Source organism: Ornithorhynchus anatinus, chromosome 6 (assembly GCF_004115215.2).
Source record: "Ornithorhynchus anatinus isolate Pmale09 chromosome 6, mOrnAna1.pri.v4, whole genome shotgun sequence".
NCBI classification, from domain to species: domain Eukaryota; kingdom Metazoa; phylum Chordata; class Mammalia; order Monotremata; family Ornithorhynchidae; genus Ornithorhynchus; species Ornithorhynchus anatinus.
In genome coordinates, this window is record NC_041733.1 from 17120706 (window position 1) to 17369577 (window position 248872).

Consider the following 248872-nt stretch of genomic DNA (forward strand, 5'->3'; position numbering starts at 1 on the left):
GGGGGAGAGGGCTGGCTGTGGAGGACGCCATGTGTCGCAGAACAGAGGAAAGCTGTGTGGGGAATGATCCATGCTCCCCAGCAGCCTCGTCACCGCTGCTGAACTCTTCTTCTGGTGGGATGTCTCCTGTTCCTTGAGGTTGGCATAGTGGAGAAAGCAATGGGCCTGGGAGTCAGAAGGTCAGGGGTTCCAATCTCGCTTCTGCCCTTGTCTCCCGGGTTACCTTGGGCAAGACACTTCACTTCTTTGGGGGCAAGACACATCACTTCTTTGGGCCTAAGTTACCTAATTGGTAAATTGGGGATTGAGACTTTGAGCCCCACGTGGGACAGGAACTGTGTCCAACCTGATTTGGTTGTATCCACTACAGTGCCTGTCACATAGTAAGTGCTTAACAAATATCATTGTTATTATTATTATTATCCCAGTGGTGACAGACTCCTTCCAGCTCCTGAGGAGCAAGGAGTCTTTAGGTTCAACCCACCATGAAATGTCTTAGACTTCCAGAGGAAAAAACTTCTAGCCAGAACAAGAAGTTGGACGGGAAGAGGATTAAATATCTATTCTTCCTCCAACTTATGTATATATCCTTATACATTCATTCATTCAATCGTTTTTATTGAGCGCTTACTGTGTGCAAAGCACTATACTAAGCACTTGGGAAAGTACAATATAACCCCAATAAACAGACACATTCCCTGTCTATAATGACCTTACATTCTAGAGTTTATACATTGCCTAGTGGATAGATCACAGGCCTGGGAGTCAGAAGGATCTGAGTTCCAATCTCAGCCCTGCAACTTGCCTGCTGTGTGAGTCTGGGCAAGTCACTTTACTTTTCTTTGCCTCAGTTACCTCATCTGTAAAATGGGGATTAGGACTGTAAGCACCATGTGGGACAGGAACTGTGTCCAACCTGATAAGCTTGTATTTACAACGCCTGGCTTAGTACAGTGCTCTGCACATAGCTCTCAATAAATACAATTGAATGAAATATGATTGAATAGTAACCACTTACAAATACCCCAGGTATTATTATTATTCGACTATTTCACCTATCAGTAATTCAGTTAAATGTCTGTCTCCCTCTGTACACTGTAAGCTGCCTGTAGGCAGAGGTCCTGTGTACCAACTCTGTTGTATCATATTTTGCCAAGCTTTGAATGTAATGCTCTGCACACAGAAAGCACTCAATAAATACCATTGATTGACCAGGTGGTGAGACCCAAGTGGGACAGGGCCTGTGGCTGACTAGTCTTAACACAGTGCTTGGCGTATAGTAAGCACTTAACAGATTCCGCAGAAATTATTATTAGTCTGTGGATAAGAATATGTTTGGGAAGTGGAAAATATGAATGCGAAAGACTGCTAGGCCTGCGTTTTCTCCAGTCTGGTTTTTGGGTGAGGATTGAGCATGGATTCAGTCCCAGATAGAATATTATCTCAGAGTATGAAACTCAGTGGAACAGAGACCGTATCCAACCTGATTAACTAGTCATCGTTCCTTCTCAATTTCCGGGAGTAGCAGTGTGGTCCAGAGGATAGAGTGCGGGCACGGCGGGGGGGGTGGGGGGGAGCGGTCAGAAGAACCTGAGTCCTAGTCCTGGTTCTACCACTTATCTGCCGGTTGACCATCGCTTCTCTGTGCCTCAGTTACCTCATCTGTAAAATGGAGATTAATACTGTGAGCCCCTACTGGGACAGGGACTGTGTCCAACCTCATTAGCTCGTATCTACCCCAGCGCTTAGTACAGTGCCTGGCACACAATAAGAGTTTAACAAATACCATATAAAAACCCCACAAAAAATCGTATCTACTCCAGCGCTTAGTACAGTGCTTAGCATAGTAAGCGCTTAACAAATACAATCATCATCATCATCATCCAAGGGGCAGACGGATATCGGAAGCGAGTCCCTTTCCAGTTTCCTTGGGATGAGCTTAGTCCGAGGAGGTGAAAACCTTAAGCCTAAGAGGTAGAGACGATCAGAATCTTGGTACCAGGCCTGAGACCGAACTTTCATATAGTGCAGGCAGGGAAAAGCTGAGGCTAGGCAGGTGACCTTCTGGGAAGGAGGAAAAAAGGGAGAGAGGAAGGGAAAAAAGGGAGGGAGAAAGGGAAAGAAGAGAGGGAGAAAGGGAAAGAAGGAAGGCCTGCATAGGTTGAGAAACTCAGGGGTCCCCTCCCCGTCCCCCTCCCTGAAAACAATGGGAGCCTGCAGGAGGGCTGTTGGCTTCTAGATCTAAGCCTGGCCATGAACCAGAGCAGGGAAAGTAGGTGGGAGGGGAAAGGCAGCAATCATTTTGATCCTGGACACTGGAGCTGAAGGGTCTGAGCAGCTGTTGGACAGTGGGGGAGTCAGCATGGCTCTTTAAAAACCGACCTTCCCTCCAGCTTATCTTTTTCTAGCCTAGGGGTTTGTTCTCCTGCCTCAGCTGAAGGTGTTTATTGTGTGTGTGCCCAGAACAGAGCTAGAGACCTCACCTTTGTAGAAAATGGAAGTGAGTGCTGTTAGAGGGCTGAGAAAAGGACAACTAGACTGGAAGCTCGTTGTGGGCTAGGAATACGTCTATTTTGTATTGTACTCTCCCAAGCATTTAGTACAGTGCTCTGCCCACAGTCAGTGCTCAATAAATACGATTGAATGAATTGGAAGGTGCTCTAGAGCCCAAAGCTTAGGAATTTGTGGTGGTCCTCTATCGCCCTACACAGCCTGAAAGTCAGAAAGACCTGGGTTCTACTCCCGACTCCGCCACTTGTCTGCTGTGGGACCATGGGCAAGTCACTTAATTTCTCTGTGCCTCAGTTCTCCTGTTAACCTCCTGTTTAGACTGTGAACCCCATGCGGGACATGGGCTGCGTAATCCGATTATCTTGTCTCTACCCCAGCGTTTAGAACAGTGCCTGGCCCATGGTAAGTTCTTAAAAGATACCATGATTAATATTATACCTATGTGCTTGCTGAGGTGCTGATGAAAAATCAGGAAGGATGGGCTGTTTTGTAACTAGATTTAAAATACTAACCAGATGACAGGAAACAGCCAGTAATGATGCTGTTCCTTCAAGCCTTTCAGTGGCAGATGTAATAAAAATAATTGTGGTATTTGTTCAGCGCTTACTCTGTGCTAGGCACGGTACCAAGTGCTGAGCTGGAAAAAAGCAAATGGAGTTGGACACAGTCCCTGTCCCTCATAGGGCTCATAGCCTAAATCCTCATTTTACAGATGAGGTAAAGAGAAGTAAAAGTGACTTGCCCGAGATCACACAGCAGACAAGTGGCGGAGCCAGACTTAGAGCCCGTGACCTTTTGACTCCCAGGCCCGTGCCCTACCCATTGTGCCAAGTGTGTTGGTGAGGGCTGGGACGATGCCCAGAAGTTTTGACGGTGGGCCCTGGGCAGTCTTTCAACCCCTAGCAGCAGAGAGTGTCCAGAAGCAATGAACAGAGACACTTATTCCCTGGCCTCCAGGAAGGAGGCTAGGCCCTCTTGCATTGCAGGCTGGATTATTTGCCAGTCTCTGAGTCAGGAGTGCAGATTTCCAACTCAGTTATCCGTTCTGTGATCTGAGGCAAGTCTATTCTCCTTTTGTGGACCCAAAAATTTCATTTGTGTGTTATAGAGGTATTGCTACCTCCCGCCCCGGAGTGTGAAGGCAACGTCTATACAAGCCAAAGGTAATTCACTTAAAGGAAAAGAAAACATACTCCATGGACCCCAGATGGGGAAGGGCTGGACTAGCCAAACTGTCACTGAAAAACATCTGAGGATCACAGTGGACCCCTCAGACAAAATAAGAGGCAGTCATGCAGTGTGGCCAGAAAGGAATGCATATTACCAGGATGCATAAGTGGAAGTTTAGCCTAAAGGAAACCTCAGGCTCATATATTATATTCTGAATTGGATGGACCTATATGGAATTTCTGAGCCCTGACATTGGAGTGAAATGAGGAGACTACGGCGCTGGCCCAAAGATGAACTTGGAGAATAAATAAGTCCCGTGGAGGAGAGGCTAAAAGAATTGAGATTGCTTGGCCTGAAGGAGAAAACATGGTGGAGGGATTTTCTAGCAGACAGCAAGCACGTGAAGCATTGTGGCGAGCAGCTGTTTTCCATTTCTACCAAGGATGGGGCCAGAGGGAATGGACTTGAACTGCAGCAGGAGAGATTCAAGCCTGGTACCAGGAAGAATTTCCTGACTCTATGGGTAGTGAGTCATTGGATCATGCTATCTCTTTTTTTATGGTCCTTGTTAATTGCTTACTATGTGCGCTGGGGTAGATGCAAAAGAATCGGGTTGGATCCAGTCCCTGGTCCCCATGGTGTTCACAATCTAAATTAGAGGAAGAATTGGTCCATTTTATTGAACGCCTTCTGTGTGCAGAGCACTGTACTGAGTATTTGGGAGAGTACAATATAACAGACACATTCAGATTTAATCCGTGTTTTACAGATGAGGTAACTGAGGCACAATAAGTGAAGCAACTTACCCAAGGTAATTTGGCAGGCAAGTGGCGGAAACGGGATTAGAACCCACTTCCTCTGACTCCCAGGCCTGTGTTTTTTCCATTAAGCCATTCTGCTTCCCAAGATGGTGAAAACTTCTTTCTTGGAAGTTTCTTAAGGACAGGATCTGAGATGGTTTCGTTGGAAGCCTAATTGAAAGCAGTCAATCAAAAGTATTTATTGAGTCCTTACTCTGTGTAGAATACTATACTAAGTACTTGGAAAAGTACAATAGAGTTAGTAGACATATTGTACTTTGCACACAGTAAGCGCTCAATATACATGATTGAATGAATGATCCCTGTCCTCAAAGTGCTCCAGCATCTGACCCATTGCCAACCAATCAGTGGTATTTATTGAGTGCCTTCTCTGTGCAGAGCACTGTATTAAGCACTTGGGCGAGTAAAGGGTGGTAGGTAAGACCCTCAGGGTGCTAACAATCTATGGCTGGGTCTCCTTCTTAGGCTTTTTCCAGCACAGCGATTTCATGCTTTTAAAGTGCTCTGGCCTCTTCTAGGGAAGGCGCCCAAATATGGTGAAGATGATTCATGGCAGCCTTAACTCTAGATGTCCTTAGAGAATGCCTTTCATCTAGGTCCTTCCGGCAGTCTTCCCCATGGAATCATGAGCGTCCTGTGTAACTAAGAAGATGAGGTGAAAGTGCATACAGAGGATTTTTTTCCCACTGAGCTGGCTAACTTCAGAGCTTGGTAAATATTAGGATGGGTTACTAGGGGAGGCTGAGGAATTTCCACCCCTAGGAATCCCTAGGAACAGGATGGATACCTACGTTTTAATGAAGCTTGTTTACCAACAGCAGGGGATCAATCATCAAGCAATCGACCGTATTTATTGAGTGCTTACTGTGTGCAGAGCAATGCACTAAGTGTTTGGGAGAGTACAATACAACAGAGTTGGTAGACATACCCCTGCCCACAAGAAGCTTACAGTCTAGAGGGGGAGAAAGACATTAATATAAATAAGTAAATTACAAATATTCATTCACTCAATTGTATTTATTGAGTGTTTACTGTGCGCAAAGCACTGTACTAATTGCTTGGAAAAGTACAATTTAACAACAGACACATTCCTGCCCACAATGAGCTTACAGTCTAGAGGAATATGTACATAAGTGCTGTGGGGCTGAGGGAGGTGGTGAATACAGGGTACAGATCGAAGTGCAAGGATGACAGAGAAAGCAGTGGGAGCAGAGGAAAGAAAGGCTTAGTCGGGGAAGGCCTCTTGGAGGAGAAATGCTTTTAATAAGGGTTTGAAAGTAGGGAGAGCGATCGTCTGTCGGATATGAAAAGGGAGGGCATTCCAAGCCAGAGGCAGGATGTGGGTGAGAAGTCGGCGGTGAGAGAGATGAGATTGAGATTCAGTGAGTAGGTTGGCATTCGAGGAGTGAAGGGTGTGGGCTGGATTGTAGTAGGAAAGCAGCAAGGTGAGGTAGGAGTAAAAGTAAATGGTGAAGAGTTTCTGTTTGATAGGGAGGTGGATGGGCAGCCACTGGAGGTTCTTGAGGAGTGGGGGAGATGTTCCCCAAGGGTGACACTCAGGTGAATGGAAAGGAGAGCTTCCGACTGATTTGGGTGGCCCTAGCCAACTTGGAAGGCAGAGATCTTGCATCAAGACAGCCAATGTGCCCAGACTGATAAGCTCTCCACCAGATTCCTGTAGGTCCTTTCTGACCCTGAATTTTTCAAATTTTCCCCATTTCCATCTTTATTATTACCAAACCCTCCTACAAGACTTCCTACACAGATGGCATATCTGGGCTCAACTCTATTTGATTGATTATGGTAGTTATTAAGAACATACTACATGCTAAACACTGTCCTAAGTGCAGGGGTATAATCAATTTAATCAGATTGGATAAGTGGGACTCACTATTGAAAAAGCAGACATCTTATCCCAATTGTATAGATGAGGAAAATGAGGCTCAGAGAGGTTAAGTGACTTGCCCAAGGTCACGCAACAGGCCTCTTGTAGAACTTGGAAGAAAACATGAATCTCTTGATGCCCGGTCCTGGAAATTAGGGATTTTTGTCACTGACAACTACGAACATGTGCAGAGGAATGGTCTAGTGGATAGAACACAGGCCTGGGAGTCAGAAAGTCATGGATGCTAATCCACGGTCTGCCACTTGTCTGCTGTGTGATCGTGGACAAGTCACTTCACTTCTCCGTGCCTCGGTTACTTCATCTGTAAAATGGGGATGGATACTGTGAGCCCCACGTGGGACAAGGACCGAGTCCAACCCGATTTGTTTATTTCCACCTCAGCACTTAGTACAGTGCCTGGCACATAGTAAGCACTTAAAGAATACCACAGTTATTAGGAAGACTTGATCCAGTCTTAATCCCTTATTTTAATGAGAAGGATTTAGGTTAGATAGAAGGAAGAACTTTCTGACCACCAAAGAAACAAATAAAAAGCCCTTAGGAAAGATCTGAAGTAACAGCAAGTGGAGTAGATTCTCTCAGAGCATAAACTATCTCCTGGGGGCTAGATTAGGATATAAAACCATTAGTAATGTCAGTAGTAGGTCACACCAATGATCCGCCCAGCCCAGTATTATGTCTCTGAGAGTGGCATGAGGACGCTATGGGTGTAATTTATTTATTTGTGTGAATGTCTGCCTCCCCCTCTAGTCTGTAAGCTCTTTGTGGGCAGGGAATGTGTCTTGTTATCAAATACTGAGCACAAAGTAAGCGCTCAAAAAGTATGACTGACTGACTACTGGCTATGGGCCAGCCTCCATCTTTTAGTGTTGTCCGAGTTGTGCAATGTGTACAGGGGATGGCGTGATTTTAGAACACAAGTAGTTGAGTCTGATTTGCCATGCTGATGCTCTTCATTCCCTGAGATCCTAGTTCTCTCTTCTGGGTATCAAACAATCAGTGGTATTTACCGAGTGCTTCCTAAGCACCACCCTAATCTTTTGGAGTGTGCAATACAATAGAGTCGTTGGACACAATCCCTGACCTTAAAGATCTCACAGCCTACGGATAGTTTAAGGATACCCACGTAAATGCCAGGTAGTGATGGAGCTCAGATTTGAATCCCTTTTCTCCGTGATGCCCGCCTCCCTCTTAAGCCGACGGATGCTGGGAAACTGTAATCTTCCCTTGGAATTTCATCCTTTTCCCTTCCAACCCCACCCAACGCCCCCACGATCCGGCCCTCTCCCCCAGGGGAAGCGCTTGTTTTTCACTCTTCCAGGTGGTTGCTCTTTCTCTCCACCCTGTGTTCCAGACGCTCATATCTTTAGAACCACCACTCCCAGCCCTTCCCCGTGTTTCCCCGGCACAGGGAAGCTTGAGCTGGTACCAGCTCAGTGTGTGGGAAGGAGAGAGAGCTGAAAGTACAGATCCCACAGTCAGAGCCTACAAGCACATCTGCAACTCATTTCCCCCCAAACCTACACCCTGGGGGGTTCCTCTCCCCCTTCCTCAGTCTGCCCGTGGTTGACCCCGGGAGTTGGAAGGATTCCTTTTCCAGAGGCCTAGCCCCAGCCTAGTTCATCTGTGTCATAATGATCGATGGTACTTATTGAGCACCATCAGAACACTGTACTGAGCACTTGGGAGAGTATAATACGACAGAGCCATGGCTCTGTCCAGCAGAGTCGCAGTCCAGGAACCCGCTGAACTTCAACCCGTTAGGAGGCAGTGTGGTCTTGTGGTTAGAGTCTGGGCCTGGGAGTCAGGAGGACCTGGGTTCTAATTCTGACACTTGTCTGCTGGGAAACCTTGGGCAAGCCACTTCACTTCTCTGTGCCTCAGCTACCTCTTCTGTCAAATGGGATTAAAATCACTAGCCCCATGTGGGATACGGTCCGTGTCCAACCTAATGAGCTCATATCCATCCCAGCGCTTAGTACAGTGCCTGGTACATAGTAAGTGCTTAACAAATACCACCCGTTTTTTACATTTAACCCGCCATTCATTCAATCGTATTTACTGAGTGTTTACTGTGTGCAAAGCACTGTACTAAGCGCTTGGGAGAGTACGATATAATGACAGACACGGAGCCTGGGTGGCCAGGCTTCTTTGAAACCAGCCATGTTTTTGCCCCTGCTGGTGTTGATCCAACAACTGGCGCCCCTAGAGAATCTGGCCGGGGAGTATTTATAGTTCAGCAATTGCTGTCGCGTTTGGCAGATCCGCAGCAGAATTAGTGAAGGCGTTTGAAAGGAGTGTGGTCTCTTGAACCACCCTTAAAGGGTTTCAGGAGGGGCTGAGAAAACCTCCTCCTTCCCTCCCTCCCACCCAACTGTCATGTGTTCCAGAAGGATCTGGCCCTTGCATGAGCTCGTCTGAGAGAAATAGAGCCCGACTCGAACCAACTGGAGCCAAACAGACCGTGTAGGTTGGTTTCTCTAGCTCTTGTTCCGCCCCTGAGACTTCTCTTCCTGATGCCTGGTGGGACGTAGCTGACAGTGGCCAGCTCAGCAGGAAAGGGAGCCCAGAATGTGGTGTTGGAACCGGCTTCGAGAAGATGCGAGCAACCCATCTTCTTAGCAACCCATCGTCTCCCCCTCCTCTCGGGCTCCTGCTCGTTGCCATTCAAATGTCATGAAATTCGGCATCTCTCCTCTGGATTGTCCAAGTCCCTTACCTTTTTCTCATTCCAGTTTTCCTCTGTGATTTTCCCATGGTGGCCTAGTGGATGGAGCCTGGGCCTAGGAGTCAGATGAACCCGGGTTCTAAACCTGGCTCCGCCACTTGTCGGCTCTGTGACCTTAGGCAAGTCAATTCACTTTTCTTTGCCTCAGTTCCCTCATCTGTAAAATAATAACGGTAAATAACAATGATGGTATTTGTTAAGCGCTTACTATGTGCCAAGCACTGTTCTAAGCACTGGGGCAGATATGAGGAAATCAGGTTGTCCCATGAAGGCTCACAGTCTTAGTCCCCATTTTACAGATGAGGTAACTGAGGCACAGAGAAGCTAAGTGACTGGCCCAAAGTCACACAGCCGATAAGTGGAGGAGGCGGCATTAGAACCCACGTCTTCTGACTCCCAAGCCCGGGTTCTTTCCACTAAGCCACGCTGCTAAAATGGGGATTAAAACCGGGCGCCCCATTGGGGACATGGACTGTGTCCAACCTGATTACTTTGTATCTTCCCAAGTACTTAGAAAAGTGCCTGGCACATAGTAAGCGCTTAACAAATACCTTTTTTCTTCTTTTTTTAAAAAAAGCCTTGGACTTTTAAAAGAGAGCGGCCAGAATGAGGAAGGAAGGGAGCCAGCCATGTTGAGTGGGACGTTATTCAATGGGAGGCCAGAAAATGAAAGGTACAAAGAAACTAGGAAGGAACTCCCAAACCAAGTAAAAGCAAGGGCTTGGACAGAAGGCCCGGCTTCTCCTTATTGTGTATTCATTTTGTGTATAGGTTTGAGAGGGTACAGAGAGGGAGAGACAGCAAGCAAGAACACCCACTTGGTGCAGTACACTGTACTAGACGTTTGGGAAGTTCAGAATAATGAAGAAATAATTGTGGCATTTGTTAAGCACTTGCTATATGTCAAGCACTGTACTAAATGCTGAGGTAGGTATAAGTGATAAGGAGCTTACCCTCTATCGGGGGAGACAAACATGACAATATTTACAAATAGAATGAATTAATGATATTTACTGAGCACTTACTGTGTGTAGACCACTCTATTATTCATTCATTAAATCGTATTTATTGAGCACTTACTCTGTGCAGAACACTGTACTTACTGCTTGGGAGAGTACTCTATAACAAAGTGCTCAATAAATACGACTGACTGACTGAATGAATAAACGGACACATTCCCTTCCCAGAGCGAGGTTATTGTCCAGAGGGGGAGACGGACATGAATCTAAATTAATAAATGACAGATATGGACATAAATGCTGTGGGGCTGGGAGGGGGTGATGAACAAAGGGAGCTAGTCAGGGTGACGCAGAAGCGAGGGGAAGAAGAGGAAAGGAGGGCTTAGTCAGGGAAGGCCTCTTGGAGAAAACAGGCCTTTAAACACTTGGTATTGTACAGCTTTGCCTAGAGGTGAATGAGTGTAAACATCTAAACCACTGTATAGCCCCACTCCTCTCTCCCCCTTTATTCTGGGCTCCGATTTTTCATCCACTCTCTCTAGATCTCAGGAAAACCTGCAGGGACAACTCCAGCTGTTGCTTCCTCCCCTTACTTTGAGTCAGGCAGAAGATAAAGGGGTATTCCCAGTCCCTCTCTATTGTACTCTCCTGATTTCTAATATCTATTCATTAGATTGGCAGGCTACATGTCTGCCTTGCATTCAGAGAGTGATTTCTTGTTAGTTTATCTTCCCTGCCTTTGTGCTCCTATCTTTACTCAATAATATTTACACTGATTCTCTCGCTTCCTCTTCACCATCTTAGCTTGACTCCCGGCAGAACTTTCCATTCTCTCCCTTGCCGGTTCCTTCCTGACTGAATAACCGTCAGAATCATGAACTGCTCCTATCCGATCCTGGTCCCTTGCCCCTCTGACTATAATAATAATAATAACTGTGGCCTTTGTTAAGCACTTACTGTGTGCCAAGCACTGTACTAAGCACTGGGGTAAATACAAGACATTCAAGTCCCATGTGGGGCTCACAGCCTAAGTAGGAGGGACAACAAGTATCGAATCCCCATTTTGCAGATGAGGGAATTAAGGCCCAGTGAAGTGATTTGGTAAGGTCACACAGCAGACAAGTGGCGGATGTGGGATTCGAACCCAGGTCCTCTGGTTCTCGGGCCTGTGCTCTTCTCGCTAGGCCATGCTGTTCCTCATTGTATATGCAGCGCATCATTCTCAGCTTATTTGTAAACCCACCTTTTCCCTCTCCTCTAAGAAGGAAGGAAATGGGAATTTTCTAGTAGGGTTCTGGCCCCGGGAAGCCGTGGGAGGGAAAGGAGTTGAACCGAGAGTAAAGTCGTGGTAGCAAACTGGCCAACCACATTTGATTCTGTTCCTGAAATGCTCTTCCCAGTTGCCAGCTGGGTTTTTTTTTTACCATCAGGCAGAAGACCCCAGCATTAGGCATGAGTTATTTTCTGTGGCTCTGCTGTATGTATCTTTATTTATTTATCATTTATTTATTTATGTTAATGTTTGTCTCCCCCTCTAGACTATAAACTCCTTGTGGGCAGGGAATGTGTCTGTTGTTGTACTCTTTCAAGTGCTTAGTACACTAAGCGCTCGCACCCAGTAAGCGCTCAATAAATATGATTGAATGAAAAGTCTTGACCCCCAGTGGCAGCCGTGGAGCTCCGTTGGGTGGGTTTCCCCCACCGGGAAGCTGGCGGGGCCTCTGGAGGAGGGAACTGAGATACGGAGGATGGTCGTCTTCTTTCCGGGGCTTCCACTGGAGGTTGCCATGGCACCCGATCTGTTGTCGGGAGGGAGTCTGACTGAGATAGCACGACTTGACCTTTTAAAGCTGTTGTTATGGGAGCCATTTTGATCCCATGCCTTGTCCACCGCTCATTACGGGGATGCAGTATGGCGTAGGGGATAAAGCCTGGGCCTGGGCGTCAGAAGGTCATGGATTCTAATCTCAGCTCCGCCACTTGTCTGCTGTGTGGCCTTGGACAGGTCACTTCACTTCTCTGGGCCTCAGCTACCTCATCTGTTAAATGGGGTTTGAGACTGTGAGTCCAATGTGGGATAAGGACTGTGTTCACCCCGATTTCTTTGTATTCACCCCAAGGCTTAGAACAGTGCCTGGTACATAGTAAGCGTTTAACAAATACCATAATGATTATTAATGATCATTTATTATTATTCCTCATGGCCAGCTGCAGCCTCCCTGCTCCAGGGCTCCCTAAGTTCAGTTTTCCTCATCTCTCACTCCCTTCTGCGTCACCCTGACTTGCTCCCTTTGCTCTTCCCTCCTGTCCTTGCCCCACAGCACTTAGGTATAGATCTGTCATTTTACTTATTTATATTGATGTCTCTTTATTGGTATTGATGTCTGTCTCACCCCCGGCCCAGACCGCAAGCTCACTGTGGACGGGGATTGTACTCTTTATTTTCTTATTGCACTCTCCCAAGGGCTTAGTACAGTGCTCTGCACACAGTAAGCACTCAATAAATATGATTGAATGAATAAATGAATGAATGTTTTCTGGCTGCCAGGACCCTCCCTGCTCCAGCCCTTTCCTCTGGTGGAAGGGGAGGGAGATTGCCGGCCCTGGTTCACGGCTGCCTTGACTGCTCCAGGGCTCCAGGGTTCTAATCCCAGCTCTGCCACTTTTTTTTTTTTTGAAATATAGTATTTGTTAAGCACTTATTGCGTTCCAAGCACTATACGAAGCACTGGGGTCGGTACAAGCTTATCAGTTGGATACAGTCCATATCCTACATGGGGCTCACAGTGATAATCCCCACTTTTCAGATGAGGTAACTGAGGAACAGAGAAGTGAAGTGACTTGCCTAAGGCCACCCAGCCGACAAGTGACATAGCCACGATTAGAACCCACGTCCTTCGGACTTTCAGGCCCTAGCTCTATCATTCGTTCATTCAATCACATTTATTGAGCACTTACTGAGTGCAAAACACTGTACTAAGCATTTGGGAGAGTACAGTATAACAACAAACTGACACATTCCTGCCCACAATGGGCTCACAGTCAAGAAGGGGAGAGCCACTGAGCCACACTGCATTTGCCTGCTGTGTGACCTTGAGAGAGTCAATCAGTTGTATTTATTCACTTTTAATGATATCTAAGTGCTTACTATATTCCGGGCACTGTACTAAGCACTGGGATAGGTACCAGCTAATCAGGTTGGACACAGTCCATATCCCAGATGGGACTCGCAGTCTCAATCCCCATTTTTTACAGATGAAATAACTGAGGCACAGAGAAGTGAAATGATTTGTCCAAGGTCACATAGCAGACAAGTGGCAGAGCAGGGATTAGAACCCAGATCCTTCTGACTTTCAGGACCGTGCTCTATCCACTAGGCACACTTCTTGAGGGCTTACCCTATGCAGAGCACTGTACTAAGTACCTGGGAGGCTACAATTTAACAGATTTGGTAGACATGTGCCCTATTCACAGTCTCCACCGTTCTCAGCTCCTCGGTTGCCTCATCTTTCAAATGGGGATGAAATATTCTCTCTTGCCTGTTGTGTGGCCTCGAGCGAGGCGATCAATTGTATTTATTTATTTTTAATGCTATTTAAGTGCTTACTACGTGCCAGGCATTGTACTAAGCTAATCGGTTTCTCTCTTCCTCTTAAACTGTTTGCCCCATGTGGGACAGGTACCGTGTCTGACCCGATTCTCTTTTCTCTACTCCAGCGCTTAACAAGCACGACAATTACTATTATTACGATTACACGCCTTCCAGACTGTCGAGGAGAGAGTTGATGGTCTGAACTCCTTGGAGAAACCCAGCCACACCCCCTCCATCTTTGCATTCACCTCAGAGAGAGGTGTTCCGCCTCTGTTTTCTCTACCTGCTGTTTCTTTTCCCATCTGTGTGGGCGTTTGCAATTCCAACAGTTCATCGATGGAGAAAGAAAGCGGTTTCCGGGAGCCTCTGCTAAGCGGCAACAGGAGAAGAGCCTCTCTCCCTTGGGGTACCTCACCCCCCCCTTCCTCTCTGCTCAGCCCTCCTACCTCTCCACCCCCCACTTTGTCTCTCCCTTTCTTCTCCCTCCCTCACACAGACAAGCCATTCCGACTGTCCTCAGCCGGGAGATGGGAAAGGGAATGAAGCCGAAGCTGCAAAGAGACACCTCTTCCTCCCCTGCATCTTCTCCCCTCCTGTCGCTCCCTTTTCCATGAGCAACTCGATCGCTACCCCAGAATTAAGGTACTGGGGGGGATAGGGAGGCAGATCCCAGGGCGAGGGGAGGGAGGGAAGCCGGGGGGATTCCGGGGAGAGCCTAATACTTCCCCTTCTCCGGGTTGCCGCAAGAGATGCGGGAGGGAGATCACGGTGATGTTCAGACAGGTTGTTTCTGAAGCATCTTTGCTGCGGTGGATTTAGAGCCTCGTGCGCCCTGCTGGCTCCGCTTGGGGTTTGGATTGCCCTTTTGGTCGCTGGTTATCTGGGAGTGGGGCAGGTGAAAGTCACCCCGTCGCTGCTCGAGGGGTGCTATCTATTTCTGGGCTTTCTTCGTTGGCATCTCTTGCGCCTCTCCTCCCGGGAGCTCCAGGTGACGATGGTGGCAGCTGGTACCCACTTGTTCGCCCGGGCGACAGCCGTGCTCTCTGTGGGGCGGGCCATGGTGGGGGTCTCGGGACAGGGTCAAGCCGGGGGAGGGTGAGGCCGTCGCCTGGTGGGATTTTCTTGGCCTGGGTCCCAAACAGGAATTTGCTGTTGGAAGTGGGGGCTACAAACGGATGGAGAAGCAGCGTGGCTTAGTGGATAGAGCCCGGGCCTGGGAGTCAGAAGGACCTGGGTTCTAGTCCCAGCCCTGCCTCTTGTCTGCTGTGCAACCTTGAGCAACTCACTTCACTTCTCAGTTCCCTCATCTGGAAAATAGGAATTAAGACTGCAAACCCCATGTGGGACAGGGACTGTGTCAGACCTGCTTAACTTGTATCTACCCCAGCACTTAGAACAGTGCTTGGCACATAGTAAGCACTTAAGTGCCAGAATTATCATTATTATTTGTCTTGTTGACCCAGTCCTCCAAGACTCCATTTCTGGTTCCGCCCTTAGTTAGGGCATCAGAAAGAAAGCTCCAGAGTCAATTCCAGAATTTATGTACTGAACCCTCAGGGAGGGAGAAGCCATTTAGGAACAATTCTTGCTTCGTCCCCTGCAGTCAGGCAAGGAGAAGGGCCTCGCTGGAGGTGATAGGAATCAGGTGGTGGGAGTTTTCAGAGTTTGAGGATCTGGACGAAACTGTCTAAGATCCCTTTTCCCCCTCCTCCTTCCCCCTTTCAACCCCCTCCATTGGTATTTAACAGTGTTGGACTTTGTCAGTAAACGGGAGCTGACTTAGAACCGAGAAGCAGCGTGGTCTAGTGGAAAGAACACAGGGCTGGGAGTCAGAGGACCTGGGTTCTAATCTCGGCTCTGCCACCTGTCTGCTGTGTAATCTTGGGCGAGCCACTTAAATTCTGAGCCTCAGTTACGTCATCTGTAAAATGGGGATTAAGACTGTGAGCACCATATGGGACATGGACCGTGTCCAACCTGATTACTTAATATCTACCCTAGTGCTTAGAGCAGTGCTTGATATGCAGAAAGCCAAATGCTTATTTAGCAAACACTATTATTATTATTATCATCATCATCCTTTATTCTGCCAATGGAGATTCTGCTTATCAAGATCTCGGGAGGTCCTCGTATGCGGCAGTTTTAGAGAAAGTTGTCTCAGGTTGACATGAGGTGAGTCGAAGAGAGAGGAAGAAAGGAGAGAAGTTACCAATCAGTGGCATTTACTGAGTACTTGCTATGTGCAGAACACTGCACTAAGTGCTTGGGACAGTACCGAACGGCAGTTAGCGGACACATTCCCTTCCTAGAAAGGTAGACAGACATTACTATAAATAAGTAAATAAGTAATTTATCGTATGTAATTTAAAGATAAGTGCTGTGGAGCTGAGGGTGGGGACTGTATCAGATGCCCAAAGAAAACTCACTGGATCCAGTACCAGAATGATTGCAGATGGAGGTGGGGAGTTCTGGTAGAGATGTATCCATGGAGTCGCTATGGGTCAGAGAAGACTGACGGCATAAGTCAAAGGTCACAGATCCAAGTGATTCATTCATTCATTTATTCATTCATTCAATTGTATTTATTGAGTGCTTATTGTTTGCAGAGCTAAGTGCTTGGGAGAGTATAATTCTACAATAAACAGACATATTCTCTGCCCACAAGGAGCTTACAGTCTAGAGGAGGGGGAGGCAGATATTAATATAAATAAATGACAGATAAGTACTTAAATGCTGTGGGGCTGGAAGGGGGAATGAATGAGGAGAGCAAGTCAGGGCAATGCAGAAGGGAGAAGGAGAAGAGGAAAGGGGGCGCTTAGTCAGGGAAAGCCTCCTGGAGGTGATGTGCCTTCAATAAGTCTTTGAAGGTGGGAAGATTAATTATCTGTTGGATTTGAGAAGGGAAGGCATTCCGGGCCAGAGACAGGCATGGGTGAGAGCTCGGTGTCGAGATGGGCACAGTGAGAAGGTTGGCATTAGAGGAGCAAAGTGTGGGCTGGGTTGTAGTGGGAGAGCAGTGAGGTGAGGTAGGAGGGGGCAAGGTGGTGGACAGCTTTGAAGCCAATGATGAGGAGGTTCTCTTTGATTTGGAGGTGGATGGGCAGCCACTGGAGTTTTTTGAGGAGAGGGGTGACAAGTCCTGAACGTTTTATGTAGAAAACTGATGCGGGCAGCAGGGTGAATTATGGACTGGAGAGACAGGAGGCAGGGAAGTCAGCAAGGAGGCTGTTGCAGAAACCCAGGTGGGATAGGATGAGTGATTGCATTAACATGGTAGCAGTTGGGATGTAGAGGAAAGGGCAGATTCTGGCTATGTGGGGAAGGTCGAACCGATAGGATTTAATGATGGATTGAATATGTGGGTTGAATGAGAGAGAGGAGGAGTCAAGGATAACACTAAGGTTATGGGCTTGTGAGACAAGAAGGATAGTGGTGCTCTCTACGGTGATGGGAAAGTCAGGGGGAAGGCAGAGTTTGGGTGGGAAGATAAAGAGTGATGTGAGAAGCAGCATGGCCTAATGGAAAGAGCACAGGCTTGAGTATCAGAGGATCCGGGTTCTAATCCTGGCTCCGTTAATTGCCTGCTGTGTGACTTTGGGCATGTGACTTCACTTCTCTTGCCTTAATTGCCTCAAAGACTGTGAGCCCATCACTGGGCAGGGATTGTCTCTATCTATTGCCGAATTGTACATTCCAAGCGCTTAGAAAGTACTATTCTGCACAAAGTGAGCGCTCAATAATTGAATAAAATGCCAGTCTCCCTCCTACTGACTGTGAACCCCTATATGGAATAGGACCTGTGCCCAACCTGATTATCTGGTATCTATCCCAGTACTTAGAACAGTGATTGACACATTATAAGCACTTATCAAATACCACAAAAAAAAATGAAAAACACTATGGCTTTATGGAAAGAGCACGATCCTGCCAGTCAAAGGACCTGGGTTCTAATCCCAGCCCTGCCACTTGTCTGCTGTGTGACTTTGGGCAAGTCACTTAACATCTCTGTGCCTCAGTTTCCTCATCTACCAAATGGGAATTCGGTACCTGTTCTCCCTTCTACTTAACCATGGCCTCATGAGGGACCTGATTATCTTGTGTCTATCCCAGCACTTAGTATGGTGCTGGACCCATAGTAAGAGCTCAATAAAAAACATTATTATTTAGTAGGTTCCAATCCTTCCCCAAGCAGAGGATCTTTGTGAATGATAAATGTTAAATCCTCTGTCTTTCCCCAAGCACATACTCTTTAAGCCACTTAACAAAAGGACCAGGCCTTTATTTAGTCATTCTTTCTCTTGGCTTAGCGATAGTTGGTGTGTGCAGGCTGGCCCACACTCAAATGGCTCTGTGTTGTGAGTCTTTTCAGAAAAGCCCTCTCATCGAACCCAGGATAAACCTACAAGGTGGACAACCAGAGGCCGCTTGTGCATGCGTACAGGGAGACCATTTCCCTATCTTTGAACTTTTTCCTAGAAAGTTCAAACGGGATGATGTTATCGGGTGGCAAATAGCTCAAGGAATTCTCCACTCCTGGCTGAAGTCTCTCGTTATCACGGGGGACGTTAAGGATCCTTGACTCCTGGAGAAGGGCGAGCTGCAAATAGCAATAGCTCACCTCATTTATCATTCATGTGCACTGGAATGTTCCACCGTGAGCTATTGGGCGGTGGGGTGGCGGAGAGGGGCGTTGGGTGCTCTGTACTTCTACCTAATAATAATAATAATAATGTTGGTATTTGTTAAGCGCTTACTATGTGCCGAGCACTGTTCTAAGCGCTGGGGTAGACATAGGGGAATCAGGTTGTCCCACGTGGGGCTCACAGTCTTAATCCCCATTTTACAGATGAGGGAACTGAGGCACGGAGAAGTTAAGTGACTTGCCCACAGTCACACAGCCAACAAGTGGCAGAGCTGGGATTCGAACTCATGAGCCCTGACTCCAAAGCCCGTGCTCTTTCCACTGAGCCACGCTGCTTCTCGGATAGGCATCATTCATGTGCACTGGATTGTTTCACTGTAGGCTACTAGGCAAAGCTGTGCTCTATGCTTCTAACCCAGATTTGATTTCCCATGCGGCTCATTATTTTACATTCAGCTATACTTTGGAGTTATCTGTTTTCATTCCACCCTCTGGGGAATGCGGGGGAACATTGTGTGCTCCTGCTAGACTTCATGAACACGGGAATGATAATAATAATTAATAATAATTATAGGACTACGTTAGCACTTCCTGGGTGCCAAGCACTATTCTAAGAGCTGGGCTAGATACGAGTTAATCAGGTTGGGCGTAAGTCCCTGTCTCTCCCGAGACTCGCAGTCTAAGTAGGAAGGAAGAGGATTGAATTCCCATTTTGCAGATGAGGAAACTGAGGCACCGAGAAGTGAAGTGACTTGCCCAAGGTTACACAGAGGACAAGCGGCAGAGACGGGGTTAGAACCCGGGTCCTGTGACTCCCAGGTCTGTGCTCTATCCGCTAAGACGTGCTGCTTCTCATGTGGATCATGAGAAGGGACCCTGGGACAGTCCCATGTGGGAGAGGGGTTGAGAAACAGAAACAGTGCGATATAGTGGAGAAGCGGGGTGGCTCAGTGGAACGTGTACGGGCTTGGGAGTCAGAGGTCATGGGTTCGAATCCCAGCTCTGCCACTTGTCAGCTGTGTGACTGTGGGCAAGTCACTTAACTTCTCTGTGCCTCAGTTCCCTCATCTTTAATATGGGGATTAAAACTGTGAGCTTCACGTGGGGCAACCTGATTACCCTGAATCTACCCCAGCGCATAGAACAGTGCTCTGCACATAGTAAGCGCTTAACAAATACCAACATTATTATTATTATTAAAATGGCTGGTGTGGCCATTGAGCACATTATTATTATTATTGTTATTCTTATATTTGTTAAGCACTTTCTGGATGCCAAGCACTATACTAAGCACTATAGTACACTGAGAAGCAGCATGGCATAGCAGATAAAGCGTGGGTTTGGGAGTCAGAAGGTCATGGGTTCTAATTCCGGCTCCCACTTGTCTGCTGTGTGACCTTGGGCAAATCTCTTTGTTTCTGTGTGCCTCAGTTACCTCTTCTATAAAATGGAGATTGAGACTGTGAACCCTGCGTGGGGCAGGGACAGTGTCTAACCTGATTAGCATGTATCCATCCCAGTGCTTAGTACAGGTACATAGTAAGCACTAAGCAAGTACCATAATTATTATTATTATTATTATCATCATCTCCAGGGTAGATTCAAGTTAATCAGATTGGACACAGTCACCCAGGTTCTGAGTGATTTGGAGAGGGAGTAAGGAAACATCCCTGACCTAAAGGCAAATAGCCCCAGTCTTGGAATTTTGGGCTTCTGCATTAGCAACAGCAATGCAAATTCTTTATTTTGTCTTTATTTTTGTTTAAATGATATTTCTCAAATGTTTACTATATGCCAGGCCCTGTTCAAAACGCTGAGGTAGACACCAGCTAATCAGGTTGGACACAGTCCATATCCCTCTTGGGGCTCATAGTCTTAATCACCATTTTACAGATGAGGTAGCTGAGGCACCAAGAAATGAATTGACTTGCCCAAGGTCACACAACAGGCAAGTGGTGTAGCCAGGATTAGAACCCATTACCTTCTGACCGTATAGAATTCTAAGTCTTGTGAAGGCAAGTCCTCAGCTCCCTCTCCCCTCCCCATCGTCCCGACTCGCTCCCTTTGCTCTACCCCCTCCCCACCCCACAGCCCTTGTCTATTTATGTACCGATCTATAATTCTATTTATTTATATTCATCCCTTGCTTTGACGTGTATATATCTATAATTCTATTTATTTATATTGATGCTGTTGATGGCTGTTTACTTGTTTTGATGTCTGTCTCCCCCTTTCTAGACTGTAAACCCGTTGTGGGCAGGGATTGTCTCTCTTTATTGCTGAATTGTACTTTCCACTCAGTATAGTGCTCTGCACACAGTAAGCACTCAATAAATACGATTGAATGAATGAATATTCAGTGTTTGAGACACGGTGGGGGAGGCCCCTTCCACAGGCATCTCCTTCTCCTATAACTGTAGGCCACGAGGGCGGCTGTCTGCCTCGTTGTCATTCCGAGGGACCGCTTAGGAGTCGTACAGACCGGCCATAATGAGTTGCTCCTCCAGTCTGTGTGTCATTATCTGCCCAGTAATTGCACTGAGAGAGAGAGAGTCCTTGTATCTGAATTTAGCTCTCCATTTTCTCTTCTCCCTCCCCCACAGTCATGACTTCCTCTAGTTAACTTGCTACCCCTAGGACAGGGCTCTGTCCAAACAAAAAGGAGTGTGCAAAAATAATGATTTCCCTTTCCCTTTTTCCCAACCTTTGCACTTGGGCAAATCCCAGTCATTTTATTTTTTAAATGGTGTTTATTAAACGCTGCTTATGTGCCAGGCAGCATCGTACTGAGCTCTGGGAAAGATACAAGCTAATTAGCAAATTGTGTCCCACATGAGGCTCACAAACTTAATCCCCATTTTACAACGGAGGGAAATGAGGCCAAGAGAAGTGAAGTGACTTGCCCAAGGCCACACAGCAGAGAAGTGGCGGATCGGGATTAGAACCCAGGTCGTCTGACTCCCAGGCCCGTGCTCCATCCACTAGATTACACACACGGACACCTGTCACCTTTGCAGTCCTTCAGGCGCAAATGAAATCACCCCAGATCTTTGCCCTGAAAGCTGCATGCTGGAGGAGGCTGGCAACAACCAGTCTGGTTTGTGAACAAACATCTGGGGTAATAATAATAATTAAGGAATTTTTTAAGTGCTTACTTTGTGCCAGACACTGTACTAAGCGCTGGGGTGGATCTAAATCCGTCGGGTTGGACACAATCCCTGTCCTGCATGGGGCTCTCAGTCTTAATCCCCATTTTACAGATGAGGTAACTGAGGCCCAGAGAAGTGAAATGACTTGCCCAAGGCCACACAGCAGATGAGTGGCAGAGCCGGGATAAGAACACATGACCTTCTGACTCCCAGGCCTGTAGTCTATCCACTATGCCATGTTGCTTTCCCAGTGGGTCCACCTTTGAGTGACACGCAGAGGGAGGAAACTACAGCCCTGTGTTGAACAATCTCTAACATAATAATAATTATAATATTTGTTAAGCGCTTACTATGTCTCAAGCACTGTTCTAAGCTCTGGGGTGGATACAAGGTCATCTGGTGGACGCAGTCCCTGTCCCTCATGGGGCTCTTAATCCCCACTTTACAGATGAGGTCACTGAGGCACAGAGAAATGATCTGCCCAAGGTCCCACAGCAGGCAAGTGGTGGTGCCGGGATTAAAACCCAGGTCCTTCTGACTCCCAGGCCCAGGCTCTATCCACCAGACCACACTGCTTCCCGGAGGCACGAGGCTTGCAAAGACATGGCGACTTGCAGGATCGGCATTGACTGCTTTGGTTTGCAATGTGACCCGGGCATTTCTGCCAGGAAAGCCTGAACTCTAGCTCTAACCTCTGTGTGTTTACACTGGCAGCTGTGGAATTGTAAATTGTTTAGAGTTTCATTTACTAGCGAGTCATACACTGCCGCATCTGTAAGGAAACAGCTCTGGGTCAAAGCAAAGAAGGAAATGAAAAATACAGATGACTCCGTCTCCGGCATCAGCCCAGCTGGTGTCGAGGTTATGATCTCTTTTTTTTTTTTTTGGTATCCATTAAGTGCTCACTATGTGCCAGGCACTGTACTAAGCACTGGGGTAAATACAAGACAGGTTGAACACATGGGGCTCTCAGTTTTCTTTCCAGTTTTACAGACGTGGTAACAGAGGCCCAGAGAAGGGAAGTTATCTGCCCATGGCCACACAACAGATGAGTGGTGGAGCTGGGATTAGAATCCAGGTCCTTCTGACTCGCAGGCCCGTGCTCGATCCACTAGGTCTCGCTGCCTGGTGTTTCTACAGAGTTCCAGGACTGCCACTGGCTGAGTCTGAGTTGGGGGTGGAGGGTGTATATAAAAGAGCTTTTATGGGTAGGATTGGCTGTTTGAACTTGAAACTTCCAGGTGCAAACTCAAACCGAAGCCTGGGAGTCAAAAAGACCTGGGTCCTAATCCCGGCTCCTCCACTTATCTGCTGCGTGACCTTGGGAAAGTCACTTCACTTCTCTGGGCCTCAGTTTCCTCATCTGGGAAATGGGGATGTGGGGCAGGGACTGGATACAACCTGATTTGCTCGTATCTACCCCGGTATTTAGAATATTGCCTGGCACATAGTAAGCACGAAACAAATACCATGATTATTATCATCATCCCGTATCGGCATATATACTTGTGACAGCCTATAGGATCCAGTCAGAGGACATTTCAGGTCACGGGATAATAAGAATTGCTATCGTGGTATTTATTAAATGATTAATCTGTGCAAAGCATGGAACTGAATGCTGAGGTAGTTTCAATCCATGGTGAATTGAGTGACCATTCCCTTTGGTATTAGTAGATTCTTTCCTCGAGTACAACAAGCCAAACAACTCCAGGTTGGTTAAGAGTAATCAGTCGATCAGTGGTGTTTATTGAGCACCTCCTGTGTGTGCAGAGCACTGCACTAAGCGCTTGGGATAGTGCAATACAACAGAGTCGGTAGATGCAATACAACAGAGTTGATAGACGTGTTCCCTGCCAACAACGAGCTTACGGAATAGAGATGCCAACAAATGCTGTGACCGTTTTCAATTTGCCATTTAGTAGGCCCGATAATAATTGTGGTTATTTGTTAAGCATTTATTATGTGCCAGGAATTAGTCTAAATGCTGAGTGGAAATAAGCGAATTGGGGTTAGCACAGTCCCTGTCTCATATGGGGCTCACAGTCTTAATCCTCATTTTCCAGATGAGGTAACTGAGGCATGGAGAAATGCACAGAGAAGGGAAGTGACTTGTCCAAGGTCACCCAGCAGACAAGTGGCAGAGCCGGGATTAGGATGAGGGTCTTTCCGGCTCCCAGCTGCACGCTCTATCCACTAGGCTTCACTGCTTCCCTAAATAAATAATTGAGTACATATGTAAACATGAGAGCTGGGGATGATTACAATTTTTTTAATGGTATTTGTTAAGCACTTTCGATGTTCCAGGAACTGTTCTAAGGGCTGGGGAAGAGAAAACTAGTCAGGTTGGACACAGTCCGTGTCCCACGTGGGATTTACGATCTTAATCCTCATTTTACAGATGAGGAAACTGAGTCAAAGCGAAGTGAGTTGCCCAAGGTCACACAGCGGACAAGTGACGGAGCCGGGATTAGAACCCAGGTCCTTCTGACTCCCAGGCCCGTGTTCTGTCCACTAGGCCACGCCACGGGGGTTTGCATTTGAAACTTTAGCAGAGCCCTTTCTCCCTCTGCCTTCTCTTTTTATTACATACAGAGGCAACAGCCGTGTTTTGAAGGATAGAGTTGAGTCACATCCATGCCATAAAGCTGTGGTCAAAGGCATGGGAAATTCCCAAAGAAACTTTCCCACAGAGCAGCCATTTAATTTTGAACACTTTTTTTAGGTTAAGGGAAAGAAATGAGCGAGGGATCCTATGAAAGCAACTGGCCTGTTCTTCCTTAGACGGTGAGACCCGTGTGGGACAGGGACTGAGTCCGACCTAATTAACATGCACCTACCCCAGCACTTAGAACAGTGTTTGACACATAGCAAACGTCTAACAAATACCATTAGAAAAACTAGCAAAACAAAATAACTGGCACCAGTGGTAGACCTGGGCTCTGGTCTTTACTGTGCAAGTCTTTGCTCCAAGAATCAATCGGTTAATGGTATTTAGGAAGCGTTTACTATGTGCAGACCACTGTACTAAACCCTTGGGAGAGCGCTATTCATTCGTTCGATCGGATTTATTGAGTGCTTACTGTGTGCAGAGCACTGTACTAAGCGCTTGGAAAGTGCAATTGAACAAAAGAGACAATCCCTACCCAACAATGGGTTCACAGTCTAGAAGGAGGGAGACAGACATCAAAATAAGTAAACAGGCATCAGTAGCATCAATATAAATAAACAGAATTAGAGATATATACACATCCTTAATAAAATGAATAGAATAATAAATACGTACATATATCCACAAGTGCTGTGGGGCGGAGAGCGGGGTAGAGCAGAGGGAGGGAGTCGGGGCGATGGGGAGGGGAGGAGGAGCAAAGGAAAAGGGGCTTAGTCTGGGAAGGCCTCCTGGAGGAGGTGAGCTTTCAGCACTATGCAACAGAGACATGTTCCCTGCCCACAAGGAGCTCACAGTCAGTCAGTCATTCATATTGAGAACTTGTTGTTTCAGAGAACTGTACTAAGCACTCGGGAGAATACAGTATAACAATGAACAGACCCATTCCCTGCCCGCAACGAACTTACAGTCTAGAGGAGGCAGAGATCTAACCATGTGTGTGATGTGGGGAAGTTAATCACATCACAAGGGGTGAAAAGCAGGGCTGTTCAGTGATTTCTATGCATTGAAGAATTTAGTGTTAGATTACCCTTCTTGGACAACTCTTTCCACTTGCTAGGCTATGAATAGCTTCAAGAGTCTCTAGTCAGACATCTGGGAGATTCTGGGAGCTACTGATTGCTCGCGAAGAGAAGATACTTGGAGGCTGTATCTATGGCTGTAAATCACTTTACAGAGTTGGTCCCGTGCCAAAGATTGACACTGAATCCCGCACAAGTAGACCACGGCCCTGGTAGTTGATTAAGCAAATTGACTGATTAGTGGTCATGGACCGGCAGGCACCGGGGAAATCCAAAATGCAGGCCAAGAACAGAATCATTAGCAGTTCAGAAAGCTGTTGCCGAACCTTGATACTAGGCACTTAGTACGCTGGATTGGCACCCAGGAAGCGCTCGGTGAATACGACTGAGGGGTTGACGGTAGCGTGTGATCTAATGATGCACGGATTAACGGATGGATGGAAAACAGAATCGTAAAGGCAGGCGTATCCTCTGGAAGGCTGGCAGATGAACTGAGGTAGCCAATATGGTACTCCCCCAAGCTTTTAGGACAGTGCTTTGCACACACATTTTACAGATGAGGTAACTAAGGCCCAGAGAAGTGAAGTGATTTGCTCAAGGTCCCACAGCAGACAAGTGGCAGAGCCATGACCTTCTTACTCTTAACCGAGGTCCAGAGAAGCAACTAGCCCAACATGACACAGCAGACAAGTGGTGGAGCCAGGATCAGAACCCAGGCCCTTCCACTCTATCCGCTAGGCCACGCTGCTTCTCTTTTCTCCATTAGTAGATGGCAGAGGCACAGTGTGCTTCCAGGCTGCCTGCACCTGCGTGTATCGAGCTCAGAGGCTCTCTGCCTCGGCCAGACTGCCGGCATAGTGTAACTTTATTTCCTCTGTGAAATGATTATCTCCACCGGGCCTCCTCCAGCACAAATGGTTCACATTTCTCGTCCATAAAGTACCAAGCACAGCATCCTCACTGGCACGCCGCCCACACGTTCCTACCCATGCCCGCACACACAAGGCGATGGTTGGGGGCACAAAGTGGGAATTTAGCCCAAATTGGCTGGCAAATTCTTTCCCAGGACAATGAGCTGAATGGGTCGAGTATGTAGGGAAGAATCAAGCTCCCTCTCTCTTTCTCTCTCTCGCTCGCTCTTCAATGCCTTGGTTCGCTGGCCCTTCTTTGGGCAGCCTCCCTGGGGTGGGCCGGGTTCGTAATGTCTTCAGACGTCCAAAAGATGCGGACCTGAATCCCCCACCCCCGGAGGAGGGTCGGCAGGGTCTTGTAGGCCCGGGGGCTCAGTCGGCAGTAGCCACGGGGACGGGGATGCATTTGTCGGCGGATCAGTTCAGTCACGTGCCTTTGGACGGCTCCCCGGCAGAAGGTACTGTATACATTTAATAATAATAACGATGATGATAATAAGTGTGGTATTTGTTAAGCACTTACTCTGTGCCAGACACTGTACTAAGTGTTGAGATTGATATAAGCGCTCCCTTTATTCATGCCCCTTCCCAGTCCCACGGCACTTAAGTACGTACCTGTAATTTATTTATTTATATTAATGTCTGCTCCCGCTCTAGAATCTAAGCTTGCTGTGGGATGGGCATGTGTCTGTTTATTTTTATATTGTATTCTCCCGAGTGATTCGTACAGTGCTCTACTCACTGTAAGCGCTCGGTAAATAGGTTTGAATGAGGGTTGGATACAGTTCCACGTGGGGTTCAGAGTTTTAATTCCCATTTTACAGATGAGGGAACTGAGGCCCAGAGAAGTGAAGTGACTTTCCCAAGGTCCCAGAGCGGACAAGTGGCAGAACAGGGATTAGAACCCAGGTCTTTCTGACTCTCAAGCCCTGGCTCTATCTACCAGGCCACGCTGGTCAAGGGGGCTCACGTCCATGTGCCTGTACTCACCCGAGGCCGCCCTGGGTTCAACCCAAACCAGCCGGCCGTTGGCTTGAACTGTTGTATCTGCCGCGTGGCACATGGGATCTAGGGCAGAGAGGAACCCGCTGCCCCTGTCTGTAATTGGGATTTATCTACCCGTAATCTATCTGTGGCGGCGCAAGTCTGAACTGTAATGGACAAAGGAGGAATTGTGAGGAAGCTAGTTTCATGAGCAAATTTAAGCCTCACAGTCGATTGATCGTTGCAGGGCAGGTATCAGGATTGAGAGGACGGGGTTCGACTCCTGGCTGCCTTCATTCATTCGATCGTATTTACTGAGTGCTTAGCGTGTGCAGAGCAGTGAATTAAACGCTGGGGAGAGTACGACTACAAAAAGACACATTCCCTGCTCCCCTAAATGTTTGGCTGCTAACAGAGGTGCCAGGTGAAGCCCGGCTGACCCCGAGCACAGGTCTGGGAGTCAGAAGGTCATGCTTTCTAAACCCGGTCCGCCACTTGTCTTCTGTGTGACCTTGGGTAAGTCACTTCGCTTCTCTGGGCCTCAGTTCCCTCATCTGTAAAATGGGGATTAAGACCGGGAGCCCCACATGAGAGAGGGACTGTGTCCAGTGTGATTTGCTTCTATCCACCCCAGTGCTCAGCTCACATCCCACATGGGGCTCACAGTCTTAATCCCTATTTCACAAACGAGGGAACGGAGGCTCAGAGAACGGAAGTGACTTGTCCAAAGTCCCACAGTAGACAAGTGGCGGAGTCAGAATTAGAACCCATGTCCTTCTGACTCCCTGGCCAGTGCTCTATCCATTAGGCCATGCCGTTTGCCATTCATTCATTCATTCAGTCATATTTAGTGAGTGCTTCTTACATGCTTTGATTTCTCACCCAGCCGGCAGATATCAGAAGACGGTGGCCACAGGAATTCTCAGAGGCAGAGCACCCAAGGCAACCCCTGGCAACCTTCCCTCCTGTAGCCTGAGGAGAAGCTGGCCGACCGGCTGAATCTTTGAGAAACAGAGACTTTCTGTAAGCCTCCTGGCAGATGGTTTTTCAGGAAGCCGTGAATCCGAGCAGCCTCTGCCAGGCTCCAGAAGCACAGTGGCCAGAGGGGAGGTCGTTAACTCTTGCAGGTCACTGGAGTCTTATTAGGCAGTGACCAGACCGGTTCAGGGGATCCGTTGGGCCCGGAGAGAGCCCGGAGTCCGTGCCGAAGACGGCTCAAGTTTGAAAGGCTCCTGACTGAACCGGGACCTGGGAGGGGCAGACTCGAAGAGTCAGTCAGTCTGTCGATCGAATTTATTGAGTGCTTACTTTGGGCAGAGCACTACACTAAACGCTTGGGAGAGAGAGTACAATATGACAGTGTAACAGACACATTCCCTGCTCACTATGAGCTTACAGTCTACAGTGGGAGACAGGCATTAATATAAATGTATAAATTACAGATTTGGACATAAGCGCTGTGGGGCTGGGAGAAGGGATGAATAAAGGGAGCAAATCGATAGACGCCAAAGGGAGAAGAAGAAATGAGGGCTTAGTCGGGGAAGGCCTCTCGGGGGAGATGTGCCTTCAATAAGGTTTCGAAGCGGGGGAGAGTTATTGCCTGTTGGATTTGAGGAGGGAGGGTGTTCCAGACGTGGCAGGACGTGGGTGAGAGGATGAAATCGAGGCCCATTGAGAAGGTTGGCATTAGAGGAGTGAGGTGGTCAGGCTGGGTGGTAGTAAGAGAATAATTATAAACAACGTTGGTATTGGTTAAGCGCTTACTATGTGCAGAGCACTGTTCTAACTGCTGGGGTAGATACAAGGTAATCAGGTTATCCCAAGTGAGGCTCACAGTCTTAAACCCCATTTTACAGATGAGGTAACTGAGGCCCAGAGAAGTGAAGTGACTTGCCCTTCGTCACCCAGCTGACAGGTGGCAGAGCCGGAATTCGAACCCATGATTTCTGACTCCCAAGCCCGGGCTCTTTCCACTGACTCAGTCCCAATGAAGCCCCCAAGGAGGGCTGAACTAGTTCTAAATTGGGCCCTTAGTGCTAGATTAGGAGTTTTAATCTGTTTCCTGACTCGATTTGACCAGAGGGGCTGGGGCTGGATGGCTGGGGATTTGGGAAAGTTCCACGGAGAATTGAGTGTGATCGGCTGTGGCCCTCTAGAGGTGAAGATCTTGCATGGGGAGCTTGTTTTAATGCCTTTTTAAATGGTATTTCCTAAGCGCTTGCTACTTGCGAGGCACTGTACTAAACCCTGGGGTAGATACAAGATAACGAGATTGGACATCGTCTCTGTCATTCGCAATCGGTGATATTTCCTTAGTGCACTTGGCAGCTGTGTGACTGTGGGCAAGTCACTTAACTTCTCCGGGCCTCAGTTCCCTCATCTGTAAAATGGGGATTTGAAACTGTGAGACGTGGGCCAACCCGATGACCCTGTATCTATCCCAGCGCTCAGAACAGTGCTCTGCACATAGTAAGCGCTTAACACATACCAACATTATTACGTGCAGAGCACCGTCGCATTGTCTCACACTCTTAGTCGCCATTTGACGGATGAGGTAGCGGAGCCACAGAGATTTGCTCAGGGTCACCCAGCAGACACGCGGCGGAGCCGAGATCGGAACCCAGGTCCTCGGACTCCCGAGCCTGTGCTCGTTCTAGAGCCCGCTGCTCGATCGGCTCTGGAGCTTCACCTCCATTTGCCGATTACTCAAGGTTGGCCAACTCTCCTCTCTCATGTCCTGCAGCGGAGGGGGTGGTGAGAGGGTGAACACAGGGTGGTCTTCGGTCTCAGAGATAAATACACTCATCTGGAAGTGCTCGGGGCTTCGGAGAGCAGCAGCAGTGCTTACTATGGGCGGGACGTTGCGCTCGAAGCTGGTCGACGGATCGCTCGGGAGAGTACATCGCAACAGAATTAGCAGTCAGGTTTCCTGCCCAGAAGGAGCTTACAGTCTAGATAGGAGTTTTCAACCGGGCACTTTTATTGCCAGAGCACCTTACATTAGTGATTTTAAATCACTCCCCACAACACCAAGGTGAGGATGAAGTGGCGTTACTGGCGGGACCTCATTTTCGGTATGTCTTTGAGAAGCGGCATCGAGTAGCGGATAGAACACGGACCTGGGAGTCAGACGATCGCGGGTTCTAATCCCGGCCCCGCCACTCGTCCGCTGTGTGACCTCGGGCAAGTCCCCGATTAAACTGTGAGCCCGTCACTGGGCGGGGATTGTCTCTATCTGTTGCCGAATTGTAAATTCTAAGCCCTTAGTACAATGCTCTGCACATAGTAAGCGCTCGATCAGTACTATCGAATGAATGAATGAATGAACCTCACTTCCCTGTACCTCAGTTACCTCAACTGTAAAATGGGGATAAGACTGTGAGCCCTGTGTGGTAAAGGGACTGTGTCCAACCCGACTATCTTGAATCTATCCCAGTGCTTAGTACGGTGCCTGGCACATAATAAGTGCTTAACAAATACTACAATTATCATTATTATTATTGTTTTCATGGGTATCTTTTCCAGGCAATTTTCCAGGACAGAATTTGTCAGCTAACATTTGGGGAATGGTGGGCCACTCAACCTGGATCCAAACCTACCTCAGGAAGCCTGGCATCACCAAAAACTCTCCTCTCCCCACGTTTTTCTCCCTTACCCCCACGCTGCCATCTCGGGGAGGGCCTCGGATCGACTCTCAGGGTTCAGGCGGACTAACGGACAGGTTGAGTAGGGGTATTGCAAAGCCTCCAGAACCCCTGGGTGGCAGCTGTCAATCCAGTAGCCCCCCCGGGCCAATCAGGAAGCGGCACCAAGGGTCTCAGGTTTCTTGAGGGCTAATGAACCCAACCAAAGCATAAATAAGGCCAAACCAGGTCAGGCCATCGCCCTCTGTCCAGTCCAGGATTCTGTCTTTTATTGACTTTTGGAGGAAGAAAAGCAAACTAGGGATCCCCCTCTAGACTGTAAGCTTGTTTTGGGCAAGGACACATAATGATATGTCCGTTATATCATAGAGAGGCAACGTGGCTCAGTGGAAAGAGCCCGGGCTTGGGAGACAGAGGTCATGGGTTCTAATCCCAGCTCCGCCAGTTGTCACTTTACTTCTCTGTGCCTCAGTTACCTCATCTGTAAAATGGGGATTAAGACTGTGAGCCCCACGTGGGACAATTTGTTCACCTTGTATCTTTCCCCGGTGCTTAGGGGAAGCAGCGTGGCCCAGTGGAAAGAGCCCGGGCTTGGGAGTCAGAGGTCATGGGTTCGAATCCCAACTCTGCCACTTGTCAGCTGTGTGGCTGTGGGCAAGTCGCTTCACTTCTCTGGGCCTCAGTTCCCTCATCTGTAAAATGGGGATGAAGACTGTGAGCCTCATGTGGGACAACCTGATTACTCTGTATCTACCCTAGCGCTTAGAACAGTGCTTCGCACATAGTAAGCGCTTAATAAATACCATCATTATTATTATCATCTCTGTAGTCGGCCTTTGACAGCACCTCTCTCTGCGTGCAAGGGAGAGGAGGGGGCATTTGTATTCTGGATCCTAAGATCCCTCTAGCCCGTAAGCTCGTTATGCGCAGGGAAGGTGTCTGCTATTTCTGTGGTATGGTACTCTCCTAAGCGCTTAGAACAGTGGTCTGTATCAGCCTCCTTGCTGACCTCCCAGCTTCCTGTCTCTCCCCTTCAGTCCGTACTTGGCTGCCCGGGTCATTTTTCTACAAATCATTCAGGACATGTTTCTCCACTCCTCAAGAAGCTCCAGGGGTTGCCCATCCACCTCTGCATCAAACTGAAACTCCTCACCATTAGCTTTAGAGAAGCAGCGTGGCTCAGTGGAAAGAGCATAGGCTTGGGAGTCAGAGGTCATGAGTTCGAATCCCGGATCTGCCGCTCGTCAGCTGTGTGACTTTGGGCAAGTCACTTCACTTCTCTGTGCCTCAGTGACCTCACCTGTAAAATGGGGATTAACTGTGAGCCTCATGTGGGACAACCTGATGACCCTGAATCTCCCCCAGCGCTTAGAACAGTGCTCTACACATAGTAAGCGCTTAACAAATACCCACATTATTATTTTTTAAAGCAGCCCACCGCCTTGCCCCCTCCTACCTCACCTCACTACTCTTCTACTACAACCCAGCCTCCATCCTTTGCCGCTCTAATGCCGACCTTCTCTCTATACCTCAATCTTGTCTATCTTGTCACCGACCTCTTGCCTGCCTCTGGCCTGGATCTCCCTCCCCTCTCACGTCTAACAGACAATTATTCTCCCCTCCTTCAAAACCTTACTTACTGCTCTGCACATAGTAAGTACTCAATAAATGCCAGTAGTCGATTAATGATTGATCTCTGAGGGCAGGGATCGTGTCCATCAAACCCTATTGAGTTGTTCTCTACCAGGCATTTAGTACAGTGCTCTGCACCTAATAAGAGCTCAACCAATACTCTTACTACTGCAGATAATAATAACGTTGGTATTTGTTAAGCGCTTACTATGTGCAGAGCACTGTTCTAAGAGCTGGGGTAGATACAGGGTAATCCGGTTGTCCCACGTGAGGCTCACAGTCTTCATCCCCATTTTGCAGATGAGGTCACTGAGGCACAGAGAAGTGAAGTGACTTGCCCACAGTCACACAGTTGGCAAGTGGCAGGGCCGGGATAATGCACTTAGTACAGTGTCTGCTGTCCTCTAGACTGTAAACTCGATGTGGGTGGGGAATATGTCCGTTTATCGTTATACTGTACTCTCCCAAGCGCTCAGTACAGTGCAAAAAATAAGTGCTCAATAAGAACTAATGTGTGAATGAATTTCGAGGACACTGCTGACCATTCACAACTGGGATTATTACACATCCCATTTGGGGGTTTACAGATTCATCTGAGTTTAAAAGAGGTGGTGAAGATCCAGGATTGATGAAGCTGTTGATATTTCTGTTTAATTTTTCCATTCCTGCCCTCCGGCTCCTCTGATTCTTTTGGCCAATGAGGACCCCGTGCTTCTGCCCTAGCCCCAGTGAACATTTTACCGTCTTCCAGGAAGTCATCAACTGGGAAATGCGATGAGAAATCTTACTTGGTTTAAAAATAGCTTTCAAGGGCTAGCGTTGGTTTCAATCCTCCCTGTTTTCACCGAGCCCTCTCCGTTTGGAGGCAGATTAAAACTGTAAACCAAAATTCATGCTTTCAGGAAATGATTCACAGGAGCTGCTGTTAATGACCTTTTACTTACCGACTTATAGTAGCTCTGTGCGGCTGCCAGTGGATCGGTGGGTTGGGTACGGGATGAAAACCGGCGGCGTCTTTACACTGACAGTGACAGAGCTGCTAAAAATAGCCAGCAACGGGCGACGCGGCTTCCGAACGAGAAATTGGAAAGGACGCTCGAATCTTGGAAAAACGGTCTCCCGGTGAAATGGCCAAGCAGATAGTCCCTCCCCGCTCCGACGGCCGTTGTCCCATTTCTCGTCACGGCTCTGTCCCGCTCTCCGTAAGAGGGAGATGCAGGTCATCTTCCAGGGGCTCGTGGGTAAGGGGATGAGGGAAATCTTACTCCTGACCAGATGGCAGATTCAGGAAACCACAAGGAGCAGCTTCCCACCACGTCGCACCCCTGGTACGGAGAGGGCCGAGGCGGGTGGCCAGGGATCCCTGAGGCGCCAGAGCCGTGTGGCTGGAAGACTGGAACATCAATCAGTCAGTGGTATTTAGTCGGGGGAAGCAGCGTGGCTCAGTGGAAAGAGTCTTGGCTCTGCCAGTTGTCAGCTGTGTGACTTTGGGCAAGTCACTTTACTTCTCTGTGCCTCAGTTACCTCATCTGTAAAATGGGGATTAAGACTGTAAGCCCCACATGGGACAATTTGTTCACCTTGTATCTTTCCCCAGTGCTTAGGGGAAGCAGCGTGGCTCAGTGCAAAGAGCCCAGGCTTGGGAGTCAGGGGTCATGGGTTCGACTCCCGGCTCTGCCACTTGTCAGCTGTGTGACTGCGGGCAAGTCACTTAACTTCTCTGGGCCTCAGTGACCTCATCTGTATAATGGGGATTAACTGTGAGCCTCACGTGGGACAACCCAATTACTCTGTATCTCCCCCAGCGCTTAGAACAGTGCTCTGCACATAGTAAGCGCTTAACAAATACCAACATTATTATTTACTGAGTGCTTTCTCTGTGTGGAGCACCGTACTCAGTGCTTGGGAGAGTACAGTATAATAGAGGTGGTAGACATGTCAACTATTGAGCTCCTTTAGCCGTACTCCCCATCCAGGAAAATTTCATCCAGGATAGGAGGGTCTCCCTTAGTTGTCTCCCACCACTGTACACTCTCTCCTAATTCTCTGGCACTAATTTTAAGATGCTCTGACAGCTCCCTTGTGAGTGTGAACGTGTGCGCGTGTGTTGGAGGGGAGAGAAGGGGTTCTTCCGTCAGACTTAAAGAGAGAAGCAGTGTGGTCTAGTGGATAGCGCATTGGCCTGAGATTCAGAGGACCTGGGATCTAATCCCAACTCTGTGACTCATCTTCTGTGTCTGTGTGACCTTGGACAAGACACTTAGCTTCTCTGTGCCTCAGTTACCTCATCTGTAAAACGGGACTGTGAGCCTCATGGGGGACAGGGACTGTGTCCAACCTGATTAGCTCGTATCTACCCCGGTGCTTAGTACAGTTCCTGCCACATAGTAAGTGCATAACAAATAACATTAGAACAAGACAACAACAACAAACTTCTCAGAACCTGGATTTCCCATCTCTGATCCTGTCTCTCGCCAGCTGGAGGCTTTCCACTACAATAATAATAATAATAATTCTGGTATTTGTTAAGTGCTTACTATGTGCCAGGCACTGTATTAAGAGCTGGATACAAGCAAATAAGGTTGGACACAGTCCCTGTCCCATGTGGGGCTCACAGTCGCAATCCCCATTTGGCAGATGAGGTAACTGAAGCCCTAGAAGTGAAGTGACTTGCCCAAGGTCACACAGCAGACAAGTGACAGAGCTTGGGACTTGACAGAGTGGGACTCTGGACAAATACCCGTAATATCCAGGTATCTGGATGTAAGGTCCATGTGAGTTGGGATCATGTCTACCAACTGTATTGTATTCCCCCAAGCACTTAGCACAGTGCTTTGCACACAGTAAGTGCTCCATGAATACTATTAATTGGCCTAGGTCCCAGGCATTCTAGATAATGGGGGTTGAAACTTTCCCACCCGATTATCTTGTACCTACTCCAGTGCTTCGTACAGTGTCTGGCACATAATAAGCCCTTAACGTGGAGCACTGGATAGACTGTGGGTCTGGGAGTCAGAAGGTCGTGGGTTCTAATCCCACTCCACCACTTCTCTGCCGTGTGGGCTTGGGCTAATCGCTTCACTTTTCTGCGCCTCAGTTACCTCATCTGTAAATTGAGTATTGAGACTGTGAGCCCCACGTGGGCCAGGGACGGTGTCCAACCTGATTTGCTTGACTCCATCCCAGCGCTTAGTACAGTGCCTGGCACATAGTAAGCGCCTAACAGATACTGCGATGGCTCTGGGAACTTCTTCCAGCAGGAGGCACTACAACACAAACAGAGAAGCCCACCTTGGACAAATACCAACTGGGGACTCAGACTATTCTTTCCATGACTGACATTAGGATATCTTGCTGGGATTGGGATATCTGGGGATGTCCTACGATGGAGAGTCGCCCTTCCCATCGAACAAAGGAGAGCACACCCTAAATCAACATTTTTGACATTTCATAAAAAAAATACCGACGTCCTGACCTGGAGGGGTTGGGGTTATCTTTGGTTTTAACAATGCGTTCTGTGTATTTTTAGCTCAGGAATCCAATGTAGTGTATGATTAAGTTTAGTAGGGCTTCCCTGCCCGCCTCCCCGGTTGCTAATAATAAGTCGTTCGGGTTCTGGACTCCGGGAATCTGTCCCGAGTGCTGGAATTGCGGATGGAAGGGTTTTCCAACTTCGCAGTTCCCAGGTGGTGATCGATTTGGCAACTGTACGGAGCTCCTTAGCACTGCGGAAATCCATAATCCTCTCCAAGGAAACTCCCGGCTTCCTGTTTACAGGAGTGACCTTTCTAGAAGGACATTTAATAGGTGATTATCCTTGGGGCTGGAAGAAGACGCCGCTGACGGTGAAATTCACCCATGGGTAAGTGCAAAGGCCACTGGGGAACCCACGATCAATCAGTAGCATTGACTGTGTGATGACTCTGGTGCAGAGCACTATGCTAAGCGGTTGGGAGAGTGCAATAGAGTTAAAAGGCATGATGTCTGCCCTCAAGGAGAGGGCAGACCTCACATAGATTGTCCTTCCCCGTGCTGTTGTGTTTGTTGTTTGTAGCTCCGGGCGCTGTTTTCGCTTCGGTCCCCTTGTTTCACGACATTAGAAGTCCTCAGATCTGAAAGCCTAATAGGGGAAAGAAAGAAGATGCCTCAGCGTGGGCAGTGTTTAGTACAGTACACTGCTCACAGTAGTGCTTAGTAAATGCTACTAAGAGACACTGCAAGCCCTAGTGGATAGAGCATGGGCCTAGGAGTCAGAAGGACCTGGGTTGATGATGATGATGATGATGCTGGTATTTGTTAAGCACTTACTATGTGTCAAGCACTGTTCTCAGCACGGGGATAGGTACGAGCTAATCAGATGGGACACATTCCCTCTCCTACAAGAGGCCCAAAGTCTTAATCCCCATTTTACAGATGAGGTTACTGAGGCACAGAGAATAATAATAATAATGATGATTTTTTGTTAAGCGCTTTCTATGTGCCAAGCACTGTTCTAAGTGCTGGGGTAGAACTCGGCACATAGTAAGCGCTTAACAAATACCAACATTATTATACAACGTAATCAAGTTGTCCCATGGGGGACTCACAGTCTTAATCCCCCTTTTTAAAGATGAGGCTACTGAGGCACAGAGAAGTTGAGTGACTTGCCCAAGGTCATTCATTCAGTGGTATTCATTCAGCACCTACTGTGTGCAGAGCACACGGCAGACGCATGATGGAGCCAGGATTAGAACCCAGGTCCTTCTGACTCCCAAACACGTGCTCTATCCACTACGCACGCCATGCTGCTTCTCTTTGGGTTCTACTCCAGAGATTCTCACCTACCCCTTCCCGGTTGGCTGTCCCAATATGGCTACAGTAACAAGACTCAGACTGAGTCAAGTAATCGGTTGGTGTTCGCGGAGCGCTTACAAGCTGCAGAGTACTTTGCTAAGCACTACCATTTCTACACACAGAGAAGAACATTCCCAGGCAGAGGGATGAGAGTCACGATATTCCGAGGCAGGAGAGGCAGGCTTCCTTTACAGTAGCAGCTCTAGGGGGGGAGAGGAGGATCGAGAGGACATCTTGGCTTCCCTTTAAAAGTGGTTTGCGCATTACTTAGAACCTGATCCTCTTGCGAGACAGCGTCTGTATCTGACCTGATTAACTTGTATCCACCCCATGCTTACTGCAGTGCTTGCCATATATAAGCATTTAACAAATACCATAACTAATTAACTAAATCAAATTAGCACCCCAATCCCGCAGAAGAGAGGATCCAGCTGTTAGTGGAAATCGACTGTCTTGCAAAGATCTGTTCCCTACTGAAAGTTACCTCGGGGCTGTTCTTCCAGAAGCCTTCGTTTCCCGTCTCCAGTTGTTTTGGGAGCCCATGACAAAACCAGGGTAGGTGGCTAGGGCTTAGATCCAATGTTTTTATCTGTTTATTGTTGTATTGTACTCTCCCACGTGTGTTGTACAGCGCTCTGCATACGGTAAGTGCTCAATAAATACGATTTAATGAATGAATAAATGTTTGGCTTGCTGGGTTAGAGCCAGGAGATTAGATGGAAGAATAGGGAGGGAATATGGAGAGAAATGTGGGTCAAAGGAGTGGACAAGAATAATGATTTATCCAGAAACATTTTCATTCATTCAGTAGTATTTATTGAGTGCTTACTATGTGCAGAGCACTGTACTAAGTGCTTGGAATGTACAATTCAGCAACAGATACGGTATTTTGAACTGATTAGGAAGGTGGGAGGCTGGGGGAGGAGAAATTTAGAGCAGTCTAGATGTGAGATACAGATCCCGGTATCACGGTCTAGCCCAATTATCTGCGGATAAAAAACTGGATAAAAGAAGCAGTTGAGTAATGATATGTTAGACAATGCTGGAGTCTGATGAAAGCACAAAGAATAATGGGAATAACAGGATGAAGAAAACAGGGAAGGACAACCAACTTTCAGAAGTATCTTTGAGAAGCAGCATGGTAGAGTGGATAGAGCATGGGCCTGGGAGTCAGAAGGGCGTGGGTTCTAATCCCAGCTCCGCCATATGTCTGCTGTGTGACCTTGGGCAAGTCACTTCACTTCTCTGGGGCTCAGTTACCTCATCTGTAAAATGGGGATTGAGACTGTGAGTTCCACGTGGGATCTATACTGTGTCCAACCTGATTCTCTTGTATCTATCCCCACACTCAGTAGAGTGCCTAGTACATAGTAAATGCTTAAGACATGTCTCAAGTAAGTGCTTGAGACATGGGACAGTGACTGTGTCCAACTCAATTTGCTTGTATCCACCCTCGCGCTTAGTACAGTGCCAGGCACGTAGTAAGTGCTTAACAAATACCATCATTATTATTATTAAATCAACTATTAGAGATGATAGCTTGCAAGTGCAATTGAAATAGTTTATATCATATATTAATTTTTAAATTATATATTAATATTTATTATAAAGGGAGAGATGCTTAAGAGAGTATACCTCTAAGAAGGAAAGTTCCAGAGAGAGACTAGAAGCAAAGTAGAAGAAAGCAGGGACCATGCCTTTTATTTTTATGGTATGTACCCATGTCCATGGTACAACGCTCTGCAAATTCTATGTACTAAATAGGTAGCATGGCCCAGAGAAAAAAGCACATGGTTGGGAATCAGAAGGACCTGAGTTCTAATCCCAACTCTGCCACTTGTCTGCTGTGTGACCTTGGGCCAGTCACTTCACTTCTCCGTGCCTCGGCTCCCCCATCTGTAAAAATGGGGATGAAGACTGTAAGCCCCACGTGGGACCTATACTGTGTCCGACCTGATTCGCTTGTATCTGTCCCCATGCTCAGTAGAGTGCCTGGTCCATAGTAAGCACTTAACCAATACCATAAAAAATACTGAGGATGAGTCAGCAGCAAGCAGGTGAGAAACTGAGATTTAAAAAGTCACTTATATATAGTTAAATCGAATAAATAAAAAAACCTGCAGTGACCAACTGGATTACAGATGAAGAACGCACCGTCTACTTTAATTGTTTTTTAGCCCTGTGGAAATAGTGTTCTCTGGCTCCTCCCTCCCCTTTTTGCACTCCCTTTTCCCTCCATACTCTCCCCAAAATGTTTTCAAGCTTTCCCTGGGGTCTAGGGAAGAGAGGGCAGGGGAAGGTGAAGCCGTTGGAGATATGGAGAAGGAAGAAGCTGCAGGCTTGGTGATTGTCGAGTAAAGGAGGAAGAGGCCTAGAAGCGGACCGATGACTTGAAAGCCCAAGTTGGAGAGGGGTTGAACACCCGGTACTCTACTCAAACAGTGGTACTTATTGAGCACTTTGCATTTACAGACCACTGTTCTAAGCCTTTGAGAGAGCATAAAAAGAATTGGTAGACATGATCCCTGCCCTCAAGGACCTTACAGTCTATTTTAGAAGCTAACAGCCTTCAGACAACGAGAATAGAGATCCCTAGTCTTTGGACAAGACCACTGGAAATCTCTGTGAGTATGTTTTAAAAGTGGTAAGCACTGGGCGGGAGAGAATCGAGCTACGGGGTTGTGGGAAAACAGAGGCAGGAGTCCTGGGGGACACAATCCTGGAACCTGGGAGTAGTGTCGTCTAGTGGAAAGAGCACAGGCTTTGACCTGGGTTGTAATCCTGGCTCACCAAGGAACCTGCTGTGTGAACTTAGGGGAGTCACTTAACTTCTCTGTGCCTCAGTTTTCTCACCTGTGAAATGGGGGATTCAATACTTGTTCTCCCTCCTATCTAGACTGTGAGCCCCATGTGGGACAGGGACTGTGTCTGACCAGATTTTTTTCTTCAGATGGTATTTGTTAAGCACCTATTAAGTGCCAGGCACTCTACTAAGCAATGGGGGGCAGAAGTAAGCAAGTGGGGCACAGTCCCTGTACCAACTAGTGCAATCAGTCTTTATCCCATTTTACAGATAAAGTACCTGAAGCACAGAGAAGTTAAGTGATCTGCCCAAAGTCACACAGCAGACAGGTGGCAGGGCCGGCATTAAAACCTAGTTCTTCTGACTCCCAGGCCCGGGCTCTATCCATTAGGCCACATTGCTTCTCTAACTTGTACCTCCTCTAACTTGATAACTTGTATCTACCCCATTGTTTAGAGCAGAGTTTGATTCATAGTAAACAGTTAACGAATGTAATAAATAATAGTAATAAAGTAGAAGATAGGGGAGGCAAGAGTTGGGGAAGCCCTTTCTTCCATTAACTTCCAAAGAGAGCGTGCAGAGGTCAAATCACCTTTGCGGGTAATGGAATTTTGCAGTGCTTTCAAAAACATTTCAGTTGTCTTTAGTAACCTGGACATCATGATTTTCTGGATAATCCTTGTGACGGTTGCAATCGGTTGGAGAGCTCTTACTCACAGTTCCCAAATTACCTGTGGGTCTGCCAGGCTCTTATAAATTAATCCGCGAGGTTGAGATGGAGTGAAAGGAATAGGGCCCTGATCAGCACTGACTGAAAGGCTTCCTCCTGGGATATGGAGGGTGGGAGGCATCCTTCTGCACATTCTCTCTCCCTGCCCCCCACCCAGAGTCTGCCTCATATGTATATAGTTATTATTCTATTTAGTTTATCAATGATATGTATACATCTATAATTCTATTTATTTGTATTGATGTTATTGATGCCCATTTATTGGTTTTGCTGTCTGTCTCCCACCTTCTAGACTGTGAGCCCGTTGTTGGGTAAGGATTGTTTCTATTTGTTGCTGAATTGTACTTTCCAAGTGCTTAGTACAGTGCTCTGCAAAAAGTAAGTGCTCAATAAATACAATTAACTGAATGAATGAATGAATGAATGAATGAATCACCGGGTAATTGGGCTGTTGAGCCAGAGGTCCAAGGGGAGAGAAGGAAACCAGACAAGGTAAAGGGATTTGAGTTCCTCCCCTGGAGATAGACCCCTATTCTTTTTTTTTTTAATGGTATTTATTAATCACTTACTTTGTGCCAGGCACTGTACTAAGCACCAGGGTAGAGATGAGATAATCAGGTTGGACACAGCCCCTGTCCCAAGGGGGCTCTTAGTCTTAACCCCCATTTTATAGGTGAGGTAAATGAGGCAAGAAAAGAGGAGTGACTTGCCCAAGGTCACACAGCAGACAAGTGATGGAAAGGGGATCAGAACCCAAGTCCCCCTGACTCACAGGCCTGTGCTCTATCCGCTAGACAACACTGCTTCTTTCTTTTCCTAATTCCTTGCTATTGGGTCATTACCAAAGCTCTCACTGAGCAGCGTGGTCTCGTGGAAAGAGCATGGGCCCGGGAATCAGAGGATCTGGGTTCTAATCTCAGCTCCACCACGTACTTGCTGTATGACCTTGGACAAGTTACTTCACTTCTCTGGGCCTCAGTTTCCTCATCTGCTAAATGGAGATTCAATCCCTCTTCCCTCTCCTACTTAGACTGGGAGCCCCATGTGGGACCTGATGATCTTCTATCTATCCCAGTGCTTAGTAAAGCATTTGACACATATTAAGTACTTCACAAATACCACAATTATTATTATTAATTATTACTTGCCTGCTGTATGACCTAGGGCAAGTCACTTCACTTCTCTGGACTTCAGTTTCCTTATCCATACAATGAAGATAAAATACCTATTCTCCCCCCTGCTAGATTGTAAATTCCTTGTGGCTAGCAATTGTTCCTACTAACCCTGTTGTACTCTTGTGCTGTGTACAGTACTCTGTACACAGAAAGTGCTCAGAAAATACCATTGATTGATTGAACTGTGAGCCTTGTATCCATACCAGCTCTTAGTATGGTGCTTGACACAGAAGTGCTTGACAATTACCACAGTCATTATGATTTTTCTTAGTATTTCCTCTCCTCAGTTCAACCCTAAGTTTGGAGATGGTTTGGAAGTCATGGAAGCAACTTGTTTGGGCAACTGGCTTAGTGGACAGAGCATGCATCTGGGAGGCAGAAGGATCTGGGTTCTAATCCTGGTTCTACCACATGTCTGCTTGTGTGACCTTTCTCAAGTCACTTCATTTCTCTGAGCCTCAGTTACCTCATCTGGAAAGTGGGGATTAAGAGGGTGAGCTCCATGTGGGACAGGGACTGTGTCCAACCTGATTAATTTAGAGCTATCCCAGCGTTTAGAATAGTGCCTGGTACATAGTAAGCACTTAACAAGTACCATTATTATTATTAATATTACTGAACTCCAGGCCTTGGAGTTATTTCCTTAGAGACCAGAATTTCGGGGAATGCAGAGGCGGCAACGGTGGAGGGGTGGTGCGTTACCTCTGCCAACTATGTGGACTTTACCTTGGGCATCTTGAATGCTGGCGCCAGGCCTTCGATTTGCCGGCTCTCCGATGGGGCCTGACTAAGTGGCACAGGAGATCAAGTTTTCCACGGCTCTCGTGAATGACCCAAAGACTCTGAGGTTTTCATTTTTCTGATTGGAGAGGATGTTTTCTTTTTTCCTAAGAAAAAGCGGAGGCTACGTCTTTAAGAAAGGGCTCGTTTGGGGCGGGGAGGTGGTCAGCTTCGCTCAGCCTTCCTAAGGCAAATCTGGATTGAGTTTGGGAAGAAAAGAGAAGGGGTGTGAGTTCCAGCCCGGCCTCTCTTCCGCCTCTCTCCCCCTCGTCCCTCCTTCCTCCTCGGCCTCTCCCGCTCGTGCGAAGGGTCAGTAAATTCTGTCAGCTTGGGAGTGAGAGGTTACGGGGGTCCTCTGAGCCGGTGACGGGCCCTTTCCTCCTCACCCCCGTCCCCACCCCATGCCCCCCAATCGATCACTCAACCGGTTGACCTCTGCAGGGTAAGTTGCTGAAGCGAACTGGTTATGTGGACTGTATGTTTTAAATCTCCCTCCCCCCTTCTCTCTTTCTCCCTCTCTCTCTTTCTCTTGTCCACCTTGTCAGACTGGTTTAGGCAGATCTGTTCGAGGGCCAGCCACACAGGACTGCCGAAAAAGGCAGTTTACAGGGATCGAGGGAGGAGATGGGTGGTCTCAGTGACCCCCAAATCTGTCCAGTTGTACCTGGACAACTGAGAAGCACGAGGTTCTCTCAGCGACTAGCGCTTAGTGCTTTGAAAAACGTGAGCGTTCAATCAATTCCATTCTCCCCCTCTAGACTGTAAGCTCATTATGGGCAGGGAAGGTGTCTGCTAATTCTGTTGTATTGTACTCGCCCAAACACATAATGCAGTGCTCTGCATGTAGTAAGCACTAAATAGATACCATTGATTGATTGGGAAGGAAAGAATTCCTTCAGATTCCTGCGTTTGTAACAGCCATCTTTGACCCCAGAGGGCTCTTTGTAGAGTGATACACCTCTAACTTCTGAGTGAATCTATTCTCTTTTTGTTTGGGGCACCTAATGGGCTGAGGGACTCTTCTGGGCTTTCTTTCAATGTTCACAGAGCCTGATCCACGGGGTGCCTAGTACAGTCCTGGGTGAGGAACTCCATTCATTCAATCATATTTACTGAGCGCTTACTATGTGCAGAGCACCATTCTAAGCACTTTGGAGAGTACAGTATAACAAAAAACAGACACCTTCCCTGCCCACGACGAGCTTACAGTCTCAGAGGAACCTGCTGTCATTCAGTTTGGCTAGGTCGTTGAGCCTTTGGAGCTTGCTAGCGTGGCTGTCCAACTGGATGTCTCGTGGACCATCCCGGGTCCAGCTGGCCTGGCCTTGGCACCAGAAGCCTGTACGTCCAAGGGCCGAATCTCCCTCAGCTGTCGAAGCTCCTGCAGTAGAATTTCGGGGTTGGGAACCCATGCTGGTGGTCCCAAGATTCCAGGGTGGGGATTAGTGCTTAGTAGAGTGCTTTGCACACAGTAAGCACTCAATAAATATGATCAATGAATTTAGTGCTCTGGAGCAAAGGAGGAGGCCAAACCTACTACTTTGAGCATGCCTACCCGGCCATCGAACCCTGCCCACATCCTCCCTCTGGCCTGGAAGGCCCTCCATCCTCAAATCCACCAAACAATCACATTACCCCATTCAAAGCCCTACTCCTGGCTCACTTCCTCCAGGAGGCCTTCCCAGACTAAGCCCCACATTTCCTCAGCTCCCCCTCCCTTCCGCATCACCTTAACTTGCTCCCTTTGCTCTACTCCCCTTCCTCTCCCCACAGCACTTATATATCTGAATAGATCTATAATTCTATTTATATTGATGCCTGTTTCCTTGTTCTGATGTGTATATATCTATAATTCTATTTACTTATATTGATGTCTGTTTACTTGTTTTGATGTTTCTCTCCCCCCTTCTAGATTGTAAACCCAGTGTGGGAAGGGATTGTCTCTATTTCTGAATTGTGCTTTCCAAGCACTTAGTACAGTGCTCTGCACACAGTAAGCACTCAGTAAATACAATTGAATGAATGAAAGAGTGAATGAATACTACTACTAACTAGGGGCCAAGCCCAGAATGCCCTAGAGTTTATATTGTATTCTCCCAACCGCTTAGTACAGTGCTCTGTACACAGTAAGCGTTCAGTAAATACGATGGAATGAATGAATGAAAGGTGTGATAAATAGATCCTAAACTCTCCATGTCAGAGCTAGAAGGAGCTTCTTAACAGGTTTGATTTGGAGGGAAACGCTCTAAAGTTAGGGGAAAGTGGAGTTTTCCCACAAAAGGGAGCATATGACATCATCACATCACTCTGTGTACCCACGGTAATGCGTAATGACATCATATGCATCTCATTATGCGGTATTTTCAAATTCCGCCAGTGGTCTCTTTCCCTTGAGTCTGAATGGTTGGGGGATGGGCAGGGAGGGGGGAATAAGTGGCATTTCATATTTATTTATATTCATGTCTGTCACCCTCTCTAGACTAGAAGCTCATTCGGGGCAGGGAACATGTATGCTAATTCTGTTGTATTGTGCTCTCCCAAGCGCCTAGTTCAATGGTCTGCATATACTAAGCTCTCAGGAAGCACTATTGATTGATTAGTAGTTAGTAGTTGTCATAATTTAAGTAGATAAATGTGTTGAATTGTGTTGCTTTTTATGATTTATGCATTTCTAGTGATCGTACTTTTAAAAATGAGTTCATTTGGCTTTCCTGTTCTCCATATATTTTAATATGAGCACAGTTTTCTTTGAATATATAGAGATTTTCCTTTTTTTGCATTTTAAGTGGGTAAAAAACTTGTAAGAAAATTATTGGATTCGGTATTACTATGAGTGAATATGAAATGTGCCCCTATACTTTTCAAGAAGTGTTTTCATAGAAGCAATGTGACCTAGTGGAAAAAGCACAGGCTTGAGAGTCAGAGGTCCTGGGTTCTAATCCCAGCTCTGCCACTTGCTTGCTATGTGATATTAGGTAAATCACAACTTCTCTGGGCCTCAGTTTCCTCAAATGTAAAATGGGGTTTCAATACCTGGTCTCCCTCCTAATTAGACTCTGAGCCCCAAGTGGGACAGGGTCTGTGTCCAACCTGATTATCTTCTATCTTGTATGCATTATCAGCATATAATCTAGGGCTGAGATCCCCCTTTTCCTCAATCAATCAATCATATTTATTGTGGACTTACTGTGTGCAGAGCACTGTATTAATCAGTTGGGCGAATACAATATAACAGAGTTAGTAATGTTCCCTGCCCAATATGAGCTTATAGTCTAGAGAGGGAGGCAGACAATAATATAAAGAAATTATGGATATGTTCAAAAGTGCTATGGGGCAAAGGGAGGGGTGAATAAAGGAAGCAAATCCAATTTCAAGGGTGACACAGAGGGGAGTGAGAGAAGAGAAAATGAGGGCTTAGTCAAGGAGGGCTTCTTGGAGGAGGTGCCTTTAATAGTGTTTTGAAGGTGTGGAGAGTGATCGTCTGTTTGATATGAAAAGGGAGGGCATTCCAGGCCAGAGGCAGGACGTGGGTGAGAGGTCGGCGGTGAGATAGTTGAGATTGAGATACAGTGAGTAGGTTGGCATTAGAGGAGTAAAGCGTGTGGGCTGGGTTGTAGTAGGAGAGTAGTGAGGTGAGGTAGGAGGGGGCAAGGTGGTGGACTGCTTTAAAACCACTGGTGAGGAGTTTCTGTTTTGATGCGAAGGTGGTTGGGCAACTACTGGAGGTTCTTGAGGAGTGGGGAAGCATGGATTGAATGTTTTTGTAGAAAAATGATGCAGGCAGCAGAGTGAAGTATGGCCTGGAATGGGGAGAGGCAGAAGGCAGGGAAGTCAGCGTGGAGGCTGATACAGTAATCAAGGAGGGGTAGGATAAGTGCTTGGATTAATGTGGTAGACATTTGGAATGGAGAGGAAAGGGTGGATTTTAGAGGTATGAACCGACAGGATTTAGTGACAGATTGAATATGTAGGTTGAATGAGAGACGAGTGGAGGGTAAAGCCAAGATTATGGGTTTGTGAGACAGGAAGGATGGGGTTGCCGTCTACAGTGATGGGAAAGTCATGGGGAGAACAGGGTTTGAGTGGGAAGATAAGATCTCTTTTGGACATGTTAAGTTTGAGGTATCGGAGGGACATCCAAGCAGAGATATCATGAAGGCAGAACGTCTTCCGCGTGGCGAAAGAGGTGGGTGCTTTGTAAAGTCAGGTTTGTGCAGTACCCACTAAATAGGGTAAGGAAATACAGCATGGTGTAGTGGATAGAGCACAGGCCTGGGGATCAGAAAATCATGGGTTCTAATTCCCACTCTGCCACTTGTCTTCTGTGTGACCTTGGGCAAGTCACATTACTCCACTGTGCCTCAGCTACCTCAACTGGAAAATGAGGATTGAGACTGTGATCTCCATGTGGGACAGGGACCATGTCCAACCTGATTTGCTTGTATCCACCCCAGTGCTTAGTACAGTGCCTGGCACATATCAGGCACTTAACAAATACCAAAATTATCATTATAATTGTTGCCCGCTGAGTGACCTTGGGCCAAGTTCCCTTAACTTCCCTCTGCCTCAGTTTCCTCATCCTGTAGTACAGGGATTCGATCTCTGTTCCCCCTTCCTCTTGGACAGTGAGCCCCTTATGGGACAGGGACTGCATCCAACCTGATTACCCTGGATCTATCCTGGGGCTCGGTACAGTCCTTGGCACATAATAAGCACTTAACAAATACCACGATTATTATTATTATTCTTCCTTGGGTCATAGTTTTTCAAGCATTTACGGCAGTGCAATGCAGCCCATAAACAGGGACCATAACTACCAATTCTGTTGTATTGTACTCTCCCAAGGAGTTAGTAGAGTGGTCTGCAAAGAGTTAAGTGCCCCATAAATACCACTGATGATGATGGACTCCCAGGAAAAATTGTGACTACTAATAATAGCTCCTTCTACCCCTATGCCTACACCTGTTGCTATGACGACAAAGATACCTACTAGACGACGACTACTACTAGTAAGCTACTACTAGTAAGCATGGTATAGTGGATAGAGCATGGGCCTACGAGTCAGAAGATCTTGGGTTCTAATCCCAGCTCCTCCACTTGTCTGCTGTGTGACCTCGGACAAGTCACTTCACTCCTCTGTACCTCAGTTACCTCATCTGTAAAATGGGGATGGAGACTGTGAGCCCCAAGTGGGACAGGGAATGTGTCCAACCTGATTTGCTTGTATCTACCCCTGTCCTTAGTACAGTGCCTGGTACATAGTAAGCGCTTAACAAATACCACAGTTAAATTATCACTACTACTAGGGGCCCAGTCCAGAATTCCTTCGAGGAGATGTGACGAATGGACACATCCTAAACTCTCCATGTCGGAACTAGAAGGGGCTCCAAAATAGGGATGGGGAGATAATTTGAGGGTTTGGCTCAGGTGGGAACTGCTGTGGTTATGACCGGTGCTCTACCAGCGTCAATCAATTTATGTTATTTATTGAGTACTCACTGTGTGCAGAACACTGTACGAAGCGCTTGGGAGAGTACAATCCAGTGGAACTAGCAGGCATGTTCCCTGTCCATAACGAGCTTACAACATTTGAAGTTTGCTTGTCTATCTGCAGTTGTGTATGTGTGAGGTACAGCGTGGTTATCTGGGCATTTTCTAATCATATTAGGGCCCACGGATTCTGCTCTGTTGCCAAGAAAGGAGAGCCCTAACTCTGAATGGACTCACCTCCCTTCCAGATACTGCTACTATGACTAATAGTAGTAATGTGTTAAGCATTTACTATGTGCCAAACACTGTACTAAACGCCATGGTGGAGACAAGATAATTGGATGGAGACAAGATAATCAGTCCCAGTCTCATATAGGGTGCTCAGTGTAAGTAGGGAGTATTTAATCCCCATTTTACCGATGAGGAAACTGAGGCACAGAGAAGTGACTTGTCCAAGGTCACACAGAAGGCAGTGGTGGAGACAGAATTAGAACCCAAGTCCCCTGGTTCCCAGGCTCCGTGGTCTTTCCACGAGACCCCGAGATGAGGATTAATTTCTCAGAAACACAGTCAGGCACCCAAGGCAGGGGCCTGTGCTCCCTGTGTGGAATGTCGCTTCGGAGGGAGGTTAGTAAAACTAGATTAGAGACAATTAGCACAGTAATTTGATCATAGCCCCCAGCAAGTTTTCCTAGGTTCCCTAGTTTCCATAGCAATAGTCATTTGCCACTGAAATAAGCTCAGTCAGATCTGAGAGAGATCTGACCTGGCTAAATTTTCTGCTTGGGAGGGATAGTCACTGGAGGGGCTTTATTTGGCTTCCCTGAAGCTCTTGATAACATTGCTACCTTACTTATCCAAGCCCAAGGTGCCTGGTTGTCATCATTTATAATAATTCATTCGATCGTATTTATTGAGCACTTACTGTGTGCAGAGCACTGTACTAAGCGCCTGGAAAGTACACTACAAATAATAATGGCCATTGTATATATTAAGCACTTTCTTTGTACTAAGTGTTGGGGTAGGTGTGAGATAATCAAGACAGGGGAGCGGGGCCTAGTGGAAAGAGCACTGGCCTGAGAGTCCAGAGGACCTGAGTTCTAATTCCCGTTCTGCCACTTGTCTGCTGTGTGTCCTTGGTCAAGTCACTTCACTTTTCTGTGCTTCTATTACCTCATCTGCAAAATGGGGATTAAAAACCTTTTCTCTTTCCTGCTTAGTTTGTGATCCCATGTGGGATCTGATTACCTTATATATATATTTATGGTATTTTTTAAGCACGTACTCAATGCCAAGCACTATGCTAAGTATTGGAGTAGATACAGTTTGTCAGGTTGGACACAGTCCTTGTCCCAAAAGGGGCTCACAGTCTTAATCCCCATTTTACAGATGAGGGAACTGAGGCACAGAGAAGTTAACTGACTTGCCAATGTCACTCGGCAGCAAGTGGCCGAAGCAAAATTAGAACTTGCTCCTGCGTGATCTTGGACAAGTCACTTCTCTGTGCCTCGGTTTCCTCATAGGTAAAATGGGGATTAAATTCTACTACCTACTTACATTGAACACCCTATGTGAGACAGGGATTGGGTCTGATCCGCTTATCATGTCTCCATCCGATTATCTTGTCTCTACCATGGCATTTAGTACAGTGCTTGGCCCATAGTAAATGCTTAACACATTATTATTATTAGTCATAGTAGTAGTATCTGGAAGGGAGATGAGTCCATTCAGAGTTAGGGTTGTCCTTTCTTGGCATCAGAGCAGGCCTTTTGATTCCCAGGCCTATGCTCTATCCACTGGTCATGCTGCTTCTCTACAGTGTCAAGTACAGTGCTTGAGACATAGTAAGCGCTTAACAAATTATTATTATTTTTATTATGACTGCTCCTTAATAACAATATTATTAATTATGTTATATCAACACATAACAAATATGTTATTGATACTAATAATACAATCCCTAAACCATATGGGGCTTGCAATTTTTTTAATCCCTATTTTACAGATGAGGAAATTGAGGCCAAGAGGTATTAAATGACTTGCCCACAGTCGCCCAGTAGGCCCCTGGCAGAGGCGGGATTTGAACCTGGCTCTCAGTCAGTAAATCTTATTTATTGAGCGCTTACTGTGTACAGAACACTGTACTAAGCATTTGGGAGAGTACAATAGGACAGTATAACAGACACGTTCCCTGCCCACAACGAGCTTACAGTCCAGAGGGTCTCCTGATGTCCAGGCCTGTGCCCTTTCCTCTGGAGCAGACTATTACCATTTTATCCATTTCTTGAACTCAATCATGACACTCCTCCAGCACCCATCTGGAGGGGCCTGTTTTCCCAAACCAGAAAACTTTGACCCCCGCAGGTCTGCTCTGCTCGCCTCGGGCATCTCAGCACGAGACTTCGTCGGCCTCTGCCTTCTTGATACCGTCTGCATTTTCAGGTGCAGCCTGTTAGTTCATTGGAGCTTGCTGACTCGATGCCAAATTCTTCCCATTCTTCACTTTCGGGTTGTCAAAGGGAAGCTTTTCAGGAGCCATTTTCTGGTTCACGCTACTGAAACCCCCTTCCCGCCCGGAGCCCAGGACGGTGATCTGCCTCGCGTCTGAAATTCCAGCTCAGCGGGAGTCAGGGCGGCCAGAGCTGGCGATACTGCTGGTTCCTGTGAGCCTTCCAGAGCTTCACAGATGAGAGATGTGGGTGAGTTCAACCCCCGGGGAAGCTCTTGGAGAGCCCTGGTTGACCCATTTATGTCTGAGGATGTACAGTGTACATCAATAATAGGTAGACTGGCAGCCAAAGTTTTCAGACCCCATAAAAGCGGAGCTTTATTTAAAAAATATCCCCATATTAGTACCACAGGGCATATAAGGGGATCACTTTCAATCAATCAATTGTACTTACTGAGCACTTACTGTGTGCAAAGGACTGCACTAAGCACTTGGGAGTGTACAGTTTCACCTCAAAACTCATGAGAAGTATTATTCGTGAGAAGTAGCATGGTGTAGTGGATAGAGTGAGGGCTTGGGTGTCAGAAGGTCGTGGGTTCTAATCCCAGCTCCGCCACTGTCTGCTGTGTGATGGTGGGCAAATCACTTCAGTTCTCTAGGCCTCAGTTACCTCATCTATAAAATGGGGATTGAGACTGTGAGTCCCACTTGTCACAGGGACTATGTCCAACCCAATTTGCTTGTACCCACTTCAGTGCGCAGTCCAGTGCTTGGATATAGTGATTGCTTAACAAATACCACAATTTTTTTTTAATAATAATAATAATGTTGGTATTTGTTAAGCACATACTATGTGCAGAGCACTGTTCTAAGTGCTGGAGGAGATAAAGGGTAATCAGGTTGTCCCACATGAGGCTCACAGTCTTAATCCCCATTTTACAGATGAGGTAACTGAGGCACAGAGAAGTTAAGTGACTCGCCCACAGTCACAGCTGACAAATGGCAGAGGCAGGATTCGAACCAATGGCCTCTGACTCCCAAGCCAGAGCTCTTTCCGCTGAGCCACGTGTTCTACCTATAAACACATACTCTCTAACAACAGTCCTGTAGACTGTAAGGTCCTTGAGGGTAGGGAATGTGTCTTCCAAATCTGTTGTACTCTCCCAAGTGCACAGTACAGTACTCTAAACACAGTAAGCGCTCAGTAAATACCAATAATTGATTAATAGAAGCTTTAAGCCATCTTCCCTTTTGAGAGACCCACCCCTCTGATTCACTGCCACAAGCATTTTCTCTGTAAAACTAAGGAGACAGCCAATGATTTTTTGTGTGAGAAAAACAGGCAGAGAAAATGTGAAGTGTTTCACTTAGCGTGGGCCTGACAAATTCAGAGAAAGGGATCATTGTACCTGCTGCCTGTGAGCAGAGAAGTCTCTCCAAGGAATGATAATAGTGAGGGTGTTGGTCTAGCACTGTCGGTGCCAAGCCCTGAACTAAGGCTGGAGTAGATATGAGATAAGCAGATCAATCAGTCACCAAGATAAGCAGATCAGTCAATCCATCAATTGTATTTGAGTGCTTACTGTGTGCAGAGTAATGAACTATGTGTTTGGGAGAATACGATATTAGGGAGTTGTAAGAGGCGTTCCCTGTACCGGGGGTGTTACAGTCTAGAAGGATAGATGGATATTAAAATGAACTATGGATATGTTGGTCACTGCTGTGGGGCTTAGGGTGGGGGTAATAAAGGGTATAGATCCAAGTGCATGGAGAAGGGAGAGGAAATAGGGGGAAAGAAGGCTGAATCAGGGAAGGCCCCTTGGAGGAGATGTGATTTTAATAGGTTTTGAAAATGGGGACAGTGATTGTCAGAAATGAAAGGGAAAAGAGTTCCAGGCCAAAGGCAGGACGTGGGCGAGAAGTTGGAGATGAGATAGGCAAGTCTGAGGTACCGTGAGAAGGTTGGCAAGAGAGGAGCAAAGTGTAAGGGCTGGATTGTAGTAGGAAATCAGTGAGGTAAGATAGGAGATTCCCTCTCAGAGTTGCACCTGGCGAGTTTCCAATCAGTACTCAATCAGTCTTGACTCTGGGAGGGAGAGTCAAGCAGAAGCCTGCCCATTCCTAGGCTGGGCAGTGGCTAGCGAGGGGAAGGCCATCTGCTACAAGTCAAAGCTCAACTGTGCTGGGCAGCAGTAGTGTGGGAGAGAGTCCAGGGCAGAGACTCAAATTCACCACGTGGAAGGAGGCAACGGGAAACCACTTCCGTATACTCTACGGATACGTTACCAGAACGATTGCAGATGGAGGTGGGGCGTTCAGGGAGATGTGTGCTCGTGGTGTCGCTAAGGGTCGGAGATGACTCGACGGCATAAGATGAGACAAGATAGGAGGAGGCAAATTGTTCGAGTGTTTTAAAACCAATGGTGAGGGATTTCTCTTTGAGGCGGAGGTGGATAATAATGTTGGTATTTGTTAAGCGCTTACTATGTGCAGAGCGCTGTTCTAAGCGCTGGGGTAGATACAGGGTAATCAGATTGTCCCACGTGAGGCTCACAGTTCATCCCCATTTTACAGATGGGGTAACTGAGGCACAGAGAAGTTAAGTGACTCGCCCACAGTCACACAGCTGACAAGGGGCAGAGCCGGGATGCGATGGGCAACCAATGGAGATTCTTGAGGAGAGGAGAAACGTGGACGGAACGGTTTTGTAGAAAAGGACCCGGGCAGCAGAGTGAAGCATGAACCAAGCGCTTAGTACAGTGCTCTGCACACAGTAAGCGCTCAGTAAATAATGAATGAATGAATGAACTGGAGTGGAGAGAATCAGGAGGCAGGGAGCAAGGAGGCTGATGCAGTAATCAAGGTAAGATAAGAAGACACAGATCGATCACCTGTCCCACAAGAGGCTCACAGTCTAACGGGGAAGGAGAACGGGTACTGAATCCCCATTTTACAGATGAAAAAACTGAGGCACAGAGCGATTAAGCGACTCTCCCGAGGTCACCCATCAAGGCAAGCAGCGGAGCCGCGATTAGAATCCGGATCTCGTGACCGCCCCCCCTCCCCCCCCCCAGTCCTGTGCTCTTTCCACTAAGCCATGGTGGCTGCTGAGCAAGGCAGAGTCGCATTTCATTTTAACAAAAGATCCCGTGCTGGCAGTTCTTGGCGGGGCCTTTTAGGATGTCAAATTGAGATTCATCATGCTGATTGTGGGTTGGTCAGGAAACAGTGCCTCAGAGTCTGCCAGGGAGCTAGAAACCCTGTGGGTGAAACCGAGAACAGCTGCTCCCAAGAGAGACAGGGAACCATAACGCCCTCAGACCCACAGCAATTATGTCCCTATCCATAATTCATTTATTTATACTATTGTCTGCCTCCCCATTTAGACTGCAACCTCACTGTGGGCTGGGAACGTGTCTACCAACTCTGTTATATTGGACTCTCCCAAGCGCTTGGTACAGTACTCTGCACACCGTAAGCGCTCAATAAATGAAGCCCCATAGCCTAGCAGAAAGAGCAAGGACCTGGGAGTCAGAGGGCGTGAGTTCTAATGCCGGTTCTGCCACGTGTCTGCTGTGTGACCTTGGGCAAAACACTTAACGTCTCTGGGCCTCGGTAACTTCATCTGTAAGATGGGGATTAAGACTGTGAACCCCATGCGGGACAGGGATTGTGTCCAACATGATTACCTTGTACCTACTCCAGTGCTTAGAGCAGTGCTTGGCACATAGTAAGTGCTTAGCAAATACCACAGTTATTATTATTATTTACTTCTCTTTGCCTCAGTTATTTCGAGTGTAAAATTGGGATAAGGACTGTGAGTCCCATGTCAATACAACAGAATTAGCATATATATTTTCTGTCCATAATGAGTTTACAGTCTAGGCGGGTAGAAGAAAAAAGAGAACTCCGTTATAATGTACTCTCCCAAGTGCTTAGTTCAGTGCTCCGCACAGAGTAAGTGCTCAATAAATACGATTGATTGATTGGATGCATAAGTTATTAGGTAGTAGAATATGTAAGTCTAAAAGTAAAGAGGCCACTGCAGATTCAGTACTTAGTTTAGGCGAGGTCGATGTGGCTTTTCCTCACGCTTAAGGTTCCTGCCAACCTCCAGTTTAGGATAAGAAAGGAATTTCCTTAAGATTTTCACGGCATAGTACATTATTATTATTATTCATATCATCATCATCATCTTTATTTGTAAGTGCTTACTGTGTCCCAAGCGTATACCCCAAGCCTAATCAGGTCAGACATGGTCCCTGTCCCACATGGGGCTCCCAGTCTAATTGAGGGAGAGGCAGGAATTGAATCTCCATTTTACAGATGAGGAACCTGAGGTACAGAGAAGCTTTCTGACTCGTCCAAGGTCACAGAGCAGGAAACTCACAGAGCTAGGTTTAGAACCCAGATCCTCTGACTCCCAGGCCCAAGCTCTTTCCACTAGACCATGTTGCTCTTCACCACCCTGTCTCAGTGCTTCCCTCTGACCCAGGCAGGATCGGACACTTTAGGCAGCCGGACACAAAGTTGGCCGGGTCAAGAAGCAGTGTGGTCTGGTGGATAGAGCACAGGCCTGGGAGTCAGAAGGACTTGGGTACTAGATCTGGCTCTGCCACTTATCTGCTCTGTGACCGTGGACAAGTCATTTCACTTCTTGGGCTTCAGTGACTGCATCTGTAAAATGGGGATTGACTGTAAAGCCCCACGTGGGGCAGGGACTGTGTCCAACCTGATTAACTTGTAATAATAATGTTGGTATTTGTTAAGCGCTTACTATGTGCAGAACAGTGTTCTAAGTGCTGCAGTAGATAATCAGGTTGTCCCACGTGAGGCTCGCAGTTAATCCCCATTTTACAGATGAGGTAACCGAGGCACAGAGAAGTTAAGTGACTTGTCCACAGTCATACAGCTGACAAGTGGCAGAGTCCGGGATTCGAACCCATGACCTCTGACTCCCAAGCCCGGGCTCTTTCCACCGAGCCATGCTGCTTACTCTAGTGCTTAGCACAGTGCCTGGCACATAATTAGCGCTTAACAAATACCATACACTGTTCCCCACTAGACTGAAAGCTGGTTGTGGGCCGGGAATGTATCTGTTATATTGTTCTATTGTACTCTCCCCAGTGCTTAGCAGAGAGCTCTGCATACGGTAAGCACTCAATCAATACGACTGACCAGCTGACATAAAATAGCTCTACTTTGTTTGATCTTAGAGTTGATTGCGGTATCACACTTGTTCCCAACCCACGATTGCCTTTTCTGCACATTTTCCAATAAGCGCTCAATAAATACGATTGAACGAATGAATGAGTTTCTCCGCTAAGGGCCCCAGGCCCGTAGGCCTTGGCCCATATTATAGATAGGGAAACTAAGGCAAGGAGGCACGGGGTGACTGGTTTGAAACGATGCTGAAAGGAGTCAGCAGGGCGAAACCCAGGTCTCCAGAGGCTTTTGTGCAGTTTATGAGCCACTTTATTGTTCTTGGACTTGAGGAGAAAGCCATACTGACCTCAACACTTCTGAATCCGCCCAGAGGAGTTGAAAAAACACAGTTTGTGCCAGGACTGGTGTTAGGACCCTTATCTGACTCCTGGTGCATTTTTAGAGCCAGGATCCTGGGAGCCAGCAATAATAATAATAATTATTATGGTACTTGTTAAGTATTTTCTATGTGCCAAGCACTTTTCTAAGGATTAGGGTAGATGCAAGTTAATCAGGTTAGACACAGTTCCTGTCCCACATGGGGCTCGCAGTCTTAATCCCCATTTTACAGATGAGGTCACTGAAGCCAAGAGAAGTGAAGTGACTTGTCCAGAGTCACAAAGCAGAAGTGTGGTGGAGCCCGAATTAGAGCCCAGGTCCTTGTGGCCCCCAGACCTGTGCTCTATCCACTAAATGATGCCGCTGCTCTGAGACATGCCAGGAGATATGCCAGCTAGGCAGAGGAAGAGGTGGGGATGAAGTTAGTTGCAGGTGACAGACGGTGTCTTTCGTCTTGATTTGGATTGCTAGAAATTCTGTGGAAAAAATAAAGGCCTCTTATTGACCCCTTCATGGTTTGTTCAGTTGAATAACTGGGCCAGCCACCTGCAGTTTTCTAACGAGAGAGAGGGGAGAGAAAGAGGGGAAAAAGAGAGAGATATCCATAAAAAGTAACCCTGGAGGTTGAGGCACTTCTTATTCTTTTCTAGAAGTCTTTGTTCAAATCCTCTGGGGCCTCAATAAAATGGGCTTCGGACGGTGGTTTCTCTCCGTCTAGACTTTAAGCTCCTCTAGACTGTACGCTCGTTGTGGGCAGGGAACGTGTCTACTAACTCTGCTATATTTTACTCTCCCAAGTGCTTAGTATAGTGCTCTGCTCACAGTAAGTACTTAATAAATATGATTGATTGATCTGATTGGGTGGGATTCCTCTGGCTAATATATGATCAGTGATCCCTGTAATCTAATCCTGGCTCTTCCACTTGCCTGCTCTGTGATTGGAGCAAGTCACTTTGTGTGTGTGTGTGTGTGTGTATAACAGCTGTCTGTTAACACACTTCTGGCAGTGACAGCTGGTCATGTGTGTAGGTGAAACTACCCTGTTTATTTTTATTTTCATATAGTATTTCTTAAGCATTTACTATGCGGCAGGCAGTGTAGTAAGAGCTGGGGTAGAGATAAGCTAATATCTCTGTCCCACATGGGACTCATAGTCTGAATCCCCATTTAACAGATGGAGGAACTGAGGCACGGAGAAGTTAAGTGATCTGCTCCAGGTCACACAGCGGACAAGATGTGAAGCCAGAATTAGAACCCAGGTTCTCTGGTTCCCGGGCCTGTGCTCTATCTACTATGTCTGGCTGTTGCCCTGAGAGAGAGTGAGGTCCATAAGAAGTGACCCTGGAGGGTGAAGCACCTGGCAGTGTGGCGTAGTGGAAAGAACATGGGCCTGGGAGTCAGGAGGTCTTGGGTTCTAATCCTGTCTCTGTCACTTGTCTTCTGTGTGACCTTGGGCAAGTCACTTTACTTCTCTGGGTCTCAGTTACCTCATCTGTAAAATGGGATTAAGACCGTGAGCACCTGTGGGAAGGGGACTGTGTCCAATCTGCTTACCTTGTGTCTACCCCAGCATTTTGGAGCAGTGTCTGGCACATAGTAAGCACTTAACAAACGTTATTATTATTATTATTATTTGAAGTCTTTGTCTAATTCCTTTAGGGCCTTAATAAAATGGGCCTGTTGGAAATAATATGGTGTGTGTGTGTGTGTGTGTATAGATGTGTGTGTTTGTGACATTTCTGACTGCGATAGCTGTTCATGTATGTAGGAGAAACTGAAGTATTTGCTGGTAAAAATTACTCTTCATAGGAAGCAGCATGGCGTAATGGAAAGAGCACAGACATGAGAATGAGAGGCCCAGAGAAGCAAAGTGACTTGCCCAAAGTCACACAGCGGACAAGTGGCAGAGGCGGAATTAGAACTCAGGTCTTTCTGACTCCCAGGCCTAGTAACTAGGCCCTGCTACTTACCCTTGCATTGTCCTGCCTGGTTAAAGATGATGCTTTGGACAGTGGTTTCTCTCCATCTAGACTTTGAGCTCCTCTAGATTGTATGCTCATTGTGGGCAGGGAACATGTCTACTAACTCTGCTATATTTTACTCTCCCAAGTGCTTAGTGTAGTGCTCTGCACACAGTAAAGTACTCAATAAATATGATTGATCGATCTGATTGGGTGGGATTCCCCTGGCTAATATATGATCAGTGATCCCTGTAATCTAATCCTGGCTCCTCCACTTGCCTGCTCTGTGTCTTCGAGCAAGTCACTTAACTTCTCTGAGTTTGTTTCCTCATCTGCAAAATGGGGATATGATACCTTTTCTCCCTCCCCCTTAACTGTGAGTCCCATGTGGGAGAGGAACTGTGTTTGATCTAATTGTATTTACCCCAAGTGCTTATTATTATTATTATTATTGTTGTTGGAGCCCATAGTTGAAACACTCCATGCCTGCCAGAAACAAAACTAAGCTCACTTTGCTCCTTAAGAGGAAAAGAAAAACGCTCCTCCAGATCAAGACATGACTTCAAGTCAAGCCACCTCTTGAATAGATTCCGAATGTTTTCTTCCTGAAGTGACTCAGAATCTGCAGAGTTGGAAAGAGGTGTGGGATGGGTTGTGGGATGTGATACAACCAGCCCCTCAACACCCTCAGATGAACTTATTACCCCAACCATGTGTTTTACTTTTTAATGGGGTTTGTTAAGCACTTCCTACGTGCCAGGCACTGTACTAAGCGCTGGGGTAGAAACAAGCTAGTCAGGTTGGACACAGTCCATGTCCCACATGGGGCTCACAGTCTTATTCCCCATTTTACAGATGAAGGAACTGAGGCACAGAGAAGTAAAGTGATTTGGGCATCACACAGCAGACAAATGGCAGAGCCAGGACTAGAGAATGAGTCTTCGGCTCCCAAGCCCGTGCTCTTCTCACCAGGTCGCACTGCTTCTCAGGGAGCATATGTATTAGGTTAGAAGCAGCATTAGAAGCAATCTCTCCCCAATACAAGCAGGCTTTAAATGACGAATATCATTCTGTGTTTTTCTTAATGATCACGGTATAACTCCAGGGCGGAGGCAAGGTAGAGCAGCTAACGGTCCCTGTCCCACACTGGACTCGCAACCCAGAGTTAGTACAAGGTGGCAGACCAGCGTCTTCACTGGCCTGTAGCTTTGGGGGTCACTGGGTTAGTAAATTGGGGTACCCTATTCTGTGCCCTAATCTAGTTAGGATGTAGCCTGACCTAGTCAAGGTTAATTAGAACTAAGACTCTTCTCACCTGCAGCTCCCAGCAGCTTTGCCTTGCGGAAGGGTGTCTCTTTGCCAAGAGAGAGGCAGACAAGGTATTCAATGGTATCTGTTAAGCACCGACTATGTGCCGGGCGCTATAGAAAGCACTGGAGTAGATACAAGCTGATCAGGTTGGACATAGTCCATGTTCCACATGGAGCGCACAGTCTTATCATTCCCATTTTACAGATGAAGTAATTGAGGCACAGAGAAATGAAGTCACCAAGGTCAAAAAGCAGACAAGTGGCAAAGCCAGGACTGGCACCCACATCCTTCTGACTCCCAGGCACGTGCTCTGTGCTCTAGGCCACGCTCCTTCTCAGACTGAATGGAAGCATTCAGGATTTCAAAGGATGCATCATTTCTAGGGTCTGTGGATTTGGGATTTGGGAGTTTAGTGCCTGTGGCTTTCACTCATGTGTCGTTTCCCAAAACAAATTTGACCCGTTCTGACCTCCTGATAAATATAAACATGTATCCCACCCAGGGATTGCATTTCTGCAATCCAAATCTGTTCGTTCACCCTTCCTTGGGAATTCTTGGGTTTGTGGCTACTTTCCTCACTTGGGCACACAGTCTGGGCTCCTCTCTCCTCCCCTGCCACATACCTTCCCTACCTTCCTCCCTACCCCTGGCAGAGATTAGAGCTACAACTGTGGTGCTTTGAGACCCTGCGGGGACCGACTGTTTCTCATTCGGGGAACATATGTGTTAAATTTTGTTCTCCAAGTGCCTTTCCATCCGGTGCCTGGCAAGAACCCCAAACCATTGTTCTCTAAATGAGGTCATTTTAGTGCATTCTGTATTTGTTGTTGGTTTTTAACATGATTTTCTGCCAGAAAAAAGGGCAACCGGGCACTGCAGCGTAGGGCTCTGGTGGGGAGGGAATGGATTTTAACGTTCCAAGAAGGCTTATGGCAACTCAGAGAACAAGGAGGGGCTACCAGGTCAGGGCAGTGCCTCTATGCCTAAGCCAGACCACCGTTTTGTCCCCAGAGTTGTGGGTTTGCCTCGGTCCCAGGGGATTCTGGCCCTGGGGTTTCTGTGCCTGAAGCATAATTCCCCATCCGCGCTCCTCCCTCTTTCCCCTCCATGAGGGGTTGGGTGGAAGAGGCTGATTTGGCCCGAGATGGGATCACAGGAAGAGTCACTCATGACCCCTTTCCCTGTGGTAAATTTTATTTTAGGGTATGCTAAGTTTTGAGGTCTTTCTCTCCTCACTGCTGTGACATCATACTGTCACCTGGTGCCTGCCCCTTTGGTCAGCCCCACCACTGCCAACGTGCCGGGTGGTGGACGTCGTGGTGGATGTGCTCGCCTTGCAAGGATGGCGAGGAGAAGGAGGAGGAGGACTCCGGAGGAGGGATGGATAAGAAGCTCCTTCTCCTCTCCTTCCTTTCTCTTCTCCTCTCCTCCTGTCATGAGCCCATCTTTGGCAGAGCCGCAACAGCTACAGCTCCTGAACAGGAGGAAAAGGAGAAGGGAAAAAGAAAGGAGAGGAGCGGAGGAGGAGTGGAAGAGAAAGAAGAGGAGGAGAAGGAGGAGGGAGAAGAAGAAAAAGAAGAGGAGGAGTAGGCGGAGGAAGAGGAGGAAAAAAGAAGAGGAGAAGTTGGGAAAATATAAGGTAAAGGAGGAGAGAGAAGGAGGAGGAAGAGAGAAGAGAAGGGGAAGTGAAAAGGGGAGGAGGGGGAAGAGAATGAAGAGGAGGAGGAGGAGGGGGAAGAGAAAGAAGAGGAGGAGGTGGGGGAAGAGGAAGAAGAGGAGGACGAGGGGGAAGAGAAAGATGAAAAGGAGTAGGGGAAGAGAAAGAAGAGGAGGAAAGGGAAAGAAGAAGAGGAGAAGAGAGAAGGGGAAGAGGGGGAGTCAATTAATCAATCAGTGCTATTTATTGAGCACCCGTGTGCATTGTACTAAGCTCTTGGGCAAGTACATTACAAAAGAATTGGTAGTTGCAATCCCTGACCTCAAGGAGTTTATAGCCTACAGATAGGGGAAGCAGTGTGGCCTAGTGGAAAGAGCTCGTGCTTGGGAGTCACAGGACCTGGATTCTAAATCCAGCCCCATCACTTGCCTGCTATGTGACCTTGGGCAAGTCACTAAACTTCTCTGTGCCTCTGTTCCTTCATCTGCAAAGTAGGGTTTCAAGACCTGTTCTCCCTCCTACTTAGAATGGGAGTCCCAATTGGAACCTTATGATCTTGTATCTAGCCTAGAGCTTAGTACAGTGCTTGGCACTGTAAGCATAGTATAGTAACTATACTATACTATATACTATAGTAAAACATAATAAGCACTTAAAATGACACAACTAATAGAATTATTAAGGAAATATAGAATGTAAGGAAATGCATATAAATGTCTGGGGCTGGGGTGAGTATCAAAGTTCTTAAGTGATAAACAGCCAAGTGCGGAGGCGACCAGTGGATATCGATTGATTGATAGCCTTTCTTTAGTACTTCCATGCAATTAGGTTTGCCAGAAAATGGGCCCTCCCTCCCCCCTCAGGTTTTTCAGGTGTGTGAATAATCACGCTCTCTTTCCTTGCCATGCTCAATATTATCCACCTTTTGATTGTATCTTTATTCTACTCTGTCTTTGTAGGTCACAGTTATCCTTATGTGTTGCTCAGGTTTCTTTACTATTTTGGTTAGGTATTGGGACAACTGGAAACACAGTCAACTTTCACACTCAATTACTCACTTGTGCTACATTCAGCTTCTGGGCATTTAGCTACAGGGGAAGAACAGTTGGTAATTGCCTCTAAGAGGCAAAAAGCCCTTTTTTCCTCCTTAGAAGGGATAACAATCAGATTTCTATTTTGTCTCAGAGGATTTAAAGATATCACTAAATTGGGTGGAATTGCTTATTCCTCAGGAGAAAGGATTAAAAATCAAAGGGACTGTGATAAATAAGAGAAATGATCCATCAAAAAAATCAAGATTATATGCAACAGGGACAAGGGGAAGGTAGTAAACTCATTAGGGGCAGGGAATGAGTTTGGTAATTCTGTTGTACGTACTCTCCTAAATTCTTAGTACAGTGCTCTGAACTTAGTAAGTGCTCAATAAATACTGTTAACTGATGGATTAAACAGAGCAGGTAGATACAGGATGGGAAATGCTTGGCCTGGGCAGGAAAAGACCATAACCTAAATTTAGTCAGCAATGAAGTGTCATATAGCCAGCTTGGCCCTGGCATGCATTAACAAGATAATTACATAGAAAAGGAAGGTGTTTCTTAGAGTGCTATGTGTTTGGTCATTGCATTTTAAAAAGGATGCGGAGAGCCTAGAAAGGGCCCAGGGAATTGGGATAAAAATAATGAAAGGAAATAGGTCTGCAGACCAAAGGAGGAAAGAAGTGGGATTTTAAGTTTGGAGAAGAAATAAATGACTACGGGGAAAAACTTCATCGACTTCCTAGGAAATGGATGGATTTTGTGAGATGCTAAGCAGTTGTCCTCCAAGATCCCAGAGAACCAAATAAGAGGAAATAAGGTGGCTCTGATCACACACAAAAAAATCGGTTAGGATTGAGGAAGGATTTCTTGATTTTCTGGTGATGATATGTGCAAACATATATCTCTTCTCAGGACTGCAGTTTCCAGTACTCTACCAGTCTCAGCTACGGGAGGGAGAGTCCAGCAGAGGCTTATCCATTCCATTCTTAGCTTGGGCAGTGGCTAGTGAATGGAAGGCAATCTGCAACGGGTCAAAACTCACCTGTGCCGGGCAGCAGAGGCACGGGAGAGAGTCGAGGGCAGACACTCAAATTTACTGAGCGGAAGAAGGCAATGGTCAACCACTTCTGTATTTTTACCAAGAAAGCTCTATGGATACACTACTAGAATGTTTGCAGATGGAGGTGAGACGTTCTGGGAGAGATGTGTCCATGGAGTTACTATGAATCAGATAGGATAAGACAAGACGTGCACGCATAGATCTATAGATTCATAAATGCATATATTTTCAAGGCAAAGACCTGCCTAAGATAGTGAATCCCTATATAACTGCCTGAAGAATTCTTCAATATCTAGGATTTCTGTCATCCCAAACGGAAGAAAAATCATCAGTACTATATCTGAGTGTATCCTGGTACGAGGTGGAAGGCCATGGTTGTTTAAGCAGCTGAAGAAACATCTCCTAATTGAGGGAAGGAAATGAGAAAAAGAATTCTAATTTAATGAGAATGGAATTGCCAGAGCGGCTTATTAGCAGGATACCAGACTTACCCAGCTGCTGGATGAGAGCTTGGTCCTGGGAACTGGGAGTGTAGATTCTGTTTTCCGTGTGATGCGGTAAGGGACCCCCATAATTCGCCGTGGCCCGTATTTTCTCGCCTATGAACCGGGGTTGCAGGGGGACATTTGTGACCACCCGTCCCCAGTATGTCTTATAGGGGAGTGAACAGAATTCATACTTCAAAGTAGATTAAGGAGAGTTGGATGGAAACAGGTTGGAAGCTTCGGGAAGCGTTGCGACAAAGAGGGAAGAATGCAAGTGAGTGGAAAGGAATAGTTGTTAAGAGATGCCGAGGGGAAAAGGAAGAATCTCTGAGGTGGCAGGGAGGGGTACAGTGGAACAAAACAGGGGTGGTGATAGGGGCCAAGAATCTTCAGAACTGGGCCCAGTCTGCTGTAAAGGGCTGTGATGTGAGGAACGTTGGAAAGAAGCACAGTGAAGAAGCATGGCCTAGTGATTAGAGCAGGGGCCTGGGAGCCAGAAGGACCCGGGTTCTAATCCCGGCTCTGCCGTTTGTCTGCTGTGTAACCTTTGGCGAGTCACTTCACTACTCTGTGCCTCAGTTACATCATCTATAAAATGGGGATTGAGACTGTGACCCCCACTGTGAGAAGTGAAGCGACTTGCCCAAGATCACAAAGCAGACAGTGGCAGAGCCAGAATTAGAACCCAGGTCCCTCTGACTCTCAGGCCCATGCTCTTTAATGTGTATCCATCCCTCTAGACGATAAGCTCATTACGAGCAGAGAACGTGTCTGCTAATTCTGTTGTATTATACTCTCCCAAGAGCTTAGTACAGGGCTCTGCACACAGTGAGCACTCAATAGATACCGTTTATTGATGGATCGATTTCCATTAGACCACTCCGAATTTGGAGAAAGGCACCTGGAAGTGTTAGAGGTTCGGCTGTAAGGGGAGACTTGGAGTTGTCACGGGGAAGTGACGGTGTGTGAGAATTGAGAACATTTGGCTAGATCTTTAGGAAGAGGGGAACAGCCATTTGTGTCTCCAGTGACTTAATCCAGCTGTGTACTTATCCAGGATAATTGTCGTCTAGTGGACTTGGCTGTGAACCTCTCTCTTGTGTTTTGTGGTCATGACATTATATCTAGGGTCCCCGGATCCTTCTAATCCTGACTCGGCCAATTGCTTGCTGCGTGACCTCAGGCAAGTCACTTATCTTCTCTCCACCTCAGTTTCCTCGGCTGAACAACAACAACAATAATAATAATAATAATAATAAGGGTATTTGTTAAGCGCTTACTAAATGCCAAGCACTGTTCTAAGCACTGGGAGGGATACAAGGTAATCAGGTTGTCCCACATGGGGCTCACTGTCTTAATCCCCATTTTACAGATGAGGTGACTGAGGCACAGAGATGTTAAGTGACTTGCCCAAAGTCACACAGCAAACGAGTGGCGGAGTTTAGAACCCACGTCCTCTGACTCCCAAGCCCGTGCTCTTTCCACTGTGCCTTACTGTTTCTCTTACAATGGGCATTCAAAACCTGTTGTCCCTCCTGCTTAGACTGCGAGGCCCATGAGGGACAGGGACCCGATTAACTTGTATCTACTCCGGCATTTAGAACAGTGCTTGGCCCATAACAACTATGGGAAGCAGCATGGAGTCAGAAGGTCATGGGTTCTAATTCCAGCTCCACCACCTGTCTGCTGTGTGACCTTGGGCAAGTCACTTCACTTCTCTGGGCCTCAGTTACCTCAACTGTAAAATGGGGATTAAGATTACGAGCCCCACGTAGGACACGGGTTGTGTCCGGCCCTATTTGCTTGTACCCACCCCAGCGCTTAGTGCAAAGCCTGGCACACAGTAAGCGCTTAACAAATACTGCTGTTATTTAGCAAATACAATAAATAAATAAATGTACGATTGATTGATTAATTGAAGAGCAAAGGAGGGAAAGGTGATATGGTCCACTAAGTCTCCCGGGAAACATCCACTGGTGCTTCGGAACCCCGAGGCCTCTGAGACTTCGAATTGAAGTTTTCTCTCGAATCGCTTTCTTTTATATCTAGTTCTTATGCCGAGGGGTTCAGGAAATTGGTTGGTTACCCTCCTTCTACACACCCTATATGCAAAGCACCTCCTTCCCCATCTGCGATAGGGTTCAAGGTAACTTCGTGGAGTTTCTCGGTCTCCTCCTGACTGACAAAATTCTCAATTCAGCCACCCACTCTTTCCTGCCGATGCAACGTCCTTGAGGATCGGAGGCAAGTCATTAAAGTTTGGATCTCTGCAAATGTAGCTTCCCCAGGCTCCTAGGTGTACCAGTATGTAATGGAGCTGAGCGCAGTTGCTGTGGGAACCAAAACATTGAATTTCCCGACGATTATATAAGCAAAAAAGTCAGCTGGAGCACAGCCTGTAAATAGATTTGTGTTCAATTATGTTTTTATTAGCTGCCTGGTGCTCTCTCCTGATGGTGTCCAGCACATCCTTCTTGACCAATGAATTCCAAGGCCCAAATTCCATTCTCCACAAGGGGCCGAGTTTTTGAATCTAATTCAGGGATGCTGCATTTAGGAAGAGGCTTCTCGGGTTTTAGCCCTTGGTTTCAATCTTTCCTACAGGTCTGTGCTCGGGAAGTCATTAACAAGTAACATTAGCAATGAAGATTTTTTTAAAAAAGAATTTAAAGTGCCGTTAATATAAGGGCATTGTTCAAACGGAATTGTTCTAACCTGTTGCAAGTTTGGGGACAGATTTTCCAAGCAACAAGATTATCGTTTAGGGGTGAAAGAGAATTTTTAATGAGCCCGATATGTGGAATTCTTTCTTAGAAAGCTACGCACCCCTATGAATGGGATATTAAGAAGAAACTGTCTTTATTACCCTGGAAAGAGAGAAAAACCTTGGAATCTTAGACATCATGGATTAGTTTTCTGTTCACCATCATCAAAAAGTTTCATATCTTCTGCCTCCATTGTCACAAATGCTTATTACAGTGCTCTGCACACAGTAGGTGTTGAGTAAATGAGAGGCAGCGTGGTGTGGTGGATAGAACATGGATCTGGGAGCTAGAAGGACCTAGGTTCTAATCCCTGGGTTCTAATCCTGCTGTGTGATCTTGGGCAAGTCGCTTCACTTCTCTGTGCCTCAACTGTAAAATGGTGATTAAGACTGTGAGCCCCATGTGGCACAGGGACTGCAACCAACTTGATAACCTTATATCTACCCCAGCTCTTAGAACAGTGCCACACATTATTATTAATGATAATAATGAATACTAACGATCGATTGGCTGTAATCCTAGTGTACAAACACTCATATACGCTGGCACGACTTGAATGCAAACCCTTCTATTTTTTTTTAAATAGTATTTGTTAAGCACTTGCTATGTGCCCGACACCGTACTAAGCAATGGGGTAGATACGAGCTAATCAGGTTGGACATGGACCCTGTCCCTCATGGGGCTCACAGTCTTAAATCCCCATTTTACAGATTAGGTAACTGAAGCCCAGAGAAGTGAGTGACTTGCCCAAGGCCTCACATCAGAGAAGTGGCGAAGCAGGCATTAGAACCCAGATCCTTCTGACTTCCAGACCCCTGATCTATCTACTAGGCCTTGCAGCTTCATATCCATTCGCATGCATCGGTGTGATCTTTAAGCATCGTTCCTTTTTGCCAAGGTATGTTGGTGCTGAAAAGATTTATGCCAGTTTCCATAACAACCTTCCTCTGTCTTGTGCAATTTCTATAATTATCCAGATGCTGTGGTTCGGCAGCAAAGTAGTATGCAAAGTGCTAAATCTTTTTAGGGTGGACAACATGTTCTGTTGAAATACATCCCCGGTGTTTTAGGATTTCAGTGGTCGGAGTAGAGTGAAGTGCTGGATGCCGGCCTTGGTGGCTACCAGCCCAGCTGCTGGCAGGTGCACTTCTTAGACTTTTTTAAACTTCAGAATGTGTCCACCTGGAAAGAAGTTCTGTTCCCTCTGAAATATTGGCGTGACTCCGACTAACTCTGACTTTCCATGAGAAGCTGTGCGGCCTAGTGGATAGAGAATGGGCCTGGGAGTCAGAAGGATGTGGCTTCTGATCCTGGCTCCGTCACCGGGCGAATCACTTCACTTCTCTGTGCCTCAGTTACCTCATCGGCAAAAGGGGGATTAAGGATGTGAGCCCCATGTGGGACATGGACCGTGGCCAACCTGATTGGCTTGTATCTACCCCAACGCTTATATACGGTGCTCAACAAATACCATAAACTAAACAAACAACTATCCTGGGTACTCCCGAAAGTTAGAACAGTTGCCTGCCACTAATAATGAGAATAACCAAAATAATAATGGAATTTGTTAAGTGCTCTCTATGTGCCAAGCACTGTATTGAGCACTGGAGTAGATAGGAGATAATCAAATCGGACGCTGTGCCAGATAGCTGTTGGGGGGGGGGGGGGGAAAATTTCCCGAACCCAATCCTTCTCTTCGGCTCACAGTTTCTCATGATTTAAGGAGTCGAATAAGATGAATTTGATTTGTTGGTCTGGTTAGTAGTTCCTCGCAGAACTTGACAAAAGTATTCCTCCTTAAATAAGATTGTCACCCCCTAATGGCCGTTTTGAAAAGGAAAGAAGCCCTTTTACAGATACAGAATGCAGCCAATGTTCCTTTTTGCTTGTCCTTATAACAATTAGTATTATTTTGGCATTTGGTAACTGTTTATTTTGTCCCAAACATTGTTTTCAATCATTTTCATTCATTCATTCAAAGGTACAGAGCACTGTACTAAGCCCTTGGGAGAGTACAACAGAGCGATAAACAGACACGTTCCCTGCCCGCAACGATCTAACAGTCTAGGGGGGAGACAGACATTAATAGAAATAGATTACAGATGAGTACATAAGTGCTGTGGGGCTGGGAGTGGTGGGGAATGAATGAAGGGAGAAAGGTTGCTGCAGAAGGGAGAGGGAGAAGAGGAAAGGAGGGCTTAGGGAAGGCCTCTTGGAGGAGATCTGAGGAGGGAGGATGCAGCAGGACAGAGGTAGGAAATGGGTGAGAGGATGGTGGCGAGATAGAGGAGATCAAGGCGAAGTGAGAAAGCATTAGAAGAATGAAGTGTGCAGGCTGGGTTGTAGTAGGAGAGTAGCAAGGTGAGGTAGGAGGAGGCAAGGTGATTGATTGCATTAAAGCCAGTGATGAGGAGTTTTTGTCTGATGCGAAGGTGGATTGGGAACCATCCAGCTAGTCAGGTTGGGCAGTGACCCTTTCCCACGTGGGGCTCTCAGTCCGAGAGAGGGAGCAGAAGACATGCAGTTCCCATTTCAGAGATGAAGAAACTGAGGCACAGAAAAGTTCACTGACTTACCCAAGGTCACACAGCAGGCCCTCCATATCTGCTTTGTCCGTGAGCTTGGGCAAATAATAACAATAATAATAATGATGATGATGTTGGTATTTGTCAAGCACCGTTCTGAGTACGGGGGTAGATACAAGCTAATCAAGTTGGAAACAATCCCTGTCCCATGTGGGGCTCACAGTCTTAATCCCCATTTTACCGATGAGGTCACTGAGGCCCAGGGAAGTGAAGTGACTTGCCCAAGGTCACACAGCAGACAAGTGCTGGAGGCGGGATTAGAACCCACGACCCTCTGCCTCCCAGGCCAATGTTCTATCCACTCGGCCACGCTGCTTCTCTAAGCGATCGTCGCCAAATAGAATAACGTGCCGACTAAAACAGGATGAGGCAGAAAAGGGATACCATGCAACGTGGTTCATTTGGGAAAGAAAATTGTCCGGTAAGAGGGGCGGATCGCTGAAAGGCATAAGAAGGAAGATAGGAGATTCCCAAGGGTGACGGAGGGTCACCCGTTGAACAGTAGCAATGTTGTCCTAATATGCCACTGGTTTATTAGTCAGAGCGTGACTAGCAAGACATGGGAAGAAAGCCTTCTGCTATACTGGATGTGACTCAGGTCTGGGCAGAGTGCTCATTTGGCGACCGCTTACAGGGAAATTGGAGACATTCCAGAGACAAGCAACACAATAATAACTGTGGTATTTGTTAGGTGTTTATTATGTGCCAAGCAATGGGGTAAGTGTTGGGGAAGGTGCAAGAAGCAACATGACCTCGTGGAAAGCGCCCGGGCCTGGGCGTCAAAGGACCTGGGTTCTGATCCCGGATCCGCCGCTTATCTGCCGTGTGAGCATGGGCAAATCGCTCGTCTTCTCTGGGCCTCAGTTACTTCATCTGTAAAATGGGGATTAAAGACTTGAGCCCCATGTGGGACCTGGACTGTGTCCAATCTGATTAAGCTTGTATCTACTCCAAGGCTTAGTACAGCGTACAGCGCTTGGCACATAGTAAGCACTTAATAAATACCGCTGGGAAAAAGAAGTCAATCAGATCGGACACAGTCCCTGTCCCACATGGGGTTCCTTGGCTAAGGGCACAGGGATCGAAGATTGGAAAGTAAAACCCGGAAGAAAGGTTAAGGGGGTTAGATTTAGCCTGGACTAGAGATGAAGGAGGGGTGATTTAATAACTGTCTTCAGGTTTATTTTTTTTAAAAGAGGGAGGTCCTCCCTCCAACCTTCATCCTCACAGTGGGTGAAGCAAGAAGAAAAAATGCTTCCTTTTCTGAAAAAGAGATTGGGTGAGAGCTAACCTATCCTAAGAGAGAGCTTCCTGCCATTGAAAGCCGCTAAACCCTGGACAGACTCCCAAGGCCGTGGAATTTCCACCCTTGAAAATCTTTTAAGAGTCAACTACCTCGGAAAGCTTCATATCCCGTCTGGAGGCAGGGGGCTGGACTGTATGACTTCTCGCTGTATGATTTTATTAGGTTTGCGTCTAATCTCAATCCTTCCTGCTACAATTCAAGCCTGTTTCCTTCTGGGACTGGGGAGGGATGGAAAACAGCTGGTCACCATCTTGAACATCTGTTCATGCACTTCAAGACTTAGGAACTCCACACCTTGAACTTTAATCTCAGGGATCAGTCTTTATGTAATCAGCAAGCTATGGGGATTCCATGACTTTAGGCAGTCCTTACCCCTCTAGGAGGAGTGCAAAACGATTGAGGGGAGAACTTGAAGCATGGGATGGGGATCTCGGCCTGAAAACACACCTCGATGTCCCCGTCCGTGAAGTTGCTGTAAATTGAGGCTTACCTCCTCCCATCTGAGAGTCGTTATTTACTGCAGGCATGAAAATAAACCCTGGCCCGTGAGCCCAGGGTTGGAGGAGATCAGGCCAACACCAGTAGGGATCAGTTAACATTCTGTTTCTCTTTTCTCTTACTTTTTTGTTTGGTTTCCATGGGAATCTCCGTCTTTGGGGGAACTCTGAGTATCACTGTGGCAGGAAGACAGTCGGGTTCTCTTAGTCAAATGATGTGGGGAAAAAGTAAGAAGGGAAAGATGTCCAGCGGGGGCCCCCATTAGATGGGGTTGAAACCAAAGTGGGATTCTCTTGTATATTCTAAGAGCTGTCTATAAAGGTTGATTCAATGCACTGAAACTGTAATTTACTCAATTGGAATCCTATTTTTTATGGTATTTTTCAAGTCCTGAGTACGTGCCAGGTATTGTACTAACCACTGGGGTAGATACAAGCTAATCAGGTTGGACACTGTACTTGTCCCACGTGGGGCTCAGAGTTACAGATGAGGTAACTGAGCCCAGAGAAGTGAAATACTTGCCCAGGGTCACCTAACAGACAAGTGGCAGAGCCGGGATTAGAACCCAGGTCCTTCTGACTCCCAGGCCCGTGCTCTATTCATTAAGTCCCAACTCTTTCCCACTTGTATCTACCCGGGGCTTAGAACAGTGCACGACACGTATATAGGAAGCATCTAACAATACCATAAAAAATACTTTCTATCCTCCCAGAATTTACAGTGTAGATCAGGCAGGACATACTACGTATAAAGAACGAAAGACAGTGTCCTAGAAGTGGCCTATATGCACGGCAGGCTTTTCTTGGGAAAAGCAAGCTTTGGAAGATGTCTAGAAGTAGATGTTTCGGCCACTGGAGGAAACCGCAGGGGGAGGGGGTGCAATGGGATAGTAATTTACTAAATGACACTCCGGTGGCTTGAAAGTTGATGCCCCTTTCACGGAAAAAAAATGCCTGCTGGATTTCCAGGGAGTCGTATTTGAACTGGGAGAATCTGGCTCGGTATTAATTAGACACCGAAGCTGTGGGTATTGGGACTATTAAAAATGTAGCACGAATCCCAGAGGATGTCAACTATATGATTATAAGCAATCGACATAGACATCGTACCCTCCAAGAGGCTCATTTATCCAAAACCGCTCCACTCGCAGAAGCAGCTCCATAAAGCTTCCCACACCAACTCTCCAAAGAACAGATTTACTCAACGGTGGCGGCAAAAGCGGCAAAGCATTTGCCCTCCTTCTCCCCCGGGGAGGGGGAACCAGCCAAAACCCGCAACTCGTCACTTGTCCCACAGGGCTGCAGCATTTTCCAAGCGACAGCTTGTGTGTATTTATATTTACAGAAGGTTTCCCGAAAGGCGGAATCTCATTGGCTGCCGTCGGTCCCAGCTACAATTTGTGCATATCTCACACAACTACTGTGGGCGATTGGGAAGAAAAAGCAGAGGAAGCTGGGTGGAAGGGGATGCCAGGTGGGACTACGTGTGTGTGTGTGTGTGTGAGAGAGAGAGGTCCCTTCAGCCTCAGCCTGCAAGAGGTGGGTGCTGGACATTGGGAATGGGGTGGATTTAATCATTCTACACCCAGGTGTGTGTGTATGTGTGTGTTTGTGTTGTGAGAGGTAAGTCTTTTCAACTCTGGCCTGCAAGAGGTGTTTGCTGGACATTGGGAATGGGGCGGATTTAATCATTCTACATCCAGGTGTGTGTTTGTGTGTGTGTGTGTGCTGTGAGAGGTAGGTCTTTTCAGCCTCAGCCTGCAAGAGGTGTGTGCTGGACACTGGGAACGGGGCGGAATGAATATTCCACATCCAGGCTGCCGGCCCGATGATCGGTCCTGTTTGGACCGGATCCTTTTGAGGAATATGAGGCAGGTGTGGATTCTGGAGACGTGTCAGGTTCCCGGCGGAATGGGAGCTGCCTCCCTTGTGATCCCCGTGGAAGAACCTTCCTTCATTGGTTTCTGTCACTCTCTGATTGGGTTCTGTTATTGGCCCCCGGTTCCTGCAAGCTTCTGCGGAGAAAGGCGAAATGACAGAGCACAGAGGAAAGGCAAGGGGGAAGAGAGAGAGAGAGGAAAAGAGCTAGAGGGGGGAAGAAGGAGCAAGCTGGAGAGGGGGTACACACACACACACACGCACACACACCACTCACACACACACTCCCAGGGAGAGATCGATCCCTGCTAGCCAAAGCAGATGAAGCTGGACAGCAGGCGGGGTGAAGCGAGCCTTCCCCGATGCCAGCGTTATCTCTTCCCTGCTCAGGGAAGGGACTGGCTCTCCCCGGGGAAGGCAGAGCCCAGGGTCCGTGTTTTGCGTGGGTCTGGGAAGGAGCACAGAGAGTGAGCCTGGAGGGACACTTGCAGAGAGGAAGAGAGGGTGGGACCGAGCAAGGGGTCCCGGCTGGACAGCAGGCCCGGGACTCGACCTCGACGGGGGCTGGAGGAAAGTATCCGTTATTTTTTTATTATTTATGTCTATTAACGTCTGTCTCCCCCTCTACACCGTGAGCTCACTGTGGGCAGGGGATGTGTCTGTCTGGTCGTTGTACTGTCCTCTCCCAAGCGCTTAGTACAGTGCTCTGCACACAGTAAGCGCTGAAGAAATACGATTGAACTGGATTGAATGAATGTGGGAAATCAGCAGAGGAGATGAGGTGATGTAAACACCTGGGGGAGGGGAGAGGACCGGGTTGGGGGGGGGGGGGGAGGGAGGGAGGGAGAGAGGAAGGAAGAGAGAGAGAGAGAAGAAAAGAGAGAAAAGAAGAGGGGAAGGCTCTGCCGGCACAGAATGATGGGCAACTATCACCACAAGCAGCAGAAGAGTAAAAAGCAGAGCAGAATGCAATCAGCAACAGGTATTCCCTCTCCCTCCTTAATGGCTTTTTTCTTCTTCTTCTTCTATCATTTTATTGCCATCAGCGCTGGGTGCTTCTCTGGGTCTGGGACCATTGGTTTGCCTTTGCATGGGGGAGGGAGGGTTGGGGGACGTGAGAAAGTGAGATGGGGTTAACTCTTTGAGTCTCTCTCTGCTGGTCTGAATTGCACAAACAATGGCTCCCAAGGCTAGAGCGAGCGAGCGAGCGAGCTTGCGAGCGAGCTCCCTCCACCCCATGCAGCCTCGCTCGGTTTCCTCTTTCAGAGAGAGGACCGGGTTTAAGGCGATCGGCTGAAGTTTGAATCGTTAAGGTTTTCCCTTGCCATCTTGGCTCCTGCCGTAGGCTTTGAACCGGGCATAGCGTGTCTTGGGCAGAAAACCTCAGTTGCCCCCCCAAGCTGTCATCCTTCTCTCTCTTTCACATACATACACACTCACACACACTCAAACACACACACCCCCCTCCAGATTTCTTGGGCTGCAGCTCTCCCGGGCGTGCATGGAATGACACGGAGTAATGTATTCCCAGGCCCATGGAACGCCCACCCGCCCCCCTCATCTTTTTCTCCTCCTATTGCACGTGTACTTGCTGGTACCCTTCCCCCTCTGGCGTGGCTTGCACAAGAGGACCCGGTTCCCTTCGAAAAACGAATCCGGAGTTGCAGATGGTGATGACGATGGTATTTCTTAAATACTTACTCTGTGCCAGGCACTGTATTAAGCACAGGGGTGGATGTAAGCAAATCGAATTGGACACGGTCTCTGTCCCGTGTGGGGCTCGTAGTTTTAATCCCCATTTTGCAGATGAGGGAACTGAAAAACAGAGAAGTGAAGCGACTTGGCTAAGGTCAGACAGCAGACGAGTGGAGGGGGCTGGGATTCGAACCCATGACTTTCTGACTCCCAGGCCTGGGATCTATCCTCTACGCCACTAGAAGCGTTGAAATCCGGATCCAAAAATGTCCCTGACACCCAGCTCCCTGTTTGGCTTTCCTAGCACTGGCCTTCTGGAGTCATACTGCATGAGCCGCCTTCCTCTGAAAAACCTGGGCTTCGCTCTCTGAGCCCCGAAACTCTTCCCTCCCCCCGCTCCCCCCCCGCACCATCCACAGCCCCTGCCTTCGGGGACCCCCACGGACCCCCATCTCCATCCTAACCTGCTCCTTTCCACCACGCGCTGCAAGCTCGAATCTTCCCCCCTTTTTCACTCTCTGAGAATTGATCTTCCTCCTCCCTTTGGAGTCATTCATTCTCCTTCCATTCATTCCCCTTGGACCTCTCTGTTCCCCTCCCCCCTGTTTCTCTCATTTCACCAGAGACCCCCTCCTCTCTCACCCCTTACCTTCTCAGACCAAGGAACAAAGAATCCAAAGGTTATCTCTGCCCCAGGGGAAGAGTCGTAAACATAGAGGTCTGACTTCTTGTCCCCGCTGGATTGGGAGCAGGGAGTGGGGTTTAATTTTTAATCTGGACGAGCTGAATTTCAATTCGAGAAGTTTTGGGGTGCATTAGGGAAGCAGCGTGAGCCAGTGGATGGAGCAGGGGCCCAGGAGTCACGGGATCCCAGCTCGGCCGCACGTCCGTAGGGTGATCTTAGGCAAGTTACTTCACTTCTCTGTGCCTCAGTTTCCTCAGCTGTAAAATGGAGATTCTATACCTGTTCTCCCTCCTACTTACACTGCAAGCTCCATGTAGGACCATGTAGGACCTGATCATCGATCTTGTTTCTACCCCAGTGCTCAGTACAGTAGTTGGCACAGAGAAAGCGCTAAACAAATACCATAATGATTATTATTGCTTTTGTTGTTGTTTTGTACTCTTCCAAGGGCATAGTATAGTGCTCTGCACCCAATAAGCAGTCAATAAATCCTATTGATCGATTGATGCAGGAGGTCTTCGATATTTTTCAATGGATGTTCCCTAGTTGGGCATTGCTGGGGGTTGCTGTCAAGGAGAAAAGCCCTCTCTCCCGTGGTCCACACCAGACCCATAATGAGTTCTGACCTGCCCCGAAAAAGCAAACCGGATTTGAGGGGGGAGGAAAATGTGGAGAAAAGAGAGAAGCCTCTCCAGGTCCCTGCTCTGTCCTCTGGGTTCCAGCAGATCCAGTTAAAAGAACAGAAAAACTTTCCTATCATGAATCCTTTGCACCGCTAGACTTACCGATTTAGAGTCACTGATTTGAATTGAAGCGTCTTCACACCCATCACCCTGGTGCATTTATGTACCTGTCTTTATGCTTGATTGCTTCTTCCTATCTGTAATTTCTTCCGCCGTCCAACTCCTCTGCCAGATTGAAGGCAAGGTCACGTCTACTAACTGTTTGTACTCATCCCAGCTCTGCCACTTGTCTGTTGTGTGACCTTGGACGAGTCACTTAGCTTCTCTGTGTCTCAGTTCCCTCATCTGTTAAACGGGGATTAAGACTGTGAGCCCCGTGTGGGACAGGGACTGTGTCCAACCCAGTTATCATGTATCTACCCCAGTGCTTAGAACGGTGCCTCACTCATAGTAAGAGCCCAACGTAATTATTATTATTCCCAGCTCTCAATGTAACACTTAATACTGTTATTAAATTTTGCTGTGCCTCAGTTTTCTCTTCTGCAAAATGGGGCTTCGATACCCGGTCTCTCTCCCGCTTAGGCTCTGAGCACTGTGTCCAGTGTGATTGAATTGTAACTAGTCCGGCAAAACTGGCACATAGTACTTGACAAATACCACAATTCTTATTATTGCTACTACTAATAATTCAGTGATAGTTTCCTCGGTATTTCTGAGCCCTTCTCGGGCCCCTGCTGGTAGAGGCAGAATGGAAGTGAAGGGATGTGACAGTTTAATAATTGATCATATTTGTTGAGAGCTTACTGTGGGCAGAGTGCTGTACTGAGCACCGGGGAGGGTCCGGCTCGACAATGGAACGGACGCATTCCCTGCCCGCCACGAGCGTATGCCAGCCAGGAGGGTCCGAAAGAGTCTGAAGGGTCTGTCCTGTGTTACACGAGTCCCGCGTTCAAGGGCTCCATCTTCGGCAGGGGCATTTGGGTGCATTTGTGCGTGGGCGAATGCACCCCCCACGGCCTTCTGGAAAGACGGGCAGGGTATCTGTCTTCTAAAAGATGCTGGCGGATCTTTCTGTTAGTTAAGTGGAGCCGCTCTTCCAGCCGCCCTGAGGGAAGGCTCTGGAGTTTCAACTTAAAAAAAAAAAATAGACCTTTCCAACCGCTCTATCGATGCGCTTCTCTGAGGCCAAAATGATGAAATGGATGGCATCTCCCAGCGTTTCCCAGCTTTGCTCTGGAACGTTAAGTCCGAGGAGGCAGAGAATTGGGGCGTGGCTGGGCCTGGAGAGATTCGGTCGATGAATCCGTTGATAACTTTTTGCGATCCGCCGTCTGAGAAGATGAAGTGCTTGTGGTTTGCTTTTAAAGACACTTCTCCAGTGCAGCTTGGGGACAGTGACTTTTGGATTGGAAGGAGGGATACTGATTTTGGAGGGCTGGGCAATTCCCTCTCTCTTCTGTTCTCTGCCTCCAAGCAGAAGGTCAGCTTTTTCAGAGCAGCAAGATTTTGTCTCTGCATCAGAGCAATCCCCCTCCGGCAGTCCATCTTCATTGGCCTCCGGGAGCCTAAGTGGGATTTCTCAGCATCTCCAGAACTGAGTTTCCAGCTCCAGTTCCAAACCAAGCTTTGTGAGAGCTGAAGGTGAGTTTTTCCCTCTCCTTCTTGAGTCCCTTTTCCAGGTATTTTTGGGCTAGGCCAAATGACCTTTGGGAAGCATTCCACTCAGGAGAGACTGACCGGGCGATTTTGAGCCCCCTCACTCCGCTTCTCTTTAAAAGCCCATCTTCCAAATGAGTAATTAAAATAGCATTTGTTTTAACCAAGTATAAGACAATTTTGCTACATTAGACTCTGGAAAATAAAGAGCAATTGATACCTGGTCTGCAATTCGTTTCTTCAGAGGTTAGTGTCAGGACTCACCCAAGGAGACTACAAGAACAATCATTTTTTCTTTTAATGATTCTTGTTAAGTGCTTACTATGTGCCAGACACTGTACTAAATGCTGCTGTACAACCAAGATAATCAGGTCGGACACAGTCTCTGTCCCACTTGGGGCTCACTGTCTAAGGAGGAAGGAGTAGGATTTAATCCCCATTTTACAGTCGAGGTAACCGAGGCACAGAGAAGTCAAGTGACTTGACCAAGGTCACATGGCAGAATCCTCCCATGAATTCTGATTATTGATAATAATAATAGCAACAGTATTATATTGTGTAATATAATATTAACAATAAATGCTTACTCTGTGCCCACCATTGTACTAAGCAGTGGACTAGATACAAAATAATCAGATATGAGATTACCAGTCTTTGTCCCACATGTAATAATTCTAATAATGATTGTGGTATTTGTTAAGCGCTTACTAAGCGCTGGGGTAGATACAGGGTAATCAGGTTGTCCCACTTGGGGCTCACAGTCTTCATCCCCATTTTACAGATGAGGGAGCTGAGGCCCAGAGAAGTGAAGTGACCTGCCCAAAGTCACACAGCTGACAGGTGGCGGAGGGTGGGATTAGAACCCACGACCTCTGACTCCCAAGCCCAGGCTCTTGCCACTAAGCCACACTGCTTCTTGAGTTTAAGATGTGCTTCCCAGTTTAAGATGGAGGGAGGATAAAGTCCGGAATCCCCATTTTACAGATGAAGAAACTGAGCCACAGAGAAGTTAAGCGACCTGCCCAAGGTCACACAGCAAGCAACTGGCAGAACCGGGATTAGAAGCCAGGTTCATCTGGCTTCCAGGGCCGTACTCTCTCCACGAGGCCATGCTGCTTTGAGTGAAAGGGGCTCCTCGCTTCCATCTGTGTTTCCCTTGAGGAAGGGTCACTGATGAAAGTTCACAGTTCTTTTAATAGTAGATTTTCTTCTATTTAAAAAGTAGGTCTCATGCCACAGCTCACAAGTAGCTCAGAAGGAGATCCGAACGAGAGGTTGTTTTTTTTTAAAAAAAGCAATATGAGATGTTTAAAAAAATTAGCAATGAGCTGGGTGGTGGGTGGTCTGATTTCTAAGGTTCTCCGTGGTTGTGTAAGGAAGGCTGAGAACAAGCCTGGTTTAAGCTGTTTGAAGTTGGGGGGTGGGGGGCAGAAGAGAGAGAGAGAAAGAAAGAAAGGAAAAGAGAAAGAGAGAAAGAGAAAGAGAGAAAATATGTATGTATGTGTTTGTGTTCTCCCCCGATTAGACTGCAAGCCCGTCAAAGAACAGGAACTGTCTCTATCTGTTAGCGATTTGCCCATTCCGAGCGCTTAGTACAGTGCTCTGCACGTAGTAAGTGCTCAATGAATACTATTGAATGAATGAATGAAAAGTAAGCGCTCAATAAATACTATTGAATGTTTGGGTGTGGTGTCCCGCCCCCACCCCGTGAGATTGTCTTCCCTGCTCCCCATGTGATTACAGTGGTGATGTTCACTCAACATGGCAGGAGATGCTGACAAGATTGTCAACACATTCCCCATCTCCAACACCCGAACAGGGTTGGGAGAGATGGCCCGCCTTGGATTTCTCTGGGGTCAGGGAATGTAATAATAATAATAATAATAATAGTGGTATTTGTTAACCACTTATTGCGTGTCACATGCTAAGCTAAGCGTTGGGCCGATAGAAGCAAATCGGGTTGGGCACAGTCCCTGTTCCATGTGAAAGCAGCGTGGCTCAGTGGAAAGAGCCCGGGCTTGGGAGTCAGAGGTCATGAGTTCGAATCCCGGCTCTGCCACTTGTCAGCTGTGGGACTGTGGGCAAGTCACTTCACTTCCCTGTGCCTCAGTCACCTCATCTGTAAAATGGGGATTAAGACTGTGAGCCTCATGTGGGGCAACCTGATTACCCTGTATCTATCCCAGTGCTTAGAACAGTGCTGTGCACATAGTAAGCGCTTAACAAATACCGACATTTTAACGTGGGGCTCACAGCCTCAATGCCCAATTTACAGATAAGGGAATCGAGGCACAGACAAGTGAAGTAATAATAATAATAGTAATAATGGTATTTGTTAAACACGTACTATGTGCCAAACACTGTTTTAAGTGCTGGGGGTGGGGGGGGGTTACATGATAATCAGGTTGTCCCACGTGGGGCTCACAGTCTTAATCCCCATTTTACAGATGAGGGAACTGAGGCCTTATTCAAGGTCACACAGAAGACAAGTGGCAGAGCCGGGATTAGAACCCATGACTTTTTGACTCCCAGGCCGGTGCTCTATCCACTACGCCGTGCGGCTTCTCATGTCCCCGCACGGGTTTGGCTCTTTCATGATGCCACTGCCTCGTGGCAGGAAGCTGGCTGACAGCACTTAGGTAATAGTAATAATAATGATATTGTCAGCTGTGTGACCGTGGGCAAGTCACTTCACTTCTCTGTAAAATGGGGATGAAGACAGTGAGCCTCATGTGGGACAACCTGATTACCTTGTATCTCCCCCAGCGCTTAGAACAGTCCTCTGCCCATAGTAAGCGCTTAACAAATAGCAACATTATTATTCTTATTATTTGATCTTCCCGCCTGAGTTCGCGGAAGCAGCGTAGCCTAGCGGAAAGAACGCAGGACCGAGAGTCGGGAGAACCGGACTCCGGTGTGGGCAGGGAGCGTGTCTACCAGATCTGTTTAATTGTACTCTCCCAAGAGCTTAGGATAGCACTCCTCACACCGCAAACGCTCAGGAAATACGACCGATCGATGGATCCAGGCTCTGCCACTTGCCCGCTGCATCATCTTGAGCCCGTCACTCAGCTCGTCGAGATTTTGAAGTCCTCGTGGACGGAGGAAATGCGTTGAGCAGCGGGCAGGGCTAAGATCGGAACACCGAGGGGATTTCAGGGGTTGAATTAAACGCGTTGAGGAGTGGTGCCTTTTGAAGACACGAGCGTGAGAAGTGGCAGCTTGAGACCGGATCCTCAGAGGAAAATGAGGTACCTGGGCTTTTGACTGACAGAAGATGGAGAAGTGTAAATTGCAGGTCTTGGTTCCTCCGTGGGTGGATATAGGAAAAGGCCTTCTCGGCGGAGGGTCGGAGCCGCGCCGAAAGAGTGGGGAAGGGAAGAAGTGGGGGTTCGGGTGAATTGAGGAAGTGGCATCTACGAAGAGGTAGTCTTGGTTTGGGCCCCCAGATTCTGCAAACGGAAGAGACAGAGGCCAGAGCTAAGCCCCAGAATGACCAGCCCCCAGAGGGAAAATGGCAAATATTTAATAGTAATCAATCATATTTATTGAGCACGTACTGTGCGCAAAGCACCATAATAAGGGCTTGGCAGAGCACAATATAACAGTATGATAGTATCACATAGAATAATAATACTATTATAATAGTAATAATTCTGCTATTTGTTAGGCACTCACTATAACAGTAATTTGTTCTCGTCTGTCCGTCTCCCCCGATCAGACCGTAAGCCCGTCAAACGGCAGGGACCGTCTCTATCTGTTGCCGACTTGTTCATTCCAAGCGCTTAGTACAGAGCTCTGCACGTAGTAAGCGCTCAATAAATACTGTTGAATGAATGAATGAATGAATGAGTAATGACGATAATATTTGTCAAGCGCTTACTAATCCCGGTTCTAATCCCGGCTCTGCCGCCGGTCAGCTGTGTGACCTTGGGCAAGTCGCTTAACTTCTCTGTGCCTCAGTCACCTCATCTGTCAAATGGGGATTAAAACTGTGAGCCCCACGTGGGACAACCTGATCACCTGGTATCCCCCAGCGCTTAGAACAGTGCTTTGCACATGGTAAGCGCTTAACAAATACCGCAATTCATTTATTCATTTACTATGAGCCAGGCACCGTTCTAAGCGCTGGGGTGGATACAAGCAAATCAGATTGGACGCAGTCCCTGTCCCACGTGGAGCTCATGGTCTAAATCACCATTTTACAGATGAGGTAATTGAGGCACAGAGAAGTTAAGTGACTTGCCCAAGGTCACACAGCTGATCAGCGGCAGAGCCGGGATTAGAACCCAGATCCTTCTGACTCCCAGGCCTGTGCTCTATCCACTTAGCCACAGTACGTCAGTTCCCTCATCCGTAAAGCGGGGATTCAAAATCTGTCCTCCCTCCCTCTTAAACTGTGAGCCCACACAGGACGGGGGCTGGATCCGAGGTGATTTTATTGAATCTACCTCACTGCTTCGCACGGTGCTTGGCACCTGGTAAGTGCTTAACGAAGGTTTAATCGGTGTCCCAACTGTTGTTTACAGGGAGTTGCGTCGGGTTCTGGGGTGGGCTGGTGAGGGCGTGGGTGAGGGTGTCTAGTAAGTGCTTAACAAAGGTTTGACCGATGTCCCAGTTGTTTTCGGGGACTTGCGTCGGGTTCTGGGGTGGACTGGTGAGGGTGTGGGTGAGGCTGTGCCCTCGGTGGGGGTCGGGGGCAGGCATCGCGTGGCTCAGTGGAAAGAGCACGGGCTTTGGAGTCAGAGGTCATGAGTTCGGATCCCAGCTCTGCCACTTGTCGGCTGTGTGACCGTGGGCAAGTCACTTCACTTCTCCGGGCCTCCGTTCCCTCATCTGTAAAATGGGGATTAAGACCGTGAGCCCCACGTGGGACATCCTGATTCCCCTGCGTCTACCCCAGCGCTTAGAACGGCGCTCGGCACATAGTAAGCGCTTAACAGATACCAACATTATCATTATTATTATTATTATTATTATTATCATCACATGCCGTCTTTCTGGGGAGATAAAGCAGTTGGTAGGGGTAGTGAGGAGGATAGAATTTAGTTTAGGGTTTCACTGGGGCTTCTTGAGCCAGCTTGGGAGTTCAGCCTGTGCAGAGATGAAAAGGAATCACTAAAATGCGTGGCTAGTTACGTCTGCTCCGACAGACCCTTTCGCTGTAACCTTCTTCCACTTGCTCTCTGGCTCCCTTCCCAGTCTGCTCCACCTTCGGAAGTGCACATCTATTCAGATTTTTATAGGTGAGCCTCATCTCAAGGTCAGAACTCCTGCCTACCTCTGAGATGGGGCTAGAATGAACGTCCTCAGACTAACAGTGCGGGGCAAAATCCATTTGGCCGGGCTACCAGCTAGGGAAGCAGCGTGGACAGAGCACAAGCTTGGGGCGGAGGACCTGGGTTCTAATCTGGGCTTCTCCGCTTGTCTGCTGGGTGACCTTGGGCAGGTCACTTAACCCCTCTGTGCCTCGGTGCCTTCATCTGTAATTGGTTTTTTCAAATGGTGTTTAAGCGATTACTAAATGCGCCGTGCTAAGCACTGGGCTGGAAGCAAGCTCTTCAGGTTGGACACAGTCTTAATCTCCACTTTACAGATGAGGTCACTGAGCCCCAGAGAAGTGAAGTGATTTGCCCAAGATCAAACAGCGGAAAGACGGCAGAACCGGGATTAGAACCCAAGTCCTCTGACCCATACGCCCGTGCTCCTTCCCCTAGGCCACACTGCTTCTCTGAAATTGGGTTGAAATATCTGTTTTCCCTCCCGCTTAGATTGTGAACCCCATGTGGGACAGGGACTGCATCCAAGCTCATTACGTTGTACCTACCTCGCCGCTTGCTACAGTGCTAGGCATCTAGAAAGTACTTAGCCCATACCACCGTTAGCATTATTTCAGTAGTGAGCACCGTTCGATTCCCTTTTCCCAAACTCTGCCCCCATTGCTAGCACGAAGCCAGCTTCATTATTATTGTTGTTGTTGTTAATAATCATTATTGTTATTATTAATAATAATAAGCAGGGTACCAGCAGAAATAAGAATAGGTATATTTACAGATCTGACAACTCTCTTGCAACAGCCTAGAAGTTCACAGCTATTGGAAAGTTCTTTAAATTGCCAAGCTCTCCAGTTGCGAGATGAAGGTCCGTTCGATTAGCAGATGCAAAATGGGGGCTCGGGGTCACAGTGTCTTGTGGCGAGGACCTCCTCAGTTGAGGATGCCAAAGCGTCTCTAATAGAGTAGTGTCCTCGAAGAGGTGTCCAGAACACTCTCTAACAGATCGACGATGGACTGTCCCATCAGGAATGACTGGTAATCCTTAGCCCTGAAACTTCAGGATCAATTTCCTGGGCAGAGGAGCTGATTCTATTGCTTGTGGCTTGCACTTGTCAGTCAGTCAGTCAGTCGTATTTATTGAGCACCTACTGTGTGCAGAGCACTGTACTAAGCACTTGGGAGAGTACAAGAGAACATTCCCTGTACCCAAGGGATTCGCAGTCTAGAAAGGGAGAGACAGACATTAATATAAATAAATGAATTGCAGATATGGACGTAAGTGCTGTGGGACCGGGGCGGGGGATGAATAAAGGGAATAAGTCAGGGTGACGCAGAAGGAAGGGGGAGAAAAGGAAAGGAGGGCTTAGTCAGGGAAGGTCTCTTGGAGGAGATGTGCCCTCACTAAGGCTTTGGAGGGGGAACTAGTAGTTGTCTGTCAGACTTGAGGAGGGACGGTGTCCCAGGCCAGAGGCAGAACAGGGGCGAGAGGTCGGCGGTGAGATAGAGGAGGTCGAGGGAGAAAGAATTCTACTCTCCTCCCTCCCATTCTTCCCCCTGGGGTCTCTGTTAGCCAGAGACAGGAAGTGTATTTTTGTACATTTTTATTATTCTATCTGTTTTCAGTGGAAAGAGCCCAGGCTTGGGAGTCAGAAGGCATGGGTTCTAATCCCGGCTCCGCCGCTTGCCAGCTGTGTGACTTTGGGCAAGTCACTTCACTTCTCTGTGCCTCAGTTCCCTCATCTGTAAAATGGGGATTAAAACTGTGAGCCCCACGTGGGACAACCTGATCACCTTGTTTCCCCCAGCGCTTAGAACAGTGCTTTGCTCATAGTAAGCACTTAACAGATACCACCATTTATTTATTTTATAATTCTATTTATCTATTTTGATGCTATTGATGCCTGTCTACTTGTTTTGTTTTGTTGTCTTGTCTCCCCCCTTCTAGACCGTGAGCCCACTGGGGGGTAGGGATTATCTCTATCTGTTGCCGAATTGTGCTTTCCAAGCGCTTAGTCCAGTGCTCAGCACACAGTAAGCATTCAATAAATATGACCGACTGAATGAACGAACCACGACCGAAGCCCTGTCTCCCGATTCCCAGAGCTCTGCTCGTTCTACTGAACCAACAGCGGGGCAAGGAGGACATAGGTGGCTATAATTTGAAACTGAGGTCATAAGAAGGATGAGTTCAGAGCCAGGGCCTGATCCGTGAGGGTGAAATCATTTCAGTCCCCCTTTGGAGCCCTGGCTGAGTTTCTTGCATTAGGTATGAAGTCATTTGGTTTATTTTTATTTGGCTGCGGGGTTTCGTTTTAGGTTGATTAGGAGCTAGAAGGAGCATCCAGCCTCCATTTGCAAACATCGGCCAGGACCCGAGGCCTTCCCCTGACGGAGTCCCCGTGATCCTGAGGCCTTCCTCGGATCAGAAGGGCCCGGACTCCCCAATAATAATGAAGACCGTGGTACTCGTTAAACGCTGACTCCGCGCCGGGCTCTGCGCTGAGTGCCGGGGAAGATATAAGATAATCCCGCCATCGTTTCCCATAGCATACGTCTGAGAAGGCATGCCTTCAGAGCTGAGAAGGCACGCGTATCTTTGTGTCTGAGTGAGATTTGCCCGAAAAAAAAAAGAAAAAGAAAAAAGCCACTCCATCCTTTGTCCCCTCCCCCCTCGCCCTGAGTGTGGGAAGGAAGGGGGACAGGGCAGTGACAATGGGCTGAGGGGAGCTGACTAAAACAGCTAGTTCCTGCTCATTTCCTCTCTGTCGGGCAACGGTGGGAGTGGAAGTTCACCCCTTATGGTGTTTATGTCACAGGTCCCGCTGGCCAGGGAATTACAACAAAAGCAAGAGAAAAGCCCAGACCTTACAGTCGCCTCATCAGAGACAACCAGGCTGGGGGAAAGTAGCGAGGAACGAAAGGCGCTTCTCTACGGTGCCTCCTCGTGCCAACTTTGGCTACCTCATAAGGCCGAACAGGCAGGACCAGCGGTTCATTGGGATTTTCTTTCTGGTTGAATTTTCCTGGAATTTTCCAGGACTCCAGGACCAGTTTTTGGAAGGAGGAAAATCGCCATCCAGCTGACAAAGTTAAGTGACAGGATGGGCAACGCGGACTCTTTTTAACCTCCTCTTTTCCCCTCCCGGTCACGCTCAGGAGACACACCTTCTCCCTTGAGCGGAGATGTGGGCTTAATGTGGATTCTCGGACACCTGCTTCTTTAAGATGGAGAGAGCGGAGTCTTTAACCCATTCCTGGAGCAGGGGAGGTGAGTCAGTGGGAGGACCGGGCTCGAGCGGTTCACCGAAACAGAACCAAGGGAGTCGATTTGGAGCCAGGGTTTCATCCGGAGAGGTTTGAAGCATGGGTGGGTCCGGGCTAGGGGTCACGCAAAGTCATCTTTCCCTCTTGAGCTCGGAGTAGAGGGGGGAGGAGAATTAAGTGGTTTGATTCTCTCTAGGAACGCAAACTGGCTTGAGAATTTACTGGGAGAGACTGAGTTGCTTCAGCGGCTCTGAAACCGAAAGGGACGGCAGCCGGTGCCTTCTCGAAAGGACAGATCAATCGCTCAGTGATAGTTTTTGAGCGCTTACTGTGTGCAGAGCACTGTACTAAGCACTTGGGCGAGTACAAGCCTGTTAGCTCATTGTGGGCTGGGAATGTGTCTATTATTGCATTGTACTCTCCCAAGCGCTTAGTACCGTGCTCGACACACAGTAAGCGCTCAATAGATGAGTGAAGACGGCAGAGTTGGCAGACACGCTCCCTGCCCACAACAAAAGCTTGGAGGAAGAATCGAGGTGGGCTTTGTGGAGAGGACAAATCAGTCAGTCAATGGTATTTATTGAGCGCTCACTGTGTGCAGAGCACTGTACTAAGCACTTGGGGCAACACAGTACAACGGAGTTGGCAGACACATTCGCTGCCCACAACGAAGGGCTGGAGGAAGACTCGAGATGGGCTTCGTTCCTCGAGGCTCAGGAAAACTGGACGCTGCACCGGCCTATTCCTCAAAGTGTCTCGGTGGGTTGCTCTGAGCTCTCTCTCTAGGCCAGGGGAGTTGAGGCTCAAAGAGACCCCAGGGGTGAGGCAGGATTTAGGCCCCCCAAATCCCAGGTGGCTGAAGCAGCTCTCTGCTCAGAGGCCAGTCAGTCAGTCAATCGTATTTATTGAGCACAATATCACAATATAACAGGCACGGTCCCTGCCCACAACAGGTTTACAGTCTAGAAGGGGAGACAGGCATTAATAGAAGTAAATACATGACAGATATGGACATAAGTGCCGTGGGGCTGGGAGTGGGGACGAATGCGGGGAGAATGTCAGGGTGGCACAGAAGGGAGAGAGAGAAGAGGAAAGGAGGCTGGAAAGAGAAGGGCTTGGAGGAGATGTGCTTTCAGTAAGGCTTTGAAGGGAGGGAGAGTAACTGTCCATCGGATCTGGAGAGGCAGGGTGTTCCGGGCCGGGGGCAGGATGTCGTCCTTCTCTTGTGCAAGTAGATGTAAAACCTCTGTGGGCAGGAGATGGAAGTAGTTGCAGGGAGTCTAGTGCAGCCTGAAGCCTGGTTTTACCAAGCAGGGGAGCAAGCAGAATCAATCATTGGTATTTACTGAGCACTTATTGTGTGCGGAACACTCTACTGAGCGCCTGGGAGAGGACGGTAGGACAGAATTAGCAGACACCTTCCCCGCCCACAACTTAATTCTTTTGATTGATTAAGAGGACATTCGCTGCAGCTTCCCCACTTGAGTTCTCATCTCTTCTTCAAAATAAGAGACCCAAACTATTGTCTATCTCATCATTGACCTCTGGCCCACGTCCTGCCTCTGGCCTGGAGCACCCTCCCTCTTCATATCCGACAGATAATTACTCTCCCCTGCTTTAAAGCTTTATCGAAGGCAAATCTCCTCCAAGAGGCCTTTCCTGACTAAGCTTTCCATTTCTCTTCCCTTCTGCATCACCCTGATTTGCTCCCTTTATTCATCCCCTCCTCCCAGTCCTACAGCACTTCTGCATTTATCTGCAATTTATTCATTTGTTCCTATTCATGTCTGTCTCCCCATGTAGACTGTAATCTTGTTGCGGGCCAGAAATGTGATTTTTATAATGTGACAATGTACTCTCCCAAGCACTCGGTATAGTGCTTTGCACACAGTAAACACTTGATAAATATGATCGATTGACCTCTTCACCATCCTCCAACGCAACTTAGAGGAGAGAATGGCCAGGGTCAAGGTTAGCTCTGCCTGCCTCCGGAGTTCCAAGCAGCCCACAGGGACAACCGCTCAGTCAGTCGACCGTATTTACTGAGCGCTTACTGTGTCTCAGGCTGTCGCCTCACCCACCCGCCTCTCTCCGTGCGCCAGCTCCAGAGCCACGCTTGCACCGCCGATCGGTGAATCTCATCGGCTAGGGTTGACTGGCTAGCGGGATTCGCTGACTGTAGCTAGACTGTAAGCTCGTTGCGTGCGGGGGATGTGTCCGTTTATTGTTGGATTGTACTGTCCCCAGATGCTGAGTACAGTGCTCTCCACACAGCATGGTGTAATGGGACGCAGCGTGGCGTAGCGGATAGAGCACGGGCCTGGAAGTCAGAAGATCACCAGTTCTAATCCTAGCTCCGCCACCTGTCCTTCGGCCACTTCACTTCTCTGTGCCTCGGGTCCCTCATCTGGAAAATGGGGATTGAGACTGGGAGCCCCATGTGGGACAGGGACTGCGTCCAACCCAATTTGCTCGTATCCACCCTGGCTCTTAATACAGTGCCTGGCACGTAGTATGCGTTTAACAAATGCCATAATCATGATTATCAATAAATAAATCAATCTCGTGGGAGGTGTCCCTACTCAGCTGCTTCAGTCAGTCCACTCCTGGTGGTGGCTTTCGCCAGAATGACCTCTCCCTGTTTTCCTTTCATCGCCAAGTCAACCCTGAGCCCCGCCTTTGGGAGCCCAGCTTGCGGTGGAAGCTTTCCCAGACTCAATCCATCAGTGGCCTTTACTGAGCACTTATTATTTGCACAGCGCTCCACTAAGCACTGGGGAGAGTAAAGTGTAACAGCTAGCAGCACATTCCCCGCCCACAATGAGCTTACAGTGTAGAGTCCCAATAATAATAGTAATTGCAGTATTTATTAAGCATTTTTGTGGAATTGGGGAAGCAGCGTGGCTTCGTGGTTAAAGCATGGGCTCGGAAGCAGGAGGACCTGTGTTCTAATGCCAGCTCCTCCGCCACTTGCCTTCTCTGTTACCTTGGACAAGTCACAACTTCTTGGTGTCTCAGTTCCCTCAACTGCAAATTGGGGATCCAGAATCTGTTCTCCCTCCTATGAATACTGGGAGCCCCATTTGGGACAGGAGCCGTGTCCAACCTGCTTAATTTGTACAGTAATAAAAATAACTGTGCTATTCCTTAAGCACTTTGTGCCAGGCACTGTACTAAGCACTGGGATGGATACAGGCAAATCGGAGTGGATTCAGTCCCTGCTTGCCGATTTAATCCCCATTTTCCAGATGAGGTAACTGAGGCCCAGAGAAGTGAAGTGACTTGCCAAAGGCCACACAGCAGACAAGTGGTGGAGCCGGCATTAGAACCCATGCCCTCCAGACTCCCAGGCCCGTGCTCTATCCACTATGGCACGATATGTCATGTACCTACCCCAGCACTTAGAACGGTGCTTGACACATAGTAAGCGCTTAACAGATTCCATAAAAATACTATTATTATTACTATCGTTATTCTTAGAAAGAGCTTGGGACCGGGAATCAGGGCAGTAGGTTTCCAGTTTGTCTTCAGGAAGCTCTTGACGTGTGAAATGGAAATTAAAGTACCCGTCCCTAAAGAGATATCAAATGTTCATCTCCTGAGATCCTTAGGAGAAATGTGCTCTAGAGCTTCTAGGTATTTATATTATTATTTAACATGCTAATGTTGGAGGCTCTGGGGATGTAATTACTCTGCTATCAGCTGGGTCACTAGCGTTGAGCCCCACACAATGCTTATAAAGTATTTCCTGCCATTCTGGCTCTCTGCATTTTTTTTAAAAAAAGGTACTTAAGTGCTTATTATGTGCCAGGCACTGGGCTAGGTGCTGGGGTAGAAACAAGGTGGAACCCAATCCAAGGGGGCTCGCAGTCTTCCCTATTTACAACTCGAGACACAGAGAAGTTAAATGACTTGCCCGTACTATAATTACTATTATTATTAACAAACACTATGCTAAGCCCTGGGGTAGATAATATTTATATTAATGCCTGTTTACTTGTTTTGATGTGTATGTGTGTCTATAATTCTATTTATTCATATTGATGCCTGTTTACTTGCATTGTTGTTTGTCTCCCCCCTTCTAGACTGTGAGCCCATTGTGGGCAGAGATTGTCTCTCTTTGTTGCTGAATTGTACTTTCCAAGCGCTTAGTACAGTGCTCTGCACACAGTAAACGCTCAATAAAATGAATGAAAGAATGAATGAATACCATCAGAACAGACATAGTCTCCGTCCCACATGGGTTTCATAGTCATAGGGCAGTCTAGACTGTAAGCTCCTTGTGGGTAAGGAATATGCCTACCAACTCTGTTAGATTGTACTCTCCCAATCTCTTAGCTCTGCACACGCTAAGCACACAGTAAGTGCTCAGTGAATTGATTGATCGCTAAGTATGTGGTGGGCGGGGGGGGGGGGGGGGGGGAGAAAACTGGTATTTCATCTCCATTTCCTGGATGAAGGAACTGAGGTACAGAGAAATTACGTGACTTGCCCAAGGTCACATAACAAGCAAGTGCTGAAGTTAGGATTAGAACCCAGATCTCCTGATTTCCGATTCTGTGCTTTTTCCATCAGGTTATGCTCTGGAGTCCTCAGTTGATGCTGTTCTGGGAAAGTAACGATTTGGACATCTTCCTCCCCAGAAGTAGCAACATTCTGGGGTTTGGGAAATGTGATAATGCGCATCTTCGTTCGGATGGAGACATGCCCCCTTTTATTTTCTGGGCGATACCTAGCGTATTTCTGCAGATCAGTACATTTCCATTAAGATAAGCTGTAAGAATAATAGGTCCCCTTAGTTTTCCTTTATTTCTCACACTCTTAACTTCTTGGAAAAATCCTCCTTTTGGGAAGCTCGTTCTGTGCCTTGTCTCACGGCTGAAGGGATTTAGATATTTTAAGCAAAATCCATTTAGTTCCTTTCAACTTTCAGGAGACTAGGAAAAAAGGCAAATTTTCTGCTAATTGACTAACAAAGTGGTGAAGAGATTTAGTTTATTTTGGACACGTGGCTGATCCTCTATGAAGAACACGCTAAAATGGGTTGAAAACAGAATCCACTTGTAAGCTCCTTGAGGGCAAGGATCATGTCTACTAACTCTGTGGAAGCGTACTCTCTCAAGAGCTTAGTACAGTGCTCTGCACACAGTAAGTGCTCAGTAAATACCATTGATTGATTGAACTGAAAAGTTGAAATTACAGGGAAGAATGGGGCCTTTCAGGACTTGTCTTCCACTCCCGCAAAGTGCTCTCTGAGGCAATCTACATTACATCAAACCCACGGGAGCCCGGCATTGTTTAGGCTTCTCTGACCTTGTTCATTCCAACCGGGGAAATCTGCCGTGCTCTTTTGAAATGAAGCTTCTTTACGTTATTCAAGTAACACTTCTAATAATGGCTGTGGTATTTGCTAAGTGCTTACTGTGTGCCAGGCCCTGTTCTAAGCACCGGGGTGGATACGAGAAAATCAAGTTGGATGCGGGCCCTGTCCCACAAAGGGGCTCACAATCCTAATCCCCATTTTACAGATGAGATGACCGAGACCCGGATTCGTCAAGTGACTCGCCCAAAGTCACATAGCAGAAACATGGTGGAGCCGGAATTAGAACCCAGATCCTTCTGACTCCCAAGCCCCTTCTCTGTCCTCTAGGCCACGCTGCTTCTCAAGGAGAGTTCAGAGCAGAAAAGGCCAAGTGAATTTCAGCCCAAGCAGCTTTGCAGGTGAAAAGATGCTCCAGCGCTTAGCACAGTGCTCTGCACGTAGTAAGTACTCAGTAAAGATCATTGACTGATTGTTGTGCCTTGGAGTTTTCCTGACTCGGGGAGCCCAAGAGCAAGGCTATTGACCCTGGACCTTAAAACTAAACCCAATTCCCCTCTCTCTCCCTTCTGATCAGTCAGTCAGTGATATTTATTGAGCGCTTACTATGTACAGAGAACTCTCCTAAGCGCTTGGGAGAGTACAATGCAACAGAGTTAGACACATTCCCTGTCCACAATGAATTTACAGTTTGGGTCCCTAAGAATAGTAACAACAGAGAGGCAGCGTGGCTCAGTGGAAAGAGCCTGGGCTTGGGAGTCAGAGGTCATGGGTTCAAACCCTGGCTCAGCCACTTGTCAGCTGTGAGACTTTGGGCAAGTCACTTAACTTCTCTGGCCTCAGTTACCCCATCTGTAAAATGGGGATTCAGACTGTGAGCCCCACGTGGGACAACCTGATCACCCTTGTATCCTCCCCAGCGCCTAGAACGGTGCTTTGCACATAGTACGTGCTTAACAAGTGGCATCGTTATTATTAATATTTGTTAATCACCTACTTTGTGTCGGGCAGTGTACTAAGCACTGGGGTAGATACAAGGTAATTGGGTTGGACACAGTCCCCGTCCCACATAGGGCTCACAGTCTTATTCCCCATTTTACAGTTGGGGGAACCGAGAGCCAGAGAGGTGAAGCGACTTACCCAAGGTCACACAGCAAAGTGGCAGAGCCAGTATTAGAACCCGGGTCTTTCTGACTCCCAGGCCCGTGCTCTATCCACTGAGCCACCCGGCTTCTCAGTAAACAAGCATGCGTGCGCGCGCGCGCGCACACACATTCTCTCTCTCTCTTTCTATTTCTGAATTCTGGGACTGACAGGAGAATCTAGATCTCCAAGCCCGGGAACTCTCCTCTCACTGTTCCCATCTCTGAAGTTTGGGTGGCTTTGGCGAGAGCTTCGTCGCCCCCGAGATCAGCACGGCTAGAGAGACCCAACTGTTGTGAAGAAACTTTCTTTTCCCGGTTGGTCATTGCTTCTCTGTTTGTTGTTCCAAGGGGCTGTTTGGAAGCTTTGCTCCAGAGCGCACTCCTCTCTCTGCTCACCCAATTCAACCGGGACCTGACTGCTCAGTCTGGGAATGTTTTGCTTTCAGATAGGACAGATCTCGGAGGCCAGTTGCTGCCGGGGAAACAGGAGAGACTTAGGTGCATCGGAATGACCAGTTTAGTCCAAGTCGGGCTTTCGAAGGGAGTCCAGATTCCACTTGGGGTGGACGAAAGGAAAATTGTTTTTATTTGTCATCTCCTGCTGGGAACGGAATTTACCCGACATCTATTTTGGGGTTCCTGTCTCTGTGCCTGCAGAGACTCTCTTCTGCTTGAGCTGGTATTCCGTGGGATTTGTCTGTCAGCCAGTCAGTCCTATTTGTTGAGTGTTTACCGTGTGCAGAGCACTGTACTCAGCGCTTGGGAGAGTACAGTGCTCTTAGAACAGTGCTCTGCACATAGTAAGCGCTTAACAAATACCAACATTATTATTAACAAACAGGTGCATTCCCTGCCCACGATGATCTTACAGTCTAAGGAGGATGTAAATCAGTTCTTTAGAGCTAATGATAGCCGAATGGATGACATGATTCAGATTCTGGGAAATCGATCGGGGAGAAGGGGTTTTAGGAGGGACTTGAACGTAATTATAATAATAATTGGGGTATTTGTTAAGCGCTTACTCTGCGCCAAGCTCTGTACTAAACGCTGGGGTAGAAAGAAGATCGGATCCCACGTGGGACTCACAGTCTAAGTAAGAGGGAGAACAAGTATTGAATCACCATTTTGCAGATGGGGGAACTGAGGCACAGAGGGGTTAAGTGACTTCATTCAGCGGACAAGTGGCTGAGCGAGGATTAGAACCCAGGCTCTGTGTCTCCCAGGCCTGGGCTTTTGCCATCAAGCCACGCCTGTGGGTCTATCTGAGGTGGGAAAGGCGGGAGGGAGTTCCAAGCCGAGGGAACAGTGAAAGAGAGGGGGCAGAGCTGGAGAATCGAGTACGAGGTTCGGCTAGAAAGTCGGCTTGGGAAGAATGAAGAGACCGGATCGGGGAATAGCCGGGAAAGAAGGCGCGTAGGTCAAGTGGGGCGAGATGATGGAGCGCCTTGAAGGCAGTTGGGAGTTTCTGTTTGCTACGAAGAAACGCGGGGAGCTGGTGAAGAGGAGAGATGTGGGCTGGACGATGCTTCAGGAAGATGATCCGAGCAGCAGCGAGGCGTCGAGATGAGAAGAGGGAGAGGCTGGAGGTTGAGAGATCAGCGAGGAGGCTAACGTAGTCTAGTCGAGTCCGGGCCACAGCTTGTATCAGGATGGTAGTGATGTACCGGGAGAGATAGCAGGCAACAGTTTCCACTGCTAGGCCGTAAGCTCTGTTGTGGGCAGGGACCGTGACTACCAACTCTGTCCTACTGTACTCTCCCAAGTGCTGAGTACAGTGCTCTGCACAGTAAGCGCTCAGTAAATACCATAGATGGATTGAAGGCCATCGGGATGGCAGGGAAGGATTTCTTGGCAAGCCCACGGTGGTCTTAAGGGCTGGACTCTCCCAGAACGTTGGCCCCGGGCTGTAGTGAAGTGTGGACCGTTGTCTTCCACTTTTTCAGTCTTGCGAGAATTGAAGTAAGCCACTGATAATGACGATGATGACGGTGAGGACCTGGGTTCTAATCCCAGCTCTGCCACTTGCCCACTATGTGACCTTGGATAAGTCAATTCAGTTCTCTGCGCCCCAGTGATCTCATCTGTAAAATGGGGATTTATTGTTCAGTTAAACTCTCCCAAGCGCTTACAAGTGCTCTGCACACAAGTAAGCACTCAATAAATGCGACTGAATTGAGTTGAATGTGGGACGGGGACCGCATCTGATCCAATTTGCTCGTATTCATTCATTCGTTCGTAAATATCGAGCGCTTACTATATGCAGAGCACTGTACTAAGCGCTTGGAATGTACAATTCGGCAACAGATAGAGGCGATCCCTGCCCAGCAACGGGCTCACAGTCCCCCCTACAGTGCTGAGCTTAGCGCTTGGCGCATAGTAAGCGCTCAACAAATACCACATCTGTTATTGTTATGATGATGATGAAGAGTAACAGCACTTATGTACATATCTGTAATTATGTTTATTTGTATTGATGTCTGTCTCTCCCCCTCTAGACTGTCAGTTCACTGTGGGCAGGGAATGTCATTGTTTATCGTTGTATCCTACTTTCCGCGCACCGTAAGTGCTCAGTAAATACGACTGAGTGACCGACCAATGGGAACGTTCCACGGATGGAGTGCATAGTTGTAGCCATGGGGAGCACATGTCCTCGGGGAGACGAGCGAGAACCGCAGATCAGAGCCTGGGAGTCGGAATTCCCCCGGAGAGAGTCGGCTGATCTTCCGGAACCTGTTAGGGAAAACCAGCCCGAACCCTCCCGAAGCAGCTTTGGTATTCAGAGCCGACTGCCAATTCACACGGGTCTTCTGGAGTCGATTGCTTGGGCGAGAAAAACCCTTGGTTTTGTCATTCCCAATTTACAGGGCACCAGAGGAGGGTCAGAGCTCAGTTCTTGTCGTTGACCACCCCCGCGGTGTCCGACCGACGAGATTCTTTTTCTCGGGCTCCAAACCTACAACTGCTGAGGTGCCGTTTCACCTGCTGTGGCGGGTTGTTTCAGAGGTTCTTTGATGGCTTGGTAGATTCCTTGGGATTTGAAAGCCACCAGCCCAACCCGGGACCAGACTGTGTCTAATATGGGCACATCGTTATGCTCCCCTCCAGGGTTGCCTTAGTAACTGCAGGGCTGGAATGAGGGTTTGCAAAGTTGTTCTTGGAACAAAAATCTTATCATCGCGCACCTCCTGCAAATAACCCTGCCCTGATAAGGTGATGTAATGGGAACCAGACGAGCCTTATCGGGGTAGCTTTGCTTAGAACACAATCCATGAGTAGTGTTTTGGAGGGGTCTGGATGGGCAAGAACATACATCTTCCAGATTGGCAAACGTTTGGATCCCCGGCTCTGCTAGGAGCATTCTAAAATTAGATTAATTGAAGAAATGCGATTTAACAGCCCGAACCTTCGTTAAAACCTCGGCAAGCAAGTCGGCTGTTACGGTGTCCGAGAGGAAGCTGAGGCAGAGGAATCGGGTGATATCGCCAGCAGGAAAACTCACCAAAAGGGAAGGTTTTATGGAGTGGGGGAGGGAGCGCTTTCTGTTCTCCGCAAAGGGTCACGCGTTCGTGGGAATGATGATGACGATAGCGGTCGTCAGGTGCTTACACTGTGCCAAGCGTGGGGGTAGATGCGATATAATCAGGTCGGGCGCGGTCCCTGTCCCGCATGGAGCTCACTGTCTGAGTAAGAGGAAGGAGAGGTATCTAACCCCATTTTATGGGGGAGGAGATTGAGGCTAAGAGCAGTTAAGCGATTTGCCCAAGGTCACACAGCAGAGAAATGGTGGAACCAGGATTAGAATCCGAGTCCCCTGACGTCCAGTCCTGTGCTCTGTCCGCGAACCCTTGCTGATGGACCTGAAATTGCAATGTACTACTGCACGGCGTAGTGGATAGAACAAGGGCCTGGGAGTCCAAAGGTCATGGGTTTTATTCCATTCCCGGCTCTACCTGTGCGCTCTGTTACCATGGACAGTCACTTCACTTCTCTGGGCCTCAGCTACCTCATCTGGAAAGTGGGGATTGAGACTACGAGCCCTATGTGGGACAGGGACTGTGTCCTACTCGATTTGCTTGTGTCCACCCAGCGCTCAGTACAGTGCCTGGCACATAGTAAGCGCTTGACAGATACCTTTATTATTGTCTCCCCCGTCTAGACCGTGAGCCCTCTGTGGGCAGGGATTGTCTCTCTTTGTTGCTGAATTGTACTTTCCAAGTGCTTAGTACGGTGCCCTGCACACAACGCTCAATACGTACGATTGAATGAATGATGAATGAAATGTTATTCAGGGAGGAAAATGAGTATGATGAGGCTAGAATTTCAGATCTTTAGAAACCCAGTTCAAAGATCTACCTGATTTTAGTGGAAAAATCAAGAACCCCACCCGAGGGCCAGACCAACTGACATTTGGCTCCTGTGCTGGGCAATACTTTTTGTGATTGTCCTTTTTAATCCTACTCACAACTTAATTTCTTGATTGCAAAAAGTGGTTAATTTACATTTTGAGCATTTGTGAGGCTGGCGCAGATGAAGTGGCCAAGTCAGCCTAAGTGAGATGATCCAGGATGGCCCTGTAGAAGAACGCTCACAGGACGAGAAAGCTACGAGCCCGTGGTTTACCTGAATCTAAAAGAAGCGGCGAGACCCAACGGGAAGAGCACAGGACTGGGATTTGGGAGACCTGTGCTCTCCAACTGCTTGCTGTATGACCTTGAGAAAGTCACTTAATTTCCTCTTGGGTGAGTCGCTTGACTTCTCCGCCTCAGTTCCCTTCTCTGTAAAACGGCGATTAAGCCCCACATAGGACAACCTAACGACCTCGTATCTACCCCAGCGCTTAGAACAGTGCTCGGCACATAGCGAGCGCTTAACAAATGCCATCGTTATTATTATTATTATTCCTCCGTGCCTCAATTTCTTCATCTGTAAAATGGGAACTAAATACCCGGGTTATTTTGTTGGTCGTCAGTGGAATTTGTTAAGCGCTCGCTATATCCCTTGCGCTGTACTAAACGCTGGGGTCGATACGAGCAAGGAGGTTGGACACCCTCCGTATCCCACGTGCGGCTCATAGTCCTAATCCCCATTTTATAGAGGAGAGAACCGAGGCACAGAGGAGTGAAGTGACTCGCTTAAGGTCATGCAGCAGACAGGAGGCAGAGCCAGGATTCGAATCCAGGTCCTTCTGAGTTCCAGGCCCGTGCTCCATCCACTAGATCACTGGGTCCGGTCTGATCGTAACGCACCCCACGCGGGGTACCAGTGCTTGGCACCAAGTAAGCGTTTAAGAAATGTCCCAATTCTTGTTCTTGTTATTAAGTTCTCCCAGTTCTCTCTTAATAATGATAATAATTGTGGTCTCTGTTATGCCAGAGACTACGTGCGAGGCACCATTCTAAGCGCCGGGGCAGATACAAGATAATCTGGTTGGACACGGTCCCCGTCCCCCAGAGGGCTCGCAGTTTTAATCCCCATTTTACAGATGAGGGGACTGAGGCCCAGTGAAGTCATAATTATAGTACTTGTTTAGCGCTTACTATGTGCCAAGCACTGTTCTAAGCGTGGAGGTAGGTACAGGGTAATCAGGTTGTCCACATGGGGCTCACAGTCTTAACCCCCATTTTACAGATGAGGTAACCGAGGTCCAGAGAAGTTAGGTGGCTCGCCCAAGGTCACACAGCAGACAACCCACGTCCTCTGACTCCCAACCCCGTGCTCTTTCCGCTAATCCACGCTGCTTCTCGGTCACCCCGCAGACAAGTGGCGGAGCCGAGATTAGAACCCGGGTCCAGCTGACTCCCGGGCCCGTGCTCTATCCGCCGGGCCGTGCTGCTTCTCATCTGGCTTCCCCATCCCCTCCCCATCCCGGCGTCCAGCTGTGGCCTAAGACTCTGACCCCACTTCCCTTTTCCTCTCTGTTCTTCAGAACAGTGGGGGGTGGAGAGGCCACCCCGTGGTTTTCTCAGTGAGTGATGAAAGAAGACCTGTCAGTTGGACCCAGAAGGCCAGGAAGGTAGCGGGGCTGGCACCCTCCGCCACCCTCCGCCACCCTCCGCCACCCTCCGCCCTCGCCGCTCACTCGCTCCAGACGCGTCTGCCGGGCAGCGGTGGCCTCGGACCCCGGGCGCCTCAGCTCAGAGGCCCCGAACCGCTCAGCCCCCGCTCAACCGTAAGATGGAGGCTAACCGTGTGGGCTTTGGGGTCGGGGCTCCGTGGGAGGAGGAGGAGGAGAGCGCGTCCGGCGGGGACGATCGGCTTATCCGCGGTCAACGATGAGAACGGTGATCACAGTTGTGGTGTTTGAGTGCTTACCATGTGCCGGGCACTGTACTCAGCGCCGGGGTGGGGCACGTTCACAGTCTCCATCTCCAATTAACAGAGGAGTTAGCTGGGGGCCAGAGAAGCAAAGTGACTTGTTCAAGGTCACCTAGTAGGCGGCAGAGCCGGGATTAGAACCCGTGACCTTCTGACTCCCAGGCCCGTGCTCTATCCACTGGGCCACGCCGCTTCTCTCTGGGGTAGACCCCCACCCCCCACCCCGTCGCTCCCTTGCCTAATGGTTGGAGGGGAGATTGGCACTTGACGGCCCTCCCCACCCCCCCCCCACCCCCGGCCTCCCGGCTGCCAGGCAGGTTGTGCAATTGTGGGCATTGTGGTTGTGCAATTGTGGGCATTGTAGCTGTGCGCCTACCTTACCGACGAGCATCCCGGGTGCAGGCTTGTGAGGTTTGGCCCTTCCCCACCCTCTGCACAGCCCGGCCCCTCCCTCCCGACCCCGGCCCCGCGGGACGCCTAGAAGCCGGGGGGCCGCCAGGGCCGGAGGAGAAGCACTGGGGAGGAAGAGGGAGGCGGGGGTTGGAGCGGATCGACTTGGGAGCCGGTCCAGTTGGGAGGAAGGAAGGCAACAAGAAAGATAAAGAGAGGACGGCAGCGGGCGCTACGGGTGACCAGGAGAGGTGGGTGCTTGGGGCGGGTCACGTAACTTCACTGGACCTCACTTTCCTCATCTGGAAAATGGGGGGTCAAATACCTGTTCTCCCTTCCCCTGTGAGTCCCTGGCGAGGCAGGGACTGCGTCCGACCTGATTCTCCTAGATCCACCCCATTGCTTGGCCCAGGCTCATAGGAAGAGCTTGAGCATGACCCTTCTGGGTGTCAGAGGGACCTGGAGTCTAATTCCGGCTCCTCCGCATAAGTGATGATGATAACAATGATCATGGTATTTGTTAAGCACCTGCTGTGGGCCAGGCACCGTACTAAACGTTGGGATGATACGAGCAAATCGGGTTGGACACAGTCCCTTGTCCTACGTGGGGCTCACAGTCCCCCATTTTACAGATGAGGTTACCGAGGCACGGAGAAGTTAAAAGACTTGCCCGAGGTCACACAGCAGGTAAGTGGCAGAGCCGAGATTAGAACATATCTGTTGTGTGACCTTGGGCAAGTCACTTCACTTCTCTGGGCCTCGGTGACCTCATCTGTAAGATGGGGATGAAGACTGGGAGCCCCATGTGGGATAGGGTCTGTGTCCAACCTGATTCTCTTCTATCCACCCAGCTTACTACTGTGACATGCACCTAGTAAGTGCCTAACAAATGCCATTATTATTATTGTTATTGTTATTATTACTCATAAAGCCCAGCCTGCCTCCTCTGAGCCCCTATCCACAGTCCTCCCAGGAGTGAGACTCTGGTCTGAGTCCTCACTGACGATTATTAATCTAACGCTGTCCACGCAGAGCACCGAACACCTATAGAGAAAGAACCTCAGCTTCAGTGTGGCAAAACCGACTTGTTAATAAACGCCTCCCCCTTATCAGCCCGGAGTATTTTTTTTTACCAGCCCAACCTCCCCAGGAAAGTGCACTGGGAGATAAATGAATAGACCGTTGAATTCTTCCAAGAATTCAGTCCATTAGCAGTCCTCTAGACCGTAAGCTTGTTGTGGGCAGGGAATATGTCCGTTTATTGTTCACTTGTACTCTCTCACAGAGTAAGGCCTCAATAAATTCCACTGAATGAATTTAGCACAGTGCTTGGTACACCGTAAGTGCTTGATAAATCCAACGGACTGATGGTCATCAGTGGTATTTATTTAGTGCTTACTCTGCGCCGAACATTGTTCTAAGCCCTTGGGAGAGTATAAAACAATAGATTTGGTAGACAAGTTCCCTGCCCGCCACGAGTTTACGGACTAGAGGAGGGACTGATGTTAACATAAATAAATAGTCGGTCGTACATAGCGCTTAGTACAGTGCTCTGCACATAGTAAGCGCTCAGTAAATACTAGTGAATGAATGAATGGTGGATAATTTAGAGACCGACTGGCAGCCGTCTGTATTCGGTACTAATCGATCAATTACTGGTATTTATTGAGCCCTTACTAGATGCAGAGCACCGTATCAAGTGCTTAGCACCGTACCCGTCCTAGTAGGCATCGAGCGCTTCTCGTGCGCAAAGCACTGTACTAAGCACTGGGCGTGAATTGTTGCTTGTGGGTGAATCCTGGTTCAAAGTTGCATTCATGAGCTTTCAGCCTATTTTTGGTGTTGATATTTTTCAGTTTCCATGGCAGTATTATCTCCCCACTGGTGATTTCATCTGTGTGCTGTGGGTGGCTGAGGCGATATACCTTCTCTGGGTTTCCTCAAGGTTAAGGAGGAGCAAGGGGCAGGGAATAGGAGGAGAATCAAACCTGCCAGTTCGGGTTTTTTTGTTTTTGTTTTTTTTAATGGTACTTGTTAAGCGCTTACTGTGTGCCAGGCACTTTACTAAGAGCTTGAGTAGGTAAAGGGAAATATGAGATAGGAGATATAAGAAGATATAAGTAGGTATGAGAAGCAGCATGGAGGAGTGGATAGAGTACGGGCCAGGAAGCCGAAGGTCGTGGGTTCTAATCCTGGCTCTACCTCATCTGCTGTGTGATGATGGACAAGTCACTTCATTTCTTTGGGCCTCAGTTACCTCATCCGTTAAACGGAGATTGAGACTGTGAGCCCATTGTTGGATAGGGAGTGTCTCCATCTGTTGCCAAATTGTACTTTCCAAGCGCTTAATACAGTGCTCTCCATACAGCACTCAATAAATACGATGGAATGAATGAGTGAATGAATGACTGTGAGCCCCACATGGGGCAGGGACTGTGTCCAACCCAATTTGCTTGTATTCACCCCAGCGTTTAGTACATAACACTGCTTAACACATACCAGAATTATTATTATTATTGTTATTCAATAAGTTAATCAGGTTGGACATAGTCCTTGTCCCGCCCGGGGCCCCTAGTCTAAACTGAAGGGAAGGTCTGGAGTCACCATTTTCTTTCATTCATTCATGCAATTGCACTTATTGAGGGCTTTCTGTGTGCAGAACACTGTACTAAGCACTTGGGAGAGTACAATGCAACAATAAACAGATGTATTCCCTGCCCACAACGAGCTTCCAATCTAGGAGGACCTCATTTTACAGATGAGGTAACAGAGGCACAGAGTGCTCTTTCCATGAACCCACCTGGCGGTTCCAAGAGAATGATCACCATCTTGTTTCCCCCTTCCCCCCACCTCCATTTCACCCACCACTGTATGCGCTGGTCTGCTGACTACAGGTGGGGATGATGAGAAGCAGCATAGCCTAGTGGATAGAGCAGGGACCTGGGAGTCAGAGGACATGGGTTCTAATCCCGTCTCCGCTGCTTGTCCGTTGTGAGACCTTGGACAAGTCCCTTCACTTCCCTGGCCCTCCGTTACTCTGTAAAATGGGAATTAAGGCCGTGAGCCCCATGTGGGACAGGGACTATTTCCAACCCGATTAATTTATATCGACCCAGTGTTTAGTATTCATTCATTCAATCGTATTAATTGAGCACTTATTGTGTGCAAAGCATTGTACTAAGTGCCTGGGAGAGTACAGTGTTTTGCACATAGTAAACGCTTAACAAATACCGTCATTATTACTAAAATGGAGATTAAGACTGTGAGCCTCACCTGGGGCAACCTGATCACCTTGTATCCCGCCCCAGCGCTTAGAACAGTGCTTTGCACATAGTAAGCACTTAACAAATGCCACCGTTATTATCATTACAATATAACAATAAACTGACCCATTCCCTGCCCACAAAGAGCTTACTGACTAGAGGGGGGACAGTCATTAATATGAATAAATACATTGCAGATAATGTGTGTTAAGTGCTGTGGGGCTGGTTGGAGGGGATGAATTAAGGGAGCAAATCAGGGTGATGCAGAAGGGAGTGGGAGAAGGGGAAAGGAGGGCTTAGTCAGGAAAGGCCTCTTGAAGGAGAGGTGACTTTAATAAGGCTTTGAAGAGGGGGAGAGTCATTGTCAGTAATCGGTTCAGTACAGTGCCCGGCACATAGTAAGTGCTTAACGAATACCATTTAAAAAAAAAGACAATTACCCCTCTCCTGGTCCGTGCGCGGCTATGCTTCCCAAGCCCCTGGACCCCCACGGCTTTCCGTCCTCGTGGTCTTTCCCTAGGCCCAATCTGAGCTGCAATCCGTGTTCCATTTTTCAGACTGAATCACTGCTTCGAGATCCTGTCACTTTTCAAACAAAAGAATCTGACAAATCCAGTCACTAGGTCAGAGAACATTTTCTGTGTATTAACAAATGACTAATTTCCTTAATGCCACAAAGGGGATTTATTCTCCAACGGCTTTTTCTGCTCAGAATGCAGGTCAAACTGACGGGAAAAGCCCCTTCCCCCCCCCCCCCCGACCTCCGCCTTGTCTGCAGCAGACGTTTCCTGGTGTGATCTGGCTAGGGGAGGAGAGGTCTGTCGGGATCATTGAGAAGAGGAGGAACGAGGGCCGGAATAAGGGTGGGAGAAAGGGGAGAGCTCGTTGGAGACGTCGAGATGTGATGGGGCCTAGTGGAAGGAAGAGGGGCCGTGGAATCAGGAGACCTGGGTTCTGATTCCAGCTCTGCCACTTGCCTGCTGGGTGACCTTCTGCAATTCGATTCACTTCTCTGTGCCTCTGTTTCCTCATCAATAAAACAGGGATTCAAGGCCTGTTTTCTCTACTCCTCTTAGATTTTGAGCCCCTTGTCGGACAGGGATTGTGTCCACCCTGATTATCTTTCATCTACCTCAGAGCTTATCTGTCAGTGATATTTATTGAGCACTTAGTGGGGAGCCCTGTACTAAGCACTTGGGAGAGTACAATGCAACAGAATTAGTCCTCTGGACTACAAGGTCACTGTGGGCAGGGAATGTGTCTACCCGCTCTGTTGTACTCTCCCAAGCATTTAGTACAGTATCCTGGACATAGTAAGCGCTCAGTAGATTCCATTTATGATGATGAGGATGTTCCCGGCACAAAAGGAGCTTATAGTTTAGAGGGGGCTAAGTATAGTGATCGACACATAATAATAACGTGGGTATTTGTTAATCGCTTACTATGTGCAGGGCACTGTTCTAAGCGCCGGGGGAGATACAGGGTCATCAGGTCGTCCCACGTGAGGCTCACAGTTAATCCCCATTTTACAGATGAGGGAACTGAGGCACAGAGAAGTGAAGTGACTCGCCCACAGTCACACGGCTGACAAGTGGCGGAGCCGGGAGTCGAACTCGTGACCTCTGACTCCGAAGCCCGGGCTCTTTCCACCGAGCCACGATAAGTGCTTAGCAGATGTCCTCATTTTTTATCAATTATTATTATTATGGGCAAAGGCTTCTGATTGAAGAGAGGATAGACGAGCTGATAGTATTAATGATAATAATGATAACCGTGGTATTTGTTAAGGGCTTACTAAGAGCCAGGCACTGTACTAAGCGCTGGGTGGGTTGGGCACAGTCCCTGGCCCAAGTGAGGCTCACAGTCTCAATTCCCATTTTACAGATGAGGTAAATGAGGCCCAGAGAAGTGATGGGACTTGTCCAAGGTGACACAGCAGACGAGTGGGGGAGCCGGGATGAGGACCCAGGTCCTTCTGACTTCCAGGCCCATGCTTTAACCATTAGGCCACGCCGCTTCTCTAAGAAGAACAAGAACCCAGAGCCTGTCAGTGACAAAAGAGAGCGAGGGGCCGGAGAGGCTTGCAAAGCCATGTGTTAATGGTGATGAGGGATGTGGCGGGAAGGAAGGAAGGGAGTGAATAGGAATGTTGGGGAAGTAGTGGAGGAGGAAAGGTGAATTTAATGATGATCGAGAAACGGGGGTCGTCACGTTGGACCTGATTTTTTTTGTTTGTTCTCATGCTTCCTGATGCCTGAGAGCCAGGATTTATTAAGCATTAGAGCCCGGCAGAGGCAACGGTGAAGAAGCCGCTTGGCCTAGTGGAGAGAGCACGGAATAAGAACAAGAGGACCTAGGTTCTATTTCCGGCTCTGCCACTCGTCTGCTGTGTGACCTTGGACAAGGCACTAAACTTCACTCTGCTTCAGTTCCCTCATCTGTAAAATGGGGATTGAGACTGTGAGCCCCATGTGGGACATGAACGGTGTCTAATCTGATTAGTTTATATCTACTCCAGCGCTTATTACAGGACCAGACACATAGTAAATGCTAAGAAAATACCATTATACAAACAACAAAAAAATCAAAAACCATAACCAGAGCCAAGACTTACTGATGGTGTCTAATGTTTTATGAGAGCTGTGAACCTCATGTATAGGTTTTTATGCTATTCCCTGCTCTCCTGTATCTGAGTGGTGGAGGCTGGGTCTCAGAGATCACTGAAGTGTGTTGTCATGTCTTTAACAAGTACCATTAAAAAGGAGTCGGGTCCATTTAATAATAATAATAATAACAATAATAGTACCTGTTAAGTGCTTGCAATGTGCCAAGCGCTGTACTAAGCACTGGGGTTGAAACAAGCTAATTAGATTGGACACAGTCTCTCTCCCACGTAGGGCTCATAGTCTTAATCCTCATTTTCCAGATGAGGTGATTGAGGCCCAGAGAAGTGAAGTGACTGGCCCAAGGTCACACAGCAGACATGTAGCAGAGCTGGGATTAGAGCCCAGGTCCTTCTGACTCCCAGGCCCTCGCTCTTTCCACTGAGCCACGCTGCTTGTCAAAGGCAGCCGTAATTAAGTCTCAGACCAAGCGTTTCAGCTGAGTCGGGCAAATTTCTGTTGTGGCAACGCCCTGAATATGACCATGAGCAACTCGGTACCCAGGGAAGGAAGATGTGGAGAAACAAGATCTATGATAACAGAAATGTTAGCAGCATCTGAACGAGGGGACAGTAAGGTAGCCCAAGAAGAGCAGGAAGCTTGAGGTCTCTGTGGCCGTGAAGCGGAGGGAATTTACCTGTCGGCTTTATGTCTCGTAGCATGGGCCCGAACCTAGGTTCGGGATCTGGGTTCTCATCCCAGCTCTGCCACTTGGCTGCTGTGTGACCTTGGGCAAGGACACATTACTTCTCTGACCTTCGGTTATCTCATCCGTAAAGTGGAGATTAAGACCCTGAGCCCCACGTGAGACATGGACTGGGTCCAACCCGACTATCTTACATCTACCACAGAGTTTAGTACAGTGCCCGGCACATAGTAACCGCTTAAGAAATACCATTTAAAAAATCAGTCAATTTACCGAGAGCTTTCCGTGAGCAGAATACTGAACTGAAGTGCTTGGGAGAGTACCGTATCCAGTAGACAGGTTCACATAAGTACTCTTGACAAACACTCATTTCACCTTAGAGAAATGGTGTGAAGATTGTAATTGCTCTCTGAACCCAGTAATAAATGATAACAATAATAGCATTTGTTAAGTAGTCACTAGACGCCAAGCTCCGTGCTAAGTGCTGGGGTAGATACAAGTTAATCAGGTCTCACACGGGGCTCACAGTCTACATAGGATGGAGAATAGGTATTGAGTCCCCATTTTGTAGACGAGGGGAACTGAGGCACAAAGAGGTTAAGGGTCTTGCCTAAGGTCACCCAGCAGACACGTGTCAAGGCAGGAATTAGAACCCATGTACTCTGACTCCCAGGCCCGTGCTATATCTACCGGGCCGGGCCGCTTCTCAGTACAGGGAAGCATTAGAGATTGTGGTGCTTTTATCGAGATGAGGGTCAGCTCTGTTCACCCTGGATTTCCAGGCTTACACAGCACCTAAGCAGGGGCAGAATAACACATCAGCTACTCCCGGAAACAGGATTTTCCTCTGGGTTAAAGCTACCCGTCCAGGAACTTACAAGGGTACAGACAAGGAGGCGAGGGAGTCACTGTGGGAATGAATAGATTCTGAAGAGCAAGAGATATCTCAGATGAGAGATGCTCTAGAAGTGCAGTGTCTGAATATAGTAGTGGATAGAGCACAGGCCAGGGAGTCAGAAGGAACCGGGTTCTAATCCCAGTTCCGCCACTTGTCTGCCGTGCGACCCTGAGCAAGTCACTTCACTTCTCTGGGCCTCAGTTCCCTCATCTGGAAAATGGGGATTGAGACTATGAGCCCCACATGGGACGAGACTGCGTCCAACCCGATTTGCTTGTATCCACCCCTGCGCTTCGTTCGGTGCCGCGTGGGACATGGTAAGCACTTGACAAATGTCGCCGTTATTATTATTAATATAATGACTCAGAGGGAATAGGAGGGGAGGGGAGCTAATCAGCTTTGGTGTCCCCGTGTCTGGGATGGTCCATTTGTACCCCCATCGACTCCTCCAGTCTCTGAGACTAGAGCTTCCAATTCCTTTCTCTTGCCCGTTGGCCCGCTCGGTAAGAGGACGAGCGATTTGGTCGTTTCCACCACGCAGCCTTCGTTCTTCAACTCCGTGGTTGAGGTTGAAGAGAGGGGGCTGGCTGCCACTGGTAAAGGGACTGAGAGAAATGGCAAATTAGCCCAAGGTGCAGACGGGCCGGGTTCCAACGTGAAATTGAAAGCCTCTGTCTTAGAGCTTCTCCCTCTAGCAGATGCAATACCTGTCGATGCCTCATCAGCCTTGGTTGGTGGTGGAGGGCAAGAGGGGGTGGAAGAGAGAGAGAGCAGAAGTGGGGTGGCAAAGGAGGTTGAAGGAAGAGAGAGATGGGATGGTAGAGTGGGGAGGAATGGATGAAGCAGCGTGGCTCAGTGGAAAGAGCACGGGCTTTGGAGTCAGAGGTCATGAGTTCGAATCCCCGCTCTGCCACTTGTCAGCTGTGTGACTGTGGGCAAGTCACTTCACTTCTCTGTGCCTCAGTCACCTCATCTGTAAAATGGGGATTAAGACTGTGAGCCCCACGTGGGACATCCTGATTCCCCTGTGTCTACCCCAGTGCTTAGAACCGTGGTTGGCACATAGTAAGCGCTTAACAAATACCAACATTATCATTATTATTATTATTATTATTATGAAGGCAGAAGAAGTGGGCTGGGCGGAATAGAAGGGGTTGAAGAGCGATCCGGGTGGGTACAAAGGTGAAGGAGCGGAGCAAATCTCCCTCGCCTTGAGAGACAAGATTTTCAATTGTCCTCCGAAGGTGACTGCAAGAGATGACTTATCCCTTCCCTCCCAGCTTCCAAGCCCCCGACCCACACCCACATTCTTCGCCACCGTTGTCTCCCCCGCTGATAGCATTTCTTAATTTCAAAGAGCTCAACTGGCCTAGTGGATAAAGCGCGGGCCTAGGAGTCAGAAGGACCTGGGTTCTGATCCCAGCTCTGCCACTTGTCTGCTGTGGGTCCATGGGCAGGTCACTTCACTTCTCTGGGCCTCAGTTACTTCATCGGTAAAATGGGGGTTTGAGACTGTGAGCCCCACGTGGGACAGGGACTGTGTCTGACGCCATTTGTTTGTATCCACCCTAGTGCCTGGCACATAGTAAGAGTTTAAAAAATACCATTATTATTATTATTATTGTTCCATTAGGGCATCCTCACAGCCCTCCTTAGAAGGCAGCCAGCTAACAGATCTCCTATCCACTGATGAAGAAACTGAGGCACACAGAGAGGTGAAGTGACCAGCCTAGCATCGCTGCAAAATGGTGGCCGGGCAGGAATTTGAACTGGCCAGTGGCTCGGGTTCTACACCTTTCTGTTAGAGAAGCAATTCTGTTAGCTACAGCAATTCACCAGTGGCTGGGCGTGAGAATCAGAAGGATCTGGGTTCTAATCCCGGTTCCGCCACTAGTCTGCTGTGTCACCTGGGGTAAGTCACTTCGCTTCTCTGGGCCTCAGTTTATCTCATCTGGAAAATGGGGATTAAGACCGTGAGTCCCATGTAGGACAGGGACTATATCCCGGAAGCAGCGTGGCTCAGTGGAAAGAGCCCGGGCTTTGGAGTCAGAGGTCATGGGTTCGAATCCCGGCTCGGCCCCTTGTCAGCTGTGTGACTGTGGGCAAGTCACTTCACTTCTCTGTGCCTCAGTCACCTCATCTGTAAAATGGGGATTAAGACTGTGAGCCCCACGTGGGACAACCTGATTCCCTTGTGTCTACCCCAGCGCTTACAACAGTGCTCTGCACATAGCAAGCGCTTAAAAATACCAACATTATGATTAACGTGTATCTACTTCAGCGCTTAGAACAGTGCTTGGCACATGGTAAGCGCTTAACAAGTACCGTAATTATCATTATTTCTCTGGTAAAGGTGCGGGGGGGGGGGCGGGAAACGGGGCGGGAGAGGAAGAGAGAGCGAGAAAGAGAGAGTTTACCCCTTTACCAGTCCTTGGGGGCTAGCGCAGTATCTTGCTTATGCATTCATGTGTGTAGAACTGAGAAGCGTGTACCAAGACCAGCAGATAAAATGAGAATCACAGCTGGTGTCCTTTAAGGTTCCACCCTAGAATTTCTTGGTAACGGCTGGCTGCGTTCAGTAGCTAGGTTGTGAGGGTTTCGACTTGCGCCTTGGCTTTTTCCATGCTCCGATCTCAAATCAGAGGTCAGCTTGGGTCACCCATTTGAAGCATCTTGCAAGGTCTGTGGATGTGATGTTACAGTCCTCTAGGCTGAAAACTCATTGTGGACAGGGCTCTGTTAGATCAAAGCCGCTTGGCGTAGAGCTATAGAGCTCGGGGCCGGGAGTCAGAAGGTTATGGGTTCTAATTCTGCCTCCACCACTGGTCTGCTGGGTGACCTTGGGCAAGTCACTTTACTTCTCCATGCCTTAGCTACCTCATCTGTAAAATGGGGATTGAGACCGTGAGCCCCACGCGGGACAGGGACCGTGTCCCACCCGATTTGCTTGTATCCTCCTCAGTACTTAGTTCGGTCCCTGGCGCATAGCAAGTGCTCAACAAATACCACAATTATTATTATTACTCTCCTAAGCACTTAATGCGGGGCTCTGCACACAGAAAGCGCTCAATAAATACCACTGATTGATTGACTGATGTGATCCAGGAAAGGACCATGACTAATAATGAGAACTGTGGTATTCGTTAAAGGCTTTCTGTGCACCAAGAACCGTACTAAGCTCTGGGGTGGTTACGAGATAATCAAGTCGGACACAGTCACTGTCCCACGAGGGGCTCACAGCCCAAGGGGGAGGGAGAACGGGTATCGAATCCCCATTTTATAGATGAGGAAACTGAGGCACAGGGAAGTGAAGTGACTTGCCCGAGGCCATTCACAGCAGGCAAAGGACAGGCCCACGCCGCTTCTAGGGATCGCTCTAGAACCTCGAACAATAGGGTTGTGCTTCTCTCTGGGGCGTCGAACTGCTCTAACCACTGACCCTCGTCACAGCAGTGAGAGCACAGCCGCCTAAATAGAGAATGGCTCCACCGGGCGTGTTGAGCCCCAGGGTGGAGTGGGTGGCGGGGAATTGGGGTGCTACTTTCATAATTTGTTTTTGTGCCGTTCCTAAAAGCAGAACAGTTGTTACCACCGTTACCACAGAAACCAACTCCGTAGGCCTCCTCCCCTTCCGCTTGCGGTCAGAGATGCTCTGACAAACCGAGAACGAGAAAAGACCTCTCTGACTGGGTGCTGGCAGATACGCTGGCCCGGGGTTGCCGGGAGATCTAAACAGAAGTTAGAGCAGGTGGAGTAAGCTCTCCCCCGCTAGACTGAAAGATCGTTACGGGCAGGGAACGGATCTGCTCATTCTGCTGCGTTGTACTCTCCCCACCGCTTAGTGCAGTGCTCTGCACCTAATAAGTGCTCAATAAGTACCATCGATCGATCGATGGAGCGCTGTAAAATCCCAGCTGCAGAATCCCTGTGGACTACGGGGCTAGGAATGAAATTTTGAATTTGCATAAAAGAAGCCGGACCCAACGGCAAATCCACAACCGTGACTCTCTAATAAAATAGAGAAGCAGTGCGGCCTCGTGGATAGAGCACGGGCTGTGAGTCGGAAAGATCTGGGTTCTCATCCCCGGTCCGGCACTTGCCTTCTGGGTGACCTTGGGCCAGTCACTTCACTTCTCTGGGCCTCGGTTACTGGAAGATGAGGATTAAGACCGTGAGCCTCATCTGGAACAGAGACTGTGGGTTCAACCTGATTAGCTTATATCTACCCTAGCGCTTAGAACAGTGTCCGGCACATAGTAGATACTTTACAAGTATCATGGAAAAAAGAAAAATCTGTATATTGAGTAGCCATACCCAAATTCAGAGGAATGCTAATCGTTCCTTTGGAGGACACTCTGCTCGGCTCTATCCCCTGGGCTTAAAACGTTGATTAACATTCTGCCATACCATGCAACGTATTCGAAAAAGTGAACACCGCTCTGAAAAGTTTACTTTTGGTGTTTTCTAGCCAAGAGAGATTTAAATTTGTAATTCTAACAGTGGATCGCTGTAAGCTTTGAATTTCATTGACCGGGTTTTTTTTTCCTCCTCTTAAGGATGGCATCAAGAACACAGGGAAAAAAGTGCTGCATTAATGAGCCTTTTCAGTGAAGATGCAGAGCAACTCTTCTGTAATTCTAGAAATAGTAATGGTAGAGTTTAAGGCTGCACTGTTGTTTATTTGCCTTATTAGCTGTATAATTCAAGATGCCCAGGAAATATTGTAATACGGAGTCTTAAAAATAAACCATGAGTTAGTTTAGTCAAGAAATGGAGAACATTTTCAGCTTTTTAAAAAGTGATTAAACCACACTTCCAAAAGACCTAGATGACAACACGATTTCTCCCAAGACTCTTGGGAGAAGCAGCATGGCTCAGTAGACGGAAGATGGGTTTGGGGATCAGAAGACTTGGGTTTTAATCCCAGCTCTGCCTGCTGTGTGACCGTGGGCTAGTCATTTAACTGCCCCGTGCCTCAGTTTCCTCATCTGTAAAAATGGGGACTCATTACCTGTTCTCCCTCATACGTACTTAGACTGTGAGCCCCATGTGGGACACAGATTGAGTCCAACATGATTATCTTGTAACTACTCCAGTGCTTAATATACAGTGCTTGGCACATCAGAACACTCATCAAATAGCACAATTATTACTATTATTGTTACCATTATTATCAGATAACACAGTTATTCTTACTAGGATGAGTCAGGGAAAATCTAGAAAGAAAATTTTTAAGGAGCAGCTCGAGTGTCAAGTACAATGTAGGAAGGTCCGTCAGCTAGACTGTAAACTCCTTGAAGGCAGAGATGGCGTCTACCAACTCAGTAGTATTGAACGCTGCCGAGAGCTTAGTAAAGGTCCCCGCACACGGCAAGCGCTCAATTAATACCATTGATTGAGCGAGGATCGTGCCGCCTCTCTGAACCATAATTTTGCAACCAGAGCGGAGAGCTGGGCTCTTTCCCCCAGTTTAGTTTGATTATTATACAGTGTAGGTGACTTTAATGCTCTGGAAGAGATCATTTTACTGCTAGGGTCCTAAACTGGGAAACCACGACCTCCACCTAAGAGAAAATTTCTCATGTCCACTTCTGCCCTTGCCGACATTCCTGCCTCCATCCAGGGGAGAAGAGCTCTCTAGCTTCCAGAAGTAGCTGGGTGGCTTCCCAGAGGGCTCAGAGAGGGAAGGGTGGCTGGGAAGGATGGCCAGGGAAGAGATGGGGCAAAGACAGCTTTTGAGTGTAGCTACAGTCGTCCTGTGTGCCAGCAGCCCTCCTATCTTGGCTTCACGCCTTCCCCGGACCACTCTCCTCTTTTGGGGTGCGCTCCCGAGAAGAGCCCTCGACATCACCAGTCATCCCAGGAGGGCCGATTCGTAGAAGGCTCTCCCCCACTTCAAAACCTTATTGAAGGCCCATCTCCTCCAAGAGGCCTTCCCTGATTAAGCCCTCCTTTCCCCCTTCTCCCACTCCCTTCTGCGTCACCCTGACTTACTTCCTTTACTCATCCCTGCCCCCCAGCCCCACAGTACTTATTTCTATATCTGTCATTTATTCATTTAGATTAATGTCTGTCTCCCCCACTTCTATACTCTAAGTATATATATATATAGACTGGTTGTGGGCAGGGAATGTGTCTGATTATTGTTATACTTTACTCTCCCAAGCACTTAGTACAGTGCTCTGCACAGAGTAAGCACTCAATCAGTGCGGTTCACTAAATTCGACTGACGGGTTTAATGGTTCCCTTAAGTCAAAGGGCATTGAGTTTTCACGTGGCTCAGTGGAAAGAGCCCGGGCTTGGGAGTCAGAGGTCCTGGGTTCTAATCCCGGCTCTGCCACTTGTCAGCTGTGTGACTTTGGGCAAGTCACTTAACTTCCCTGGGCCTCAGTTACCTCATCTGTAAAATGGATATTAAGACTGTGAGCCCCACATGGAACAACCTGATTACCTTGTATCCCCCAGCGCTTAGAACAGTGCTTGACACATAGTAAGCGCTTAACAAATGCCATCATCATCATCATCATCATCATGACTTGCCCCCTATCTTTAGGTGGAGAAAAAAATGGGGCTTATCTCTGATATCCACCCAAATGATCAATCAGCCAATCAATCCATAGTTGTTTTTTTATTTTTTATGGTGTTTGTTAAGCGCTATGTTCCAGGAACCGTATCAACTGCTGGAGTAGATACAGGTTAATCAGATTAGACATAGTCCATATTTCACGTGGGGCTCACCGTCTTAATCTCCATTTTAGAGGTAAGAGAACTGAGGCGCAGAGAAGCGAAGTGACTTGGCTAAGGCCACCTAGCAGACAAGTGGCGGAGCTGGGATTAGAACCCAGATCCCCTGACTCCCAGGCCTGTGCTCTTTCCACTAGGCCTTGCTGCTTCCCTATTTACTAAGTGCTAACTGTGTGGAGAATACTATATTGACCACCTGGGAGTGTGCAAAAGAGTTAGAAGTCGTGATCACTGCCCTCGAGGTAAGGCAGGGTGACAGACACTTCTGTCAATTTCCGATGAGCCAATCAGTCGATCGGTTGTATTTATATGTACCTGCTGAATGCTAAGGACTGTGGTAAGCTTTGGGAAAATCCCAGAAGCAAGACACATTTCCTGCCTTAAAATCAAACTAGTGGGGGAGATGGAAAAAATGTAGTAACACATGGTGGCTGCAGGAGGAAGAACGAGAATATAACGGTGTGAAAAATAGTGTGAAATGTTAGGATTCATTCATTCAGTCGTATTTATTGAGCACTTACTGTTTGCAAAGCACAGTACTAAGGACTTGGGAGAGTACGATGTAACAATAAATAGACATATTCCCTGCCCACAGTGAGCTTACAGTCTAGAGGGCTGAAAAAACTGAAGAAATAATTGAATATACATACAGAAACACCGAGGAGGCCTGTAAATGCTCAAGTGCCGAGGACGTGACTACAGTGTCGTGAATTAATCGGGGAAGGTGAGGAGTTGGTATCGTGGCTCAGTGGAAAGAGCACGGGCTTGGGAGCCAGAGGTCATGGGTTCGAATACCGGCTCTGCCGCTTGTCAGCTGTGTGACTGTGGGCAAGTCGCTTCACTTCTCTGTTGCCTCAGTTACCTCATCTGGAAAATGGGGATGAAAATGGTGAGCCTCATGTGGGACAACCCGATTACCCCAGCACTTAGAACAGTGCTCTGCACATAGTAAGAGCTTAACAAATACCAACATTATTATTATTATTATATTTGACAGGAGGGATGTGGAAACTTCATAAATATATCCAGAATGACATCCATAAAAAAGCCACAAGTCCAGTGGAACGGGGTGAGGCTGATGGGGTTTCTCTGTCAGGAACGACGAGACCTCAGGATCGAGAAGCGGTTAAGGTGCTGGTGGCTTATCCAGAGTCACTTGGGTTCTCTCCTCGCTGCCCATCAGGTTCCCGAGGGGCAAGGAGCGTAATCGGCCAGTAGGCAGGTGGGTCGCGGCGCCTATCGCAGGGCATCTTTACGGCACAGCCAGGAGTAGAACCCAGGTGGTCTCATTTCTAGAGCCACGCCCTTTCCACCGAATCCCCAGCGGAGTTAGCAGCAAGGAGTTGTGACTTTCCATTGTGTGTCTGGCAGAGAAGGTGAGATCTCCCTCCAAGGGCCAGCGTGCCAGGCCGCTCTCCTTCATCTGAGGAATGCTCATTCCTGGATGGTCCCATTGGCATAGATCAGTCAATTTGCCATGTACAGAGCACTGGACTGAGCACTTGGGAGAGTACAATGCAACAGAGTTGGTAGACATAATAATAACAATAATTATGGTACTTGTTAAGCACTCACTACGTATCAAGCTCTGTTCCAAGTGCCGGGGTAGATTCAGGTTAATCAGTCTTAATCAGTCCCTGTCCCGCATGGGGCTCACGCTCTCAATCCCCATTTTACAGATGAGGTAAATGAGGCCCAGAGAGGTGAAGTAACTTGCCTAAGGTCACCCAGCAGACAAGTGGCAGAGCCAGGATTAGAACCCACGACCTGCTGACTCCCAGGCCCATGCTCTATCTACTTCGCCATGCTCCGCCACACGTAGATTGTAGAGTTTGTTTATAAAGAGCCTACTAAATGCCAAGCACTGTACTAAGCACTGGGGTAGATCCAAGTTAGGTCGGACACAGTCCTTAGCATACTGTGAGCCAAGGACTCAGTCTAGTTGTCTGCGTGTAGGTGCTCAGGAAATTCCAGGGGTTCATTAGCCTCAGGAGATCTCCCCTTTGTGACCATTTGTCCCTGGGACTTACGAAGCCCTCCACCCCGGAACAGGACTGGTGGACAGAGCCCAGGCTTGAGAATCAGAGGACCTGGGTTCTAATCCCAGTTTTGCCCCTTGCGATGCTTGACCAATACCACAATCATTATTATGCGGCTCTCCCTTTACTGAAGCTGTCCTTCATAATAATGATGTTGGTATCTGTTAAGCGCTTACTATGTGCAGAGCACTGTTCCAAGCACTGGGGGAGATACAGGGTCATCAGGTCGTCCCACGTGAGGCTCACAGTTAATCCCCATTTTACAGATGAGGGAACCGAGGCACAGAGAAGTTAAGTGACTTGCCCACAGTCACACAGCTGACAAGCGGCAGAGCCGGGACTCCAGTTCACGCTGCCCTCAGAGTTTCATCAGAGATCAGACCACAGATCCTAAGTGATCAACGGTGGAGGAGCACTGTGCTAAATTAAGCCTAAGCAAGCTTCCAGTCATGCCAGGAGTCGATTCAGCGTTCCAGAATAACCTTCAATCCATCCCGTGAATTCTGACATTTTAGTTTTTGCCTAATGCCTGTCTTCTACTATTACCTTCAAAGTAGAGCACTGTGCTTCCTGAAAGTCAATTTGTCTCTGTCTATGAAATGGGTTACGCATCGGCAAAAACAAGCCACTCCTCCGCGGGATAGTAGGTCTCCTCTTGATTGTCTCTCCCGATTAAGCCCTCTTTTCCCTGGCTCCCTCTCCCTTCCGCAGCATCTACGCACCTGGATCTGTGACCTTTCGGCATTTGATACTCACCCCACCCTCAACCCCACAGCACTTAGGTAGATATCTATAGATTATGTAACATCTATTTTAATATGTCTTCACCCCGTAGACTGTAAGGTCATTTATTTTAAAATGGCATTTATTTAGTTCAATAATAATAATAATAATAATGGTATTTGTTAAGCTCTTACTATGTGTCAAGCACTGTCTAAGCGCTTGAGTAGATACCAGGTGATCAGGTTCTCCCACTTGGGGCTCACGGTCTTAATCCCCATTCTACAGATGAGGTAACTGAGGCTCAGAGAAGGTCACACAGCCTGAGGTCACACAGCAGACGAGAGGCTAAACCGGGATTAGAACCCATGTCCTCTGACTCCCAAGCCTACGTTCTTTCCACTAAGTACTTACTGAGCGCTGACTGTGTGCAGAGCACTAAGAAGAGTACAGTGTGAAAACAAGCAGACACATTCCCTGCCCAGTTTGTTATGCGCTTACTATATACCAGGCACTGTACTAAGCACTGGGGTTGATACAAGCTAGTCAGTTTGGACGCAGCCTCTGTCCCACCCGGGGCGCACGGTTTTAATCTCCATTTTACAGATGAGGTAACTGAGGCTTGGAGAAGTTAAGTGACTTGCCCTAGGTCACACAGCAGACAAGTGGTGGAGCTGGGACTAGAACCCAGGTCCTTCTGACTCCCTGGCCCGTGTTCTAACCACCAGGCCATTCTGCTTCCCCACGCCGCCTGGGAGAGTACAGTAGAGTAGGCAAACACCATCCCTGCCCTCAAAGAACTTACCAGCCCCCCAATTCTGCAGCTTCCTCTTCTCTTTTCCGCTGGTCTCCCCGCTCCTTCCAGAGGTGGTTCATAAGGGATTCAGGCACAATTTGTTTTTAAGGATTCCCAAAGCCCTGGTCCAGAAAAACTACACGGCAGAGTAACTGTTAGAATCCGGGTTGCCATAACAACAAGAGTTACTGAAAGACCATTTTTTCTTAAAATAATTTGACTTGTTTCCATATCGACGGAGCATGAGTTTGTGTTTTGTTTTGGTTGAGGACTCACTGAGGATGGGTATCTATCTGGGTGAGCCTCTTGGAGTGCTCCTTAATTGTTTTATTTTTTAAGCACCTACTATGTGCCGAGCACTGTACCAAGCCCTGGGGTGGATTAAAAAAAATGAAAGTCCCTGTCCCACGTGGAGCTCCTGGTCTAAATAGGAAGGAAAGCAGGTATTTCATCCCCATTTTACAATTGAGGAAACTGGACAGAGAAGTGAAGTGATTTGCCCAAAGCCACGTAGCCAACAAGTGGCAGAGCCGGGATTAGAACCTCGGTCCTTCTGACTCCGCCTGTGCTCTAACCACTGGGCCGTACTGCTTCTCACGGGGATTCAGAGTTAGGGTCACACCAATATTTCAGAGGGAGCAGAACTTCTTTCCAGGTGGACCCATTTTGAAGTTTAGAAAAGGGTAAGAAGTGCACCGGCCAGCAGCTGGGCTGATAGCCACCAAGGCTGGCATTCACTCTACTCTGACCAGTGAAATCCTGGAGTAGACATAAGATAATCCGGTTGGACACAGTCCCTGGCCCACATAGGGCTCACAGTCTAAGAAGGAGGGAGTAGGATTGAATTCCCATTTTTCAGATGAGGAAACTGAGGAACAGAGAAGCTAAGTGACTTCTCCGAGATCACACAGGAGGCAAGTGGTGGAATCGGGATTAGAACTCAGGTCCCCAGACTCCCAGGCCTAGGCTCTTTCCGTTGTGTTTTCTCACTCAGAAACTCGTCCCCTTCTATGTCCACCATTTTATAATAGTAATAAATTAATCATAATTGTGGTATTTGTTAAGCCCTTACTGTGTGCCAGGCACTGTACTAAGCGCTGGGGCGGAGACAAGCAAATCGGGTTGGACATATGGGGCTCGTGGTCTCAATCCCCATTTTCCAGATGAGGGAACTGAGGCTCAGAGAGGTGAAGCGACTTGCCCAAGGCCACACAGCAGGTAAGTGGCAGAGCCAGGATTAGAACGCATGACCTCCTGACACGCAGGCCCTTGCTCTGTCGCGTGTTCTAATCCCCGCCCCGCCACTTGCTCCTGGCTCCGTGACGTTGGGCATGTCACTTCACTTCCCGGGGCCTCAGTGTCCTCATCTGTAAAATGGAAATGGAGCAGCTGCTCTTCCTATTTAGATTGAGCATCCCATGTGGGACGGGGACTTACATTTTTCATCTACCCCAGCATTTAGTACAGTGCTTGGCACACAGTAGTTGCTTAACCAATACCACAATTAAGGAGCACTCCAAGGGAGCTCATCCAGCTAAATACCAATACTTACGAAATCCTCATCCAGACAAAACACAAACTCCGCCCTGGAGCTGGATGATGATAGCAGCGTTCATTTATTCATTCAGTCAGTCATATTTATTGAGCACTTACTGTGTGTCAAGCACTGTACTAAGCGCTTAGGGGAGAAGAGTGTTAACAATAAACAGACACATTTCCTGCCCGCAACGAGCTTACATCGGCGAACAGGGAGCAAGTGCTTCCGATTCACCTAGAACTCCCAGTAACTAACCAATGGGCGATCACCACTTCTGAATTTTGCAGTGAATTTTGGTGGTTGACCTTGTTCAAGCCAACAGACCTCAGAAGAGAGCAACCCCTAGATGGGTCTACTCTTCTGACAATTTTGTGAAAGCACCGTAAGCTCGTTGTAGGCAGGGAATGTGTCCGTTCATTGTTGTATTATACTCGCTCAAGTGCTTAATACAGTGCTCTGCACAAAGTAAGGGCTCAAGAAGTACGATCGAATGAAGTTCTCAGGGGGCCAGCAAATCCCAAATCTCCCTCTGACACCTCTTATCAGCGCGGCTCGGTGGAAAGAACATGGGCTTGGGAGTCAGAGGTCATGGGTTCGAATCCCTGCTCTGCCACTTGTCAGCTGTGTGACTGTGGGCAAGTCACTTAACTTCTCTGGGCCTCGGTGACCTCATCTGTAAAATGGGGATTAACTGTGAGCCTCACGTGGGACGACCTGATGACCCTGTATCTCCCCCAGCGCTTAGAAGAGTGCTCTGCACATAGTAAGCGCTTAACAAATACCAACATAATTATTATTATTATTATTATCAGTCCCTAATTTTCCCAGAAGGCCGAGTCTCCTCACCTTCAGGAAATGGCACCGTGAGTGTGAGATGTCCCTTTAACCCCTTGCCGTCTTCCCCTGCTCACCCTGTGAATCTCTACCAGGTCCAGTTGATTTACAAATGGAAGGAAAAATACGTAATGCACAGACCAGCCTGCGGAAAATATGCCTTTGATGCATTCAGGGTATTGCAAATTCTGAGGAAATCCTGCACTTTATTTTTGTTGGACTCCCTCTGGCCCAGGACCACAGAGGTTTAATGGGAATGGCTTGCACTGTTAGGAGAAGACCTCCAAATGGGAACCAAAGATAGCCACGGAGGGAGAATTATTCCAGAAATCAGAGAGGCGTAGATTTGAACTCTAGGTGAAAGTGTCTAGGAGGCAAACAGGTTTAGGGAAGGGAAATTTTCCCTTGAAAATAGGATTCCTGCCAATTTTCTGCACTGAGCCTTCCTGGCGCTAAGTCCCAATGTAACGTTAATTCTTCAGAGCCAAAGAGGCCAAACAAACCTCTGGGCCAGGCAGGGACAGCTCTGCCTGATTAACACACAGAACGGTTTGGGTTTTTCCAATCCCCAACCTCTTGCCTCCTCCCTCATTCATTCATTCATTCATTCATTCAATTGCGTTTAATTAGCGCTTACTGTGTGCAGAGCACTGTACTAAGCATTTGGAAAGTACAATTCCTCATAGGAATATCTCGGTAGGCTGCCCCGGGTTGGATCCGGGAGTCCTGACCCGCAAGAAAGATTCCGAATCAAACGTAAAACCCTGCCTTCCCACAGGGAGGTGGGGCAACCGCTAAGCTCTTTGCATCCCCTTAGTTTTTTTTATTATTATTATTTTAACACTCGGAAAAATCCTTTGTCTCTGTCTCTCCACCTCAATTAATTAAAATTAAATTGATCAAGCTACAGCCCTGCCCTTTTTCTTCTGGATTTGACCACCGCTGTAGGTTTTAATCAGCAATTTATCCTTCCGTATCTTGAAGAGGCTGCCTCAGCAGCCTTTAAATCTGCTCATTTATTCTCATTTTAATGTCCCACTCAACGCCACAACCGAATAAAGGGTTCGAGATCAGTGACTAGTGACAAGAAGGCAAGAAAAGGAGAGAAGAAAATCTTTTGTCCCCAAGAAGGTGATGTCTCCTCAGCCTTCCTGGAGAGCAGGCACTGCACTAGGCCCTTGGAGGGGAGGGGGCTAAATGACTGGTTCTTTTTAATGCTAATCGCACCGCATGTCAGGCCTGATTTGGCCTAGTCAAGCCCAAGCCCGAAGGTCCTGTTTGGTCCATAAGAAAACTCAGAAAACAACGTAGGCAGGCAGCCATTTTTTGCCGGACCGGCACTTCCAGAATCCCCTGCTTGAAGTAAACTGGATGGCAAGGAAGCCCAAGCTAACAGTTTCCCCTCTCTGTGTCTCCCCTGTCTGCGCTCAGATTGAGGAATGCCACCTATAGTGTGGCCATTCATCCAGCGTTAGGCTGGGCAGCCCGTTTTTCAGAGTTACTGATCCGGCACCCGGCACCATTTTGTCTGGAATTTTTATTTCTGGCTCCAAGCCCCCCTCCGCTGCCGAGTTCTGCTGCTTTAGAGGGACCCAGAAGGGGAACACAACAGCTTTGGGGTAACTCGTGGTCAGGGCTGGGGGCGGGAGGGATGGTAAGGTGTCCCGGAAGGAACGGCAAAGGTCCGGGGAGAGTCGGCCAGACTTCCGTAAAAGGTTGGGCGTCATGGCATAACGTGAAGCTGTTGGCCTGGTGGGTCACATTTGAAGCGACTCTGCCCGGTATCTGTGGGGGCTACTGGAGGCCATCCTAGTCCCATTTGGAAAGAAAGAGTCCCCTACCTCTAGTCTTTTCTTTTTTTTATAGTACTTGGTAAGCGCTTACTATGTGCCAGGCACTGTACTAAACACTGGGATGGATGCAAGTTAATCAGGTTGGGCACAGTCCATGTCCCACATGGGGCTCACAGTCTTAATCCCCATTTTACACATGAGGGAGCTGAGGCACAGAGAAGTGAAGTGACTGGCCCAGAGTCACGCAGTGGATAAGTGGCAGATCTGGGATTAGAACCCGGGGCGGGCAGTCAGTCAATCATATTTATTGTGTGCAGAGCACCGTACTAAGCGCTTGGGAGACACATTCCCTGGCCACAGTGAGTTTACAGTCTAGAGGGAAAATTGTGGTATTTGTTTACTATGTTCCAGGCACTGAACTGAGCTCTGGGGTAGATATAAGCAAATGGGGTTGGGCACAGTTCCTGTCCCACAAGGGGCTCATATTTTACAGATTTTACAGATGTCATAATCCCCATTTTACAAATGAGGTCCCTGAGGCACAGAGAAGTGAAATTCAATCATTCATTCATTCATTCAATCGTCTTTATTGAGCTCTTACTACGTGCAGAGCACGGTACTAAGCGCTTGGACAGTACAATTCGGCAACAAAAAGAGACATTTCCTGCCCACTACGGTAAATAATAATAATAATAATAATAATAATAATGATGGCATTTGTTAAGCGCTTACTATGCACAAAGCACTGTTCTAAGCACTGGAGAGGATAAAAGGTGATCAGGTTGTCCCATGTGGGGCTCACAGTCTTCATCCCCATTTTACAGATGAGGTAACTGAGGCACAGAGAAGTGAAGTGACTTGTCCCAAGTCACACAGCTGACAAGCGGTTGAGCCGGATTTTGAACCCATGACTTCTGACTCCCAAGCCCGGGCTCTTTCCACTGAGCCACGCTGCTTGCCCAAGGTCACTCGGCAGGCGTATGGCAAAGCTGGGATTAGAACCCAGGTCCTTCTGACTCCCAGGCCTCTATCTACTAGGCCACGCTGCTGCTCGTGATTCTACCAATTGCTTGGGTTGCTTGGGCAGGGGAGAGACTTAATCGGGGAAAACCGCAAAGTGAAGGGGGGGGGCCCTTAGGAGAGCTTTAAAGAAAGGGGAGAAATTAATTAGCAAAGGAGAAGATGGCTTGTTGCTCCCCCTCATCCCTTCAAAGTCTTATTGACAGGGCAGATCTTCTCCAAGACACCTTCCCTGACTCAGCCCTCATTTCTTCTTCTCCCACTCCTTTGTACTTCAACCTTGCACTTGAATTTGCACTCTTTATTCAACTCTCCCTCAGCCCCCCAGCACTTCTGGACATACCCCTAATTTATTTACTTATACTAATGTTTGTCTCCCCCTCTAGACTGTAATCTCTTGATTCTATTTATTGCCATCGTTCTTGTCAGCCCGTCTCCCCCGATTAGACAGTGCGCCCGTCAAAGGGCAGGGACCGTCTCTATCTGTTACCGATTTGTCCATTCCAAGCGCTTAGTACAGTGCTCTGCACATAGTAAGCGCTCAATAAATACTATTGAATGAGTGAATAAACTCACTGTGGCGGGAAATCGTGTCTACCAACTCTGTTACACTGCAATCTGCCAAGCGCTTAGTACGGCAACAGAGCAAGTACCAATAAATACGATTGATTATTTATTCATTCATTCATTCAATCGTATTTATTGAGCGCTTACTGTCTGCAGAGCACTGGACTAAGCGCTTGGAATGTACAATTCGGCCACAGATAGAGACAATCTCTGCCCAACAACGGGCTCACAGTCTAAACGGGGGAGACAGACAGCAAAACAAGCCAAGGAGACAGGCATCAATACCATCAAAATAGATAAATAGAATCATAGATATATAATGTTGCTATTTGTTAAGCGCTTACTACGTGCAGAGCCCTGTTCTAAGCGCTGGGGTAGATACAGAGTAATCAGGTTGTCCTACGTGAGGCTCACAGTCTTCATCCCCATTTTAAGGATGAGGGAACTGAGGCACAGAGAAGTGAAGTGACTTGCCCACAGTCCCACAGCTGACAAGTGGCGGAGCGGGAAATCGAACCCATGACGTCTGACTCCCAGGCCCGTGCTCTTTCCACTGAGCCACACTGCTTCACATCATTGATAAAATAAAGTAATAAATAATATATACAAATATACACAAGTGCTGTGGGGAGGGGAAGGGGTAGAGTAGAGGGAGGGAGTAAGGGCAGTGGGGAGGGGAGGAAGAGCAGAGGGAAAGGGAGGGCTCAGTGTGGGAAGGCCTCCTGGAGGAGGTGAGCTCTCAGCAGGGCTTTGAAGAGGGGAAGAGAGTTAGTTTGGCGGAGGTGAGGAGGGAGGGCGTTCCGGGACAGCGGTTGGATGAGGACCGGGGGTCGACGGCGGGACAGGAGGGAACGAGGCCCAGTGAGGAGCTGAGCGGTGGCTGAGAAGCGGAGTGTGCGGGCTGGGCTGGAGGAGGAGAGGAGGGAGGTGAGGTAGGAGGGGGCAAGGGGATGACAGCTTTGAAGCCAAGAGTGAGGAGTTTTTGATTCATGCAAAGGTTGATAGGCAACCACTGGAGGATTTTGAGGAGGAGAGTGACATGCCCAGAGCGTTTCTCTAGAAAGATGATCTGGGCAGCTGAGTGAAGTATAGACTGAAGGGGGGAGAGACAGGAGGATAGGAGATCAGAAAGAGGCACCGAAGGAAGAAGACCCTCAGTACAGGAAGATTTGGGGGACTGCGTCTGCTAGGCAGCCACTCAAACCTAATCAAAAATTTCAAATGACTGGGCTGAAGTCTCAAACTTCAAATGATGGACAGATTCATTCCCGTCTTTGAACGGGATGGATTTACCAGTTCCTTATCTGCATGTATCAGGGTACTGGGAACTAAGATTCATTCCTTCACCCCATGACTTTTCAGCCGAGTGCCGTTTATATGATCTGACAGCCCAATTTGACCTTTACTTACATAAACAGATAGAATAAATGAATACCACCCCAGCAAAACAGAAAGTCTCTCTCTTCGAAAGGAGTCGCTGTTCTCTCCACCAAAGCCACAGCCCTGTTCTTCACCACTTCTCAAATCTGGAAGGACGGCGTGTGTCGGTTTGGCTTATTAAAAGTTCAGTTTATGAGCATGTGAAATCAATTAGCTGGCGATGCCTTTAAAATAACAAGAACATGAATTAATTCAGCAGAGGATCAGGCAACCCGAGAAGTCCTTTAGATGGATGGGATCACGTTTAGATAACTGAAAGGGAAACTGGCATTGGCAGGGAGTCGGAGAACTAGTTATCTCTATCGTGACAACCAGTCCAATCGCCATCTTGGAGGAATCAATCGATCGATCGTATTTATTTATTTTAATGGTATTTGATAGTGCTTACTACGTACCAGCCACCCAACTAACCTCTGGGGTAGATACAAGCTAATCAGATTGGACACAGTCCCTGTCCCACATAGGGCTCATTTACAATCTTAATCCTCATTTTACAGATGAGGTCACGGAGGCACAGAGAAGTGACTTGCCCAGGTTCACTCAGGAGACAAGTGGCAGAGCCCGGATTAGAGCCCAGGTCCTTCTGACTCACAGGACCATGCTCTATCCACTAGGCCACGCTGCTTCTCTATTGCTTCTCCGTAAATACCATCGATTGATTGACTGACCAGCGAGAACCAGCAGACAGCACAGCGTAGTTTTACCAGGAGAGTTCAAGGAACCTTGTTTGGGACCCTGGAAAATATTATATTCTAGGGATGCCAATATTATCATCTGGGAACTAATCCACAGGTCTTTCCCTTCAGGGGCTCAGTGAGCTGGAGTCCATCGACGGGTCAAAACCGTCTTCTTCCCCGAATGCCACGGTCCTCCAGATGATCAATGGACTTGTAGTTTCCAGGCTGCCGCCTTTCTGAAAGAAAGGTTGGCAGGAAAGGCAGTTCTCTTTAGAAGTTTGTAATCTATTTTTGTCCAGTGACTAAATGTGGACAACCACCAACCACTGTCAGTTTATTCGGTTAATTTTTCCTTCTGCTCTGTAGTACCCTGGAATCGACACTCTCGAACTTCATCCTGTGGTTGCCTCCCTTTTTTTAAGGTGACTTTGAATTCTAATTCTGCCCTGCAAGCACTGACTCCCTCACTTCACCTTGAAGAAAATTTGTGTTAGCGTGGACCGACTTCACAATCCATGTTACTGAGAAAAATGTTAAACTACTCTGGACTCAAGGACGGGAGTAGAATCCCCTCTAATGGCGTTAACCCACTGACCAAACAATCAATCTTATTTATTGAGCACTTATTGTGTGGAGAACACCATACTAAGCGCTTGGGCGAGTTCAATATAACAGAGCTGGTGGACGCATTCCTTGCTCACAACGAGCTTACAGTCTAGAGGATAATGATAGCTCCATCCTCCGTCCACATTCCAGCGTCCAGTTGTGACCACTTCTATTCATTCAGTCGTATTTATCGAGCGCTTACTGTGCGTGGTGCACTGTACTAAGTGCTCGGGAGAGTACAATATAACAATAAACAGACCTGTTCCCTGCCCATGACGAGCTCACAGACTTGAAGTTATTATTTCCTCTTACTTTGTAAATACAACTACAGCAACGTGGCCTAGTGGAAAGATCACAATCCTGATTCCACAGCTCACCGGCTGTGTGACCTTGGGCAAGTCTCTTAGCATCTTTGTGCCTCAGTTTCCTCATCTACAAAATGGGGATTAAATACCTACCTGTTCTCCCTCCTACTTGGACAGCAAAGCCCGTGTGGGGCAGGGATTGGGTTAGACCTAAATATCTTGCATCTACCGCAGCACTTGGGACAGAGTCGGCCCTTAATGAATGCCATAATTATTAGCGTTATTAGCTCTCAGGAATTGGCAGTCGCTAGATAGCTTCCATCGCGGATGCTCAGCCCATAACCTAGATTCTGCGACTGTGAATCCTCAGCCAAACAGAGTAAAAGTGGACTTTCTAGAGCAAGCAACTTTCTGAAGTTAATGGTGGGGTTAGAAATAGAAGTTTGGAGGTTGGCCTAACTCCATCCTAACCCCTAGACTATATTTCCCCGCTTTCTGGTCAAAAGCACAATGTAATTATAACCGCTTTTGATCTCACTTTAAATGCTTTCCACTTATCAACTTCTTTTCCTGCCATTGTTGTTATTATTTATGGTATCTGCTTGGCATTTTATATCAATCATTGCGCTAAGGGCTGGGGGAAGGTTCAGAGATGTGGAATCAGAAGCAAAGTGGCCTAGTGGGTAGAGTGGGAGTAAGAGGGTCTGGATTCTAATCCCAGGTCAGGCATTTGTCTGCTGTGTGACCTAGGGCAAGTCACTCACTTCTCTGGGCCTCAGTTACCTCATCTGTAAAAGGGTGGTGAAAACAGTGAGCCCCAAGTGGGACAAGGACTGTGTCCAACCTAACTATCTTTTAACTACCCCCATGCTTAGTACAGTGCCTGGCACATAGTAAGTGCTTAACAAGTACCATTAAAAAAAAAAAAATCAGCCCTCGTCCTTGATCTGCTGGGAATACATAACCTACAAGAGGCCCATGCAGGATGGGGATTGTGTCCAACCTAATTCCTTTGTATCTACCCCAGCGCTTGGAACAGTGATTGACACAAATACCATTAAAAAAGAAAATGAAGACTGACACCAAGGGAAAGAAATAACTGGGCAAATTCAGTCAAGTAATAACTTTACAGTAACGGTAAGGAGAAGCAGCGTGACTTAAAATATAGAGCGTGGGCCTGGAAGTCAGAAAGTTCTAATATCGGCTCCGTCACATGTCCGCTGTGTGACTTTGGCCAAGTCACTTCCGTTCTCTGGGCCTCGGTTCCCTCATCTGTAAAATGGGTATTAAGTGCTCTGCACCACATAATAATTGCTCAAGAAATATGATTGAATGAATGAATGAATAACATGAGCCCATGTAGGACAGGGACTGTGTCCAACCTGATTAACTTGTATCTACCCTCACGCTTAGAGCAGTGCCTTGCACATAGGAAGCACTTAAAAGTTGCCATTATTATTATTATTATTATTGTTATAAGAAGTAGAAAAGCAGCAGCATATCCTGGCCAGGAGCGGTCTTCACCACTCCGGTCAGGGCCATCTTTATTCGAGCCAGCCACAGCTGTCCCAGGGTTTGAACGGTTGGGATTCATTCCTTCTTTCATTCATTCAATCGCATTTATTAAGCAATTACTTTGTGCAGAGCACTGTACTAAGCACTTGGGAAAGTACAATACAAGAATAAACTGTGACATTCATTGTCCACAATGAGCTCACAGTTTGGTGGGGTGGGGGAGACAGACATCAATACAAATAAATAAAATTACAGCTATACACATAAGTGCCGTGGGGCAGGAAGAGGAGGGAAAAGCAAAGGGAGCAAGTCAGGGTGACGCAGAAGTGAGTGGCAGATGAGGAAAAGTGGGGCTTATTCAGGGAAGGCCTCTTGGAGGAGATGTGCCTTTAATAAGGCTTTGAAGGGCAGGAGGGAAGAGTCATTATTTTTCCAATTTGAGGAGGGAGGGCGTTCCGGGCCAGAGGCGGGACGTGGGCCAGGGCTCGGCGGCGAGACAGGCGAGATGGAGGCGCAGTGAAAAGGTTAGCACTAGAGGAGTGAAGCTTGTGGGCTGGGTTGTAGAAGGAGAGAAGCGAGGTGAGGTAGGAGGGGGCAAGATGGCGGGTTCTTCCCAGGATGCTAGGTGGATGGGCAGCAGCACTGTCCTGGACTTAAGAGCCCTGGTGTTGGGGAGTACAAGGATGCTACTGATCGATTATTTTGAAGAATTGACATCTCTCAGCTATTTTCAGATAGGGATTTTGAACATGATTTTTTTTAAAATGGTGTTTGTTAAGCACTTACTATGTGCCAGGCACTGTACTAAGCACTGCAGGAGATACAAGGTTGTCAGGTTGGACCCAGTCCCTGTCCCGCATGGGGCTCTCCGTTTTAATCCTCATTTTACAGACGAGGGAACCGACGCACAGAGAAGCAAAGTGACTTGCCCGAGGTCAATCAGCAGTCAAATGGCAGAGCCGGGATTAGAAGGCAGGTCTTTCTGACTCCCCGGCCCGTGCTCTATCTAGATGGCTCCTGACATCTGATAAAGAATATAAACCCACGTCATCTGTTCCATCCTCCTCTTCGGGAAGCAGTTAAGCATTTCATCTGAAAAGTCTGGGTTGTTTTTTTAACAAATGGCAGGAAGATTTCTTTTTGAATCCCCCCCGACTCAGGTTGGATCTTGTCAGGAAATGGGGAGTGATTTAAACAGCCTGTTAATCCTCAACAGTTCACGGGCATCTGGCACCTACTACCGCAGTCCAGAAAGTCTGTCTCCTCAGCAGATTCTCTAAGAGATGAATTCCTCCAGCTCCAGCTGGAGACCCCCGACAGGTGAATGCCGGCTTCTGACAGGACTTTCCGTGTTTAGTAATCAAATGGTTCCAAGATGTTTTACCGAGAGCACTGTGATATCAGTTTCCTTCTCCCCCTCTAGACTGTAAGCTCCTTGCGGGCAGGGAATATATCTGCTTATCGTCATACTGTACTCTCCCAAGAGCTTAGTACAGTGCTCCGCACACAGTAAGCGCTCAATAACTACCATCGAATGAAGGAATGAATTTCGCTAAAGAAGGGTTCCAAAATTAGCTGGGGCTAAATCAGTTAAGTCAAATGAAAAAGGGAAGTGCAACCATCTGCATCCCTGGATGGACAACATAATTGGTGCTAGGCACCCAAGGCGTGTCCAAATGTTATGCAGTGCCAAGGGATTGTTCTGCCAGTCTTGCCACCTGCTCTGCTCCCTACCCTTGCTAATTATAATGCTAATAATGGTGGTATCTGTTCAGCGCATACCGTGGGCTAAGCACTGGGATGGGTACGCTACAACCAGATCTCTGCGTAACTCTCCAGCTGCCCCGCAGCCCCCTAGCCGCGGACGGGAAAGGAAGACGAATTCCAGAGGACGGGCAACGCGTCTGAAAGCTAAGCCAACTCCGGATCTCGGGGCGTCATGTAGTCTCAGGTTTGGGGAACCACAGATCTGCCCAGAATGAAGAGGCTCGTCCGCTGAAGAACTCTGCAGCGATTAGGCTTGGGTCTCCCTAGATGAATGGTTTCCAAAGCAGGCCCCCGATTGGGATTTCACGGTAAAGCAGGAAAGCGAGGGGTGGAGGTCAAAGTGCAGAGCCAAAAGGGAGACAATAGTCGACTGAATGCACTGCAGTCCAACAGGCTGTGCCATTGTGTACCACTGAACCAGCTCACACAAAGGCTTTGAGGCTCCCTTTTCCTGCCTCGGTCAGCTGGACTTTATGTGTTTTCAGAAGTTTTGGGTGGTTTTACTAGAGTGTGAGGTTTTCGTGGAGGTTTTTTGGTCAAAAATCAGAATCAGCATAAATGTAGATACTTTAAAACCTTAGATTAGTGTCGTATGGATTGGATTTCTTTGTGCTATCTCTGGGGGAGACTTGTAAGGGAAATGGCATTCCCTAATATCCTTCACCTTCTATTCCCACTCCAACTCCATGATTTCTGCCCTCTGTTTGACCCAGGCTCTTACTCTTACACGAGTGGGTTGGTCTGCCTAAGGAAGAGTTGTCGTTAGGAAACATAACAAGGCAGTTTCCAAAGAATCCTGCCCTGCCCCAACCTCTTTTCTAGGCCTTTAGCAGTGGCTAAAGGTGTCCGCTAATTCTGTTGTGTTGTACTCTCCCAAGCTCTTAATAAGTACAGTGCTTTGCACATAGTAAGTGCTCAGTAAATAACATTGATTGATTTATCGACCGCTTACTAAGCGCAGGGCATTATGCTAGGTGTTTGGGAAAGATTCATTCATTTATTCAATCGTATCTTTTGAGCGCTTACTGTGTGCAAAACGCTGTACTAAGTGTTTGGAAGAGTACGATATAAAAATAATCGGATACGTTCCCTGCCCACAATGAGTTTACAGTCTAGAGGGAGAGTTTACAGTCTAAAGGAGTAAATTATGGTATTTGTTAAGCACTTTTTAGCCCCGAGCACCGTAGTGAGTGCTGATCCCTGCTGACAGCCCTCTGGGAGGCTTTTCTTCTTCTCACAGAGAATGTGTGCCCTTGTCAAGCTGGCAGGAAGCCATTTCTATGGAAAAATGTCTCCTTTACCCCATCTGCTGACACAAGCATATTTTGGGAATTAAGTTTCCTCTCAAAAATATACTTTCTGCTCCTATATTCCTCCAGAATCAGCAAGGAATGGGCAAACAAAGCCAGCATTCGGGAGTTTCAGTCCATCTCCAAAGCAGGCCCCGGGAACTTGGTGGGCATCCCATCCAGTGATTGACAGAGAGCATCTCTCGATTTTCTAATCCCCTATTACCGTACCCTCTCCCGCTGCCAACCTACCCTAGCCGATCGGGACAGGGCCCAAGCAGGGTTGTGGCAAGGCGAGGGGGCAGAAGGCGCTAGATGGTCAGAGCCTCGAAGGCAGGGATCGTGTCTACCAACTCCATCGAACGGTATTCTCTCAAGGGATTAGTACAGTGCTCTGCACAGAGTAGGTCCTCAATAAATACCACTGATCGCTTGACTGTTCCCTGCATTTGTCACAAGTAAGGAGGCTCAGGTTTGGCCCGAGTCAATGTGACTGTCTTTTCCTCCTCGATCACACCCCCGATTTGGGGCTCCCTACCTCTCTGTTGGTCGGCCGGGCTAAGGTGGACCTTAGTGCCGTGAAGGAGTCAATGGAATCGACTCTTCTTCGATTTTTTCAGCCTGATGGTGGCACGTGCTTTGAGCCGATTGTCTGGCTTGTGCTCCCTGGAACCAGAGAGGCAGAGACGTCTCTGTTTTGTGTTTCTGGGCATTACCAGCCCCCGGGGAGAGCTCGGCCTACGTATCGAAGCTTAATAACATTCCACAGGGTGTACAGATACAGGAAGGCCTGACCGGAGGCAGAGACAAGGATGCTTCTGAGCGGTAATTGTGCGTAATCAGAGCGTCATCCCAACTCCCTGCCCTGCACAAACTTCAGGCAGCTGAATTCAACAATCTACTGTGTGCAGAGCACTGTACTAAGTGCTTAGGAGAGAAACAATATAATCGACACATTCCTTGCCCGTGACAAACTTATGGTCTAGAGGGAACAGCACGGTCCTGGGAGTCAGGAGACCTGGGTTCTAATCCAGGTTCCGCCATTTGCCTGCCGTGTGACCTCGGGCAAGTCACTTCACTTCTCTGTGCCTCAGTTTTTGTATCTGTAAAGGGGGAATCAATGCTTCTTTCTCCCACCCTCTTAGGCTGTGGGACGGGCCCAAGTCCAACCCGATTATCTTGCAGCAGCAGGGCAAAGTGGATAGAGCACGGGCCTGGGAGTCAGGAGGTCATGGGTTTGAATGCTGGCTCTGCTACGTGTCTGCTGTGTGACCTTGGGCAAGTCACTTCACTTCTCTGTGCCTCAGTTACTTTACCTGTAAAAGGGGGATTGAGACCATGAGCCCCACGTGGGAAGGGACCGTGTCCAACTCGATTTGCCCGTATCCACCCCAGCGCTTAGTACGGTGCTTGGCACATCATAAGCACTTAACAAATACCATCATTATTATCTACCCCAGTACGTAATACAGGTCTTGGCACATAGCATTAAACTCGTACAAACATCATGTTAATAATAATAATAATAATGGTATTTGTTAAGCGCTTACTATGTGCCAAACACTGTTCTAAGTGCTGGGGTAGATACAAGGTAATCAGGTTGTCCCATGTGGGGCTCATAATGTTAGTCCCCATTTTACAGATGAGGTAACTGAGGCACAGAGAAGTGAAATGACTTGCCCAAAGTCACAGAGCTGACAAGTGGCAGGGCCAGGATTAGAACCCACTTCCTCTGACTCACAAGCCCGGGCTCTTTCCGGTAAGCCACACTGCTTCTCCGATTGAATTTCTATTTTTTCCATCTTTTGATCCCTGTGTTTTGGGGGATAAGTGCAAACTGGGACATGACTGTAGAGGCTCGTAACTGTAGAGGCTCAAAGCTCAAGGAAGTTGCGCGGCTGAAAGAGATAGCGTGGAGTAATAGTTCCCCTTCCCGATGAAGCAGTTCCATCTGATCACACGCCCTACCGCAACTTTGACAACTTTAATGCTCTGGGTCGTGAGTGAAGGGAGCGTGCCTTCATTAGTGGGACCTAGCAATATACAGATAAGATAAATTCCCCTACTTCCTCCTCGCCGATGAAAGTTGGACAGACTTCTCCAATGGCTTTTCCTACTACCTCCCGGAACCATAAGACTGTACATAAGGGCAGCGTGGCTCAGTGGAAAGAGCCCGGGCTTGGGAGTCAGAGGTCGTGGGTTCTAATCCCGGCTCTGCCACTAGTCAGCTGAGTGACTTAGGGCAATTCACTTAACTTCTCTGTGCCTCAGTTACCTCATCTGTAAAATGGGCATTAAGACTGTGAGCCCCACTTGGGACAACCTGATCACCTTGTATTTCCCCCCCCCCAAGCGCTTAGAACAGTGCTTTGCACATAGTAAGCGCTTAACAAATGCCGTCCTTATTATTCAGCAGTCATGATCCTGGGACAAGAGTACCCGCCTCGCGCCCCCTTCTCCTCTCCAGGGTTGGCGGGGGCAGTTTTCTCAACATCAGCTGCCTCTTGCCAAAGTGGGGAGGTAGAGAAAGTTGCTCCATTTTCTGTTCCGTGGGCGGCAGAAGGAGGTCACCGCTATCCTGGGCTCCGTCGGTAGATTGTGGCTTTAGCGGAAAGAGCACGGGCCTGAAAGACGGGAGACTTGGCTTCTGATCCCGGCTAAGACGCTCGCCGACTGTCGGCTAGTGGCTAAACCACCAGATAGCGTGGCCTACTGGATAGAGTACAGACCAGGGAATCGGAAGGACGTGGGTTCGTTCATTCATTTATTCAATCGTTTTTATTGAGCGCTTACTGTGTGTAGAGGACCGTACTAAGCGCTTGGCATGTGCAGTTCGACAACAGAGACAATCCCTGCTCAACAACAGGCTCGCAAGTCTGAAAGGAGGAGACGGCAAAATAAAACAAGTCTAATCCCGGCTCTGCCACTTGTCTGCTGTGTGACCTTGGGCAAGTCATTTCACTTCTCTGGGCCTCAGTCATCTCATCTGTAAAATGGGGATTAAGACGGAGAGCCCTATGTGGGACAGGGACTGTGTCCAACCCAATTTGCCTGTACCCACCCTATCGCTTAGTACAATTCCTGGCACGTGGTAAGCTCTTAACAAATACCACAGTTATTATTATCATTATTACCTTGGACAGTTCACCCAATTTACCTGTGCCTCTGCTCACTCATCTGTTAAATGGAGAATTAAGCATCTCTTCTCCCTCCACCTTTGAGTGTGAGCCCCGGGTGGACCAGGAACTGTGCGTCTGATCCGATTTGAGTTTAACTCAGTACTTGGCACATAGTAAACGCTTAATGAATATCACAGGAATAATAATAATTAGCTCAGTGGAAAGAGCCCGGGCTTGGGAGTCAGAGGTCATGGGTTCGAATCCCTGCCCTGCCACTTGTCAGCTGTGTGACCGTGGGCAAGTCACTTCGCTTCTCTGGGCCTCAGTTACCTCATCTGTAAAATGGGGATGAAGACTGTGAGCCTCACGTCTCAATCTCAGCCTCAATCTGATGACCCTGTATCTACCCCAGCACTTAGAACAGTGCTCTGCACATAGTATGTGCTTAACAAATACCAACATTATTATTATTAATGTCTCTGCTATCCTCCTGTCCACAATGGAAGCCCCAGACTTTGGGCAAGTCTTTTGAGTCCTTTGGCCTTCAATTGTCTCACCTGTAAATTGGAAACGATGTGCTCCCTTGCCCTGCCTTCTCTAACAGGAACCAGAAGAAAACACATGAGCCCCTTTTGGGGTAATAAGAATAATAATGATAGTAATAATAATGGCATTTGTTAAACGCTTACTTGTGCCCAACACTGTACTCAACTCCGGGGTAGATACAAGGTCATCGGATCCCACTGGGGCTTGCAGTTAAGTAGGAGGGAGACCAGGTATTAAATCCCCATTTTGTAGATGAGGGAACAGAGGCCCTCAACAGAGAAATGACTTCCCCAAGGTCACACAGCAGACAAGTGGAGGAGCCTGGATTAGAGTCGGGTCCTTTTCGACTCCCAAGCCCAGCTACTGGGCTACGCTGTAGCTTGCCTCTTCCGCAGTTTGGCCTTGCTCTCATTCTCCAGATTTAAGCCTACTAAATCGTTCGTGCCAGTCTTTTTATCAGCTAGAGCTTGCGTTCGTCAGAAGGATATAAGCAGAGCAGCACAGATGTGTTCAGCTGCCCGTATGTTGGTCCGGAACTGTGGGGTGGGTGGGTAGGTTGTTATGTTCCATTTTTTGGGAGAAGTTGGAGACTCCAAAGATTCAGCAGAAATTTAGAGCATTGACTTACAAACACCGAGATCTGCCAACTGAGAACAGCGGGGAAAAATTTAAAGGAATATTCACCTTCCATCCAGGATAATTGAAAACAATGAGTTAAACCTTTCAAACTCGTGTAGCTACAAGATACAGTGAAACTTAGCAACCAAGAAGAATGAAGTAAGTCTTACTATACAACTTACAACCGGGAAAACAAGCCAACTTTGTAAAACAAATAAACTGGGTAGGCAAATCAGTGTTTCCTGGCCTTGGGTAAGTCACTTGAGCCTGGGCCTGGGACTCAGAAGGACCTGGGTTCTAATCCTGACTCTGATGCTTATCTGCTGTATGACCCTGAGCAAGTCACTTCTCTGTTCCTCAGTTACCTCATCTGTAAAATGGGGGTTAAGCCTGAGAGCCTTATATGGGACATGGACTGTATCCATCCTGATTAGCTAGTGTCTAACTGTACCGTGCCTGGCACATAGTAAGCCATTAACAAATGCCATCGAAAAGCAAGCAAACAAATTTACCCTCTTTGGGATCCATTTTCTCATCGGTAAATTGGGGATAAACCTTTAGCTCTCCCTCCCTCTTAGACTGTGAACACTGGGTGTGTCCAATTTTATTATCTTGTAACTATCCCAATGCATAGCAGAGTTCTGGGCATACAGAGAGCAATTAGTAAGCGCTATCAACGTTATTACTCTTGTTAAGTAACATGGGGCCAGAGATGGGGGTCTTTACCTACAGCACCAAACAGTAAGAAGTAGCGTGGCGCAGTGGAAAGAGCACGGGCTTTGGAATCAGGGCTCATGAGTTCAAATCCCAGCTCTGCCACTTGTCAGCTGTGTGACTGTGGGTAAGTCACTTAACTTCTCCGTGCCTCAGTTCCCTCATCTGTAAAATGGGGATTAAGACTGTGAGCCTCACGTGGGACAACCTTATTCCCCTGTGTCTACCCCAGCGCTTAGAACAGTGCTCTGCACATAGTAAGCGCTTAACAAATACCAACATTATTATTATTATTATTAAGTAGCTTCCAGTAACCAAAATGCAAAACTAAATAGGCTTTTTAAATTCTAAGATGGAAGGAGACTGCCTTGGTTTAGCATTTTCAGCTCGTTTTATTTTTCAGCTCATTTTGGTGACGGGTCTTTAATTGATGCGTGTTAATGGGAGGACTTTTCACCTCATCTGTTTTCAGCAATCTGTTCGCAGCTTTCACACCAAGGCTCAGTGGATAGCGCACAGGCCTGGGAGTCTGAAGGTCCTGGGTCCTAGCCCTGCCTGGCTCTGCCACTTGTCTGCTGAGTGACGTTGGACAAGTCACTTCACTTCTCCGGGACTCAGTTATCTCATTTTTCAAATGGCGATTGGGACTGTGAGCCCCTCATGGGACAGGGACTGTGTCCAACCTGATCTGCTTGTATCCATAATGCCTGTCACAGACTAAGTGCTTAACAAATGCCATTATCATTATTAATCACATCCTGGTTAGTTCAAACAGCAGCTGATCCTTGCCAGTTCTCTGTTGGTCTTGAGAATTCGGCTGGACATCTCTTTCCCGATGAGCTATGGTGGTTTTAGGGTTGTGATGTTGGTTTTTTTTTAACCTGGTCCAGAATGCCACAGACTCGTATTTCATCCGGCCCTGTGTGCGAACCACTTTTCAGACCGGAGAGTCAGAGAAGCAGCAGGTGTGGGGTGGCACCGATAGCCTTTCTTCCTCACTTCCTTTCTTCCTTGCGAAAGCCAGCCTTCCCCGGCCACCCTATTACCCTAAATGGCTGTGCAATTAACCATTCATGCTACTATTTATATCCTTCCTCAATTTCTCCTCTTCCTCCTACCCCACCCTGGTTTTCACCCCGCCTTCTTCACAGCAATGAGAGCCATTTGCCAGATGGCCATCTCAGAAGGAGAAAAGCCAGGGGAGTGAGGGAGCCCGGTGCGAAGGAAATGGGCTCTGTAAGAATCAGAGGCAGTCTTCATCCTTAAATCAATCGATCGTATTTATTGCAAGCGTCCTGTGTGCAGAACACTGTACTAAGCGCTTGGGGGAGTACAAGCGTCTGGCACATAGTAAGCGCTTAACAAATACCATCATTAGTATTATTATTATTATTACAATGTAGCAGAGTTGGTTAATATGTTCCCTGTCCATAAAAGCATTATTATTACTATTATTACATTATTTTTACTTAGTTACCATGATTATAATAATAATAATAATAGTAGCAACAGTGGGATACATTAAGCCCTCACTGGGTGCCAAGCACTGTACTAAGAACTGGGGTAAATCCAAGATAATCAAGTCAAACACAATCCCTGGCCCACATAGTGTTTACAGTTCAAGTAGGAGAGAGAACACACGCTTAGAGCAGTGCTTGGCACATAGTAAGTGCTTAACAAATACCCTAATAATAATAATAATAATAATAATAACAGGTATTAATAGTAATCAATCAGTGAATCAATCCGTGGTAATTATTGAGTGCTTGGGTGAGTACAGTACAACAGCGTTGGTAGACACGCATTTCTTATGTGCTTATTGGGTGCAGAGCACTGTAGTAAGTGCTGGGAGAAAATACACAGGTGGAAATTAGACACTGCGCCTTTGGAGGTGAGGGGAGGCTCATAATCATCGGTCAGTCAACTATTTATTAAGCACTTACTGTACGCAGAGCACTGTATTAAGCACTTTTGGAAAGTACAATATAACAATATAACAGACACCATTTTACTGATGGGAACACTGCAGCCCAGAGACACCAAGAGATTCACCCGAGGTCACAGAGCAAAGTGGCAGAGTTGGGATTAGAGCCCAGGTCCTCTGACTCCCAGGCCTGTGTTCTTTCCACTGTCTTGCCGCCTGCCGTCGAGTCTTCTCCATCCTCGGCGACTCCATGGACAGATCTCTCCCAGAAACCCCACCTCCATCTGCAATCGTTCTGGTCATGGATCCACAGAGTTTTCTTGGTAAAAATCTGGAAGTGGTTTACCACGGCCTCCTTCTGCCCAGTAAACTGGAGCCTCCACCCTCGACTCTCTCCCGTGCCGCTGCTGCCCAGCACAGGGGAGTTTTGACTTGTAGCAGATTGCCTGCCACTCGCTAGCCACCACCTAAACTAGGAATAGAATGGGTAGGCCTGTGCTTGACTCTCCCTCCTGTAGTCGAGACTGGTAGAGGACTGGAACCCCCCCCAGGTGCATCCCGGGTTCTTTCCATTAGACCGTGCTTTTTCTTTCACTTGCCCTAGCGGATTTTCTTCAGTCCCTGAGCGTCATGAGAAGGCTAATTGGGTCCCAAGCCTCTTTCCCACATCAGCTAAGTACTTATCTGTGTTCCCATCTCATGATCTGGTTTTTTTTGTTGTTGTTGTCGCTGTTTTAATGGTTCTTGTCAAGCATTCACTATGTTGTTGTGCTGAGGTACATCATCATCATCATCAATGGTATTTTTTGAGCACTTACTCTGTGCAGAGCACTATACTAAACTCATGGGAGAGTACAGTACAAAAGAGTTGGCAGGCATGTTCCCTGCCCACGATAGGTTTACAGTCTAGAGGGGAAGACAAACATTATACAGAATAATCAGAGTCCCTGTCCCACATAGGGCTCACAGTCCAAGTAGGAGGGAGTAGGATTTTTTCCCTCTTTTACCCATAAGGTAACTGACTCACAGAGAAGTGATGTCACTTGCCCAAGGTCACACAGCAGACCTGTGGCAAATCTGGGTTTAGAACCCAGATCCTCTGACTCCCAGGCCCGTGCTCTAGACACTAAGCTTCTGGTTTCTGGTTGACGAAGATCCTCTTTGCCCTCCAGCTTTGACTTTCCGTTAGTAACAGAAAACAGCAAGTCTGGGATGAACAAAGCTAGTCCGCACTTCCACAAGCCTCCAGCCAGCCCCAGCCTCCCTTTTCCCATTGGGATTCCAACTCAGGAAAACAGAGAGAGAGAAAGAGGAAGTTCCCAAGCAGCCTCGGAGGGGGGGCAATAGCCCTCTCTGGGAAACAAGGGAAGAGAGGATAAAATAAACAAGGAAACCTTTTCAGTATTTCTTTTTTTACTTGTGAGACAAAGATTTAACAAAGGAACAAAAAGGGGGAAAAAAATAAGCCGGAAAATAATACAGAGACAAGTTATGTCTAGGAAAACCGGTAGGGGTGGGTAAAGGCAAGCAGCAGGGAGGTGTGGAAAGCAAAGCTGCAGCGGAAATCTGGTTGTAGGGTCACAGGGGAGAACGAAGGAAACAAGGTAGTCGCTTTACTAGACAGGGAGGAAGAGCTGATCATTAATTTCACCCGAGGCAGAGAACTTTTTATACCTTTTTTTCCCTTTTTACCTCAATAGTCCTCCCACAGGGTGAGCAAATAAAGCATGGGATGGGAGGACAGAAAAGGAAATAGAGAAATCTCTGGGGAAAACCTATTTTTTTAGAGTATTTGTTAAGCTCCTTACTATGTGCCAGGCACTGTTCTAAGCACTGGGGTGATAATAATTGTGATATTTGTTAAGCACTCACTATGTGCCAGGCACTGTACTGAATGCTGGGGTGGATACAAGCAAATCTAGTTGGTCACAGTCCCTGTCCCCCATGGGGCTCTCCGTCTTAATCCCCATTTAACAAATGAGTGTAGATACAAGGTAATCAGTTGGACACAGTCCCTGTCTCACACGGGGCTCACAATCCTAAATACCCATTTTACAGATGAGGTAACTGAGGCATGGAGAAGTGAAATGACTTGCCCAAGGTCACGGTGCAGACAAGTGGCTGAGCCAAGACTAGAACTCAGGTCCTTCTGACCCCAGGCCCGTGCTCTATCTCTGGGCCCCACGCAAACCACTGGGTATATTCCGTTCTAAAAGCCCTAATAAGTGCAGCTGAGGAATTTGAGGAATTGGCTAACATCTTTGCAAGGTCACTGGATATCATTTATAGCTCTTGAGGAGAATGGGGTTTTTTCCGGCAGCCTCTGTGAGATCAAGTGATGTGCTAGGATCTTAAAAAGGAGAAAGGGACCATCTGATGAAGTGAAGATCCGTCTGGTTTAGTGGAACCAGGTCATCCAAAAGATGAATTTGTAATCCCTTGGAAGAAAACAGGGTATTACCCTGCTTAACTCTGTAAAAAGCAGCTCTGTTAGATTAATATAATCTTCTTACCAGTCAGAGAGATGGGGAAATGAAAGATGAATATCTTGACTTCAGCCAGGCTTTCAACTGTCATAAGTCATCAGCAGATAGGCTGGTAAAAGCCCAGGGCACATCACTGAACGTTCGTTCCACTGATTCTTGGCCCGGGAGGGGTTGCTGTTTCTAGATCGAGTCAACTTTACGTCCAAATAAGGATGGGAAAATAGAGAGCGTGTGACTATCATCGAGTTGATTCGGAGGTCGTTAAGGGCAGAGAACGCGTCTGCTAATTCTGCTATGTGCTCTGTATGTGCTGTACACAAAATAAGTGCTCAATAAATGCCACTGATTGAGGTGCAGAGAGTTGGTGGCAAGAGGATAAGATCAGAAATAGTGTAATGTGGTCAGAGGAGTTTACACCCACTTTTTTTTTAATGGTATTTGTTAAGCTCTTACTATGTGCCAGGCACTGTACTAAACGCTGGGCTAGATGCAAGCTAATCGGGTTGTCTACCGCCCAGGTCCCTCACGGGGCTTGCACTTTAATCCCCCTTTTACAGATGAGGGAACTGAGGCACAGAGAAGTTAAGTGCCTTGCCCAAGGTCACCTAGTAGACAAGTGGCAGAGCGGAATTAGAACCCAGAGCGGGATTAGATTAGAATCCTCTAGACGTTAAGCTCGTGAGGGGCGGGGGAATGTGACTGCTAATTCTGTTATATTGTGCTCTCACCAACACTTAGTACAGTGCTCGGCACATTGTAAACTCTCAATAAATACTACTGATTGAAGGCAAATCTCCTCCAAGAGGCCTTCCCTGACTTAGCCCTCCTTTCCTCTTCTCCCCCTCCCTTCTGCATCACCCTGACTGGCTCCCTTTATTCATGCCCCCTCCCAGCCCCGCACCATTATCTAACGTATCTGTAACATATCTGTAATTTTATTTATTTATATGCCTTTCTCCTCCCCCCAAGACTGTAAGCTCATTGGGGACCGGTAATGTGTCTGTTAAATTGTTATATTGTACTCTCCCAAATGCTTAGCACAGTGCTCTGCACACGGTGAGTGCTCGATCGATACAACTAACTGAATGACTGACTGAACGTGTTAGTCTCTCTGCTTCTGGTGTCATAAGAACTTTGATAATAATTATGGTACTTGGTAAGCTCTTACTTTATGTCAAGCACCGTTCTAAACGCTGGAGTAGATACACGTCCGTCTCCCCCTATTAGACCGTGCGCCCGTCAAACGGCAGGGACCGTCTCTATCTGTTGCCGACTTGTTCATCCCAAGCGCTTAGTACAGTGCTCTGCACATAGTAAGCGCTCAATAAATACTATTGAATGAATGAATGAATGAATGGGTAGGATACAGTCCCACGTGAGGCTCACACCCTTGATCCCCATTTTCTACAGATGAGGTGACTGAGTCACAGAGCAGCGAACTGGCCTGCCCAAGGTCACACAGCAGACAAGTGGCGGAGCCTGGATTAGAACCCATGACTCTCTGACCCCCAGGCCCGTACTCTATCCACTCCGTCATGCGGCGTGGGGCCTGGTTTTTCGAAGGGCCCTCGCTGGCCACCCTGATCCCGGGGGTTTTCACGGTACTGGGGAGTGGTGGAAATGTGAATAGTGGAGTGACATTAAATGCTCAAGAAATACAATTAAATTGAAATTGAATTGACTAGCGGCTCTGGTGTGCTGTTCATTAGCATCATCTAGTGGGTACAAGCTGAAATGCCCTCTCCCCTTATTCACCCACTACAGCAGCTCGAACACAGCACAGTTCGGCCTATTTTAGGCCCCTAAGACAGGCGGGAACCTCCACAGCCCTCCCACTCCCCTTCACTCAGGATGACACCTACATCCTTCCCGACAGGTGAGGATCTGTTCTATCGTTAAAGATTTTTCCTGAGAAATGGAATCCACGCCCGCCCATTCCAGGGTACCCTGGATCTGAGATCACCGTCGAGAAGCAGCGTGGCCTAATGGATAGAGCCCGGGCCTGGGAGTCGGAAGGACCTGGGTTCTAATTCCGGCTCCGCCACTTGTCTGCAGCGTGACCCTGGGCACGTCACTTCGCTTCTCTGGGCCTCGGTTACCTCATCTGTAAGACGGGGATTGAGACTGTGAGCCCCATCTGAGACAGGGACTGTGTCCAACCCGCTTTGCTTGAATCCAACCCGATTTGCTTGAATCCACCCCAGTGCTTAGTACAGTACTCGGCACGTAGTAAGCGCTTAGCATATGCCATTATTATTATTATCCCCGCTCTTATACCTTCTGGTACAAACATTTTTATTTCCTGAGCTCCTTATAGAATGTAAACTTCTTAAGGGCAGTGACCTTGTTTTATTCGTTCCCCGTAATTCCTTTCCGGGGATGCCCAGAGGAGATGCTAAATGTTGAAAGAAATGTAAGATCCAAATTAAATATATCCTTCTGGGAGAAAAGAGGTTGGGAGGCGCATTCAGAGAGCTGAATGGAAACCAAAAACGCATGCTTTTTATTTAACGGTGTTTTTTTCAAATGCTCACTATGTGCCTGTCACTGTACTAAGTTCTGGGGTAGATACTAGATAATAGATTGGACAAAGTCAATGTCCCACATGTGGCTCACAGTCCTAATCCCCACTTTACAGATGAGGAAACTGAGGCACAGAGAAGTTAGATTTGCCACTTGTTCTCCCTCCCTTATACCCCGTGAACCTCATGTAGGACAGAGAATCTGTCTCCCTCTAGACCGGAAGCTTGCTATGGGCAGGAAAAACGCCTACCAAATACTTAGTACAGTGCTCTGCACACAGTAAGTACTCAGTAAATACCGCTGATTGGTTGACTGATGGATGGATTATCTTGAATCTACCCTCGTGGTTAGCTCTTTGATTATAAGCACTTAATACAACATCAGTATATTTATAATTGTACTATTAATAATGTTGGTATTTGTTAAGCGCTTACTATGTGCAGAGCACTGTTCTAAGCGCTGGGATAGATACAGGGGAATCAGGTTGCCCCACGTGAGGCTCACAATTAATCCGCATTTTCAGATGAGGTAACTGAGGCCCAGAGAAGTTAAGTGACTTGCGCACAGTCACACAGCTGACAAGAGGCAGAGCCTGGATTCGAACCATGACCTCTGACTCCCGAGCCCAGGCTTTTCCCACTGAGCCAAGCTGCTTCTCTACTATTAGATTCCTAACAATAAGAAGTCAATCTCTTCCGGTTAGCCCGACTTGATCCAGGAGGCAAGTCTCGGAAAGGGTTTTTTTTAAACCCTTTCCACCTAACCCAGTAGCAAAGCTGAGAGTCGGCAGCTAAAGTCGAGAATTAGCGGGAAGACTGAAATGGCACTTTACCTTTGGTGTTGCGAGCGACTGATCTGGAAATTCCGTATTAGGAAGGTGAAGCCTTCCTAGGCTTCTTAGTGAGGTATTGATGACTAGCTGGCTCCTAAACTAACTGGCCCATAACAGTTTGGTGACAGCGTCTTCGGCCTCTTGGTCAGCGCTTAGTACGGTGCCCGGAATAAAGTAAGCCCTTGACAGATATCGTCATTATTAGTAGAAGTATTATCTCCAACTGACCACAGTTCTTCAGAAAGAGTAAGTCTCTAGACCGTGAGCTCATTTGAGAGGCTCTGTTCTATTGTTAAAGATTTTTCCGGAGAAATGGAGTCCACGTTCTCCATTTCGTGGGCAGAAGACCGTGAGCCCGTTGTGGGCAGGGATTGTCTCTCTTCATTGCTGTAGTGTACTTTTCAAGCGCTTAGTACAGTGCTCTGCCCGCGGTAAGCGGTCAATAAACGCGATCGAATGAATGAATGAACGTTCGATGTGGTATCGTACTCTTCCAAGATCTTAGTACAGTGCTTTGCACGTAGTAAGCTCTCGATAAATGCGATTAATTAATAATATGACACCCCTCTGGAGAACGTTGACCACAGTTCCTCCTGCTGGAAGTTTCGCCAGACCAAACGTCCGTCCCACAGATTTTCCTCAGCTTGCCGTCAGGCCTCCTTCTGGACTTCATTCAGGATCTCCAGTCAAACTTCATTCTCTTCTTTCCTAGCCGCCTCTAACTTGGATGTGGAGAGCAAGAAAGCGGCCCACTCGAAGTCGTCATGGCAACAACCAATGAACGTGTTCCTCACGGCGGGCAGGCCACCCTGCATGGAGGAGCTGCATCAGGAGGCTCAGCTTAATCTCCAGAGCTTGCTGCAAGGTATGACAAGGCTGAGGGGACAGGGGTGAGGAGCTGGTCGGCGATGAAGGGGGACGGGGAGGGGGTGTAGAAGTGGGGGTCCGGGACCGGGAGTACGCATGCGAGAGTAGCAGCTTCTGAAGGCCGAAACAGAGCATCAAGGGTAAGTGAGAGGAGGCGAGCGTTCAAAACACAGAATTCAGCTTTGACCTTCCAGCCCGATATCTCCGAAGAATGCAGACGGTCAGGCCTTACGCGTTCTAGAGACAGGAATACCGGCAAGGCCTGGGATGAAGCCCTGATTGAATGACGGAAAGAAGCCCGATCTCCGTACCTGCCTCCGAAACCAGCTCCTCCCCAGATCCAAGGCACCGGGCTCCTTCCCTCTCCGTTTGGCGGTGGAGGGTCTGTGAGAGGGCAACGGCAGAGTACTTTTGACCAAGGAGAGGCCGTGTAGAAATTGAGAAATTTTGGCATGGTTTAGTGAGAGTGGATACTGCAGGTCGTGTTATTTTCCTGAAGCCTAATTTCCCCTCCATTTGCCCATCCTCCCTTTTCATGTCCTCGAAATCGAGAAAGCGACCGGTGTCCTGAAATCAAGAAAGTCACCAGTGTTCTGTCTGCGTAGTTCATTCATGGCCGACAGGTTCCGAAGTCATGGCACATGGCTTCACCTTTCTCTTAGGTGAAGCTCAGAGTTTGAGTGGACTCTTTAGCGGGTTCTCCACCTGACACGGACCTGCTGGAGTAAGTTATCGTAATAATAACTCTCGTGCGGCAATCAATGATGCCTGGTCTCTCTCTTCATTCCCCCACAACAGCTGATCAGCCTTGCTGCTGCAGCTCCCTCGGGGAGAGAACTCTCTCTTGAGGCAATCGCTAAGATCTCCCTTCTCCCCACTCCCCCCATGCAGACTGTGCTTAGTACAGTGCTGTGCACACAGTAAGCGCCCGATAAGTACGATGGACTGACTGACAGATTGGAATAGTGGGAAGGGAGGCCTAGCCCGCTCCTGCAGACTTGGCACGGGCCCGGCCCAGATGCCCAGGGTGACTTCGGCGTTTATGCCGAGCCGGCTCAGCACACACTCAACTTTCCTGGTTCTCGAACAATGTTGATAGGGTGCACCCAGGGATGGGCGTGAGGATCAGCCTGACGCGGCCTCAAAAATTTTGGCGGCTTTATTTTTCAGAAGAATATGAGGAGCAGTACTCAGAAGTCAGAATTACAGGACAGACATTCCGCTATTCTGCTCACCAGCAACCAGACACACCTCCTGAGCCCACGCCCACCCCAAAGCCTCAGTCAGCCAAGCGCCTCGAATTTGTATTTATGGTGAGTGTCTCCTTTTCTCCAGTGGAAAGGCCAGATTTCAAAGCCCCTAGATTTTTTTCTGTCTTTGGCAACTAATTTATAGCAGATTGTAAGAATGCTGTCTATTCTCTTAGACCGGACAATTTAATTGCCCTTGGAAGCGACCGAGAAGCTGGGTTTTCAGAAGAAAGGAGCGGTTTCTCCCCGCTTTTACATTTACAGCCCCCTGTTCCGTAGCAGCTGTCCTTCACCCTGAGAAGTTGAGAAGCAGCGTGGCCTATGGTGGAAAGAGCGCGGGCCTGGGAGTCAGGAGAACCTGAATTCTAATCCCCACTCCTCCACTTGTCTGCTGTGTGACCTTAATAATAATAATGTTGGTATTTGTTAAGCGCTTACTATGTGCCGAGCACTGTTCTAAGCGCTGGAGTAGACACAAGGGAATCAGGTTGTCCCACGTGGGGCTCACAGTCTTAATCCCCATTTTACAGATGAGGTAACTGAGGCACCGAGAAGTGAAGTGACTTGCCCAAAGTCACACAGCTGACAAGTGGCCGAGCTGGGACCAAGGGCAAGTCCTTTGGCAAGTCTGTGCCTCAGTAGCCTCATGTGTAAAATGGGGACTAAGACTGTGAGCCCCACATGGGGCATAGACTGTGTCCAACCTGATTAGCTTATATCTACCCCAGGGCTTAGTACAGTGCCTGGCACAAAGGAAGTGCTTAACAGTACCACAAAAAAATGAAAAAGGAGGCCGGCTGTGGTCTGTTGGATTGTTTTCCGCCATCTTCAGAGAAGTTCCTGGCTGCAGGAACAGTGCGAGCTAGAGAACGGAGGTGAGAGTGAAATACAGCTCGAAGGTTGTCTTAGGAGGAACAAAGAGCAAGTCACTTCACTTCCGTGTTCTTCACTCACCGCGTCTGCAAAATGGGGATTAAGACTGTGAGCCCCATGGAGCCCTGGGAGACTGAGCAGGGTTCTGAAGCCAGGAGAAGACCAGAATTACAAGCAGAGAGATCCCAAGGGAATCAATCGACGGTATTTATTGAGAGCGTATTCTGTCCAGAGCACTGTACTAAGCACCTGGGAGAGTACAATGCAATTCAACAGAGTTGGCAGAAGTATTCTCTGCCCAAACACCCAGGTCCATTGCATTATGGAAACCAAAGGCACCGATAGCCCAGATTTCTAGGGAACCTCTCTGGCTTGTCTCATCCAGATATTTTACTGATCTCCTAAACGACTCTCCCAGTCTTTTGACTGAACCCCCCAAAGCAATCAATCTGTTCATCATCATTATTATTAATTCGATAATAATTGTGATTTTTTAAGCACTTACTATGTGCCAGGTACTGTAATAGTAATAATAATGATAATCGTGGTATTCATTAAGCTCTTATTATGTGCCAGGCGCTGTTCTAAGCTCTGGGTTCGACACAGTCTCTGTCCCACATGGGGCTCACAGTCTCAGTCCCCATTTCACAGAGTAGGGAACTGAGGCATGGAGAAGTGAAGCGACTTGCCCGAGGTCACACAGCAGGCAAGTGGTGGAGCTGCGATTAGAACACATGACCTTCTGATTCCCAGGCTCGTGTTAATAATAACAGTTAATTATGGTATTTGTTAAAGAGCTTACTATGTGCCAGGCACCGTTCTAAGCGCTGGGGTGGATACAAGCAAATAGGATTAGACAAGTCCCTGTCCCACGTGGGGCTCACAGTCTCAATCCCCATTTTACAGATGAGAAAACCGAGGCACAGAGAGGTGAAGCGACCTGCCCAAGGTCACACAGCAGACAGGCGGCAGAGCCGGGACTAGAAACCAGGACCTTCCCTGTTCCGTCCACTAAGCCTTTTCCTTCAACCCATTTCTGTGTGACCTTCTCTCAACAGCCGACAACGCGACGGGTGAATGAAAGCGAGACCACCACGCAGGGCGTGCGGCCCCCCGAGTCCTCCTTGAGCCTACCTACTACGCCAGACAAGCAGATTGCCTGGGGGAGACCCTTCCCCCTGCCCATCCTGGAGGAGAAGAGGTGGCATCAGTCCTGTTCCACCCAAGCCAACATCGTGCCCATCAACGTCTCTGGTAGAGTTTCTGGGGCTCCCACGGTTCTCCTCTTCATCTCAGCCTCTTCATCCACCGGCCCATTCTACGCTGTAATTCTCCCGCTCTAAGCCTCTGGGGCTGACACAGGTTGTGGTGGCACTACAGCCAAGCTACTAACTGTGTTGCCCAAATTTCATAAGAGAAAAGATTCCCGAAAGAATTAAAGGCGTCAGGTCCTTTGCGACTTAGAAATGCGAATGGGTGTTGGTGAATAGCTCTTTAAAATAAGTGCACGCTACAGGGCGAGACAGTGAAGCTACTATCCCGGCAGGGCTTGGGGCAGAGAAATAGCAGAGGGGATTGAAAGCCCACAAATACAGATGGGGTTTTTACCCACTGGGAGTGAATATAAAGGAATCTAGGTGTTTTGGAGAAGGATATGAGTCATGCTTCTTGAGGGAACAGGAAATTCTCCTTCGTTATCAATCGTATTTATTGAACACTTGCTGTGTACAGAGTATTGTACGAAGCGTTTGGGAGAGTTAAATCTAACCGAGTATTTTTTATGTGCTTACTATGTGCCAGACACTTTTCTAAGCGCTGGGGTAGATGGTAATCAGGCTGGACACAGTCCCTGTTCCACATGGGGCTCACAGTCTTAACCCCTGTTTTACAGATGAGGTAACTGAGGCACAGAGAAGTTAAATGACTTCCCAAGGTCACGCAGCAGACAAGCGGCAGAGCCGGCACTAGAACTCAGGTCCTTCTGACTCCCAGGCCCATGCTTTATCCACTAGGCCACACTTCTTCTCAGGGTTGGTAGACATGTTCCCAGGCCGAAACGAGCTATTGACTAGACTCCCTGGGGTCATTTTTCTGAGAAAAGGGGAGGAGAGAGGGGATGGAGGGGGCAGGAGATCAATACCCCACATAATAGGAAGTGGACCTTGTGGTGGCCAGTGCCGATCCTGGGGAAAGGTGAACAATTTGCCAAGACTTGTGTTAAATTCTTCTAGGTCCTTGGCACATTTGGGGGACTCAATGGTTACTATGAAGTGACAATGGAGAGGTTGGGGGCCAAAATTGCAGGGCCATTTTGAGGCAATTTGACAACCCGATGATGCTGGGAAAAAACAAGGCTGAAAGAATGTTGATTCAGGGGAAAATGGGAGCCGTATTGACTCAGGAGGAGGGAAGGAGAGAGGAGGGAGTTGAGGCCTAAAGCAAGGGCAGATCTTGGGCCAAAAATAAAGGTGGTCAGGGCCGAAAGTAAGGGCAAATTTGAGGCTGAAAGAGGGGTGAATATCAAGTGCTGAAAGGGTATAATTCCAAGAGCAAGTGTGATGCACAGAACAGAGGGAGCAGGAAAAATGAGGGCTTAATGTGGAAGAGCTTCTTGTAGGCGATGTGATTTTAATAAGGCTTCGAAGGAGGGTGAGAGTGATCGCCTGTCAGATATGAAGGTGGTGGGAGTTCCAGGCCAACGGCAGAATGTGGGCGAAGTTGTAGTATAGTAAGTGCTCAGTACAGTGCTCTGTGTGGGTTGAATGAGAGAAATGAATTGAGGATAACGCCAAGACTTGTGAAGGAGGATGGTAGTGATGTCTGTAGTGATGGGAAAGTCACAGGGAAGAGAGGGTTTGGGTGGGAAGATGAGGAGTTCTGTTGTGCACCTGGTAAGTTGGAGGTGTTAGTGGGACAACCACCTAGAGATGTCGTGAAAACAGAAGGAACTAAGAAATTGCAGAGAAGGAAACAGGTTAGGACGGGAGATGTGGATTTGGGAGTCATCCTCAGAGCAATGATAGTTGAAGACAAGGGAGAAAATATGTTCTCCAAGCGAGCGGGTACAGATGGAGAATAGAAGGGGACCGAGAAGGAACTCTGACAGACTCCCACAGTTTTAGGGGGTGGGAGGCAGAGAGAAGCCTGCGAAAGAGCCTGAATAGGAGTGGCCAAAGAGGAGGAGAACCAGGAGAAGACAGTGTCAGCGAAGCCAAGGTTGGTTAATGTTTCCAGGATAACTGGGGTAGTCCGCCATGTCGACGGCACCTGAGAGGTCGAGGAGGATTAGGATGGAATAGATTCTCCAGTCTGCCAGGGACATACAGAAATGAATGCAGAAATTGATGGTACACATATCTCAGGGAAAAACCCACAATCAGCAAACGGGGCTGAATAAGACTTAAAAGGAAGTGTTTACATGCTTTGTTTCCAAACTCGTATCTTGCCATCTGTAATGTCATTCCTTATTTCCTCCCACTCGGCCACGCCACTCAGTTAATATGGTCTCGCGTCTTCCACATAACGAATACCTCTTCAGCTGTTACTCTGATCTAACCTGTTTTCTGTTCTCACCTTGGTTCTCCTGGCAGTAAATGTGACTCATCCCGTGTCCTCCGAAATCTCTGTGTTTGGTGGAAGGGGGAATCACTAGAAAACACAGACAGGGTGACATTTCACCCCCACTCCCGCGGATTCACATCTACCCGATAAGCCTTCTATGCGATTCCCGTTTTCCTTGCACGCATTGATGTTTCCAGACAGGGCCCTGAATTCTCTCCATGCCCAAAGGGCGATCGAGGAAACGTGGAACTCGCGCTCAGAATCATCCTCCCATGATCCAAACCCCGGCAAATACTCTCTATCTGTCACTCTTATGCCCTTCTCCTAGAGACCACTGCCGACAGTTTCCTTTTCCTTCCCTCTCTTCTAAAGATTTAGAGAGCTCTGATCCTAGATCTACAGTCGTTATAGCCCTGGCGGTTCAAGTTTATTGCTTGAATGAGTTCAACTGTTTATTGTTTTTGTTTTATTCTGTGTGTTGTTTTCCTGCCCACACAGAGCTTGCCCCAAATCAATCAATTAATCCATCATATTTATTGAACACTTGTGGCATTCTGGAAATTCTTGTGGAGAGGGGAAACATGGACCTAATGGTTTTGTAGAAAAATGATCCGGGCAGCAGAGTGAAGTATGGACTGGAGTGGAGAGAGACAGAAAGCGGGGAGGTCAGGGAGGAGGCTGAGCAGGAGCGGAGTGAGGGAGGGGGGACATTGTTTTTCATTGTCACCTGTCTCCATCCATCCATTCCCTCCTCACTTCCTGTTCCCAACTGTCTGAGTTTTTCCCAGGCTGACTGGAAATATCACCTTAGAAGAATATCCATCTTTCCCTGCAATGGAGTAATAATAATAATAATAATAATGATGTTGGTATTTGTTAAGCGCTTACTATGTGCCGAGCACTGTTCTAAGCGCTGGGGTAGACATAGGGGAATCAGGTTGTCCCTCGTGGGGCTCACAGTCTTAATCCCCATTTTACAGATGAGGGAACTGAGGCACAGAGAAGTTAAGTGAGTAGAGTGTGCTGCGTCAACCTGATATGCTGAGAAAAAGCTTTTCCCAACAGAGACTTTTTTATGGCATTTATTAAGCACTTACTATGTGCACCAGCCACTGGACTGAATGTCGGGGTAGATAGACGCGAGTCAGTTTGAACCCAGTACAAGTCCCATGTGGGTCTCACGGGTCTTAATCCCCATTTTACAGATGAGGGTACCGAGGCACAGAGAAGTTAAGTGATCAGCCCAACGCCACGCAGCAGATAAGTGGCAGAGCCGGGATTAGAACCTAGGTCTCTCTGATGCCCAGGCCCGGTCTCTAACCATTGGGCCAGGCTGCTTCTCATTCATTCATTCATTCGTTCATTACTGCAAAATTTCCCATGTAAACTTCCAAACTCACGCACTGTTGAATTGCTCCCTCTCCAGCCATCTGACCCGGGGCCCAGTTACAGGATGTCTTGGGGCATCGGGAATTTTTTTTTTTAATGGTATTTGGTAAGCGTTTACTATGTGCCAGATACTGTACTAAGCACTGGGGTAGATGCAAGCTAATTAGATTGGACTACATAATAATGGTAATGGTGGTATTTGTTAAGCGATTACTATGTGCAAAGCACTGTTGTAAGAGCTGGGTGGATACAAGGTGATCAGGTTGTCCCATGTGGGGCTCACAGTTTTAATCCCCATTTTACAGATGAAGTAACTGAGGCACCGAGAATTGAAGTGACTTGCCCCAGGTCATACAACAGACATGTGGCGGAGCCAGGATTAGAACCCAGGTCCTCTGACTCCCTGGCCTGTGCTCTTTCCACTGGGCCACACTGCTTCTCACGCTGTTGAGTGTGGATCCAGGCCTGACAGGGAAGCTAAAGGCAAGCAGGCGCGGAGTCGCCTTTGGTTTAAATGCTGTCCCTTGAGGTGGGAGGAAATGGGACTCTCTGGTTCCCCCTGACAGGCCGTGGCTTCTTACCTTGTTAAGATGACCACGGAGGTAGGAGGGTGAGAGGTAAAACTGACTTCACAAGGTCGGCGGCTCTGTCTGAAAGGGGGAAGAGATCTACCGTCCAAGAGATTTCTCTTGCAGGTGTCGTCCTTTGTACTTGAAGCCGCGTGGAAAGATCACCGCCCTGGGAGTCAGAGGACCCGGGTTCTGATCCCGGGTTCTAATCCTAAAACCTTGGGAAAGTCACTTTACTTCTCTGTACCTCAGTTATCTCATCTATAAAATAATAATAACGATGATGGTGGTGATCGTTAAGCGCTTACTAGGTGCCGAGCACTGACCTAAGCCCTGGGATAGATATGAAGTAATGAGTTTGTCCCACTTGGGACTCACAGTTCTTAATCCCCATTTTCCAGATGAGGCAACTGAGGCACAGAGAAGTGAAGTGACTTGCCCAAGGTCACATGGCAGATAAGTGGCGGAGTCGGCATTAGAACCCACGTCCTCTGATTCCCAAGCCCGGGCTCTTGCCACTAGGCCACACGGGCATTAAGAGTGGGAGCCCCGTGTGGGATCTGGACTTGGTCCAACTCGATTAGGTTGTATCTACCCCAGTGCTTAACAGATACTATTGAAAAACAAAAAGATGACATGGCTAATGATGGGATTCACCTCTGAGGATGTACGAGACTGAAATCCCAGTCCTGACTTGGTAGTTTCTCACTCTTCAAGGGCTACCAGGCACTGGGGTGATGAGAGTGTGGCCAGAAACGCTGAGAGGCAGAGACAGAACAAGTGCTAACACCTTCCCCGAGTACCACCTCATGCTCTTAACCCATCGCCACCACCATCTCCCGCCATCCGCTCCCATTTGATCTCCATTCAGACTTGAAAAGAAACCGGGATGAATCCCGTGTGTTTATTTTGGCTACAGGACAGCAGTTTGATAAACATGCCAGTTCGCGCCACTCCCTGTTTAACACAGAGACGGCCATGAACCCCAAGTCCACCTTGAGACGGAGACGGACCATTATCGGATTTCCTAGCCTTTCTCTGCGAGACCAAGGTGACGACACCATCGCCGACCCCCTCCCTGCCCCTCACCCCGCTCCTGCTGTGAGAGGGTCTGGCTGTGGGGGACAGCCACGGAACCCTTGTGAGATGGTCTCCGGAGATGGGCCATTGGCGGTCTTGGAGGGGTCGGTAGGACACTTACCGGAAATGATAAAGCGGCAGATGGCCTCCAAACCCGATCGCGAGAAGTCCACCAGAAACCTCAGGGGGCCTTTCCCTTCAAATGGTGTCAACCTAGGGTCCGTGGATTTCCAATCCCAAATACCGGAGGAAGCAAAGTTTCCTCTGTGAAAAGAACACGATTTGGATTTAAAATGTGAAGGGCTTTCTTTCTTTACCGGGACAGCTGATTTATTTTTTCCTCGAACGAATGTTTAAATGACATAATACACTATCATAAAATCGTTACTGAATTAGAGGCACCTCTCTCATGGAGACGAATAAGTTTAACGCCTTTGTTTTGGGTTGGAGAGAAATGATTCCCTCTACCCTCTTTTCACTTTCTCTTTTCAAATACGTTTTTTGAAAGTATTTATTTAAATATTTCACAAAATTATCGGGTCCTGGAAAAATGTAGGACTCGTTATGCGTCGTTGTCTGTTTTCAGCGTAAGTGGTGGGTCCCTATCTTTTTACATGAGAAAGAGTCATTGTATGCTGCTTTAAAACTTTCAAACTGCCACCAAACTCTTAGAGAAGTAACCTTGGTGCCCGGATCTGAGCAGCGGAGTCGTACAGTTCTCTCTGTCTTGTTTCTGAACTTTTGATCTCATCCTCAGAGACAAGACATCCTCGTTTTCAAGTCTTTTAGTTTCAGACTCCTTGTGAAAATGCTGCAAAAGCCCCTAATTTAATCTACCGGGTGACAGCGTTCCAGAGAATGAAGCAATCACTTAAACCTCCTAGAAAAACCTTGCGGGGAATGTGGGCCTTGGGATGTTTTCTTGTCCTCTGGTACTGGGTGGCCCAAGTCCCTTGGTATCGCTAAAACCGATGGGTCCCTTTCTTCCAGCTTGGGCTGGCCGGCGGACGAGAAGCTGTTCGACCGGAGCCCCGGAGCCCCGAACCCGGGGCTACGGCTCTGCCGGGCCGGCAGGGAACTCCAGGCTCCGGGAGCTAACGTCCCCCTTCCCTTTCCTCCTCCAGGTCATAGCAACGGCCCCGCGTCCCATCATCCACACTCCCCCGTCGTGGACTCTGCCTCGCGTAATTGGGCTCCGGAGGCGGGGAAAGGAAGAAACTCATGCGGTCAGACTTGTCCCTCCAGGTCTCTCCCTCCGGCTCTGAGAAAGACGCTCAGTGACCTCGGGGATAGCATCCAGACCTGCTGCGGCCCCAGCTCCCCCAGCATGGAGAGCGTGCTCTACAACGTGCCGGCCTCCTGCAACGGACCGAAGGACTCTACGTTCTCCCCACCTTGGCAGGGCGGTTCCTTCAACCACCCGACCCCTTCCAGCCCCGGCCGGGGCCTCCCGGGTAGCGGAGAGGCCCAGTGCTCCTCGCCGTGCGACCCTCGGCTCTCTCCGTCCGCCAACGTGCTCCCGCCAGTGGACTGCGACGGGCCGGGTTCCTTTTTCGACGCTCAGGATGACCGGGCGAGGAGCGGAGGGTCGGCCCCTTGCCCGGCCTCTCCCCTTGCGAGGGGCCGCGAGCCCGAGGGCCCCAAACTGGGCCCCCCGCCTGGAAGCGCCCCGGGAGCACCGGACCCGTCGAGGCCGGAGCCGGAGCCGAGCGCCTGTAGATTCCGGGAGCGGTCGCTGTCGGTGTCGGCGTGCTCGGGGGACGCGGGCGGTGGAGATGACCGGAGGAGCAGCGAGAACTCGGCCCTGAGCTACCCCGAGGCCGGTTCGGACGGCAGCGCCAGCACGGACAACGTCTCCGCGCTGGGCCCCGAGCGGGAGGCCCAGCTCAGCCGGAGGAGGTCCAAGAGCATCTCCCTCAAGAAGGCCAAAAAGAAACCTTCGCCGCCGACGCGTAGCGTCTCCCTGGTGAAAGACGAGCCGGCCCCGTCCAAGGACCAGAGGCCCCGGAGCCTTTGCATCCCCCTAGACCACCCCCACCCCCACCGAGGGCATCATTTCCTCCCCTCAGATGCCCAGGGCCACTCCCCTGCAGCCCTCTCGCCCAGAGACCCCGAGGGCTCCCACTTCTCTCCCCACTGGTACCTCTCGGACTGGAAGGCCTCTGATCCCTACCGGTCCCTGTCGAGTTCCAGCACGGCTACGGGGACCACCGTTTTGGAGTGCGCGCCGGCCCGGGGGAGCTCCGAATCGCTGACCTCCCCTTCCACGTCCCGCGCCACCACTCCCTCCCAGCTGTCCGCCGAGGCGGAGGCCCGGGGGCCGTCTTCCCCGGGGAGGCCGACGGGTCTGATGTCGCCGTCCAGCGGCTACTCCAGCCAGTCGGAGACGCCGACACCCACCGTGCCCACGTCCTCGATCCCGGGCCACCCGTCCCACCCGGGGGGCGGCGGGGGGGCCCGGACACGTCCGAAGATCCCAGAGAGGAAATCGTCCCTGCCCCCGACCTCCCCGATGGAGCGGAGTCCCAAGTCGCTGTTGACCTTTGACCTCTCGCCGATCCCCCCGGCCCACCCGGACCCGTCGGGGGTGAAGGTCACCTTTCGGGGCAAGACCAGGGTGAGCCGGCACCACTCGGACTCGACCTTCGGGGCCAAGCTGGCCCAGAAGGCCGGCCCCAACCAGCCCGTCATGCCCGTGGTCACTCAGTCTGACCTGCGCTCGGTCCGCCTGCGCTCCTTCGGCAGGTCCGAGCCCGAAGACGGCAGCGCGGCCAGCCCGGACCCGTCCGAGGAGCCCACGGTGGAAGGCTTCGCCCTCCCCGAGAAGAAGGTGAAGCCTCCCGTGGCGGAGAAGCCTCCCGTGGCCAAGAGGCCCCCCGGCCTGGCTCACAAGCCCCCTCCGGTCCCCGAGGAGTCCCCGTGGGCCTCTCCCACCTCCCCGCGGACCCCCGGCCAGGTCGCCGGGCAGGAGAGGCCTTCCCCTCAGGACATCTACACGGTCGTGCGGAAGCCAAAGTCCCCCTCGTCCCCGGACGGCAAGGGCCCGGCCGAGTCGCCTTCGCCTTCGTCGGCCACCCTGTCCCCTCCCTCCGGCTCTCCTGGCACGTTCTTCCCGGGGCCTGGCGGGCGGGAAGATGAGCCGGGCCCCAAGGGGAGACCCTTGCCCGACAGGATCAACCTCCAGAGCGTGGGAGAGGCCGAGAAGAGGAGGAGTAAGATCCCCCCACCGGTCCCCAAAAAGCCCAGCGTCCTTTACCTGCCGGCCGTCCCTTCTCCCGCCTGGCCCGGGGCGGCGGACCCACGGCTGACTCCCAGTCCCATCATCACCCTGAACCGGGATGCCGGCTCCTCCCCGGGCAGCGACGACGTCCCTTCACCCGGTGGTAAGGGGGAGAGTTCAGTCCCACGGGATGGCAGCGGAGAAGGACCCGGCCTCCCAGGTGAGCCGGAGAGCCTCCCTCCATCATCGCTGCTTTAAAGAACGCCTGTAATAATAATAATTGTGTATTTTTTAAACGCTTACTATGTGATAGGCACCGTACCGACATAAGCCAATCGGCTTGGACTCCGCTTCTGTCCCACGGGGGGCTCACGGTCCCAAACCCCATTTTACAGATGAGGGAACTGAGGCACGGGAGAGTGAAGTGATTTGCCTAAGGTCACGCAGTAGACAAGGGGCAGAGCTGGGATGGAACCCATGACCTTCTGACTCCCGGGCCCGTGCTCTAGCATCAGGCCACGCCGCTTCTTCTCATCACACCCATTTCTCCTCCACCCAAATTCCAAGCCCCACCACCCCGATGGGAGCCGATGCCAGAAATTCCCTCGGTGGGAATCCGGCCTCCCTCTCCAGCCCTCCTCTCAACTCGGGTAAACAAAAACGACAGGAAAGCTGATTTTACCCTGCATCTTTTCAAATTCAAGAAGTCAGATCTGGGGTTTATTAAACTTAAGTATGCCCTAGGTTGAGTTTTTAGTTAGAGAGATGGGGGTTACACAACGCAGTCAGCTCCCGGAGATCTTTTATAAAAAACAGGAGATAGAGGTTTTAATGGGAAAAATGTGCTTATGATCATATTTTTTACATAGAGGATTTTAATTTTGCCTACCTTTCTTTTCTGCCGTACATAAAGAAAAAGATGTGAGCCTCTCACACTCTACCGGTGGTGAGTGAAAGTTAATGGGCATGGAGGCAGGGCTCGAGACCGTTGTGTTTACTTCCAGACTCCAGAACAGTTGAGTAAGAGAACCGAGAGAACTTTAGAAGACACCAATGAAAATGATGATTAAGGACTTGAGAAATAAACCCTAGGAGGAATTATCATTATCCTTATTGTAGTATTTATCGAGTGCTTATGGTAAACACAAACACAGTGCTGAGCGCTCAGATCTGCGTCAGATCAGACACAGTCCCTGTCCCACATGGGACTCTCAGTCGAAAGAGGGTAGGAGAGCAAGGATTTAATCCGCATTTTACAGATGAGAAAACTGAGGCACAGAGCAGTTAACTGACTTCCTCACGGACTCAAAGCAGGCAAGTGGAGGAACTGGGATTAGAATCCAGGGCTCCTGATGCTCAGCCCCGTGTTTTTCACTGACCAAGTAGGGATGTTAACGATTACTTTGACCAAGAGTTTTGCTGTGATCTTCTGATGCTGGGTACTTTGTCTCCCCCAGACTGTGTCCAGGATAGAGTCTTCATCTTAGTCTTTGCACGTTTGGCTGGTGAAAAGAGCCTGAGCTTGGGAATTAGAGGACCTGGGTTTTAATTCCAGCTCTTCCACCTGTCTGTTTTGTGACCTTGGGCAAGTCGCTTCACTTCTCTGGGCCTCAGTTACCTCATCTGCAAAAAGGGAATTAAGACTGTGAGCCCCACATGTGACATGGATTGGGTCCAACCTGATTATCTGGTATCTTCCCCAGTGCTTAGCACAGGGCCTGGCACATAGTAAGCGCTTAACAAATACCATTTTTTGAAAAAAGTGATTCGGAGGGGCTATGACAATCTCTGCTTTCGTCTCCTACGTCCAGGAGCTCCCTCGGAGCTGACTGCTGAGGAGAAAACTTTTGCCAGCGACAAAACAGCCGAATCTATAGCTGAAGATGATGATGAAGTATTTTTGACGTCCCGCACGACGGAAGACTTATTTACGGTTATTCACAGGTATGACGAGATTTTGTCAATGGTTTTGTTCATCGTTAATCAGTCCCTGGTATTTATCGATGGCTTACTGTGGGCAGAGCACCATACTAAGTGTTTGAAGAAGTACTATAAGCTCCCTCTAGATGGTAAATTAGCTGTGGAGAGGGAATGTGTCTGTTGATTGTTGCAGTGTACTCTCCCAAGTGTTTTATACAGTGCTCAGCGAACAGTAAGTGCTCAGTAAATATGACTGAGAGTAGAGCTGATAGACATGATCTCTGTCTTTAAGGATCTTGCCTCCCTTTTTTTATCTACTCAACTGCCACTCCTTAAGTCAACTGTAAGAGGCACGGAGAGTCAAATTCATAATTCTAATGGTGAGAGGTCCTGCTTGGTGCCTTTTTCTCTCCCACCTATTCTAGTTCGCCGTCATTGCAGGCAGACATTAGATATAATAATAATGGTACTTGTTAAGCACTTACTATAGGCCAAGCACTGTTCTGAGCACTGGGGTACTGGGGTAGATCAAAGAGCCCGGGCTTGGGAGTCAGAGGTCATGGGTTCGAATCCCGGCTCCGCCACTTGTCAGCTTTGTGACTGTGGGCAAGTCACTTAACTTCTCTGGGCCTCGGTGACCTCATCTGTGAAATGGGGATTAAAACTGAGCCCCACGTGGGACAGCCTGATGACCCTGTATCTACCCCAGCGCTTAGAACAGTGCTCTGCACATAGGAAGCGCTTAACAATTACCAGCATTATTATAAACGTTAGTCTCTGTCCCACACACTCTTAATCCCCAAATGAGGTAATTGAGGCCTAGAGAAGTTAAGTGACTCACCCGAGATCGCACAGCAGACACGGGGTAGATCAGGGATTAGAACCCAGGTCCTTCTGATTCCCAGGCCTGTGCTCTATCCACCAGGCCAGACTGCTTCCCTTATAAACAGTCCCAGGGCAGGAGTGCCTGCGAGCCCCATGCGAGTTCTGATTATCGGGTATCACAGCGCTTGGTACAGCACTTAGTGGTTGATACATGGTAAATGCTTAACAAATATTATTATTATTACGCCTATTGCCTGAGAATTCACACTTAAATTTGAGCACACTGGGGACTTTGGAAATGTGTGTGTATGTGTCTGTGTGTAGGTAACTTTGGTGTCTCTGTCTCAACATACAAGAGATAGAGAAGCAGTGTGGCTTAGCGGAAAGAGCACGGGCTTGGGAGTCCGAGGTCGTGGGAGCTCATCCTGGTTCTGCCACTTGTCAGCTGTATGGCTTTGGACGAGTCACTTTACTTCTCTGTGCCTCAGTCACCTCATCCGTAAAATGGGGATGAAGACTGTGAGCCCCTTGTGGGAAGCAGCATGGGGAAGCAGCATGGCTCAGTGGAAAGAGTCTGGGCTTTGGAGTCAGGGGTCATGGGTTCGACTCCCGGCTCTGCCACTTGTCAGCTGAGTGACTGTGGGCGAGTCCCTTACCTTCTCTGGGCCTCGGTGACCTCATCTGTAAAATGGGGATTAACTGTGAGCCTCACGAGGGACGACCTGATGACCTTGTATCTCCCCCAGCGCTTAGAACAGTGCTCTGCACGTAGTAAGCGCTTGACAAATACCAACATTATTATTATTATTGTTATTATGTGGGACAGGAACTGTGCCCAACCCGATGATCTTGTTTCTCCCCCAGAACTTAGTACAGTAACCGGCACATAATAAGTGCCTTACAAATACCATTAAAAAAAGGAAAGCTCATTTTCTAGTCTACTACATATTTTCAAATTAAGTCAAATCTAGGTTTCATTAAAACTAAGAATTCCTTACGTAGCACTTTAAATTAGTGAGATGGCAATTACCCAACACATCAACTCTAGGAGATCTTTATAAATAATAGGAGTTAGAGGCATTAATGGGAAAATTAATCAGGGAAGGCCTTCTGGAGGGGGTGTGATTTCAAAAGCTCACTGGCAAGAGCCCGGGCTGGGGAGTCGGAGGTCATGGGTTCGAAATCTGCCTCTACCCCTTGTCAGCTGGGTGACTGTGGGCAAGTCACTTCACTTCTCTGGGCCTCAGTGACCTCATCTGCAAAATGGGGATTAACTGTGAGCCTCACGTGGGACGACCTGATGGCCCTGTATCTACCCCAGCGCTTAGAACAGCGCTCTGCACATAGTAAGCGCTTAACAAATACCAACATTACCTTGAAGGTAGGAAGACCAGTGTCCTGCCTGGGGGGTTTGGAGGGCAGTGGGGTTGAGGGGAAGGTTTCCAGGCAGAGGAGGGCATGAGTAAGAGATCATTCAGTCGGATTTCATTGACTCGTATTTATTGAGCTCATCCTGTGTGCAGAGCACTGTACTAAACATTTGGGAAAGTACTCTGCCACTTGTCAGCTGTGTGACTGTGGGCAGGTCACTTCACTTCTCTGTGCCTCAGTTCCCTCCTCTGTAAAATGGGGATGAAGACTGAGCCACACGTGGGACAACCTGATGACCCTGTATCTACCCCAGCGCTCGGCACATAGTAAGCGCTTAACAAATACCAACGTTATTATTATTACAATACAGCAATAAAGAGAGACAGTCTCTGCCCACAACAAGCTCACACTCTGGGGGGCGGGTTCGTGAAAGGTGGGATAGATGGGGAATGATGCTTGAGGAACCCCTCCCCCGACAGGTGCCAAATAATAAGAATAATAATTAGGATACTTGTTAATAATAATAATAACAGTTCTGGTATTTTTTAAGCGCGCGCTTACTATGTGCCAGGCACTGTACTAAGTGCTGGGTGGATATAGGCAAATCGGGTTGCTTACTTTGTGCCAAGCACTGTTCTAAGCTCTGAGGGAGATACAAATTAATCAGGTTGGACACAGTCCCTGTCCCACCTGGGCCTCCTTCTCTTAATCCCCACATTACAGATGAGGGAACTGAGGCCCAGAGAAGTGAAGTGACTTGCCTAAGGTCACACAGCAGACAAGTGGCAGAGCCGGGATCAGAACCCAGGTCCTTCTGACTCCCAGGCCCGTGCTCTCTCCGCTAAGCCATATCATCTTGCACTTCCACATCCTCCATCAATGCAAGTTCTTCTTTCTTACATTGCTTCTTTAGGTCCAAAAGGAAGTTGCTTGGGTGGAAGGAGCCCAGCGACGCCTTTGGCAGCGGCAGACAGAGCTCCCCTTCCCCCGTGAAGACCACCGCCGGCTCTCCGACCGGCGAGGCCCCCGCTGCCGTGGGGTCCGGCTGCGGCGGTCCCACCAAACCGTCCAGCAGGAACGAAGACTTCAAGGCCCTCCTGCAAAAGAAAGGGAGCAAGCCGAGCCTGGGGTCCCGCCCTTCCGCCGCGGAACTGCTCAAGACCACCAACCCGCTGGCACGGAGAGTTATAACCGAGTTTGCCGTGGATCTGGACGGTACGGATCCTCCCAAGAGCCAGCCCTGACGGCGTGGAATTCGGCTGCTCGGAAAGAAGGGCTTCAGGAAGGATCGGCAGAAAGAACGGAATGGCAACGACCGGCGGTGGGATGGTGATCGCTTCTGGGCCGGGTGGACGAGGTCGCCTCGTCCGGAGCTGAGGCGGACGGAAGCTCCCGTCCCCTTCAGGCACGCGGCAGCTTCGTTCGCCCACTTCTCTCGGTTAACCGCCGGGAATCCTCCTCTGGTTTTGATTTTGTCACTGACGGAGCGCACTGAATCCAAGTCCCCTAAACCGAGTGGCCATTTTGGAGGCCGGCGGCCCAGACCTCGTTTCCGGCGGGGCCGGTTCTAGCCGGGGACGGGGACGGGGCCGAGAGCGGTTGGGGGGCTGGGAGGAAGGGTCGTGAGGCCTACGGCCTCGGGACGATTCTGCTGAGCCTTCCGGCTGGTTCGCGCACCTGCCCCGGCGCTTTGCCAGCAAGGCCTCGCCGCCCCCTGCTCGGCACAGGGCCACGGAGAGGGCCCGCCTCCTCTTTCGGCCGCAGTTTGAATCTTCCCCCCGGGGAAACGGGTTTGGAGATGTCGAACTACTTCAGCATGTGGTACTTTTGATGGCTTTTTAAAATCAAAACGTGGGATGTTGCTCTTTCCTTCCACTTTGTATCCCTTTTTGTTTGTTTTCTAAACGGAGATCAGGGTGAAGAGTTCAAGCAAATCTTCTGACCGTCTTGTGCCAGGGGATTGCTGTGGGAGAGCTGAGCTCAAGCAGAGTTCACACAGAACTGCCCAAGGGAACTCGGGGGGCCGGGTCTGGGAGGCTCCTGCTGGTTACTCTCTCCGCCAAAATCCAGCTTATCCGCTGGTTCCGCCCCTGAAAATGCTGCATTTTCGAGACGTCTTTCTGCTCTTGTTCGGGAGAACAGTGGGCCTTAATCCTTTCCACTGGGGGACCGCCCTCTTGCCCCGTTATCAGCCCAACGAACAGGAAAGCCAGGCAGGACTTCCATGCTACGGAGAAGGGGGGAGCGGTAGGGTTAGCTCGCCTCATTTAACCTGGATGGAGGAAGGGAAAGGTACCACAGGTACCAGCTTCCTGCGGGTGACGGGCTCTTGGCCTGAACTCCCAGCTTGCTCATCGCAGGACGCGGGCAAGATTTAAGATTTCCGGTCAGAGCTGAAAAGACCCTAAAAGGTGGCTTCGCGCCCGGTTAGCTCTTGGAAGCCTGTCCAGGCCCCCACCCAAATTCCCGCCCCCTTTTCCTCTCTGCAATCAGAATCAAAACCTTTGGAGGGAGAGGGGACTGGGGGAAAGGATAAATCTCCCAGAATACTCAGTGACCGTCAAGCTTCCAAAACAGCCTCAAGGCAAAGGGAGGATATGCAGGGGCAGAAATCCGAGGCCCAGTCTGGCCTGAGTAAAGACCTCCAGGGCCGGACCACTATCCGGCCAGACAGCGAGCAGATCCTGACCTAGCTTGCGGGCGGCAGGACAAGAGTCGCCCATGATCGGTTGTCCCAGCAACCATCCAGAGACCCCCCCCCCCAACTTGTGCTGCGAGCCACGGTCCGTCTCTCCCCCTCCCCACCCCGATCTGTTTGCATCTAACCAGCCTCGTGCAGGTATCTTATGGCTGGGCTTCCCTCCACATTTCCCTGCAATCCCTAGGAAACTTAACGAGAAGGTAACTTACAGGGAGCCAGGGGAAGAAGGATGTAATGAAAGAAGAGGTAATCTGACTTTTAGCCGCCATTCACTTCTTACTGGGTTAAGGGGATTCCATTTGGCAAACGATAGGGAAAGGTAAATTAAGGCGGTTTGTTTCAAGTAAAGACCAAGGGTTCTTTGAAAAAAAAAAAAACCCACAGACCTATGGGTCTTTTTTTTTTATCATTCTGGTCCTATTGCCTACTCAAATATGTAACCTAAGGGAGGAAAGAAAGACCGTGTATAAATGAAATTTGCAGATAACCCCCAAATCTCATTTTAGCCACTACAATACTTTCACTTTCCTTTTTCCCTCTTTCACCTTTCCTTGCTCACCTGTATAAGCAGTTCTGAAAAGAAATAAAACTGCCCGATTTAAATTTCAAATCTGTATCTTTGGGGGTGTTAAATAAGCCGTGGAAACGGGCAAAGGCCGAACCCAAGGGGAAGAAAGAAAAGCCAAGAAACAGAATAACCCATAGGCTGGCTAACTCATTTCTGAATAATCAATATGGAGATGGAAATGAGGCTAAATGAAATTCCTCGTGGAATTTTGAACACTGAAAATGTTCCTGAGCGCCTCTAAATTCACAGTTCCGCCCTGCAGATAAACCTACCGACTAGAGAGGGACCAAGCCGGAGAGCAATCTGGATTTTGGCATAATTTGTGGTAATAAATAATGTCTTAACCAGAGTCGAAAGAAGAAGGGAGTGAGAATCAAGTATGATACTGCCACTGTTAAGGAGACCTTAGAACCCGAATTGATCAGGGAAGACCTGAAAATTCATGGTTCTTCATTTTTTTTTTTTTTTTGGTTCCCATCCTAAATATAGACTCGGGCAGTCAGGTATTGAGGGCAGTGAATGTGTGTTTTATTGTTGTGTTGAACTTTCCCAAGCGCTTAGTACAGAGCCCTGCAAACGGTAAGTGCTGAATAAATATGATTGATCGATTGAATGGAAATAAAGAAGGATGAAGGGAGTGTGGACTCAGGTCATGCAATGGCTCATGGGGGTGGTAATCCTAAAGGGTAACTGGAAATGCTCACAAAAAAATCAACATTTCCTTCGGCGCATGTTCAGAGTTCTCTAGGGTGATAGAGTAGATTGTAAATTCCTTGTGGGCAGGGGTTTTTTCTGTCAGTCAGTCATATTTACTGAGCACTTACTGTGTGCAGAGCACTGTACTGAGCACTTGGGAGAGTACACTAGAACTGGTACACATTCCCTGCCCACAACGAGCTCACAGCTTTGTCCAGCAGCTCTGTTGAAGTGTACTTTTCCAAATACTTAGTACGGTGCGGTGCACACAGTAAGGGCTCAATAAATACCACTGATTGACTGACAGCTCCCCAGATCCCCTAAGGGGTCTAAACCACTGCAAATTCCATCCCTCAAGCATTCTGGGTCCAGTTAGATTGCCAAATACTTGGCCATTCTGATTCTAGAGGGTCGGCGTGCTCCAGGAAGGAGTGAAAATTAGTTTTGGTCATCTCGAATCTAACCCCAACCCTACTGAAATGGCAAATGGTGAAGTGGGCTGCAAACCCCATTACCCCAAAGTGAACATAGTTGTGGCAAAAATAGCCAACTTATTTTATTTTTAAAACTCTAACAAGGTCGAGGGCAGGAAAATAGAATTTCAAAGTTAAGGGGAAAAAATAGTTAGGCTAATGATAAAAGTGCCTTTTAAGTAATTACACACACCAGGAAAGTTTCCCCGGCTCCTCTCCCACTCGCGACTAAAAGTAGCAAAAATGGAGCCTGAGTTCAGGTCCTTGATCCAAGGATATCTTTATAACGATGCTCTTGGTAATGGCATTCTGGAGGGAGCCAGGGTTCTAAAGCAGGCTTGGCGTCCGTCTCACGTCCCTGGTGACTTTTGTGAGGCGGAGCTGGGGTAGCATCCAGTCCAACTGCCTTCCCTCCCCGGCCCGTACGAACGTTGAGCTGAACCCACCAGCGAGGAGCTACCTGAAGACCACCCACCTCTCCGACCGATGGAGGTTATTGGGGCTTCCGCCGAAAGGCAGATTCCCAGACCCAGAGGAAGAGCAGACCCCTTTCCAAAGATCTGTACACTAAGCTCTCAGCCCACTTGTAAGCGCTCCCTCCCATGAAGCATTTTAGCGAGAAACTAGAGCAATGAAGTTGGTCGAACAGAGCTCGGCTGTCTTATAGTGGAGCACGAGGCCCGTATTTTTGAGTGGGACTAAACTGTCTGTACAAATTTAAGGTCATTAGTAAAACGTCAAGCTTCAAGTAAACAGCTTCGTGCATGCTGTACTCTTAATTCTTTTCCAAACTTGACTAGAGTGTCATATTTAGCTGTCACAGACGCAGAAGTTAAGTTGCATGGTATACTGTTTCACCCCTGCAGTTCCCTCTTCTGAAAAAAGAAGTTGATTCTTTCATTGGGAAGCACTCTTAAGGATCCTCTCTGGTTTCTCTACATCCTTTTTAAAATGCGGGGTCCAAACTGGTCATGGCACTCTCTTGTAAGAGTCTGGTCAATGCCAGGTAGAAAAGAAGGTATTTCCATTCTGACTCTTGCATGCTGTATTCCTAAATGTACATCCCAGCGGCGGGCTGGCTTTTAAAATATTAGTACTCCATGCTGGTTCCCATTCAGCTTGTGGGGGCACTGTGTCCCAGAGTGTCCCTTTGAACATCATTCCGATTTTCCTGGATCCGTTCTCTATATATCAAAGTCACTTTGGGTTTTTATTCTGGTCTCCTGAAGGATTTTAGCCGCTTTGCTCAATATAAGTGTTATTTGCCAACTCGATGATTCTACTCAAATCCTTCAGTGGGGATTTGATCCGGTTCTAGGACTGGTCCCTGGAGAAGACAATTTGATGCATCCCCCAGGAGGAGGGCAAACCACGGATAGTCACCTTTTGAGGGTGACCTGCCCTCCACCCTTATCTTGTGGAGGAGGATGTCGTGGGAGACAATCAGAGACCATTCACAAGCCCAAGTAGATTACAACTCTTCTCCCCTGTCTGCATCGTCTGTCACTACCATAGGAGGAAATTCAATTGATCTGGGACAATTTTTGCTCTTCCCAAAGCCTTTTCGGTGCTTCGCGGTACCTTGTACTCAATTAAGGTAGCTGCCAATTGACTGTTTCCTAATTGGTTCTTGTACCTCCCCAGAATTACCAACCCATTTCAACTCACTCTTTGTAAAAACCATTCACCATAGTTGCCCATTCCCAATCCTCAGGGAGATCCCCTGTCCTTGACGACATCTCAAAAACACTGGCTAGTGGCTCTGAGGTGATGTCTTCTCGTTCTCGGGCATTCCCGTTGGCTCTTTAGAGTTCTGGATTTCCCAATGCGGTGCCTAGTTGCCGTTCTTATGCACTGGCACGGTTAACCCCTGCCTGCCGAAGGCCCTGCTTAAAGAACATCCTCAGTTTTCTTTCCCATCTTGCCCTCCTTGCCAATCTCCTTTTCTGAATTCTCCATCTTGCAATCAAGCCTACTTCTGTCCGTAAAATCCTAAGTATGATCGTCCTGTGGTCCTTTCTACTAAGGTTTTAAGTAAACCAGTTTTCCTCTGTTATTAAGACACCAATAAGAGATATCTGCCATAGGTGATTAATTGGACTCTGAGGAAATTTTGCTCAAATGATGATCAGTTGCTTCTTAAGATGCAGCATGGTCCAGTGGATCGACCACAGGCCCGGGAGTCGGAAGGATCTGGGTTTTAATTCCGGCTCCGCCTCATGTCTGCAGTGTGACCTTGAGCAAGTCACTTCACTTCTCTGGGTTTGAGCAAGTCACTTCACTTCTCTGGGCCCCAGGTACCTCATCAGTAAAATGGAGATTAAGACTGTGAGCCCCATGTGGGACAGGGACTTTGACCAACCCAATTTGCTTGTACCCACACCAGTGCTTTGTAATTATTATTATGGTACTTGTTACGCTCTTACTATGTGCCAAGCGCTGTTCTAAGTGCTGGGCAGACCTGGCACATAGTAAGCATTTAACAAATACCACAGTTATTATTATAATTAATTGGTTTTTTTCTCAGGGCTTAGAGTAGTTAGAGATTCCCTCGCAACTGGATCCTGACCAAAGGCCATTTTGGTAAGTGAACCAAGAAAAAGGCAGCCCCCACCACATTCTCTTGGTTTGGAGCACCATCAGATGACTTCCGTTATTTCCCTTTTTGTTTTCTTTTTTTCCTTTCACTTTGACCCAGAGAGTCTCTGGCTACTGACCTTCCGTTTCCTAGGGTACAAGTGTTTATAACTGATGCCAAAGGCACCATCTCCTCTCTGTTTTGTTTTTTTTTGAACAACCCTCACCCTTCTAGTTCTGCAGTCCAGTGATGTAGGCCGGTTCCACCAGGAGCCCGTTATTCCAGTCACAACTCACCTGTAGCCTGGAACTGAGGTTCCCAATCCCTCTGGCTTCTTTCCTGACACTCTTTGCAGTCGCATATAAACATTCCAGAAAGTCATGGATTTTTACCTTCTGCCTTTCCCCTGTCGTTGTGTCAACTTGGTTCAAATGGTGGCCTGAGCACTATACAAACTCTTCCTCCTTGGTCCTCCCTCCCAGAGCCTTGAGGTTTTGATATGCTCTGTGGAAGCCCAGTCGTTCATTCCCATATGGATGAAAGGCTTGGGAAGGCTGTAGACGAGTCTCATCAAACCCCCGGCGACGTCTTGGATTTTGGCCTTTGGCAGAAAGTTCAGTTTCGGAAGTTCTTGGTTAGGCTCTTCCTCTCGAGAGAGTCATGACTGCCAGCATCCTCCTCTGCTTCTCGGGGCCTGGTGACCGAAATCATCTGGCTTCTGGAGGCTTTGGCTCTTCCTCCTATGCCTTCCTCCTCCCTCTCATCCTAGAGGCTCTGGGAATTGGGCACCGACTCTTGTCGGTGATGAGGACCACCACATCCAAGGGTGTTGGGTGTCATTCCCCACCTCCAAGGGTGACATCTGGCAACTCCACCCTGGACACGGACACCCCCGCCTTGCTTTGTCTAAAACCTCCTCTCGTTTACAAATTTCATTTGAGAGAAAGCAACAGGGAGGGAGGAGCGCATCAAGTATCTGTGGGTAGTAGGACTTTTAAAGAATATATTGTAACGCGTTAGACTCTTTCCTTCCAGGCACGAGCCGATCCAAAAGCGCTTTCTCGTTTTGTTCCCAATCCTGGTCCCCTTTTTTTTGAAGCAACTTTTTCAAGTATATCTTTCAAACGTGTTTTGGGGATGGGTTTTACCTTGGCTCTTCAGGGTGTTTTCATTCTTCTTGTTGCCTCTTAAGGGATATTGGACACATCAAAATGTCTGAGCCTTTCTAGATATCTTTTCTGGTGCTTCTTTGACTTTTGTTCACTTACCTATAATGTTTGGGGGATTTCTGAGTTTTTTAAGTCCCCCCCCCCCACCCCAAGACTGTAAGCTCGTCATGGGCAGGGAACGTGCCTGCTACTTCTGTAGCGTTCTCCCCAGTGCTTAGTAGAGTGCTCTGCACATAGTAAGTGCTCAATACATACCATTGATAGATTGATTTAAATTTTATTTTAAAGAATGGATGTAAATTTAAGGCTGGGCATAAGTGAAATTAAGCTATCTAAATTCCTACATTTGAAGACCATCCCCAAATGGTTTTCTTCTGCCCTTTGCCTTTTATTGCCTTTTATTCAGGTTCCCTTTCCCGAGTCAGGAAAGGAAGCATGTCTACAGCGTTGTGCCCTGGGCAGGGAATGTGTCTGCCAACCCTACTGTAGTGTACTCTCCCAAGTGCTTAGTACAGTGCCCTGCACGTAATAAGCGCTCGATAAATACCGTCGACGTCGATAGACGAAACAGCAAGACAAAGTGAGTACAGAGGACTAGCAAGTCCTACAGATCAACATTAGGATGGGAGATCATTTTTATCAGCACTTTATAATTTAACCTTTACCCAGTGCCGACAATGCACTAAAGAAAAATGAAAAGGAAACTAGTCCAAAAAGTAACCCAGGTATTTGCAGACCAATTTCGTAGGCTGGAAGGCAAAGAGAAGACAGGGTCCCAAAGATGTGCTGTGTGGCCGGAACCAGAAGGCTGATGGACTTCAAGAGGCATCAGACAGCAGGACTCCTCTGGGCTGGGACGTTTCCCCGTGGCATAAGCACTGTTGCAGTAAAGAAATCACAGATGTATTTCTCAGACTTCTTTTTTCTAAAAAAAAAATAAATCCCTAATTGAAATGCTATCAGCGATCGAAATGTATTCTCTCAAATGCTACAGCTGTTTGTGTCTTCTTAAAATAAAATGTTTTTTAAAATAGTGTCTTCGCTGTTTCATCCAAGAGTGTTCACTGAAGCAGGACCATCTCACTGAGGCAAGCACAGAAGTCAGTTATTACTTCTTTGACCCTACAGTAAAAGGGGTTGGCTGGATTTTGCTCCTGCCCTTCCATGGCAGCTAAGTTGATCCGAGCACTTACCATCCCCTTCCTAGCCTACTGCAGCGGGGCTCCGTGGAAAGAGCCTGGGCTTGGGAGTCGTAGGTCATGGGTTTGAATCCCTGCTCTGCCGCTTGCTAGCTGTGTGACTTTGGGCAAGTCACTTAACTTCTCTGTGCCTCAGATACCTCATCTGTAAAACGGGGATTAAGACTGTGAGCCCCACGTGGGACAATCTGATCACCCTGTATCCCCCGGTGCTTAGAACAGTGCTTTGCACATAGTAAGCGCTTAACAAATGCCAACGTTATTATTATTACTGCGTCGGCCTCCTTGCTGGCCTCCCTACCTCACCTCTCTCCCCACTTCGGGTCTTACTTCACTCTCTTGTCCAAATCATTTTTCTTAAAAAAAAAACAAACGTCGTCAGCATCTCTCTGCTCCTCAAGAACCTCTCAAACTACGTCTGCATCCAGTAGAAACTCTTCACCATAGGCTTTATAGCACACAATCACCTTGACCCCTGCTATTTTACCTCACTGATCCCTTCCTGCAGCCAGCCTCCACAATTAGTTCCTCTACCACCAATCTACTCACTGTACCGCAGTCTCCTCTATCTTGTCGCCAAACCCGGGTCCATGTTCTCCTTCTGGCCCGGAACTTCCTCCCACTTAATATGTGACAGATCATCACTCTGCCCACCTTAATAATAATTATTAGTACGGTATTTGTTAAGCACTTGTTATATACAGGTACTGTGCTGGGGTAGATAGAAGATAATAATAATAATGTTGGTATTTGTTAAGCACTTACTCTGTGCAGAGCACTGTTCTAAGCGCTGGGGTAGATACAGGGTAATCAGGTTGCCCCACGAGAAGCTCGCAGTCTTCATCCCCATTTTACAGATGAGGTAACCGAGGCCCAGAGAAGTGAAGGGACTTGCCCACAGTCACCCAGCCGAGAAGTGGCAGAGCTGGGATTCAAACCCATGACCTCTGACTCCCAAGCCCGCGCTCTTTCCACTGAGCCACGCTGCTTCTCAGAAGATAAGTGGGTTGGGCACAGTCGCTGCCTCACTTAAGGCTCACGGTCTTAATGCCCATTTTACAGATGAGGGAACTGACACCCAGAGAAGTTAAGTGACTTGCCCGAGGTTACCCAGCAGATAAGTGAGGTGGAGGCAGGATTAGAACCCACGACCTTCTGATTCCCAGGCCCGTGCTCTATCCACAAGACCGTGCTGCTGCTTCACCTTCAAACCCTTATTAAAATCGCCTCTGCAAGACGTCTTCCTTGACTAAGCCCTCAGTTTCCCTATTCCTTCTCTCTTCTGCGTTGCTTACGTACTTGGATCTGTACCCTTTAAGTGCTGTTATTCATTCATTCATTCATTCAATAGTATTTATTGAGCTCTTACTACGTGCAGACCACTGTACTAAGCGCTTGGAATGTATAAATCGGTAACAGAGACAGTCCCTGCCCTTTCTGCCCTTTATAAATCGGGGGAGACGGACAGACAAGAACAATAGCAATAAATAGAATCAAGGGGATTCACCCCACCTAAGACCCCGGCATTTATATTGTATATATAATATATATATGATATAAATATATATAATATTGTATATATATTTATTGTAATTTATTTCAAGCCTGTCTCCCTCTCTAGACCTTAAGCTCCTCGAGAGCAGGGAAAATGTCTACTGTCTGTTGTTTCGTAGTCTCCAGGAGTGCTTGGAACAGTGTTCTGCACACAGTAAGCACTCGAATACCATTCAAGGAGATATATCCAGCCTGGAAGACCGTAAGCTCTTTATGGGCGGGAAACATGACCACTAATTCTGCTATATTCTCCCAAGCACTTAGTACAGTGCTCTGCACACAGTAAGTGCTCAATAAATACGATTGAATGAATGAATGAATGCATCTCATCCTCCCAGGAGGAAGAGTAACTACCCCAGTCCCAAGCCACATCCCCAACTTGGGTAAATTCTCCATTGTCATTTTCTCAGAACTGCCCAATCTCAACCATATCAAATGAGGTATATTCTTTTATCAGAGGAAACAGCATGGCCTAGGGGTGAGAGCAGGGGCCCGGTAGCCCGGAGACCCGTATTCTAACCTAAACTCCGCCACTGGCCTATGTGACCTTGGACGAGTCACTTAATCTCCCTGGGACTCAGTTTTCTCATCTGTAAAATGAGGATAAATTTGTGACATCCCCCCCGCCAACTAAGACCTTATTAAGTGGATCACTGTGGGCAGGGATTGTCACTGTTTATAATAATAATAATGTTGGTATTTGTTCATTCATTCATTCAATGGTATTTATAGAGTGCTTATTATGTGCAGAGCACTGTAATAAGCGCTTGGAATGGACAATTCAGCAACAGATAGAGACAATCTCTGCCCAATAACGGGCTAAGCGCTTACTATGTGCCAAGCACTGTTCTGAGTGCTGGGGTACATACAAGGTAATCAGGTTGTTCCCACGTAGGGCTCACAGTCTTCATCCCCATTTTCGAGGTGAGGGAACTGAGGCACAGAGGAAGTGAAGTGACTTGCCCAAGGTCACACAGCTGACAGGCAGTGGATCTGGGATTAGAACCCATGACCTCTGACTCCCAAGCCCGGGATCTTTCCACTAAGCCACGCTGTTGTAGTGTACTTTCCCAAGTGCTTAGTACAGTGCTCTGCACACAGTAAGCACTTAATTAATATAAATGGATGGATGGATGGATGGATGGATGGATGGATGGATGAAAGGATGGATGGATGGATGGATGGATGAATGAATGAATGGAGAGAAGCAGCATGGCTCAGTGGAAAGAGCCCGGGTTTGGGAGTCAGAGGTCATGGGTTTGAATCCCGGCTCTGCCACTTGTCGGCTGTGTGACTTTGGGCAAGTCCCTTCACTTCTCTGGGTCTCAGTTACCTCATCTGTAAAATGGGGATTAAGACTGTGAGCCTCATGTGGGGCAACCTGATTACCCTGTATCTACCCCAGCGCTTAGAACAGTGGTTGGCACATAGTAAGCACTTAACAAATACCAACATTATTATTATTATTATGAATGGATGGATGGATGGATGGATGGATGGATGGATGGATGGATGGATGGATGGATGGATGGATGGATGGATGGATGAATGAATGGATGAGTGAATGGATGGATGGATGGATGGATGGATGGATGGATGGATGGATGGATGGATGGATGGATGGATGGATGAATGGATGACTGGATGGACGGATGGATGACTGAATGGATGAGTGAATGGATGGATGAATGGATGGATGGATGGATGAATGGATGGATGGATAAATGGATGGATGGATGAATGAATGACAGCATCCCTTTATTGGTTGCTAGTGCTTCACCCTCCCCGCCCCTCCCCGGGAGCGTCCGACGCGTCATCAGACCTTGGCCCCGCCCACCGAAACGTCACCCTCCGGGCCGCCTCAGTGGGCGGGGCTTCTCCTCTCGCGCATGCGCCGCCCTCCACCCGCCTCCCCCCCCCCCTCCTTCCTTCCTATTGGCTGCCGAGGCAGAAGACGGCCCCCGACGGGGGTGGGGGGAGGGGCTCTCGGACGCCTGCTTCCGCATCTACACGCGCATGCGCAGGGGGCGCCTCCCGGGCCCGCCTGCACCATGCCACCCAAAGGCAAGGGCGCCGCTGGCAAAGGGGTCAAAGGTAAGGGGGCAGAAGAATGTCTTTCTATTGCTAGAATGCAATAATTATTGCTATTTTATTATCGTTATTATTATAAGCGCCGGGGGACGTCGGAATGAATGAGGTTGGACAGAGTCCTTGTCCCTGCCTTGGTCCCCATTTTGCAGATGAGGTCACTGAGGCCCAGCCAAGTGACTTGCCCCAGGCCACCCAGCAGACGTAATAATGTCGGTATTTGTTAAGCGCCGACCCTGTGCAGAGCACTGTGCTAAGCGCTGGGGGAGATACGGGGTCATCAGGTGGTCCCACCTGAGGCTCCCAGTCTTCATCCCCATTTGACAGATGGGGTAACTGAGGCCCAGTGAAGTGACTTGCCCACAGTCACACAGCTGACAAGTGGCAGAGCCGGGATTAGAACCCGGGGCCTTCTGACGCCTAGGCCGGGGCTCTCTTAGGCCGCAAGGCTGCTCTCCTAAGTGTTTAGTGCAGTGCTTTGCACAAAGTAGGGGCTCAACAGATTGGATGGACGGAGTCATTCATTCAGTAGTATTGATTAAGCGCTTACTAGGTGCAGAGTGCTGCACTAAGCGCTTGGAATGGACAGTTTGGCAATAGATGATAATAATTATGGTATTTGTTAATTGCTTACTATTCATTCATTCAGTAGTATTTATTGAGCGCTTACCAGGTGCAGAGCGCTGGACTAAGCGCTTGGAATGGACAGTTTGGCAATAGATGATAATAATTATGGTATTTGTTAATTACTTATTATTCATTCATTCAATAGTATTTATTGAACGTTTACTAGGTGCAGAGCGCTGCACTAAGCGCTTGGAATGGACAGTTTGGCAATAGATGATAATAATTATGGTATTTGTTAATTGCTTACTATTCATTCAATAGTATTTATTGAACGCTTACTAGGTGCAGAGCGCTGCACTAAACGCTTGGAATGGACAGTTCGGCAATAGATGATAATAATTATGGTATTTGTTAATTGCTTATTATTCATTCATTCAATAGTATTTATTGAACGTTTACTAGGTGCAGAGCGCTGCACTAAGCGCTTGGAATGGACAGTTTGGCAATAGATGATAATAATTATGGTATTTGTTAATTGCTTACTATTCATTCAGTAGTATTTATTGAGCCCTTACTAGGTGCAGAGCGCTGCACTAAGCGCTTGGAATGCACAGTTTGGCAATAGATGATAATAATAATTATGGTATTTGTTAATTGCTTACTATTCATTCAATAGTACTTATTGAGCCCTTACTAGGTGCAGAGTGCCGCACTAAGCGCTTGGAATGGACAGTTCGGCAATAGATGATGATAATTATGGGATTTGTTAATTGCTTACTATTCATTCAATAGTATTTATCGAACGCTTACTAGGTGCAGAGCGCTGCACTAAACGCTTGGAATGGACAGTTCGGCAATGGATGATAATAATTATGGTATTTGTTAATTGCTTACTATTCATTCAATAGTATTTATTGAACGCTTACTAGGTGCAGAGCGCTGCACTAAACGCTTGGAATGGACAGTTCGGCAATAGATGATAATAATTATGGTATTTGTTAATTGCTTACTATTCATTCAATAGTATTTATTGAGTGCTTACTAGGTGCAGAGCGCTGCACTAAGCGTTTGGAATGGACAGTTCGGCAATAGATGATGATAATTATGGTATTTGTTAATTGCATACTATTCATTCATTCAGAGTATTTATTGAGCTCTTACTAGGTGCAGAGCGCTGCACTAAGCGTTTGGAATGGACCGTTCGGCAATAGATGATGATAATTATGCTATTTGTTAATTGCTTACTGTTCATTCAGTAGTATTGATTGAGCGCTTACTAGGTGCAGAGCGCTGCACTAAGCGCTTGGAATGGACAGTTCGGCAGCAGAGACAATCCCCGCCTAATGACGATTACTATGTGCGGAGCACTGTTCTAGGCGCTGGGGTAGACACAGGGGAATCAGGTTGTCCCACGTGGGGCTCACAGTCTTCATTCCCATTTGACAGATGAGGGAACTGAGGCCCAGAGAAGTGAAGTGACTTGCCCACAGTCACACAGCTGACAAGTGGCAGAGCTGGGATTCGAACCCATGACCTCGGACTCCCCAACCCGGGCTCTTTCCCCCGAGCCACGCTGTTTCTCAAAAGTGTATGGGTCAGCGTGGGAGGAGTTTGAATCGAAAGGACAGGGTGGATTTTAGTGATCTCGTGAAGGTAAAACCGGCAGGATTTGGTGTCAGATATTGAATACAGTTGGGGATGATGCCAAGGTTTGGGGATTATTTTTTTTAATGGTATTTGTTAAGCGCTTGCTAGGTGTCAAGCACTGTTCCAAGTGCCGGGGTAGATACATGTCTTTCAGATTGGACACAGTCCCTGTCCCACGTGAGACTCACAGTCTTGAGTAGCAGGGAGAACAGGTATTTATTCCCCATTTTTCAGTTGAGGTAACAAAGGCACAGAGAAGTTAAGTGATTGTCGCACAGCAAGCATTTGGCAGAGCTGGTATTAGAAGCCAGGTCCTCTGACTCCCAGGCCTGCCATCTTTCCACTAGGCCATACTGCTTGTTAGACAGGGAGGATTGTGGTATCGTGTACAGTGATGGGAAAGACAGGGAGAGGACAGGGTTCGAGTGGGAAGATGAGTTCTGTTTTGGACGTGTTGAATTAGAGGTGATCCTCAGTCTCAAACCTCTTGCTCATGCCCTGCCTCTGGCCTGGAACGCCCTCCCTCCTCACATCTGACAATTACTCTCCACCTCTTCAAAGCCTTATTGAAGACCCGTCTCCTCCAGGAGGCCTTCCCTGACTAAGCCCTCTTTTCTTCTTCTCCCACTCCCTTCTGCCCTTTTGCATCACCCTGAGCTGCTCACTTTATTCACCTCGCCCTCCCGGCCCCCCAGCTCTTTTGTCCCTATCCGGAATTTATATTAATATCTGTCTCCCCGCGTAGACTATAAGCTCACTGTGGGCGGGGAATGCGTCTGTTATAGTGTTACATTTATTATCTTGTACTCTCCCAAGTGCTTAGTACAGCGCTGTGCACACAGTAAATGCTCAATAAATATGATTAACTGATTGACTGGAGCAGGCCTGATTTGGGGACCTTTGGGCAGGCCCTGAGGCCAGGCGAGGCCAAGCTGTGGTGGGCTTGAGTCCTGATAATGGTGGGATTGATTAAACTCCGTCCTAAGCGCTGGGATAGCTATAAGATAATCACACATCAGACACAGCCCCTGCCCCAACTGGGGCTTGTAGGCTAAGAAGGAGGGAGGGATTGTGACTTTCCCTAGGTCACCCAGCCCGCAGTTGGCAGAACTGCTGCCAGAATCCGATTTATTGACACCCAAGTATTTTCCACTTTGCCTCTGATTCGACTCTGTATTGGAACGCTCGTTACAAGCTTGCCGAGGATATCTCTGCGTCTTAAATTTAGGATATGTAGGTCTCTGAAGGAGAGGATCAGGGACAGCTTCATGGAGGAGGGGGACGGGGAAGTTGCCTCAGGTATCTTGGGCAGAGATTTTGAGGGTGGGTGAGGAAAAACAGTGTGGGGCTAGCCGGGTAAGTTCCCGGGGTGGGTTAGGAGAGGTGAAAATGGAAAGGTAGGCCAGGACCAAATGATGAGGAGCTTTAAAGGCCAGAGGAGTTTGCATTTGAACTGGAGAGCAATTTTGAAACAGTGTGGTGTAATGGAAAGAGCAGGGGACTGGGAATCAGGAGTCCTGGCTTCTAATCCCTGCTCTGTGTGACCTCGGGTGAGTCACTTCACGTCTGTGCTCTCCAAAGTAGGGCTAAAATCCCTGTTCTCCCTCCTCACACTATGAGCCCCATGTGTGACAGGGACTCTGGATGATCTGCTTATATTGAATCTATGCCAGTGCTCAGTACAGCGTTTAGTACATAGCTCAACAAAGACACCGTTATTAATGAGAGCAATAGGAGGGCTGGAAGTTGCGTGTAGTCACAGTTATGGCTTCTTGAAACTATCTCTTACCTTCACCCACCCATCATCCTATTTGAATCTTTTGAAGGAGTGGCCAGGCTCAGTGGTTCAGTGTTGAACTGGAGTTCAGGGCTTCCAATTTAAGCCATATAACTTCCCAGCTAGTTTGCTCAAAAAAAAAAGTTTTCATTCAGTCATATTTATTGAGCACTTATTCTGCACAGAGCACTGTGTTAAGCACTTGGGAGAGTACAATAGAACAATAAGCAGGCACATTTCATGCCCACAATGAGTTATGTCATGTGAAGAATGAAGAGGTCCCTGAGTTATTTGGAAGCAATTTGTCCAGTAGAGGAAGCACCAATATGTCTTCCTGATCTTCAGAACTGCAGCTGCCCCTCAATTACTGAGAAAATTGTGACTATATCATATTCTCTACCCTGGGGTTCTGTTTGTTAGGACCACCCTCTGTCTGTCTTTAGAACAACCAGGGGACATGGGAACTCATATTGTATATATATTATTTATTACCCTATTTATTTTGTTAATGAGGTATACATCTCCATGATTCTATTTATCTTGATGATGTTGTTTTGTTTTGTTCTGTTTTGCTTTGCTGTCTGTCTCCCCCATTTAGACCGTGAGCCCGTTATTGGGTAGGGATGGTCTCTATCTGTTGCCCAGTTGTACATTCCAAGCGCTTAGTACAGTGCTCTGCACACAGTAAGTGCTCAATAAATACCATTGAACGAATGAATGAATCTGGAAAGATTTCCTAAACTCCCCTGCCGTATGACCTCGGGCAAGTCATTTAACTTCTCTGTGCCTCTGTTTCCTCCTCTGTGAAATGGGGATTAAGTCCAACTCTCTCCTTACTTCGACTGTGAGCCCCATGTGGGACAGGGACTGTGTCCAACCTGATTATCTTGTACCTACCCTGGGGCTTCATAAAGTGCTTGGCAAATAGCGCTTAGCAAGTATCATAATTACTACCATTTCTCTCCCTCCCATCCAGCCCTGGGCCAAATGCCCTGCCATAGTTTAGCTTCCCCTGGAACGCCCGGTTGTGAACGCGCTTGTGTCGAGCACCCCCAGTTAATCCTCGAGGGGCCCTCTTGATTCCCGTCTCCAGGAAAATTTACACTTCTTGTCCTGAGTGTAAATAGGAGAACTTAGGAAAGGGTAGTTTGAGCAGTATCGTGTGTATGTTCTATAGCCTAGACCAGCGAGGCCCAGAGGGTCTCCAGCAAAAACAAGCCCATCACGGAAGCCCACTTCTGCTTTTATTCAAACTCTAAATTTCAAGCGACATTCATAGTTTATATTTATCCACTGCAGCATCGGTGCATCTATTTTTGCCCATCAGAAATGAACCCGAGGCTGATTTTTCTTCGATTCCCTTCGGAACAGGGCTTGGCTCGCTAGTGATGTGACTCGGCACGCCTAAAAAGTTGGGGCAACATCCCCCTGCTGTGGGCGGGGAGCGGAGGGGGGCCGGGGGGACACGAACTGACCGATTCCTGTATCCTGACCGGATGAAATCATTCTTCACTCTTGCGGCCTGCTCTTTTATAAAGGGGGAGCAACCTCTGGAGGCGATACTGCCGATAAGAAGGCTCAAGGACCCAAAGGTGGTGGAAATGCAGTAAAGGTAAGTTACTGTCATTTCCTGTGAGCTTGTTGAGGGACTGGAACGTGTCTACCAACTCTATGTCGAACCCTCCCAAGTGCATAGTGCAGTTCTCAACGCACGGTAAAAGCTCAAAAAAACCCACCCATTGATTTTCAGTGCCTTTTCTAGGGTTTTATCAGACCCCCAAGGCTTCATTTTATTATGGTAATGTGCCACTCAGATACTGAGTGAATTCAGGGCTAATACCTCCAACCTGCTGCATCGGGATGTGGGACGTGAGCCCAGCCGTTGTAGATGGGCTGAAAAGCAAGACCTCCTTAGGAGATTGAGCCTTACCATGCAGAGACCGTATCTGACCTGATTTATCTTGCATCCACCCTAGCCCGTAACGGACTCATTGCGGCCCAGTGGAAAGAGCACGGGCCTGGGAATCAGACGACCTGGGTTCTTAAGCCAGCTCCTTCATTTGTCTGCTCTGTGACCAAGGACCAGCCACTTAACTTCTCTGTGCCTCAATTCTCTCATCTGTAAAAGAGGCTGCAGACTCTGTGAGACAGGGACTGGATCCAACCCAATTATCTTGTATTTACCACCAGCGCTTAACACAGCGCCCGGCCCATAATAAGTACTAAACGGATACCATAAAAAAAAAGGCCACAATGACTGTTGCGAGGAAGGAGAAATGTTAGGATCCTCTATATCCCAGCATCCCTACCTACGCACCTCATAGGCAGTTAAAGTTTGCCTTTAACTTGCCTTGCTAGTGGGGTGTACCTAAGGCCTTGTCCTAATGCCACCTCACCCAAGGTCTGCTCCTCCCACGTGATTCAGTGTTAGGAGCGGGTAGTCCGGAATTGGTACTTTTCAATCAGTCCTTTATTGAGCACTTATCCTGTGCAGAGCACTGTACTAAGCACTCGGTAGAGTACAGTACAACAGAGTTGGTAAACACAGTCCGTGACGACAGCGCGCTTACAGTCGAGGGGGAGAGAGACATGGCTATAAATAAATTACAGTTATGTACGTAAGTACTGTAGGGCTACTGCCGGTGCCTAACCTCCTGTCTTCTGCTGGGGGGAACCCCTTGCTCTTTCCTATCAGCCTCTTCCACAGCTCCGTCGTCCACGCGGTAATTCCTCCAGCTGAAAGAATGACTTCGATGCCGGCTTTAGAAAATGCAAATCCAGCCAAGCCAAACCGATTCAGGCCGTAGACTGTCCTCGGAGGGAGACCTGTGGAATGAGCCTCATGGTGCCCCTCTTCTGTTTTTGCCTTCTAGGTTAGACACATCTTGTGTGAAAAGCACAGCAAAGTCCTGGAGGCCATGGAGAAGTTGAAGTCCGGAGTGAGATTCAGTGAAGTGGCCACCCAGTACAGTGAAGATAAAGCCAGGCAAGGGGTATGCATCTGTCAGAAACCAACCAAAAGAGTCGCCTGACCCCAACGGGGACCTCCGTGTGGCTTAGATGCCATGATGAAGATGTAGAGAGATTCTGGGGGTATACCCGTGCGGTCATTGTTGAGGTTTGGGCCTCACACTCATGGTTGCCCCTTAATTAAGGCTAGTTAAAACTGGCTGTCAGCGTGCGGAGAAGATTTACAGACAAGAGTTGACCCAAGGGTTGAGGTACCGTGCAGCTACGGGCCTGAGCAGTAAAGGGGAACAGTATGGCTAGGGTGTAAAATCAGACTCCACCGAGTCAGCTCTGTAGCCATGCTAATGAAGGGGAGGAAAAGGCAAAAATCCCAAACTAAAAACATCCAGCTGGGAAGGCAATTTGGACTCCGCTTATGCAGGATTTCCACACGGTCACAGGGTCAGTCTTGATGGAGGGACCTTGGTGGGGAAATTTAAGCTCGGAACTCATTTCGTTCCTTTTTCGGGCCCCTCGCTTCATTCGATTGTATTTGAGCGCTTATTGTGTGCAGACCACTGTACTAAGCGCTGGGGAGAGTACACTCCAACAATAAACAGGCGCATTCCCTGCCCACCACAAGCTTACAGTCTAGAGGGGGAGACGGACGTTACTAAAAATGACAGCTATGTACATAAGTGCTGTGGGGCTGGGACGGGGGCTGAACAGAGGGAGTGGGAGAAGGAAAGGGGAGGCGCTTAGGGAAGGCCACTTGGAGGAGATGTGCCTTCAGTAAGTTTTTGAAGTCAGGGGAGAATAATTATCTGTCGGATTTGAGGAGGGACGTGGGCAAGGTGTTTGTGGCGAGATAGATGAGATGGAGGCACAGTGAGGAGGTTAGCATTACAGGAGTGAAGCGTGCAGGTTGAGTTGTAGTAGGAGAGTAGTGAGGTGAGGTAAAAGGGGGCAAGGTGATTGCTTAAAAGTGAAATGTTTTTGTTTGATGCGGAGGTGGATGGGCAACTGCTGGAGTTGCCCTCTTACCCGGCAACACGATGGCATCACTAGAACAGAGATCCAACATACCCTTCGGGAAAATATCCACCATCCACCCTCCCGGTGCTCATGTCATAAGCCACCAAATCGGGACTGTGAGTTTTGGAACTTGCTTGTTATCCAGCATGGTTCTGAAAAATAGAAGTAAATAAAAAATAAGTCAGACTGCCAGGTGTTGAGGATCGGCCTTGAAAAGGCTGTGGTCCTAGCTGCCCCAGTGGCTGGGGAGTAACTGTCCGTGATGAGTTCTCAGAGGCAGTCTGGTTCCCAGGTAAGAAGTATGATCAATGGAAAAATTAAATTCATTTTCAGATTGGGATTCTTGGTATCCTTGGTTTTGAAAGATATTCCCTCCGTATAGCTCAATTTACATTAAATTTAAGTTTTCGATTCACTTGCCTCTTATGTAATCTGCCTTCATCGTGGGCAGGGAACATGCCTACCCTCTGTGGCATAGTGTACTCTCCCAAGTGCTCAGTACAGTGCTCTGCACATAGGAAGCTCTCAACAAAATACCATTGACTGATTGCCTTGATGTGGGCAGGGAATACGCCTACCCTCTCTTATTATAGTGTACTCTCCCAAGAGCTTAGTACAGTGCTGTGCACAGAGTAAGCATTCAGTAAATACCGTTGAGTGATTGACTACCTTTTGGATTTTGCAGGGAGACTTGGGCTGGATGAGCAGAGGGTCCATGGTTGGGCCGTTTCAAGAAGCTGCATTTGCCTTACCCGTCAGTAGCGTGGACAAGCCCGTGTACACAGACCCTCCTGTTAAAACAAAGTTTGGGTATCACATCATCATGGTCGAAGGGAGAAAATAAAGGACTGTCAACCTGCTGGTCTGCCATCTTACCCTTGTTTTAAGAGGCGCCGGGGCCGCCAGATGTTTCTGTGATATTACGAGGGTGAGACGGATGGACATGGGACTCCTGCTGTCTATTGTTAGAGACGACAAAGATGGTAATGGCCATCCGGAGCCACAGCACCTATAGTATATGAACCCCTGCGCATACAAAGAACCTCCTCAAATTCCCAACCTCCCAAGCAACCTAGAAGCAACGTGGCCTAGTGGCAAGAAAACGGCTCTGGGAGTCAGAGGACCCGGCCTTTAATCCCAGCTCCGTCAAGTCACTTGGGCAAGTTGCTTCACTTCTCTGTGCCTCAAGTTTCCTCATCTGCAAAATGGGGATTAAATACCCATCTTCCCTTCTACATAGGCCGAGAGTCCCTTGTGGGACTGGGTCTGACCTAATTAACTTGTACCTACCCTTAGGCTTAGAACAGTGTTTGACACACAGTAAGCATCTAAATACCATAAGAAATATCCTGCTTCATCACCTCCACCCTCTAAATCTTAACCTTTTCAGTCTCCCCAAAATAAACCCTAACTTGGAGGCCGTTTGATCTACTGGAAAGCACAGGGGCAATTACAACCCGAGCTCTAAATACCTTCTCTGCTGCTGATTGACACTAAGTCCCTTAACCTCTCTGCACCTCAGTTTCCTCATCTAGAAAAGGGGGCCGAGTCCTCTTCATACCTCTTAGATTGTGAGCCCCACATGGGACGTGAACTGTTGGCTCTGAGTAGCCCATCATTTACCACAGAGAAAGTACCTAATAATTATTACTAAACAGAATTAACTGTCAATTTAGATTCCCCTAAGCTGTAATTTTTGTAAGTTTCCTACAGCTGCTGAAGGAAAGAAGGTCTGCTACCAAAAAGGATTGTGATGGACACTGGTAGTTACCGAAGTCTTAGCTAGCGGCTGAAGACTATTTAGAACCAGTGTAGAGAATAGCATGAGGCCACCAGGAAACAAATGGTCAGAGGGGGGGAAAAAAGAAATTAGAAATTCCAGGACAGTTAAGGTTGGTACGTACACTTTACATTCATCATAGTAAGCGCTTAACAAATACCATCATTATTAAAAGCCCACATAGGTACAAGGCACTGGCGTTTCCTGCCCCCATCTTTGAGTTCTACCGGACAAAGTAGAAATTTGGGATATTAACAATGAGTAGAAATTGCAGGGAAAGAAACAGTGCAATTAAAAGGAATGGAAGGCCTTTAAAGAAGTACCCAAGGCAGGGGTGTGGGGAAAGCTAAGAGAAAGTGTGGCCTAGTGGAGCATGGGCTTGGAAGAGGTCCTGAGTTCTATTCCCAGCTCTGCCAATTGCTTGCTGTGTGACCTTGGGCAAGTCACATACCTCCTCTGCCTCAGTTCTCCTTTTCTCCCTCCTACTTAGACCGTGAACCCTCTGCGGGGCGGGGAGGGCATTCATCCTAATTAACTTGTACTTACCCCAGTACTTACAAGTATCTGTCACCTAGTGAGCACTTAACAAATACTATAAAAAGCACTGTTTAGATTCAGATCACGACTAGTTTGCAAGTTGATCTGGAGGGGAAAAAAAAGACAAAAACCCAGACTTGAAAGATATATACACAAACTTTATTTTTCAGGCCTAAACATGGAAAAGAAATTCCAGACTAAAATAGAATCAATTCCTAGGCGGTGCTTGCACAATAAAGTCAGGATGCCAATTTACACTAAAGGAAAAACAGAAATTAATACGGAGAATTTATGTTTTTGGGTGTGCGAGCTCACGCCCTGATTCCAAATAGACCTTTCTTTTCCTCCAAGCCATCAACTCGTTTCAAAAGCTTAGCAGAAAGTGTACAAAAAGAGGTCACAGGCTCAAGTCTTACTTAAGTTGTTTATAAAGGCCTAGGGTCAGGAGCATGATTTCAGGATCGCTTTTTAGGTCTAAGGCTTGAAGTAAACAATCCAGTGCCTCCTGTAAGTTCCCCCGGCCTTTTAACTCCTTCCCGCGTTTTACTAGAGCGTCATACTTATCGGTCTCAGAGACAGAGTTCAGGTGATTTGAAATATCATCTTCTACCTGCATTTTCGCTGGAGAAAAGTCATTCTGTTCCCCAGCTAGAGCTTCAGCTTCCTCCGCAGAGGCCTCACTCGAGCTTTCACCAGCAGATGGGCCCTCTCTGCCGGCATCCGATTCCGACATGCTGAAGTTGCAGGACTCGCTTTCGGTCCCCAGCGTTTCTCCGGCTGGTTCTTCAGAATAGTCATCCTCCTCCACGCTGCCTTCTTCTGCCTCCTCTTCCCAAAACTCGGATTCTGGTCCATCTTCGAGATCTCCGGTCTCTCCAGCTGGTTCTTCAGAATCACCAGTCTCTTCGCTGCCTTCTTCTGCCTCTTCAAAATACTCCGATTCTGACCCATCTTCGATTCTCTCGGCTCGACGGCTAATTTCTAGCCCTTCCACATCCGCGACACGATCTAAATCCACGTCAGGCCTGGCAGGTGGCGTGATAGGCTTCTTCCCGCTGCCAAGCGCTCCAGGTGAGAAGACGGGATCTGATTTGGATGTCTCCCATTTAGGGGTTGAGGCCCTAAATTCTTGGCCCGAGTTTCGTAAGGGAGACATCAGTGCCTCGGGCTCCTCTCCGTCCTCGCTATCCGAGACGATTATTCTTCTAGCCTTCTTTTTACCCATCACCACGACGAGTTCACTCTCCCCTTCGCCTTCCGTGTCAGAGAGATGAACGCTACGCACAGAGTGGTGTCCATCGGGCTGCAAGAGCTCAGAGTCGCCCCTTGCTTTAGAATTATTTACAGAACCATCTAAGAGATCTTCATTTTGGATGCCCTCCAGAGACGCTACGGAAGGCTTCTGGGCACCCTCCACAGAATCTTCCAAGACGAGGTTGAAGTCATTAGTATAGTGCAGTGAGGATACTAAGGACTCGCCTCTCACCTTGATTTCACTTAATCCAGAACTCCGAAAGACACTGGGAGATGCTGACTGGGTTCCCGCCGGCCTGTCGATGGACGGGGACGCACCCGCTCTCACCCCGGCCTCCTTCCCCGCCGGGCTAGCGAGCGAGTCCAAAGCCTGAACCGACATCTCGGCCTCTGGAAGCGGAGGCTGACTCTCGGTCAAGTCCACGACGGCCGACGTGGAGGGATGCCGAGAACACTCCATGACGGAATCACGCAGGACCTCGCTATCGCTGTCGGGAATACGGATAGTTGATGTTTCCATCAAAGAGTCCTTCGACCTATTAGTTTCACGGGGGCACTTTTTGGTAGGTAAAGCGGGGGAAGGCCCGGCGCCGAATTTTGGTGTCTTTCCACTGGAGCGTTCCACCGTCTCCCCCTCTTCGTCCGAGTCGTCGAGAACTAGACCGGTCATCTTAGAGCTGACGTCGTCCTGGGCGAGATCGACGGTTTCCGACGACAGAATGGGACGTCGCACGGGGGAGAGAGAGCGGGGCTGCCCGGTTTTAGACTCGGGGGGTTTCCTCTTTGGTTGGGAGGAGAATATCGGTGGCCTGAGCCAGGACCCTTCCGTTCCGGTTCTGATTCTTTCCAACAAGAGCTCGTTGTGCTGCGACTCCAGTTCGACCAGCTGTTGGGCTTTCTGAACCCTCTGTTGGATATACCGCCGCTCTTCCATCTCCTGGGCCTCCTCGTGAGCCGCCGCGTCCCGCGTGTACATCAAATCGTGATCGGATATGCCGGCTATTTTCAACGTGTGCAGGTAGGCGATGTGCCCGTCAAGCTCCTCGTCGGTTTTCCTCTGAGCCGAATGCAGAGACTGCAGCTGCTGCTGGGTTTTGGACAGCCGGAAATCCTCGATGACAAACAGCTCTCTCAGTTCTTGTTTGCTGAAATATCTGAAAGGGTTCTTCTTGTCGCCGGTCGTTTGCCTCACCAGCGAGTCCTTGAACACCTGCCTCCTGTAGATCTTTTCTTCCACGGTGCCACAGGTGATCAGCCGATAGATCACCACGTTTTCTTTCTGGCCGATCCTGTAAGCTCGGTCCACCGCTTGGGCGTCTGTAGCGGGATTCCAGCTCGGGTCGAAGATGACCACCCTGGTGGCGGCGGTTAGAGTCAAACCAACTCCTCCCACCTGGGTGGTAAGTAAAAAGACGGAGTAGTCCTTATTCTTCTGAAACAAACTAATCCTCTTCTCGCGTTCCCCGAGCTGAGCGATCGTCCCGTCGACCCGCAGGATTTTGAAGTGTGTATTCGTTAAGAGGCGCTCGATAATGTCCAACATTTTCCTTGACTGGGAGAACACCAGAGTCTGATGCCCTTCGCGCTGGAGTCTCTTAAGCAGCGCCATAAGGAACATCAGCTTCCCGGACTCTTCCATTAGGGTTTGGTCAGGCAACTGACCGATCCTGTTGATATCCGAATAGTGGTCCGTTCCGTTTTCATCTTGGTCGGAGAAGCCGCCTCCTTCCAGACCCAGCAAGGTGCAGGCCCGTGCTGACAGGAGCCTGGGGTGATCGCACAGCTTCTTTAAGACGCCCAGTTCGGCCAGAGGGGACCGGGTTTCCATCAACAGCTCCTTGATGTGATCCAGAGACACAAATTTCCTGTAGATGTCTTCTTGTAAGGACGTAAGGCGCACCCAGATGATGAAGTCATTTTTCCTCGACAGGGAGGGCATTTCCGGCGCGAGGTCGTCGTCTTGGCTCTTCTCGGAGAGGTTGCTTTTGGGCTGGCTGGCGGTTCTTTTTTGCACATCTTCCTTGGTTCTCCTCAGGAAGTGGGGTTTTATGATCGTCATTAGATTTTCAGATATCTTAAATCCGAGGGCCTTTTCCCCCGGGGTAGCGTCCTTCTCCCTGGCCCGGGTGATGGGATTCTCATACTCCATTTTGAACGTCGTCGAGGTGCCCAGTAAAGACCCCTGGCAGGCAACATCAAAAAGGGACCACAGTTCTTGCAAGTTATTCTGGACTGGAGTCCCCGTGAGGAGGATCCGGTTGTGGGCGGGGATAGAACGGGCGCAGATGGCCGTTTTGCTGGCCGAGGTTTTAATTTTATGGGCCTCGTCAAATATCAAGTAGTCCCAGACAAACTCTCGCCCGTTCAGGCTGGAAAGTTGCTGCCAGTTGTTGATGAGCATCTGGTACGTTGTAATGATGACGCCCGTCTTCCTCTGGATCCTCTCCAGGTTTTTGGTTCGCTCGGTCTTGCTCGCGCCGTGGAAGTTTTTGACTCGTATTCCCGGGGTCCACTTGGCGAACTCTCGCGTCCACGTGCTGATGAGAGTGGTCGGCATCACCAGGAGAACGTAGTTCACCAGCTCGGCGTCGAACATGCCGGAAAGGAAGGCGATGATCTGGATCGTCTTCCCCAACCCCATATCGTCTGCCAGTATGCCCCCCTTTTTTCCGTCCCTGAAGAGGCTGTAGAGAAACGCCACGCCTTCCCTCTGGTGTTCAAAAAGCTGGTGGTGCAGCTCTCGGTAAAGCATCAGCCCGCTGTTACACACATCCGTGAATTCGTTATCTTTCTCCTCAGCCAGCTCTTCCAGGGTTTCCTCTATTCTCTTGATTCTGTGCTTCACTTTGTCACTGGGGAAGATTTCACCTGCCAAATTGAAGAGTCTAAGGGCCTCTTCCAGAGATCCCATCTTGGTGGCGTCTTTGGCTTCTTTTAAATACCTGCAAGAGAGGAGAGTTGAGTGACGCTCCAAAGAAATGAGAGGCCTGAAGCGAAGTGGTGTCAGCTGACTGAAAGCTTCCAGTTGGTCTTTGGCACTCAAAGACAAATAAAAATCCATTTTGGCTCTACTAGCTTAAATCGTGTCTGATTAGTGAGAAAAAAAACCAAAACCCAAAACGGCACAAAAGTTTTCTTTGACGATCTGCTTAAGTCCGGCCCAGCTTTAATGGGGCGATCAATACATGTTAGTGGAGTCGGTCGGCCAGTCAATTGCACTGATCGAGCACTTACCGGGTGTAAACTACGGGACCGAGCACTCGGGAGAGTCTCGTCTTACGGCTGTCGAGTCGGCTCCGACCCATAGCGACGCCATGGACGCCTCTCTCCCAGAACGCCCCACCTCCACCTGCAATCGTTTCGGCAGTGGATCCAAAGAGTTTTCTTAGTAAACATCCAGAAGTGGTTTACACTTCCACGTGGTAAACTCGAGTCTCCGCCCTCGACTCTCTCCCGTGCCGCCGCTGCCCAGCGCGGGGGAGTTTTGACGGAAGCAGATGGCCTGCCACTCACCAGCCACTGCCCAAGCTAGGAATGGAACGGGTAGGCCTCCGCTTGACTCTCCCTCCCATAGTTGCGACTCGTATAACTCTCCAGGTGCGACCCTAAGAGGGGGGCTTGGGTGGGTACAAAATAATATAATAGACACATTCCCCGCCCACAGTGAGTTTACAGACTAGATGAGGTGGAGGGGAAAGTGGCTTGGGTGGGGGGCAGAAAGGGTCAGAGACTACCACCATCACCTCAGGGGCCAATGTAAACTGGGATTGCATCAGCAATCGTTCAATAAGACCAGTGGAGAGTTGGACCAGGTTGCTAACTGAATTCCACAAATACGAATTCACAGTCTACCAAGCACAAATTAACTTTCCAGTTAATCTGATCAATCTAGATGACTGACACCGAAGACTCCACTTTGAAGCCCGACTTGACTCCGTACTCCGAACAACTCGATAAGTGCGGGGCCCCGAGAAGCAGCACGGCCTAGTGGACAGAGCACGGGCCTAGGAGTCGGGAGGCCCTGCGTTCTAATCCTGCCTCCGCCACTTGTCTGCTTTATGACCTTGTACAACTCACTCGACTTCTGGATCTCAGTTACCTCCACGGTAAAACGGGGATTAAGACGGTGAGCCCCGCGTGGGTCAGAGACTGCGTCCTGGGACGTGGGACAGAGACCTGATTACCTTAGCATCACCCAGTGCTTAGAACAGTGCTTGGCACATAGCAAGCGTTTAACAAATACCATCATTATTTTCGTTGGCACGAAGAGGCACCGCTGTTGCCGGGTCCCTGAATGCGGCCTCAGGGCCGAGGTGTCCGGCCTTGTCCGGTTGTCCAGGAAAGGGGGGGCCTCAGCACACGTTCTCCCCCATCCACTTGCCCAGACCTGACTGACGTTGCTTCCCCAGCCCCCCTCTCCCATACTACCCCAGGGTGGAGGGGGGTCAGACCAGGGGTGAGCCCCCCCAGGGGCTGGGTCTCCCCAGCACACACGCACTCATTCATTCACATTTATTGAGCACTTACTGTGTACAAAGCAATGTACTAAGCACTTGGGAGAGTACACTTTAAAAGACACATCCCTGCCCACAAGTTCACAGTCTGGACTGGAAGCCAAGCATTACTATAGATAAATAAATTACAGATCTACACATTCATTCATTCAATAGTATTTATTGAGCGCTTACTATGTGCAGAGCACTGTACTAAGCACTTGGAATGTACAATTCGGCAACAGAGACTATCCCTGCCCAATGACGGGCTCACAGTCTAAAGGGGGGAGACAGCAAAGCAAAACAGAGCAAAACAAAAATAAGACATCAAGATAAGTAAAATCAAGGGGATGTACACCTCATTAACAAAATAAATAGGGTAATAAATATATACCAATGAGCACGGTGCTGAGGGGAGGGGAAGGGGGAGGTGCAGAGGGAAGGGGGTAGCTCAGTCTGGGAAGGCCCCTTGGAGGAGGTGAGCCCTCAGCAGGGCTTTGAAGAGGGGAAGAGAGTTTGTTTGGCGGAGGTGAGGAGGGACGGCATTCCGGGACAGTGGGAGGACGTGGCCCAGAGGTCGACGGCAGGACAGGTGTGAGCGGGGGACGGTGAGGAGGTGAGCGGCAGAGGAGCGGAGCGTGCGGGGTGGGCGGTAGAGAGAGAGAAGGGAGGAGAGGTAGGAGGGGTTAAGGTGATGGAGAGCTCTGAAGCCCAGAGTGAGGAGTTTTTGCTTTGTGCGAAGGTTGATAGGCAACCACTGGAGGTTTTTGAGGAGGGGAGTGACAGGCCCAGAGCCTTTCTGTAGGAAGCTGATCTGGGCGGCGGAATGAAGAATAGACTGCAGTAGGGAGAGACAGGAGAAAGGGAGATCCGAGAGGAGGCTGACACAATAATCCAGTCGGGATATTATGAGAGCTTGTACCAGCACGACAGCAGTTGGGATGGAGAGGAAAGGGCGGATCTTAGCGAGACCGGCAGGCGTTGGCGACGGATGGGATGTGTGGGGTGAGTGAGAGAGCTGAGTCAAGGACGACACCAAGGTTGTGGGCCTGTGAGCGGGAAGGATGGTCGTGCCGTCCACAGTGACGCGGGAGTCAGGGAGAGGACGGATTTGGGAGGGAAGATAAGGAGCTCGGTTTTAGGCACGTTGAGTTTTAGGTGGCGGGCAGACATCCAGGTGGAGACGTCCCGGAGGCAGGAGGAGATAGGAACCTGGAGGGAGGAGGAGAGAACAGTAGCGGAGATGTAGATTTGGGTGTCATCGGCGTAGAGCTGATAGTTGAAGCCGTGGGAGCGAATGAGTTCACCGAGGGAGTGAGTGTAGATGGAGAACAGAAGAGGGCCCAGAACTGACCCTTGAGGAACCCTTACAGTTAGAGGATGGGAGGGGGAGGAGGAGCCCGCGAAGGAGACCGAGAATGACCGGCCAGAAAGATAAGAGGAGAACCAGGAGAGGACGGAGTCCGTGAAGCCAAGGTGAGATAAGGTGTGGAGGAGGAGGGGACGGTCGACAGTGTCAAAGGCAGCTGAGAGGTCGAGGAGGATTAGGACAGAGTAGGAGCCATTGGATTTGGCAAGAAGGAGGTCATGGTGATTTTTGAGAGCGCATTCAATCGTATTTATTGAGTGCTTACTGTGTGCAGAGCACTGTACTCAGCGCTTGGGAAAATACAATAGAAAAATAAACGCTGGGGCACCGATGCTGACCACACAGTGTCCTGTCTTTCTTTTGTGCTTTCCCTTCTCACCCTGAATCACAAACTGAGATGAATCCCTGATCTCCATCAGCTAGGAGAGTTGACTTTCTTCATCTTTTGTTGAGCTTTCTCTTCCCCTCTGCTCCCCTCTTTAGCGAGAAGGTGACCGAATTATAAACAGCAACAAACTGTCCAGAGCGTTTGGCAACAGAAGCAGCGTGGCCTAGTGGATACAGCGTGAGCCTGGGAGTCAGAAGGACCTGGGTTTTAATCCCGGCATGGCCACGGGTCTGCTGTGTGACCTCGGGCAAGTCACTTGACTTTTCTGACTCTCAGTTACTTCATCTGGAAAATGGGGATTGAGACTGTGAGCCCTGTGTGGGACGGGGACTGTGTCCAACCCGGTTAACCTGTATCTACACCAGCACTTGGAACAGTGCGTGGCACATAGTAAGCGCCTAACAAGTACAATAATAATAATAATAATGATAATATGGGACGGGGACTGTGTCCGACCGACCTGATTACCTAGTATCTACCTCAGTGCTTAGAACAGTGCTTGGCACATAGTAAGCACTTAGCAAATGCCATCGTTATTATAATTATTATTAAAGTGACATTCCCTGCACACAAGCTTGTACTCTAGAGAAGAGGGGGAGACTGACATCAATACAAATAAATAAAATTTTCACACATACACACAGTGCCCACTCGCCTAGGCCGGGTCCCCCGACACATACTCAAAACTGTGGGTAGGGAATGTGACCGTTTCTTGTTGTAATGCCCTCTCCCAACCGTTTGTATTTGTACATATTTATTACTCTATTTTATTAACGATGTGTATTTATCTATGATTCTATGATTTTGATGGTACTGATGCCTGTCTACTTGTACCGTTTTGTTGTCTGTCACCCCCTTCTAGACTGTGAGTCCATGGCTGGGCAGGGATTGTCTCTGTTGCCTAATTCTTCTTTCCAAGTGCTTAGTACAGGGCTCTGCACACAGTAAGCGCTCAATACAATGGAATGAATGAATACAGGGTTCTCCCACAGCAAGCGCTCAATAAGTACGACCGAATGATTGACTAAAGTGACAAGAGCCCGGGCTTGGGGATCAGAGGACGTGGGTTCTAATACTGCCACCTGCCTGTGTGACCTGGGGCAAGTCACTTCACTTCTGTGGCTCAGTTTCCTCCTGTAAAATGGGGATTAAGACTGTGAGCCCCACGTGGGGCAACCTGATACCTACCCGCCCCCAGAGCTTAAAACAGTGCTTGGCACATAGCAAACGCTTAACAAATGTCTCTCCCTATTCCTCCTACTCCCTCCCTCTGTTCTTCCCCCTTCCCCTTCCCACAGCACTTGTGCATATTTGTTTATATTATTTTTTACTCTATTTTATTAATGATGTGTATATATCTATGATTCCATCTATTTTGATGGTATTGATGCCTACTTGTTTTGTTGTCTGTCTCCCCCGTTTAGATCGTGAGCCCGTTGTGGGGCAGGGATGGTCTCTATCTGTTGCCGAACTGTCCATTCCAAGCGCTTAGTCCAGTGCTCTGCACACAGTAAACGCTCAAAACATACCACTGAATGTATATCTATGAGTCTATTTATCTCAGTGCTACTGATGCCTGACTCCTTGTTTTGCCATCTGTCTCCCCCGTTTAGACCGTGAGCCCGAGGGGCAGCATTCCAAGTGCTTAGTCCAGTGCTCTGCACACAGTAAACGCTCAATACATACCACTGAATGAATATCTATGATTCTATTGACCTCGATGCTACTGATGCCTGACTCCTTGTTTCGCCATCTGTCTCCCCCATTTAGACTGTGAGCCGTCGTGGGTCAGGGATCGTCTCTGCTGCCTTAGTGTTCACTCCAAGCATTTAGTCCAGTGCTCTGCACACAGTTAGCGCTCAATACATACCAATGCCTGACTACTTGTTTTGCTGTCTTACCCGTTTAGACCACGAGCCCGTCGTGGGGCAGGGATGGTCTTTGTTGCCTTAGTGTCCATTCCAAGCGCTTAGTCCAGTGCTCTGTCCATAGTAAATTTGTTATTATTTATTACCCTATTTATATTGTTAATGATGTGTATATCTCTAATATTCTATTTATCTTGATGATGTCTGCGCTAGACTGCTTTTGTTCTGTTTTGCTCTGCTGTCTCCCCCTTTTAGACTGTGAGTCCGTCATTGGGCAGGGATCGTCTCTGTTGCCCAACTGCACACTCCAAGTGCTTAATCCAGTGCTCTGCACATAGTAAATTTGTATATATAATTTATTACCCTATTTATTTTGTTAATGATGTGTATATCTCTATGATTCTACTTATCTTGATGATGTCTGCACTAGACTGCTTGTTTTGTTCTGTTTTGCTCTGCTGTCTGTCTGAGCCCATCGTGGGGCAGGGATGGCCTTTATCTGTTCCCAAATTGTACAGTCCAAGCGCTTAGTCCAGTGCTCTGCACATAGTAAATTTGTATATATTATTACCCTATTTATGTTTTAGAATAGGAGCCCGTCATTGGGCAGGGATGGCCTCTATCTGTTGCCAAATTGTACAAAGTGCTTAGTCCAGTGCTCTGCACATATACAAATTTTTCTATATTATTTATTACCCTCTCCGCAGCTAAACCCTCTTCTCCCCCCTTCCCTCTGCTCCTCTCCCATCCCATCCCCTCAGCACTGTGCTTGTCCGCTCAACTGTATATAGCTTCATTACCCTATTAATTTTGTTAATGAGATGTACATCACCCTGATTCTATTTAATTGCTATTGTTTTAAAGAGATGTTCTTTCCCTCGATTCTATTTATTGCCATTGTTCTTGTCTGTCCGTCTCCCTCGATTAGACTGGAAGCCCGTCAAAGGGCAGGGACTGTCTCTATCTGTTACGGATTTGCCCATTCCAAGCACTTAGTCCAGTGCTCTGCACATAGTAAGCGCTCAATAAATACTATTGAGTGAATGAATGAATAAGTGTTCAATAAATACCATTCACCTTTCCTTTCCCTTTTCCATTTCCTTCCTTTCCCCTTTCCTTTCTCATCGATTAGACCGTGACTCCGTCAATGGGCAGGGACCGTCTCTATCTGTTACCGATTTGTACATTCCAAGCGCTTAGTACAGTGCTCTGCACAGCATGGCTCAGTGGAAAGAGCCCGGGCTTGGGAGTCAGAGGTCATGGGTTCGACTCCCGGCTCTGCCACTTGTCAGCTGTGTGACTGTGGGCAAGTCCCTTCACTTCCCTGTGCCTCAGTGACCTCATCTGTAAAATGGGGATGAAGACTGTGAGCCTCACGTGGGACAACCCGATGACCCTGTATCTCCCCCGGCGCTTAGAACAGTGCTCTGCACATACTAAGTGCTTAACAAATACCAGAGAAGCAGCGTGGCTCAATGAAAAGAGCCCGGGCTTTGGAGTCAGAGGTCATGAGTTCGAATCCCAGCTCTGCCCCTTGTCAGCTGTGTGACTGTGGGCAAGTCCCTTCACTTCTCTGGGCCTCCGTTATCTCATCTGTAAAATGGGGATGAAGACTGTGAGCCCCACGTGGGACAACCTCATTCCCCTGTGTCTCCGCTTAGAACAGTGCTCTGCACATAGGAAGCGCTTAACAAATACCAACATCATTATTATTATTATTAAGAGTTCGAATCCCAGCTCTGCCCCTTGTCAGCTGTGTGACTGTGGGCAAGTCCCTTCACTTCTCTGGGCCTCAGTTCCCTCATCTGTAAAATGGGGATGAAGACTGTGAGCCCCACGTGGGACAACCTCATTCCCCTGTGTCTCCCCCAGCGCTTAGAACAGTGCTCTGCACATAGTAAGCGCTTAACAAATACCGACATTATTAAGTCCCTTCACTTCTCTGGGCCTCAGTTCCCTCATCTGTAAAATGGGGATGAAGACTGTGAGCCCCACGTGGGACAACCTCATTCCCCTGTGTCTCCCCCAGCGCTTAGAACAGTGCTCTGCACATAGTAAGCGCTTAACAAATACCGACATTATTAAGTCCCTTCACTTCTCTGGGCCTCAGTTCCCTCATCTGTAAAATGGGGATGAAGACTGTGAGCCTCACGTGGGACAACCTGATGACCCTGTATCTCCTCCAGCACTTAGAACAGTGCTCTGCACATAGTAAGCGTTTAACAAATACCAACATTATTATTATTATCTCCCCCAGCGCTTAGAACAGTGCTCGGCACATAGTAAGCGCTTAACAAATACCAACATTATTATTAGTAAGCGCTCAATTAGACTGTAAGCCCGTCAAAGGGCAGGGACTGTCTCTGTTACCGATCCGTCCATTCCAAGCGCTTAGTCCAGTGTTCTGCCCATAGTAAGCGCTCAATAAATACTACTGAATGAATGACTATTGAATGAATGAATGAAGAAGGCCCAGGCTTCAGGCGCATGCGCACTGACGCTCACCCCTGGTACTGCTCCATCTGCTCGGGGCTCAGCGCCGCGGCATCGGCGCCCAACGCCGCCTCTTTGTCCGCCATGAGCTGCTTCTGCCGCTCACACCGAGGAAAAAAAAAAAAACCCCGGTTCGGGTCCGGTTCGGGTCCGATTCGGGTTCGATTCCGGTCCACTTCCGGTCCGGTCCTAGTCCGATCCCGTCCACGCCGGTGCCGCCATTATTTGAAATCCCCTCCTTCCCAGCCTGCCCCGGGGCAGGCCGAGGGGGCGGGGCCTAGGGCGGAGAGCCGTCCAATGGGCTGCCGGCATCGCCCTCCAGGCCCCGCCCCCCTCCCCGCAGATCTCGCGAGATCTCGCCAGGGCGGGCAAGGGGCCGGGAATGGCCTCAGTTGGGCCTGTCCCATGGCCTTCTGGGATAGGCTGTGGGAGGAGGCCTCCACTAAGCGCTCTGGAGAGGCCAAAACAACAAGCCTAACAGGCACATTCCCTTGCCACAACAAGTTTACAGTCTAGAGAGGGAGGCAGGCATTAAAAGCAGTCAATCAGTGGATTTATTGCACGCTTACTATGTGCAGACCCCTGTACCAAACACTCTGGAGAGTCCAGAACAATAGAGTTAACAGGCACATTCTCTTGCCACAATGAGTTTTCAGTCTAGAAAGGGAGGTAGACATTAAAAGCAGTCAATCAGTGGTGTTTACTGAGCGCTCATGATGTGCAGACCCTTGTACAAGCGCTCTGAAGAGTCCAAAACAGACCTAACAGGAACATTCCCTTGCCACAATGAGTTTACAATCAAGAGAGGAAGATAGACATTAAAAGCAGTCAATCAGTGGATTTATTGAGCGCTCATTATGTGCAGACTTAGAGAAGCAGCGTGGCTCAGTGAAAAGAGCATTGGCTTTGGAGTCAGAGGTCATGAGTTCGAATCCCTGCTCTGCCACTTGTCAGCTGTGTGACTGTGGGCAAGTCACTTCACTTCTCTGGGCCTCAGTTCCCTCATCTGTAAAATGGGGGTTAAGACTGTGAGCCCCACGCGGGACAATCTGATTCCCCTGTGTCTACCCCAGCGCTTAGAACAGTGCTCGGCCCAGAGTAAGCGCTTAACAAATACCAACATTATTATTATTATTATTACCAAGCGCTCTGGAGAGGCCAAAACAACAGGCCTAACAGGCACATTCCCTTGCCACAACAAGTTTACAGTCTAGAGAGGGAGGCAGACATTAAAAGCAGTCAATCAGTAGACTTATTGAGCGCTTACTATGTGCAGACCCCTGTACCAAACGCTCTGGAGAGTCCAGCACAACAGACCTAACAGGCACATTCTCTTGCCACAATGAGTTTTCAGTCTAGAAAGGGAGGTAGACATTAAAAGCAGTCAATCAGTGGTATTTATTGAGCACTTAGTATGTGCAGATCCCTGTACCAAATGCTCTGGAGAGTCCAGCACAACAAACTTAACAGGCACATTCCTTTGCCACAACGAGTTTACAGTCTACAGAGGGAGATAGACATTAAAAGCAGTCAATCAGTGGTATTTATTGAGTGCTCATTTTGTGCAGACCCTTGTACCAAGCGCTCTGGAGAGTCCAGCACAACAGACCTAACAGGCATATTCCCTTGCCACAATGAGTTTTCAGTCTAGAGAGGGAGATAGACATTAAAATCAGTCAATCAGTGGTATTTATTGAGAACTTACTATGTGCAGACTCTTGTACAAGCGCTCTGGAGAGCCCAGCACAACAGAGTTAACAGGCACATTCCCTTGCCACAACGAGTTTACAGTCTAGAGAGGGAGATAGACATTAAAATCAGTCAATCAGTGGTATTTATTGAGCTCTCATTATGTGCAGACCCTTGTACCAAGCGCTCTGAAGAGTCCAGAACAACAGAGTTTAGGCACATTCCCTTGCCACAATGATTTTACAGTCTAGAAAGGGAGGCAGACATTAAAAATCAGTCAATCAGTGGATTTATTGAGCACTTACTTGTACCAAGCGCTCTGGAGAGTCCAGCACAGCAGACTTCACAGGCACATTCCCTTGCCACAACGAGTTTTCAGTCTAGAGAGGGAGGTAGACATTAAAAGCAGTGGTATTTATTGAGCACTTACTCTGTGCAGATCCATATGCCAAGCGCTCTGGAGTTAACAGGCACATTCCCTTGCTTCAATGAGTTTACAGTCTAGAGAGGGAGATAGACATTAAAAGCAGTCAATCAGTGGTATTTACTGAGCGCTTATGTACAGACCCTTGTACAAGCGCTCGGGAGAGTCCAGAACGACAATTAACAGGCACATTCCCTTGCCACAACAAGTTTACAGTTTAGAGAGGGAGATAGACATTAAAATCAATCAATCAGTGGATTTATTGAGCACTTACTATGTGCAGACCCCTGTACCAAACACTCTGGAGAGTCCAGAACAACAGAGTTAAAAGGCACATTCTCTTGCCACAACGAGTTTACAGTCTAGAAGGGGAGGCAGACATTAAAAACAGTCAATCAGTGGTATTTATTGAACACTTAGTATGTGAAGATCCCTGTGCCAAGCGCTCTGGAGAGTCCAGAACAACAGACTGTTAAGGCACATTCCCTTGCCACAATGAGTTTTCGGTCTAGAAGGAGCAGCAGATATTAAAAGCAGTCAATCAGTGGTATTTATTGAGTGCTCATTAGATGCAGACCCTTGTACCAAGCGCTCTGGAGAGTCCCAAACAACAGAATTAACCAGCACATTCCCTTGCCACAGTGAGTTTTCAGTCTAGAAAGGGAGGCAGACATTAAATTCAGTCTAGAAAGGGAGGCAGACATTAAAAACAGTCAATCAGTGGTATTTATTGAGCACTTACTATGTGCAGATCCCTGTGCCAAGCACTCTGGAGAGTCCAGAACAACAGTTAACAGGCACATTCCCTTGCCACAACAAGTTTTCAATCTAGAGAGGGAGATAGACATTAAAATCAGTCAATCAGTGGATTTATTGAATGCTTACTATGTGCAGACCCTTGTACTAAGCACTCTGGAGAGTCCAGCACAACAAAGTTAATAGACACATTCCCTTGCCATAACGAGGGTTAAGTCTAGGAGGGGCGACAGACATCAAAAGCAATCAATGAGTGGAATTTATTGAGAACTTATTTTGTGCAGATCTTTGTACCAAGCACTCTGGAGAGTCCAGAACAACAGAGTTAACAGGCACTTTCCCTTGCCACAATGAGTTTTCAATCTAGAGGGGTAGACATATTCAAATCAATCAACCAATAGTATTTATTGAGTGCTTAGTACGTGCAGACCCCTGTACCAAGCACTCTGGAGAGTCCAAAACAACAGAATTAACAGACACATTCCTTTGCCACAATTTTACAGTCTAGATGGGGAGACAGACATTAAAATCAATCATTCATATTTATTGAGCACTTTCTGTGTGCAAACCCTTGTATCAAGCGCTCGGGAGAGCCCAGTGCATTCCCTGCCCGCAAAGAGCTTACAGTCTAGAGAGGGAGACAGATATAAAAATCAATCAAAGGTATTTATTGACCACTTGCTATGTGCAGAGCACTGTACTAAGCACTTGGGAGAGTACAATATAACAGTTTACAGACACATTTCCTGCACACACTGAGCTTTCAGTCTAGGGGTCTGAGGGGAAGGATTCTGGGACTAGAGTCAAGCGAATGCCTCACATTTGGAGCACAAGTGGGTTTTGGGGTTTGAGAGTGAATCGATCAATAATAATAATGGTGATATTTATTAAATTCTCACTATGTGCCAAACACTATGCTTAGTGCTGGGGTAGATGCCATGAAATTCGCTCGCGCATTTGCATATGTACCCTTTAAATCACTCGCTATTCACCCCAACATCAACCCCCTCACTCCAGCTTAATCTACACATCCATAATTTATTTTAGCAACTGTCACTCCCTCTAGATGTAAGCTCATTGTGGGCAGGGAACAAGTCTACTAACTGTCCTATAGGACTGTATTGTACTGCTGTATTGTACTCTCCCAAGTGCTTAGTACAGTGCTCCGCCCACAGTAAGCGCTCAATAAATAAGACTGACCGACTGACCGACTGACTCTGCACACAGTAGTAAGAGCTCAATAAATACTTCCCATGAATTGAACCAGATCAGACGCAGTCCCTGTCCCATATGGGACTCACGCTCAGTGGGAAGAGCACAGGCCCTAGAATCAGGGCTCATGAGTTCGAATCCCAGCTCTGCCACTTGTCGGCTGTGTGACTGTGGGCAAGTCACTTAACTTCTCTGTGCCTCAGTTCCCTCATCTGTAAAATGGGGATTAAGACTGTGAGCCCCACGTGGGACAACCTGATTCCCCTATGTCTACCCCAGCGCTTAGAACAGTGCTCGGCACTTAGTAAGCGCTTAACAAATACCAACATTATTATTATTATTATTAAGGGGAAGGAAAATTGGTATTTAATCCTCAAGCACAGAAAATGAATCCATCAGTTGTATTTATTGAGCACTTACTGTTGCCGATTTGTATATTCCAAGTGCTTAGTACAGTGCTCTGCACAAAGTAAGCGCTCAGTGAATACTATTGAATGAATGAATGAATGAATGTGTGCAGAGCACTATACTAAGGGTTGGGAGAGTACAGTATAACAGAGTTGGTAATAATAATAATAATGATGATATTTGTTAAGTGCTTACTATGTGCAGAGCACTGTTCTAAGCGCTGGGGGAGATACAGCATGATCAGGTTGTCCCACGTGAGCCTCACATTTAATCCCCACTTTACAGATGAGGGAACTGAGGCCCAGAGAAGTGAAGTGGCTTGCCCACAGTCACACAGCTGACAAGTGGCAGAGCCGGGATTCGAACCCATGACCTCTGACTCCCAAGCCCGGGCTCTTTCCACTGAGCCACGCTGCAGAATCTTTTGCCATGCAGTGTTATGTATAAAAAATCTTAATCTTTAAAATGAAAACATGATTTTCATTCACATTTTTAAAATATACAAATTACCTATTTTTAAATCCGGGAAAAATCCACATTCTATTTAATATTGAAGTGTGCTCACTGACTTTGCCACAAGGTGGCAATAGATCAATGTTCTATTTCAGAAGTGGAATTCGTAGTAATAATAATAATAATAACTGTGGTATTTGTTAAGCGCTTGCTATATGCCAAGCACTGTACTAAGCGCTGAGGTTGGACACTATCCCTGTCCCACGGGGATGGTCACAGTCTCACTTCTCCCCTGATTAGACTGTGAGCCCGTCACTGGGCAGGGATTGTCTCTATCTGTTGCCGAATTGTCCATTCCAAGCGCTTAGTCCAGTGCTCTGCACATAGTAAGCGCTCAATAAATACTATTGAATGAATGAATCCCCATTTTACTGATGAGATTAATAGTTGAGGCGCAGAGAAGTGAAGTGATTTGGCCACGGTCACACAGCAGACTTGGATTAGAACCCATGACCTTCTGACTCCCAGGCCCCGGCTCTAACCACTACGCCAAGCTGCTTCCAAGTAGCATAATAGTCACTCAATAAATATCTGGTAAAGATCATGCCATGGGACACCAGGAGGCCCGTTTAGCCATTTCCTTTCACATTCTCTATAACACCTCCATCTCTGTTTCTCCAACTCCTTATGGTATTTGTTAAGCGCTTACTATGTGCGGAGCACTGTTCTAAGCGCTGGGGTAGATACAGGGTAATCAGGTTGTCCCACTTGAGGCTCACAGTCTTAATCCCCATTTTACAGATGATAATAATGTTGGTATTTGTTACGCGCTTTCTATGTGCAGAGCGCTATTCTAAGCGCTGGGGTAGACACAGGGGAATCGGTTTGTCCCACGTGGGGCTCAGTCTTCATCCCCATTTTACAGATGAGGTAACTGAGGCCCAGAGAAGTGAAGTGACTTGCCCACAGTCACACAGCTGCCAGTGGCGGAGCCAGGATTCGAACCCATGACCTCTGACTCCTAAGCCCGTGCTCTTTCCACCGAGCCACGCTGCTTCTATGTGCAGAGCACTGTTCTAAGCGCTGGGGTGGATACAGGGTATTACCAGGTCTCAACCAATGGACTAAGGGGCTACGATCAATATAAGGTGATCTGTTCAGAAGAGTAATTCTATCGACCTCCTATCCCCCAATTTTAAACCCCATATGCCGACTCTGAGACTTCCCTAAGTGACTACTGTAATCAGGCATAGATTTTTTAGGGTTTTCCTTGATTCAATCCAAATTCCACCTTGCAAATCATATTTTAAAGATTGAGGTTTAAACCTGATTTATATAAGAAAATATATACGCAGCGTGGCTCAGTGGAAAGAGCCCGGGCTTGGGAGTCAGAGGTCATGGGTTCGAATTCCGGCTCCGCCACTTGGCAGCTGTGTGACTGTGGGCAAGTCACTTCACTTCTCTGGGCCTCAGTTACCTCATCTGTAAAATGGGGATGAAGACTGTGAACCTCACATAGGACAACCTCATTCCCCTGTATCTATCCCAGAGCTTAGAACAGTGCGCTGCACATAGTAAATGCTTAACAAATACCAACATTATTATTATTATTATTATTATATATTTACATTTGCTAAGTTGGGCTGGTCCATTCCAGTTCTTCCCAGATGGCAATTTGATTTAGCACATTTATGTTCATATCTCCACTTTTATCCACAGAATCAATACATATTTTGCAATGTGCCAACTGGAAGGTTTGGTCATTAATGCACCGTTTTTTTTTCTCCCTGGGGGGAGTTGACCTTTTATTTTCTCCATAAGCAGTCTGGAGTTTCCCTTGGAAATCTGCCACCCATGGCCAGTTCTGTTTACCTCTTGCGAAAGTGTCAAAATTCTTCTTCCTCCAATATAGAGCCCTCAGCTCAAAACCAAGATTAAGAGAAAGGTAGCTTCTCTATTAGCGCTGGAGTTTGATATACCAAATCAAAGAAAATAACTTTCAAATTTTTATAAATGCCAATAGGAAGATATATTGTGGAGCTAAGTTCCATCCATAATACTACCACTTGCCCACTGTGCGACCTTGGATGTCACTTAACTTCTCTAAGGCTCAGTGCTTAACAAATATGATCATTATTATTATTGTTACTATTAATAATCTCAACATCCTAAATGTTTGGTAGGCAGCTTCAGATGTCCTCCATCATGATAGGGAGCAGCATGGTCCAGTGAAAAGAGTCCAGGCCTGGGAGTCAGAGGGCCTGGGTTCTAATCCTGACTTTGCCACTTACCTGCTGGGTGACCTTGGGCAAGTCACTTCACTTCTCTGTGCTTTAGTTTCCTCAACTATAAAATGGGGATTCGATGACGGTTTTCCTAATAATAATAATAATATCAATGGAATTTGTTGAGCACTTAGCTATGTGCCAAACACTGTATTTAGTCCTGGGGTGGGTACAAGCAAATCAGGTTGGAAACAGTCCCTTTCCCACATGGGGCACACAGTCTCAATCCCCATTTTACAGATGAGGTAACTGAGGCCCAGAGAAGTGAAGTGACTTGCCTAAGGTCACACAGCAGACATGTAGCTTAGAACCCATGATCTCCTGAATCCCAGGCCCGTGCTCTACCCACTACACCGTGCTCTAATTATTATTTATAGTTAGATTATTATTAATCATGTCTTCTTCCTCTATTGTAACAATAATTATAATGACAATAATAATAATTATGGTACTTGTTAAGCTCTTTGGGCCAGTCACTTAATTTCTCTGTGCCTCAGTTATCTCCTCTGTAGATTGGGGATTGAGACCCTGTGTCCAAACTGATCGTCTTGTATCTACTCCAAAGCTTAGCACAGTGCCTGGCTCATAGTGAGCACTTAACAATTACCTTTAAAAAAAAAAGTTTAGGCACAGTCTCAGACCCACATGGTGCTCACCGTCAATTTTCGGATGAGGAAACGGAGGAAACTAACAGCAGGCCCGTGCTCTTTCCGCTCTATCACACTACTTCTCATCACCTTTAAAAGCTTGACTTTTATAGTAAATAATAGAGTCCACCCAAAAGTCCAATCTAAGATAATCCTCCTTTCTTGTGTGGCCACAATTTGAGGGAGACTACATAGCAGCATTATTTTTTCGGCTCTCTTCTCTATTCACCTACGATTCTGTGGTGATATCTTTAGGCCCGTTCTTGAGTTATATGAAATGTAACATCTGTCTGTGCTGCTCTGCACACCGTAAGCGCTTACTATATTTGATTGAATAATAAATTCAAAGATTTAACGATTGAATGAAGAGGGTAGTGTCCAGGTACAGTCCCCTAAGGGCCGACTTCGTGATGGACACTGCAGGGTGGAGGGTAGGTGGAAGGCCACGTTTATCTAAAGGACCGCTCTATCAGAGAAGGTGCAGAGCTACAGGCCATAAAATTCCCCCACAAAAGGCCATTTCAGGCTAAGTCTATTTGCGTAGTCTATCTGACTCACATAAAACCTGCTAGAGTGAATTGCAATGTAAAGAACACCCCATTCCCCAGTTTTTATCTTCTGTCTGTCTTTGTTCTTCCTTGCCTCAAGGGAGTCCGATAAGTGCGAAGGATATAACACCACTCTCCCTAATGCTTTTTTATGTTTTTAGAGCTTTCCAATAGTTAATCCAGTTTTGCTGATAAGTTAAAAATATCAGCATGCACGGTTTTTTGTTGTTTTTTTTAACCAGCACACCCATTCTGTACTGCCCAGATAACAGAGCAAGGAAAATTACCATTGTTTAGCACTGGCCTGCTAAAAAATGGGTCCTGATTTCAAGCATGGAAGCTACTAATCATCTGAAAATCTGGGAAGGAATTGAGATACCTAGATGGGGAAGGATTCTCAAAGACACAGGAGTCTGGGTTTAAACTGGGGCAAGAATCCAGTTGAGCATCCAGAGTTGGGTTGTAAAGAGGGAATCGGTTGATGGACACACAGAAGTGTCTAGACTGTAAGATTGCTTTGGGCAGGGAACGTGTCTACCAACTCGGTTGTACTGTGCTCTCCCAAGCGCTTAGTACAGTGCTCTGCACAAAGTAAGCACTCAATAAATACCCCTGATTGACCAATGGATTGAATGGAGAGCTTTGAACTTTTTGGTCAAAAGTTTTCATTTGTTACAAGTGTCAACAGGGAGTCACTGTTTGCTTCTGAGGAACAGAGTGGTGCTTAGAGAAGCATTCTGGCTCAGTGGAAAGAGCCCGGGCTTGGGAGGCAGAGGTCATGGGTTCGAATCCCGGCTCTGCCACCTGTCAGCTGTGCGACTGAGGGCAAGTCACTTAACTGCTCTGTGCCTCAGTTACCACATCTGTAAAATGGGGATTAACTGCGAGCCTCATGTGGGACAAACTGATTGCCCTGAATCTACCCCAGCGCGTAGAACAGTGCTCTGCACATAGTAAGTGCTTAACAAATACCAACATTATTATTATTATTAATAATAACAAATAATAATAATAACTATGGTAGTTGTTAGGCACTTTGTATGTGCAGGCTTAGTGGATAGAGCACTGGCTTGGGAGTCAGAAGGACCTGGGTTCTAATCCCAGCTCTGCCACTTGTCTGCTGTGTGACCCTGGGCAAGTCACTTCACTTCTCTAGGTCTCAGTTACCTCAACTGTAAAATGGGGATTAAGACTGTGAGTCCTATGTGGTACAGGGACTGTGTCCAACCCGATTTGTTCGTATCCACCCCAGCACTTAGTACGCTGCCTGGCACGAAGAAAGTGCTAAACAAATGCCATACTTTTTATTATTTTTATTATTATATTACTAATAGTATTTGTTAAGCCCTTATTATATGCCAAGCACTGTGCCAAGCACTGGATACAAGAGAATCAGCTTGAACACAGGCCCTGTCCCACATGGGGCTCACAGTCAAAGGTTTGAGGGAGACCAGGCATTGAATCCCCATTTTGTAATTGCAGAAACTGAGGTGCAGCGACTAGAAGAGAGATGGTCCACTAAAAGCTACATAAAGTTAGGAAGGATTCGAGGATTAGTACAGCTAAGAGAACCCTGAAGGAAGGCAATAGAGATCTTAGCAGGAACAATTTCAATTTCATTCCGTTTCATTCCATCTGAATCAATATTTTATATTATGAAGCAACGCTTTACAGTATGCAAGAATACATCTCATTCCTTCCAGTCTTTAGCAACATCCAAGTTGACATCAATTCTCTTTCCACCCTCTGAGCAAATTCAGTGTACAGTATTTACCCGTGGCCTGCACTGATTGAAACTGCTTTAATTTGAAGGCCCAGTCGACTCTTGCTCTAGGCTGAGGCGGTTTCACTAATAGGGAGATGCTTAGCACTTGCCCTTTCGTATTAATCATTCCCAAGCCTCGTGGCCTAGTGGATAAAACACGGGCCTGGGAGTCAGAAGGATCTGAGTTCTAGTGCTGCCCCGCCCACGTGTCTGCCGTGTGAACTTGGGCAAGTCACTTCACTTCTCTGTGCCTCAGTTCCCTCATCTGGAAAATGGCGATTAAAACCATGGGACGGGGACCGTGTCCAGCCCGATTTGCTTGTAGCCATCCCAGCACTTTAAATAGTGCTTGGCACTTAGTAAGCGCTTAACAAATATGACAATTATTATTATTATCGTGTCCCCTGCACTGGAAAAGTATTTCCCTTTCTTTTTTGTTCTACTTTATTCCCATTCTTTTAGTGGGCTCTTAATCCTCCACAGCAGTGGCAATTTGAGTTTGGCCTCAGAGAAAAATGTATTTGCTAACTGTCACTGGCTTCAACCTGGTTTTTTTTCCCTTATCGCTTTCACCCAGATGCCTATTGTTTAACCCTTCACATTTCCTTGTCGTATCTGGCACAGTGATTCTGAAGGCAAAGGTTCTTCTCTCACCCAGATCAACTGCCAGGAAGGTGTGCAAGAAAGTGGTCATAAGGAATTCTGGGGTCACCTGAGGGACCCTTACAGTTCATCTCTTGTCCCTGCTTCCTTCTGCCATTCTCCCTCCCTTCTGGGAAGCAGCGTGGCCTAGCGGAAAGAGCATGGGCCTAGGAGTCGGACGACCTGGGTTCTAATCCCCCTCTGCCATTTACCTGCTGGGTGACCTCGGATGAGTCACTTAACTTCTCCGTGCCTCAGTTCCTTCAACTGCAAAATGGGGATTCAATACCTGTTATCTTTTCTATTAGACTATGAGCCCCATGTGGGACCTAATGGTCTTGTGTCTACCTCAGTGCTTAGTACAGTGCTTGGCACATAGCAAGAACTTAACAAATACCACAGTTATTGTCATTATTACTATTATTGTCCTGCATCATCTATGCACTTAGGTCCGTCCTTACCCCCTAAGCACTTTGATACTTGTGATATTTGTTAAGCCCTATGTTCCAGGCTCTGTACTGAGCACTGGGAGAGACATAAATTAATCAGGTTGAACACAGTCCCTGTCATTCACTCATTCGTTCAATCATATTTATTGAGCACTTACTGTGCGCAGAACACTGTACTAAGCGCTTGGAATGTACAATTTGGCAACGGATAGAGGCAATACCTGCCCAACAACGGGGTCACAGCCTAAAAGGCTCATGGTCTTAATTGCCCAGATGAGGTATCTGAGGCCAGAGAAGTGAAGTGACTTGCTCAAGGTCAACAGTAGACAAGTGGCGGAGTTGGGATTAGAACCCAGGACCAACTGTCTCCCAACCCCTTGCTCTTTCTTAGGCCACGTTAAGTACTTGGCTCTCACCTCACCCCCACCCCCACAGCTCTCCCACAGATTCTATTTTAGGTTCCAGGCAGGCAGGGTGCGTTCAAATTTTTAACTGCCACGTTACTCTTTTCCCACAACAATGAGCTCTGAGCCAATTGCCTCGCTCACTTACCATCAGAAGCCAGCTCTAATAATAACGATCGTATTTATCAAGAGCTTGCTTTCAGCCAAGCCCTGTGCTAAGCACAGGGGGAGATACAAGAAAATCAGGTCAGACACAATCCTTACCTCTCAACAGGCCTCACGGTTTATGACGTAAGACGGAGGTGTGAGAAAGACAGAGAAGCAGTGTGGCCTAGAGGATAGAGCCCGGGCCTGGGAGTCAGAAGGACCTGGCTTCTAATCCCAGCCCCGCCACTTGTCTGTTCTGTGACCCTGGGCACACTTCATTTCTCTGCGCCTCAGCTGCCTCATCTGTAAATTGGGGATTAAGACCACGAGCCCCGTGTGGGACAGGGACTCTGCCCAACCCGATTTACTTGTATCCATCCCAGCGCTTAGTACAGGGCCTGGCACATATAGTAAGCGCTTAAAGAATGCCACAGTTATTATTATTAACCTCCCTTTTATAGAGGAGGATTCTGAGGTCCCGAGAAGTTGGGACTTGCCCCAGATCATTCAGCAGGCAAGTGGCAAAGGCGGGATTAGAATTTGGGCCTCCTGACTTCAGGCTTCTTTTCTTTTCACTAGGCCAAACTGCCTCCTATCTTGGACTGAAGTCTACTCCAGTGAGGGAAGCAGTGGGACTTTGTGGAAAGAGCGTGGGCCTGGGAATCAGAGGATCTGGCTTCTAATCCCAGCTCTACCATTTGCCTCTTACGTCACTTCACTTCTCCATTCCTCGGTTTCCTAATCTGTAAAATGGCGATTAAATTTTACTCCTTTTTATTTAGACTGTGAGCTCCAGGTAGGACAGGGACAGTGTCCAACCGGAGCTCTGCCATTTACCTGCTCTTTAACCTTGCCGAAGTCACTTCACTTCTCTGTGCCTCAGTTCCCTCATCTGCAAAATGGCTACTCAATACCTGTTCTCTCTCCTACTTCGCCTGCGAGCCCCACGTGGGACCTGACGATCTCGTATCTGTTACAGTGCTCAGTACAGAGCTTGGCACATAGTAAGCACTTTATAAATACCATTAATCATTATTATTACCCCACTGTGCATAGAACACTAGCTCATTCAAGTCATTTCAAGTTCTGGCCTTGGCAAGAAAGGAAGCTCTCCTTCTAGGTAGGCAAAATCAATTTTTGACTTCCTAATCTCTCAAATTCTTCCAGAAGACAGCTTCCTGTAGGATTTCAGCTTCCTGGGACATTCATTCATCCATTCAGTCGTATTTACTGAGCGCTTACCGTGGGACAATCTGTGGCGAATCCTTTCGGCAGGCTCTGGGTGGGGTTCCGAAGGAGAACAACAGCATACGTACGTGATGGACAACCCGTATTTTGCTGCAGCTCGTTCTTATGTAACTCCATTTCCATCCTCCCTAGAGGAAGGGGTTGGGAGAATCTTGGTAAATTTATGTGGCAGTGAGCAGCCAGGCTGAAAAGGAAGAGCTTGTAAAGTATAAAAATATCCTCCTGCCAGTAAATAATTCATGACTCATGCATAGAAGAAACGCGATGACTCCTGGAAGCGTCGAGCCTAGTTCTCACCACATGCACCTGCTCTTTAGAGCCACGATGAAATTCCTTTTGGCAGTGGGCTGTCTTACACATCCATCCATCCGCCCACTCATTCGATTCTGTTCATTTCCTTTAAACCCAGTGGTGGAAGAGATGGTAGGAATCTAGCGGCAGGGCCTCGCGGAGCCCGGGCCTGGGAGTCAGAGGAACTGGGGTCTAATCTTGGCTCCACCTCTTGTCTTCTGTGTGACCTTGGGCAAATCTTGTCTGTCTGTCTCCCCCGATTAGACTGTAAACCCGTCAAAGGGCAGGGACTGTCTCTATCTGTTACCGATTTGTACATTCCAAGCGCTTAGTACAGTGCTCTGCACATAGTAATCGCTCAATAAATACTATTGAATGAATGAACCTCTTCCTCTGTGCCTCAGTTACCTCATCTGCAAAATAGGGGCTCAATGCCTGTTTTCCTTCCTACTTAGACTGTGAACCCCGCGTGAGACCTGATTGTCTCGTCCCTACCCCAGCACTTGGTACAGTGCTTGGCACACAGTAAGCACTTAACAAATACCATTATTATTATTATTATCATCATCACTGTTTTTAATAAAATGATCTTCAACCTAAGGAAGGCTTTCCTTCTAACAAAAGTAAGAATAGAAGCTGTAACGATATTTACTAACTGCTTACATTGTGCAGAGCCCTGTATAAGTGCTGAGGAAAAATTACTCAGGTGAAAATTAGACGTGGTCCCTGACCCTCAAGGGGCTCAGAATCTAAGAATAAGGCAGGGGAGAGGGGATGGGTGATAAACATATAAAGAATAATGAAATGATTAAGACACGAAACCACTGTTGAAGATACAGACAACCAGATGTAGGGCATGATGGCTAGATGGATAAAGAAACAGCATAGTCTAGAAGAAAGATCACAGACCCGGAAATCAGAGGTCGTGGGTTCTAATCCTGGCTCTGCCACTTGTGTGCTGTGTGACCTTGGGCAAGTCTCTCAACTTCTCTGTGCCTCACTTAACTCATCTGTAAAATGGAGATTAAGGCAGTGAGCCCTATGTGGGACAGGGACTGTGTCTGACCTCATTACCTTGTATCTACTCCAGTGCTTAGAACAGTGTTTGGCACAGAGTAAGTGTTTAACAAATACCACAGTTATTATTATTATTATTAGAGGAGCACAGTTTTGGGCTTCTTGAGATTCAGAGTCCAACACTCACGACTGATTTGACACGACTGCCGGAACCACATTGGTATGAACGTTGCAATGTAATTTTTATTTTCACTCTCTTCAGCCCAGCACTTCAGCTTTTCACAGCTATCATAGGTTGTTCAGAAAAGGCTTTCAAGACACATTTATGGAAAATGAAGAGACCTGGGAGCTGGGGGAAGTGTGAATTTCAGAGGGCGGAAGCACATAAACAAAGGAAAAAGAAAGATGTGACAAATTTAGAGTGGGGGCCCAGGCTGGAGCCAAAAACTTTTGAAATGAAGGTAGGAGAGTCTGATCAGGAAGTGTTTGTTAGGAAAGGGAAGCAGCATGGCTTAGTGGATAGGGCAAGGGCCTGGGAGTCCGAAGGATCTGGGTTCTAATCCCGGTTCCGCCCCTTGTCTGCTGTGTGACACTGGGCAGATGATGATGATGATGATGGTATTTCATTCATTCAGTAGTATTTATTGAGTGCTTACTATGTGCAGAGCATTGTACTAAGCGCTTGGAATGTACAAATCGGTAACAGATAGAGACAGTCCCTGCCCTTTGACGGGCTTACAGTCTAATCGGGGGGACTCACTATGTGCCAAGCACTGTTCTAAGCACTAGGGTAGATACAAGGTAATCAGGATACCCACGTGGAGCTCACAGTCTTAATCCCCATTTTATAGATGAGGTTATTGAGTCACTATTGAAGTGACTTGCCCGAAGTCACACAGCTGATAAGTGGGAGACCTGGGATTAGAACCCAAGATCTCCGATTCCCAAGCCCCTACTCTTTCCACTAAACCAGGCTGCTTCCCTGTTCCTCAATTACCTCTTCTGTAAAATGGGGATTAAGACCGTGAGCCCCAAGTGGGACAGGGACTGTAGCCAGCCTAATTCCCTTGTAACTATCCTAATGCTCAGTACAGCGCCTGGTATATCGTAAGTGCTTAACAAATACCACATTTATTATTACAGACAAATCTTTACAGAGCTTGAGGCTCTTCTCTCTATCTACCAGGAACGTGGCCTGTTCCACTCGAATGGAACAGGCAGATGACACCCAGACTTGCCGGTGGGATCCTATAGATGTTTTCTCCCTTTTTTCAATGGTATTTCTGTAATGCCACCTGTCTGCTCTGTGACCTTGGGCACACCATTTCTCTTCTTTGTGCCTCAGCTCCCTCATCTGTAAAATGGGGATTGAGCCAGTGAGCCCCACATAGGACAGGGAATGTGTCCAACTTGATTTGCTTGTACCCACGCTGGGGTACAGTGCCTGGCACATAGTAAGCGCTTAATAACAATAATAATAATAATGTTGGTATTTGTTAAGCGCTTACTATGTGCAGAGCACTGTTCTAAGCGCTGGGGTAGACACAGGGGAATCAGGTTGTCCCATGTGGGGCTCACAGTCTTAATCCCCATTTTACAGATGATGTAACTGAGGCGCAGAGAAGTTAAGTGACTTGCCCACAGTCACACAGCTGACAAGTGGCCGAGCTGGGATTCGAACCCATGACCTCTGACTCCAAAGCCCGCGCTCTTTCCACTGAGCCACACCGCTTCTACATACCACAACTATTATTATTATTATTATTATTATTATTATTATTGTTAGGGGCTTACTATGAAGAGCAAGCAGCCCCGATGTCAGAGCCAGAGGCGGTCACCCTAGTCGTTTCTCTTTTCAGAGCACCCCATTCCCCAAGCCAGCAGCCTGAATGTGAGGGAACCTCTAAATCCAGACCCTCCAGACCTCGGTACAATTTTAATGGGCTCAATCCAGTAGCTACGAGAGCATTGTCTTCTAGTCATTTCATTGTCAGTCAGTCAGTTGATTGTATTTTTTGAGCGCTTACCTCGTACAGAACACTGTACCAAGAGCTTGGGAGAGTATAATGGAACAGTATAACAAACACATTCCCATCCACCAAGAGCTTGCAGCTTAGAGGGGGAGACAGACATTAGTAGAAATAAATAAATTACAGATCTGCACATAAGTGCTGTGGTACTTGGAAGGGAAAGGAATAAAGGGAACAAGTCAGGGTGACTCAGAAGGGAGTGGGAGAAGAGGAAAGGAGGGCTTAGTCAGGGAAGGCCTCTGGAGATGTGTCTTCAGTTCATTCAGTTGTATTTATTGAGTGCTTTCTGTGTGCAAAGCACTGTACTAAGCACTTGGGAGAGTACAAAATAATAATATAACAACATATACTAGAATATAACAATTGTTCAATAAGTACATTAAGGCTTTTAAGGTGGGGAGAGTCACTGTCGGATATGAAGAGGGAGGGCGGTCCAGGCCAGAGGCAGGACATGAGCCACCTTTCTTCCCTCTCCCCCATCCCCTCTCTCCTACTATAGTGCCTCAGGGGTAGGAGTCATGTCCACTAACTCTACTTCCCTCCACCAGAGCTTTGTACAGTGCTGTGCACACAGTAAGCACTCAATTAATACCAAGTGCTTCCCTCCATGTTTCCCCTTCCCCTTCTACTCTTGCCTTTCAGCCATGTTTCATCCCATCCGCCTCCCACTCCCAGATCCTCTCTACCCTAAATCAATCCTTCGGTGAGAGACAGAGTCTTCCCTTCTAGTCTTGACCTCCCCTCTGCTTCCTTGATAGACTGTAAACTCACTGTGGGAAGGGAACGGGTCTACCAAGTCTGCCGTATTGCACTCTCCCAAGCACTTAGTACAGTGCTCTGCACACAGTAAGCGCTCAGTACGACTGATTGATCGACCGAGTGATCGATATTCACAAGGTGACTCACCCCCATAGCCAAAATGTGCCTCGTCCCGGCTGCTCTTCTTCCCTTCTACTCCCGTTGCCTGGATGCGGGCGATGAGCTGAGGCTGAGAGCCCTGCAGAGGTATAAAAACCCTCCAACCTCCTTTGGGATGGAGCTTTATTTTAAGTGCACTATCCCTAGGGATTAATATGGTGCTGTATTTATTTCAAAAGCTTTGATGATAATGAAGCACTTTAAATGTCACAAACAGTAGGCAGCAGAGAAAATGGCATTGTAATCTAGCACTAGTTGAAACCATCATTAGAGTGGAAATGGTACCCTTCTTTTACCTAAATTACATGTGAACTGAATTGGAGAATTGGGATGAATTTAATGACATGGCTCTTCCCTCCTCCCGCCCCCCACCCATACTCATTTCCATAGCAGACTGGCTTGCACTGCCCCCGGAAGCATAAAACCATTTCTTCTTTTATGGTATTTGTTAAGCGTTTACCAGACACCGTTCTAAGCACTGGGATAGATACAAGGTAATCAGGTTGGATTCAGTCGCTGTCCAACATGAGGCTCACAAGTCATAATCCCCATTTTACAGATGAGGTAACCAAGGAACAGTGAAGTGAAATTACTTGCCCAAGGTCACACAACAGACCTTGTAGTGTTGGTGGGGCCGGCACTAGAACCCAGATCCTTCTGACTCCCAGGCCTGTGCTTTATCTGCTAGGCCATGCTGCTTCTCATTCATTCTCCCCCGATTAGACTGTTCTCCCCCGATTAGACTGTGCGCCCGTCAAAGGGCAGGGACCGTCTCTATCTGTTGCCGACTTGTTCATTCCAAGCGCTTAGTACAGTGCTCTGCACATAGTAAGCGCTCAATAAATACTATTGAATGAATTCATTCAGTAATATTTATCAAGCGCTTACTGTGTGCAAGGCACTGTAGTAAGCACTTGGGAGAGTACAATACGACAACAGAGACGTTCCCTGCCCACAGTGAGCTCATTCTCAAGAAAAAAAAGGATGGGAATTTCCCACCTTGAATCAGAACAACCCATTCCAGCTCCTTTGGCAAGATGGTCATCTCAGATAGTAATAATTGTGATATTTGTTAAGCACTTACTACGTCTTATTCATTCATTCATTCATTCATTCACTCAGTTAAGCACTTACTAAGTCCCATTCATTCATTCATTTACTCATTCATTCATATTCATTGAGAGCTTGCTGTGGAAAAGCACTGTACTAAACCCTGAGGTAGATTACAAGATAATCATGATGGATACAGTCCATATCCCACACGGTCTTCGCGGGTTCACGGTCTTCATTCCCATCTTACAGATAAGGTCATGAAGGCACAGAAAAATGAAGCGACTTGTCCAAATTCACACACAGCAGACAAGTGGCAGAGCCGGTGTTAGAACCCAGGCCCTTCTGACTCCCAAGCCCGTGCTCTTTCCACTAAGCCAGGCTGTGAGCCCCAGGTGGGACAGGGATTGTATCTAACCCAATTTGCTTGTATCTACCTCAGTGCTTAAAACAGTGCCAGGAAAATAGTAAGCACTTAACAAATACCACAGTTGTACTATTATTATTTATTTATTTCAGCCAACATCCTAGCCTATTTTCCTGGTACATTCTTAAGATCATCCTTGCTTTAATAGACTGTAAGCTTGTCCATTTAAACTGTAAACTGATTGTGGGCAGGGAATATGTCCACCAACTCTGTTTTATTGTTATTATTATACTCTCCCAATTGCTTAGTACAGTACTCTCCACACAGTAAGCATTCAATAAATACGACTGATGGATCGTTTGATAGACTGATCCGATTTTTCACCCGGCTCATATCCGGTTGTGGTCTGCCAACTTGTAGATTTATATCCCTGGATTTAGCGATCTCCTTAATTTGAACATCAGTGAATCACTGCAGACAAGCTTTTTTTGCTGTAAATCCCATGATTTTCAACTAGTAGACCAAATATGGGCAGAATTCTCACTAGAACTGATGCGCTGCTCTTTGAGAAATCATACGAACTCGTTGAGAAGCAGCATGGCCTAGTGGAAAGAGCCAGGGCCTGGGAGTCAGAGGACCTGGGCTCTAATCCCAGCTCCTTCACATACCTGCTGGGTGACCTTGGGCAAGTCACTTCACTCTTCTGTGCCTTCTCATCAGCAAAATGGGGATTCAATACCTGTTCTCCCTCCTACTTAGGCTGTGAACCCCTCTGTGGGACCTGATTAGCTTGTATCTACCCCAGCACATGGTAAGCACTTAACAAATCCCTCAATTATTCTTGTTATAGGAACACGGTGTGTGTGCGTGTGAGTTTCGTGGGGAGGGAGTGGTACTTTTCCTGGTACATTTTACAATAGGACAATATGCAAATGCGTCAAATGAAAGCCCTTCTAGTACACAACTTAAAAAGCTGAGCAGGCATTCCATTTTCACCACCCCAGAAAGGTCAGGCCCCGTATCTGCAAATGAGTTTAATTTGCTTTTCATCTGGATCTGGGAGTGCTCCGATGGGCAGGATTCCCCGCAGGATTCCACCAAACCCCTTGGGTGGGCTGGTGGGAGTCCTTAATTGGTTTGTTCCAGTCGACGTTCTCCGGCTGAGGGCCGTGGGTCCATGTTGGTCAGCAAGGAGGGTTCACCTCAGCGGATCTGCTAGCCCCAGATGACCCTCAGGCTAAAATTAGCCCAACAGCTCCCACAGCAGCTCCCATGCAGCCAGTCGTCAGTTAATTTGATTCTCAAAGCCAGCCTTCGGGGAGAGGGTTCCGCGAGACATTTCAAAGAGGAGGAGGCCCTTGGATTACTAAATTCCCAGGCCTGCTGATTAAGCTGTTTGTAATACCTGTTTTTATTGTTTTTATTTTTACTGTGTTCAGCTCGATTTGCCTGAATCTACCCCAGAGCTTAGTACAGTTCCTGGCACATAGTAAGTGCTTAACAAATAATAACAATAATGATGGCATTTGTTAAACACGTACTATGTGCCAAGCACTGTTCTAAGCACTGGGGCAGATACAAGGTGATCAGGTTGTCCCACATGAGGATTGCAGTCTTAATCCTCATTTTACAGATGAGGTAAATGAGGCACAGAGAAGTTAAGTATCTTGCTCAAGGTCTCACAGCAGACAAGTGGTGAAGCCGGGATTAGAACCCACATCCTCTGACTCTCAGGCCCTTTCTAATACCATTATTATTATTAAGTCACTTCACTTCTCTGTGCCTCAGTCAACTCATCTGTAGAACGGGGATTAGGACTGTGAGCCCCACATGGGACAGGGACCGTGTCCAACTCAATTTGCTTGTAACCGCCCCAGTGCTTAATACAGTGCTTGGCACATAGTAAGCACTTAACGAATACCACAGTTGTTATTATTACGGTCTCCTGGGGATGGACCAATCAATCAGTGCTATTTATTGAGTGCTTACCATGCGTAGAGACTGTACTAAGAGCTTGAGAGAGAACAATCCAACAGAGTTGGTAGATACATTCACTTCCCTGGGCCTCAGTTACCTCATCTGTAAAATGGGAATTGAGACTGTGAACTCCATGTGGAACACGGGCTGTGTCCAACTTTATGAGTTTGAATCTACCCCAGTGCTTAGTACAGTGTCTGGCACATAGTAAGTGCTTAACAAATACCATGTTATTATTATTACTATTCCCTGCCCACAATGAACTTCCAGTCTAGAGGACTATTCAAATCCTTTTCTCACCACACTTGAGAGAAGGAAGTGCTCTGAGACTTTTTTATGGTATTTCTTAGTGTTTACTATGCATTCAACACTTTGATAAGAAGGATAATAATTATGGTATTTTTTAAGTGCTTATTATGCATTAAATACTGTTCTGAGATCTAGGGTAGATTCAAGTTAATTAGGATGGACACAGTCTCTGTTCCTCATGGGGCTCACACTCTAAGTAGGAGGGGAAATAGGAGAACTGAGGAACAGAGAAGTGAAGTGACTTGCCTGAGGTCACACAGCAAGCAACTGGCAGAGTCGGGATTAGACCCCAGGTTCTCTGACTTCTAGACCCATGCTCTCTCTATTAGGCCTTACTACTTCCCATAGTTCTTTTGTTCTGCTTCAATTAATCAATCAGTCATATTTATTGAGCGCTTACTGTGTGCAGAGCACTGAACTAAGTGCTTGGGAAAGTATGGTATAACAGAGTTACTACTATTAATAATAATATATTAAGTGCTTACTACATACCAGGTACTGTACTAAGCGCTGGTGTGGATACAAACAAATTGGGTTGGATACAGTCCCTGTCCCATGTGGAGCTCACGGCCTCAATCCCTTTTACAGATGAGGTAACTGAGGCCCAGATAAGTGAAGTGACTCACCCAAGATCACACAGCAGACAGTGGCAGAGCCGGATTAGAACCCATGACTTTCTGACTCCCGGGCCCCTGCTCTATCCACTACACCATGCGTGTCCCCTGCCCGCAGTGAGCTTACGGTCTAGAGAGAGACAGACATTAATAGAAATAAATAAATTACAGATACTTACATAAGGGCTGTAGGGTTGAATGGGGGTGGAGGGAATGAATATAGGGAGCAAATCAGGGCAACGCAAAATGGAGTGGGAGGAGAAGAAATGAGGGCTTAGTCAGGAAAGGCCTCGTGGAGGAGATGTGGCTTTGAAGGTGGGGAGAGTATCGGATATGAAGAGGAAGGGCGTTCCAGGCCAGAGGCAGGAAGTGAGCGAGAGATGGACTAATAATAATTAACTGTAGTATTTGTTAAACGCTTACTAACCGTCAAGCACTGTGGTGGATACAAGCAAATCAGGTTGGACACCGTCCCTTTCCCACATGGAGTTCACAGTCTGAATCCCCATTTTACAGAGAAGGTTACTGAGGCTCAGAGAAGTGAAGTGACTTGCCCAAGATCACAGAGGAGACAGATGGCGGATCCAGGATTAGAACCCATGACCTTCCAACTCCCAGACCTCTGCTCTATCCCCCGAGCCATGCTGCTTCTGTGACGGCAAGCACAGGAGTTGGAGGTTTAGAGAGTAGGCGGTACTGGTCCTTCGCCACTGGTCCAGATTTGAGGGGCCAGGGGTTCCCCTGGAAATCTGGGGACCGGAGAGAAATGCAGATACAACTCTCCCAGAGCCTTGAAAGGCCAGCAGGGTAAGGCGTTGGAAAGCCCAAGATCTTCCTAGGACCCAGCCTGCCCGGCTAGAGAAACCAGGACAGGAACGTTTGGCATTTTCATCCTCGGTGTGGGTAGTCAGGAACGCACAGCACAGCACAACCCAACGGGGCCAGTGGAGTGCATGAAAGTGAAATGGGTCATTTAAAGCTAATCAGGCAGCTAGAACAGCTCTTCGCCCCCTGTGGATTTTCAACACACAGTGGTTGACGGAGTAAATTTGGCCATCATAGATTACAGCTTTGCAAAAATTCAGTTTGCAGCCCGCCAAATTTATGTTAGCCTAACACAATGCAGGACTTATGTACCTCTCCTTTCCCTGCCTGTCTCCATCTGTAATTTATTTTGCTGTTTGCCTCCCCCCCAGACTGTGGGTTCTTTGGGACAGAGATCATCCCTTACCAACTGTGTTATATTGTGTTCGCCCAAGGGCTTAGTACAGTACTCTGTCCACAGTGAGAGCTCAATAAATACCAGCGATTTTTTAATTGACTAATGTCACTCTCCTAGCAAAGCCCTCCCTGGCCCTTTTCCTTGTCCTTTTCCTCCTCCTCTCCTCCTGGTCTCCCTCTGCCCCCTGAGTCTCCTCCTCTATGTGCTCCTTCCTCCATCCCTAGGCCTACGAGAGTACAGGCACCAGCCTGCAGTAGTAATAATAATAATTATCATTTTTTTAAGCACTTACTATGTGCCAGGCACTGTTCTAAGTCCTGGGGTAGGTACAAGATAAGCAGGTTGGACTCACATGGGACTCACCGTCTTAATCCCCATTTTACAGATGAGGTAACTGAGGTACAGAGAAGTTAAATGACTTGCCCGAGGTCACATAGCAGGCAGGTGGCGGAGCCGGGACCAGAACCCAGGACCTTCTGACTCCCAGGCCTGTGCTCTATCCCCTCGGGTTTACCCTCAGAAAGAAATTAATATGATAACTGCATTAAAGGGAGCCCGACCACCAAGTCTGTTGTATTGTACTCTACCAAGTGCTTATTACACTGCTCTGCACACAATAAGCCCTCAGTAAACACCACTGATGATGATAAGCTCATTGTGGGCAGGGAATGTGTCTGTTATATTGTTATATTGGACTCTCCTGTGTGCTAAATCCAGTGATCTGCACACGGTAAGTGCTCAATAAATACGATTGACCGACTGAGGATAAAAGAAGCTGTAGGGTGACTAAAATTCCAGGAATCCCCTGGTCCTGAAGCCAGTCCTAAAATCAATCAACCAATCGATAATATTCACTGGGTGCTTACTGTGCGCAGAGCACTGGACTAACCATTTGGGAGAGTACAATACCATTTGGACTAAGCATGCGGGAGAATCCAATACCACTGAATTGGTAGGCGAAATCTCTGCCCACAGGGAGCTTACACTCTAAAAACAATGGCAAGACCTTACATGCATCAAAGTGTCCAGATACTTGACATGAAGTAGGGCGCTTACACCATTTGAGGTTCTATTCTGCCCCCGACAAGGTCCTACTGGGGCACATATTGGGCTCCAGTCTCTTGAGAAACAGCATGGCGTAGTGGATAGAGCACGGGCCTGGGAGTCAGAAGGTCATGGGTTCCAATCCCAGCACTGCCACTTGTCTGCTGTGTGACCTTAGGCAAGGCACTTCACTTCTCTGGGCTTCAGTTACCTCATCTGTAAAGTGGGGTTTGAGACTGTGAGCCTCACGTGAGACAGACACTGTGTCCAACCTGATTTGTTTGTATCCACCCTAGCGCTTAGCACAGTGCCTGGCACAAGGTAGGCACTCAACAAATATGAGAGGCACTTAATGATTTCCTCTCCTCCTCTCCATCACTCCCTCTGTCTCTGTCCCATTCCAGTGAAAAAAATCTGATCATGATTTTTTCTAAATTGCCTCTGTAATTTCCCCAAGCACAGTAATAGTCACTGTATTTGTTAAGCACTTACTAGATTCTCAGTAAAGATAATCAAGTTGGACACAGTCCCTCTCCCACATTCTAAGAGGGAGGGAGAATAGGTATTGAATCCCCATTTTACAGGTGAGGAAATTGAGACACGGAGAAGTTAAGTGATTTGCCCAAGGTCATCCACCAGCAAGTGGCAGAGGTGGGATTAGAACACAGGTCTCCTCCCTCTCAGGGTTGTGCTCTTTCCGTTAGGCCACGTTGCTTCTTTTCTCTCCTCTTACCAAGTCAGGTAATGGATTGCCTTGAATTCATTTTAAAGGGGTGGTTGAAACTCAGTTCAACTCTCTTGTATTATACTCTTCCAAGTGCTTAGTTCAGTGCTCTGCACATAGCAAGTGCTCAGTAAATACTATTGATTGTTTGGGTTCAAAGCGTGTTAGAAAACTTCTGCAACCTTTCAGGCATTTAAGGCTGACTCTTAAGAGGGCATTGATGGGGCAGAATTGGGGTGTCACTAGAGAGAAGTGAGAGAGAGAGGGACAGAGAGGTGAGAGAAAAAATAGAAGGGAGAGAAATAGGAGAGTCAGTCAATCAAATTTGTTGAGCACTTACTGTGTGTAGAGCACCGAAGTAAACACTTGGGAGAGGAAAATATAACAATATAACAGAAATTCCCTGCCCGCAAGGAGCTTACAGTCTAGAGAGAAATAGGAGAGAGAGAAATAGGAAAAAGGAAAATTGGAGAGAAAGAAATAGGAGAAGAGGTGAGAGAGAAGTAGGAGAAAGAAATGGGAAAGAAAAATAGGAGAGAAATAGGAGAGAGGGAGAAATGCGAAAGAGAAATAGGAGAGAGAAATAAGGGAAACAGAAGTGAAGAAGAGAAATGGGGGAGAGAGAGGTGAGGGAGAGAAATAGGAGAAAGAGAAATAGAAAAGAGATGTGAGAAGGAGAAATGGGAAAGGGAGAAAAATAGAAGAGAGAAATGGAGGGAGGTGTGAGAGAGAAGTAGGAGAGACGGATATGAGAGAGAAATAACAGAAAGAAAAAATAAGAGAGAAAGAAATGGAGGGAGCGGTGAGAGAGAGAAATAGGAGAGAAAAATAGAAATAAGAAAGGAGAGAGAGAAATAAGAGAAAGAGATAGGAGAGAAAGAAATAGGAGAGAGTGAGGTGAGAGGAGGAGATATAGGAACTAGATATGGGAGAGAGAGAGAAAAATAGATCGGGAGAGAAATAGCAGAGAGATGGGGGCGGGGGAGAGAGACTAAGCTGATAAGACATCTTTTCTTTCCAGGCTCCTTCATAATGAACTAATCATTAATGAATTGCCAGGCCAGATATCAATGATTCAGCATTCCTGGCACTCACAGTCTCCAAACACTGTAATTCTGAAGAAGGGAATATTTGTGCCTTGGCCCAGAGGAGAACCTCGGTGCCAAAGGGAAGAGAATCAAGAGAATCAGCTTGTCGAGGTGTTATATAGCCTGCTTGACTCTTCTGCATTGGAACTGATCAGAGACAGTTCTGGGAGTCAGTGCCTTTCTGTCTGTTTGCTTGTTCAGTGGTATTTGTTAAGCACTTACTACCCTCCTGCACTGTTCTAAGAGCCCCGGTAAATACAAGTTAATTAAGTTGGACACAGTCTCTGTCCCACTTGGGGCTCTCAGTCTGAATAGGAGAACAAGAGACCGAGGCCCAGAAAAGGTTGAGGGCTTGGGAGAGTACAGTAAAACAATAAACAGATGCATTCCCTGCCCACAAGGAGTTTGCAGACTAGAGGAGGGGAGGCAGACGTTAACAGAAATAAATGACAGATACGACAATAATGGTATTTGTTAAGCGCTTACTATGTGCCACGGGCTGGGTAGATACAAGGTAATTATGTTGCTCCACGTGGGGCTCTCAGTCTTAATCCCCATTTTACAGATGAGGTAACTGAGGCACAGAGAAGTTAACTCTGGGCAAGTCACACAGCTGATAAGTAGCGGAGCCAGGATTAGAACCCACAACTTCTGACTCCCAACCCCTGGCTTGGGCTCCTTCCACTAAGCCATGCTGCTTTTCTATGTACATATGTACAAAGATATATACATAGATACATAGATATGTACATAGGTGCTGTGGGGCTGGGAGGGGGGAAGAACAAAAGAGATTAGAACCCAGGTCCTCAGGCTCCCAGGACCTCGCTCTTTCTACTAAGTCATGTTGCCTTCACTTCTTGAGGCTATTTCCCCAGCTATAAGAATTGGAATAATAATATGGGCATTTGTTAAACACTTACTATGTGCTGAGCACTCTGCTAAGTGGTGGGGGTGGTACAACAGAAGCAAATCAGACACGGTCCTCTCTCAGAAGGGGATCACAGTCTGAGGAAGAGGGAGGCAGATATTTATTAAGCTCTTTGGGAGCAGGAATCTCATCTACTACCCGTATTGAACATGGCCTGGTAGATAGAACACAAGATAGGGAGTCAGGAGGACCTAGGTTTGAATCCTAGCTACACGGCTTGTCTGCTGTGTGACTTTGGGCAAGTCACTTAATCTTTAAACTCAGTTACCTCATCTGTAAAACGAGGATTAAGACTGTGAGCCCCATGTGGGACAGGGAAGGTATCCAATCTGATTAGCTTGAATCTACCCCAGTGCTTAGAACAGTGCTTGATACATAGTAAGCACTTAACACACACCAGCATCATCTCTGCACCCAGTAAACACCCAGTAAGTGCCATTAATTGAATTCCCATTTTAATTATGAGGAAACTGAAGCACAGAAGTTAAGGGATTTGTCCAAGGTCACACAGGAGGCCTAGAAGCAGAGCTGGGATTAGAACCTAGATCTCCTGACTCCCAGTCCGGCATTCTTTCCTCTGGAACCCAGGGAGGTTTTACCGCTGGCCCGATGAGGTGCTTGGGTTGCTGCACAATTATGGGTAGATTTAGCCCAGGCAAAACTTCCACCCGGTGACTATCATTTAATAATAATAATAATAATAATGTTGGTATTTGTTAAGCGCTTACTATGTGCCGAGCACTGTTCTGAGCGCTGGGGTAGACACAGGGGAATCATATTGTCCCACGTGGGGCTCACAGTCTTCATCCCCATTTTACAGATGAGGGAACTGAGGCACAGAGAAGTGAAGTGACTTGCCCACAGTCACACAGCTGACAAGTGGCAGAGCTGGGATTCGAACTCATGACCTCTGACTTCAAAGCCCGTGCTCTTTCCACTGAGCCACGCTGCTTCTCATTTTTAATTCATTCATTCATCCATTTATTAAATCACATTTATTAAGCACTTACTCTGTGCAAAGAACTGTACTAAGCGCTGGGGAGAATACAATATGACAATGAACAGACACATTCCCTTCCCACGATGAGCTGTCGATTGAAGAGGGGTCAGCTAGGACACAGAATAATAAGGTCGATTACCCTGGGTTGATATTTGACAGTGATTCTTAGGTTCCTGGTTCGGTGCTGCACACAGGATTATTTAAATGGGACAAGGGGTTAACCTGGCTTGTTTCTTCCTTCCCATGATGATTTCCAGTTCTTCATACTGAGGGAAGGATTAGGTGTCTCCAAACTTTATCCTCAAAGCCGTCCCCCAAGATATCTTGATCCCATGACAGTTTAAGGCCTTTTTAAAGTCGTAACTTCCCAAAGCAATTTCTCCTCTTTATTGAGCACTTGGTCTTTTGCTGACTTAGACTGAGGTTTTATTTTACCACTTCTCTCCCTGACCCTCTTTCTTCTTTTCCTGTAAATCTCCTTCACTCCTCCTGGCTTGCTGCCTCCAGTCTTCCTCTCTTCCTACGCCTTCAGATCTTTTTTCTGTTGGCCTACATGTCTGTTTCTTCCACCCGCTAGTCTTTATTTCTTTATTCCTCTGTAGTCTCATATTCCTGTCCCTCTCCTCTCTGTGTTCCTCTTGTGTCTTCCTGGGACCTTTTCTCATTTTCCCTTTTTCCTCAACTCTTCTATGCTCCTCTTGTCTTCCCCTGGAGCTATAATCTTCTATCTCTTTTTTTTCCTTCTTCCTTTCTCAGCCTTAATGCCTCTCCCCACTTCAGTTCCTCTCCCAACTTGTCTGTCATTCCTCTCAGGACCCTTCCTGTTTCTCCCTTTTCCTGTTCTTCTGGACACTTTACTCCCGTGCTTTTTCATCTGTTGTACTCTTCCCCTATTCTCTCTAGCCATTCCCACCTTCATCCATCACAAGTTTCCTTGCCCTCCTCTTTCTCCTCTTCTCCCTCTCTCCCCTCCTTTCACAATCGTTTTTCTTCCATTATTTCTCCCTTCTCTTCTTCCTTTACCTTTTCCTTCACTTCTCTCCCTCTTCCTCCATCTCTTCTTCCATTTCCTCCTTGTCTTCCTCTTTCACTTCCTCCTCCATCTCTTCCTCCTCTTTCTCCTTCTTTCCCTCCTCTGCCATCTCCTTCTCTTCCTCTACCTCCTCCCCAGAGAAGCAGCATGGCTCAGTGGAAAGAGCCCAGGCTTGGGAGTCAGAGTCATGGGTTTGAATCCCAACTCTGCCACTTGGCAGCTGTGTGACTGTGGGCAAGTTACTTAACTTCTCTGTGCCTCAGTTACCTCATCTGTAAAATGGGGATTAAGACTGTGAGCCTCATGTGGGACAACCTGATTACCCTCTATACCCCAGCGCTTAGACAGTGTTCTGCACATAGTAAGTGCTTAACAAATACCAACATTATTATTATTAAAAGTAATAATAATAACGGTGGTTTCTGATAAGCGCTATGTGCCAAGCAATTAGTACAGTGCTGAGTCAGATATAAGGCAATTAGTTTGAACAGTAGCTCTGGGGCCCTTCTCTTCCTCTTTCATTTCCTCCCTATCTCGCTCTTTCTGTCTCTGACTCTCTCTTCCTCTCTCTCTCAATCTCTCAGTCTCTCTCTCTCCCTCTCTGCCGCTCTCTCTCCCTCCCTTGAGTGAGCCACCAGGGGATTAATCTTTCAGAGGAACAAAGACATTGTTCTGCACCACGTTCCGTCACACCATTACTCATTTCCACCTGCTCTCCGGCCATGCAGTGGCTGATCGGGCAGGAGGAAGCTGCTGGTGGGAGTCGGGAGAGATGTGATCTGAAAGAAACAGTAATCAAAATACATCCTGCCATTCTTTGCCCCGTGCCAACTCTGTTTCTCTCCTTCCCCTCCAGGTAGGCCACAGCAGTAGTAGTCAAAGAGATAAGAGCAAAGAGATAAGGAACAGAGGCGACACACCTGGAGTGTTTACCGCAAGTGGTCACCACGCTCTTGGCCTGACCCTGGTCAAAGCACCCTAGAGGAGACAGAGAGAGAGAGAGCATATATATTCCTTTTATTCTTCCACCAGCAATGGATTAGGGAAGGAAAGAAGAGCACTCCCAGACTAAGCCCCCCTTTCCTCTTCTCCCACTCCCTTCTGCGTCACCCTGACTTGCTCCCTATTTTCTTCCCCCTTCCCAGTCCCACGGCACTTATGCACCTACCTGTCATTTATTTATATTAACGTCTGTCTCCGCTGGTCTAGATTGTCAGCTCGTTGTGAGCAGGGAATGTGTCTGCTTATTGCCGCATGGTGCTCCCCCAAGCACTTAGTACAGTGCTCTGCACATAGTAAGTGTTCGGTGTATATCTGATTGAACGAATGAACAAAGGAGAAAGGATCAGGGTGATCCAGTCTCTTTATACTGACTGGCACGTTCTTAAACTGGGGTGGGATGTCAGTGATTATAATTGTGGTATTTGTTGGCTGCTTACTATGCATCAAGCACAGGACAAGTCACTTCACTTATCTGTGCCTCAGTGGCCTTATCTGTAAAATGGGGATTAAGACCGTGAGCCCCACATGGGACAGGGACTATGTCCTACCTGTTTAGCTAGTATGTTCTTCTGTGCTTAGTACAGTGCCTGGCACATAGTAAGCCCTTAATAAATACCATAAAAAAGGAGCATTGAACTAAGTGCTGGGGTAGAGACAAGATAGTCAAGTCCCACATGGGGTTCACAGTTTAAACTCACAGTATCTACCCCAGAGCTTAATACAGTGCCTGGCACATAGTCAGTGCTTAACAAACACCACAATTATTATTATTATTTTTATTATTATTATCAAAGGAGGCAGGTGGCCGCTATGAACTTTATTCAGCCTGGCTCACTCAAGTGCCACTCTTCTGGCTGAGCTCTAGGGGCGAAAAAGAAAATTGACTTTGTTACCATAGCAACACCAAGGTTTCATAGCTGCTCCCTTAACCTTCCTTCGATAGCTGTATGTGTTTTTCTCTATCTAATAATTGGTTTTTCTTTTCTCAAGCATCGCTTCCCACTCCTATTAACTCCCTTCCCCCCCTTATAGGTCAATCTTTGCTTTAATTTGATAAGCGCTGCTCTGGGCTGAACAGAGAGAGGATGGGGAGGAGGGAACACAGGCTTGGGTTGGGACAGGAGGTGAAGAGGCTGACTTGAAGCCAGACAGAGGGACCGGTGGAAAGGAAGACTCCATAAACTCAGGGAAGTAAATTAATAATAAAAAGAAAAAGAAGAAAAAGAAGAAAGGTACTTGTTAAGCATTTACTATGTTCCAAGCACTGTACTAAAAGCTGGGGAAGGTACGAGATAATCGGCTTGGTCATAGTCCCTGACCCTCGTGGGGCTCACAGTCTTAATAGGAGGAAGTAGGATTTAATCCCCATTTTATAGATAAGAAAATTGAGGCATGGAGAAGTTAAGTGACTTGCCCGCGATCACACAGCAGTCAAGTGGCGGATCTGGGATTAGAATCAAGCTACTCTGACTCCCAAATCTGTGCTCTTCCCATTAATAATAATAACTGGGGAATTAAGCACTTACCATGTACCAGGCACTGTATTAGACACTGGGATGGATACAAGCAAATTGGGTTGGACCCAGTCCCTGTCCCTCATGGGGCTCACAGTCTTAATTCAAGAGCCCGGACTTGGGAGTCAGAGGTCGTGGGTTCTAATCCCAGCACCGCCACTTGTCTGCTGTGTCACCTTGGGCAAGTCACTTAACTTCTCTGCATCTCAGTGACCTCAACTGTAAAAATGAGGATTAAAAAATGTAAACTCCACATGGGACAATCTGATTACTCTGTATCTACCCCAGCGCTTAGAACAGTGCTCAGCATATAGTAAGTCCTTAACAAATACTATAATTATTATTATTATTTACCGATGAGGAAACTGAGGCACAGAGAAGCAAAGTGACTTGCCAAAGTCACACAGCAGACATGTGGCGGAGTCAGGATCAGAATCCAGGTCCTCTGACTCCCAGGCCCATATTCTTCCTACTAGGCCTCTCTTCTTCCCGCTAGGTCATGCTGCTTCCCAGAGCAAAGCAAGAGGAGATTTATTTTTTTTCACTAACACTGATACCCTCCCTGTGAAGCAGCATCCAAAATGAGTATGAAAACAGATAGGGCAGGGACACAACTGCCCTTCCACCTCAGGAGATCAAAGTTTAAGGCTGTGCCAAGGAAGGAGGAGGTGTGACAACTTATTTAATTATTGGAGTAATTGCCCAGTTAAATTCCACCTGTCTCCGTTGTCCTTTCCCACTGCCTGCTCTACTGTGACTGTGTGTGCCTGAGGGCTCTGAGCCACAAAGGGCCTGAAGCAACATGGCCTAGTGGATAGAGCACAGCCCTGAGAGGCAGAAGGTCGTGGATTCTAATCCCCCATCCGCCGCTTGTCTGCTATTTTACTGGACAAGACACTTCTCTTCTCTGGGCCTCAGTTACCTCATCTGTGGACTACTTTCAATCTGATTTGCTTGTATCCACTTTAGCGCTTAGTACGGTGCCCGGCACATAGTAAGCGTTTAAGAAATATCACAATGATCATTGATTATGAAACTCCTGCTCTGCTAAGCACAGGGTCCTATTGGTCTTACTGCATTAAAATAGTAATAATAACAATAATGTTGGTATTTGTTAAGCGCTTACTATGTGCAGAGCACTGTTCTAAGCACTGGGGGAGATACAGGGTAATCAGGTTGTCCCACGTGAGGCTCACAGTTAATCCCCATTTTACAGATGAGGGAACTGAGGCACAGGGAAGTTAAGTGACTTGCCCACAGTCACACAGCTGACAGGTGACAGAGCCGGGAGTCGAACCCATGACCTCTGACTCCAAAGCCCGGGCTCTTTCCACTGAGCCACACTGCTAATAATTATGGTACTTGTTAAGTGCTTACTATGTGGCAAGCACTGTTCTAAGCACCAGGGTAGATTCAAGTTAGGTTGGACACAGTCCCTGTCCTACATAGGGTTTACACTCTTAATCTCCATTATACAGATGAGGTAACCGAGGCCCAGAGAAGTGAAATGACTTGCCCAAGATCACACAGCAGAGGTGTGACAGAGCTGGGATTAGAACTCATGACCTTCTTACTCCCAGGCCAGTGCTTTATCCACTAAGACGGCGCTGCATTATCTGTGAACTCATCTTTCTGTGTTTTTATCACAGTAATAGAGTCATAACAATTACGATAAAGCACCTACTTACTATGTGCTAAGCACCACACTAAATGCCAAGGAAAATGAAAGATAAATAGCTTGGGCACAGCCCAGTCCCACACGGGGCTCACAGTCTAAGAAGGAGGGAGGTGTTGCATCCCCATTTTACAGAAGAGGAAACTGAGGCACAGAGAAGTTAAGTATCTCATCCAAAGTCGCAAAGTTAAGTATCTTGTCCGAGGTGGCGGAACCGAGATTAGAAATCAGTTCTCCTGACTCCCAGTTCCTTACTCTTTCCATTAGTCTACAGTGCTTTTCAAGTATACGTTTCTTGTGGCCAGTCAATTAATGGATCACATTTAGTGAGGACTTACTGTGTGCAGAGCACTGTACTAAGCACTTGGAAAAGTACACTACAGTATGATCCCTGCCCACAAAGAGTTTTCAACGTTTAGGGAGAGACAGACATTAAAATAGATTTGGGGTAGAGGAAATTGTAGAATATAAGAATGTGTAAAGAATATGTACACGTCTGGGTATACCTTGTGTTTCTAATTGTTGGGGTTTTTTTTCAAGTGCTTAATGAAATGTATAGTGCTCAATAAGTGCTCCATAAATGACAATATTACAGTAAGGAGAGGTACAACCTAAGCTGGAGGCTACTGAATCAGTCTTCTTGTCTAATAAATATCAATTTATCCTATACTATCCAACTCTATGGTCAGACTTTACTGTGCAGGTGTGTGTTATGCAGAGTCTACAGATATAAAAGTGATGAGACTGTACAGCATAAATAAAGATGGATATTAACATAATTAAGAATAGGAAACATTGTGGTCTAGTGAAAAGAACAGGGGCCTGGGAGTCAGAGGACCTGGGTTCTAATCCCTGCTCTGCCATGTTCCTGCTGTGTGACCTTAGGCAGGTCACTTCAGTTCTCTGTGCTTCTAGACTGTAAGTTCGTTGTGGGCAGGGAATGTGTCTGTTACAGTTTTATACTGTACTCTTCCAAACACTTAGTATAGTGCTCTGCACACAGTAAGCGCTCAATAAATAAGACCGACTGACTGACTCTGTCTCTGTTTCCTCATCTGCAAAACGGGAATTCAATACCTGTTCTCCTTCCTACTTGGACTGTGAGCCCCATGTGGGATTTGATGAACTTGTATCTACCCCCAGTGTTTAGTACATCACTTAACAAACACCACAATTATTATTACTATTAGTATTTATTGGAATGGTTTTATTTAGAAGGGAGCATCTCTCCTAGTTCCCCTTTCCAGTGGGAGAGGCAGGGTAAGGGGTTGGGGAGAAGGAGGAAGGATGGAACTATAACCAGCCATGGGAAGTCTCTACACTGCTTGGCCCTGCTTGGGTCTACATCAGGGTGAGGGATATTGGTGGAGCTCAGTAAAGCGAGGGATGAGTTGGGCAACAGCGAGGTCTAGTGATAGAGCACAGACCTGGGAATCAGAAAACCTGGGTTTGAATCCTGGCTCTGCCACTTGCCTATTGTAGGACCTTGGGCAAGTCACTTAACTGCTCTGGGCCTCAGTTTCCTCATCTGTAAAATAGGGATTCAATACCCGCTCTCCCTCCTATTTAGACTGTGAGCCCCATGCAGGAACCGCATCCAGTCTGAATTTGATCTATCTAGGTGAACTTAGTCCAGTGCTCAGCACACAATAAATCCTTAAAAAACAATATCATAATCATTATTCTGGAATGGGGAGGGAGATGGTTTGTCTTGGTGGCCCACACTGCCTTTTGCTCTTTGGTTTCCTCCTCACAGGCAAAGATCAGTTGTTTCTAAATTGTAGTTGTTAAGCACTTACCATGTGCCAGGCTCTGTTCTAAGCTCTGCGTTAGCTACAAAGTAATCAGGTTGGACACAGTCCATGCCCCTCATGGGGCTCACAGTCTTAATCTCCATTTGACAGATGAGGCAACTGAGCCCAGAGAAGTAAAGTGACTTGCCCAAGGTTACGCAGCAGGTACTCGGAGGAGCTGGGATTGGAACCCAGATCCTTCTGACCCCCAGGCCTATGCTCTATCCACTAAGCCACTTTGCTTCTTCCTTCTCTGAGGATTCGTTCCTATTCTACCAGTCAATCTTTTTTCTTGAGTGCTTACTGTGGGTGCAGAGCACTGTAATAAGTGGACCAGCAGTGCTGAAGTCCTTCAGGAAAGAGATCTGCCGCTGCCGTCCGAAGGGACGTAGATTTCAACACCAGTCCCCGCTGGAAGCCAAATGCACTTTCCCCCACAGAATAACGTTTAAGAAGCTTCCGTGCTATCAAGTTCTGGGCCCGTTGGAAACCCCTCAGTCTCGGGCTTGGCTCTAATTGGCATTTAAACCGCAGGACACCATGGCCGGGTTTCGAAGGAAAGAGAGGAAAGGGAGGGGCTCTTTTTCCGAGGCAGTTCAAATACTGTATTTCCTGGTTTTAGAGCAAAGGCAAAAAATGTTTTGGCTGAAGCGAAGAGCCAAAACGCCATTATGCAATTATGCTTTGTTCTTGGTGGGCAGCTTTCGTCTGTGGGTTGGAGCTCGGGGAGTTTAACAGGCAATGACTTGTGGCTCTGAGGAGCGGAGCACCATCACTTCTAAAGCTCTTTCTTCCATGGAGCTCAAAGCACTCGACCCCCCACCGCCCCTGTGAAGTGGTGAGGGAACAAGTATTTTTAGACCCACTAAAGCCCAGAAGGGCAATGGGATTACATTGACAATGGGCACAGAACAAGGAACGGAGGTTTCGAGCTGCCGATTCCTTTGCCAAGGGTCACGCGTAATCAGGCATGAACTCACTTCATAACTGTGGTGTTGGTTAAAGAGTTTACTACATGCCAGTAAACTCTGTACTAAGCGCTGGAATAGATACAGGATAACCAGGTCCCTCATGGGGCTCACAGAGTAAACAGGAGGGAGAATAAGTTCACTGTGGACAGGGAAAGTGTCTATCACCTCTGCTCTTTCATACTTTCCCAAGCGCACAGGGTAAGGGCGCAATAAATATGATTGATTGATTGATTGAATGAGAGCGCAGTTCAACAGAATTGGTTGACACAATCCCTGTCCACAAGAAGCTTACATTCTAGAAGAGGAGGCAGATATTGAAATAAATACTGATAGGGGAAATGCCGGGGAATAAGGATAAGATGTCCTAAATTTTTTAAAAAATGGAAAGTTCACTGTGGACCACTCTGTTATACTGTACTCTCCCAAGTGTTTAGTACAGGGCTCCGCACACAGTGAGTGCTCAATAAATACAACGGATTGATCGATAGATAGAAATCATAACTCTACTCCTTCCTCCCCTCTTGGTTGGTACCTCCCTCCCTCGGAAAGCTCAATCTGAAAACCTGGATGTGCTTGGCTAGTTATAACCGCCTTAACCAAGCTACTTACCTCCCCACCCGCTAATTAAGAAAAGAACTTGGGTTGTAAAGTTTGCCCAAAGGCAGGATGAGCAGAGCGGTAGAAAAAGAATCAACTCAAAAGTCATTATAGTGGTCAATTTGCATAATGCGAACCTAGGGAGTTGTGGGACTTAATTGTCTAATGACGGTAAAGTGCCTTGAGATCTCTTTGATAAGCAGCCATCTGTATTAACCAAACCTGGCTTGCATAGCTAAGTGTATGACACACCCCCAGGTCTCCCGAGTGGTGTGGCCATTTATCTGGTTTTATACCAGACAGTCTGGTTTTAATTATGGCATTTATTAAGAGCGTACTATGTGCTAAGCACTACAATAGATGCAGGCTATCAGATTGGACACGATCCCTGCCCCACAGGGAGCTCACTATCTGTTTTATCCTGGCACATAGGCCCTTAACAAATACCATAAGAAACAGTCTATGAGTGAGGGAACCGAGGCCCAGAGAGGCTAATTGACTTCCCCAAGGTCACTCAGCAGGCCAGTTGCAGAGCTGGGATTAGAACCTGGATCTGGTGCTTTTTTCACTGGACCAGTTTGCCTCCTGGTGCCAGATTTCCAACTAGTCTGCCCCCTGCCACTACTGACATTGTCACCCTATCCCAAGCCCCAGGGCACTTATGTACACATCTTTTGCGTGTTTTTTATGGTACTTCTTTAGTGCTTACTATATGCCAGGGACGGTACTAAACGCTGGGTTAGATACAAGATAATGGGGTTGGATACAATCTCTGTCCCACAGGGGCTCACTGTCTAAATCAGAGGGAATAGGATTTAATCCCCAGTTTAGAGACAAAGTAACAGAAGCACAAAAAAGGTAAAAGCTTTGCCCAAGGTCACACAGCGGACAAGGGGCTGAGCTAGGATTAGGACCCAGGTGCTCCCAGGCCAGAGGTCTTTCCACTAGATCACACTGCTTCCATTCTCCCCCTTTCTGCTGCTGCCATGTTCCCTGTGTCTCTGAGAATCTGAGGAGGATGAGAGGAGGCTCCAGAACCCTGGCCAAACAAGTCAAGGCCCTTTTCTGCTTTGGAAGAGTAGATTTCTCCTCTCTGCTCTTCTCTCCAGACTTCTCTTGGGCAAATCACTTTCCTTCTCTCTACCTGAGTTTTCTCAACTGTAAAATGGGGATTCAAACCTGTTCTCCCTCTTACTTAGATTGTGACTCCATGTAGGGCAGGGACTGCATCCGACCTAATTAACTTACATCTAGCCCAGAGCTTAGAAAGGTGCTTGACACAGAAGGACTTTGCCAGATACACAGTATAATGTTGGTATTTGTTAAGCGCTTATTATGTGCAGAGCACTGTTCTAAGCACTGGGTTGTAGATACAGGGTAATCAGGTTGTCCCACGTGAGGCTCACAGTCTTAATCCCCATTTCACAGATGAGGTAACTGAAGCACAGAGAAGTTATGTGACTTGCCCACAGTCACACAGCTGACGAGTGGCAGAGCCGGGATTCGAACTCATGACTTCGGACTCCCAAGCCTGTGCTCTTTCCACTGAGCCACACTGCTTCTCGTCTATAACACAATGATGTCATGGGGCCGCTTTCTGGGAGCCACTCACTCAACTGTATTTATTGAGCGCTGACTGTGTGCACAAAACTGTACTGAGCACTTGGGAGGGTATAACAGTGCAACAGACATATTCCCTGCCCACAGCAAGCTAGAACCCCGATTTCCAAAATCCTGGAGTGGTTCTCCAGGGGGACCCCGGAACGTCCCACGCTCGCTCCGGAGCCTTGGTGTCCCTTCTTGGGGCAGTGGGAAATCTGGGACAGTGTAGGAACTGTGGAATTTGGTGACAGGTGCTGATGAGGGGGAGGCTCAGGGTAGAAAAAAATACAAACTGGGTAGGACAAGCCTCCGGGATCACAACAATACCAGACAGGGAATGGGCCATCCCCAAACTGGATGGTCTGATATATCAGACTTTTAATAATAACAACAATACTACTACTACTACTACTACTACTACTAACTCATGTCCCCTTGGCCCCAAACTCTCAGGCTCCAGGGCAGCTATCTCAATTACCCCAATTACCTCAATGTAGCTCCATTCTCTTGCTCCTTAACATTAACAGTAGCAGATTCACATAAAATAAACAGAAAGCAGGAACTGCCCTTTACCAGCCAGTCTGAAATGCCTGCGGATTCAGTAATTTCATTATGGTTACAGTTGTCCTCTCGCTGACTTGCCCCTGGCTAACAATGATTGATGGGGCAAGTAGTAAAGAATGCAGATATCATTTATTGAATAACAGAATCACGAAGGGGGAAGGATAGGGCTGTAAAAGGTTTTGGGTAACTGAATGTTTTTGGGAGTCTGGGTGAGATCTTGCACTACTTTACTGTCAGAAATAGAACTGTCTCTTCATACCTGCACCCTGGAGCTCATCAGATTTGGGTTTTTCCCACAGCAAAAGAAAGAGGGGATCTGTTGGTTTGACTAAGGAAGGACCTCCAGTGACGTGAAATTACAAGTGGAAAATAAAATTATTTCAGAACACAGAGAGCAAAGCACAGAGCTTACTTGGGTACTAGAATGAAAGCACACAGCAGAATAACCACCGGAGCAATGAAAGTTTCATTCATTCATTCAATAGTATTTATTGAGTGCTTACTATGTGCAGAGCACTGGATTAAGCACTTGGAATGTACAATTCCACAACAGATAGAGACAATCCCTGCCCAGTGATGAGCTCACGGCCTAAACGGGGAGACAGCAAAGCAAAACAGAACAAAACAAAAACAAGACATTATCAAGATAAATAGAATCAAGGGGATGTACACCTCATTAACAAAATAAATAGGGTAGTAAATAATATATACAAATGAGCACAGTGCTGAGGGAGGGGGAGGAGGGAGGAGCAGAGGGTGGGGGGGAGGGAGGAGGGGGAAGCAGAGGGAAAGGGGAGCTCAGTCTGGGAGGCCTCTTGGAGGAGGTGAGAGTTCACCTCCTCCAAGACTTCCTTAAAGTCATGGAGGAAAATGAGACTTCCTTATTGTCTCATTTTTCCACCAAGGACCCTGGGGTGAGGATATTTTTGGTGGGAAGATATCTTAGGCTCTTAGGGAAGGAGGGCTATCACTCCACTTTTTTTCTCGATCTGAATTTGAACCTTTTCCAGATTTTCAAATAGTTTAGGGAATGGTCTGTGCTGTTTTCCTCTTGAATAATAATAATGACGGCATTAGTCTCATCCTTTCCTCTTCCTCATTTTAAGCCTACAACCAGTTTACAGTCTAGAGAGGGATACAGACATTTATATAGATAAATACATTATGGATCTAAACATTAGTGCTGTGGGGCTGAGGGAGGGGTGAGTAAAGCGTTCAAATCCAGGTGCAAAGGTGACACAGAAGAGAGTGTCAGAAGAGGAAATGGGGGCTTAGACAGGGAAGGCCTCTTGGAGGAGATGTGCTTTTAGTAAGGCTTTGAAGTTGGGGAAATGACCATCCCCAGAAGAGAAGCAGCATGGCCTAGTGGATAGAGCACAAGCCTGGGAGTCAGAAGGACCTGGGTTCTAAACCCGGCTCTGCCATTTGTCTTCTGGGTGACCGTGGGCAAGTCCCTTAACTTCTCTGGTCCTCACCTGATCTACATGATGGAGGTTGAGACTATGAGGTCCATGTAGGATAGGGACTGTATCCAACCCGATTTGCTTCTATCCACCCCAGCACATAGTACAGTGCCTGATGTAGTAAGCAATTAACAAATATCACAGTTATTATTATTATTATTATGAAGAGGGAGGATGTTCCAAGCAAAGGTGGGTGAGAGGTCAGGACATAGGTGAAAGGTCAGTGGCAAGGTACGAGACTGAGGTACTAATGAGTAGGTTGGCATTAGAAGAGCAAAGTGAGCAGATCGGGTCATAGTAGGAAGTCAGAAAGATAAAGTAGGAGGGGGCAAGGTGATTGAGTGCTTTAAAGCCAGTAGTTCGGAGTTTCTTTTTGATGTGGAAATGGATGGGCAACCACTGGAGATTCTTGAGGACTGGGAAAATATGCACTCAAAAATTTTGAAGAAAATGATCCGGGCAGCACAGTGAAGTGTGGAGTGGAATGGGGCACGGAGGTCAATAAGGAAGTTAATGAAGTAATCAAGGCAGGATGGGATAAGTGGTTGGATTACCACGGAAGCAGTTTGGATTGAAACGGGAAGATTTTACTATGTGCCAGGGACTGTACTAAGCAATGGGGTAGATACAAGATAATCAGGTTGGACAAAGTCTCTGTCCCACAGGAGCTCACTGCCTAAGTCAGAGGGAGGAGGATGTAATTCTCATGATATAGGTAAAGTAACAGAGGCACAAAAAAGGTAAGAGACTTGCCCAAGTTCACCCTGAAGACAGGTGGCAGAGGTGAAAATAGAACCCAGGTCCTCTGACTCCCAAGCCCATGTTCTTTTCACTAGGCCACGCAGCTTCTCTGGCCTGATCCCCTTGGGAATGACACATCCATTGCATTCCTCCCATTTTGGCTTTCTTCTCTGTCCATTCTCAGCGTCTGAAAACAGGAACGTTTCCATTAAATGCTGAGGATCTTTGTGGTATGTAATGTGGGTTAAGAGATCTTGGACTGAGAATTGGGGACTTACTCCTGTGGTCTACTCAGCCTCATTCTGCTAAATCCAGGGTGTTTGCTTCATGGACTGCTAGCCTCCTCCTTCCTGGGAGAACACTTGCCCAGTAAACATGAGAGGTCAATACCCCTATTTGCTAGCTGAACCTGATGTGTCCTTCATGAGGACAAAAATAATGCATCTCCCTTCCAAGCCACACAGCACTTATGTACATATCTGAATTTATTTATTAATATTTATTTTCTTTAATGTCTGTCTTCCCCTTTAATGTAAGCTCACTGTGGGCTGGGAATGTGTCAGTTTATTGTTATATTGTACTCTCCCAAGTGCTTAGTACAGTGTTCTGCCCTCAGTAAATACTCAATGAATGAAGGAATGAATCATAGTTATTGAGTACTTACTCTGTGGAGAGCACTGTACTAAGCACTTAAGAGAGTATAACAAGAGTTGGTAGACAGATTCCCTGCCCATGACAAGCTGACAGTCTAGAAGGGGAGACAGACAATAATATAAATACGTGGCTCAGTGGAAAGAGCCTGGGCTTTGGAGTCAGAGGTCATGGGTTCGAATCCCGACTTGGCCACTTGTCAGCTGTGTGACTTTGGGCAAGTCACTTAACTTCTCGGTGCCTCAGTTCCCTCATCTATAAAATGGGGATTAAGACTGTGAGCCCCACGTGGGACAACCTGATTCCCCCGTGTCTACCCCAGCGCTTAGAACAGTGCTCGGCACATAGTAAGCGCTTAACAAATACCAACATTATTATTATTATTATTAAATGAGGGCGAAGCAGAGGGGAGTGGGAGAAGAGGAAATGAGGGCTTAGTCAGGGAAGGCTTCTTTGAGGGGATGGGCCTTCAGTAAGGCTTTGAAGTTGGGGGAGTAATTATCTGTCAAAAACGAAGAGGGAGGGTGTTCTAGGGCACAGTCAGGATGTGGGTGAGAGTTCGGTGGTGAGATAGATGAGATTGAGATGCAATGAGAAGGTTGGCATTAGAGGAACAAATTGTGCGGGCAGGGTTGTAGTAGGATAGCACTGAGGTGAGGTAGAAGGGGGCAAGGTGATTGAGTGATTTAAAGGTAAGGAGTTTTTTTATTTGGTGAGCAGGTGGACGGGCAACCACTGGAGTTTCTTGAAGAGTGGGGAAAAATGGACTGAAAGTTTTTGAATGAAGCATGAACTGGAATGGGGAGAGACAGGAGGCAAGGAGGTTAGCAAGGAGGCTGATACAGTAATCAAGGTGAAATATGGAAGCAGCATGGCTCAGTGGAAAGAGCACGGGCTTGGGAGTCAGAGGTCATGGGTTCAAATCCCAGTTCAGCCACTTGTCAGCTGTGTGACTTTGGACAAGTCACTTAACTTCTCTGTGCCTCAGTGACCTCATCTGTAAAATGGGGATTAAGACTGTGAGCCCCACGTGGGACAACCTGATCACCTTGTATCCTCCCCAGCGCTTAGAACGTGCTCGGCACATAGTAAGCACTTAATAAATACCATCATTATTATTATTATATGGATAGGATATGTGTTTGGATTAATGTGGTAGCAGTTTGGATGGAGAGGAAGGATAGATTCTACTGATAATGTGAAATTCGAGCTAACAGGATTTAGTGATAGATTAAATATGTGTGTTGAATGAGAGGGATAAGTCAAGTATAAGGCCAAGGTTACTGGCTTGTGAGACAAATAATAATAATAAATGTTAATAATACCATTTGTTAAACACTGTGCAAAGCGCGAGGCTAGTTACTAGATAATCAGGTCAGACACAGTCCCCTCCAGATATGGGGCTGACAGTCTCTTGGGGAAGGACAGCAGGTATTGATTCCACGTTTTACAGATGAAGAAACTGAGGCACAGAGAAGTTAAGTGACTGACCCAAGATCCCACAGTCAACAAGTGGGAGAGCCGGGATCAGAATCCAGGTCCCCTGGTTGCCACACCCACACTTTACCAACTCTGTTATACTGTATTCTCCCAAGCACTTAGTACAGTGCTCTGCACACCATAAGCCTTCAATAAAGCACTCAACTAATTGATTGATTGATTTTTCCACTAGGCCACGCTACTACTCTAAGAGAGTTCCAGCCAATCCAAGGTTTTCTGTTTCTCAACGATCTCCTGGGCAGGGGTGGGAAGGAGTCTCAAAAAGTCCATAAATGTAAAGTAACCACCACCCAATCCCCCCCACACCGCCAAACTGAAGACCCATCCCTTGTCTTCAGATTCTCGACCTCTGTGACTTGGGCAAGCCCAGAAACTGAGGCACAGAGAGGTAAAGTGACTGGCCCAAGGTCCCACAGCAAAATGGGAGAGCAGGGATTAGAATCCAGGTCCTACGACTCCCACACTCTGAAGAAGACCCATCCCTTTCCTTTGGATTCTCCACCCCCGAGACGGAGGCAAGCCCAGAAACTGAGGCACAGAGAGGTTAAATGACTGGCTCAATTCCCATAGCAGACAAGCAGCAGAACAGGGATTAGAATCCAGGTCCTCTGATTCCCATACTCTGAAGGTCCATTCCCTTCCTTAGAGTTCTCCTCTTCTGTAACAGTGGCAAGCCCAGACCCAAGCTGCACATGCCCAAGCTCCCAGCCCACCTTTCTCTCACCTCCCCCTGCCTTCCCAAGGCAATGCCATACTGGTTGCCGGCCAGATGGCACAGAGCGCCAGCCAGCTCAGCATCTGCCTTTCTCCATTCACTGTGAGGGCCAAGCTTCCTTGGCACCGGTTGAAGAATCCCATCGCATCAAGTCACAGCTTGCTATTTGTGGCTTCTTTTGATGCCCCGCCCATAGCCTCCCAACTTGAAGGATCTAGCCCTCCACCTACCTGCCTAGGGGGTCTGGACGCTGAGATGAAATGAACTGGTGGTCTGGAGGCAGGCACCCCCTGTCCTTCAGGAGAACAACTGGGGGATTAATCAATCCCCTCCTGGAAACTGACTGTTCCCTTCAGAACAGCCCTGACCTATTTCCAATAAAGCCCTAGCAACAAAGATGATCATCTTGATAATAGCAGTAGGCTCATTTCTGAGGTGGAAGAAGGGGAATAAAATATGCAACTCTCTGGAATACAAGTACTCACCTATTTGAAGTATATTTCCTCTGTGGGCACATCTTTTGGATCCCTTGAAGAGGTTATTTAAATCTGGGAAAACATTTTCCTGAGAGAGGCTAAGTGGCCTGCCTGGAGGAAGAAGAAATTAACTGCAAATAGACAAGGTCCTTTCAAAAGGACGCATGTTTTACTCATGATGAAGATGATGATGTTATTTGAGAAGGAGTGTGGCTCAGTGGAAAGAGCACGGGCTTGGGAGTCAGAGGTCATGAGTTCGAATTCCGACTCTGCCACTTGTCAGCTGTGTGACTGTGGGCAAGTCACTTAACTTCCCTGTGCCTCAGTTCCCTCATCTGTAAAATGGGGATTAACTGTGAGCCTCACGTGGGACAACCTGATTACCCTGTATCTACCCCAGCGCTTAGAACAGTGCTCGGCACATAGTAAGCGCTTAACAAATACCAACATTATTATTATTATTATTATTATTATTATTTGTTAAGCGCTTCCTCTGTGCCAAGCACTATTCTAAGTGCTGGGGGGGGGGGGGGTGGATACAAAGTGATCAGGTTGTCCCACATGGGTCTCACAGTCTTAATGTCCATTTTTCAGAAGAGGTAACTGAGGCCCAGAGAAGTGAAGTGACTTGCCCAAAGTCACACAGCTGACAAGTGGCGGAGTCAGGATTAGAATCCACGACCTCTGACTCCCAAGCCCATGCTCTTTCCACTGAGCCACGCTGCTTCTTTGCTACTCTGGAATCTCATCTGATTCCACTCCTGGCTGAGGCTATTAATAATCATTCCTTGCTTCTCATAGCACTTTTCTTCAGAGAAATTTTAAAACATCCTCTCGTGGCTCTGTGTCTTCATCCCTAAAATGAAAAATAGTGTGATCTAGTGGAAAGAGCATGGGGCTGGGAGTCAGAGGGCCTGGGTTCTAATGCCGGATCATCCACTTTTCTGCTGTATGACCTCGGGCAAGTTACTTCACTTCTCTGAGCCTCAATTAGCTCAGCTGTAGAATGGGGATTGGACTGTGAGCCACACATGGGACAGGCAATGTATCCAACCTGATTTGCTTGTATCCACCCCAGTGCTTGGTACAGTGCTTCACACATAGTAAGCACTTAACAAATACCGCAATTATTATTATTACTATGTGAAACGGGGACTGTGTCCAATCTGATTATCTTGTATTTACCCCAGTGCTTAGGATAGTGCCTGGCACATAGTAAGGACTTGTCGAATGTCACAATAATTAACACTGACATTGTTGTTACATTTTCAGCCCTGCTCTTTATCCAGTAGAAAGAGCATAGCTCTGGAAATCAGGAGCTGGGTCCCACAACTTCAATCTCCTGATTCCTCCCTCCTCTTCCCTCCCTACAATTAGCCCAAGATGGCAGGAAGGGTGGAAGCTGTACCCTGAAGCTTGGTTAGAATTCAACCCATCCTTGGTTAAGATCATCTGAACTTAGAACTTCAGGAGACTGAACTAAGTGTACTCCTAGACTACAAGCTCATTATGAGCAGGGAACATGTCTGCTATTTCTGTTGAATTGTAATCTCCAAAACACTTAGCACAGAGCTCTGCACATAGTAAGTGCTCAATAAATATGATTTATTGATTGATTTACATATCTGTAATTTTTTATATTAATGTCTGTCTCCCCCTCTAGACTGTGAGCTCATTGTAGGCAGGGAATGTGTCTATCAACTCTATTGTACTCTCCCAAACATTTAGTACGGTGCTGCACACAGTAAATATGATAGAGAAGCACTGTGGCTCAGTGGAAAGAGCCCGGGCTTGGCAGTCAGAGGTCATGGGTTCGAATCCCCGATCTGCCACTTGGCAGCTGTGTGACTGTGGGCAAGTCGCTTAATTTCTCTGTGCCTCAGTTACCTCATCTGCAAAGTGGGGATTAACTGTGAGCCTCTCGTGGGACAACCTGATTACCCTGTATCTACTCCAGCCCTTAGAACAGTGCTCTGCACATAGTAAGTGCTTAACAAATACCAACATTATTGTTATTGATTGATTGATTTAATTAAATGGAAATTACTAAGTGCTTACAATGTGCAGAGCACTGTACTAAGTAACCACTTGCAGAATACAGTAAATCCCCTCGAGAAGCAGCATGGCATAGTGAATAGAACACAGGCCTGGTAGTCAGAAGGACTTGGATTCTAAATTCCAGCCCCTCCACTTATCTGTTGTGTGACCCTGGGCAACTCAATTTCTCTGTGCCTTAGTTACCTCATGTAAAATGGGGTTTAAAACTGTGAACCCCAAATGGTACATAGACTGTGTTCAACTTGATTTTCTTGTAGCTACCCCAGCGCTTAGTACAGTGCCTGGAACCTAGTGAGTGCTTAACAAATACCATTAAAAAGAGAGTTTATAGCCTAGGGGTCAAATGGCCAAATGTCTTAAGAGGAGCTTGAGAGAAACTGGGTTTGGATTGTTTAACGTTTTGATTATCTAAACCACCCCCAGCATGATCCCCTAGAAAGTGTGGCACTTAATTCTATGCACAAACTTTTATTGAATCCAACAGCTGCTCAATTAAAAGCCCGTTGGAGTTCCATTTGAAGTGGTCTCTGGTTGTGTGTAAGCTCTTCAAACACGGAGACAGGGAGGATTTAAGAAGCAAGTCAGCTAAGCATCCTTCTTCTGTATTTCAGCATAAAGGAACAGAATGTCTTCTGTACAGATTTTAGGTTTTCAGATCCTGCCTTTTGAAAAGTGAGGCGAGCTCTCTTAAAGAGGAGAGGCTTTAACATCGGACTGCCACTTGCCCATCGTGTGACCTTAGGGAAGTCACTTCACTTCTCTGTACCTTCATTCCCTGGCTTGTAAAATGGGTTTTAGGACTGTGAGCCCCATGTGGGACAGGGACTATGTTCAACCTGCTTAGCTTGTGTTTACCCCTAGAGCTTAGTACAGTGCCTGGCACATAGTAAATGCTTAACCAATACAATAAAAAAACCCCTATCTTTAATACCTGACCCTCGAGGATAAAGACTAGCTTATGGATGCCAAAATGAAAATCAACAAGTACCTCCCTCCCCTCAACTCCTCTTCTCGTTTCCTATATTCCTGGTCCTTCTGATCTTCTCTTTCTCTTCTTTTTTCCAAGGCTGACTCTCTTCCTTCCTCTCATCTTGAGTCAACCTCAGTTTTCTCCTTCTAACCTTCTCTTTTATCTCCTTAATAATAATAATAATAATGATAATAATAATGTTGGTATTTGTTAAGCGCTTTCTATAGGCAGAGCACTGTTCTAAGCGCTGGGGTAGATATAGGGTAATCAGGTTGTCAAATGTGAGGCTCACAGTCTTCATCCCCATCCGTAAAAACAGATGAGGTAATTGAGGTACTGAGAAGTTAAGTGACTTGCCCGAAGTCACACACGCTGCAAGGTGGTGGAGCCGGGATTAGAGCCCATGACTTCTGACTCCTAAGGCCATACTCTTTCCACAGAGCCACGCTGCTTCTCTAAACACTTACTAGACACTTACCTTGGACAACCAGTTCTTTTGAGTGACTAGTGTAAACTGGAGGATTGCTTCAGTGTTCCGTGGCAGGCTGGGAAGAACAGGTAACAGATTAATGCTGCTGAAATATCACTTCTGCTTCCTAGCAGCAGAGCCAAAGCAGACTATTCCTCCTATTATTGGTGTCAAATACATGTCTTTCAAAAAGGAAAACTGGAATTTTATGACTTCTACATTCCTATTCTTTTTAAATGGTATTTGTTAAGCACTTACTATGTGTCAAACACTGTTCTAATTGCTGGGGTAGATGTAAGTGAATTAGATTAGACACAGTCCCTGTCCCGCATGGTGCTTACATGAGTACATAACCATAGCAGATGGAATGATTACATGAATTACCAAAATAGCCCCAAAGGGATGAAAATGATAGAAATAATAATAATTGTTTAAAAACCTGTGGATTCATTTAGTCTCTGTAAGGATCAGAGAAGAGGGCTTATCTCAGCACATTGCCTAAAATGTAAACACCTCCAGACACCAATTTATTTGTTCATTCATTTGTTCTGTCGTTCATTAATTTCTGTTTAACTTTCCTTGGAAGAGCACAAAGGTTCTGTGCAACCAACTCAACAATAAACAGTGCTCTCCCTCAAGTAGGGGTTTAATAAATACTGTTGATAGTCGAGGATAACTGAAGCTTTAAACAGTAAGACAATAAAACCATTAGAGGTAAAGGACGGTTGGGAAAAGAAAACAGTCCAGAGAGGAAGGTGGGGCTTGCCAACAGCAAATTGGGCAACCCAGTTGTCAACAGAAGGAGGGGTGTGCCACTTTTTCAGCCTCTCTCTTATAACTTAAACACACCCCAGAACTGGCTCAAATGGCTCTACTTGCCCCAACTCAGGGGTGGGTTCCAGAAGTGCTGACAGGAAAGTCCCAAAGGGAGATCACTGTGGCAGTACCGAAATAGCGGCCGATCAGCATCCAGGCTGCAAATAAAGCTGCCTGATCCCCCTTGGGCTGATGGGCCAGGGGTTGCCAAACCCATCTTACCACACACCCGGACCTTGGATTTCTCTGGTGCCATGGCTTAGTGGAAAAAGCTCAGAACTAGGAAGTAAAAGACCTTGATTCTAATGCCAGCTCTGCCACATAATAATAATAATAATAATTGTTTTGGAATAGCATTCGAGTACAATAATAATAATTACGGTATTTGTTAAGCGCTTACTATGTGCCAAGCACTGTTCTAAGCACTGGGGCAGATACAAAGTAATCAGGTTGTCCCACATGGGGCTCACAGTCTTAATCCCCATTTTACAGATGAGGTAACTGAGGCCCAGAGAAGTGAAATGGCTTACCCAAGGTCACACAGCAGCCAAGTGGCGGAGCCGGGATTAGAACCCATGACCTCTGACTCCCAAGCTCATACTCTTTCCACTAAGCCATGCTGCTTCTCACTTGCCTGCTGTGTGACCTTGGTTAAGTCATTTAACTTCTCTGCGCCTCAGTTTCGTCTGTGAAATGGGGATTCAATCCCCATCCTCCTTCCTACTTAGACTGTGAGCTCCATGTGTTATGTCCCAGCGCTTAGAATAGTGCTAGAAACATGGTAAGTGCTTAACAAATGCTGCAGTTATTATTAATGCTTTGTGGACTATAAGCTCTTTCTGGGCAGGGAATGTGTCTTTTTATTGTTGTATTGTATTCTCCCAAGTGCTTAGTACAGTGCTCTGCACCCACAGTAAGTGCTTAATAAATAGGATTGACTGTCTGTTAAATATACATTCACACAGGATGTTGGGAGCCTCCGGGTACCTGAAAACCACAAGCCTAGTGGATAAGGCATGGGCCTGGGAGTCAGAAGGACCTGGGTTTTAATCCCAGCTCCATTGTTTGTCTGTCGTATGACCTTGGGCATGTCCCTTCACTTTGCTGTGCCTCGGTTACCTCATCTGCGAAATGACTGTGACTGTGAGCCCCACGTGGGCCACGGACTGTGTCCAACCTTGTATCTACCTTAGTGCTTAGTATAGTGCCCGACATATAGAGTTTAACAAATGCCATTTATAAAACAAACAAATAAAAAGAAGACTAACCAGATTTGTACCCCCTGGGTCCTTCACTGAAATCTCTGGGCCTTGGTGACAGCTTGGCAAAATAGACCCTCAGGCATGGCCTAGTAGAAAGAGCACGGGCCTGAGAGGAGGAAGAAGTGGATTCTAATTCCGGCTCCACCGCTTGTCTGCTGTGTAACCTTGGGCAAGTCACGTAAAGACTTGTCTGGGCCTCATCTTTTTAAATGGAGGTTCAATTCCTCTTCTCCTTCCTACTTAGATTGTCAGCCCCTTGTGGGACAGGGACTATGTCTGACTTGATTTTCTGTATCATTGCTTAGTTCAGTGCTTGGCCCAGAGTTAGCACTTAGCAAGTACCACAGTTAACTTTATGAGGATAAAATACTTAGTATACCTCTCCTTTAGAATGCGAGCCGCATGTGGAGCAGGGACTGTGTCTCACCTGTTTGTCTTGTAACTATCCCAGTGTTTAGTACAGTGCTTGGTATAGAGCAAGTGCTTAGCAAATGCCACAGTTGCTTCCCACACACATCCAGAAGTGTGAGAGATCTAATTTCAGTCAATCGATTAATCAATCAAAGTATTTACTGAGCGCTTACTTTGTACAGAGCACTGTATTGAGCACTTGGGAGAGTACGATGTAGTAGAGTCGGTAGAAGTGTTTCCGGCCCATAACGAACTTACAGTCTAGAGGGGGAGACAGAAATCGATAAAAATAAATAGATAATGGATAAGTACTTAAGTTCTGTCGAGCTGAGGGATGGGTGAAGATAGGGTGCATATCCAAGTATGAGGATGATGCAGAGGGAGTGGGAGAAGAGGAAATGAGGGCTTAGGCAGGGAAGGCCCCTCGGAGTCAGGTTCCATGTGGGCCTCATAGTCTAAATAGGAGGGAGAACTGGTATTGAATCCTCATTTTGCAGATGGGAGAACTGAGGCCCAAAGAAGTAGAGTGACTTGCCCAAGGTCATACACAGCAGACAAGTGACAGAGCCAGGATTAGAACCCAGGTCCTGGGACTCCCAGGCCCTTACTCCTTCCAGCAGTCCACGCTTTTTCTTCCTCTTCCTAGATGACAAGTGAATGCTGTTCAGCCCTTACTTGTACCCATAACTTTAATGGCTACAAGATAACCTCCTCTCCTTTGTGGAAACATCTTTGGATGAGAATCTAAGGCTGACATTACAGGTCGCAAAAGTATTCTCTTCAGAGGCTTTTGCGCAGTTCCAAAAGCAGACCTCGGTCAGTTCGAGCACTGACTGATTGTGTCTAGACTAGATTCCCCAGGCCCGCAAGTTCTCTGAAGACCAACTGGGTCCTGCAGTTACGTGTGCACTAGCTTTTGGAGCAAATCATGTGATTTCCCTCTCCTCTGAGCCAGCCAAAAAGCCATATTTCTCAGCCTCTCCTGACAACTTCTGTCCCAAAATAGTACTGATTCAGAGATCCTGGGAGAATTCACCCAATTTAAGCCCTGCCTATGCTCAAGGCCTGCAGAACTCTGCAGTCAGACAGGCAATCACTTTGAATCAATCGATTGATCGTATTTACTGAGCACTTAGGGTGTGCAGAGCACCGTTCTGAGCACTCGGGAGAGTATAATACAACAGAGTTGGTACACATGGTCCCTGCCCACAATGAGCTTACAGTCTAGAGGGGGAGGCAGACATTAATAGAAATAAATAAATTACAGATACAGACACAAGTGCCGGGGGGCTGAGGGGGGGGCGAATAAAGGGTGCAAATCGAAATGCAAAGGTGTGTTCAATAGAGACTCTAGCAAGAAGCAGCATGGTTTAGTGGATAGAGCTCCGGCCTGGGAGTCAGAAAGTCATGGGTTCTAATCTTGACTCTGCCACTTGTCTGCTCTGGGACCTTGGGCAAGTCACTTCACTTCTCTGGCCCTCAGTTATCTCGATAATGAAGATTGAGACTGTAAAGCCCTACGTGGGACAGGGACTGTGTCCAACCCGATCTGCTTGTATCTATCCCAGTGCTTAGTATAGTGCCTGGCACATAGTTAAGCACTTAACAATACCATTATTATTATTATTATTCTCTATGCTTCAATTATTTAATCTGTCAAATGGGGATTAAGACCGTGAGTCCCATGTGGAACAGGGATTGTGTCCAACCCGATTTGTTTATATCCACCCCAGGTGGGTTCAGTGCTGGGTAGCTACTAAGTGCTTAACAAATAACATTATTAAATAATATTATTTAATTACTAATTAATCAGCATATTATTAACCATTATTTAATTATTAAATAACATTATTAAACTGCGGATATGGGGCTTGAACTAGATGCTAGGAGATATTGGGTTGGGATTGGGGTGGGGTGGCATTGAGGGGGCTGCCTCTTTGACTTGAAGCAAGAGGATGGAGGTAAGACACCCCCCTCTAGCAGGGTCAGGTCTAGACAATTTTCTGAGCTCTGCAAAAGGGATAGGTGATGGCGGTTGGACTAAGAGGCGAGAGCAGAGGTTGGATAGAGAAAAGAGGTACCTCTAAGTAATTATTCCCTGGGTGATTGCCTAGCTTGTCTAAATGGTAGAACTACCTTGACTTTAAGCAATGGAAGGAAATTTTCATCTGCACTCCCAAAAGGGGCAATTTCCCCCAATTTCATCTTCAGGCCCTTCCAAGATTTGGGTTTTGCTTTGGACGCCCTTGCCACTTCATGAATGATCCAGTAGAGGGCACCGAAAGCACAGAAACTGCCCCTGTTCTCTTGGGCATTGGCAAGATAATAATAATAATAATGATGATGTTGATGATAATAAAAGTGATTATGGTATTTTTTAAGCACTTGCTATATGCCAAGCACTGTTCTTAAACACTGGGATAGATACAAGACAATCAGATTGTTCCACATGGAGCTTCTGAAACTAAGGAGGGAGACAAAAATGAACTTCCAGTCGTTACTTGTCTGGAGAGCGGGTTGGCTCAATTGAGCTCACATTTAGTTTCCTTTCCACTTTTACTTCTCAGTCAAGTTCAATTCTTCCAGCCCCAGCAGAGTAATGTGTTGTAAAATGACCTTTCATCCCTGGATTCCTACGGTGTTTACTAGGGATTAGAATGAGGAGACCAGGAAACAGGCATTCTGAGCTGTATTTTTAACTCTCTCTACAAAATCCCCACCAGGGTGGGAAGGAATGTTGACTTCCTGGATTCCTCAGACCCACACACGTTTCTAACTCGTGGATGTGAGTCAAAGAAAACTTGGGTTATGGCTCTTTCCAATGGAGAAGCAGTGTGGCCTAGGAGTCAGAGGACCTGGGTTCTAATCCCAGCTCTACCACTTGCTGTGTAAACTTGGGCAAGTCACTTTGCTTCTCTGTGCTTCAGTTCCCTCATCTGTAAAGTGGAGATTAAGAGTGTAAGCCACATGTGGGTCATGGATGTGTCCAACCTGATTAGTTTGTATTTACCCCAGCACTTAGTACAGTGCCTGGAACATAGTAAATGCTTAACAAAGACCTTTTTTAAAAAAAAAGACTACATCGGGGCTGGTAAACCCAACTAGGATGTAGGGCTCTATTCTCTAAATTTTTGGGGTTCCCTTGAGGTCCTCCAAACGTACTGTGTCTGAGGAAATAAAACAGCAGAATAGCCGCAGGGAATCAGGAATCCCTCTGGAGAGCTAGCTTCCAATTCATTGCTCTGGAGTCCTGATACCACAATGCTTCTTGTGTTTGTGCTCTCTGGGGAACCCAGCCAAGAAAATAGCAATATTTAAAACAGGGCAAGATGGGCGTTCCCATGATTAGACTCCAAGTGTAGAAACCTACATCCATTTGAAGGAAATACAAAGAAGGAATTGTGGGCAGGGAATGTGTGTACCAACTCTGCTGTACTGCACTCACCCAAGCACTTACTACAATGCTCTGTACACATTAAGCACTCCATAAATAAGAGTAGCCAAGCAGCATGGCCTAGTGGATAGAGCACGGGCCTGGGAGCCCGAAGGATCTGGATTCTAATCCTGGCTTCATCCCTCGTCTGCTCTGTGACCTTGGGTAAGTCACTTTACTTCTCTGGGCCTCTGTTACCTCATCCGTGAAAAACCGTGGTACGTGGCCCGAGTCCAACCTGATTATTGTGTATCTAACCCAGTGTTTAGTACAGTGCCTGGCCCAAAGCAAGCCCTTAACAAATACTATGAAAAAAATGGCAGTATGGTGTTCAAATCAGGGGCAGTAAAGCTGCTGCCAAGAGTGTGGGGTATCTGTAGGGTGCAGATTATCTGGCACC

At 47.6% G+C, this 248872-nt stretch overlaps 3 protein-coding genes across 11 annotated transcripts; 2 read left to right on the forward strand and 1 right to left on the reverse strand.

Annotated features, from left to right (window-relative positions):
• Positions 1 to 14008: 14008 nt before the first annotated feature.
• Positions 14009 to 163824, forward strand: NHSL2 (NHS like 2). Of its 5 annotated transcripts, none has more exons than XM_029067383.2 (8): positions 14009 to 14329; positions 143705 to 143857; positions 145030 to 145172; positions 147041 to 147236; positions 152421 to 152552; positions 153706 to 156021; positions 157613 to 157745; positions 160831 to 163824. In XM_029067383.2, the coding sequence occupies exons 2-8, from the start codon at positions 143770 to 143772 to the stop codon at positions 161159 to 161161; spliced, it is 3339 nt and encodes a 1112-aa protein (XP_028923216.1). In that variant the 5' UTR covers positions 14009 to 14329; positions 143705 to 143769; the 3' UTR covers positions 161162 to 163824. The 5 variants fall into 5 exon arrangements, with proteins under 5 accessions (XP_028923216.1, XP_028923212.1, XP_028923214.1 ...); XM_029067379.2 differs by lacking the exon at positions 14009 to 14329 and adding an exon at positions 73533 to 73664; XM_029067381.2 differs by lacking the exon at positions 14009 to 14329 and adding an exon at positions 73533 to 73664 and having other exon boundaries at positions 153706 to 155964.
• Positions 163825 to 172833: 9009 nt separating this feature from the next.
• Positions 172834 to 181779, forward strand: PIN4 (peptidylprolyl cis/trans isomerase, NIMA-interacting 4). 3 transcript variants are annotated; one of them, XM_029066966.2, is made up of 4 exons: positions 172839 to 172949; positions 178473 to 178546; positions 179808 to 179927; positions 181604 to 181779. In XM_029066966.2, exons 1-4 carry the CDS (start codon positions 172907 to 172909, stop codon positions 181760 to 181762), a joined length of 396 nt encoding a protein of 131 aa, XP_028922799.1. In that variant the 5' UTR covers positions 172839 to 172906; the 3' UTR covers positions 181763 to 181779. The 3 variants fall into 3 exon arrangements, with proteins under 3 accessions (XP_028922800.1, XP_028922799.1, XP_039768388.1); XM_039912454.1 differs by lacking the exon at positions 172839 to 172949 and adding an exon at positions 174351 to 174385; XM_029066967.2 differs by lacking the exon at positions 178473 to 178546 and having other exon boundaries at positions 172834 to 172949.
• Positions 181780 to 183372: 1593 nt separating this feature from the next.
• ERCC6L (ERCC excision repair 6 like, spindle assembly checkpoint helicase) lies at positions 183373 to 197971 on the reverse strand. Of its 3 annotated transcripts, none has more exons than XM_029067737.1 (3): positions 197956 to 197971; positions 197220 to 197290; positions 183373 to 187431 (listed from the first exon to the last, which is right to left on the reverse strand). In XM_029067737.1, the coding sequence occupies exon 3, from the start codon at positions 187398 to 187400 to the stop codon at positions 183648 to 183650; it is 3753 nt and encodes a 1250-aa protein (XP_028923570.1). In that variant the 5' UTR covers positions 187401 to 187431; positions 197220 to 197290; positions 197956 to 197971; the 3' UTR covers positions 183373 to 183647. The 3 variants fall into 3 exon arrangements, with proteins under 3 accessions (XP_028923570.1, XP_028923569.1, XP_007667463.2); XM_029067736.1 differs by lacking the exon at positions 197956 to 197971 and adding an exon at positions 197488 to 197575; XM_007669273.3 differs by lacking the exons at positions 197220 to 197290; positions 197956 to 197971 and adding an exon at positions 195113 to 195338.
• Between the last annotated feature and the right edge of the window lie 50901 nt (positions 197972 to 248872).

What these genes read in the sequence shown, in the direction of transcription:
- PIN4 (XM_029066966.2), top strand. Translation starts at nt 172,907, where the DNA reads ATGCCACCCAAAGGCAAGGGCGCCGCTGGCAAAGGGGTCAAAG. An exon ending in CGCTGGCAAAGGGGTCAAAG is followed by an intron (nt 172,950 to 178,472) that starts GTAAGGGGGCAG and finishes TCTTTTATAAAG; the next exon opens with GGGGAGCAACCTCTGGAGGC. An exon ending in AAGATAAAGCCAGGCAAGGG is followed by an intron (nt 179,928 to 181,603) that starts GTATGCATCTGT and finishes TGGATTTTGCAG; the next exon opens with GGAGACTTGGGCTGGATGAG.
- ERCC6L (XM_029067736.1), bottom strand. Translation starts at nt 197,550, where the DNA reads ATGTGCCTTTTAACTCTGTTGTTCTGGACTCTCCAGAGTGTTTGGTAC. An exon ending in GGTACAGGGGTCTGCACATA is followed by an intron (nt 197,291 to 197,487) that starts GTAAGTGCTCAA and finishes CTCCCTCTCTAG; the next exon opens with ACTGTAAACTCATTGAAGCA. An exon ending in GGCATATGGATCTGCACAGA is followed by an intron (nt 187,432 to 197,219) that starts GTAAGTGCTCAA and finishes CCTCTCTTGCAG; the next exon opens with GTATTTAAAAGAAGCCAAAG.
- NHSL2 (XM_029067379.2), top strand. Translation starts at nt 73,598, where the DNA reads ATGATGGGCAACTATCACCACAAGCAGCAGAAGAGTAAAAAGCAGAGC. An exon ending in TCTCCAGAGCTTGCTGCAAG is followed by an intron (nt 143,858 to 145,029) that starts GTATGACAAGGC and finishes TTTATTTTTCAG; the next exon opens with AAGAATATGAGGAGCAGTAC. An exon ending in AGAAGGACCCGGCCTCCCAG is followed by an intron (nt 156,022 to 157,612) that starts GTGAGCCGGAGA and finishes TCCTACGTCCAG; the next exon opens with GAGCTCCCTCGGAGCTGACT.